This window comes from Haliotis rufescens, unplaced genomic scaffold, assembly GCF_023055435.1.
Source record: "Haliotis rufescens isolate VD_foot unplaced genomic scaffold, xgHalRufe1.0.p SCAF_3, whole genome shotgun sequence".
Lineage (NCBI taxonomy): Eukaryota > Metazoa > Mollusca > Gastropoda > Lepetellida > Haliotidae > Haliotis > Haliotis rufescens.
In genome coordinates this window covers 56,569,805-56,858,162 of record NW_025964001.1, presented here as the reverse complement: position 1 = coordinate 56,858,162, position 288,358 = coordinate 56,569,805, and the positions used below count along the sequence as shown (strand labels likewise).

The 288,358-nt window shown below is 40.2% G+C and overlaps 7 protein-coding genes and 1 long non-coding RNA gene across 13 annotated transcripts in view; 4 read left to right on the top strand and 4 right to left on the bottom strand.

Annotated features, from left to right (window-relative positions):
• Positions 1-63,722: 63,722 nt before the first annotated feature.
• LOC124115396 (DNA repair protein XRCC3-like) lies at positions 63,723-119,710 on the bottom strand. 2 transcript variants are annotated; one of them, XM_046476343.2, is made up of 7 exons: positions 119,520-119,710; positions 116,448-116,585; positions 114,084-114,170; positions 107,205-107,327; positions 76,329-76,480; positions 74,953-75,165; positions 63,723-64,303 (listed from the first exon to the last, which is right to left on the bottom strand). In XM_046476343.2, the coding sequence occupies exons 1-7, from the start codon at positions 119,572-119,574 to the stop codon at positions 64,037-64,039; spliced, it is 1,035 nt and encodes a 344-aa protein (XP_046332299.2). In that variant the 5' UTR covers positions 119,575-119,710; the 3' UTR covers positions 63,723-64,036. The 2 variants fall into 2 exon arrangements, with proteins under 2 accessions (XP_046332299.2, XP_048259073.1); XM_048403116.1 differs by lacking the exon at positions 63,723-64,303 and adding an exon at positions 68,252-68,626.
• Positions 119,711-120,962: 1,252 nt separating this feature from the next.
• On the bottom strand, positions 120,963-142,693 carry LOC124115395 (tyrosyl-DNA phosphodiesterase 1-like). Of its 2 annotated transcripts, XM_048403115.1 has the most exons (17): positions 142,597-142,693; positions 141,381-142,209; positions 140,338-140,514; positions 138,006-138,049; positions 137,037-137,092; positions 135,535-135,631; positions 134,867-134,901; positions 133,934-134,026; positions 132,205-132,387; positions 130,081-130,159; positions 129,059-129,235; positions 126,426-126,541; positions 125,062-125,169; positions 124,698-124,800; positions 124,179-124,290; positions 123,115-123,175; positions 120,963-122,783 (listed from the first exon to the last, which is right to left on the bottom strand). In XM_048403115.1, the coding sequence occupies exons 1-17, from the start codon at positions 142,645-142,647 to the stop codon at positions 122,768-122,770; spliced, it is 2,337 nt and encodes a 778-aa protein (XP_048259072.1). In that variant the 5' UTR covers positions 142,648-142,693; the 3' UTR covers positions 120,963-122,767. The 2 variants fall into 2 exon arrangements, with proteins under 2 accessions (XP_048259072.1, XP_048259071.1); XM_048403114.1 differs by having other exon boundaries at positions 120,963-123,175.
• Positions 142,694-142,835: 142 nt separating this feature from the next.
• Positions 142,836-147,611, top strand: LOC125384300 (B9 domain-containing protein 2-like). Its single transcript, XM_048403113.1, has 4 exons — positions 142,836-142,991; positions 144,202-144,289; positions 145,124-145,249; positions 146,318-147,611. Exons 2-4 carry the CDS (start codon positions 144,202-144,204, stop codon positions 146,629-146,631), a joined length of 528 nt encoding a protein of 175 aa, XP_048259070.1. The 5' UTR covers positions 142,836-142,991; the 3' UTR covers positions 146,632-147,611.
• Positions 147,612-149,113: 1,502 nt separating this feature from the next.
• LOC125384299 (protein arginine methyltransferase NDUFAF7, mitochondrial-like) lies at positions 149,114-164,920 on the bottom strand. 3 transcript variants are annotated; one of them, XM_048403110.1, is made up of 10 exons: positions 164,738-164,920; positions 162,553-162,710; positions 160,374-160,454; positions 157,207-157,317; positions 154,916-155,212; positions 153,886-153,996; positions 151,925-152,074; positions 151,286-151,391; positions 150,641-150,708; positions 149,114-149,308 (listed from the first exon to the last, which is right to left on the bottom strand). In XM_048403110.1, exons 1-10 carry the CDS (start codon positions 164,814-164,816, stop codon positions 149,129-149,131), a joined length of 1,341 nt encoding a protein of 446 aa, XP_048259067.1. In that variant the 5' UTR covers positions 164,817-164,920; the 3' UTR covers positions 149,114-149,128. The 3 variants fall into 3 exon arrangements, with proteins under 3 accessions (XP_048259067.1, XP_048259069.1, XP_048259068.1); XM_048403112.1 differs by having other exon boundaries at positions 164,697-164,876; XM_048403111.1 differs by lacking the exon at positions 164,738-164,920 and adding an exon at positions 164,556-164,690.
• A 219-nt stretch (positions 164,921-165,139) lies between these two features.
• LOC124148729 (ERO1-like protein beta) lies at positions 165,140-214,450 on the top strand. 2 transcript variants are annotated; one of them, XM_048403107.1, is made up of 15 exons: positions 165,140-165,356; positions 168,622-168,741; positions 175,508-175,591; positions 183,583-183,630; positions 192,406-192,479; positions 193,719-193,792; positions 196,982-197,102; positions 197,383-197,426; positions 200,628-200,642; positions 206,744-206,836; positions 208,292-208,458; positions 209,315-209,391; positions 209,844-209,913; positions 210,788-211,014; positions 213,362-214,450. In XM_048403107.1, exons 1-15 carry the CDS (start codon positions 165,237-165,239, stop codon positions 213,411-213,413), a joined length of 1,386 nt encoding a protein of 461 aa, XP_048259064.1. In that variant the 5' UTR covers positions 165,140-165,236; the 3' UTR covers positions 213,414-214,450. The 2 variants fall into 2 exon arrangements, with proteins under 2 accessions (XP_048259064.1, XP_048259066.1); XM_048403109.1 differs by lacking the exon at positions 200,628-200,642.
• Positions 214,451-227,297: 12,847 nt separating this feature from the next.
• LOC125384258 lies at positions 227,298-228,581 on the bottom strand. Its single transcript, XR_007223104.1, has 3 exons — positions 228,534-228,581; positions 228,101-228,156; positions 227,298-227,583 (listed from the first exon to the last, which is right to left on the bottom strand). It is a non-coding gene; the product is annotated as an uncharacterized LOC125384258 (long non-coding RNA).
• Positions 228,582-263,900: 35,319 nt separating this feature from the next.
• Positions 263,901-269,583, top strand: LOC124148730. Its single transcript, XM_048403106.1, has 7 exons — positions 263,901-264,124; positions 265,584-265,653; positions 266,572-266,635; positions 268,157-268,278; positions 268,679-268,703; positions 269,208-269,314; positions 269,467-269,583. The coding sequence occupies exons 1-6, from the start codon at positions 264,016-264,018 to the stop codon at positions 269,277-269,279; spliced, it is 462 nt and encodes a 153-aa protein (XP_048259063.1). The 5' UTR covers positions 263,901-264,015; the 3' UTR covers positions 269,280-269,314; positions 269,467-269,583.
• A 7,237-nt stretch (positions 269,584-276,820) lies between these two features.
• LOC124148718 (fibrinogen-like protein 1) overlaps positions 276,821-288,358 on the top strand; it is a 15,935-nt gene continuing 4,397 nt past the window's right edge. Inside the window, exons 1-2 of the mRNA XM_046519975.2 lie at positions 276,821-277,173; positions 282,923-283,019. Coding sequence (XP_046375931.2) covers positions 276,880-277,173; positions 282,923-283,019 — 391 coding nt within the window. The 5' untranslated portion in view covers positions 276,821-276,879. The remainder of the gene's footprint in view (positions 277,174-282,922; positions 283,020-288,358) is intronic.

The following is a 288,358-nucleotide window of genomic DNA, read 5'->3' as shown; positions in this document are numbered from 1 at the left end:
TTTATTGCATAAATGGCATAAGGACTTTTTCACGATTTTAATTTCTAATAGGACATTACTAAATTTACAGAATATACCGTATTTGACGTAAAAAGCGCCAAGGGCACTCTCAAAATAAGAAAAAAAGAGGGCTCTTATTAGAATATAGTTTTGGTAAGAAAATAAGAAGTATCGGTAATATTGTGGTTTATGCTGATAGCTTAATATGATGCAAAAGAAAAGTCTGTGCATATTTTACACGACATATATATTTTCCAGAATTTAGATGCCCATAATTAATGGTGCATATAACACACGAGTGAGTATTATGCACGAATAAATAAGTCTTGTGTACATTGATCAATCGGAAGGGGTGCTTATTGGGATTGTTTACCAGTCAGTATATTAGCAAATATCGCCGGGCGCTTATTAGAGCAGGGCGCTTATTACGTCGAATACGGTAATCCTAGAGAATGAACTGGTCTGAAACCACAAATCAAATGTTTAGTTTCACAATCCTGTCAATCACAAGAAATACTCTTTGTAACATACATTAAGGAAATTAAATAATCAATATACCAATTGCACATAACTGTTTGAAATTAGACCTTTACAGAAAATTATTCAAGGTTGATTGTGGGGCGGTCAGGTAGCCTTGTGGTTAAAGCATTAGCTCGTCATGCCAAGGACCCAGGTTCGATTCCCGACATGGTTACAATGAATGAAGCCCATTTCTAGTGTCCCCCACTGTGATATTGCTGGAATATTGCTAAAAAAGCAACGTAAAAACAATACTCACTCACTCACTCTAGGTTGATGGTCCACTTATATGTTTGTTAGAAACATTAAAACTCTCAAAAACATATTTATAAGATTTTAATTTATTAATAAAACATCTTCACTGGCCAAAGCTTATATCACATTATTTTAAAAGGTAAATTTCTGCTATCTTTGCCTTAACCACATCAGTAGTGATATTGGAAGACAAGATGGCAGTCACTATGAAGCAGCTATTGGTTTAGATTTTTATTAAATGTAGAAACGTTAAAAATTCATTTTTTACAAAATATTTAGATTTTTCACTTGGAGATGTAGAAGTGAATTGCAAATCTAACTAACAGAGCAGCTGATGATAAATGACATATTAATGAGGGATACTTTGGGTTTTTTTAATTATGGATTTTTGGCACCAAAATTATGGTTGATGTGTTGAAAACAAATATAAAAAGAAATTTCAATGTGTTTTTTGTTTATTTCCTCAAAATTTGTAGTAGCCAGGACAAATGTGGGATGTTTAATTATAGTATTTGGAATAATTTATTTATATTGATAGCAACAGTAAATGAGTGTTTTCTTGACATTTTACTTATTTCTGAGAACCAAACACCCTACCTCACTATCAAACACCCCAAGCCACTACCAAACACCCTACCTCACTACCAAACACCCTGCCTACCAAACACCAATCCTCACTACCAAACACCCAACCTAACTACCAAACTCCCCACCTCACTACCAGACACCCTGCCTCACTACCAACCTTACTACCAAACATCCTGCCTCACTAACGAACACCCAACCTCACTACTAAACACCCTCCCTCACTACCAAACACCCCACCTCACTACCAAATACCCTTCACATCATTTTAAAAACTTCAAGTATATAAACAAAAGCCTCTTGCCTCAAATTTAAGAAATTGATAGAAACTTGAATAACTCTTTAATTGTAGCTGGTATGATTCCCTGATTAAATTTAGGTGCATTAGTCAGTGTAGATTGTAAAAAAATGTGTGCTCACTGTAGTTCTGTATCAATGAATCTGTTGCTATGGTAACACGTATATGCTAATTTCTCTGTCAAGGAAATGCCCAAACACTGTTAGCTAATTGTATAATCAACATTATCGGCATGTTGTTATTAGCATGTCAGGATACCAGTGTTAATGAGACGGAGAGAATAGCTGTTTTACGACCAAGGCATAATTACTTGATAACTAAAGATGTGTGAATTGCTGTGTCGTAAAACTGATTGTCTGCAATATGCAAGTGCCGGAACCATTGATGTCCAAGGTATTTACCAGATATACCAGTTAACATCCTGAATACACCACTTAAGATCCTGAAAACACCACTTAAGCCATCTTAACAGTAAACTGATATAGAGTCACACCATCGTCTTGTGTTCTTAAGGCTTTTTTGTTTCTTATTGGGCAGGCTTTTTTAAATTCATTTACAGATTCAGACTCAAAGAGAATGAAAAGTGGACAAAAATATTTATTTAAAAAATTCACAATTTTTAATGTTCACAACAAAACTTTGTATACAATTTGTTCAATTGTGCAACCATAAAGTAAATTTCTAAATTCCTTTCAAAGATTTCAACAATACAGGAGACTGTTTATTGATAACAACTTCTTTAATATACATGTACTGTTACATCAAAGATGTTATCCATAAATTGTGTCTACTTTGTCACCTGTCTGCTTCTAAAACATGCTTACCAAACAATGCAAGACAATATAGGTTAAAAGACAAGATTAACTAGCGCAACACATATTCAGATAGCTGTTTGAAGAATTAAAAAATATTGTGGCATGTTTTGTTTTTTTATTTCTTTTTCCAATTACCAACCAAGTTGGCCTTGCTGGTTTCACAGATTAGCCAACCCTGTCTTGCGACCTGAATAGGTTCAAAGGCCCCGTCAGAGAGCAATTATAACCATGAAGAATAGGTCTTCAACAACCCATGCTTGCCGTAAAAGGCGACTATGCTTGTCGTAAGAGGCGACTTACGGGATCGGGTGGTCAGGCTCGCTGACTTGTTTAATGTATGTCATCATATCCCAATTGCGTGGATCGATGCTTATGATGTCAATCACTAGATTGTCTGGCCCAGGCTTGATTATTTACGGATTGCCCTCACATAGCTTGAATATTGCTGAGTGCGGCGTTAAACAACAACCATCAAACAAGTCACTGAATCTGATTTTCCTATTCACTTAGTTGCATCTTACGACCCGCATCGGTTGCTGTGGACAATTCTAACCCAGAATGCTCAAGGGGTGTGGTAGGGCAATTAAGAGTGCAAACGCATGAAAGTGGTTTACTTTCTATTACTTTGTTTGCGAAGCCTTCAACATCAGTATCTTTGAGTGTCATTTCAGAAGCTGTAACGAAACCCACTCATTGTTACAAGCTTTGTCCCTGTCATCATTGTCCCGAGTTTGTTGTATCTGTTAATCTCTGTACATGTAACTCTAAGCCTTGTAACCATGTCCTACCCAGTTGTTGATCACTTGCTTGATAAAGGTACTAGCACCTGCACCGAAATGTCGAACTGACATAAAAAAGTTGAAATCTGACAGCTCTGTCTTCATCCTAAATATCAGGAATTTGGAAAGTAATAATTATGAATAAATCTTTTTTATAACCAGAAGTTGAGCCGAAGTTTTGTCTTTTTTAGATAGATATGTTGTAAGCATAATCTAGGAGAAATCATGTCGTAATTTGATAGTGATCTTTATTATGGTATGGGTTTTAACATGCCACAATGAATAAGTATTATAAGGTTATGAATACACAATGCCATTTAGAAAGTGGTCAAATGTAACAAATGTTATATTTGGGATATAATATAACACTTTCTTAGGGAAGTACAGATTCTTGTACTTTTTTGGGTTGAGTTCTGTAAGGGATTCAAACCCACACTGCCAGAGTGAGGCACCTAATCACCAGCATATAACGTCAGCGATCTAACCCACTCAGCCTCCAAGGCTTCCTAAAAAATGAAAGTCCGACAACTGGTGGTCTAGTATGAGAATCTGTACTTTACTCAGAAAGTGTTATCCCAAATATAAGTTTGACCACTTTCTAAATGGCATTGTGAATTCACAGCTTTCGGCCATGAGAGCCGTGCCACTTTACACTTGTCAGAGGGGTACACAAAGTACGTGATCTAGACTACCAGTTGTCAGACTTTCATTTTGTGGAGGCCTCGGTGGCTGAGTGGGTTAGATCGCTGACTTTGTGTGCTGGCGATTAGGTGCCTCACTCTGGCAGTGTGGGTTCGAATCCCGGAGGGGACTCAACCCAAAAATGTACGAGAATCTGTACTTTACAAAGAAAGTGTTAACCCTAAATATAACATTTGTTATATTATAAGGTTCAGTTGGAAAAAATCTGTGACCTTATTTCCAGTTTGTCAAATTTGTCAAATTCCAAAGAGATAAGATTGGAGGGCCTGAGTCAGTGTATCTATAACCCCATGGTGTGTGAAGAGACAGATATCAAGAGACCAAAAGTCACTGTCCTTCAGAGCTTTCAGATAATATATCTCGTTTGTTTCCAAAATGCAAGCTGTCAAAAATATATTTTGATAACGACTGACTCCGTGACAAGTGTCAAGAAATAATTTAAAAATAAAGCATGAGGTATGAAAGGAAATAAGAAAACTCTTCTAAAAGTCAACAGATGGTTACTATGAATGACATATACCGTATTCGACGTAATAAGCACCCAGGGCGCTCTCAAAATTAGAAATAGGGGGCTCTTATTAGAATATTACTTTGGTGGAAAAAACAGATTTGAAAGATAAATTTCGTGGTTTATGCTGACAGTCTGAACTGTTTATATATGACAGATACATTTTTCCAGAATTTAATTGCCCATAATTAAGGGTGCATATAACACACGAGTGTGTATTATACACGAATAAATAAATCTTGTGTACATTGATAAATCGGAAGGGGTGCTAATTGGGATTGTTCACTTGCCAATATATTAGCAAATAACGCCATGGGCGCTTATTACGTCGAATACGGTAAACATGTGCTTTTAAGCACATATACTGATGGAAATTAATAAAGGAACACTAAGTTTTAGACACATGAAATAACATGCTATGAAGCGTTCCCAGCAAACAATGCACACAAGCACATCTCAACATTTGATTCTGACATGTGTTGAATTTGTATGCGTGGTATTTCAAATGTACTGTCAGTAAAGTTTATTTCCCTATGCCTGTCTTATGGTGAGACAGATCAACCATTTCACTCAGCTTACACAAAAACGTAACTTAATCATGTCCTAATTTTAAACCTGCAAGTGAAAAAAGGTGTAGTTATCAGCCATATCAACACGCCTGATAACCATTTCCATAACTTTAAATTTTCCTTAAAAGCATAAATATTAGGATAATTTATTATAAAGTTCAATCAAAGTAATGTTCAGGTATGATTGGTTGGTTGGCTGTTTTACGCCGCACTCAGCAATATTCCAGCTATATGGAGACGGTCTGTTAATTAACGAGTCTGAACCAGAGGAGCCAGTGATTGATATCATGAGCATGAATGTATAAAATAACGTTTATACAAAACGAGTTTTTAACGCAGCTTTGAACAGTATTCCAGTTATATCAAGGCATGTCAGCTTAATGTGGGAGGAAAGCCTGAAGTGATGTGGGTCTCAGATTTTTACCACTTGGGTGAAAACCCTCAAGCACGGGTAACTAACCTAGAAAGGTAATCAGGACGAACTGGGATTCAAACCAATGATTATTGGTTTCTGGCATGCCCAAGGGAGGCAACTCTGCAAATTGCGACTCCTCAGATGACTGGGCCACCCATGCCCACAAGTCAAAAGAGGTTGAATAACGCACGATTCTTTCATGTGAGGGGGCACGGGTTGCCCAGTCGTCTAAGGCGCTGTGATTCGCTGTGCAGAGTTGCGTCCCTTGGGTGCGCCAGAAACCTATGATTATGGGTTCGAATCCCGGTTTGCCCCATGATTATGTTTCTAGGTTTGTCAGCACCACACCCGTGCTCGTGGGTTTCACTGAAGTGGTAAACGTCTGAGATCTGCATCACTTCGGACTTTCCTCCCACATTAAGCTGACACGCCACGATATAACTGGAATACTGTTAAAAGCGGCATTAAACCCAACTCACTCACTCACTGAATGAAATGACAGGTTATCTGTAGTCTTATGAAGGAATTGGGTGATCTTCACTTCCTTTGTGTTTTATATTTAATAAGACCACATGTTGAGTTAATGTTGCAGAAAAAAATGCCCTGATATATTTTAAAACCAGAAAAACTGTTAACCAGCAGAATCTGGTAAAATGGGAAAAACAACAACACATGACTTTATAGAAAATATGCTGATTTAGAACCTTAGCTTTCCAATATTTTTGTGAAAAAAAAACCAACTACCCCTATAACAAACACAATTTTCATAAATCTTTTGATTAATTTCTCCTTTCAATTAAGATCCAGTCCAGCCTCATCACGCTGTTTACATCATGTCTTAGAAGGACCCTATTAATTCAGGAAGCAAGAAAAATATGTATCTGGATTTTCTTTGCTGGAAGCTAATAATCTCAGCTGAACACGAAATATCAATTTTTATCATTATCAATTGAAGAGGTGTCTGTAGCTTGAAGAGTTTCCTTCAGTTACAGTCTGAGTCACGAGCTTCATATGAAAGATGTGAATATTTAAGCTGTTAGGAAGATTCTTCGTTTGTCTTGTATTTTACTGGGTCGAAGTTTTGCTGAATAGGCAAAATATAATTAGACATTACTGCTCTCTTTGTCAGCCTCCCACACAAGAAGTGGAATCATTGAGATGTGTGATACTCTGTATCTGATGATGACAGTCTTAATTGGTATTGAACTCCAATCACATGCAGTTTATGGCTTGATTAAAAATAGAATAATTTTTGTGTAAAAAGATCTGTAGCTGATGATATGTTTTTTTTGACTGATGATTTGTCATTTGTCATTTCTCTTCAGTTTAGGGGGCACGGGTGGCCCAGTCATCTAAGGCGCTGTGATTCGCTGTGCAGAGTTGCGTCCCTTGGGCGCACCAGAAACCTATGATTATGGGTTCGAATCCCGGTTCGCACTGATTATGTTTCTAGGTTTGTCAGCACCATACCCGTGCTCGTGGGTTTCACTGAAGTGGTAAACATCTGAGACCTGCATCACTTCAGGCTTTCTTCCCACATTAAGCTGACACAACGCGATATAACTGGTATACTGTTAATACTGTTAAAGTGTTAAACCCAACTTACTCACTCCCCTTCAGCTATGGATCATTTCTGGGAAAAAGGATATTTTCATACTTGTATATTTATCCCCCGCCGCGCGAAAGCGCGAAGCGGGGGATATAGTATTCACGACCGTCCGTACGTCCAACCTGTTTGTTGCCGCGATATCTCAAGAACTAAACACTGGATTGTCTTCATATTTGGAACTATGGTGTATATACAGACTCCGCAGACACCAGTCGGTTTTGGTGACCTTGACCCCATTTTCAAGGTCACAGCAGGCATATCTGCTTTTGGAGTTGGAAAACGGTGTTGCCGCGATATCTCAAGAACTAAACACTGGATTGTCTTCATATTTGGAACTATGGTGTATATACAGACTCCGCAGACACCAGTCGGTTTTGGTGACCTTGATCCCATTTTCAAGGTCACAGCAGACAAATCTGCTTTTAGAGTTGGAAAACGGTGTTGCCGCGATATCTCAAGAACTAAACACTGGATTGTCTTCATATTTGGAACTATGGTGTATATACAGACTCCGCAGACACCAGTCGGTTTTGGTGACCTTGACCCCATTGTCAAGGTCACAGCAGGCAAATCTGTTTTTGGAGTTGGAAAACGGTGTTGCCACAATATCTCAAGAACTAATCGCTGGATTGTCTTCATATTTGGTACTATGGTGTACAGGCGGGGGATATTTCGTCACTCTGTGACAAATACTTGTTTAACCTGAAATTAATATTTGATGGAACTCATCATGATCTTATACAGAAATAATTAAATTGCAAGTAATTCCATGGCTGCTGGTTAACCAAGCAATTTCTTTTTTGTTTTTTTTGTTTCCATAAATCTAAAATATATAGGCTGCTTCTTCTAGCGGACTGCTGTATCCTGATTGGCTGATAGTAGAGTGGGTGGGGCTTCTGTTGCAGTGTTTGGCTGATTGATGTCAGTAGTTTGGTATCAGTGCTTACCGCTTCTTGTGGTAATCATTCAATAAGCAGTCTTAAAGTTATTATTGTTGACTTATTTACTTATAAAATTGACTTCAACATTATTTTGCATTTATGGAGGTATGAAAGTAGAAACGGGTGTGCACACAATCCATGTTTTTATGGTACCTCCATAAATCAAAAATATATTGAAGTCATATATTTTAAACGAGAAGGTAATGAATACCATATACTGAATAAAGTACTGTTTGAAAACGATGACATGATCATGAAGATGATGATGATGATGATGATGATGATGATGATGATGATGACGACGATGATGAAGATGACGATGATGAAGACGATGAAGGTGATGATGATGAAGACGATTCAACAGTTTTGCTTGTAATTATAAAAATATTTGACATGGTTACCAAGAACAAAAACGCCATCACATACAGCTGGCAACTGTCATAATTGCTTGATAAACTTGTGTCAGCAAACTGACCATATTTTACGCTGGACTTTGTGAGAAGCACTGTCTGAGTCTAGCGCACAAGTACATTGTTATAGAAACCTTTGTTATCGACGTGTGTCGTTGGCACAGATGGCCTAGTTGTCTAAGGTGTCGTGATTCGCTGTGCAGAGTTGCGTCCCTTGGGCGCACCAGAAACCTACGACTAATGGGATCGGGTGGTCAGACTCGTTGACTTGGTTGATGATGCTCATGATATCAATCACTGGATTGTCAGGTCCAGACGTGATTATTTACAGACTGTTGTCATATAGCTGGAATACTGCGAAGTGTGGCTTTAAACAACAAACCAACCAACTACCGGTAGTGCCAACATTATTTCATGCTTGCTTTAATTTCATGATTAACATTGTATCATCTGCAATGACAAACTAACTGGCCAGGGATGATGGCATCACTATGTCGAGTCTGGGGCTGGGCTGGGTAACTCGGGTACTCGGGTCGGGTGGATACTAAGAAGGACCCGGGTACCCACTGGACTACCCGGTCCCGTGGTTAGTCACATGATATATATATAATGACAAAAATTCACTATAACTCCAGGGTTACGCTTAAAGCGTTCGCATTTCTTTGTGACTATGCACACTTTCTTTCTGATTTTTTTTTTTTTTTATAGCAATGAAGCTTCAGTCAACTTCGTTGTACGCATGATCAGATTGTTCTATATATGTATCCAAATAATTTTTGCCAGCCTCCGGTAAAACAATTCCCAATCGGACATTTTGAGGCCAATAGGGGTAGGGTACCCAGGTAGTGAATTTGGATCGTCCCAGCCCTAGTGGAGTCCTGAAATATCACAGAGTCCCTTGTATGGACAACACCTTGAAGATGTCTTGCACTGAAGAGCGCCATTGGTAACAGCTTACAAGAAAATCAATGGTAAAGCTGACAGGGAGGTTTAGCTTGTCATTGTAGATCTATCACGTTCCATGGCCCATGACGAGGATAGGCATGGAAAAGGGGTGTGAGGTTTAGAGGGCAATTGGCTGTCTCATTTAATCATGCGGTGTAACAGGCCTTCGCGCTGCCATCTCTCCTGATGTTCTGTGATCAGGCTTAGGCGAGAGTACGATGACGTCCATGGAACGACTAACTGGCATTATTATGGCCAGGGGCTGATAGCAGATTGTCTCGACCAGGAATCAAGTGTCTCTGTGTGTAATCCATCGTTCAACTCTCTTCCAGGCACTCAGACAACATATACCGTATTCGACGGAATAAGCGCCCCGCTCTAATAAGCGCCCACGGTGATATTTGCTAATATATTGGCTAGTGAACAATCCCAATTAGCACTTAATAATTAGTCTTCATACTTCTAGACAGTTCCTTAAAAATTGACAATCATATGACCTTTCTTGAGTGTAGAATATTGTAAAAATTATACTATTTGCTTTTTCAAAACAGGGCCTACCGTATTCGACGTAATAAGTGCCCCGCTCTAATAAACGCCCATGGCGATATTTGCTAATATGTTGGCTAATGAACAATCCCAATTAGCACCCCTTCCGATTGATCGATGCACACAAGACTTATTTATTCGCGTTTAATTCGCACTCGTGTGTTATATGCACCCTTAATTATGGACAATTAAATTCTGGAAAGATATATCTGTCGTATATAAACATTTCAGGCTGTCAGCATAAACAACGAAATTTACAATCTTTCAACTCTGTTTTTTTCACCAAAATAATATTCTAACAAGAGCCCCCTATTTCTAATTTTGAGAGCGCCCTGGACGCTTATTACGTCGAATACGGTAGCTGGTGAATCTAATAAACTGGTGTTTACCAGCACTGACCACATGTTGTAGGTGTTACATGGAGTTTAGAGGCTGCGATCAGTTGAATTCAAACTGGATGATGAGACTCAGTGTTTGTATATTTCTCATGAATGCAAATTGAATGGGAGTGTGTAATGTAATCTGATTGGTTGAAGGGGGCACAGGTGGCCCAGTCGTCTAAGGCGCCGCGATTCGCTGTGCAAAGTTGCGTCCCTTGGGCATGCCAGAAACCTATGATTGTGGGTTCGAATCCCTGTTTGCCCCGATTATGTTTGTAGGTTTGTCAGCACCATACCCGTGCTCGTGGGTTTCACCAAAGTGGTAAACGTCTGAGACCTGCATCACTTCGGGCTTTCCTCCCACATTAAGCTGACACGCCGTGATATAACTGGATTACTGTTAAAAGCAGTGTTAAACCAAACCCACTCACTCACTCACTGATCGGTTGAAGAGCTTTAGTAAATTGGATTGGAACTGGAAAATCTTCACATACTTTGATGAATTTTTGTTAATCCCAAATTTAAAAAACTTGGCAATCAGCTTAACAAAATGGATACAACATTTATTATTATTAATTTTTATCAATCTTTATCAAAACAATATTGATTTCATGTTATCTTCTCCACATTCTGCTAACCAAGCAGGTCCAGATGTTGGATGAATCTATCTTTAGCCAGCATGCTACTTGGGAGTTTTTTGTTAATAAATGTCCAACCTCTTTACAAAGTGCAGAGAAGAAATAGTCATACTTTATTACTTATTTTCCTATATCAAACAGAACTCGGATAAAAAAAGAACTTGAATAAATTTGCAAGTAATACTGGTACTCATTGATATATACTGCTAAAAAAGTTACCGTAATCGACGTAATAAGCGCCCAGGGCACTCTCAAAATTAGAAATAGGGGGCTCTTATTAGAATAATATTTTGGTGAAAAAACAGAGTTGAAAGATAAATTTCGTGGTTTATGCTGACAGCCTGAAATGTTTATATTAAGAAATATCGCCGTGGGCGCTTATTAGAGCGGGGCGCTTATTACGTCGTATACATACGGTAATACTATATTCTTTCATATTTCCATGATATAGTAATATGTAAGAATCGGGTGTTCTTTAACTTCTTTTGAGTAGTATATATGCTGTTATGATCACCGAGGAAGATGCAAATCATGGAAAACAAAACAGCTGAAGTGTTTGTTGGTTATTTTTTTTCAAGCTGGCACAGTCATGCTTTCTCATGCGATGTAATGAAAGTAGCTCTGCTTGTCCTCCTCTAGGCGAGGACGAAAGCTTACACTGCTGTTTTGAAAAACAAAATCTTTTGCAACTGGTCGTAGGAAACAGAGTTATGGCAGCCACCTCTTTTAAACAGATGCTATATTTTTCTGCAAGATATTTGCTTACATTGTGTCAGTAACATTTACAAATTATAACCGTCCTTGTGATTGTGATGACTGCTGGTAGCTTAATTGGTACATTAACCCTCTGTAAGTTAACTTCTATTCCCCTGGTACATTAACCTCTTATCTCCTGATACATTAACCCTCTATCACCTGGTATGTTGCTGGCCATGAGTGGCACATTGGGGGCAACATTTCGCTGTGCAGAGTTGCATCCCTTAGTAATGCAGATTAACAGATCATCTTCACCCTATCAGGATCTGGATCTGTGGTCTCATTTGTTGGTTGGTTGGTTGGTGTTTAACACCAACTTGGCATTATTCCAGCTATATGACAGCAGTCTGTAAATAAGTAAGCCTGGACTAGACAATCCAGAGATTGATATCATGAGCATTGATCCATGCAATTGGGATACAATGACATGCATCGACCAAGTCAGCGAGCCTGACCACCCGATCCCATAAGTCGCCTCTTACGACAAGCATAGTCACCTTTTGTGTCATGCATGGGTTGCTGAAGACCTATTCTATCCCAGATCTTCACGGGTAGGTTGTGTGGTCTGTCAGACCAATACCCATGCTTGTCAGTTTCCCCATGTGGTAATTGTCAGTATAAACTTGGACATTCCTCACTCCTTAAGCCGGCCTGCCTTCATGTAATTGAAATAATATTCTAAATGGTGTATACCCCAATCACTAACTCACTAATCATATGATTAGTCCAGTGTGGAGAATCAAGTCAGACCTGGCCTACATTGAATCTATTTTGGGGCACCAGGGCACCGCCATCAGGATGTGCTGACCTGGCACATTGTTGTCACTCGTGAAGATCCGGGGTAGAATAGGTCTTCAGCAACCCATGCTTGCCTTAAAAGACCACTATGCTTTCATAAGAGGCGACTAACGTGATCGGGTGTCAGGCTCGCTGACTTGGTTGATGCATGTCATCGTATCCCAATTGCGTCGATCGATGCTCATGATGTCAATCACTGGATTGTCTGTTCCACACTCGATTATTTACAGACCGCCGTCATACAGCTGGAATATTAAATGCAGTGTTAATTAAACAACAAACAAACAACATTGTTGTCCTGTGTCTTATCATATCTGTGTAAGAAAAAAACTATATAATTTTCCGCTGTCATCACTCCAACCTTGAACCATACAGCCCTTATCAAAGCCTATTAATCATGATCGATATGCACATACACGTTATCACAGAACTGCACACCCCAAAGCCCAGCATGGTGAACCTGTTCAGGGTTATTGTGCACATGTGGGGCTAATATCAGCACTAACAAAGTGCTGACGTAAGGGAGCACTCAGCCCTCATGACTAAATCATCATGCATGATAAAAAGGGTGGTAAACTCTGTGACAATAGACGCCAATGCTATGGTTCTACCCCGGGCATATATATTATTCACAGATAGATGTGTCAGTTCTGCATATATACACAGCTAGGAACAACATGGCCATGGATCATTCATGACATGCTACAGTGTGCTGACGGACAGTGTACAGTCAAGGCCCCGGCCCTGAGGATCAGCATATGTGATGAATACCATTGTGAATGGGTTTCGGATATTGTAAAATATTATACACCTGAAAATAAACAACAATGCCTCATCAACTCTCAGACTTGACAAATGGAAAGTGATGCCACTAGGTTGATACGGTTGGATATTGTCAGGCTACAAAATTTAATGTGCATACCGGTAGTTTGTTTCCATATTTTAAGATTGGATGGATTGCTGTTGTTGCTGCTTTTGAAAACCTTGCTTCACTTGCACAGAGTAAAGCTTGACTAGACTACTGGTGTAGGGGTTCAGATTAATATATGGGGCCTGTGCCACTGGGATATATCAGATATATGAAATATTGGTAAATGCGGCTTTGGACCACTGGGATATATCAGATATATGAGATATTGGTGATTGTGGCTTTGGGCCACTGGGATATATCAGATATATCAGATATTGTGACGGTGGCTTTGGGCCACAAGGATATATCATATATATCAGATATTGGTGACTGCACCTTTGGGCCATTGGGATATATCTGATATATGAGTTATTGGGATATATCCGATATATGAGTTATTGGTGACTGTGGCTTTGGGCCACTAGGATATATCAGATATTGGTGACTGCACCTTTGGGCCATTGGGATATATCAGATATATGAAATATTGGTGACTGCACCTTTGGGCCATTGGGATACATCAGATATATGAGATATTGATGACTGTGGCTTTAGGCTACTGGGATATATCTAAAATATTGCTAACTTCACCTTTAGGTCACTGTTATATCTGAAATATTGCACACTACATCTTTAGGCCACCTGTGTTATATCTGAAATATTGCTAACTACACCTTTGGGCTACTGTGTTATATCTAAAATATTGCTGACTTCACCTTTGGGCCACCCATGCTATGTCTAAAATATTCCTGACTTCACCTTTAGGTCACATGTATATCTTAAATATTGCTGACTACACCTTTGGGCCACCTGTGTTATATCTAAAATATTGCTGACTTCACCTTTAGGTCACTGGTATATCTAAAATATTGCTGACTTCACCTTTAGGTCACTGGTATATCTGAAATATTGCTGACTACACCTTTGTGCCACGGTGTTATATATGAAATATTGCTGACTTCACCTTTGTGCACCTGTGTTATATCTGAAATATTGCTGACTACACCTTTGGGCCACCTGTGTTATATATATCTGAAATATTGCTGACGACACCTTTGGGCCACCTATGTTATATCTGAAATATTGCTGATGACACCTTTAGGTCACTTGTATATCTGAAATATTGCTGACTACACCGTTGTGCCACTGTGTTATATCTGAAATATTGCTGACTACACCTATGGGCCACTTGTGTTATGTCTGAAATATTGCTGATGACACCTTTAGGTCACTGGTATATCTGAAATATTGCTGACTGCACCTTTGTGCCACGGTGTTATATATGAAATATTGCTGACTTCACCTTTGTGCACCTGTGTTATATCTGAAATATTGCTGACTACACCTTTGGGCCACCTGTGTTATATATATCTGAAATATTGCTGACGACACCTTTGGGCCACCTATGTTATATCTGAAATATTGCTGATGACACCTTTAGGTCACTTGTATATCTGAAATATTGCTGACTACACCGTTGTGCCACTGTGTTATATCTGAAATATTGCTGACTACACCTATGGGCCACTTGTGTTATGTCTGAAATATTGCTGATGACACCTTTAGGTCACTGGTATATCTGAAATATTGCTGACTGCACCTTTGGGCCACCTGTGTTAAAGAATTACCCACCATGAATGGGCTATTCCTGGCTGTGGTTTGTCTGTCAGCATGTTTTCGTCCAGTCAGTATCGGGGAGCTTGATTGAGGAAGTGAGTGAGTAAACATTTACCCTGCTAGATGCCGGCCTGAGTCTGGTAGCAGCATCTCCCAGCTACACTCCACATCATGTGGCCCAAACAGACTGATGTATACAAGAAAGGTTTATATATTGCACTCTTCACAGTGAGCTGGTAGAGCTGGGTTTGAGGGCCTCATCAACAGATGGACTCATAAAAATTCCTCAGGATCACTTTCAGTTTCCATAATATCTGTATGAAACTGTATAATTTCAAAAATTCAAATTTTGAAAAGGAAGCAAAACAAATTACAAATTAAAGGTGAGTTATGGATAAAAAATATGACAGTTATGAATAAGAAGTTTCGGAATTTGGTTAAAAAACCCTGCAACCTTTTAGGTCAGTTTTATGGTTCAATTCTGTGGAAGCCATTTTTTAGAGTAATTCTGATTTAATTAAAATTTGATTTAGTTTTGATTATTGGGTATTGTGCGTGAATCAGATTCCGTGTGAGTGAGAGGAACTTTGATATGTCGTTTAGATATTAAGCGAGGCTTGGATGCTAAATTACATGCAAGATATTGCGCTCATCATCAGGAGTGTTAGCATGTAAATGTCAAATTAAGGAAACAGTTTTATAGATATGAAACAACCTTTACAATAATCACTTTTACCGTATTCGACAATATAAGCGCCCAGGGCGCTCTCAAAGTTAGAAATAGGGGGCTCTTATTAGAATATTATTTTGTGAAAAACAACAGTTGAAAGACCGTAAATTTCGTGGTTTATGCTGACAGCCTGAAATGTTTATATACGACAGATATATTTTTTTCAGAATCTAATTTCCCATAATTAAGAATGCATATGACACACAAGTGCATATTATACACGAATAAATAAGTCTTGTGTACATTGATCAATCGGAAGGGGTGCTGATTGAGATTGTTCACTAGCTAATATATTAGCAAATTTCACTGTGGGTGCTTATTAGAGCGGGGCACTTATTACCTTGAATACGGTAATTATATCAAGGATGTAATTGGTACTGTTATTGTTTTACTGAGTATGAGTGCTTTCATCGCCTGCATTGAGGACGAGGAGATCACATTGACGGGGTGAATGTACGAATGCATCTACAGTGGAACATCAGCAAAGTTTATTGAGGAAGGATTCAGGATTTGTTCAAGTGCATTTCTACACACCAACATTAAACATGGAGTCTTCTCATTGTCATGTTGCAGTAGGCACGTAGCTGTGTAAATTCTATGGTTGTGATTTTTTATATGATGACTATCTATCAGAACAAATGGTTATAAATGTTAGGCCAGATTTATTCATGCAAGACGCTAAAGTTGAGGTCGGGGGGAAATGTTATAAATTGGACTTAAAACAAACTGCTAATCGACGACATTATGGAATAATTTAGGTAAAAAAATTAAAAATTGTAAAACAGATAGTATGACATGTCCCATTATTAAGGTAGACAGTTTTAGACATCTTGGGTCTCACTCATTCTTCAAAAAGTACATTGTAGGCTTCAAATAGTACTAACAACGCGTTAGCTGCACATGCGTAAAAAATGTAATACATTTGACATTGCTAATGATATTTGCATATTCCTATATGCAAGGGGTGAAAATGTAGGAAGTGACAACATGGAGTCGATGGTTTGCAGTCGATTACAAGTTTACTTGATACAGGTAGATATATATATGCAAGAAGAATTATGTGCCAGGTCAGCACCATATTCCCGAGGCAAGGGAGTTAACTAACTATGAAAGTCTAGTTTCCACCCTTGCCGAACTAGGCTGGTATTATGGAGTTACATTTTGGCTGGACTAACGAGTCTATACATAGTCCAATCAAAATCCCGCACCGAAATTGAAATCTGGTTAGTAAACTGTCACATAGATTTCGGTCGATTGCAGGATTTGTAAAGCATGTACACCGCCAACTAGTTGTCTACAGATATTTACCAAATCTTTTCATGTTTTTAATGAAGGTGCTCACGCAGTTTGATGCACTTCGCGAAGTTGATTATCGATAGGATCGTCTTGATTGGGTGCCGCCATTTTGTTTGATACAAATGCAAGTGATACAAGAGGTGGAATCTGATTGGTCCATAGGAGAGGCTTAGAAGGGACATGACTAGTAATAGCCACTGGTGACGCTACGATCGAGCCCAGGAATTCCAGCCTAGTTCGGCAAGGGTGGAAACTGGACTTTTAAAGTCAGTTAACTCCTTTGCCTCGGGAAGATGGGTCAGCATGTAGTGGTAATGGTCATTGTCCTTATGCCCCAGAGCACCTAGCCTAACATTAGCTAGGCTAAGGGTAAGACCTCTGATTTCCATCTCTGGATGAGGCTTATAACCAAGGTCACCTGACATGGATTAAGTCATAAATATAAACAACAGTAATTAATCAGTGACATAGTGTCACAGCTCGTTCAGGATGGCAGACAGTCAATGTACAATAAAATTGGATTTACAATGGGGATTAGCATCTTAAAGTAATGGCAATTAAGTGATGTAAGACATATTCATGTTGTGGCGAGAGGTAATTATGACAAATGTTATATTTGGGATAACACTTTTTGAGTAAAGTACAGATTCTCGTACTTTTTTGGGTTGAGTCCCGTCTGGGATACGAACCAACACTTGCCAGAATGAGGCACCTAATCGCCAGCACACAAAGTCAGCAATCTAACCCACTCAGCCACCGAGGCTTCCACAAAAATGAAAGTCTGACAACTGGTAGTCCAGATCACGTACTTTGCGTACCCCTCTGACAAGTGTAAATTGGCACGACTCCCATGGCCAAAAGCTATGAACACACAATGCCATTTAGAAAGTGGTCAAATGTAACAAATATTATATTAGGGATAACATTTTCTTGGGTGCCTCACTCTGGTGGTGTGGGTTCGAATCCCGGATGGGACTCAACCCCAAAAAGTATGAGAATCTGTACTTAACTCAGAAAGTGTTTTTCCCAAATATAACATTTGTCATAATTACCCCGTAGCCATGACATGAATATGTCTTACATCTTACATGTCTAACCGAGATGACGATGCTTGTTGATGAAGACAGCCTAGGGGACCACACTCACATCGTTTTAACGCAGTACTTGTTCACATGGGAGACAGAGTGAGTGAGTGAGTTGGGTTTAACGCCGCTTTTAACAGTATTCCAGTTATATCATGGCTCGTCAGCTTAATGTGGGAGGAAAGCTCGAAGTGATACAGGTCTCAGACGTTTACCACTTCAGTGAAACCCACGAGCACGGGTATGGTGCTGACAAACTTAGAAACATAATCGGGGCGAATCGGGATTCGAACCCACAATCATAGGTTTCTGGCATGCCCAAGGGATGCAACTCTGCACAGCGAATCGCAGCGCCTTAGACGTCTGGGCCACCCATGCCCCCCATGGGAGACAGAAGTAGTACTGCTGTACCATTGGTTGTAACTTAGGGCTGGTAGAAAATTGATACCTGGGTACCCAGAAGGAAGAGAATTTATAGATGTCAACTTTTTTATTATGAGGAACACAACGTTTCGGAGTATATGCTTACTCCATTTTCAGGTGATAAGAGGTAGCATATACTCCGAAACATTGTGTTCCTCATAATTAAGAAGTTGACATCGAAAAATTCTCTTCCTTATGTGTATCACTTCTAAATGCCTTTTGAAGACGTGGGTACCCAGAGTACTATTACCGACCTGACAATTTATATGGAAACGACATTTCAGATTTTGCTTTTCTTCAAAAATCTATCAGAATACATTACAATGGATGTCATGGTTATGTCGATCTTACTGTATTATATACTGAATTGGGACAGGACATATATTGGCATTCATCAGAATAAAAACAAAAAAAATTCCAATTTGTTTAAGGTCGCAAATGTATAAATTAATTTTTAAAAGTATCGCTTTAAAGGGACACACCTTAAAGGGACAAGGTTACTAATAAATGTTTATGTGGTCAATAGAACATGAAAAATATTAACAAATATTTTTAATCCCCCTCCTTTTGCACAAACAAGACGAGGTAGATCAGAAATACAAATGACTCAAGTTAATATAACAGTATTGTAGATTTGACTTCCTTGGGATTCTGAATGATTCTCTGAGTCACACCAAACAGTAGTGTGTTTGTATTGGCAGGCTTTGTGTGGTGAGCTTTAGCGGAGTTTGAAGGTGATATTGAAAGGGGTATTATGACATTTTGTCATATCCTATTTCAGGTTTATCTAAAGGATGTCTATGTATTAGATCAGGCCTTTGTAAAAAGGGAGGGATTTCATTTACTGATGTACTCGTTATTGAGGGTCCTTCTCCAGTGATGTTATTGACCTTTACAACATGCGGAATACCGAAGATGATTACAAGAATTGGATACAAGGTAAACATGACAGAAAACATGCTTGACTGATGAATAGCCGGGACCGAATAGCCATGGGATGGAGTCACAACATTGTCTAATCCAGTGAGACAGATTATGGTTGGTGAGTCGTGACTATGGAGGCTTGTGTGAAAATGTATTGTACATGCATCATGGAGTGAGTCAGTCAGTCAGTGAGTACGGTTTTATGCCATAAATATTCCACCAATGTTATGGCCGGGGACACAAGAGGGGCTTCACACCATATAGAGAATCTCTCCCGAGTGTCTTTTGATATCAAATATATCAACACGAGTTGATAAAAGTGGAAAAATTCCGAGGCTTGCCGAGGATTTTTGCCACTTTTATCGACGAGTGTTGATATATTTGATATCAAAAGACCCGAGGGTGAGATTTTATTTATCATCCAACATCATTCTTCCAACTTTTTCAATTTGGAGACAGTAATTAGCAGTGTCTTCAGTGTAAAAAGTACTGCTAACAGCTTCAGTAGCAGAGCCATTAGTGATGTCATTTGATTTTGATGTCATGGTAACCAGTGATGTCACAATGGTCTGCAAAGCATTGTGATGTAATTTCATTGCAGCGATATCTACAGTGTAGATATCGCTTGATCTCATCCAAGCGATATCTCCTGTGGGAGCCAGTTTTTGATGATAAATGCATTATTGAGATAGGATCTTGAAACATAATGACATTTTTATGTTATAGACACATGCGAATGTGAAAGTGAAAATATTTTGGATGTAACCCAATTTTTGACAAATCAGTTGTTGGTTTGGACAGAATATTGGATTACTCATGAGTTGGTTTAGAGAGAATGTTGGATTACTCATGTGTTGGTTTAGACAGAATGTTGGATTACTCATGTGTTGGTTTAGACAGAATGTTGGATTACTCAGGTTTTGGTTTAGACAGAATGTTGGATTACTCAGGTTTTGGTTTAGACAGAATGTTGGATTACTCAGGTTTTCGTTTAGACATATTTGTTGGATTACTCAGATGTTGGATTAGACAGAATGTTGGATTACTCAGGTTTTGGTTTAGACATATTTGTTGGATTACTCAGATGTTAGTTAAGACAGAATGTTGGATTACTCATGTTTTGGTTTAGACAGAATGTTGGATTACCCATGGGTTGGTTTAGACAGAATGTTGGATTACTCATGTTTTGGTTTAGACAGAATTTTAGATTACTCAGATGGTTTAGGCAGATGATGGATTATTCACATGTAGGTTTGGACAGAATGTTGGATTACTCAGGTGTTGGTTTTGACAGAAGGTTGGATTACTGATGTTGGTTCAGACAAAATGTTGGATAACTCAGATGATGGTTTAAACAGAATGTTGGATGGTACTCGGATGTTGGTTTTAGGCAGATTGTTGGTTTAGAAAGAATTATGTATTACTCAGGTGTTGGTTTAGACAGAAGGTTGGATTACTGATGTTGGTTTAGACAGAATGTTGGATAACTCAGATGATGGTTTAGACAGAATGTTGGATGGTTTTCGGATGTTGGTTTGAACAGAATGCTGGATAACTCAGATGATGGTTTAAACAGAATGTTGGATGGTACTCGGATGTTGGTTTTAGGCAGATTGTTGGTTTAGAAAGAATTATGTATTACTCAGGTGTTGGTTTAGACAGAAGGTTGGATTACTGATGTTGGTTTAGACAGAATGTTGGATAACTCAGATGATAGTTTAGACAGAATGTTGGATGGTTTTCGGATGTTGGTTTGAACAGAATGCTGGATAACTCAGATGATGGTTTCGACAGAATGTTGGATGGTTTTCGGATGTTGGTTTGAACAGAATGTTGGATTACTCAGATGATGGTTTAGACAGAATGTTGGATGGTTTTCGGATGTTGGTTTGAACAGAATGCTGGATAACTCAGATGATGGTTTAGACAGAATGTTGGATGGTTTTCGGATGTTGGTTTGAACAGAATGTTGGATTACTCAGATGATGGTTTAGACAGAATGTTGGATGCTTTTCGGATGATGGTTTAAACAGAATGTTGGATTACTCAGATGATGGTTTAGACAGAATGTTGGATGGTTTTCGGATGTTGGTTTGAACAGAATGCTGGATAACTCAGATGATGGTTTAAACAGAATGTTGGATGGTACTCGGATGTTGGTTTTAGACAGATTGTTGGTTTAGAAAGAATTATGTATTACTCAGGTGTTGGTTTGGACAAAAGTTTGGTTTTGAAAGATGAAGAGATCATACTGAACAATATAATTTGATGTCCTAATTAGATAATAGCATCCTGAAATAGATTTAGAACCTGTGTGAAGTATAAGTTTCATTTTGTCATCGGAACTGCCTGTTTTGGAGCTTAACAGGACATGTACCAGTAATTCCAAGTCTGTTATTTGAAGGAGAAATGGCCTAAAATGCAACATAAATACCAGATCAGTTCTCGAAAATATCTTGGTGAACAGTAAATATTTGATAGTGCTTGTCTGATACCTTTCACAGAGCAGGGTAGACTCAATTAGGCTTTGTGTAGCTCCAACCAGACTGGAGGCTCCAGGCTCCCCATGCTCTGTTAAAGGCATACAAAGCATTGTACACTTGAAGCCTACTGGTGGATTATTAAAGGCATACTCCTCAAAACACAGCGTTGTACACTTGAAGCCTACTGGTGGATTATTAAAGGCATACTCCTCAAAACACAGCGTTGTACACTTGAAGCCTACTGGTTGATTATTGAAGGCATACTCCTCAAAACACAGCGTTGTACACTTGAAGCCTACTGGTTGATTATTGAAGGCATACTCCTCAAAACACAGCGTTGTACACTTGAAGCCTGCTGGTGGATTATTAAAGGCATACTCCTAAAAACACAGCTTTGTACACTTGAAGCCTACTGGTGGATTATTAAAGGTATACTCCTCAAAACACAGCGTTGTACACTTGAAGCCTACTGGTGGATTATTGAAGGCATACTCCTCAAAACGCAGCGTTGTACACTTGAAGCCTGCTGGTGGATTATTGAAGGCATACTTCTCAAAACACAGCATTGTACACTTGAAGCCTGCTGGTGGATTATTGAAGGCATACTCCTCAAAACACAGTGTTGTACACTTGAAGCCTGCTGGTGGATTATTGAAGGCATACTCCTCAAAACACAGCGTTGTACACTTGAAGCCTACTGGTGGATTATTGAAGGCATACTCCTCAAAACACAGCGTTGTACACTTGAAGCCTACTGGTGGATTATTAAAGGCATACTCCTCAAAACACAGTGTTGTACACTTGAAGCCTGCTGGTGGATTATTGAAGGCATACTCCTCATAACACAGCGTTGTACACTTGAAGCCTGCTGGTGAGTTATTAAAAGAATACTCCTCAAAACACAGCGTTGTACACTTGAAGCCTGCTGGTGGATTATTGAAGGCATACTCCTCAAAACACAGCGTTGTACACTTGAAGCCTGCTGGTGGGTTATTAAAAGCATACTCCTCAAAACACAGCGTTGTACACTTTAAGCCTGCTGGTGGATTATTGAAGGCATACTCCTAAAAACACAGCGTTGTACACTTTGAGCCTGCTGGTGGATTAAAGGCACGCTCCTCAAAACACTGCGTTATCCACTCTGAAGCCTGCTGGTGGATTAAAGGCACGCTCCTCAAAACACTGCGTTATCCACTCTGAAGCCTGCTGGTGGATTAAAGGCACGCTCCTCAAAACACTGCGTTGTACACTTTAAGCCTGCTGGTGGATTATTAAAGGCACACTCCTCAAAACACAGTGTTGTACACTTGAAGCCTACTGGTAGATTATTAAAGGCATACTCCTCAAAACACAGCGTTGTACACTTGAAGCCTACTGGTGGATTATTATAGGCATACTCCTCAAAACACAGTGTTGTACACTTGAAGCCTACTGGTGGATTATTAAAGGCATACTCCTCAAAACACAGTGTTGTACACTTGAAGCCTACTGGTGGATTATTAAAGGCATACTCCTCAAAACACAGCGTTGTACACTTGAAGCCTACTGGTGGGTTATTAAAAGTATACTCCTCAAAACACAGAGTTGTACACTTTAAGCCTGCTGGTGGATTATTAAAGGCACACTCCTAAAAACACAGCGTTGTACACTTTGAGCCTGCTGGTGGATTAAAGGCACACTCCTCAAAACACTGCGTTATCCACTCTGAAGCCTGCTGGTGGATTAAAGGCACGCTCCTCAAAACACTGCGTTATCCACTCTGAAGCCTGCTGGTGGATTAAAGGCACGCTCCTCAAAACACTGCGTTGTACACTTTAAGCCTGCTGGTGGATTATTAAAGGCACACTCCTCAAAACACAGTGTTGTACACTTGAAGCCTACTGGTGGATTATTAAAGGCACACTCCTCAAAACACTGCATAATGCACTCTGAAGCCTACTGGTGGATTATTAAAGGCATGTGTTGAGTGTTGTGCTCTTAGATTCCTGTAATTGTATGAGGCATACGTTCTGAAACACTTAAATTCCTATTGTTGGAATGTTCAACTTTTACACAGCACAGAAACACTTACTTGGGGCACTATTGATTGCTTTTCCAAAGAAATATATTAAAAAAAATAAAAATTAAAATCTTAAGGCCTTCTCTTTTGCAAAACAAAAAAGTACCCTGGACTTACTTTATAGTGAAATAACGTTTGTAAGAACATGACTTTTCAGCAAAAATTGCCAAATGTTTTTTAAAACCTGGAATGGTGTAAACAAAATAGTCACCTCCCAGTTGCTGACATCATCAGTTTTGAAACAAGTCGAAATAAACGTTAATGGCCTCATTATGGAAGCATCTGTTGTTTCATGACGCCTGGCTCGATACTTATATTAACTGGGAAGTCAAATATTCAGGGATTGTATTCATTGCACACAGAATTTATTCATTGAGGCAGAGGTGATTATGATGTAGTTCTTACAAATTTTGCACTAAACTAAAGGTTTCTCAATTTTCTGACCAGTTGAAAAATCAGGTTCTATTGATTTGACATTATTACGTTGTTTTGTTAGGTGATCGCGTTATAACAAAACATGGCTACATTTTGAAACTTGTGTCACGCCGAAGACCCAGGTTCGATTCCTGGGTACAATGTGTGAAGCCCATTTCTGGTGTCTTCTGCTGTGATATTGCTGGAATATTGCAAAGGTGGCGTAAAACAATACTCACTCACTTGTACAGAGCAACACAAAATATTATGCCCTGATAAAATGATATTGGCCGGTGAAGAAAACAATAGCAAAAAATGTTTGCCATGATTGTCATTTAAGGATGTCCTCTATTGAACAGTATTCTAAGATAGTTATTTCTAAGATCTTCTACCTGTAAATTTAACTGTCCAAGCGACACAAGAACAGGGTTAGTGTGTATTTTATTGCGTTAGGCACATTTGTTAGCCACCACATTAAATTCACACTTTACCAGACACAGAGGGAAATCCCAACCTTGAGATCAGTCTGCCTGAAAGTAAAGTTAAAAGTATCTAACTTTTTAAGATATTTTAACCACATATGGATTATACATCTGTGATACAAAAGTCATAATATTTATATGTTAACGTTATGATAAAAACTTGTATTTAAGTATTTACCATTCAATGATGTCATGCCACAATGTTACCATACAATGACATCATGCCACATTGTTACCATACAGTGACATACCACATTGTTACCATACAATGACATCATGCCACATTGTTACCATACAATGATATCAGGCCACATTGTTACCATACAATGACATCATGCCACATTGTAACCATACAATGACATCATGCTACATTATTACCATACAATGACATCAGGCCATATTGTTACAGAACAATGACATCAGGCCACATTGTTACCATACAATGACATCATGCCACATTGTAACCATACAATGACGTCATGCCACATTGTTACCATACAATGACATCATGCCACAATGTTACCATACACATACAATGACATCATGCCACATTGTTACCATACAATGACATCATGCCACATTGTTACCATACAATGACATCATGCCACATTGTTACCATACAATATCATCATGCCACAATGTTACCATACAATGACATCATGCCACATTGTTACCATACAATGACATCATGCCACAATGTTACCATACAATGACATCATGCCACATTGTTACCATACAATGACATCATGCCACAATGTTACCATACAATGACATCATGCCCATTGTTACCATATAATGACATCATGCCACATTGTTACCATACAATGACATCATGCCACATTGTTACCATACAATGACGTCATGCTGCATTGTTACCATACAATGACATCATGCCACATTGTTACCATACAATGATATCAGGCCACATTGTTACCATACAATGACATCATGCCACATTGTAACCATACAATGACATCATGCTACATTATTACCATACAATGACGTCATGCCACATTGTTACCATACAATGACATCATGCCACATTGTTACCATACACATACAATGACATCATGCCACATTGTTACCATTCAATGACATCATGCCACACTGTAACCATACAATGACATCATGCCACATTATTACCATACAATGACATCATGCCACAATGTTACCATACAATGACATCATGCCACATTATTACCATACAATGACATCATGCCACATTGTTACAATACAATGACGTCATGCCAAATTGTTACCTCACAATGAGGTCATGCCACATTGTTACCATACAATGACATCATGCCACATTGTTACCATACAATGACATCATGCCACAATGTTACCATACAATGACATCATGCCACAATGTTACCATACAATGACGTCATGCCACAATGTTACCATACAATGACATCATGCCACATTGTTACCATACAATGACATCATGCCACAATGTTACCATACAATGACATCATGCCACATTGTTACCATACAATGACATCATGCCACAATGTTACCATACAATGACATCATGCCACATTGTTACCATACAATGACATCATGCCACAATGTTACCATACAATGACATCATGCCACATTGTTACCATATAATGACATCATGCCACATTGTTACCATACAATGACATCATGCCACATTGTTACCATACAATGACGTCATGCTGCATTGTTACCATACAATGACATCATGCCACATTGTTACCATACAATGATATCAGGCCACATTGTTACCATACAATGACATCATGCCACATTGTAACCATACAATGACATCATGCTACATTATTACCATACAATGACGTCATGCCACATTGTTACCATACAATGACATCATGCCACATTGTTACCATACAATGACATCATGCCACAATGTTACCATACAATGACATCATGCCACATTGTTACCATACAATGACATCATGCCACAATGTTACCATACAATGACATCATGCCACATTGTTACCATACAATGACATCATGCCACAATGTTACCATACAATGACATCATGCCACATTGTTACCATACAATGACATCATGCCACAATGTTACCATACAATGACATCATGCCACATTGTTACCATATAATGACATCATGCCACATTGTTACCATACAATGACATCATGCCACATTGTTACCATACAATGACGTCATGCTGCATTGTTACCATACAATGACATCATGCCACATTGTTACCATACAATGATATCAGGCCACATTGTTACCATACAATGACATCATGCCACATTGTAACCATACAATGACATCATGCTACATTATTACCATACAATGACGTCATGCCACATTGTTACCATACAATGACATCATGCCACATTGTTACCATACACATACAATGACATCATGCCACATTGTTACCATTCAATGACATCATGCCACACTGTAACCATACAATGACATCATGCCACATTATTACCATACAATGACATCATGCCACAATGTTACCATACAATGACATCATGCCACATTATTACCATACAATGACATCATGCCACATTATTACCATACAATGACATCATGCCACATTGTTACAATACAATGACATCATGCCACAATGTTACCATACAATGACATCATGCCACATTGTAACCATACAATGACATCATGCTACATTATTACCATACAATGACGTCATGCCACATTGTTACCTTACAATGACATCATGCCACATTGTTACCATACACATACAATGACATCATGCCACATTGTTACCATTCAATGACATCATGCCACACTGTAACCATACAATGACATCATGCCACATTATTACCATACAATGACATCATGCCACAATGTTACCATACAATGACATCATGCCACATTATTACCATACAATGACATCATGCCACATTATTACCATACAATGACATCATGCCACATTATTACCATACAATGACATCATGCCACATTATTACCATACAATGACATCATGCCACAATGTTACCATACAATGACATCATGCCACATTATTACCATACAATGACATCATGCCACATTATTACCATACAATGACATCATGCCACATTGTTACAATACAATGACGTCATGCCAAATTGTTACCTCACAATGAGGTCATGCCACATTGTTACCATACAATGACATCATGCCACATTGTTACCATACAATGACATCATGCCACAATGTTACCATACAATGACATCATGTGCTTTAAGGACATTTGCAGCTCTGTCCCCACTCTTGTTCCTGTAAGTAATAAGCACGTGTTGTAACATGGGGATTAATTTCCTTTTTTGTGTGTTTGATATACAACGCAGCTTCAGTGCTTCATATTGCCACCAGATTGACTTTATTATACCTGCAGACATCCTTAAGAAGGAAAAGACATGTGAAGGTAATAACAATATTATTTTACAGAATGTAGAGTAGGTTCAAAAGAAATAAAAGTGGCCTTGTATAATAATGGCCATATGTGTGGAGATTACATGATGAAATGGTCTGTAGTTTCAATGTGAATCTCTCCCACACTGCCAGACAGATAATATAACCATCATATCATGTGTCTGTTGAAGTGGAATGAAACCAAACAAAAAACAAACTTTTCTTGAGCGCAATAAATTAATCAACATTTACTTAATTTTTTGTCAAAATGGTGAGGTAAACTCAGACTTGCTTGAAACAGCTATAAAAAAAGTTAGATTTAATACCGTCCCACGTAGACGGCCTCAAGCTGTGGAAGACGAAACTTAAACACCAGGATACAGTTATTAAACAAACACTTATGGTGATGCTTGTTAAAGTTAATGTTGTTTCTCATTGCTTGCCTGCCCTAAGTATTTGTTTTCTTTTTGGAGCACTTTTAAGAAACAACTGTTTTAATTCAAATTTGGTTTTTGCACCTTATTCGAACCTTTTGCACCTCAAATTTCGGGGCGTGTCAGTATGAGGTCATGTTGATTAGAATAAGTTTTCTTTAGTAGATTCTTACCTACTGAAGAAATTTTAAAATATATATTTGATAAAACCCTCCATCCTTACCCAATCAGTTTTGAAATAAGGAACAAACAATATTTTTAAAAGTTTACTTCTCTACATTGACTTTCATGTGGGATGTAAAAAATGTCACAGAAAGATAAACCTTTACAAAAAATAAGAAGACACCTGAGGTGAGGTGAAATTGGGTTTAATGTCGCGTCCAAGATTATTGCACTTATATAGCGACGTGCATGTGTGTGTGTGTGTGGCTGCTTGTACTAGTCCGGACTGATGCCGATTTATAGTGCTAGCTCACTGAGATACCATGCCGCAGTTTAACATGAATACCCCACTCAGACACAGTATACTGACTCCGAGCCGACCAGTCCTTGTTTTAGCCCCTTAATGCCGAGCGCCAGACAGGGTAACAACAAGTACCATCTTTTAACGTCTTTTGGTATGACGCGGTCGGGGATCGAACCCCGGACCTTCCGCTCTCCGGGCGGATGCTCTACCACTAGACCACGGAGGCGGTTTAGATGACATCTGATGATATATTCAGTGTGAAAAACATACATACAAGTTAGTTCATGTGAGAGTCTGTATTTAAAACAGACATCACCTCTCATTCAAGTTTCATGTGATCTCATGCTTGAACGATACTGCTCCTGTTGGTTCGGTATGTGACAAAGCTGTAGGAGTTATTAAATTTAACTTTTAGCATGTTAGGTGTCACCAAACTTTTTCACCCTTGATTCTTCTTTGATAGCTCACCTGGATTTGACATGTTATGTCTAGGCAGGTTGTCCATCATCTGTTCGTGGTCATCTCCAGGGACTTCTGCATGTTGTATTTATTATATAGCAAAGCCAGGTGAGCTATATGGCTCTGGGGCTAATTTGTTTTCACTCCTTCCAAAGGCATTTTATACATTAATTGATTTGTCCAGAAATAAAAGGGCCCTGATGGGGTGTCACAAGTTAGTAGTCTTGGTAGTAAAATTTGGGGCCTTTAGTCACTTGTGTTTTTTTCCGGCTTAGTGAAGAGGTAGTGAAATATTTAGTCAGTATAAAACATCGCATGCCAAAATCTAAAATGTGAAATAATCTCTATGCGGATGCAGATCGTCGGTTTGTAAGGGAAACAATGGGACAACTGGATCCGCTTTCGTTTCATCACTGTAATCCATGTTTTGCAAATACCAAACACCCACTGGTGTTGTTTCATTAAATCTAGTTATATTCGACTTTTACGAAATTTTACCTCGATTATGATAAACCGTAAAGTTAAATTTACAACAAAGTAGATTTTTATTAACCTTTTACACTTCAACAAACATTTGATTCACTCATCTGTTTACAACAGTGTTGTAGCTCTTTTACGCTAAACAGTACACCCCATGAGGACCCTCATTAAATACAATGGATTGGAAAACTGCCTCTATATTTTTAAACTGCGAATCCCAGCTGGATAGCAATAGGATCCAACTTAAAAAAGCATTGGCGTAATGGTAATTATTATGAGTGTGAGTGCAACACAGGTAAGGTCACGGAAGGTCATGGAAGGTCAAGGTAACCTTTAAGTGTAACCATGCCTTAAAGTGATGAGTGAGCGTGGATGTCTTGGGGCTGATGAAACCTTGGTCTGGGCTAGGACCTGATAGCTGTTACATTGTTCAGTAGGTAGAGTCTGTCGCCTTGTGAATCAACTACATGGCTATACCGGCTTCACACTGATGGAAACAATAGATTTGTGTTTAATCTAGTCCTCGTGAATGACTCATGTATTGCTGATAGGGAACAGTGTGTTACCGGTACACACACTATCATCATCATCATCATCATCATCATCATCATCATCATCATCATCACCATCATCATAATCAACATCACCATCACCATCACCACCATCACCATCATCAACATCATCATCATCATCATCATCATCATCATCATCATCATCATCACCATACTAATGACGCTGCGATGTACCTGAACTGTTAAAACAGCATTAAGCCCATCTCGTAATGTCAGTATTTACTGTTGCATTTGTTTTTTATATAAAAAGGATACATGTTAATCTCAGAACTCATGGTTAGGGATTAGTTATGTAGGCCAGATAAACCTAACTACTTGTAACACAGATTATCTTTGTCAACATGTCAGGAAACACAGAACAAAATTCACAAAATTTCATAAAGTGGTTTCAGGGTTTAACTATGATTTCTGGAAATATTTTAAAAAATCTTTAAAAGTTTTACAAAAAATAATTTTAATAAAACAATTTTTAATTTAGTTTTAAAACATATTTTAGCTTGTCCATGAAACAAAAATATAATGTTCTGGCCTTTATGTGTTTTATTTTTTTATGTGTAATCTCCCTGACTGAATGACACAAAAATAATCTGAAAATAATTTGTGAATAGTTTCCTTGTTATTTAGTGCACAGTGAGTCAAACCGCAGTAAGGGCCATTGGAACAAAATATTCTTGCCAAAGGGAAATATCGAGATATGTTTCTTTTGTTCATGTTTTTTAGCTGATCAATGTTTGTGTATGTGATATGATTATGCTGTGTAGATAGCGGCCAGGAAGTGAAACTAACACGAGGGCCGAGCAGAGACCTCAGCCTGGGTAATCCACTTTCAGCTGGAGCCTTGGGTAGTCGATGCGTGGTGGGTCAGTTGGTGACTTCTATCAGTAACAGCTCCTCTAAATATGAGCCACAGCTGTCCATCATATGGTGGGAGGACCATTCAGAGTGATACAGAGGCGCACACACTAAGGCTTTATTTCTGTCACTTGGTTTACAGATCCTCCAAACCTAAAATTCGGGAATGTTGAAAAAACCCAAAACCATTCAAGTATAATAATTTTTTTTATCACTTTTATCAATTACCTGTAAATGTTTGTTCAATTACCTGTAAATGTTTGTTCAATTACCTGTAAATGTTCGTTCGATTACCTGTAAATGTTTGTTCAATTACCTGTAAATGTTCGTTCAACTACCTGTAAATGTTCATTCAATTACCTGTAAATATTTATTCAATTACCTGTAAATGTTTGTTCAATTACCTGTAAATGTTCGTTCAATTACCTGTAAATGTTTGTTCAATTACCTGTAAATATTTATTCAATTACCTGTAAATGTTCTTTCAATTACCTGTAAATGTTCGTTCAATTACCTGTAAATGTTCGTTCAATTACCTGTAAATATTTTTCAATTACCTGTAAATATTTATTCAATTACCTGGAAATGTTCGTTTAACTACCTGTAAATGTTCGTTCAACTCCCTGTAAATGTTTGTGCATCGCGCGAGATGTAGTGATGATGAACGTCGTAAATCACTGGTTCCCCAGACAGTTTCTGGCTTTGGTCCCAACTTAATGTTTAGAAAATTGGAAGGTTTTACTTCTTCCTTTTTTAGCAATGACTTAAGTGTTTGAGAAGAAAATCTGTTAACTAACTAAAAAACATAACACTACCACTACTGCTGCTGCTGCTACTACAACTACTACTACTGCTACACCTCCTCCTACTACTACTGCTGCTCCTGCTTCTAGTCCTACAACTACTACTACTACTGCTACTATTACTACTGCTACTACTACTACTACTTCTACTACTACTACTACTACTGCTACTGCTCCTCTTCCTCCTCCTCCTACTACTACTACAACTACTACTACTTCTACTACTACTACTACTACTACTACTACTACTACTACTACTACTACTACTGCTACTATTACTACTGCTACTACTACTACTACTTCTACTACTACTACTGCTACTACTACTTCTGCTCCTCCTCCTTCTTCTCCTACTACTACTACTACTACTACTACTACTACTACTACTTACAACTACTCTGTCACAAGGAGTCATGGTTTAAGTCCAGACAAATAACTTGAGGTAAGCACATCTTTCACAAGTGAAAGCAGATCTTTGAAAACTGAACTGCACTAATCAGCATGTTTACCTGCCAACATTCTCTTTGTTTATTTACTGTGCTCATAACTAGGAGGATGTCCATGCCGCCAGCATGCGTGTTGTTTGTGTATCGGGGTTTACTTCTACTGATAGATCAGTTTCCTGGCTTGTGCCAGCAACAGGAGCTACCTTCCTTCTTACTGATGAACAACACTATTACTACTGCTGCTGACACTACTACTACTACTACTACTACTACTACTACTGGTGACCCGTGAAGATCCGGGGTAGAATTGGTCTTCAGCAACCCATGCTTGCCGTAAAAGCCGACTATGCATGTTGTACGAGGTGACTAACGGGATCGGGTGGTCAGGCTTGCTGACTTGGTTGATGCATGTCATCGTATCCCAATTGCGTGGATTGGTGCTCATGATGTTAACCACTGGATTGTCTGGTCCAGACTTGATTGTTTACTGGCCGCTGTCATATACCTGGAATATTGCTGAGTGCGACGTTAAACAAACAACCAAACAAAACCACTGCTGATACTGCTACTTCCAACACCACTACCACAGCTACCACTACCACTACTACTACTACCATTGCTGGTGCTGCTACTCCCAACACCACTACCACAACCACAGCTACCACTACGTACCACTATGTACCACAACTACTACTACTACCACAACTACTACCACTGCCACTACCATTGCTGATACTGCTACTCCCAACACCACTACCACAACCACAGCTACCACTACCACTATGTACCACAACTACTACCACTGCCACTGCCACTGCCACTACTACCACTACCACTACCACTACCACTACTACTACCATTGCTGATACTGATACTCCCAGCACCACTACCACAACCACAGCTACCACTACCACTATGTACTACCACTACCACTACCACTGCCACTGCCACTGCCACTACTACTACTACTACCACTACCACTACCACTACCACTACCATTGCTGATACTGATACTCCCAGCACTACCTAACTCCCACTGTTCTCCAGCTGTGTGTCCGGCTCCACATCCAAGTGACCGAGTGGTCCGGTCAGCGGGGTCAGTATCTCCAGCCATGGTGCTCCTGTTGCTACAGCCCGGCCCAGGTCAAGATCACCAGAAAATGAAGCAGATAATAGCAATACTATTACTTTAACTGATTTAATGTCAACATGGCTAAGTGTGAAACTGTTTGCACAGCTCACTAGCCTATTGCCAGCTGAGTGATAGACCGTCACGCCAACACATGGACTTGCCAGGCTGCGTGTGCTAGCATCTGCCTGTTGTAACGAACTTCATCAGCTTGCTGTTTCCGATTATTTAGTTCCAGATCATTATGTACATCAGAGGCAGGGGGATTACGTGAGAAAAGTTGTAAAAGAAACTGTTTGAAAGAACTTTGAACGTCATTACCGTTTTATAGACAATCATAGTGTGGAAATATAACAACATTTTCCTAAGACCAGTGAAGAGTGGGGAGGGGGGGTCCTGGGGTGGCTGTATGGCTCCTCTTTTAAAAGAAAAAACATTGTATGTTTTATGAGAAAAATATGTTGTCGCTTAGAATACTCCAGACAACCAACAGACAGACAGACAGACAGACACGGGAACAATGTCGATGTATAGTGATTTTAGAGCAGTGAAACCTTGGCATGGACGTCTTCATGAAAAAAATAGAACTTGGCACCACCCCAGATTCTTACTCAATCTAAACACAAGACGAACATTGCCATGCCTTAGGAAATAACATCTTTGCTTTCATGTGTAAATTGGCATCAAGTATTTAAGATAAAAATTTGATAAAGTTAGAAATAAGTTCCAGCATCATAAATGAGAACGTATTTTAGATATCATAATACTCATATTTTTACCCATATTGAAATCTTTATCACCTATATCAGCTGGTACAGGCTTATGGTATGTCCATTTGGATTGGCAGCTAATTGCAGACACATGGCAGCGGCAGGAATAAAATAATGGCCAAGGCCTCTAAGCCTGTATGTTCCATGCAAGGTCTGCTGCAGGGAGATGTTATTGGTCCTGTACTGTTTGGGTAAGAGCCTGAAAATCTGGAAACCGGTTAATAATCCGCATATCCATATTGAAAACTTCACTTGTTGGAGTGAAAGTTCACAATTAGGGTAACAAGAAGTACACAAAATAAAATGTCATGTTTAATAGTATTTATTGATTGACAGTGCCACAATATAAACGGATCAATGCGGCCTTCACAACAGTATGGAGCTGATCTGTGAACCATGGGCTCATTAGGGTTACGGATTGACTTCTAATAAAAGAAATGTCTGATGGTTCCGTGGCCGCATGGTGGCCCTGTAATAAGGGATGATTGGCGCCGCCATTAGGATTATGGAGCCAAACAAACCGGTTTCAAGATTAACAAGTAATTCCTTCAGTATCATTTCCAGTTCGTTGCCATATTCATTCAGAGGGCCAAGTCTAACAATATCTCATTGCAGTACAATGTTATCAAATAGGGTTGGTTTGGTTTGGTTGGTTTGTTGTTTAACGCCACACTTAGCAATATTCCAGCTATATGACTGAGGGTCTGTAAATAATCAAGTCAGGACCAGACAATCCATGAGCATCAATCCACGCACTTGGGATCGATGACATGCATCAACCAAGTCAGCGAGCCTGACCACCCGATCCTGTTAGTCACCTTTTACGGCAAGCATAGTCGCCTTTTACGACAAGCATGGGTTGCTGAAGACGTATTCTACCCCGGATCTTCACGGGTCTTACAAATAGGGATATGCTCAAGAGTTAACTTGACAAAATGGAGCTTTGGGAATGAAATAATACTTCATAGATATTTATTTTATTGGTAAAGCAAACAATAAATATGCTAGCAAAAGTAACTGTCATCATATTATGATTTTAAGAGTCACATAATGACAAACGGCCCTCTTTTTATGGGAAGATTTAAGGAGTAAGGAGTGTTTCTTGGGGCTAAAAATGGACCACATATCCTTTCTAAAATATTTTTTGCAATAAGTTCAAAATTTCAGCTTGCATCCTTCACATCAGTAACGGTGAAATTTCTGATTATTTTCTCCCTTCATGTTTTAACAGTTCGAAAGAGAATGAAATTCAGACATATGACTTTTAACTTTATAACTTTATTTCAGGGACTATATGTTATCAAGATAATACTGTCTCTGTCAGATGTGTGAAATGTCTTTAACATATTCACTGAATGAATGATCTACATGGAATGTCAGTGCTGATTAATAGAGAGTACTGGGTCATAGGATCCACAGAGGTTAAGCCTGACAGGCTGTGTACCACAGTTAGGCAAATGTGGGACTGCTTGCTGCCTGGGTATCTTTGTCACATCTAGGGTTAAGGAGGGGATGAGATAAATGTGTATGTAAGTGGAAGGGTTATTGCTGGCAGGTGTTGATGTAAATGATTCCCAACCTGTTTTCGGTATTGATCAAGGTTCCTAGCTCCTTATACTGCTTGGTAAACACAAGCAAGCTGGCAGATATATGGCACAATATGATATACAGAGCTACTGACACTATGTAATACACACAGACCCTGACACTGCATGACACAAAGGGCTCCCCACACTGCATGGCACACACAGCTCCTGACACACAGATCCTGACACTGCATGACACGCAGGGCTCCTAACACTGCATGACACACAGGGCTCCTGACACTGCATGGCACACACAGCTCCTGACACACAGGGCTCCTGACACTCCATGACACACAGATCCTGACACTGCATGACACACAGGGCTCTAACACTGCATGACACACAGAGATACACCCTGACATCACATGGTACACAGAGCCTGCTACCACATCGCACACACACACACACACACACACACACACACACACACACACACACACACACACACACACACACACACACACACACACACACACACACATTTGTTGTTTAGAGTGAAAATGAATCAACTGTTTGAACTTTTATAGAAACAGCAGGGATCAATGACAAAAATGACTGATTATACATCTAATTCATAAATGAACATATTACTAAAATGATTACCGTATTCGACGTAATAAGCGCCCCGCTCTAATAAGCGCCCACGGCGATATTTGCTGATATATTGGCTAGTGAACAAGCCCAATTTGCATCCCTTCCGATTGATCAATGTACACAAGACTTATTTGTTCGGTATAATACGCACACGCATGTTATATGCACCCTTATTTATGGGCAATTAAAATCTGGAAAAATATATCTGTCGTACATAAACATTTCAGGCTGTCAGCATAAACAACGAAATTTATCTTTCAACTATGTTTTTTTCCACCAAAATAATATTCTAATAAGAGCCCCCTATTTCTAATTTTGAGAGCGCCCCGGGCGCTTATTACGTCGAATACGGTATATAGACTACATGGTTAAACGGATCAATCTTCCATGTTCACCACAAACAACAAGGTAGACTGGGTAATTTGATGCTGTTATGAACTGATATTACCGTATTCGACGTAATAAGCGCCAAGGGCATTCTCAAAATTGGAAATGGGGGCTTTATTTGAATATTATTTTGGTGAAAAAAACAGAGTTTAAAGATCGTAAATTTCATGGTTTATGCTGACAGCCTGACATGTTTACATATGACAGACATATTTTTCCAGAATTTAAATCCCATAATTAATAACACACGATTGCTTGTTATACACAAATAAATAAGTCTTGTGTACATTGATCAATCGGAAGGGGTGTTAATTGGGATTGTTCACCAGCCAATATATTAGCAACTATCGCTGTGGACGCTTATGAGAGCGGGGCGCTTATTACGTCGAGTACGGTACATTATGATGTATAAGAACATGAAGATAGTTACTTTTGTCATTGAGTATATGTCTCACCCAATCCTAAAGGGGTTAAAGCTGGCAGGTGGGGGGTAATTTCTGGCATGCTATTTGAACACATCCTCCCAGGTGTGTGGTGGTAGACCTCAGTCCCTGCTGTTTGAGGCTGCACAAAGTTCATCACAACTGAAACTGATACAGAGCTTAATGGCGAAATGCCCCTCTGAGACGGAGCCTTTGATGATGGTTTATCACTTGAAGCATGCCCCTCTATTAACCTTGCTTGTTAGGATGCTATTTGAGATAGATACATGTGTGGTTGAATTTTACCACTAAGTATTTTTTTTTATAATTTTTTTTTTTAACTCAAATATATGAATGGATGTTTTTGCATATGGGCAGAATATGTTGTGCATAGATCTTCAAAATTTGAATGAATTTTGTTTAACACTGCTTTGAACAGTTAATTTCAGTTATATCACAGCATGTCAGGTTGATGTGGGAGGAATTCACGAACTGATGCAGACTTTAGACATTTAATATATGGTTTAATGTATGGTTTAATGTATGGTTTAATGTATAAGCACATCTATGATGCTGAAAAACCTAGAAAGATAAACAGGGCAAGTCTAGGATTCAAACCCATGATCATAGGATTCTGTCACCCCTAAGGGACGCAACTCTGTATGGAAAATTGTGGCATTTTGATGACAGGGCTGACTGTGCCTGACTTTGCCTAAAGACATGGGGCACCTTTACTGAGCCCTGTGTGGATTCTGGGTGAGGCTTGGTCCCCAGTGACCTTTTGTGTCATGCATGGGTTGCTGAAGACCTATTCTATCCCAGATCTTCACAGGTAGGTTGTGTGGTCTGTCTGACCAATACCCATGCTTGTCAGTTTCCCCATGTGGTAATTGTCAGTATAAACTTGGACATTCCTCACTCCTTCAGCCGGCCTGCCTTCATGTTACTGAAATAATATTCTAAATGGTGTATACCCCTAATCACTAACTCACTAATCATATGATTAGTCCAGTGTGGAGAATCAAGTCAGGTCTGGCCTACATTGAATCTAGTTTGGTGCACCAGGGCACCAGGATGTGCTGACCTGGCACATTGTTGTCACTCGTGAAGATCCTGGGTAGAATAGGTCTTCAACAACCCATGCTTGCCCTAAAAGGCGTCTATGCTTGTCGTAAGAGGCGACTAACGGGATCAGGTGGTCAGGCTCGCTGACTTGGTTGATGCATGTCATCGATCCCAGTTGCATGGATTGATGCTCATGATGTCAATCACTGGATTGTCTGGTCCAGACTAGATTATTTACAGACTACCGGAATATTGCTGAGTGCAGCGTTAAACAACAAACAAACAAACAAACAAACTACCAGGCAGTGTTCAATAATACACAAACACTCACCATTCCCCCCCCCCCCCCCCCCCCCCACCCCCCCCACCACCAATAAATCTCCATTAACGATAGCGTTAAACCTTAACAAATAATAATGATTTTTTCTATCTTAAAGGATTCCCAACTAATGTCTCATTTCAGAATGTTATAATGAATCAGACTCATTAAGCATATGCACTTATGAGCGTGTGACATTGAGTAGGGGCTTCATCACAGTCTTGTCACATGACCTGCGTAGTCGGTGCTGACACCATATTCTTCCAACTACGGACTCAGGTCCTACACGGTGGGATTCAATTATTGCCTTAGGCTAAAAAATATATAATGTTGGTTCTCAGACACCGACTGCATCATCATAAAGTTCAACGCACATTTCTTTTTTATTTCCATTTTTTATAAAACAAAAAAATCCTTAAATATTCCAAGTGCAACGGTAGTCCAATTTTGTATTCAAGCATTTTACTCATTTTACTGTAGGGAGGCCCTTTCCCAGGTTGATTGTACACATCTGTTTATTTGGTTACACATCTGTTTATTTGGTTACACACTAATTTGAACAACCAAAAAAAAAAAGACAAAAAAAGTCACCGCCCACTCTATATTTTTGAAAGCCATTGCCAGAGAACCAATTCTTATATTTATTTAAGCCTTACATTCATACGTCTCATGTTTTTTTCATGAAATATATATGAACTTCCTGATTGTCAGAAATGTGATGAATCATTTTCTAGATTTGTGTAAAAATTCTATAAGTTTTAAGTTAAGAATGTTGACCCATAGGATAAAATGTCAACTGTAGGTGCTGAATTGAATTTCTTGTTTCATTCATATATTGTCGTATTTCGTTCAGTTTAACTCTTCTACCTCAAGACATTTATTGTCTTAAGACTTTATTTCTCTGAAAGTAATAATTAAAAGCTATTTTAAGTACTTGTACATATAGAAATTTGCTTCTGGAAGAGTGAATATTTGAAGAAAGAAATCAAGCTGTGAGGCTCTGTAGGTCACCTGATTTTTTTTATGAATTCATTGAAAAAATATTTAAAGCTCACAAGGAGGAGGAAGAAGGGAAAGAGAAAAATATAAGTGACCAAAGTTTAAGAAAACAGCATTGATATTTTGTAGTGATAGGCCATAGAAGAATAAACTCTTTCAGTTCGTGCAAGCTGCAGATTTGTTTTACGAAATCAACAACTTCCACAGATTCCACAGAACATTAAAAGGAATGGTTTAATTGAAAATGATGTTTTAGAAGGCATTGTAACTAATGAAGAGGCTGCTGGTTGAAAAGTCGTTCATGGTTTGAGCGAGTATGTATAATTTTCTTAAAACCAGTCTTTGACCTTGAGCTGGTGGCAGGACCTCCTCAAACAGCGGTTGCCACCATACCAGTCTGCCGTCATGTCTTCGTCTGATTATCTCCCAGCCCTGGGATGTGGCAGATGTTCCCCAGTCTGTGCTGCAAACCCCCTCAGTTTGAATATTATTTTAGTTATATCAGGCTTGTCAGATTGGTGCTGGAGAAAAGCCTGAAGTAGTGCAGGTCTTGGATGTTTTGACGTCTACCACTTTGGTGAAACCCTGAAGCATGGTCATGGTGCTGACAAACCGTGAAACAAGCATGGCGAACTTGGGAGTCGAACCCAGGATTATTCTTTTCTCACGTCCAAGGGACAAAACAAATTTCAGTGGGCCTCAATGTTTAGAGATATGTCGGTAACAAAATATGTTTGTTTATATGTAGAGGGGATTAGTTGATGATATGATGATTCAGTATTTGTGTCAAGGCTACCTCAAGTTTAAATTTAATACACTGTAAATCATGCAATTAATGTGTCACCAAATTAATGTCGTCCCCCTTGCCCGAAATGTGCTAATTTCCTATAAAATCCCATATGGTATGCGTAATAGTAGTTTGACTGAATAATATAATTTGCGATGTTCACAAACATATTCAAATTGGTCACAGGTTCAAGTTGTGTTAGCGCAATCCTTTGACAATCTCTGAAAATAATTGAGCAGTGTTATGTATTCACCACAGCTGCTGTTTAATACTGGATATTTTCACAACATGGTTTAGCAGTGTTTTACTTTGAATTATAAGATTATTTGACATGGTTACCAATAACAAAGACGCTGTCAGGTAACAAACCTCACCTCAGTTATAAATGTCATTGTTTCCGCCCATTTGCAGCAAAAGTGACGTGACAATATACATGTATTCCAATATGTAAAGATAAAAGTGTGTCACTTTATTAATGCATGCAAGGGACACTCACATTTTTTGTGTTAATTTGATGATTTACAGTATGCTGATGTCAGCCACAAAATCCTCCCCTCTAGGGCTGGGACGAGTCCAAATTTACTAGCCGGGTACCCACCCCCCTATTACCCGCCCCTACCCGGGTACCCACTCTAGGTCTCAGGAGATGTCTCTAAATGTCCGATTGGGAACATTTTTAGCATAGCCCTGGCAAAACGTATTTAGATACATGTATTAAACAATCTGGCCATTCATGCACTGAAGTTGACTAAAGTTATATCTTTATTCAACCATATGAAAAATCTGAAAGAATGGGTTCATAGTCAGAAAGAAATGCAAACATTAGTGACTTGTAGTGTAACCATAGAGTTCTAGATATTTTTTGTCATTAAACAACATATCACGTGACTAACCACGGGTTCGGGTAGCCCTGTGGGTACCCGGGTCCTACTCAGTACCCACCCGACCTGAGTACCCGAGTTACCCGTCCCAGCCCTACTAACCACGGGTCCGGGTAGTCCTGTGGGTACCCGGGTCCTTCTCAGTACCCACCCGACCTGGGTCCCAGCCCTACTCCCCTCTGAACTGGGTGGCCATGATTTTGAGTTGCCATTTTACCAATTTCCAAGCCAAGCAGCCATGTTGTAAATGTTTCCTGAACCAGATCTCCTGACTACAGATGGCGATTGTGGTGTTTGTGTCAGACAAGACAACCAAGAATGACTAAAAGATTGCCGTAGTGATGTGAAAGCAGCATTAATGGAGCAATGTGGTTCCTTAATTAGACAGTGAAGTGATGGCACTCCCATCTTGATGATTCTGGTTGACTGCCGTACGTACTTGTATACCAGCTGGGAAGCCAAAAACGTCTTTTAGGGGTTTCTGTGAATCAGGTTTTAAATGTATGTCCAGACAAGTACCTCCAGTGTGTGTGATCCCCATAAATATCCGGGCTAGAATTGGTCTTCAGCAACCAATGCCTGTCAGAAGTGGAGACTATACTTGTCATTAGACGCGACTATGCTTGCTGTTAGAGGCGTCTAACGGGATTAGGAGGTCAGGCTTGCTGACTGGGTTGAAGCATGTTATCATATCCCAATTGCGTAGATCGATGCTCAAGATGTCAGTCACTGTCTGGTCCAGACTTGATTATTTACAGACCATGTATGTCTTAAAACGTAAAGAATTAATTTTTAACATCAAACATATAGACTGCTCCCTAATAGCACCATTGATGGCTTATTGGTGTCCTGCGTGTGTTTTCTGTAGTCAAATTCGAAACTTATGAATTGAGGTGGTATTATAATAAATGAAGCCAAATCATTTTAGAAATCGGAAATCTGATTGGCACACACTTTCTTCATTTAGATTGGGTGGTCAAAGGTCGCTCAGGTGTGACCTCCTATGGTGGTGTCCTCAGATCTTAGAGCGTATCAAACATGTGTAAAAGTTCTGATTTTAACGAGATTGCGAAAGGACACTGTGCATGCATCTCGCATATGGTGGAACTTTGTGTCAAGGGAAAGTGCCGAGTCAGCATTTGGATACCTGTTATATGGTGATATGCTGTACAGTCTTATAGGCTCCCCTCACCAGGCTGAATATCAGTTTGCCAGATGCTCTTAATAGATTCTTCTTGCACAGGAAACATCCACTTCATCACTGTTGTTCCTTCCTTCCTTTGCTGCTATTGGACTGCGGAAGGGCACACGTCAATGATCACATCATCAAAACACAAAGGCCGCACGTTTATATATTTTCAAGATTTTCTAAAGAAAATAAATTGTGTTGGATTAAAAAATTTTTAGACAAATTTGAATCTAAACATCTTTATTTTTATTGGCATATCCTTCTGAGGTCAGTTCGTTTAGCTTGAAAAATAACTGTGAAATCTGTTTAAAGGGTACAGTAATGGAAATTCCTAATCCCCTATTCTTATATAGTGCTAAACCCCATATTCGTGTATGCCCATTAAACACATATCATTTTTACACCAACCTCATTGGATCACTGTGCGCTCGATTTTTCATTCTCAACTCCCTGGGGAGTATACAACCCAAGCTGCAAGTGAGGTGCTAGATTAGGAATAAGAGCTATTCCCATACTTTATTTTTCATGTGACATTATTTAAAAATTTGCTTTTAACTCCATTTTCAGCTACCTATATTTAATTAATCCAACATATTTTCATAACAATATTTTTATTTTCAGTTCATGAGATGCAACAAACTACTCACAAGAAGCCAGATGGTTGTCATGGTTACCTGTTCATTAGCTGATCTAAATTGAGAAAGGTAAATATAAGTGAAACTGTATTGAACACACGATGCCTTTTAGAAAGTGGTCAAATGTAACAAATGTTATATTTGGGATAAAACTTTCCTGGTAAAGACCAGATTCTAGTACTGTATTGTTAGTTAATATCTTCTTGATCCAACTTCCTTCTCTAGCAATACAAAATAATGGCTGTGAAAAGAGAACAGACATGTCCAATAGAACCCATGGGCGGATACAACTTTTTTGAAAAGGGGGGGTGCACAATTAAGATCTATTTATTGTCTTTGGTGGTAATTTTTACAGAAATAAAGATTTTTTTTCGAAATAAAAAGGGGGGGTGCGCACCCCCCCTCTGTATCCGCCCATGGAACCTGTGGTAAGAATGGAAACCCTAATTTTCAAAATGTACCGTAAAAACTAGACATATCTTGCATGTCATGGAAGTGTTTGGAAATCAGTCTTCCCAAACCAAGCAATGCATAAGGCTGTTTCAGTCATATTTGGTGAGTGTTGGTTGGTTTGTTGTTTAACGCCGCACTCAGCAATATTCCAGCTCTATGACGGCGTTCTGTAAATAATCGAGTCTGGACCAGACAATTCAGTGATTAATATCATGAACATCAATCCCAGCAATTGGGATCGATGACATGCATCAAACCAAGTCAGCGAGGCTGACCACCCGATCCCGTTAGTTGCCTCTCACGACAAGCATAGTCGCCTTTTACGACAAGCATGGGTTGCTGAAGACCTATTCCACCCCGGATCTTCACGGGTCATTGAGTGAGTTTGGTTTTATGCCACTTTATCAATATTCCGGCAATATTATCCTTTGGGGAATCGAACCTTGGCCTTCAGTGTGATGAGTGAGCGCTTTAACCACTAGGCTACCCTACTGTCTTCATATTTGTCCTGAAGTATTACACCTGTAGAAACCCTCTGTATGTTACACAGAATAAACCATGGTTGATCTAAACATTGTGTTGGTCGTTTGTCCCGATGTGCGTGCCACAGTGGAGGCTGGACACAGTTTCCAAGTAATGTCCTGGGCCCCGTTCCACAAAGTGATCGTAACTACAATCAATCTTAGAGACTTACGTCGATTCTAAAATTGTCTTAGCTAAAGTTTACAACCGTTCCACAAAGCGATCTTAGGGCGATTGTAACTTTACAAGTTCTTAAGTAGCCCACGGACGTACATCTTTGAGTAGCCTATCTTAACAAAGATCAGAATCTTCAGCCATAAAGATACGAAGTTTTCCCTTGGAGTGGCCTCCCTTGGTCATGTTTAGCAGACGACGCATTTCCTTGCACACCATAATCAAAGTCGCCATCTTTGTTGTTATGGTACAATATTTAAGATCGATTTTAGCAATCCTAAGTTGGTCCGGGGCAACTTAGCATTTTGATCTTAACTTACAACTCTCTTAGTTAAGATTGCTTTGTGGAACAGGCGGCTGATCGTAACAAAAATTTAAGATCACATACTTAGTGAGTTACAATCAACTTAGCCCTAAGATCGCTTTGTGGAACGGGGCCCTGGGCCCGTTCCACATGGCGATCTTAGTGCTAAGTTGGTCGTAACTCCCATACTTTATCATAGGCTTACGATCCACGTGGCACTAAGATCGCTCTGTGGAACGCGGCCCTGGGCCCGTTCCACATGGCGATCTTAGCATTAACATGATCATAACTCCAATGTTTTGACAAAGATTAGGTTAGCCTCAACTACTATCACTTTCTGGAACGAGGTCTCGGAGCTGCGTAGATCCAGAGCATCTTCCTCGTCAGCTTCTCAGCAGTAATGGGAAATACAAAACGTCAACGCCAGAGAACAACCCGAGCCACGATTATCTGCCAAAACAGATTCCACGTGACGCTAAAGACAAAATAGGAATATGAGTGACACCAGGTGTTCGTGAAAAGGGTAATGGCGTCCTTGTGTACTTGTAGCACCGGGTAGCAAGGCTGGATGATTGGACAAATCTCATCCAATGCTTGGGTGTTCGGAATCCCACAGGCCACCCAGCAACACAGGGTGGGATTATACACAATGTTCTTTCCAGACATTGCAAATGCTTCATGGCAACAGATGCCACTCCAGTTAAGGTCAACTTGGCTTGGTGCATACTGTGTCCATGTTGTTAAACACTAATTGTTTGACGGCCTCCGTGGTCTTGTGGTAGAGCGTCCGCCCGGAGAGCGGAAGGTCCAGGGTTCGATCCCGGGCCGCGTCATACAAAAAGACGTTAAAAGATTGTACTTGTTGTTACCCTGTCTGGCGCTCGGCATTAAGGGGCTAAAACAAGGACTGGTCTGCTCGGAGTCAGTATACTGTGTCTGAGTGGGGTATTCATGTTAAACTGCGGCATGGTATCTCAGTGAGCTAGCACTATAAATCGACATCAGTCCGGACTAGTACAAGCAGCCACACACACACATACACGTGCATGCACGTCGCTATATAAGTGCAATAATCTTGGACGCAACGTTAAACCCAATTTCACCTCACCTCACCTCACCTCACCTCACTAATTGTTTAATAAATCCCTTGTTACAACTGTACATCCTTGTCTCCTACTTATCTAACAAGCCCAGCTGTGACAGAGGGTGTGTCAGGTGAGGTGGAGTCAGGAACCTATGATGGTGGGTTCGAATCCCAGTTCGCCCCGATGATGTCTCTAGGTTTGTCAGCACCATACCCGTGGTCGTGGGTTTCACCGAAGTGGGAAACGTCTGAGACCTGCATCACTTCGGGCTTTCCTCCCACATTAAGCTGACACGCCGCGATATAACTGGAATACTGTTAAAAGCAGCGTTAAACCCAACTCACTCACTCACTTTAGGACATAACAGATTTAAAACTATCAACAGAAAAATGCTTAGTACATCAGGCCATACATATTTTTAGTTTGGTCTACGAACCTGCTGACCTTAAAAATAAAAAAATCTGAAAAAACATTAAATCAGAAGATAAGGTTTATAGACGTTTAAAACACTTCCTGTAAAATGCATTCCTCTACCCTTTCTGACCAAACTTTCACTATCAAAACCAAGACCACAAAGAAAAGTCTGTTCTGAGCTGGAAACACATTATATCTTTGACCTTGATTTTGTTGTGACCTAAATCAGTAGAACTTGTGGAACTCCCCGAGTCTCAGGGTTGTACAGGGGAATATATCAAGCAACTGACGTGACTTTTCACAATACCGATAATTATGAATGCATGACCTTGATCTTTGACAGACATGACATGGTATTGCTTGTTGAGATGACTTAATAATTAGTCTTCATACTTCTGGACAGCTCCTTAAAAACGGACAATCATATGACCTTTCTTGAGTGTAGAATATTGTAAAAATTATACTATTTGCTTTTTCAAAACAGGGCCTACCGTATTCGACGTAATAAGCGCCCCGCTCTAATAAACGCCCATGGCGATATTTGCTAATATGTTGGCTAATGAACAATCCCAATTAGCACCCCTTCCGATTGATCAATGTACACAAGACTTATTTATTTCCCGTATAATATGCTCTCGAGTGTTATATGCACCCTTAATTATGGGCAATTAAATTCTGGAAAAAAATATCTGTAGTATATATACATTTCATTCTGTCAGAATAAACCACAAAATTTATCTTTGAACCCTGTTTTTTTCACCGAAATAATATTCCAATAACAGCCCCCTATTCCTAACTTTGAAAGCGCTCTGGGCGCTCATTACGTCGAATAAAGTATATCCCCGAGAAGGGATTCACAGAGCTTGGTGAGTGAGTGAATGAATGTTGTTTAGCACCACAGTCAGAAACATTCTAGATGTATATCAATGGAGTTTTGACCAGACAAACCAGTGGTTGACAGCATGAACAACAATCCACGTCATCAGGTCAGAATGACACCCAGTCAACCAAGACACCGAGTCTGGCCACCAAACCCACTAGAGCCCGCTCTTACATCATGGGACATTGATGACCAATTCTTCAGTGGCATTGAATCCCAAGTTTGTAATATTTGCCTTGCAATAATACTGCTTAAAAAAGAGTAACCACAGTTATAGGTGAGCTTTTTCATCTAGACCGCCTCCGCGGTCTAGTGGTAGAGCGTCCGCCCAGAGAGCGGAAGGTCCGGGGTTCAATCCCCGACCGCGTCATACCAAAAGACGTTAAAAGATGGTACTTGTTGTCACCCTGTCTGGCGCTCGGCATTAAGGGGTTAACACAAGGACTGGTTGGAGTCAGTATACTGTGTGTCTGAGTGGGGTATTCATGTTAAACTGCAGCATGGTATCTCAGTGAGCTAGCACTATAAATCGGCATCAGTCCGGACTAGTACAAGCAGCCACTCAAACACACACACGTACATGCACGTTGTTATATAAGTGCAATAATCTTGGATGCGACTTTAAACCCCATTTCACCTCACCTCATCTAGTGTCCTTGACATTTGACCTTCTCATGACGCATGTCAAAACCTTTCCCCCGGCCATGGGGAAGTTATCCAGGGAAGAATATCTTCTAATGTCAACAGTCTTTGTGTGATGCAGACAAGTCACCAGCGGCAACGTCAGCAGACACTTTATAATGCAGTAATTAACAGCATATCATCTCAAGTTATGCTGTCCTGAGACACATAATCTCAGTCCTAATGCTAGAATATCAGAACCATTGGCGCTAATGCTGGAAACTTCAACATCCTCTATATATATATCCATACATATGAAGCATCGTTTGACTTTATAATCCCTCTTTTATTATATCAAAAATTCATATACTCATACAACAAATTTGGCATATGATTAAAACGGATGTATGTATGGATATTAATAAATCTGATCAGTGATATGAAAAAAATGAATTATTGATAAAATAAAATTGTTATAACAAATTTAATTATTTAATATCAATATATTATTTTTGGATAACACAAATTTAAAATGCATATATTGATATTGGAAAAGTTATACTACAGTAAAAGAGCTATAAATTATCAATATTTTCTGTCATGTCTCACCCATTTCATTTTGTGGATATATTCCCTTGTGTTTGTGTGTTAATTATCAATAATAGTTTTTAAGACTATAATGATAATAATAATAATAATAATAAGAAGAAGAAGAAGAAGAAGAAGAAGAAGAAGAAGAAGAAGAAGAAGAAGAAGAAGAAGATGAAATTTTAATTTCACAACATTCCAAATCCAGTCAAGGGAGCAGTTATTAAAGGGAATTGATGATATCACACATTTAACTGATTTGTTAATTTCACCATGATTGTAAGATGTCACCAGAACGAATAATTGATATCACAAATTAAATTGAGATATCATAAACAAATAATTGATATCACAAATTTTATTGAGATATCATAAACAAATAATTGATATCACAAATTTTATTGAGATATCATAAACAAATAATTGATATCACAAATTTTAATGAGATATCCCACACAAATAATTGATATCACAAATTTTATTGAGATATCATAAATGAATAATTGATATCACAAATTTTATTGAGATATCATAAAATTACTTATTGTTCAGGTGTCAGCTTCAGAGCCCTGTGGATTCAGTTGTTATATCAATACATTTTAGATATCACAAAATGCATTTCAAAATATCATAAATTCATTTATTGATATGTAAAAATAATTATAATAAATATTTTATGGTATAATAAATATTTATCATAAATCAACTTTATGATATCAATAAATGCATTATTGGTATAATTAAATAGGGAATAAATAGTAAAATGGAAACATATGCACATTTATAAAGAAATGTGAAAAAACATGTGACTTGTTAATAGCCTTGTCATGTTTATAGACTATCTGGGCCTGATGAAATGTACACATTCATCTAGCTGTTGTACAGCTATTGCAAGATAAAAAACATGTTGTTTTGAAGTAGCTATTACTCATCCATGTATAGTACAGGATACAATCTATTGATCACATGAGCCTCAGGGCAGGGCTTTCACTTGTGTCATCTGCACACATTAATGCATGGCCATGCAGCCTTCTTGCATGCGTTCAGTGCGAGCATCAGTGTCATTATAACAGTGGTCTGGTTGTAGGGGGAGGGAGGCCAGCAACACTTCATGGAAGACTGAGTGAGTGTGAGTTGGGTTTAACGCCGCTTTTAACAGTATTCCAGTTATATCACGGCGTGTCAGCTCGATATGGGGGGAAAGCCCGGAGTGATGCAGGTGTCGGATATTTACCACTTCAGTGAAAATCAAATCAGAGTTTTAAATTTCTGAATTGTTTCTGTTCAAGTATTATAAATACACTCAAGATGATGATACCAAATACTTTGATATATGAAAATGATTATTGCTTTTGTCAGCAAAAAGAAAAACTTGCAATGCTGATTTAATTTCCCCCAGTTTTTAGTTTTTCATGTTGGCCTAAATATAGTACCAAGATGACTTGAAGGCCTCAATTTAGTACTATGAGGTGAAGGCCTGAATGTCATACTAAGATAAGCTGAAGGCCTGAATGTCGTACTAAGATGACTTGAAGGCCTCAATTTAGTAGTAAGATGAGTTGAAGGCCTCAATTTAGTAGTAAGATGAGTTGAAGGCCTCAATTCAGTAGTAAGATGAGTTGAAGGCCTCAATTCAGTAGTAAGATGAGTTGAAGGCCTCAATTCAGTAGTAAGATGAGTTGAAGGCCTCAATTCAGTAGTAAGATGAGTTGAAGGCCTCAATTCAGTAGTAAGATGAGTTGAAGGCCTCAATTTAGTAGTAAGATGAGTTGAAGGCCTCAATTCAGTAGTAAGATGAGTTGAAGGCCTCAATTCAGTAGTAAGATGAGTTGAAGGCCTCAATTTAGTAGTAAGATGAGTTGAAGGCCTCAATTTAGTACTAAGATGAGGTGAAGGCCTGAATGTCGTACCAAGATGAGTTGAAGGCCTGAATGTAGTACCAAGATGAGTTGAAGGCCTGAATGTAGTACCAAGATGAGGTGAAGGCCTGAATGTAGTACCAAGATGAGTTGAAGGCCTGAATGTAGTACCAAGATGAGGTGAAGGCCTGAATGTAGTACCAAGATGAGTTGAAGGCCTGAACGTCATACTAAGATGAGTTGAAGGCCTGAATGTAGTACCAAGATGAGTTGAAGGCCTGAATGTAGTACCAAGATGAGGTGAAGGCCTGAATGTAGTACCAAGATGAGTTGAAGGCCTGAATGTCATACTAAGATGAGTTGAAGGCCTGAATGTAGTACCAAGATGAGGTGAAGGCCTGAATGTCATACTAAGATGAGTTGAAGGCCTCAATTTAGTAGTAAAATGAGTTGAAGGCCTCAATTTAGTAGTAAGATGAGTTGAAGGACTCAATTTAGTAGTAAGATGAGTTGAAGGCCTCAATTTAGTACTAAGATGAGGTGAAGGCCTGAATGTCGTACCAAGATGAGGTGAAGGCCTGAATGTAGTACCAAGATGAGGTGAAGGCCTGAATGTCATACTAAGATGAGTTGAAGGCCTCAATTTAGTAGTAAAATGAGTTGAAGGCCTCAATTTAGTAGTAAGATGAGTTGAAGGACTCAATTCAGTAGTAAGATGAGTTGAAGGCCTGAATGTAGTACCAAGATGAGTGTTAGGCCAACAACGGTTATATTTATTATTAGTAAGTGAATGTTGTTTTACGACGTCAGCAATATTACAGATTTATCACAACTGTAAATAATCCTGTCTGGGCCATCAAACCAGTGGGTGACAGCATGAGCATGTAGTAGTTGCTACTGACACACAACCACATCACAGACAGTAACAAGCCCTTCCTTATATAAGATTTGTTATACTGTGCTAACCTCCACGCAACAACACATGCTCAAAGTGCTGACAACACACATACAGGAGTACACTAAAGCCAAATTGTTGAGTTGTCAAACAGAAATGTTTTAAATCTTGACTTGATGGGGCGGTCGGGTAGCCTAGTGGTTAAAGCATTCGCTCGTCACGCCGAAGACCCGGGTTCGAATCCCGACATGGGTACAATGTGTGAAGCCTATTTCTGGTGTCCCCCGCCGTGATATTGCTGGAATATTGCTAAAAGCGGCGTAAAACCATACTCACTCACTCACTCCTTGACTTGAAAATATCAAGTGATGGGGCTGTTCACAGGGACGCTGGAAGAACATTCAATGTTGTTGCAGCAGTTATTTCCAAAGTTTGGGCAGCGAATGATTTAAATTTCCATGTGTGGAGGACCAGCTGAGGGACACATGGATGAGGTCGTTGAGATAAGATGGAGCATGACACACTTGTACGTAACCATAAGCAACTCATCTTCCTCCTATGACACTATGTGGGTCCTAGGGACCTCTTCTACCCCGGAGTGAAGCACAGCTGAAGTAAATTGTATGTACTGGGTATGATTTCACCTGAGTTCTGTAGTAATTAGATTGGGGTCATACAGGTAAGCCCATGCAGTTTTATCCAGAAGACGCTGTTTAAAAGTAAGATTAAATAACATAAGATTTCACTTAGAGGATTACTAGAAACATGCTGTAGTTCCTGTTTCAATTATGTTGGGAGATGTTGAGACAGAAATAGAAAATTTCATAAAAAATAGCGTGACATTAAATAATGGCCCAAGGGAGACAACTCCATTAACATCTAGGCTTGAATATTCTGGTCACGTTAATTGGTCATATATTCAAGAGATTAAAGGAAAATGAGCCATAAAGGTGAAAGATTAGTTATCTCTGGGAGATTACAAAACACATTTAAAAACTCACACCACATAACACATATAAATACTGCACTCAACTAGGCCATTACCAGGGTGCTATCTTAGTGCAGTGTGACACACAAAACCTCACAAAGCGTGATATACTAATGAGTTGCCAGTTGAAAGACCAAGCACCTGCTGGAAGGGCTGACAGATCAAGGCCAGGGCTCAAGCTGGTTTACTTCGTTAAGGTTGTCTCTGTGGCCGAGACTTACTTAGCTGACTTTAGTGCTGCCTATAGAGGATCCATCCTGCAGGCACTTGGGCTGAGTGGGTGAGTGGGGTGAGTGGGTGGTGGGTGGGTGAGTGAGTGGATGGGTGAGTTGGTGGATGAGTGGGTGAGTGGATGGGTGAGTTGGTGGATGAGTGGGTGAGTGGATGGGTGAGTTGATGAGTGGATGGGTGAGTGGATGGGTGGATGAGTGGGTGAGTGGATGGGTGAGTTGATGAGTGGGAGAGTGGATGGGTGAGTGGGTGGATGAGTGGATGGGTGAGTGGATGGATGAGTGGATGGGTGAGTGGATGAGTAGATTGGTGAGTGGATGAGTGGATGGGTGAGTGGGTGAGTGAGTGGATGGGTGAGTGGATGGGTGGATGAATAGATTGGTGAGCATATGAGTGGGTGAGTGAGTGGATGGGTGGATGAGTAGATGAGTAGATTGGTGAGCAGATGAGTGGGTGGATGAGTGGGTGAGTAGATGGGTTAGTGGATGGGTGAGTGGGTGGATGAGTGGATGGGTGAGTGAGTGGATGGGTGAGTGGATGGGTGGGTGAGTGGGTAGTGGATGGGTGAGGAGGGTGAGTGGGAGAGTGAGTGGGAGAGTGGATGGGTGAGTGGATGGGTGGATGAGTAGATTGGTGAGCGGATGAGTTGGTGAGTGGGTGGATGAGTGGATGGGTGAGTGGATGAGTAGGAGAGTGGATGGGTGAGTGGATGAGTAGATGAGTAGATGGGTGAGTGGATGGATGGATGAGTGGATGGGTGGGTGAGTGGGTAGTGGATGGGTGAGGAGGGTGAGTGGGAGAGTGGATGGGTGGATGAGTAGATTGGTGAGCGGATGAGTTGGTGAATGGGTGGATGAGTGGATGGGTGAGTGGATGGGTGAGTGGATGAGTTGGTGGATGAGTGGATGAGTGGGTGACTAGATGGGTGAGTGGGTGGATGAGTGAGTGGGTGAGTGAGAGGATGGGTGAGCGGATGAGTGGGAGAGTGGATGGGTGAGTGGATGGGTGGATGAGTAGATTGGTGAGCGGATGAGTGGGTGAGCGGATGAGTGAGTGGATGAGTAGATTGGTGAGCGGATGAGTGGGTGAGTGGGTGGACGAGTGGATGGGTGAGTGGATGAGTAGGAGAGTGGATGGGTGAGTGGGTGAGTAGATGAGTAGATGGGTGAGTGGATGGATGGATGAGTGGATGGGTGAGTGGATGGGTGGGTGGGTGGGTTTTGGATGGGTGAGGAGGAAGAGCGATTGAGTGAATGAGGTGAGTGGGTAGTTGGTGAGTTAGGTGAGTGGATGGGTGAGGTTGGTGAGTGAGGAGGGTGAGCGAGTGAGCAATCTGGATGAGTGAGTGAGTGGTGTAGGCAAGTATGTAGTGTGTGAGTCTGAACTTGAAAGTGAGTGGGTGAGTGATTGTAAGAATGTTAAAGTATATGAATGAATGAAAGTGTAAGAGTGAATGAGAGAATCGGATGGTGAATGAAAGTGTGAGAGTGAATGGGTCAGTGAATGAGAAATAGAGAGTGAATGAAAGAGAATGGGTGGGTGAATGAAAGTGTGAGAGAGAATGAGAGAATGGGTGGATGAATGAGAGTGGTGAGTGTGATTGATATAATGAAAATTCCACAACCTCAAGGTAAACTCACCGATTCTGACCACCTATTTGTTTTCATCGCCACTTACAACGAGCTGAAGTGCTTGAGGCAGGAGAGCTGGAGTGCTTGAGGCAGGAGAGCTGGAGTGCTTGAGGCAGGAGAGCTGGAGTGCTTGAGGCAGGAGAGCTGAAGTGCTTGACGCAGGAGAGCTGGAGTGCTTGAGGCAGGAGAGCTGATGTGCTTGAGCCATGAGAGCTGGAGTGCTTGAGGCAGGAGAGCAGGTGTGCTTGAGGCAGGAGAGCTGGAGTGCTTGAGGCAGAAGAGCTGGTGTGCTTGAGGCAGGAGAGCTGGAGTGCTTGAGGCAGGAGAGCTGGTGTGCTTGACGCAGGAGAGCTGGAGTGCTTGAGGCAGGAGAGCTGGTGTGCTTGAGGCAGGAGAGCTGGAGTGCTTGAGGAAGCAGAGTTGCTGTGCTTGAGGCAGGAGAGCTGGCCATCACGAGACCAGATTAACTAATGCATGAGGGTGTACAAAGTTGACAGTTTTAAGTTAAAATGAGTGTTCAATTTCATTTCAGCTGATAGACATCCAAATCATCTAAATCAATTGAAGAGTTTGCCAATAAATAGGGATTATTTTAAGTATTGATAGCAATTACTTGTGGAGTAATATGTTTAGAATTTAAAACAGACCCTTTGTAATGTTGTCATATTTCTGTTTCCAAGGTCAAACAATTTCAGAAACAAGAATAGTACTCTCAACACAGATTCACTTATTCCCAAGTTGATGTTGTCATCAGGCAACAGTTTACACTTGACATGGATTTGGTATTTGTAACATACTTCAACAACAAAACCTCAATATTATCAATAAGCCATGTTTGTTTGTTTGTTGTTTAACGCCGCACTCACCAATATTCCAGCTATATGATAGCGGTCTGTAAGTAATCAAGTCTGGACCAGACAATCCAGTGATTGACAACATGAGCATCGATTCAATTCACACAACTGCGATCGATGACATGAATCAACCAAGTCAGCGAGCCTGACCACCCAAACCCATTAGTCGCCTCTTTCGACAAGCATAATTACAGTGCAGGGAAACAGACTCTTTTTTCTATGCACTCACTCAAATATTCCAGCTACATGACAGCAGTCTGTAAATAATCAAGACTGGACCAGACAATCCAGTGATTTACATCATGAACATCGATCCACGCAATTGGGATCAATGACATGCATCAACCAAGTCAGCGATCCTGACCACCCGATCCCATTAGTCGCCTTTTACGACAAGCAGTCGCCTTTTACGGCAAGCATGGGTTGCTGAAGACCTATTGTACCCCGGATCTTCATGGGCCATTAAGCCATGTAATCTGCACCTATCTGGATAGTTCTATGAATCATCCAGTGACTGTTACACACATGCAATGGCTGATCTATGCATACATTATAGCCACAAAAAATGCCTTCTCATAAACGTACTGAATTAAAAAACGTCACAACAATAATCCACACAAATAATATTCACCGACTGTGAAATGTTGATATGTCACATAACAGTATATCCTCACCAGACATATATCCTCACCAGTATATACTACGGCAGTCAGCATCTGCTGAACAAGCACTTTTTCACTGGGTGAATGCTGTGAAAGACAGACCGATGTGCTCACACCTGTACTACAGCAGTCAGCATCTGCTGGACAAGCACTTTTTCACTGGGTGAATGCTGTGAAAGACAGACCGATGTGCTCACATCTGTACTACAGCAGTCAGCATCTGCTGAAAAAGCACTTTTCTCACTGGGTGAATGCTGTGAAAGACAGACCGATGTGCTCACACCTGTACTACAGCAGTCAGCATCTGCTGAATAAGCACTTTTTCACTGGGTGAATGCTGTGAAAGACAGACCGATGTGCTCACACCTGTACTACAGCAGGCAGCATCTGCTGAACAAGCACTTTTTTCACTAGGTGAATGCTGTGAAAGACAGACAGGTTTGTGAAAGTGGGATGCATCCATATTTATGGAGAAAACATGCAAGTGTTATAAGGCATGGAATACTATACATACTACTCAAAAGAAGTTAAAGAACTCCCAATGTCATGACAGATTTACTCCAGTAGCATGAAAAGAATTGGGTGTTCTTTAACTTCTTTTGAGTAGTATATTACTTATGGAATATAAAGATTATTCATGTACATAATTTGTTTGTTGACTATATGGAGTTCTTTTAGGTTTTTGCTTGCTGTTAAATATTACATAGATAAGAATCATTCAATCTTTTAACTTTATCTCTGGGCACGGGTGGCCCAGTCGTCTAAGGCGTGCAGAATTTGCGACCCTTGGGCACGTCAGAAACCTATCATTGTGGGTTCGAATCCCGGTTTGTCCGGATTATGTTTCTAGGTTTGTCAGCACCATACCCGTGCTCGCGGGTTTCACCGAAGTGGTAAACGTCTGAGACCTGCATCACTTCGGGCTTTCCTCCCATATTAAGCTGACACACCGTGATATAACTGGAATACTGTTAAAAGCGGTGTTAAACCCAACTCACTCACTCACTCTAACTTTATCTTATAATCAGGGACTTACAAGGGTACATAATACATTTTTGGTGCACGTCAAGCACATGGGGTCCTAAACTGTTCCTCTGTGGATGTTAATTAATAGTAATCACAGCACAAGCTCTGAAGCCTTAAGCCTAAGGGTTTCGAGGTAACTAGCAATCTACACTTTTGATAAATTTAATGATTCAAGCTCCAATACATGTTTGCGTCCCACAGGGCTTGCAATGAAAACTGTTTGTATATTTTCTCAATGTGTATGCGTGTAGGTCAAACTATGTTGCGTTGGATAAAACCCTGATATATAGTGTAATGCGATACACTAAATCCTATAAACTTGGTATCACAATCTAATAAATATGCAAATGAGGTCACCTGGCCCAACTACTTTCCATAAATATGCTCAATAAACTATTGCCTGTCATTCATTCTAAATATAGAAAGGGGTTTCCCGATGTGGTTGTGCTTATGTAAACATGCATAATATTTACTGTAGTGAATGAAAATAGACTTAAACTTAAAAGATTATTTTAAGAATGACATTACATGATAAAGAGAGTATTACCCCTGATTTGTTTGTTTGTTTGTTGTTTAACGCCACACACAGCAATATTCAAACTATTTGACAGCGGTCTGTAAATAATCGAGTCTGGACCAGACAATCCAGTGATTGACATTATGAGCATTGATCCACCCAGTTGGGATCGATGACATGCATCAACCAAGTCAGAGAGTCTGACTACCCGATCCTGTTAGTTGCCTCTTACGACAAGCATAGTTGCCTTTTACGGAAAGCATGGGTTGCTGAAGATCTATTTCACCCCGGATCTTCATGGGTCGTATTACCCCTAAGTGTAACTGTGTTATAACTAGAAAAGGAAATATGTAGAATCCTTACAAAATAGGCTTGCATAGTACAATTTGTATTCCTAACATATAATATTGATGAGACAGAAGTCGGTTAGCTAACAGCTCTCCATATTAAATGTCTCTTTAGAGCTGAACAAATGTTTTTAGCTTTTCCTTGGGAATAGGTGGTCAGCAACCTATAGTTGTCGTAGGAGGTGACAAAATGGATTGTACAGTGTTGACTTCATTCGTCACCACTCGCCTCTTTCCGTAACCTGCAAAAAGACTCGTCCCCCTATCGATGAACGTTATGTGCAAAAATACGACAAACCAATCAGAATGCGCGCATGATTTCAAGTTCTTCATCAAAGAATCCCTCCGAAATAATTTTTGATTTTACTTATGTCTTGCATCTAAAAATATACCCAAGACACAGTTAAATGTGTTCAATCATACTGTATAATTCCGCATGTCCAGGTGTGCTTTACATTGCATCTGAAATATGTATAATATATGGGGAGATATATGTGAACCATTGCGCAACGAGTTGACAATTGTTTTAGGTATGCCCGTTTGCGCTAAGACGGAACCCGTTCACAAAAATGGCCATGAGAGGGGCACAAGTCGCTATTCTGCTTGTCCCAGAATAACACGAGTTGGTCACGAATGTGTTGACTTGGATGATCTGGGAATTTGATGATTGTATGGATCACTGCTCATAATATCAATCACTGGATTGTCTAAACCATACTTGAATATTTACTTGCCCTTGTCTTATAGATGGAATATTGGAGTGCGGCGCTAAACATAAAAAAACCCAACTTACCAACCGTCTAATATTTCTTGCAGTAAGACAGACAATAATTTGAGTCAATGGCGAAGAGTCTCCCAGTAATGATAACTCAAACATCAAATAACCAAGATTAAAATGCCCAGATCAGGGAGACAATTAAATCAATTTCCCATCAACAAAAACATTGACAACACAAAAAATTAATTATATTTCTCAACATAAGTGATTGAACCAGTATTTGAACTGAAACACATTTAGATACATACCATATTCAACGTAATAAGTGCCCCGCTCTAATAAGCGCCCATGGCGATATTTTCTAATATATTGGCTAGTGAACAGTCCCAATTAGCACCCCTTCCGATTTATCAATGTTTATCACAGGACTTATTTATTTGTGTATAATATGTATGTTATATGCATTCTTAATTATGGGAAATTAAATTCTGGAAAAAATATATCTGTCGTATATAAACATTTCAGTCTGTCAGCATAAACCATGAAATTTACGATCTTTCAACTCTGTTGTTTTTCACCAAAATAATATTCTAATAAGAGGCCCCTATTTCTAACTTTGAGAGCGCCCTGGGCGCTTATTATGTCGAATAAGGTACCTTAAATAAACCTCATAAACCTCAATCTTGAATATTTCCTATTTTTATTTTTTTCACTTGCCGTATTCAACGTAATAAGCGCCCCGCTCTAATAAGCACCCGCAGCGATATTTGTTAATATATTGGCTAGTGAAAATCCCAATAAGCACACCTTTCAATTGATCAGTGTACACTTATTTATTCATGTATAGTACGCACTCGTGTGTTATAGGCACCCTTAATTATGGGCAATTAAATTCTGGAAAATATATCTGTCGTGTATAATACACACAGACTTTTCTTTTGTATCATTTCAGGCTGTCAGCATAAACCACGAAATTTACAATCTTTTAACTGTTTTTTTCTCTCACCAAAAAATCATATTCTAATAAGAACCCACTAATTTCTAATTTTGAGAGCGCCCTGGGTGCTTATTACGTCGAATATGGTCTATAATTTTGTCGCTTTGTCAATTTCCTAAGCACCATGGCACTTATTATGGGGAATACGGTAGCTGAACACCGTAACTACTGTGTAGCCCCTTCATTTGAAGGCCATCCCCCTTACTTTGGTTCTCATGAATACATACAACATGGGGTTAACGTCCTCTCAGTGTACATACCTATTGAGTTTGGCTTACATGACAGGTTAAACATACTCTTGTGTCTGGCGGCCACTGTTCAATTGTCCAAAGTGCTTGTAATAATTTACATAAAAATACTCCAAGTCAGTGGGTGCCCCAACCACACAGTACTTCCCACTCCTGACTTGCTGTCATTACCATGAGAATACTGTCAGTCTGTGTGTACCCTTCATGTGTATACACACTCAAGTTAAACACATCCACAATAGCACTGTCACAGCAAGGTCACACCATGGACAACAGTGTTCTTAAAAGAATTCAAATCCTTATTTAATCGTTCTGATACAATTATTAATAATTTTGACCTAAAATACGGTCATAGATCATGCCAATTGTCCACTGTCGCCTTAGGCTCGGCTGTAGTGACCTAAACGCTGATAAGTTTAGACGACGTGTATCAGACATATCAGACTGCACTTGTGGGTATCACTTTGAAGACGCAATTCACTTTTTCTATACCTGTCAAAAATACCATAATATCAGAAACACTATGTACTTCTACACACATGGGTATGATTTTAAAACGGTATTACATGGCAATAGTTCAGTTAGAAGTTCTACAAACATGACTATTCTTAAATCAGTTCACGATTTCTTTGTCAAAAGCAAAAGATTTGAGTAGCTTAATTTTATGCATGTAGTAATGGTGCTATATCTTATTTCACAGACACCACTTGTATTGGCTTCGTATATTTCATTTGTGCATTTAGTATGTTTATGTTTATCACTATTTTACAAATAATCTGATATATAACCAGCTGTTGTAAAGTTATTACCTGGAGAGGTATTTACATAAGCAAGTTTTGCTTGTTTACCGATCCAGATTTCTTTTGAAATAAAAATATGTTTAAACCCAAACAGAGTTCTAGGGATTATACTCACATTAACAGATGTTCATATCTTGCACATATACCATATCTATCTGATTATGTATTCATATATATTTGGTGTTTGTACTGAATTAATGGGTTACGGGTATGAGGTGAAGAGACAGCTAGGACATCTGACCACAGATGTGACCAAACAAACAGAGAAATAATGTGCAGTATATTGCTTGTTCATACTCAGTAATATCCCAGCTATGTGATGGGGCTGTTGGTGAGTGAGTAGGGTTCAACACAGCTTTTAGAAATATCCCAGCTATGTGATGAGGCTGTTGGTGAGTGAGTAGGGTTTAACACAGCTTTTAGAAATATCCCAGCTATGTGATGAGGGTTGTGGGTGAGTGAGTAGGGTTCAACACAGCTTTTAGAAATATCCCAGCTCTGTGATGGGGGTTGTAGGTGAGTGAGTAGGGTTCAACACAGCTTTTAGAAATATCCCAGCTATGTGATGGGGCCTGTAGGTGAGTGAGTAGGGTTTAACACAGCTTTTAGAAATATCCCAGCTATGTGATGGGCTTGTGGGTGAGTGAGTAGGGTTTAACACAGCTTTTAGAAATATCCCAGCTATGTGATGGGGTTGTAGGTGAGTGAGTAGGGTTTAACACAGCTTTTAGAAATATCCCAGCTCTGTGATGGGGGTTGTGGGTGAGTGAGTAGGGTTTATCACAGCTTTCAGATATATCCCAGCTCTGTGATGGGGGTTGTGGGTGAGTGAGTAGGGTTTAACACAGCTTTTAGAAATATCCCAGCTCTGTGATGGGGGTTGTGGGTGAGTGAGTAGGGTTTATCACAGCTTTCAGATATATCCCAGCTCTGTGATGGGGGTTGTGGGTGAGTGAGTAGGGTTTAACACAGCTTTTAGAAATATCCCAGCTCTGTGATGGGGGTTGTGGGTGAGTGAGTAGGGTTTAACACAGCTTTTAGAAATATCCCAGCTATGTGATGAGGGTTGTGGATGAGTGAGTAGGGTTTAACACAGCTTTTAGAAATATCCCAGCTATGTGATGGGGGTTGTGGGTGAGTGAGTAGGGTTTAACACAGCTTTCAGATATATCCCAGCTCTGTGATGGGGGTTGTGGGTGAGTGAGTAGGGTTTAACACAGCTTTTAGAAATATCCCAGCTCTGTGATGGGGGTTGTGGGTGAGTGAGTAGGGTTTAACACAGCTTTTAGAAATATCCCAGCTATGTGATGAGGTTTGTGGATGAGTGAGTAGGGTTTAACACAGCTTTTAGAAATATCCCAGCTCTGTGATGGGGCCTGTAGGTGAGTGAGTAGGGTTTAACACAGCTTTTAGAAATATCCCAGCTATGTGATGGGGGTTGTAGGTGAGTGAGTAGGGTTTAACACAGCTTTTAGAAATATCCCAGCTATGTGATGGGGGTTGTAGGTGAGTGAGTAGGGTTTAACACAGCTTTTAGAAATATCCCAGCTATGTGATGGGGCTGTAGGTGAGTGAGTAGGGTTTAACACAGCTTTTAGCAACATTCCAGCAATATTACGTCGGTCGGACACAGGAAATGGGGAATCAAACCTGGGCCTTCGACATAATAAGAACATAAGTGAACCTTCATCACACAAATCAGTGGTTACCCCCACTTCTACTTCTGTCTTATCCCTGTGTTGTGTTTTACGCAGCTCTTGGCAATACTCCAGCTGTATGACAGCGACCTGGAAATAATCAAGTCTGGACAAGACAACCCAGTGATTGTTATTACGAGTATTGAACCATGACGTTGGGTGCGTTGACACTCCATCAACCAAGACTGAAGTCAGGGAGTCTGACCACCGATCCATTTCGTCGCCTCTTACAACAAGCATAGGTTGCCATGGACTTATTCTAACCTGTAATCTGAATGTAAGGGTTAGTGGAGTGGACAGGTCATTGTTTGACACGACACAGCGAGAGCAAAGAGGTCATTCCCTGTCGGTGATGATTAGATCTGAGGAAAAGAAAAGACACGGAAGAAGGATTTCCATTCATTTATGAACCAAAGACTACCTATGTACATTGAACTAGTCACAATATGTACAAATCAGAACAAACTCATATCTCCAAGAATCAACAGAAACAGATTCTTGTTTCATTTCTTGTTTGTCTGTTGTTTAACGCCGCACTCAGCCATATTCCATCCATATATGGTGGTCTGTAAATAATCACGTCTGGACCAGACAATCCAGTGATTGACATCACGATCATCGATCCACGCAATTGGGATACGATGACATGCATCAACCACGTCAGTGAGCCTGACCACCTGATCCTGCAAGTTGCATCTTACGACAAGCATAGTCGCCTCTTACGGCAAGCATGGGTTGCTGAAGACCTATTCTCTACCCGGATCTTCATGGGTCAGGTTTCATTGCATCAGCACAAAATATGTTTTCTCACCACGAGTACTGTGAATGCACATGTACAACATAAAACTTCAAAGACATGGAAATAACCAGTCTCAATTATCTGCTGAAACAGCTTCCATTGGGCATAAAAGGCAAAAGAGAGGTCAAAATTATATGAATGGATCACTGAACATTAGTAATGACCCAAGGTGTTTGTGAAAAGGGCAAGATCATTTTCTATCCCATAGGCTTAAACACAGAAAGATAAACATTGTTAGCTGCTGAGCTGACTTAAAGATGTGGGTGGCTGGTCGATTCCATGCAGCAGAGCAGGCAGTACTTTATTCTTCATGGAGGTGTGATTCAATTTGTTTAAAGCTACCAATCATTTTATTAAACTTTAAAAGTCAAATTCCGTGTCATGAATTATGAATTTGTTTAACATCCTTGCAATTATATTTTAAGCTGAGGGGGCGGTCGGGTAGCCTAGTGGTTAAAGCGTTCGCTCGTCACGCCGAAGACCCGGGTTCGATTCCCGACATGGGTACAATGTGTGAAGCCCCTTTCTGGTGTCCCCCGCCGTGATATTGCTGGAATATTGCTAAAAGCGGCGTAAAACCAAACTCACTCACTCAATTTTAAGCTGAGGGCACAAATATCAATAAAATATCACTCAAAAATAAGGGGTAAAACTCATGATTACCGTATTCGACGTAATAAGCGCCCCACTCTAGTAAGCGCCCACGGCGATATTTATTAATATATTGGCTAGTGAACAATCCCAACCAGCACCCTTTCAGATTGATCAATGTACACAGGACTTATTTATTTGTGTATAATACACATAAAACACACTGTGTTATATGCACCCTTAATTATGGGCAATTAAATTCTATATAATAATATAAAAATATATCTGTCGTATGTAAACATTTCAGGCTGTCAGCATAAACCACGAAATTTACGATCCTCCAGCTCTGTTTTTTTCCCCACCAAAAAATTATTCTAATAAAAGCCCCCTACTTCTAATTTTGAAAGCGCCTGGGCGCTTATTACGTCGAATACGGTCAGCCCAGTATTTTAGCACAAGCATTCTCAGTACACTTCAGAGGCCCATACACCTACACTGACATAGAACAACAGAACTGTCAATACAAGTGGACACAAGTGGCCTTCATACACTCTCTACGGTAAATGATCACGCACACACAAGCGACACGCTGTCCCTACTCCAGCCCAGAGACACCCTGATGGTCAACAACAAAAGCACAGGCTCCAGGTGGAAGATGGGGGGCAAACATGACTTCCAACATCCTCACTGCACACTCTATGTCATCACTCCGCCGGCCCCCACTGGCTGGCTGAACTTGCACGGCCACCTTCTGGTGAGTCCGTCGCAGCATCAAGCGGCACGTGATGTGATTGGCCCAGGACAATCCCAGCGCAGGGAGGACCTGGCTCCGGCTGCTGTTTGGGGACAGGTTAGCAGACACCTGGAAAATACAAACAAAACTTAATGAATGTGGATTGTCACGATAACAAGGTGCTTGCATCGGGAGGAGCATCTGCTTGGAATCGGATTAGGCAGGATGGGGAACATTTTTTAACCCCAAGATTATTGTCCACTGTGTTTTTTTAACATGGGTGACAGTGTTGGGATTTAACTGTTCTGGTGTACAATTTCTTTGACAAAAAAAACCAAACTGAAACCAACATGACATATATATATAAGTATTGAGATAGAAAGGTAATTACAGTGTAGGGAAACCGACTCTTTCTTCTATGCACTCACTCAAACAGTTATATTCAGCAATATTCCAGCTATATGACAGCAGTCTGTAAATAATCAAGTCTGGACCAGACAATCCAGTGATTGATATCATGAGCATCGATCCATACAATTGGGATACGATGACATGCATCAAACAAGTCAGCAAGCCTGACCACCCGATCCGTTAGTCGCCTCTTACGACAAGCATAGTTGCCTTTCACGGCAAGCATGGGTTGCTGAAGATATGGTTATAGGATGCTGTAGCAGGGACTAGGTGGGGGTCAGTTCACAGTCCTGGCATGTTGGATACAAGTCAGTTACCGGTACTAGTAACACCCATTCTATTTGCCTTACAGTGATCACACACAAATAGCCTGACAATTATCAAAAACTTTTCTCGGGCAATGATGCCAGTTTTCCATGACATTATGTCAATGAACAGACTTTGGGAGGTGTTAAAGGTCTGATGGTGGAGTTTTATTTATTTCCCTGTCGCTGATTTGTCACTAGAAAGAAACTACTGGTTTAAAAATAATAAATATTATTTTTCCATGACGTTTTCATGCCTTTATCACAATTTTCTAGTTTACAAAACTATTCCAGGCCTGGGAAACTCAAACTGAAACTCCATGATGTTTCCAGGGTTTCGTGACCTGAATGAACCCTGTGTCTACTAACACGCATGTTACAGATCATCCTCGGACTACTCAGGTTAACCTGATTACACAGGCACCATGTCCCAGTTTCACACAAGACACTAAGTTTACAGATTGACTAACTGGAGCCTTGACCCTTGTGCCCTCAGTATTATCATGTGATGTCATTGTTCACGCATGACAACACATTATCCGTTATGTATGGCCTGAAGAGGCTAGCTGGAGCTGAAAACACGATCCTATGGAAGGATTAATTTACTCCAAGTATATATTTTGTACCTGTGTACAGATTGTGTGTTGAATTTTGTAAACTTTGTATATACACTGCTCAACATTTGCTGAGGACCACACCTTTGACTGAAGATGACATTTGGTCCTTAGCAAAAGTTGAACAGTATATATTGTATTCCCTAGACTGTTCTTTGTTTGATGGAATAGAATGATAGAAAGATGCAACAACAAAACTCATACCAACTTAAAGTAACTATTACTTAGTCAACACTAATGTCAACTGCATGTTTCTGCTTGTGAATAAATATTGAGCTATGCCAGTAAAAACATATCAGTGCATGTAAATAATTAGTGAGTGAGTGAGTTGGGTTTAACAGTATTCCAGTTATATCGCGGCGTGTCAGCTTAATGTGGTTGGAAAGTCCGAAGTGATGCAGGTCTCAGACATTTACCACTTCGGTGAAACCCATGAGCACGAGTGAGTGAGTGAGTGAGTGAGTGAGTGAGTGAGTGAGTGAGTGAGTGAGTGAGTGAGTGAGTGAGTGAGTGAGTGAGTGAGTGAGTGAGTGAGTGAGTGAGTGAGTGAGTGAGTGAGTGAGTGAGTGAGTGAGTGAGTGAGTGAGTGAGTGAGTGAGTGAGTGAGTGAGTGAGTGAGTGAGTGAGTGAGTGAGTGAGTGAGTGAGTGAGTGAGTGAGTGAGTGAGTGAGTGAGTGAGTGAGTGAGTGAGTGAGTGAGTGAGTGAGTGAGTGAGTGAGTGAGTGAGTGAGTGAGTGAGTGAGTGAGTGAGTGAGTGAGTGAGTGAGTGAGTGAGTGAGTGAGTGAGTGAGTGAGTGAGTGAGTGAGTGAGTGAGTGAGTGAGTGAGTGAGTGAGTGAGTGAGTGAGTGAGTGAGTGAGTGAGTGAGTGAGTGAGTGAGTGAGTGAGTGAGTATGGTGTAACGCCTCTTTTACCAATAATCCAGCAATATCAAGGCGGGCGACACAAGAAATGGGCTTCACACATGGAACTAATGTGGGAAATTAAACCCGGGCCTTCGGTGTGACGAATGAACGCTTAAACCACTAGGCTACCCCACCGCCTGGTCTTTATAAACTAAAGGACATTGGCTCTGATCAGTTGGATGAACAAGCAAGATTCAAGTTGTTAACCACCTCTTTCTTTGTAGGCTAATTCAAATATATTAATAATAATGATGATGATGATGATAATAGAATATGATGATGATGATAATAATAATAGATGATGATGATAATAGAATATGATGATGATGATAATAATAATAGATGATGATGATAATAAATGATGATGATGATAATAGATGATGATGATGATAATAGATGATGATGACAATAAATGATGATGATGATAATATATGATGATGATAATAAATGATGATGATGATAATAGATGAAGATGATGATGATGATAATAGATGATGATGATGATGATGATCCAGTTGTAAAGTGCATAACTCCATGCGCAAGGCTTGAAGCACTGCCGTATTATTACTTGAGTCAATGAATCAGTGTGCACGCAATGTTAAATCCGATTATTCATAACAGTTCACCTGAGTCTGATTGTACTGGCTGCAGTTTTACTTCCTCAGAAACAACTTGAGAGAGAACAACTGATAAATAAGGAAATAATTCTATTGTTTGCTACACTTTGATTCTATCCATACTTTACTTAAGAACTGGAGTATTAGTTTGAAATAGAGCTGAGTATAGTGTCCATTGTACACATACCGTATTCGACGTAATAAGTGCCCAGGGTGCTCTCAAAATTAGAAATAGGGGGCTCTTATTAGAATGGTATTTTGTTGGAAAAAAAGAGAGTTGAAAGATAAATTTCGTGGTTTATGCTGACAGCCTGAAATGTTTATATACGACAGATATATTTTTCCAGAATTTAATTGCCCATAATTAAGGGTGCATATAACACACGAGTGCGTATTATACACGAAAAAATAAGTCTTGTGTACATTGATCAATCGGAAGGGGTGGGAATTGGGATTGTTCACAAGCCAATATATTAATAAATATCGCCGTGGGCGCTTATTAGAGCGGGGCGCTTATTACGTCGAATACGGTATTCAGAAACAAAAGTGTGTAATTTTTGTAACAAATACCGTAATTTATGAATTTTTAAGTACGGTTTACTTGTTTTACAGATGAGCCTTACTCGGAGGAGTAAAATTGCTCTGTTTGATTGAAAACATACTTATTTTTTACATATTTTATAATAATTTTAAATTTCATTTTAAGCTTTATGTTATTTTTATTTTTATAATTAACCTGGCAACTCTGACAATGTATTCTTAGTTTTGCATTTTACCTCCTGTCTTTTGGCATCTTGTCTAAGAACATCCGATAAACAAGAACATAAATTCAGTATTTTAAACTAAGAATTAATCTGGATTTGTTGTTATCATGGTTATAACCCTAATGTTAAGGTATAATCTTAGGGCTTTCTACATTCCAATACACCAAACCTCACGTACCCCAAGATCCTCCTTAATGTCTAACACTGAAACTGTTTGTTTGTTTGTTTGTTTAACGCAGCACTCAACAATATTCCAGCTATATAACAGCAGTCTGTCAATAATCGGATCAGGACCAGACAATCCAGTGATTGGCATCATGAGCATCGATCCACACAATTGGGATACGATGCCATGCATCAACCGAGTCAGCGAGCCTGACCACCCGATCCTGTTAGTCACCTCTTGCAACAAGCATAGTCACCTCTTACGGCAAGCATGGGTGGCTGAAGACCTATTCTACCCCGGATCTTCACTTGTCCCCTGAAACTGGTCTAATCTAATAATCAATATTCAAATAACTTCAATCTCTATGACAACATTCACAGTTACTTTAAAAACTTCAATCTTCTGTCCTGTTTATTACACTAGTGATACAAAACATGTATCAACAACTCTGTCTCAAAGACATCCTTTCGACTGGTGACCTTGGAATGACACCACACGACATTTCCTGGACAAGTGCACCTATCTGCCTACTGCTTCTCACTGCACCCCAGTGCAGAACACGGCCATCAAGTCGGTAGTCCTGACACCCACAACAACTGTAAACTGTGATGACACCTGAAGGCTAGCAGCGGCAGAGCTTGACAGACCGGGGCCACAGTGACTCATTCACACTACAAATAGATGGCCAGCAAACCGATGTAAAAGGGCAAGTGTGCACAAACGTAACTTGCATGTCACTAAACTGATGTGACAGATAAACAAGGACCATTACCTACCAGCTGAATATAAACATGAAAAATGTAACAAAAACTGAATTTAACTTTTTAGGATTAAAGTGCGGAAGCCTTTGAGGGCCATTTGTTTTTAAAAAAATAAATTCGACACTATCTTGAAATATAAGATGATTAGCTTGAAATTTCAACTCAGTATGTATCTTAAAATTTCAACTTATTATCTTGAAATTTCAACATAACATCCTGAAATTTCAAGAAAAAAATAAATTAACAAATGGCCCTAAAAGGCTTCAGTATTAATGATTTATGAGATCAAAATTAATTAATTAATAGATTTTCATCCACACCCGCATCTCTGCCAAAAACTGCCTCATATTATGCTTTCCCCTTGGATCCCCTTGCAGAAAATGACTGTGGGTGTTGTTGGGCTGTGCTGGGTACTCGTTTACCAGATAACGGGTCAGGAATATATGGTCTCAGGTCTGTTTTTAAGGACTCAAGAACCTGGTGTTGACAAGGAGATACAACTCTCGTTAGCAGTGCCGGTGACTGCGATATGCTGATAAAATGGAAAGGTTCTCTCATTGTATGGTCTCACTTTAAAACCGATAAGTCCTAAAATGAAAAGAAAATGCTGTTTTCGGACATACTGGTAAGATACACAAGAACTTCAACCAGCTCAATACGTAAACAACTTAGTGTGAAACACAAATCGATCTTTATTTCTGCCGGTCAAAGTAAGACAGAAAGCACACTTTGTGACTTTGGTACATTTAAACTGAAACCACTGGACAGGAAATCCTATGAGCTTTCAAACGTCAATGCAATGCTTTTGCATGTGTGAGATCCACAGACATATCATCCCAGTCTGGTCCGAGAACAGATACATATCATCCCTGTCTGTTCCGAGAACAGATACATATCATCCCTGTCTGGTCGGACAACAGATATATATCATCCCTGTCTGGTCCGAGAACAGATACATATCATCCCTGTCTGGTCCGAGAACAGATACATATCATCCCAGTCTGGTCCGAGAACAGATACATATCATCCCTGTCTGGTCCGAGAACAGATACATATCATCCCTGTCTGGTTCGAGAACAGATACATATCATCCCAGTCTGGTCCAAGAACGGATACATCTCATCCCTGTCTGGTCTGAGGACAGATACATATCATCCCTGTCTGGTCTGAGAACAGACACATATCATCCCAGTCTGGTCTGAGAACAGATACATATCATCCCAGTCTGGTCTGAGAACAGATACATATCATCCCTGTCTGGTCCGAGAACAGATACATATCATCCCTGTCTGGTACAAGAACAGATACATATCATCCCAGTCTGGTCTGAGAACAGGTACATATCATCCCTGTCTGGTACAAGAACAGATACATATCATCCCTGTCTGGTCAGAGAACAGGTACATATCATCCCTGTCTGGTCCAAGAACGGATACATATCATCCCTGTTTGGTACAAGAACAGATACATATCATCCCTGTCTGGTACAAGAACAGATACATATCATCCCTGTCTGGTACAAAAAACAGATACATATCATCCTTGTCTGGTCTGAGAACAGATACATATCATCCCTGTCTGGTCCAAGAACGGATACATATCATCCCTGTCTGGTCTGAGAACAGATACATATCATCCCTGTCTGGTCCAAGAACGGATACATATCATCCCTGTCTGGTACAAGAACAGAAACATATCATCCCTGTCTGGTACAAGAACAGATACATATCATCCCTGTCTGGTCCGAGAACAGATACATATCATCCCTGTCTGGTCGAAGAACGGATACATATCATCCCTGTCTGGTACAAGAACAGATACATATCATCCCTGTCTGTTCCGAGAACAGATACATATCATCCCTGTCTGATCTGAGAACAGATACATATCATCCCAGTCTGGTCTGAGAACAGATACATATCATCCCTGTCTGGTCTGAGAACAGACACATATCATCCCTGTCTGGTACAAGAACAGATACATATCATCCCTGTCCGGTCTGAGAACAGATACATATCATCCCTGTCTGGTCAGAGAACAGGTACATATCATCCCTGTCTGGTCTGAGAACAGATACATATCATCCCTGTCTGGTCAGAGAACAGATACATATCATCCCTGTCTGGTCCGAGAACAGATACATATCATCCCTGTCTGGTCAGAGAACAGGTACATATCATCCCTGTCTGGTACAAGAACAGATACATATTATCCCTGTCTGGTCTGAGAACAGATACATATCATCCCTGTCTGGTCCAAGAACAGATACCTTTCATCCCTGTCTGTTCCGAGAACAGATATCATCCCTGTCTGGTCTGAGAACAGATACATATCATCCCTGTCTGGTCAGAGAACAGACACATAGCATCCCTGTCTTGTCTGAGAACAGATACATATCATCCCTGTCTGGTCTGAGAACAGATACATATCATCCCTGTCTGGTCCAAGAACAGATACATATCATCCCTGTCTGGTCTGAGAACAGATATATATCATCCCTGTCTGGTCTGAGAACAGACACATATCATCCCTGTCTGGTCTGAGAACAGATACATATCATCCCTGTCTGGTCTGAGAACAGATATATATCATCCCTGTCTGGTCTGAGAACAGACACATATCATCCCTGTCTGGTCTGAGAACAGATACATATCATCCCTGTCTGGTCTGAGAACAGATACATATCATCCCTGTCTGGTCCAAGAACAGATACATATCATCCCTGTCTGGTCTGAGAACAGATATATATCATCCCTGTCTGGTCTGAGAACAGACACATATCATCCCTGTCTGGTCTGAGAACAGATACATATCATCCCTGTCTGGTCTGAGAACAGATATATATCATCCCTGTCTGTTCTGAGAACAGACACATATCATCCCTGTCTGGTCTGAGAACAGATACATATCATCCCTGTCTGGTCTGAGAACAGATACATATCATCCCTGTCTGGTCTGAGAACAGACACATATCATCCCTGTCTGGTCTGAGAACAGATACATATCATCCCTGTCTGGTCTGAGAAAAGACACATATCATCCCTGTGTGATCCAAGAACAGACATATCATCCCAGTCTGGTACAAGAACAGATACATATCATCCCTGTCTGTCCCGAGAACAGATACAAATATATCATCCGTCTGGTCCAGATTGTATTATGTAGTAGCTGCCATATGTTATGTACCTTGATGGATCATTGTCAAGTTATCAAAAACAGTATAGTCCAGACTATTTACAGTGGTATGAGTGAGTGAGTTGGTGAGTTAGCGAGTGAGTGAGTGGTTTAACACTGTGTTTAACAATATTCCAATCATCCAATCACTGCTGAGGCTTCTGAATTCTAAGTATGAGTGAGCATTCAGAGCAGCATATCTGATTAATGTATTTCTAAAAACAGAACTTAAATGGACAGATTGGAATGTAAATAATAAAGGCCACATCATCATATTGTTGTGAATATTGTATACACCCTGTTGTCATAAGAAACATGGTTGATGCATGTTATCGTATCCCAATTGCATGGACCAATGCTCATAATATTGATTATTGACAGACTGCTGTCATATCTGGAATATTGCTGAGTGTGTAGTTAACCAACAAACAAACAAACTATATACACTATGTCCTATCTGAGCACACTGGAATCTACACTGAAAAGGCAGTTCCTGCCTGTCTCACTGGCTCCTTGATACATCACAAGTAACCAATAAATACAACCATGTGACACATCCATACCACCATACCATGTGTTACATAACATAAATACCACCATACCATCAGTATTATAACATATATACCACCATACCATGTGTAACATAACATAAATACCACCATACCATCAGTATTATAACATATATACCACCATACCATGTGTTACATAACATAAATACCACCATACCATCAGTATTATAACATAAATACCACCATACCATCAGTATTATAACATATACCACCATACCATACATTGTATAACATAAACCACCATACCATTAGTATTATAACATATACCACCATTCCATAAATTGTATAACATAAACCACCATACCATCAGTATTATAACATATATACCACCATACCATGTGTTACATAACATAAATACATTGTATAACATAAACCACCATACCATCAGTATTATAACATATACCACCATACCATCAGTATTATAACATAAATACCACCATACCATATGTTGTATAACATAAATACCTCCTACCATCAGTATTATAACATATACCACCATACCATGCATTGTATAACATAAATACCACCATACCATCAGTATTATAACATACATACCACCATACCATAAATTGTATAACATAAACCACCATACCATCAGTATTATAACATATATACCATATACCATCTGTTGTGTAACATAAATACCACCATACCACCATTTTAAGCACTGCAACTGTCAGTCATGCAGGGCTCTCTGCTATATTTGAACAACAAGAGCTTACATCATACCAATCTCATACACTTACCCAGAACCTACATATTCTTGAGTGTGTGTTATTTTTATATTCTCAACTACATTTTGTCACCCAAATGGTTTGGCTTAAATATATTTTCCTTCAAAAGGTGTTTATTTCTTCAGAAAAGTACATCATTAAAAGTTTAGACAGATTTCAAGATAGATGCATGACCTTCACATATTTATTATGAGAAAAAAAGAAAAGAAGCCTGAACTTTTGTAACTTTAGGAGTGATTTCATTTTTCTTCTGTTCTTGTGTACCCTGTGACATTGGCCATTGTGTTCAGGCCACCACCCTCCTAGAAGGGGTCGGGTCATCAAGTTACGACTACAAAACACATCTAACGACAACAAATGGCAAGTTACTACAAATGGAAAGCTACGATTACAAATGGCAAGTTACGATTACGAATGGCAAGTTATGACTACGAATGACAAGTTATGATTAGGAATGGCAAGTTACGATTACGAATGGCAAGTTACGATAAGGAATGGCAAGTTACGATTAGGAATGGCAAGTTATGACTATGAATGGCATATACTGACTACGAATGGCACTCGTTAATCCGACAATCGGCTTTATCCGACACTAATGATGAGAACCGATTAAATCAGTGGTATTTAAAACTACGAATGACAAATAACATCTATAAATGACAAGTTACGACTACGAATACCAAGCTACAACTAAGAGTTGCAACTTACGACTACAAATAGCAATTACGACTACGAATGACAAGTTATGACTACGATTGCTATTTACAGCTACAAGTAACAAGAAACACCTACGAATGGCAAGTTATGATTATGAAAGTCAAGTTACGATTACAAACAACAAGTTATGACTACCAACACAGAGTTAAATATTGGTACTAAAGTACTCATGGAAATGAAAAAAACACTGTTTTGCTAGATTTAATAATCGACACAAAGCATTACGTAGATGTAAATACGAAATAACAAAACAACTGGAAAAGTACTAGTCTGGATTTGCTAGTTTTATCTCAGTGCTCAATACAATATGTACTTTACAGGAGGTAATTTGTAGGCACTTTCAACATTTAAAACTAATTGACATGGCAGAAACAGGCTATAGGCATTATGCAAATTAGCCTGGAAAAAAGTTATCAAAACAACAATAAAAATAACAGCTATGTTTATGTACACAATAATAATGACATGTAAGTTGTTTTTTGAGATGGGAATATGTAACTTTTACGTTCTGATATTTTGACGATGATTCACTATCCCACAATGCCACTCACAAATCACTAACCACTGACAAATCACATGCACGTGGGTTTCAAGCACCTGTTTTCACCTGTCGTCAAGGTGTCATAGGTCATGGACATTCACCTTGATCTACTAACACCTGGTTATGCTCAGTTTCACAATAGTCTGTTTTGTTCATATTTTTAACACTTTTACGTGTAAAAAGACATAAAAACCTTTGATACGCTGTATTTGTGCCAAGGCCCAATTAGTACTAATTGAGTTGTTTGAATATTTATATATTTTGTATATTAACTGCATTTATTTAAAATCTGAGATAAAAAAACCAGGTTTTTTTCATTTCCCTGAGTACTTTAGTCCTAAAGTCCTTACCAAACTGCCCAAATTTAAGGTATCATAAGGACAAGTATCAATTTGCCATGTTTAAGGGTTTTGCTATATGTTATCATTATAAGGACTAGTGGACTAAAAGTGTTACGACTAAGAGTGGCAAGTCAGTATTTTCTACTCATATACGTCCTACCTGATTGACACAGACAATGGGAACATTGTGTTGCTGCCCGAGTTTGTGGAGTTGGGCTGCGAAAGAAGCCATGTGCTTGGCCCGCTTCACCGTCTCCCCCTGCCCGTACTCACAGCGGAAGAGAGCGGCGACGGAGTCGATGACCACTAACTTCACCATACCCTTGGCCAGCAGGATGGGGATCTTCTTGTGGACACAGAGCATCAGACCCTCCTGGAAGATTCAGAAACATCCAGGATACACGAACACAATAGCTCACGAATGAAACTGAATATATAGCAATTCAGTCTTATGATAAATAATAGTGAGTGAGTGAGTGAGTATGGTTTTACGCTGCTTTTAGCAATATTCCAGCAATATCACGGCGGGGGACACCAGAAATGGGCTTCACACATTGTACCAGTGTCGGGAATCGAACCCGGGTCTTCGGCGTGATGAGCGAACGCTTTAACCACTAGGCTACCCGACCGCCCCTTTGATAAATAATAAGTTAAGGCTAAAATTGGAAACATTTTTCAGGAATCAGCGTATCACTTTAAATCCTACACGTCAGTCATTTTTATTGCCAATAAAAAATATACTTTTAAAATTTCCTGAGTTATACAATACTTTGTTATCCATTAAACAACATGCTCCTCAACTAACCCTTACATTCAGATTACAGGTTAGAGTAATCCCCAGCAACCTATGCTTGTCGTGTGAGGTGACTAAATGGTTCGGTGTTTAGACTTTGTGACTCAGTCTTGGTTGAAGGCATGTCAATGTACCCGACGTTCATAATAACAATCACTGGACTGTCTGGTCCAGGCCTGATTGTTTACAGAATTGTATCTTATAGCTGGAATATTGCTGAGTGTCGAGTTACACAACAAAGAAATAAACAAACAATGCTCAAGACATGTTAATTCTCTAAGTTACAAAGTCATAATTCCACCCTATACAGTAAACTGCGTTTATAACGAACAAACTTATAACGACCTGATGGATATAACAAACATTTTCCCCCGGCCATTTGCTGTATGTATGTTGTATATATGCTTACAACGAATTACGGTTACAATGAACTAAAATTAGTGGTCCCTTTGAGTTAGTTATTTAGTAGTTTATTGTGCATCAAATATAATCAAGACCAACACACTGGTTAACACATATCATGGTCTTAGACCTCTTAGTCTCTTATCTCACATGCAAGAATATTAATTATATATATAAACAACTAAGTTTATTTGCGGTATGAAAATGATATATGATCATTGGACCAAAAGAAGATTTAACACCATAATCTGGATTTGTTTTTGCTAGAGATTTTGTACGAAGGTTTAAACAGCTAAAAACTCTTGTTTATGTGATAGCGAAGCAGATAATCCTTGACCTACACGCTCGGCCACATGCTCCACGAAGATGTTATCTCCCAGATTAGCGAGATCCTGCTGCAGCCGTGGCGGCGACCACTTCCTCGTGAAGTGTTGGATCACCTGGTGTAGCCTCTTGTTGGGAAACACATCCTCTGTGCACACATACACTGCACCTGAGACAAACAACACAGTCTTTTATAACATACACAACTAACCTCTTACACAACTTTTTAAGGACATGTTGAACTTTTTATATACAACATGCTTTGTTGAGTGTATTACAAAACCCACGTTTTATATGTCATGTTTAATTTCGGATTTCTCCGCGGTCACACTGTCAGCATGATTTTTGTGAACTTTTGAAAAAACAGCGTGTTGTGATTCATATGTGTGTCCTTCAGTAGGAAGACCATAGCCACAATACAGATCAGACTGTTTAGTAAACAAGTTACAAGATCCCCTTTAGAAACTGTTACTCATCAGAACATCATGTGTTTCATTATTTGAAGTCACTTGTCATTTTGCAGACAGTGTTTAGTTTGTTTTGTTTCTTTGTTTGTTTAACGCTGCACTCAGCAATATTCCAGCTATATGATGGCGGTCTGTAAATAATCGAGTCTGAACCAGACAATCCAGTGATTGATGTGATGAGCATCGATCCATGCAATTGGGATACGATGACATGCATCAACAAAATCAGCGAGCCTGACCACATGATCCCCTTAGTTGCCTCTCACGACAAGCATAGTCGCCTTTTATGGCAAGCATGGGTTGCTCAGTGTTTAGTAAACAAGCTACAAGTTTCTCTCTAGAAACTGTTACTCAACTCCATTATTATAAGTCACTTGTCATTTTCACATTTGAAACCCACATTAGGCAACACTTTTTCCAATAACATTATTTCTTTACTAATACTTATGGTAAACTTTAGAGAATAACAGAATTTTTATTTCTTAAAATAGGGGCGGTCGGGTAGCCTAGTGGTTAAAGCGTTTGATTCTCAACATGGGTACAATGTGTGAAGCCCATTTCTGGTGTCCCCCGCCGTGATATTGCTGGAATATTGCTAAAAGCGGTGTAAAATCATACTCACTCACTTTCTTAAAATATTTAATTCATTATCACAAAGTGGCTGGACAGAAAAAGTTTCAGTTTTAATTCTTAAATTTTGATAATCATGATGACCATAATTGTAATTATTTAAAAACATACATGTCACTTTAAAAAAATGATCTGGATTCAGAATCATGTTACTCATTATTTTTTCAAGTTTTGTTTTGAAAGTAATGTAATTAAAACATGAATTTATAGCAGTTATATTACAGGCACTGGCCTACATACAAATAAACACTCTTCAACTTTCAAATCGGACCAACAAAAAAATGAAATAGTTCTTCGTACAACAGCAGGCAGAAAATCAAATGGAAATTTCAATTCATCGCAGCTATAGCCCAGTACTGGCAATGTCTGGCTATATTTATAATCAATGTCTTTGTGTCTAAACATATGAGCGTGTATGCTGTGACCTAACAAGCTTATCTGAACAACCTTTGTGAGATATGCTAGGTTCAGCGATAGCCCCACTGGTAACATAGTCACTGCTCAAAGCCCGAGCATAGCAAATCAGAAAAGAATTTTTTTGGATTTTGAATTATAATTGTGTTCCATTCAGAAGATCTACATTGATAAATATATACATGGTTTGGTAATACTCCTGTATTACATTCCTGAGTATGTAGCATTAACTACCGTATTTTTTACCATGTTTATACGTGCATGTGACATTGATTTTGTAAAATTACGGCTGGTGAATAACGCGAGAATAGAAGCAGATCCTTCACCGCCATATCCTTATTCTACATACTACCATGGATTTCTAGCCTCAAACCATCATATTCAGTTGGGGGAAATACACGTCTACTTCAGCCTTGGAACCAGATTAAAGGATATTGCCCCAAGCTGGTATAATGAGGCACTAGGCATTGGAGAACACATGAGGCACTGGAGACCTTATCTTACGCACAATCCTTACACACGATAAGGAAAGAAACTATAAAAATCATATGGTGCATAGTAAGCACCCTATTTGAGTCAGCTCTGAAAATAAACCTCAGGTACTGGGGACTTGTTCTCCCTGAGAATCTCTACAGTGGCTACACTTTAGGAAGAAATTAGTATCTATCAATATTTTATCTTGACATCATTATCATCATTGACCTGCGTCCAATGCTTCCTTCATCAACCCCTCCACGGTTTGAGCCCAGCTACATGGTAATCCAATCAGTGTTGCCAGCCAGGTCCCTGATGTGATCAAGATACACTCTAATCCTCTTCCCTATTGTATTTATTAGCATCATAGTGCGATCAGCCTGTCTATCTTAGACTCCATCATTGATTTCAAAACCAGACCAATTAGGCCTGTTACTTGTGACTGAGCTTGTTTGATGGTATATGGTTATGATGTACTGCTGTGGTATGACCAGCCTGTCATTGGGCGGGGGGGATGGAGGTGGAAGAGAGGGGTGCGAGGTGGAAGAGTGGGGTGTAGGTGGAAGAGAGGGGTGCGAGGTGGAAGAGTGGGGTGTAGGTGGAAGAAGGGGGTGGAGGTGGAAGAAGGGGGTGGAGGTGGAAGAAGGGGGTGCAAGGTGGAAGAGGGGGGTGCTAGGTGGAAGAAGGGGGTGCGAGGTGGAAGAAAGGGGTGCTAGGTGGAAGAAGGGGGTGTGAGGTGGAAGAGGGGGGTGGAGGTGGAAGAAGGGGGTGGAGGTGGAAGAAGGGGGTGCAAGGTGGAAGAGGGGGGTGCTAGGTGGAAGAAGGGGGTGCGAGGTGGAAGAAAGGGGTGCTAGGTGGAAGAAGGGGGTGTGAGGTGGAAGATGGGGGTGGAGGTGGAAGAAGGGGGTGTGAGGTGGAAGAGGGGGGTGGAGGTGGAAGAAGGGGGTGCTAGGTGGAAGAAGGGGGTGGAGGTGGAAGAAGGGGGTGGAGGTGGAAGAAGGGGGTGGAGGTGGAAGAGGGGGATACGAGGACGAAATGGAAAGGGAGTAGGAAGAGAAGAGATGGAGGGGAGATGGAGGGGAGAGGAAGGGGAGGAGGTGGAGGAAGAGGGGAAGAAGGAGAGAGATAACTGACTACTGGTAATGACTGATGTTTGCAGAGTGGCAGCGCAAAACATCTTGGCAAACTTCCCAAACACAATGTCAACACTACACAATTCACAATCTGATCCAGGGTGGTGGGGAAGCCTGGTGGTTAAAGCCTCAGCCTGTCACCAGGGTTCGATTTCCAACATTGGTAACATGTGTGAAGCCCATTTCTAATGTCCCAATGACGTGATAGTGCTGAAAAATTGCTAAAAGTGATCAAGCAGAACTCTCACCCCACATACGGTCAACACCACCCCATGTTCAGGATCCAGCATTACTCTCACCCCACACACGGTCAACACCGCCCCATGTTCAGGATCCAGCAGTACTCTCACCCCACACGGTCCACACAACCCCATGTTCAGGATCCAGCAGTACTCTCACCCCACACGGTCCACACAACCCCATGTTCAGGATCCAGCAGTACTCTCACCCCACACACGGTCTACACCACCCCATGTTCAGGATCCAGCAGCACTCTCACCCCACATACGGTCAACACCGCCCTATGTTCAGGATCCAGCAGTACTCTCACCCCACACACGGTCTACACCACCCCATGTTCAGGATCCAGCAGCACTCTCACCCCACACACGGTCAACACCGCCCCATGTTCAGGATCCAGCAGTACTCTCACCCCACATACGGTCAACACCGCCCCATGTTCAGGATCCAGCAGTACTCTCACCCCACACGGTCAACACCGCCCCATGTTCAGGATCCAGCAGTACTCTCACCCCACATACGGTCAACACCGCCCCATGTTCAGGATCCAGCAGTACTCTCACCCCACACACGGTCCACACCACCCCATGTTCAGGATCCAGCAGTACTCTCAACCCACACGGTCAACACCGCCCCATGTTCAGGATCCAGCAGTACTCTCACCCCAGACGGTCCACACCACCCAATGTTCAGGATCCAGCAGTACTCTCACCCCACATACGGTCAACACCGCCCCATGTTCAGGATCCAGCAGTACTCTCACCCCAGACGGTCCACACCACCCCATGTTCAGGATCCAGCAGTACTCTCACCCCACATACGGTCAACACCGCCCCATGTTCAGGATCCAGCAGTACTCTCACCCCACATACGGTCAACACCACCCCATGTTCAGGATCCAGCAGTACTCTCACCCCACATACGGTCAACACCGCCCCATGTTCAGGATCCAGCAGTACTCTCACCCCACACGGTCAACACCGCCCCATGTTCAGGATCCAGCAGTACTCTCACCCCACATACGGTCAACACCGCCCCATGTTCAGGATCCAGCAGTACTCTCACCCCACATACGGTCAACACCGCCCCATGTTCAGGATCCAGCAGTACTCTCACCCCACACGGTCAACACCACCCCATGTTCAGGATCCAGCAGTACTCTCACCCCACACGGTCAACACCGCCCCATGTTCAGGATCCAGCAGTACTCTCACCCCACATACGGTCAACACCGCCCCATGTTCAGGATCCAGCAGTACTCTCAACCCACACACGGTCAACACCGCCCCATGTTCAGGATCCAGCAGTACTCTCACCCCACATACGGTCAACACTGCCCCATGTTCAGGATCCAGCAGTACTCTCACCCCACATACGGTCAACACCACCCCATGTTCAGGATCCAGCAGTACTCTCACCCCACACTGTCCACACAACCCCATGTTCAGGATCCAGCAGTACTCTCACCCCACACGGTCCACACAACCCCATGTTCAGGATCCAGCAGTACTCTCACCCCACATACGGTCAACACCGCTCCATGTTCAGGATCCAGCAGTACTCTCACCCCACACACGGTCAACACCGCCCCATGTTCAGGATCCAGCAGTACTCTCACCCCACATACGGTCAACACCACCCCATGTTCAGGATCCAGAATTACTCTCAACTCACACACGGTCAACACCGCCCCATGTTCAGGATCCAGCATTACTCTCAACTCACACACAGTCAACACCGCCCCATGTTCAGGATCCAGCAGTACTCTCACCCCACACTGTCCACACAACCCCATGTTCAGGATCCAGCAGTACTCTCACCCCACATACGGTCAACACAACCCCATGTTCAGGATCCAGCAGTACTCTCACCCCACATACGGTCAACACCGCCCCATGTTCAGGATCCAGCAGTACTCTCACCCCACACGGTCAACACCACCCCATGTTCAGGATCCAGCAGTACTCTCACCCCACATACGGTCAACACCACCCCATGTTCAGGATCCAGCATTACTCTCAACTCACACACGGTCAACACCGCCCCATGTTCAGGATCCAGCAATACTCTCACCCCACATACGGTCAACACCGCCCCATGTTCAGGATCCAGCAGTACTCTCACCCCACACGGTCAACACCACCCCATGTTCAGGATCCAGCAGTACTCTCACCCCACATACGGTCAACACCACCCCATGTTCAGGATCCAGCATTACTCTCAACTCACACACGGTCAACACCGCCCCATGTTCAGGATCCAGCAGTACTCTCACCCCACACGGTCAACACCACCCCATGTTCAGGATCCAGCAGTACTCTCACCCCACATACGGTCAACACCGCCCCATGTTCAGGATCCAGCATTACTCTCAACTCACACACAGTCAACACCGCCCCATGTTCAGGATCCAGCAATACTCTCAACCCACACACAGTCAACACCACCCCATGTTCAGGATCCAGCATTACTCTCAACTCACACACAGTCAACACCGCCCCATGTTCAGGATCCAGCATTACTCTCAACTCACACACGGTCAACACCGCCCCATGTTCAGGATCCAGCAATACTCTCACCCCACATACGGTCAACACCGCCCCATGTTCAGGATCCAGCAGTACTCTCACCCAACACGGTCAACACCACCCCATGTTCAGGATCCAGCAGTACTCTCACCCCACACTGTCAACACCACCCCATGTTCAGGATCCAGCAATACTCTCACCCCACATACGGTCAACACCGCCCCATGTTCAGGATCCAGCAATACTCTCACCCCACATACGGTCAACACCGCCCCATGTTCAGGATCCAGCAGCACTCTCACCCCACATACGGTCAACACCGCCCCATGTTCAGGATCCAGCATTACTCTCAACTCACACACGGTCAACACCGCCCCATGTTCAGGATCCAGCAGTACTCTCACCCCCCACACAGTCAACACCTCCCCATGTTCAGGATCCAGCATTACTCTCAACTCACACACAGTCAACACCGCCCCATGTTCAGGATCCAGCATTACTCTCACCCCACACACGGTCAACACCGCCCCATGTTCAGGATCCAGCAGTACTCTCACCCCACACACGGTCAACACCGCCCCATGTTCAGGATCCAGCAGTACTCTCACCCCACACGGTCAACACCGCCCCATGTTCAGGATCCAGCAGTACTCTCACCCCACACGGTCAACACCGCCCCATGTTCAGGATCCAGCAGTACTCTCCCCACACACGGTCTACACCACCCCATGTTCAGGATCCAGCATTACTCTCACCCCACACACAGTCAACACCACCCCATTTTCAGAACATGTAGAACCTTACTGAAATTTTCTCATTCCGACACATTTTCAATACTTCTGTCTCAGCTGGTAACAGTGGCTGAAGAGCTGGCATGCCTATAAAACTGCGTACAACTATGCTTGTACAGGATATAAACACCGAAAAAACATGCGGTTTGCAGTGATTGACAGCTTGCATGTGGCCAGGACAGACTGTTTATGTACAATGTACACAATCTGAAGGAACGAAACTGACTTGTCTATATACAGACTGTCTGGCCATAGAAATAAAAATGTACAGCTAAACTTACAGCAGGCCTCAAAGTTTAATTTTTTACCAAGTAGCCATATGGCTACAAGTATTTTTTTCCAGGTAGCCTGTAAAATCAAGAAGTCAAGCCAATATTGTAGGTAGCCGAAAGCATTTTAAAATATCTTTTATCAAATAATTATTATAATATGTACAAGTCATAGCACTAGTCTTGGAATTGTACATTAGTGGAAACTGTACTTGAGTTTTGTTATTTGTGACTTGAACAATGATGCAATGTACATTACTAGATTATATAGGTATATCCTTGCTTATCCAATAAACTATCAACTAAAGTAAAATACTAATCACATAAATATTTATGTATTTCGGTTCATTGTTGAATTTAGAAAGAATTATTTGCGAGTACAATTAGTAGCAGACATGTATATTTTTGTGTAGCAAAATGTGTAGCAATAGAATTTTGTCGCCACAAGATATTTTGGAAGGTAGTCATTTGGCTACCTCTGAATTTTAGACAGTAGACAAATTGAAATTTAGGTCGCATTGGCGACCGTTTTAGTCGCACTTTTGAGGCCTGTACAGCAATACAAAAAAAATAATTTCCATCAAACAGCCTTTTAAGTTGTTTAACGTATCTTTGCTTGTTCCGTTCTGCAAAAGTTATGCCAGGCTGGCTTCACATAAATTGGTCTTGCCGACCTAAAAACAAAATCGGCACAAGTGATCTCTGCTTTGTGATTCTGACAATAAACATAGTTGTCACGGGTGAATTTAATAAAACACAAGCAATGAAACGTACTCACTAACATATTTTAAGCTGTATGATGTTTATTTCAGTCATGTTCTTCCTTTGCAGGGTTAAAAAATAAGAATATGGAAGCAGCAAAAACTGAAATTCTGCATGTAGTTCTGCAAGTAATTCTATATAGTTATGTATGTAGTTAAGTAAATAATTCTGCATGTAGATCTGCAAGTACTTCTGTATGTAGTGCCATATATGTAGGTTTGTGTTCAGTTCTGCATGTAGATCTGCAAGTAAATCTATATAGTTATGTATGTAGTTCAGTAAATAATTCTGCATGTAGATCTGCAAGTACTTCTGTATGTAGTGCCATATATGTAGGTTTGTGTTCAGTTCTGCATGTAGATCTGCAAGTAAATCTATATAGTTATGTATGTAGTTCAGTAAATAATTCTGCATGTAGATCTGCAAGTACTTCTGTATGTAGTGCCATATATGTAGGTTTGTGTTCAGTTCTGCATGTAGATCTACAAGTAAATCTATATAGTTATGTATGTAGTTCTGTAAATGATTCTGCATGTAGATCTGCAAGTAATTCTGTATGTTGTGCCATATATTTGTGATCAGTTCTGCATGAAGATCTGCAAGTAAATCTATATAGTTATGTATATAGTTTTGTAAATGATTCTGCATGTAGATCTGCAAGTAATTCTGTATGTAGTGCCATATATGTAGGTTTGTGTTCAGTTCTGCATGTAGATCTGCAAGTAAATCTATATAGTTATGTACGTAGTTCTGTAAATGATTCTGCATGTAGATCTGCAAGTACTTCTGCAAACCCATCTGCATGTAATTCTGCAAAGAACTTGCCACGCAATTCTGCATGTAGAACAACAAGCCATGAGTTAGTGAGTGAGTAAGTGAGGTTCAATGCGACACAGTATTTCCTGGCATGTCAGTTAGATGTGGGAGGAAAGTCCGAAGTGATGCAGGTATTGGACCTACACCACTTCAGTGAAACCCAAGAGCATTGACATGATGGTGACAAACCTGTGGGGGAGTTACCAGGAGCATCAGGATGATTCTTGGATTCAAGCCCATGATCAAAGGTTTCTGGCAGCAAAAGGGATGCAACTCCTCCCAGCCAACTGGGGCACCTTGGACGACAGAGCCACCTGAGCCCCCTGCAGTAGCATGGTCACATGCTCCTGTCTGCGCTAATGGATCAAAGTTGTCACGAGCACAGCAGGAAGGTATTAACTTTGTTTCAAGTCGGCATGACACTGGGACTGTGATGCATCATGAGAGCACTCCATCAACACTTGGTACACCTCCTCAACAAGTTCTGTATCTGGGCTCATCACATCCATCTGAGTCGTTTGTTTTAAAATTACTGGATTTACAGTTCAACGACCCCATAATTTCACAAATGGGAGCAAAAGTTATAATATCAATAACAGTCTTACCTTCTTACCAAGGTTACTGTCAGATCTGTTATCAGTGATATTAAACTTCAATTTTGGCCAATAGGTGAAAGGCATTAAAAAAACCCTGCTTTTTTTCTACATTTCATTTTTTAAAATTTCTTATGGGCTCAGATACTGAGAGATCTAAAACAAAAATATTATTAGAATTGAAAATTTGTGACTCAGAATGGAGAGCAAAGAGGAAAACTGACCACTAATAAACAGTGAATGCTTTAAGAACACATTTTGGCAGATGAATATTCCTGGTTGTTAGGTGAAAAACCTATAATTACAGTATGCCGTAGAGGCAAACTCTTTGATAGTTGCTTAATCTGTCTGCTACACACAGAACTGGAAATCTGACTGTCTCACTATCAGGGTTTGTGCATCTTGGATTGCTACATTGCTTCTAAAGTCTAAAAGTCGGAACCCAATTTACAGATGAAGGACACCTTTGAGGCACATTAGTGAGACTGTCAATAAGGGTGTCTGTGAGTCTGGGTGCTAGTCAGGTGGGTGGTATATGTATAAGTCAGGGAGTGAGTCAGGGTGCAATTCAGGGTGCGAGTCAGGGTGCGAGTCAGGGTGCGAGTCAGGGTGCGAGTCAGGGTGTAAGTCAGGTTGTGAGTCAGGGTGTGAGTCAGGGTGTAAGTCAGGGTGTGAGTCAGAGTGTGAGTCAGGGTGTCTGAGTCAGGGTGTAAGTCAGGGTGTGAGTCAGAGTGTGAGTCAGGGTGTCTGAGTCAGGGTGTGAGTCAGGGTGCGAGTCAGGGTGTAAGTCAGGTTGTGAGTCAGGGTGTGAGTCAGGGTGTAAGTCAGGGTGTGAGTCAGAGTGTGAGTCAGGGTGTCTGTGAGTCAGGGTGTCTGTGAGTCAGGGTGTGAGTCAGGGTGTAAGTCAAGGTGTGAGTCAGAGTGTGAGTCAGGGTGTGAGTCAGGATGTGAGTCAGGGTGTGAGTCAGGGTGTGAGTCAGGGTGTAAGTCAGGGTGTGAGTCAGGGTGTGAGTCAGGGTGTGAGTCAGGGTGTGAGTCAGGGTGTAAGTCAGGGTGTAAGTCAGAGTGTGAGTCAGGGTGCGAGTCAGGGTGTGAGTCAGGGTGTCTGTGAGTCAGGGTGTGAGTCATGGTGTGAGTCAGGGTGTGAGTCAGGGTGTCTGTGAGTCAGGGTGTGAGTCATGGTGTGAGTCAGGGTGTGAGTCAGGGTGTGAGGTGAGGTGAAATTGAGTTTAACGTCACGTCCAAGATTATTGCACTTATATAGCGACGTGCATGCACGTGTATGTGTGTGTGTGGCTGCTTGTACTAGTCCGGACTGATGCCGATTTATAGTGCTAGCTCACTGAGATACCATGCCGCAGTTTAACATGAATACCCCAATCAGACACAGTATACTGACTCCGAGCCGACCAGTCCTTGTTTTAGCCCCTTAATGCTGAGCGCCAGACAGGGTAACAACAAGTACCATCTTTTAACGTCTTTTGGTATGACGCGGCTGGGGATCGAACCCCGGACCTTCCGCTCTCCGGGCGGACGCTGAGTCAGGGTGTGAGTCAGGATGTGAGTCAGGATGTGAGTCAGGGTGTAAGTCAAGGTTTGAGACAGGGTGTGAGTCATGGTGTGAGTCAGGATGTGAGTCATGGTGTGAGTCATGGTGTGAGTCATGGTGTGAGTCAGGGTGTAAGTCAGGGTGTGAGTCAGGCTGTGAGTCAGGGTGTGAGTCAGGGTGTAAGTCAAGGTGTAAGTCAGGGTGTGAGTCAGGGTGTGAGTCAGGGTGTGAGTCAGGATGTAAATCAGGGTGTGAGTCATGGTGTGAGTCAGGGTGTGAGTCAGGGTGTAAGTCAGGATGTGAGTCAGGGTGTGAGTCAGGGTGTGAGTCAGGGTGTAAGTCAGGATGTGAGTCAGGATGTGAGTCAGGAAGGTACAGCTGACCACCCGGAGCATCTCTCCCGGCAAATCGCGTGTCACTCTGCCCGACTAGCATCTGTTCCAGTCACACCACAAAAAGCAAGGGACACATTTTCACAAACCAATCAATCACCATCGTCAATAAAAATTAGGAGTAACGACAAAAATTGTCCCTCAGATCTTGAGTCACACACACATGGGAAATAACATCCACAACTGACAAAATAATTGCTTCTGAAATATTGACATGTTAGCCTTCAGGTCCCTTGCCCCGCTGATCAACAGATATGTTTATTACGTTAGCCTCATCTTGATGTACTCCAGCACACAGTATACACCAGGGGAAACACACATGATCTCGCCTGTCAATCTTGCGGTGACTCATTCACACTGCAATGGTAACAACATACTTATATTCCTCACTGCAACTGTGCAGCACAAAACTCTACCTGTCAACTGTCGCCCCACACATACAGGGAAGTAGGGCTTGTAACAGGCAACAGCTACGAATATTCCAGACATATATTTCACGTTGAGTTCAAAGTATCAACATCAAAGACATGATAATTGGTGGTGTGTTTTAACGGAAGTAATCTGGCATTATCAATATCAGGATTCCCCATTTATAAATTTGAAATACACCACCAATAAGCAATGTTTCAAAGGTTCATCCTACAAAGGGGGGGGGGGGGGGGGGGGCGGTCGGGTAGCCTAGTGGTTAAAGCGTTCGCTCGTCACGCTGAAGACCCGGGTTCGATTCCCGACATGGGTACAATGTGTGAAGTCCATTTCTGGTGTCCCCAGCCGTGATATTGCTGGAATATTGCTAAAAGCGGCGTAAAACCATATTCACTCACTCACTCACCTACAAGGGGTGCTTGAACAATGAGAGTATTGGGTGTCAAAAAACACATATGTAAATCACCAGGTAATGTACAATTTACTCAACTCAAATGATGTACATACTATTAATTCAGTCACCATCTTTATCAAACACATTTACTATAAGATTTCAAAGAGTTGTTAAATGCCATGTCAGTCAGGTGACTACCAATTTTAATCTGTTCACCGAATTGTGAGTGAGTGAGTGAGTGAGTGAGTGAGTGAATATGGTTTTACGCCGCTTTTAGCAATATTCCAGCAATATCATGGCGGGGGACACCAGAAATGGGCTTCACACATTGTACCCATGTCGGGAATCGAACCCGGGTCTTCGGCGTGACGAGCGAACGCTTTAACCACAAGGCTACCCGACCGCCCCTCACCGAATTGTACTCTGGGCCACAAGGCTGAAATTACTGAATAAACACGTCTCTCTGTCAGTATTGAGTATTTATCATTTGTGTTTCAAGCAAGTGTCACAGCAATAATGACAATGACAACAAACGTAATATTATTGAACAGGTACTTTAGGACATACTTCCTTTCTTCATAATCTAAACCATTAGACCTGCCTCACTGAGAGAACATTCCCACAAGTAATACTCTCTCTTTCATGTAGAGGGCTTCAATCGAGGATTTGGCAGAGGAGTTCGGCATTGTAGGTTTTGTTGAATACTGTAAATCTTGATATTAACGCGAGCGTGAATTAAATGCGAAAAATGCGAGTGGTCTTTGCTCGCATTATTAAACATCGCATTTATTTCAACAAAAAGACATTTTGGATAGCAGAAATAGCAACTTAGACATACGCTGAAAACAAACAACTATGTATTTCACATCACTGTTTAGTGAGCAGCACTTGTTACAAGTATATAAACAACGTCATTCAAACACTAATTACATCCTGTGAATTGTCACTGCTGGGGTCAAGACAAGCGTTCTACTCACTCATGTCATCACTGATCACACCTGCAAGTCCAGACAGACGCCACCCAACACGGTGTCTTTGCTCTTTGTGACTTCATCAAAGGCCGACACGAGCCAGCGCGCACGCATTGTTTTAGCTGAAGTACTCTACTCAGGGCTAATAAGCAGTGCTATTTGGTGTGTGATTGGATTAATGTAAGGTTGGATTAAGGTGAGGATTCTCCTGTAAACCTGACAGAGGACATTTTGTTTAGATATAAATCCACTGATGCTTGAGAGGAGTACTCCGACCACTCTTGGCATTCATTCCAAATCTCAAAATTTCAAAATTACTATATAAGCAACCCCTTAAGCCCCCCTCCTTGGTTGCATAAACTCACTTTTCCCCTTTTCGGAAACACATTAAATGGCCTGGCCGGGCCCGTGTGCGACATACGCTTGCAGTCGGAAAGCGCACGTTAAATCTCCAATATAAGTAAGTAGTGAGTGAGTGAGTGAGTTGGGCTTAACGCCGCTATTAACAGTATTCCAGTTATATACGGCGTGTCAGCTTAATGTGGGAGGAAAGCCCGAAGTGATGCAGGTCTCAGCCGTTTACCACTTCGGTGAAACCCACAAGGACGGGTATGGTGCTGACAAACCTAGAAACATAATCGGGGCGAACCGGGATTCGAACCCACAACCATAAGTTTCTGGCCTGCCCAAGGGACGCAACTCTGCACAGCAAATCGCGGCGCCTTAGACGACTGGGCCACCCGTGCCCCCGGACAAGAGACCCATGAAGGACACCCAATGGACCCAGAAAGACACTGATTCAGTAATCTGTGATCTGATGTGCAGGCTCCTGATGAAACAAGAGAATGGAAGGACAATAACACTGTTTGTGTGTAATACATGTGCTCTTGACACTTGTCATTTTATCAACATGACTGATGACATTTCCTGAAAGACTGATGGAAAAGACGGCGACATAAGACCTCAAGTCATAATCTAATGTTACCTTGCTGTTGTTAAATCGTAAACCTTGGTTTAATGTTAGTGTTTGCCAAATCAAAAAGAAACATCCCTTTTTTTTTTACCCAGACCCAGTAACAGGTTTGTTACAGCACAGTTATCAGAAATTCAATTGCTCTATTTCTAAAAAGTTGTTTGGATTTTTCTACCATGGATATGAAAAAGGTTTTGTAGAATATGAGGTCAGACTTTGCTTATTTCTTGGTTTACAGATACTTTGTGAAAAATCATTGGTGGTAGGTGGGGAAAAATAAATAAAAATATACGTTTCAGATTATTATTTTTTTGTCCCTTTAAAACTTTTGAACTGAAAGCTTCATCAAGTGTGAAGTCTCTTATCATTTAAGCTATCTTTACCTATTGTCTTGTAGTCTGATCTGTTGTCTGCAGAATAATTTGTGGAGAATATGCAATCATTCATTTAGTTGAATATCATTTCATGTTTTAAGGGAAAAGGGGAGTTTTTTTGGTTAAATATTCCCTTAAAAAAGCCAATATCTAGTATTTCTGTAATGAATACCTGTGTGTCGCGTGTCTCTATTGCTCAATCCCATTGCACATTTTTACACAGTATTTTAATACCTGTCTATGACATCAGCTTCTACACAATGTGCTATGGATAGGGGAGTCTGCTGGTCTGAGTCTAGTACTAAACAATCAGGATTTGTCGGATGACATAAAGTTTCAGATGTCAGGGTGTGAAATCCAGGTTTACACATTTGCAGTGAGTAGAACAGAGAACCCTGGAAGGTAGATCAAATTTAATGCTGCAATCAGTGTCATGATATCATTCATAACTGCTAGATGTCAGACCCCATGATGAGACATGACAAATGCTATAAAATACTTTCGATAAAGAGTCCCTAACAATGAGAAAATGTATCTTCAGCCAGTCCAATGGGGAAAAAAAGTAGATCTACACACGTTTTGAGGTATCAAAAGATACATTCAAGATTTTTTTAGGCATGTGCATGCTTGCGTGCATGCAACTGGCTGCTTGTATTAGTCCAGACTAATGTCGGTCTTATAGTGCCATCTCACAGAGATACCGTGCCACAATTTTTTACATGAATACCGAGACAACCAGTCCTTGTTTTATCCCCTTAATGCCAAGCAACAGGCAGGGAAACAAACTCTCTCTTTTAGCTTCTTTTGGTATGATGTGACCAGGGATCGTGCCACCTAACTACCTTTGCTCTCTCGTCAGATGCTCCACCCAACACATCATGAGGCATTACCCGGTATATCAAAGGATCAACAACAAATCATAATGCAATGATTGAGTAAATATAAACATTTAGCATCAACTCATCAAACATTTTTTCTGTAATGATTAAGATTGTTTTTAAAAAGCATGTCCTCTATTCCTGGCTACAGGCTACAATAGTAAATATTAATAGTCAATAATTAATAAAGATCTGACAAATTGTCATCAGTTATTGACTCAAAAATATAGCTTAACCCCGAAATTTTATGATTTTTGAAAAAATGTATACAGACATACCAAAATCGTTAGTTTTCCCAATTCTGCAAAAATGTTTCTATTCTTACCGTCTACATATGTTTACTTAGCACCATCACTAATCAGGATTAGGATCACTAACCAGTTACTAATCCCACCACAGTTACTAATCCCACCACAGTTACTAATCTCACCACAGTTACTAATCCCACCACAGTTACTAATCCCACCGACACAGGAAGATCTGGGGTCGAATAGGTCTTCAGCAACCCATGCTTGCTGTAAAGATGACTATGCTTGTCGTAAGAGGCGACTAACAGGATCAAGTGGTCAGGCTCGCTGACTTGGTTGATGCATGTCATCGATCCAAAATGTATAGATCAATGCTCATGATGTCAATCACTGGATTATCTGGTCCAGACTTGATTATTTACAGACAACCGTCATAGAGCTGGAATATTGCTGAGGGCGGCATTAGACAACAAACAAACTAATCCCCTCATTAAAATAACTAAAGTCTTCAAGTCACTGAGGTACTGTAAATACAGGCTTGGTGGTGTAGCTGAGAAGTCAAGGGTCTCAGCACACATAGGCCGAGGGTACAAGTATAAGGGTTGGGGTGATCTTACCGACTGTTGTGGTAAACATGGTTCACCACCATTAACAGAAGAGGGCATTAATTACTGTACCCAACCAGCTGTGGGGAGCCTTGGACAGTAAATACTGTAAACACTTCAATGATGGAACAAATATATCATGCATCCATCAGCTTCAGGAAACATAACATGGAAGTAGAGTGTTGACATGTGACCGGTGCTATGATGGACGTATTCTTAAATACTGAATACTGGATATACCATATTTACTCTAATAAGTGGTGAGGTGAGGTGAAATGGGGTTTAACGTCGCGTCCAAGATTATTGCACTTATATAGCGACGTGCATGCACGTGTATGTGTGTGTGTGTGGCTGCTTGTACTAGTCCGGACTGATGCCGATTTATAGTGCAAGCACACTGAGATACCATGCCGCAGTTTAACATGAATACCCCACTCAGACACAGTATACTGACTCCGAGCCGACCAGTCCTTGTTTTAGCCCCTTAATGCCGAGCGCCAGACAGGGTAACAGCAAGTACCATCTTCTAACATCTTTTGGTATGACGCGGCTGGGGATCGACCCCCGGACCTTCCGCTCTCCGGGCGGACGCTCTACCATTAGACCACGGAGGCGGTCACTCTAATAAGTGCCCAGACATATGACCAACCAGCTACCACGCCTGGTGGCCAATAGAGGACAGCAGGGTTTTAGTCGATACAGAAATGTTCATCCCAGTACGCACAATTGTACAGAATGGACCCAGAAAAAAAATATTGCATCCCGTGGAACCAACATTGTGCCCAATTCTTGACCAGAAATTTAGCTCTTGTAATTTTCAAATCTTACAGTACCAGCGGTAGAAACTAACAATTTTAGTCCACTAGTCCTTATAATGATAACATATAGCAAAACCCTTACAATGGCAAATTTCTACTAGTCCTCTTAACAATTTTAGTCCACTAGTCCTTATAATGATAACATATAGCAAAACCCTTAAAATGGCAAATTTCTACCGGGCCTTATGATACCTTAACTATTGGGCAGTTTGGCAAGGACTGTAGGACTGGTGCCAATTTCTAACGCTGAGTACTGTTCACAACACCACTTTACATTCTCTCCTATTTCCTGTGAGGACCCTTGAAATTAATTATCAGGGGTCGCTGTAACCCTTATTTTGTAGGTGAAGGTAAAACCCAGGAACAGACTCTTTATAAGTAGAGACCATTGAATTTCACCTTATATTCATTCCAGAGACAAGACGCATAAATCTACCACGTGATCGCGAGAATTACGTGTTGACATAGAATCGTCCAACAAACACAAATATGACTTTTAATGAATCAAAGTATGATATTTATGATATATGTATCCATTCTCTGTCAACTAAAGTTCGTTTCAAGGCGTCAATAGCGGTAATCTGACCGTGGTTGCTGTTAATAATGGTGAGTTGTGCGATCTCCCGATCGCTTCACACACGATTTTGCCGAAATTAATTAAAACAATATTAAAAGGAATTTTGAATAAAATTAATGAAATGAGTTACAAACTTAAGTCTAGATATACAAAGAACACTTTTTATAGCCAGACAGTGTAATTACATGAATAATTTACATGAAAACTTCAGTATGGATTTGTTGACATGGTATTTCCGGTGTTACAGGCTCACGGTAATGTCTTTCCATGGGGGAAAAACATCAAAACTCATTAATTCGTGTATAATGCACACCCCCTTCTACACAGCTGTGTTTTTTGGAAAAAAAGTGTGCACTATACTCAAGAAAATACGGTAGTGTATCTGGGGCTTATTGGAGATCCAGCACTAATTATAAACCCAGTGTTTTATTTGTATTAAAGTTGCTTCATTCACAGCACTTATTGGAGGAAATATAGAGACGAAGATGCATCTGCCATGCTGGTCAAGGAACAAGCAAGGCGACTTCCATGCTGAGCTGGGGTTTTCTGTGGTGCATGACTCACAGCTCGCACAACCACATAAAGTGTCACAGCATTCGCAAACCTTAATCAAATACACTTACTTCCTACATTTTGGTGTTAAAATGCCAAACAAGCAAACAGACACTCTCTTGACATTGACATTAACTCAAGTAAGAACCTAAAAAAATGGAACTAAATTGAGTTGATCTGAAAAGCTGAATGTAGGTTATTTTTTAAAGGTGGAAGGGTCATAAATGGATGAGTTTTTGTTGTGTGTGCCGTTGTAGGTCCTACAGTACAGCTATCACAGGGTGCTTTGTTTGTATTTGATGCTGCAGTCAGTGATATTCCAGTTTATGTGGTGGCCTGTAGATAATCAAATCTGGGCCAGACAATCCAGTGATTGATATTGTGAGCAACGATCCATGGTTTCATGGTACAATGACATGTGATCAACCAAGTCACTGTGCCTGTCAACCCTGTCCATTTGGTCGCCATATTCTAGCCCCAAACGGTCGCCTCTTATGATCAGCATAGGTTGATGGGGACATATTCTAACCCCACACGGTCGCCTCTTATGATCAGCATACAGCATAGGTTGTTGGAGACATATTCTAACCCCACACAGTCGCCTCTTATGATCGGCATAGGTTGTTTGAGACATATTCTAACCCCACACGGTCGCCTTTTATGATCAGCATAGGTTGTTGGAGACATATTCTAACCCCACACAGTCGCCTCTTATGATAAGCATAGGTTGTTTGAGACATATTCTAACCCCACACGGTCGCCTTTTATGATCAGCATAGGTTGTTGGAGACATATTCTAACCCCACAGGGTCGCCTCTTATGATCAGCATAGGTTGATGGGGACATATTCTAACCCCACACGGTCGCCTCTTATGATCAGCATAGGTTGTTGGAGACATATTCTAGCCCCACATGGTCGCCTCTTATGATCAGCATAGGTTGTTGGAGACATATTCTAACCCCACATGGTCGCCTCTTATGATCAGCATAGGTTGTTGGAGACATATTCTAACCCCACACGGTCGCCTTTTATGATCAGCATAGGTTGTTGGGGACATATTCTAACCTCACACGGTCGCCTCTTATGATAAGCATAGGTTGTTTGAGACATATTCTAACCCCACACGGTCGCCTTTTATGATCAGCATAGGTTGTTGGAGACATATTCTAACCCCACACAGTCGCCTCTTATGATAAGCATAGGTTGTTTGAGACATATTCTAACCCCACACGGTCGCCTTTTATGATCAGCATAGGTTGTTGGAGACATATTCTAACCCCACAGGGTCGCCTCTTATGATCAGCATAGGTTGATGGGGACATATTCTAACCCCACACGGTCGCCTCTTATGATCAGCATAGGTTGTTGGAGACATATTCTAACCCCACATGGTCGCCTCTTATGATCAGCATAGGTTGTTGGAGACATATTCTAACCCCACACAGTCGCCTCTTATGATCAGCATAGGTTGTTGGGGACATATTCTAACCCCACGCGGTCGCCTCTTATGATCAGCATAGGTTGTTGGAGACATATTCTAACCCCACACAGTCGCCTCTTATGATAAGCATAGGTTGATGGGGACATATTCTAACCCCACACGGTCGCCTCTTATGATCAGCATAGGTTGTTGGAGACATATTCTAACCCCACATGGTCGCCTCTTATGATCAGCATAGGTTGTTGGAGACATATTCTAACCCCACACAGTCGCCTCTTATGATCAGCATAGGTTGTTGGGGACATATTCTAACCCCACGCGGTCGCCTCTTATGATCAGCATAGGTTGTTGGAGACATATTCTAACCCCACACAGTCGCCTCTTATGATCAGCATATGTTGTTGGAGACATATTCTAACCCCACACGGTCGCCTCTTATGATCAGCATAGGTTGTTGGAGACATATTCTAACCTCACACGGTCGCCTCTTATGATAAGCATAGGGTGTTGGAGACATATTTTAACCCCACGGGGTTGCCTCTTATGATAAGCATAGGGTGTTGGAGACATATTCTAACCCCACACGGTCGCCTCTTATGATCAGCATATGTTGTTGGAGACATATTCTAACCCCACACAGTCGCCTCTTATGATCAGCATAGGTTGTTGGAGACATATTCTAACCCCACGCGGTCGCCTCTTATGATCAGCATAGGTTGTTGGAGACATATTCTAGCCCCACACGGTCGCCTCTTATGATCAGCATAGGTTGTTGGAGACATATTCTAACCCCACACGGTCGCCTCTTATGATAAGCATAGGTTGTTGGAGACATATTCTAGCCCCACACGGTCGCCTCTTATGATCAGCATAGGTTGTTGGAGACATATTCTAACCCCACTGGGTCGCCTCTTATGATAAGCATAGGGTGTTGGAGACATATTCTAACCCCACTTGGTCGCCTCTTATGATAAGCATAGGTTGTTGGAGACATATTCTAACCCCACACGGTCGCCTCTTATGATCAGCATAGGTTGTTGGGGACATATTCTAACCCCACACGGTCGCCTCTTATGATCAGCATAGGTTGTTTGAGACATATTCTAACCCCACACGGTCGCCTCTTATGATCAGCATAGGTTGTTGGAGACATATTCTAACCCCACACGGTCGCCTCTTATGATCAGCATAGGTTGTTGGAGACATATTCTAACCCCACACAGTCGCCTCTTATGATCAGCATAGGTTGATGGGGACATATTCTAACCCCACATGGTCGCCTCTTATGATCAGCATAGGTTGTTGGAGACATATTCTAACCCCACACAGTCGCCTCTTATGATCAGCATAGGTTGTTGGAGACATATTCTAACCCCACACGGTCGCCTCTTATGATCAGCATAGGTTGTTGGAGACATATTCTAACCCCACACAGTCGCCTCTTATGATCAGCATAGGTTGTTGGAGACATATTCTAACCCCACGGGGTTGCCTCTTATGATCAGCATAGGTTGTTGGAGACATATTCTAACCCCACACAGTCGCCTCTTATGATCAGCATAGGTTGTTGGAGACATATTCTAACCCCACGGGGTTGCCTCTTATGATCAGCATAGGTTGTTGGAGACATATTCTAACCCCACACGGTCGCCTCTTATGATCAGCATAGGTTGATGGGGACATATTCTAACCCCACACGGTCGCCTCTTATGATCAGCATAGGTTGTTGGAGACATATTCTAACCCCACACGGTCGCCTCTTATGATCAGCATAGGTTGTTGGAGACATATTCTAACCTCACACGGTCGCCTCTTATGATAAGCATAGGGTGTTGGGGACATATTCTAACCCCACACGGTCGCCTCTTATGATCAGCATAGGTTGATGGGGACATATTCTAACCCCACACGGTCGCCTTTTATGATCAGCATAGGTTGTTGGAGACATATTCTAACCCCACACAGTCGCCTCTTATGATCAGCATAGGTTGATGGGGACATATTCTAACCCCACACGGTCGCCTCTTATGATCAGCATAGGTTGTTGGAGACATATTCTAACCCCACACAGTCGCCTCTTATGATCAGCATAGGTTGATGGGGACATATTCTAACCTCACATGGTCGCCTCTTATGATCAGCATAGGTTGATGGGGACATATTCTAACCCCACATGGTCGCCTCTTATGATCAGCATAGGTTGATGGGGACATATTCTAACCCCACACGGTCGCCTCTTATGATCAGCATAGGTTGATGGGGACATATTCTAACCCCACACGGTCGCCTCTTATGATCAGCATAGGTTGTTGGAGACATATTCTAACCCCACACGGTCGCCTCTTATGATCAGCATAGGTTGTTGGAGACATATTCTAACCCCACACGGTCGCCTCTTATGATCGGCATAGGTTGATGGGGACATATTCTAACCCCACACGGTCGCCTCTTATGATCAGCATAGGTTGTTGGGGACATATTCTAACCCCACACAGTCGCCTCTTATGATCAGCATAGGTTGTTGGAGACGTATTTGAACCCCACACGGTCGCCTCTTATGATCAGCATAGGTTGTTGGGGACATATTCTAACCTCACACGGTCGCCTCTTATGATAAGCATAGGGTGTTGGAGACATATTCTAACCCCACACAGTCGCCTCTTATGATCAGCATAGGGTGTTGGAGACATATTCTAACCCCACACGGTCGCCTCTTATGATCAGCATATGTTGTTGGAGACATATTCTAACCCCACACAGTCGCCTCTTATGATCAGCATAGGTTGTTGGAGACATATTCTAACCCCACGCGGTCGCCTCTTATGATCAGCATAGGTTGTTGGAGACATATTCTAGCCCCACACGGTCGCCTCTTATGATCAGCATAGGTTGTTGGAGACATATTCTAACCCCACACGGTCGCCTCTTATGATAAGCATAGGTTGTTGGAGACATATTCTAGCCCCACACGGTCGCCTCTTATGATCAGCATAGGTTGTTGGAGACATATTCTAACCCCACTGGGTCGCCTCTTATGATAAGCATAGGGTGTTGGAGACATATTCTAACCCCACTGGGTCGCCTCTTATGATAAGCATAGGTTGTTGGAGACATATTCTAACCCCACACGGTCGCCTCTTATGATCAGCATAGGTTGTTGGGGACATATTCTAACCCCACACGGTCGCCTCTTATGATCAGCATAGGTTGTTGGAGACATATTCTAACCCCACACGGTCGCCTCTTATGATCAGCATAGGTTGTTGGAGACATATTCTAACCCCACACGGTCGCCTCTTATGATCAGCATAGGTTGTTGGAGACATATTCTAACCCCACACAGTCGCCTCTTATGATCAGCATAGGTTGATGGGGACATATTCTAACCCCACATGGTCGCCTCTTATGATCAGCATAGGTTGTTGGAGACATATTCTAACCCCACACAGTCGCCTCTTATGATCAGCATAGGTTGTTGGAGACATATTCTAACCCCACACGGTCGCCTCTTATGATCAGCATAGGTTGTTGGAGACATATTCTAACCCCACACAGTCGCCTCTTATGATCAGCATAGGTTGTTGGAGACATATTCTAACCCGACGGGGTTGCCTCTTATGATCAGCATAGGTTGTTGGAGACATATTCTAACCCCACACAGTCGCCTCTTATGATCAGCATAGGTTGTTGGAGACATATTCTAACCCCACGGGGTTGCCTCTTATGATCAGCATAGGTTGTTGGAGACATATTCTAACCCCACACGGTCGCCTCTTATGATCAGCATAGGTTGATGGGGACATATTCTAACCCCACACGGTCGCCTCTTATGATCAGCATAGGTTGTTGGAGACATATTCTAACCCCACACGGTCGCCTCTTATGATCAGCATAGGTTGTTGGAGACATATTCTAACCTCACACGGTCGCCTCTTATGATAATCATAGGGTGTTGGGGACATATTCTAACCCCACACGGTCGCCTCTTATGATCAGCATAGGTTGATGGGGACATATTCTAACCCCACACGGTCGCCTTTTATGATCAGCATAGGTTGTTGGAGACATATTCTAACCCCACACAGTCGCCTCTTATGATCAGCATAGTTTGATGGGGACATATTCTAACCCCACACGGTCGCCTCTTATGATCAGCATAGGTTGTTGGAGACATATTCTAACCCCACACAGTCGCCTCTTATGATCAGCATAGGTTGATGGGGACATATTCTAACCTCACATGGTCGCCTCTTATGATCAGCATAGGTTGATGGGGACATATTCTAACCCCACATGGTCGCCTCTTATGATCAGCATAGGTTGATGGGGACATATTCTAACCCCACACGGTCGCCTCTTATGATCAGCATAGGTTGATGGGGACATATTCTAACCCCACACGGTCGCCTCTTATGATCAGCATAGGTTGTTGGAGACATATTCTAACCCCACACGGTCGCCTCTTATGATCAGCATAGGTTGTTGGAGACATATTCTAACCCCACACGGTCGCCTCTTATGATCGGCATAGGTTGATGGGGACATATTCTAACCCCACACGGTCGCCTCTTATGATCAGCATAGGTTGTTGGGGACATATTCTAACCCCACACAGTCGCCTCTTATGATCAGCATAGGTTGTTGGAGACGTATTTGAACCCCACCCGGTCGCCTCTTATGATCAGCATAGGTTGTTGGGGACATATTCTAACCTCACACGGTCGCCTCTTATGATAAGCATAGGGTGTTGGAGACATATTCTAACCCCACACAGTCGCCTCTTATGATCAGCATAGGGTGTTGGAGACATATTCTAACCCCACACGGTCGCCTCTTATGATCAGCATATGTTGTTGGAGACATATTCTAACCCCACACGGTCGCCTCTTATGATCAGCATAGGGTGTTGGAGACATATTTTAACCCCACTGGGTTGCCTCTTATGATAAGCATAGGGTGTTGGAGACATATTCTAACCCCACACGGTCGCCTCTTATGATCAGCATATGTTGTTGGAGACATATTCTAACCCCACACAGTCGCCTCTTATGATCAGCATAGGTTGTTGGAGACATATTCTAACCCCACGCGGTCGCCTCTTATGATCAGCATAGGTTGTTGGAGACATATTCTAACCCCACACGGTCGCCTCTTATGATCGGCATAGGTTGATGGGGACATATTCTAGCCCCACACGGTCGCCTCTTATGATCAGCATAGGTTGTTGGAGACATATTCTAACCCCACACGGTCGCCTCTTATGATAAGCATAGGTTGTTGGAGACATATTCTAACCCCACACGGTCGCCTCTTATGATCAGCATAGGTTGTTGGGGACATATTCTAACCCCACACGGTCGCCTCTTATGATCAGCATAGGTTGTTGGAGACATATTCTAACCTCACACGGTCGCCTCTTATGATAAGCATAGGGTGTTGGAGACATATTTTAACCCCACACGGTCGCCTCTTATGATCGGCATAGGTTGATGGGGACATATTCTAGCCCCACACGGTCGCCTCTTATGATCAGCATAGGTTGTTGGAGACATATTCTAGCCCCACACGGTCGCCTCTTATGATCAGCATAGGTTGTTGGAGACATATTCTAACCCCACACGGTCGCCTCTTATGATAAGCATAGGTTGTTGGAGACATATTCTAACCCCACATGGTCGCCTCTTATGATCAGCATAGGTTGTTGGGGACATATTCTAACCCCACACGGTCGCCTCTTATGATCAGCATAGGTTGTTGGAGACATATTCTAACCTCACACGGTCGCCTCTTATGATAAGCATAGGGTGTTGGAGACATATTTTAACCCCACGGGGTTGCCTCTTATGATAAGCATAGGGTGTTGGAGACATATTCTAACCCCACACGGTCGCCTCTTATGATCAGCATATGTTGTTGGAGACATATTCTAACCCCACACAGTCGCCTCTTATGATCAGCATAGGTTGTTGGAGACATATTCTAACCCCACGCGGTCGCCTCTTATGATCAGCATAGGTTGTTGGAGACATATTCTAGCCCCACACGGTCGCCTCTTATGATCAGCATAGGTTGTTGGAGACATATTCTAACCCCACACGGTCGCCTCTTATGATAAGCATAGGTTGTTGGAGACATATTCTAGCCCCACACGGTCGCCTCTTATGATCAGCATAGGTTGTTGGAGACATATTCTAACCCCACTGGGTCGCCTCTTATGATAAGCATAGGGTGTTGGAGACATATTCTAACCCCACTGGGTCGCCTCTTATGATCAGCATAGGTTGTTGGAGACATATTCTAACCCCACGGGGTTGCCTCTTATGATCAGCATAGGGTGTTGGAGACATATTCTAACCCCACACGGTCGCCTCTTATGATCAGCATAGGGTGTTGGAGACATATTCTAACCCATCACGGTCGCCTCTTATGATCAGCATAGGTTGTTGGAGACATATTCTAACCCCACGGGGTTGCCTCTTATGATCAGCATAGGTTGTTGGAGACATATTCTAACCCCACGGGGTCGCCTCTTATGATCAGCATATGTTGTTGGAGACATATTCTAACCCCACGGGGTTGCCTCTTATGATCAGCATAGGTTGTTGGAGACATATTCTAACCCCACACGGTCGCCTCTTATGATCAGCATATGTTGTTGGAGACATATTCTAGCCCCACACGGTCGCCTCTTATGATCAGCATATGTTGTTGGAGACATATTCTAACCCCACGGGGTCGCCTCTTATGATCAGCATAGGTTGTTGGAGACATATTCTAACCCCACGGGTTCGCCTCTTATGATCAGCATAGGTTGTTGGAGACATATTCTAACCCCACTGGGTTGCCTCTTATGATAAGCATAGGGTGTTGGAGACATATTCTAACCCCACACAGTCGCCTCTTATGATCAGCATAGGTTGTTGGAGACATATTTTAACCTCACACGGTCGCCTCTTATGATAAGCATAGGGTGTTGGAGACATATTCTAACCCCACATGGTTGCCTCTTATGATCGGCATAGGTTGATGGGGACATATTCTAACCCCACACGGTCGCCTCTTATGATCAGCATAGGTTGATGGGGACATATTCTAACCCCACATGGTCGCCTCTTATGATCAGCATAGGTTGATGGGGACATATTCTAACCCCACACGGTCGCCTCTTATGATCAGCATAGGTTGTTGGAGACATATTCTAACCCCACACGGTCGCCTCTTATGATCAGCATAGGTTGTTGGAGACATATTCTAACCCCACACGGTCGCCTCTTATGATCAGCATAGGTTGTTGGAGACATATTCTAACCCCACACAGTCGCCTCTTATGATCAGCATAGGTTGTTGGAGACATATTCTAACCCCACACGGTCGCCTCTTATGATCAGCATAGGTTGTTGGGGACATATTCTAACCCCACACAGTCGCCTCTTATGATCAGCATAGGTTGTTGGAGACATATTCTAACCTCACACGGTCGCCTCTTATGATAAGCATAGGGTGTTGGAGACATATTTTAACCCCACGGGGTTGCCTCTTATGATAAGCATAGGGTGTTGGAGACATATTCTAACCCCACACGGTCGCCTCTTATGATCAGCATATGTTGTTGGAGACATATTTTAACCCCACTGGGTCGCCTCTTATGATAAGCATAGGGTGTTGGAGACATATTCTAACCCCACGGGGTCGCCTCTTATGATCAGCATAGGTTGTTGGAGACATATTCTAACCCCACTGGGTTGCCTCTTATGATAAGCATAGGGTGTTGGAGACATATTCTAACCCCACACAGTCGCCTCTTATGATCAGCATAGGTTGTTGGAGACATATTTTAACCTCACACGGTCGCCTCTTATGATAAGCATAGGGTGTTGGAGACATATTCTAACCCCACATGGTTGCCTCTTATGATCGGCATAGGTTGATGGGGACATATTCTAACCCCACACGGTCGCCTCTTATGATCAGCATAGGTTGATGGGGACATATTCTAACCCCACATGGTCGCCTCTTATGATCAGCATAGGTTGATGGGGACATATTCTAACCCCACACGGTCGCCTCTTATGATCAGCATAGGTTGATGGGGACATATTCTAACCCCACACGGTCGCCTCTTATGATCAGCATAGGTTGTTGGAGACATATTCTAACCCCACACGGTCGCCTCTTATGATCAGCATAGGTTGTTGGAGACATATTCTAACCCCACACAGTCGCCTCTTATGATAAGCATAGGTTGATGGGGACATATTCTAACCCCACACGGTCGCCTCTTATGATCAGCATAGGTTGTTGGGGACATATTCTAACCCCACACAGTCGCCTCTTATGATCAGCATAGGTTGTTGGAGACATATTCTAACCTCACACGGTCGCCTCTTATGATAAGCATAGGGTGTTGGAGACATATTTTAACCCCACGGGGTTGCCTCTTATGATAAGCATAGGGTGTTGGAGACATATTCTAACCCCACACGGTCGCCTCTTATGATCAGCATATGTTGTTGGAGACATATTTTAACCCCACTGGGTCGCCTCTTATGATAAGCATAGGGTGTTGGAGACATATTCTAACCACATAGGGTCGCCTCCTATGATCAGCATAGGTGTTGGAGACAAGAAACAAGAAACTGACCAAAAGTTTCAAGTAATTATAACCCGAGTCATGTAGTACTTGACAGTTAAACCAACACAAGTAACCACAAACATGACTTACTGCGTCACAATGTAACGAGTATACTAGGGCTGGGACAGGTAACTCGGGTACTCGGGTCGGGTGGGTCCTGAGTAGGACCCGGGTACCCACAGGACTACCCGGACCCGTGCTTAGTCACGTGATATATTGTTTCATGACAAAAACTTACTATAGCTCAGTGGTTACACTACAAGTCGCTTATATTCGCATTTCTTTCTGACAATGCACACATTCCCTTTGAGTAAAGATAAAGCTTCAGTCAACTTCAGTGAACGCATGATCTGATTGTTTGGCACATGTATCTAAATAGTTTTAGCCAGGGCTGCGGTAAAACAATTACCAATCAGACATTTTGTTCCCAACTCTTGAGACTTGCAGTGGGTACCCGGGTAGGGTCAGGTAATAGGGGGTCGGGTACCCGGGTAGTAAATTTGGACTCGTCCCAGCCCTAGAGTATACTGTGTATTGCCTGATGATGTTAGTGACAGGCAATAAACAATAAAAAATCCACATGGGTATAGAATGTTGTGGTACTCCTCACACAAGGAGTGAGTGAGTTGGGTTTAACGCCGCTTTTAACAGTATTCCAGTTATATCGCGGCGTGTCAGCTTAATGTGGGAGGAAAGCCCGAAGTGATGCAGGTCTCAGACGTTAACCACTTCGGTGAAACCCACGAGCACGGGTATGGTGCTGACAAACCTAGAAACATAATCGGGCGAACCGGGATTCCAACCCACAATCATAGGTTTCTGGCGTGCCCAAGGGATGCAACTCTGCACAGCGAATCGCGTCGCCTTAGACGACTGGGCCACCCGTGGCCCCCCCCTCACACAAGGAACATAAGCAATGATAGACTGTTGTAAAATTGGAATTATTTCATTGTTGCTAGCTACACTACCATGATAGTGCTGAATGGTTGACACTTTGAACTTTAGTCGATATTCTCCACTGTACTGATTCAAACAGGCGTAAAATATATCCTAAGAGCTCTCCGTTCAGTTTGAGTTGCGCACTGAACACACAAAGCCTACATGCAGATAACCTTCAGAACCGACACACAAAAACCATTGTGTAAGTTTGACACAGTTTGACAATGGTTTAAGAAACTTCACAGACAACGTGTGTTTGTAACATATTCTGTAACTTATCTCAACTATCTATGATCGATATCATTCAAGCAAAGTGTCTACTGTCTGTTCTTTTTTGGAAGGAGATCTTTAAATATATTTCTAGAATCTTGTAAAGGAGTAACGAGACAACTTTGCTGTCAGTTTGTACTTTTACCTGCAAATTGTTTTGATTTCCGACCAAAGTGCCAGTAAAACACAATTTCTTATTTTGGGGTGATAATACTCAAACCAACTACAAAAAAAAGGGGAAAGCCTTAGATGCCTTCAACAAATTGAGCCCTCCATATAAGTTCAATAATCATGAACGCAACGTTTAACCCCATTTCACCTTATCTCACCTTACAATACCTCTAAAAAAAAGAAGAAGAGAAATCAACCAAGAAGTTTTTGATCATCTCTCAGCTTGATCAGCATTATCCAGTGTTTAATATCTTCATTTTATCATGATGAATGCCTTTGACAAATTAGCCACCATAGATTTGTATGAAAAGTGACGTGACCACCTTCACCATTAGTTTAACTTACTTAGCTCCGAACACTAGTCATGATACGATATGTAGCACTAGGACTATTGCAAGCCGATGCTAAGGTATGGCTGTATGGGTGCTGTGTCCAACTTGGCTCCACACCGGGATATCCCCATGGGAAATCTGGGTTACAATATGTCCCCAGCACGCCTTGCTGGTCGTAAGAGGTGACTCAAGGGATCAGGAGGTCAGACTTGCTGACAATTGTGCAGACTGTAATGTCAATCCCTAGATTGTGAGGTCCAGACTCAATCATTTGGAAACAGGCCACCGCTATCTTTAAAACAACATAGATGCTCACACACACACACACTGGTATAAGTCACTATTGCACAGGTGGTTGCCACCAACGCTAGAGGTGAAGTTCGGAGATTTTACGAGTGTTACCAGTGGATCTGATTTCACAGATGCAAAGTTTTCATTTGAGGCTAAAAATGACAGATAAAGACACACACTTACTGGGTGTCAAATAACATGCTTTACATATGTTGAAAATATGAAATATTTATGGTTGGACTTTGGAGAAAATGAAAAGAAACCTTTTGTCCTTTTTGGTAATTAAAGGCGGACTCACATGGGTCGATATGCCGAATTCGACCGAGTCGTATTGTCTAAGTGATTAATTGAATTCGACAAAAGGGACACATCGCCCGCTCGAACTCGCATCGATTGTTTGCCAGTGCGTAGAGTCTGTTCTAGCTAATCGGCAAGTTGGATGTGGCACTGCCAATCAAATTGCATTTTGATGTCACATGATATTTGTTTACACACAAGCGGGAAACATGGCTTCGTCTACTGCGAAGAAGCCACGCCTCGACTTTTCAAGAGAGGAAACCGAACATTTTATGGCTCACTATCTGAGTCACGAAAGCCTGTGGAATGTCTCAAGCAAGGATTATTCTAAACGAGAAAAGAGGAACGCTGCATATGCCGTCTTCTTCACACGATATTACGCAGCAGATGACTGCTGCCACATCTGCTTAAGACATTTTGATGCCATGGAAACAAATTATCGTGAGATATCATGAGATCGACACTCAATTGGCAGATCGAATCGTGTGAGTGGTAGCAAATCGATTAGTCGATATTAGTTACAATCACCGAACATGTTGTACAATGTATGGAAATCGTCAAGTCGTTACGACGTGTTGACCCGTGTAAGTCGGGCTTAAGGTTCAATATTGATTACAGTTACAACATTACAAAATTCTGACTCACCACCACCCAGGCCGCCATGTTCCGGTGGAAGCTGCGATGTCAGACAGAGCTGTAGACAGAGTTGAGTCTTGCCGCTCGCACTCTCCCCCGATATCTCCGTAATACCACGTGATAATATCCCCCCTGCAAATAATATGATAACAGTCAACTACGGACATGTTCCACCCAAATGTCAGCCACTAGAGATATTTAAACAGTCAATCAAAATCCACCAGCTAATGTTGTAAAATTTTTCTTTTGGATCGTTCTTTAGTTTGGGGTAGGAGGAGACGAGGAGGTTTAGTTGGTCAGACTCATTGACTTTGTTGATACATGTCATCGAATCCCAACTGCAGAATCCCAGATCGATGCTCATGATGTCAATCACTGGGTTGTCTGGTCCAGACTCGATTATTTACAGACAGCCGTAATATAGATGGAATATTGTTGAGTGCGCCATCAAGCAACAAACAATCAAATCAAATTGGGGTATGTCAACTCTCCTTGACAAACCGATTATTCTAATCTGATGTCTAATTTGACCTGACTCAATAGATATTCTACCCTGAATTTTGAAATTACTCAAATCACAATAACCACCACTGATTAAAACAGCTGATTTGAAGACTGCATCATAACAAAGCTAAGATATTTAGAAAAGTACTTCTATCTCAGTCCAATCTCATTAAAATCAGATCTTAGTTCTCGCTATCGCTAAACAAAGATCTGAGGACATCCCATTAAGGGTCCATCAGAACGACCTTTCATCCAACCAATCAGAGCGTCGCTTACCAGATCATGAAAGTGAATGTGTTTTCTAATCATGCAACCACGAAATATTTAACACGGGGTATTCCGAACGACAGTTACGGGTTTAATGATTATATTTATACAATCTAGGCTATTTATAAGCCATTCCAGAATATTCTTATCAGTTTTAATTTTTTTAATCGAGAATACGTCAAAATATGTTTCGAAGCGTAGTCGCCAGTTTGAAACTAGTGTCGTAAAGCTCAAGAAAGCTGCCTTCTGATTGGCTAATGTTGATTTCTTGTCGGTCATTTCATTGGTCAGTCAAAATTCGCGAAAGGTCGTTCTGACGTGAGCTGTAATGGGATGTCCTCAGATCTTTGTTTAGCGGTAGCGAAAACTAAGATCTGATTTTAATGAGATTGATCTGAGTCATTGTCGCTTGGTATTTTTTATACAATATTATAAGTTGTAGCAGGACCACTCGGGGTACATGGGGTTTTACGTGTCCCGTGTTAGGTTTTATTCCATGAGCAGGAGGTGAGTCATATAAAACCTAACGCAGGACGCATAAATCCCCATGTACCCTGTGTGATCCTGCTACAACAAATTTATCTCACGGACATGTTTTTATGTGACATTGTAAAAGAAATAACACAAATTCAAAATTGATAGAAAACAGCTGTTCCATTGAGCTGAGGTTAGCTTGTGCTATGTCACGTGACTTTCATTGACTCGGAAAAAGCGTGCGGCTTTTTGCTTTGAAGCTGGGTATGAGGGTTTTATTCTCCCTCTGCGAAATCCACGTGCAGCCTGTATTGCTCGTGGCAGGGTATAACAGATTATTCCCCTGCTAAAAAATTTATTCTCCTCCAAGGCGGATTACACAGTATTTTATCAAGATCATGTGGACCAATCAGATCTCATCATTCTGACATGTAGGTATGATAAGTGCAGTTATAATTTACAAAATGCAGAATCGCTGTTACTACAATATTCAAAGTAGACGTGGCAATACATTTTGGGCAGATAACATGATAGGAATCGACTACGAGAGTGTATTTCAAGTTCTAGCAAGTTTAGGGAGTTTTTCTGCCATGTCTATAGCCAACTCTGGAGTAATATGTTCTGTGCCACAATGGACGGCAGTGATACTGTGTAGTAGGTACATGGTGTTAACTAAATCTTGTGATGTTTGCTTAATTTTCTTTAGGTGAGGTGAGGTGAAATTGGGTTTAATGTCGCGTCCAAGATTATTGCACTTATATAGCGACGTGCATGCACGTGTATGTGTGTGTGTGGCTGCTTGTACTAGTCCGGACTGATGCCAATTTATAGTGCTAGCTCACTGAGATACCATGCCGCAGTTTAACATGAATACCCCACTCAGACACAGTATACTGACTCCGAGCCGACCAGTCCTTGCTTTAGCCTCTTAATGCCGAGCGCCAGACAGGGTAACAACAAGTACCATCTTTTAACTTCTTTTGGAATGACGAGGCCCTGGATCGAACCCTGGACCTTCCGCTCTCCGGGCGGACGCTCTACCACTAGACCACGGAGGCGGTCAATTTTCTTTAGGGGTGCCTCTTATTGTTGGCTTACAGAATCGCTGTGCTGCACACTTTCAATGCCTGCCTTGTATACGTATATACAACTCTGAAACGTGCAGCATAGATCACGTAAGGTAGGCAGAGCATGTACTGTTTTGTTGGTCATCTATCCCCTACGACTCTAACGCTTATAAATATTTTGTACCCCAAAGGTAGCGTTGAAGAGAGGGATCGCTATAAAAGTAAAGTATAATGATTGGATTCAACAATCAACATCGTGGCTAACACCAAATTTAATTTTGTTTAATTTTGCCATGGTAGATGCTTGTCGTAAAAGGCGACTAACGGGATTGGGAGGTCAGGCTCGCTGACTTGGTTGATGCATGTCATCGATCCCAATTGCGTGGATCGATGCTCGTGATAATAATCACTGGATTGTCTGGTCCAGACTCGATTTTTTTACAGACCGCCAACATATAGCTTGAATATTGCTGAGTGCGGAGTTAAACAACAAACCAAACCAACCAGCCATGGTAGAATTAAACCGTGCTGAATTGAACGTTTTAGACCTCACGCTGTACGTTTGGGTTCCAAATTCAATTCAATGGTTAAATCTACAGGTAGCCTAGCTCTACATTGAAAACACAATAGGTTTATCTCCTAAATAATAGATAGACAATGACAGAGGACAACATGAAGGTGCACTGAACTTGGGCCGTGCCTTACTGTTCAGACAACTGTCCCACTTTACCATCTTCCCTAGGCAGGGGGCACGGGTGGCCCAGTCGTCTACGGCGACGCGATTCCCTGTGCAGAGTTGCGTCCCTTGGGCACACCAGAAACCTATGATTGTGGGTTCGAATCCCGGTTCGCCCCGATTATGTTTCTAGGTTTGTCAGCACCATACCCGTGCTCATGGGTTTCACCGAAGTGGTAAACGTCTGAGACCTGCATCACTTCGGGCTTTCCTCTCACATTAAGCTGACACGCCGTGATATAACTGGAATACTGTTAAAAGCAGCATAAAACCCAACTCACTCACTCACTCACTCTTCCCTAGGCAAGGGCTATAAAAGTCCAGTTTAGTTTCCACCCTTGCCGAACAAGGCTGGAATTCCTGGGCTCGATCGTAGCGCCACTAGTTGCTATTACGAGTTATGTCCCTCCTATGTCACCTTGTTTTGGCCCATTAATACCGAGCGCCAGGCAGGGTTACGTCTTTTGGTATAACACGGCCAGGGATCGAACCCCGGACCTTCCACTCTCCGGGCGGACGCTCTACCACTAGACCACAGAGGTGGTTGGTGAAGCCTGGAGTTTGGACCCCATCTTTGATTGTACAGGTGGAACAAGGATGACCATTATTTGTCTTCATCGTTGTCAAGTAACGTGTTTCCAGCGATATAATTCTCCTCTTCAGGGTTTTACACAGCCTTGTAAAAATTGGAGTCATGACATATTTTGTATTGGGAATGGGGCATTTTCTAAATTTGGAAGTCACGATCTAAAATGAAACAAGACATGTTTATATAGGCCCGAACATGCTTGTTGGTCAAATACACTGTGACTGCAGTAAGTGCTAGACAGAATTACTTGCAGCTGATGGACTAGTGTGTACAGGGATAGAAATTAACCTAGAAAGTCCACTAGCCCGAATGGTGACTAGCTTGAACGCAAAGGAACCCAAAATGTTCGACATTCTACAGCGTTAAAAATTGGCACTAGTCCTGAAGTCCTTGCCAAACTGACCATTAGTTAAGGTCTCATAAGGACTGGTAGTAATTTGCCATTATTAAAGGTTTTGCTATATGCAAGTTACGCATTGTGACAGCAACCAATAGATAGAAGGTGGAAATACCAAGTTTTTATTTTAGGAAAGTTATTTCAGTCTTGTGTAATTCTGAAAGTTTGTAGATTTGTTTTATTTTAACAACTTGTGGAGTAGCAATCAGTATTTTTAAAAATATATTGTAAATATTCAGTCTGAATCTAGATATCCTCAGTGAAATTATTGCATCAGTTATGACTCTTATCAAAAACTATTGTGAGTATTTCAGGGAATTACTGCATCAGTTATGACACTTATCAAAAACTAATGTGAGTATTTCAGGGAATTATTGCATCAGTTATGACTCTTATCAAAAACTATTGTGAGTATTTCAGGGAAATTATTGCATCAGTTATGACTATTATCAAAAACTACTGTGAGTATTTCAGTGAAATTATTGCATCAGTTATGACTCTTATCAAAAACTATTGTGAGTATTTCAGTGAAATTATTGCATCAGTTATGACTCTTATCAAAAACTATTGTGAGTATTTCAGGGAAATTATTGCATCAGTTATGACTATTATCAAAAACTATTGTGAGTATTTCAGTGAAATTATTGCATCAGTTATGACTCTTATCAAAAACTATTGTGAGTATTTCAGGGAATTATTGCATCAGTTATGACTCTTATCAAAAACTACTGTGAGTATTTCAGTGAAATTATTGCATCAGTTATGACTATTATCAAAAACTATTGTGAGTATTTCAGTGAAATTATTGCATCAGTTATGACTCTTATCAAAAACTATTGTGAGTATTTCAGGGAAATTATTGCATCAGTTATGACTATTATCAAAAACTATTGTGAGTATTTCAGTGAAATTATTGCATCAGTTATGACTCTTATCAAAAACTATTGTGAGTATTTCAGGGAATTATTGCATCAGTTATGACTCTTATCAAAAACTACTGTGAGTATTTCAGTGAAATTATTGCATCAGTTATGACTATTATCAAAAACTATTGTGAGTATTTCAGTGAATTATTGCATCAGTTATGACTCTTATCAAAAACTATTGTGAGTATTTCAGTGAAATTATTGCATCAGTTATGACTATTATCAAAAACTATTGTGAGTATTTCAGGGAATTATTGCATCAGTTATGACTCTTATCAAACACTATTGTGAGTATTTCAGTGAAATTATTGCATCAGTTATGACTCTTATCAAAAACTATTGTGAGTATTTCAGGGAAATTATTGGTGGGGGATTAGTAAGTGGTGGTGGGATTAGTAACTGTTTCAGGATAAGTAATGGTGGTGGGATTAGTAACTGTAGTGGGATTAGTAAATGTGTCGGGAATTAGTAACTGGTGGTGTGAGTTGTAACTGTGGTGGGATTAGTAACTAGTGGGATTAGTTATGGTGGTGGGATTAGTAACTGGTAGTGGGATTAGTAACTAGTGGGATTAGTATCTGGTAGTGGGATTAGTAACTGGTGTTTGGATTAGTAACTTGGGTGGAATTAGTAACTGGTGTTGGGATTAGAAACTGGTGGGATTAGTAACTGGTGTTGGGATTAGTAATTGGTGGGATTAGTAACTGGTAGTGGGATTAGTAACTGGTGTTGGGATTAGTAACTGGTGGGATTAGTAACTTGGGTGGAATTAGTAACTGGTGTTTGGATTAGTAACTGGTGGGATTAGTAGTTGTGTTGGGATTAGTAACTGGTGGTACGATTAATAACTGGTGGTGGGATTAGTAACTGTGTCTGGATTAGTAACTGGTGGTGGAATTAGTAACTGTGGTGGGATTAGTAACTGTGTCAGGATTAATCACTGGTGGTGGGATTAGTAACAGTGCTGTGATTAGTAACTGGTTGCTTATATGACAATGATAGTTGAAAGGTCAATTAAATTACAGGCAATGTGGGGACCAAATTTTACTATTTTTCACTTAATCGTACAGGTGAAATGACATTTAGTCAAAATCACATATGGGCAGATTCATATAGGCTAAATCATTAACAGAAGGAATCACATATAGATGGTTCACATATGGGCAAAATCACATACAGACGGAAATCATATATAGATGAAATCACAAACAGTAAACTACGGTTATAATGAACTCAAAGGGACCACTAATTTTAGTTTGTTATGACCACAGTTCATTATAAACATTTAGACTGTCAGACATCTTGGATCAAGTCACGTGACCACATCATGTAACTCGATAAATAACTAAAGCGTGCACTGTATAAGTACTGTGTTCATTCAAAGGGATATCAAATTCATCTGCAATTTATGTCTTCGATTTCTTTCCAGCATCGACAGCAGAGATGATTTGAAACTTAACTTCAATGTCTAAAGCTTTCCGCTTTAGTGTGTCTGCCGTTTTAATTTTATCAATACTGAATTTCCTCACTCTAGTTGTCACATTTTATACACAGAATACATTCACTTCAGAGGCTATAGATTAATCACTGTTGTACTATAATGTATTATTAATTGAGGGTGTAAATTAAGGACAAGGTGTGTCAGTACTCAATCCAGTAAATCACTTGCCGTCAACATTTATTGCAGTCCTTGTTTTAGCCCCTTAATGCCGAACGTCAGGCAGGATAACAAGAAGTACCATCTTTAACGTCTTTTGGTATGACGGGCTGGGGATCGAACCCCGGACCTTCCACTCCTCATTGCAGTCCCTCTACCACTAGACCACAGAGGCAGTCACCTTACTACCAACCAATCTACAACTAATATAGGTCATAAGCAGCAACTCTAATGTTCAAGTTATTCTGTATCACATTTCCATTGTGTTTACCTTTCAGATGCTTGTCTATAATAGGACAGCCTGTGCTCAGTTTCCTGATGGGAACAGCACTGCCAGAGCCTCTCAATAAGTCTAAAGCTGAAAACACAAAGATAAATAATACATTAACATGAGTGAGTTTGGTTTAACACCACTTTTAACAGTATTCCAGTTATGTCGCGGCGTGTCAGCTTAATGTGGGAGGAAAGCCCGAAGTGATGCAGGTCTCAGACGTTTACCACTTTGGCGAAACCCACGAGCACGGGTATGGTGCTGACAAACCTGGAAACATAATCGGGGCGAACCGGGATTGGAACCCACAATCATAGGTTTCTGGCGTGCCCAAGGGACGCAACTCTGCACAGCGAATCGCGGCGCCTTAGACGACTGGGCCACCCATGCCCCCAATACATTAACAAGAATCGTGAAGACACGCAGTATATGCCTAAATATTACTTTGTCTACTCGCCCCAGATTGTCTCTTGACATAATTTTCTGTAGATATTAGAGATAATGTATGGAATATGATAAGCTCAGTGTACTAGACCAAGCAAACTTTTACTTGACTCGTGCCGTGGACCAGAGTGTACAGGACATTAATGACAAAGCATCAAGGACCACTGTAACCATGGTAACCAGGTGCTTGTTTTATATGCAATGATGAAAACGGCAACAACATGCTAACACTTCCTAACGCAGCTTGTACCATTATCCACAAGCCCGAAGTCTCAGTCAACTCTCTGTAAAGGCAACAGAGTTAGTGAATTAAAATCCATATGTTTTAGAGTAAAATATGGGGAAATATTGACGGAGGTCACTCTGACTGACAATGACAAGGTCATGGGTACAGAGTGTCTAAAACTTCCACTGGTGCTATCTTGTTTGCTAAAGTATGGTGGGACCAAGGTGAGGTGGTGAGGTGAAATGGGGATTAATGTTGCGTCCAAGATTATTGCATTTATAAAGAGATGTGCATGTGTGCGTGCGTGCGAGTCCGGACAGATGTCGATTTATAGTGCTAGCCCATTGAGATACCATGCCGCAGTTTAACATGAATATCCCACACAGACACAATATACTGACTCCGAGCCGACCAGTCCTTGTTTTAGCCCCTAATGCCAAGCACCAGACAGGGTAACAAGTACCATATTTAAACATCTTTTGGTACGACGTGGCACGGGATCAAACCCTGGACCCACCGATCTCCGACGCTCTACCACTAGACCACGAAGGCGGTCCGACCTAGGTGAGAATAGGTGCCCAGTACTCCAATGGTTGTGACCATTGGTGTCACTACTACGTAGCAAAAAACGCAAGTGATTACACTTTGAAATCGTTACAATAATATCATAATTTAAAAAAAATGTGTTATAGTATGTTAATCTTCCAGTTGTGTTGTTGTAGTTGGTGATTTGCAGGTTGCTGCGGTTACTGGTGTGAGATTGTCATTGAGGAGTTGGTTCTTTCATATTTTAGGTCAGAGGATCTGTAAACTAAATATTAATAAGCATGATAAGCATGATAAGCATAATAAGCATGATAAGCATGATAAGCATAATAAGCATGATAAGCATAAAAATCTGAAGAAACTTAGAGATAATAACTAATTGATGACCACTGCCATGATTACTGTTTATTTGTTTGAACTAATGGGTTCTAATGAGTGAGTGAGTGAGTTGGGTTTAACTCTGCTTTTAACAGTATTGCAGTTACCGTATTCGACGTAATAAGTGCCCCGCTCTAATAAGCGCCCACGGCGATATTTGCTAATATTTTGGCTAGTGAACAATCCCAATTAGCACCCCTTCTGACTGATCAATGTACACTTATTTATTCGTGTATAATAAGCACTCGTGTGTTATATGCGCCCTTAATTATGGCAATTTAATTCTGGAAAATACATCTGTCATGCATAATATGCACAGACTTTTCTTTTGAATCATTTCAGGTTGTCAGCTTAAACCACGAAATTTACGATCTTTCAAATGGTTTTTTTCTCACCAAAAATATATTCTCAAAAGAGGACCCCATTCCTTATCTTGAGAGCGCCCTGGGCGCTTATTATGTCGAATACTGTACAGTGTATCGCGGCGTGTCAGCTGTGGGAGGAAAGCCCCAAGTGATGCAGGTCATAGACATTTACCACTTCGGTGAAACCCACAAGCACGGGTATGGTGCTGACAAACCTAGAAACATAATCAGGGCGAACCAGGATTCGAACCCACAATCATAGGTTTCAGGCGTGCCCAAGGGACGCAACTCTGCACAGCGAATTGTGGGGTCTTAGACGACTGGGCCACCCGTGCCCACCTGATGGGTTCGAAGACATTTCATCATCACCATGTGTTGTCAGATGAGGGTTAACAAGTACTCTACCTGTGACAACTGGTGGCTTTGGAACAGCTTCAGCAACAGCTTGCTTGAGAATACTGACATCACCAGCAGACAGACCTGTAGCTCGCTCAATGTCAGCTGAGGACAGGCTTAATATTGTTTCAAAACTTTGAAAATGACCTATATGAAAAAAAGAAAATAGAAAATTACAACCTATTTCTTCTATAGTGTAATTAATGAACTTGAGTCTATTTTGGCGTACAATCTGCTTTGTCTTCGCAATAAACAAAGGCAGTTTTTTTACATGATGCTTACTAATAAAATTACTAATGATCATATCACAAACATACCAGGAACAAAAACAAAATATGGTCTCAGCGATAGAAATTAACAGGTTTCGCACACTAGTCCTTATAATGATAAAATATAGCAAAACCCTTAAAAGAGACACATTTCAACTAGTCCTTAGGATACCATTACCATTGGGCAGTTTGACTCGTGCCAATTTCTAACTTTGCCGTATTCGCCATATTAAGCACTCCACTCCAAAAAGCGCCCCATGACAGACTTCTAGAGCAGACTGCAAGTAATCTTTATAAGTCACATTTATGTGACAGTCCACATTTCTCACAGAAAATACAACTGTGTAGAAGGTGGTGTTGTGTTTCGACACTTTTTTTTCTAAAAATGCTTCCTATAATCATGATACTGGGAAACACAAAATGGTATTGATTAACTTGGCATCTTTTGTCGGAAACAAAGTAATTTCATTGATGTGTTAACTAAGTTTGTTCATTCCCTCTCCATCCCTGACATCAATTGTCATTGTGTTTCTAATATGTAATTGTTGTTACAAGCCACTCAGCAGTGTTCCAGCTATAGGATGGTGGCCTGTAAAGTATCAATTCTGGACAAGATACCCCAGTGATTGTACCAATGTCGGGAATCAAACCCAGGTTTTCGGTGTGCCGAGCGAATTTTAACCACAAGGCTACCCGACCGCCCCCTCCCAGCGCAGGACTAAATATAAGCTCATTAATGTGTTATTTAAATTGGAAAATAATATCCCCTGTCTATACACATACAGTAGAGAAGGTCAAAGGAAAAACATGATAAGGAGGCCAGAACGTAGACAAACATGATTTTAATCATGTTCAAGGGTTTTACGCTACACAGAAATGTATGTCCAGTAAACACATTGAGATTGGATGCCCAAAAAGAATACACTTGTGTCCAGAAGGGATGCACAGTAGTATCCATTGTACCTACACCACATCAAGAGCAGTTATGGGTGTCTGTCATTTCATCCATCAATCATGACTGCTGTCCACTTGATCATCGATTCATTCCAGGCTCTAAGTCATTATCAAAATGTAAAGTACACTACACCGTTTCATTACTTTACAGGACCCTCATAGTGCCACCTAGGGCCCTCAAAATTAATTATTGCGGGGCCCCTTGATCCACACTTTTGTAAATCAAGGTTTTGTTTGTTTGTTTAACGCCGCACTCAGCAATATTCCAGCTATATGACGGCGGTCTGTAAATAGTCACGTCTGGACCAGATAATCCAGTGATTGACATCATGAGGATCTACGCAATTAAGATAAGATGACAAGCATCAACCAAGTCAGCGAGCCTGACCACCCGACCCTGTTAGTCGCCTCATACGACAAGCATAGTCACCTCTTACGGCAAGCATGGGTTGCTGAAGACCTATTCTACCCTGGATCTTCACAGGTCGTAAATCAAGGTAAAACCCTGAAAATGAACTTCACTATATCAACATACTTTAACATACGGTTATTTCAAAACTCAAAGAAATTCATACCCCTAGAAATTTCGTACTCCAAGTCAATTCTTAACCCTAAAAAAAATAAGAAACTTCGTAACCCTATTAGTTATTTCTAAATGTTCCTTTATATATCGATTATAGTTGGATCATATGTATCCAAACATTCATTTCAGACGGCCATGTTCAGTTGCATCGATTGAAGCTCAATCACTGCATAGTCTGGTCCAGACAGCCATAAGGTATTGTGTTTTGTATTGCGACTTAGATATTGAGACACGAAGCGTATTGTAAACAAATTAATGTTACCGTCACACCAATAGCCTTGATCTATGTTGAAATTGGGTGCAGGCTAAAACGGCACCTCAGCAAAATGTCACCAATTTCTCTGGCAAAAACGGCACCGCATTTGGCGAAACTAGCTATATGTGTGTTGGGCAAAAACGGCACCTCTATTTTTAATAACGATAAGAACGATTTGTGTAGTATTATATCTTCATCGCGTGTTTACAATAGCGGCCCATGTACCACAGAACATTGTGATAGTAGCTTACTCAGCTAATTTCTCGATAACGGGCCACAGAAAGTCTGGTACCACATACACGATGGGTCCACTGGTAACAGTTGTTACATGATACAGCATGTTGATTTTTTTTTACATTCTTTTTCGTGCAACACATCAAAAGGCCATTGTGAATAATTGTGATCTGAACCATGTTTGGCCTCCTAAATACAATTTCAGCTTGACATTGAGTTGAATTGAGTAAAGGTACATAAACTTTAAAGCGTATAGTGTTTTCACAATAAGTAAGCTGCGCCTCCCAATCAGAGTCAGCGAGTAAATTGGAGTAGAGGTCTAATCATGCTAATTTCTAAGGTAAACTTGTTTTAACATTTCACAATTATTTTTGTTAGCAAGTTACCATGTAATTTTAATTTCATTTATATGTCCAAGGTAAAACAAAAATAAGGTGCCGTTTTCGCCAGGCAATAGTAGCCGATTTCGGTTGAGGCGAGGTGGCGTTTTTGCCAATCGGTGCCGTTTTCGCCTGGTGACGTTTTGCTGAGGTGCCGTTATAGCTGTAACCCGTTGAAATTTACGGCGGGTCTATCTGGCTTTCCATATTATCAGCTATAAGGGGTTAGAAATTACTTAATATTTTCACAAGTCCGCAAAAATGATAAGAGTTAGTAGTCCACAAGGAAATATCACTCATCCTTCCTGAATTTGACAATTTGACATGTCCCGGACGCGGACGATTCCGACGAACGAGTGGACTTAGTCACTGGTATATAAAACAATATTGTCATCATTATTTTACCTTTTTTTAATATTCCAATAATCCTAGGATGTATATCCAAATCATTAATCGACATCGAGATCAATGTGTGATCAATGTTTGTAATGTCAAATGAGTCAGTCTGACGGCAAATACGAATTCACATTTACCGCCATTGATTATTGTTGACGTGATGCATAATGTCCACACTTAATCAATATTTCCACTAATATCCTAACCGTATTTCGGGTATTTCCATAGCTGTGAGAACTTCCCACCAACATAATATAAACCTAGTTAAAACTAATTTTAAACGACTTCCCCTACATAACAGTTATTGCTACAGGGGAGCATCACGTCTGCGTTTGCGGACCGGTCAAGCTCCTAACAGCGATTATCCGTTCACTGAGTTCTCTATACTACTATACCGAGAGTGTAACGAAGATATTACGCGCTGGGAAGGAGCTTGCGGACAGGTGCTCTAAGGGAGGCTACTCCGTTTTTAATCTGATGTGACATTTTCTTCAAATCGCCAAACGAGACAAGGTTAGATCTAATCCAGAGAATCATTCAATAACAATATGCATTTTTACTCTTAAAATATCAAAGTATTATCAATAAATCACTGACTGAAACCTTCCATGTCATTGTAAACGTCAATTCTTCTGTTTGCAAATAAGCCTTCATTACCAATCATGTAACAGACACAGATTCCATATTCTGAACCATAGTTGACTGCATCATAAAACTATAGAGTGACCATGCAGTGTAGGGCTGGGACGCGTCCAAATTTACTACCCGGGGACCCATCACCCCATTAACCGACCCTACCCGGATACCCACTGTAGATGGATAGAGAAAGGTACAAACTGTCCAATATGGAAAAGTTTGACGGTAGCCCTGTCAAAAATGTATTTAGATACACATGTAAAGCGATCTGGTCATGCATACACTAAAGTTTACTGCATGAAGTTTTATCTTAATTCAAACATATAAAAGTCAGAAGGAATGGGTGCATAGTCAGAAAGAAATGGGAACATAAGTGACTTATAGTGTAACCATAGAGTTTTAGATAATTTTTGTCATTAAACAATATATTACATGACTAACCACTGGTCCGGGTTGGTTGGTTAGTTTGTTTGACGCCGCACTGAGCAATATTCCAGCTATATGACGGCGGTCTGTAAATAATTGAGTCTTGACCAGACAATCCAGTGATTGATATCATGAGCATTGATCCACGCAATTGGGATCAATCACATGCATCAACCAAGTCAGCGATTCTGACCACCTGATCCCGTTAGTCGCCTCTTACGACAAGCATAGTCCCCTTTTACGGCAAGCATGGGTTGCTGAAGACCTATTCTACCCCGGATCTTCACTTCCGGGCAGTCCCAGCCCAAATGAAGTGTCTGTGGTGTGATGTCACTCTTTTGTCCTTGCATTGACCATCAAATAAATAACTAATGCATTTCAAATGTCAAATATTTTATTGCCTTTATTTTACATAAACCTTGATCCTACTACCCAGTCTTCAAACTATTTTGCAGACAATTTTTATAATGTACATGTTTTCTTTTCTTATTTCATAACCATGATAGTAATCTGTAGAAATTCAGTAAGATTGATTGACTTTTTTCTGCAGAAGACACTTTAAAACAATACATGTTCATATACTGAATAATGTTTCAAGATAAATAAATTAACTAGACCCTGCTCAAAAACAATATCAATGTTAAATCCATTAAGTCATGCTAAAGCAAATAAATACTAATGGTAAAATACGGAAGACAATATGTTTAGTTTCAGCTTGATTTGGATTATATATACATGTGTATATCTTGTGTTATTTGACATAAATTTCAAGTCAATAAAACATAAATAAGTACAATTTTCATAAAATAAATCCTTACCATCTGGCAAACATAAAATGCTTGGAAATGTACAGCATTCCTTCACAATAAAATTGTATTGCACAGTGTTGCTGAATTTAACCTCAAAGCTTATCAATCATTTCTCGTACACAAATGTTTTTGTATCCTACACTCGGTAACATACAAAACTTCAAAAGAGGGATCAGATCTACAGTAGTGTACATACACTAACCATGGTGACATATGTTCATGTAAACATTAAAGAGTCTTCAAATAGTAACTGTACAATAAATTAAGCTTTGTCATTTTGTGTTTGATTTTCCTCCCGTTTCTTATAAAACCTCAATTGGTTACACAATTGCTGATACAAACAAATCCATAGCTTGTGACCCTACATCTTTCCATCAGTGTAGACTTAATTTTCATACTTCAGTGGCCATGTTCACAAAACCAAATTAGGCTATTTTCTATGGCAGGGTGTTCTCACTCAAGGCAGTGGTGAACACAAGTTGTCAATAGTGTCTGCAGCTGGTAATTTTCACTCAGTTTTCACTTGGCTGACATTAGTGTCTGGAGATGGGCGTCATTTGTTCCTGGAGCATGATGACTACAGAAGGGTTAACACAAGTTGTAGCTGGTTCCCGGAGCATGAGGACTACAGAAGGATTAACCCAAGTTGTCACTGGTTCCTGGAGCATGATGACTACAGAAGGGTTAACCAAAGTTGTCACTGGTTCCTGGAGCATGATGACTACAGAAGGGTTACCCCAAGTTGTCACTGGTTCCTTGAGCATAATGACTACAGAAGGGTTAACCCAAGTTGTCACTGGTTCCTGGAGCATGATGACTACAGAAGGGTTAACCCAAGTTGTCACTGGTTCCTGGCGATGCCTACAGTGGAGGACACCACATGTTGCCGTTAGTGTCTGGAGCATGATGACTACAGAAGGGTTACCCAAGTTGTCACTGGTTCCTGGGGCATGATGACTACAGAAGGGTTACCCAAGTTGTCACTGGTTCCTGGAGCATGTTGACTACAGAAGGGTTAACCCAAGTTGTCACTGGCTCCTGGGGCATGATGACTACAGAAGGGTTAACCCAAGTTGTCACTGGTTCCTGGAGCATGATGACTACAGAAGGGTTCATCCAAGTTGTCACTGGTTCCTGGAGCATGATGACTACAGAAGGGTTAACCCAAGTTGTCACTGGTTCCTGGGGCATGATGACTACAGAAGGGTTACCCAAGTTGTCACTGGTTCCTGGAGCATGAGGACTACAGAAGGGTTAACCCAAGTTGTCACTGGAGCATGTTGGAGCATGATGACTAAAGAAGGGTTAACCGAAGGTGTCACTGGTTCCCGGAGCATGAGGACTACAGAAGGGTTAACCCAAGTTGTCACTGGTTCCTGGCGATGCCTACAGTGGAGGACACCACATGTTGCCGTTAGTGTCTGGAGCATGATGACTACAGAAGGGTTACCCAAGTTGTCACTGGTTCCTGGGGCATGATGACTACAGAAGGGTTACCCAAGTTGTCACTGGTTCCTGGAGCATGTTGACTACAGAAGGGTTAACCCAAGTTGTCACTGGCTCCTGGGGCATGATGACTACAGAAGGGTTAACCCAAGTTGTCACTGGTTCCTGGAGCATGATGACTACAGAAGGGTTCATCCAAGTTGTCACTGGTTCCTGGAGCATGATGACTACAGAAGGGTTAACCCAAGTTGTCACTGGTTCCTGGCGATGCCTACAGTGGAGGACACCACATGTTGCCGTTAGTGTCTGGAGCACGAACACATGGCACATCCATCATCCACGGACGATCTACAAGTGGAAAGTAGAGATTATTTATGCAGGTAATATATTAACAGTTACTTGATAAAACAGAAGCTGTTGACTAACAAATGAGTAGCTTGTGGAAGACAGATGCTGTAATCTAGAAAAGACATAAGCTGAGCACCAACGTGTGTAACAAGAGGAAAGATTAATGCTGATTTCCTGTGAAGAGAACCGAGGAGTCGAGGACACACATAAACTGAGCACCAGGCTAGACAGGAATACATTGACAGTTTGTGCTACAGAATTGTGGGTTGACTCACACACCATCCATCCAGCTCTGCCAGTGGGGGGCACGGGTGGCCCAGTCGTCTAAGGCGCCGTTATTCGCTGTGCAGAGTTGCGTCCCTTGGGCACGCCAGAAACCTATGATTGTGGGTTCGAATCCCGGTTTGCCCCGATTATGTTTTTAGTTTTGTCAGCAACATACCCGTGCTCGTGGGTTTCACCGAAGTGGTAAACGTCTGAAACCTGCATCACTTCGGGCTTTCCTCCCACATTAAGCTGACATGCCGCGATATGACTGGAATACTGTTAAAAGCGGCGTTAAACCCAACTCACTCACTCTGCCAGGGCCATGTCTTAAATCGATACTGAGGTAAGCTTTCTGTTGCTGCTGAGAATTGGTGAGAACCCACAAGCTAATTGCTATACATACCTCCTTTGACATAGGGAGTGACGGGCACCACAAGTATGCAATACATACCTCCTTTGACATAGGGAGTGACAGGCAGCACAAGTACGCTATACATACCTCCTTTGACATAGGGAGTGAAGGCAGCACAAGTACGGTATACATACCTCCTTTGACATAGGGAGTGAAGGCAGCACAAGTATGCTATACATACCTCCTTTGACATAAGGAGTCACGGGCAGCACAAGTACGCTATACATACCTCCTTTGACATAGGGAGTGAAGGCAGCACAAGTACGCTATACATACCTCCTTTGACATAGGGAGTGACGGGAAGCACAAGTACGCCATACATACCTCCTTTGACATACGGCGTGAGCGGCAGGTCGTACGGCAGGGGGAAGACGACCTCATCACTACGTGCAACTGCCTCCTCTGCATCATTTGTTGCTGGCAATGTTTCACAACCCTAGGTGACAAAATTGTAATTGAGTCAGTGATATAATATTTCCACTTCTTATTGTACACAGTCAAATACAGAATTTATCAAAGATTGATATAGTAAAATATTGGCCTGAACAAACTATATTGAAGCTCCCATGCAAATAGCTAATTTCAAGTAAACAGTCATGGATGCCTATATGTAGTGTAGAACTGAATAAAACATGGAAATGGTTAATAGTATTAGAGAGCAATATCAAAATATTTTTCTACCTGATAAAACAAACTGATTCTTAAACATGTTAAAGTTGAGTGTATCTTGATACAAAAAGCAATCCTGTTTGTTCTCAATTTCATGGCAAATAGGAATTATTGATGCTTCTGCAAAGAGATGTACCCTGGTATCTTTTTTATAAAACCTGGAGATATTCTTACAAAATATGAAGGAAGGAACAGGACACCAATCTCATAGGACCTGATCATCAGTTGGCTGCCATTCTTTTCAAACGCTCCCCAAGCTGCCTTGGACAAATTGGCACTGGAAACATAAAATATATTCATTGTGGATAACATGAAAGAAATATCCTTAACATCTGAACATGCTGAACAAATTAGGGAATAATCAATGAGCTATGTTGAAAAATGCTTTATCTGTATGAAATGTCAACCCTACAGAGAAACGTCCCTGATGTCAGCCTAAACGAGGGCATTTTCACTATGGCAGTAGAACTACTATGGACAATTGCAATGCATCAATGGTATAATCAGTCGTTACATCTGTTACCATGCACATGCTCACCTTGTTACAAGAAACCAGGCTAACTCGGTACTGTCTGGTGATGGGCGAACATAAGTCTTGATGTGGGGACACGCTCGACTTCTTCCACGCCCCTCAGATTTCCACTGTCTGCAATGTGAGCAAGAATACTTTCATGAGTAACACTCCCCGAATAAATGGGACCGCCTCCGTGGCCTAGTGGTAGAGCATCCACCTGGAGAGCGGAAGGTCCAGGGTTCCATCCCCGGCCGCGTCATACCAAAAGACGTTAAAAGATGGTACTTGTTGTTACCCTGTCTGGCACTCGGCATTAAGGGGCTTAAAACAAGGACTGGTCGGCTCGGAGTCCGTATACTGTGTCTTAGGGGGGTATTCATGTTAAACTGCGGCATGGTATCTCAGTGAGCTAGCACTATAAATCGGCATCAGTCCAGACTAGTACAAGCACACACACACACACACACACACACACACACACACACACACACACACACACACACACACACACACACACACACACACGTACATGCACGTTGCTATATAAGTGCAATAATCTTGGATGCGACGTTAAACCCCATTTCACCTCACCACCGAATAAATGGATAATAGATATGACTGTTGTTTTATGGTACACATTTTTTTAATCAATCAAAGTTGATTACCATCACAACCGGTAAGTAATTGTGTCTTGACCAGACAAACCAGTGATTGATATAATGAGCAATACCCAACACCGTCATGGACATTGGTACAATGACCTGCCACCAACCATCCTCCGAGTCTGACCATCCTCTCCTCTAAGTTGCCTTTTATGACCAGCATCAATCTCATTAAAATCACACCTCAGTTTTCGCTACCGCTAAACAAAGATCTGAGGACATCCCATTAGGGGTCACGTCAGAACGACCTATCATCCGACCAATTGGAGCATCGCTTACCAGATTATGAAAGTGACAGTCGGAATGTGATTTCTAATCATGCAACCTCGTAAACTTTAACACGGGGTATTCCGAACGATAGTTACGGGTTTAACGACTGAATCCATACAATCTAGACCATCTATTAGCCATTCCCGAATGTTCTTTTGTTCAGGTTTCAAATCTGTAATCGAGAATTTGTCAAAATATGTTTCGAAGCGTAGTCGCCAATTTGAAATTAGTGCCGTAAGGCACGAGAAAGCTGCCTTCTGATTGGTCATTCCATTGGTCGGTCAAAGTTTGCGCAAGGTCAGTCTGACGTGACCCATAATGGGATGTCCTCAGATCTTTGTTTAGCGGTAGCGAGAACTAAGATCTGATTTTAATGAGATTGGACCAGCATAGGTCGCTGGGGACTAATTCTAACTCGGAATCCCACAGGGTAGATTTGTATAAAGCCTTGGCTACCTGAAGTGCTGGTGTATATACTTCTGCTTCTGGGCTGTCTTCATGGTGTATGGGACCGATGTGCCAGCGGGATACCCCTCCAGGCTGACACGCACATTGTCCACAGACGGGAACACCTGAAGACACAGGACTGAGGATTTGAGAAGAACATTCTTCTGGCAAACAAAGCTGGCTTATTCTCAATCTCATTAAAATCACATCTTAGTTCTCGCTACCGCTGAACAAAGGTCTGAGGACATCCGATTAGGGGTCACGTCAGAACGACCTTTCATCCAACCAATCAGACCGTCACTTACCAGATCATGAAAGTGACAGTTGGAATGTGATTTCTAATCATGCAGCCTTGAAAACTTTAAAATGGGGTATTCCGAACGATAGTTACGGGCTTAACGTTCAGAGTTTGCGAAAGGTCGGTCTGACGTGACCCGGGATGTCCTCAGATCTTTGTTTAGCGGCAGCGAGAAATAAGATCTGATTTCAATGAGATTGGCTTATTCTTAAATGATCTAACCCTCCTAAAGAATCAGTACCTATTATAGTCTTTTCATAAACTTTAAAAACAGAGTCTAATATATCTCCCAAGGTCAAGGTTGACACAATTTTAATGGATAACAACTTCTTTAATACTGTAAAAAGCGATGTTTCGGTATAGTAACAACAATTGCATACATGAGTGGGATAACAGAGTAAGTGTTGACAAGAGAAGGATAATACTGTCCACCTATGTGTTCTCTGTCCATCGTGTTGTGACAGTATTATCCTTCTGTTGTCAACACTTACTCTGTTAAACCACTCATGTATGCAATTGTTGTTACTGTTAATCCTCTACCGTTAATCCTCCACCTACCATATATATTCTGTACAATGTCCCTCATTCGGTCTGCTTGACAAGGGTATAAGGATCTATACCGAAACGTCGCTTTTTACAGTATTAAAGAAGTTGTTATCCATAAAATTGTGTCTACCTTGTCATTCTTCAACTTCTAAGTAATGCCTATCAAACAATTCAAACAATTTAATATATCTCCTGTGTTCTCCTAGACTTGATTACAAATAAAATTGTCTTCATAGGGTAGGACACGATTCACAAGGTGTTCATAGACAGCTGTAAGCATATGATCAACCATACAGTTACGTAAGGAAGTAGCACTACGAAAGCATTGTGGAACAGGGCCCTGTTTGTGTATGTATTACATGCCAGTTGTGATAACTGCTTAGGTTATCAAGGAATCCACAGGTTCTGAGGTTATTTCATCATTATAATAACATACATACATACATAATTACATTTGTAATTTGACATAATCTTTGAACAAAAGTATCCGGTAGGAATATAAAATATGTTAGTATAAGCAAGTTCAGTCTGTTCAAGTTTATTAGTTTCACAGATAATAAAAAATAAGGTCCAGTTGGTGATGCCAAAGGACAAACAGTTATATCAACATGTCATGGTTAAAAATATAACAAGCCCCTGTTGCAGAATTTATGACATAATTAAATCTAAACTAACCCTAACCTTTTTTAACTGAGGTGGAACTTGTCATGGAAATTGTAAAAAAAGAAGAGTTTGGAACCTAAGTCTGTCTTGTTGCCATGGAAACGTAAAAAATAAAGATTTCTAAAATTTCTAAATAGCAAAAGGCACCAGTTCAGCATGTACCTGACAAACCTGCAAAGTTTCATGAAAAAATATTGAACGGTTTATGAGTTATGCTCCGGAAACGAACCCTACCCTCACAGAACCTAAGTCCATCTTGTTGCCATGGAAAAGGAAAAAATAAAAATTTCTATAATTTCTTAATAGCAAAAGGCACCAGTTCAGCATGTACCTGACAAACCTGCAAAGTTTCATGAAAAAATATTGAACGGTTTATGAGTTATGCTCCGGAAACGAACCCTACCCTCACAGAACCTAAGTCCATCTTGTTGCCATGGAAATGTAAAAAATAAAAATTTCTAAAATTTCTTAATAGCAAAAGGCACCAGTTCAGCATGTACTTGACAGACCTGCAAAGTTTCATGAAAAAATATTGAATGGTTTCTGAGTTATGCTTTGTTGGGCGTGGGATAAAAAAAGACGTCTGTTGTCAGTTGGACTGCTGTTTCAGAACATACCAGCTTCATGTACCTTTGAGGTATAATAGCTAAGGACATTTGAATGTTGGTATGAACCATGTTAACATTTACCACACTGGTGAAACTGACATGTATGGGTGTGGAGTGACTGCCATCTCTTATAAGCCTCACGACAGTTATCAACAGGGAAGGCTATTTCTGATTCACAGCTAATCCTAAAGTGTGTATAAAGAAAGTATTAGATCAGTGTCAATTTGACACACAAGCGACTGTCCTGATTGATGTCCTACGGACCCGTGAAGATTCCGGGGTAAAATAGGTCTTCAGCAACCCATACTTGCCGTAAAAGGCGACTAACAGGATCGGGTGGTCAGGCTCGCTGACTTGGTTGATACATGTCATCCATCCCAATTGCGTGGATCGATGCTCATGATATTAATCACTGGATTGTCTGGTCCAGACTCGATTATTTACAGACCGCCGTCATATAGCTGGAATATTGCTGAGTGCGGCGTTAAACAACAAACCAACCAACCAACCAACCAATGATGTCCTACCAGTGTCATATTGGCCTTTGGTGTGACAGACATCCCTCGTGTGGAGGACAGGGACTGCAGCCACTCGTTACACACCCACGACTCCGCCGTTGGACCCAGTGAACCGATACTGGAGAACTGACCAATCACTGGCCACGATTTCACACGACTAGCATCAGGACCTTGTCTCTGAAGAACCTGCATCCAAAGAAGAAATAATTGCTACATCACCTACCCTGTCCCAATGAGCCATCACTATGCCATCAAGTTCTTATAGTACCTGGGTTAGACGATATACGTTTCATAGGCCACAATAAATTAATTTTTAGTTTTTTATCCAACTTTTATCATAAATGGGACAACAGGGGCATTTTAATTTTCATATATATTTTTTAAACAAATAATTCAAGGCAACATGTTAAGTAAATTTTGTTTCTTTGTAAGTGCTTGGAGCAATAAAATGATATGAATCAGGATGTTAGGTAGTGAGGTGGTCAGGGATGAATTCACGCTCTTGTAAATTACAGTACTTACAGAGCTCCAGATAAGCTTTTGGTGTTATGGGCATTTTACCCATGCATTTTAAAATCATTGGGTATCAGTAATTCTATCTGGGTATTTAAATTTCTGTTACCCACTAGTTTTTACACATGTGGGTATTTAAGTTAACTATTTAAAAACACTATTCATCTAGTCCCTCCAAACTGGTGTTGTGTGGGTTTGAGAGCTTTATAGGACTCAAAAATACCACGATACTTCCACAAGAAAGTGTGATGGCAAATATCATGATGTCATCGTGGAGTTTGGCAAGGTTGACGGAATGCCCGTTTATAATTTCAAAATAAGTTGCTGAATTGCTAATCGAATACGCAGGGTTACTTCACAATATTTTGATGACATGCACAAGTTTTATTTTTGTAGCTTATCTGTAATGTTCGTTGCGTATTTGATACGCTTGGATTTTATTTTACTGCGTATTTCTGCATTTCTGATGCGTATTTTACGCTGATACGCAGCTTATCTGGAGCTCTGTACTTAATTACCTTTCTGAGTTTCATGTGACCCCAGCAACTCTTCTGATCTCCGATGTGGCGGCCTGGCACTGACCCAATTATATGAACCCTGTTGAAAATGTTCACGCAAGTTATTAATAACATAAAGACCCTCCAAAACACCTTATCAGTGATTTATAAACCTCCACTGACGTCATCCTATTGTTCTCAAGTCTGGCTAAATCTCACAAACTGGGACGTTATAATATCCCAGGATTTTATATACCTGTATTATCCAACAGATTTTATATAGAATCCCCCGGATTTTATATAATATCCCGGGGATTTTATTAATACAACTTCCGTTTTAAGATTGTAACATATGAATGTTTCTCGCTAAAAATTTATTCTGCATTTGAAGTCAAAGTAATGAAATGAAAAATCAAATGACACAATGTTTTCTTTATATTCCCGTGTGTTGAATATGCAACCTTTGTATCTGTAGACCAGTGAGTGTACCACAGATACAGATGCACTGATACATCACATTGCTTTTAAAAATGTCTTTTTCAAGTACCTGTATGCCAGCAACAGATATTTTACACCTGTGTCCTAAGGTTCATGGAAAGTATGTTTGAAACATAAAAATGTTGAAAAATGTTGTTCAATCTCATTTAAATCAGATCTTAGTTCTCGCTATTGCTAAATAAAGATTTGAGGACATCCCATTATTGGATCATGTCAGAACGACCTTTCATCCGACTAATCACTTACCAGATCATGAAAGTGAGAGTCGGAATGTCGAAAAACAGCTACGGCCCGTATGACTGATTCCATCAAATTTATCGTCTGTCTCTCGCCTTTGTGAGATAAACATTTGAACGGAGGAGGCGTAGCACAGTTCGTGGTTAGTACTGTCATACAATCGCAACCATACATTAGACATTCCGGAATGTTCGTTTGTTCAGTTTTCAAAATATTAATCGAGAACTGTGTCAACATATTGTTCAAGCGTAGTCAGAAATAGAAGTCGCCAGGTTGAAACGAGTGCTGTAACGAGTGCTGTAACGAGTGCTCGAGTGCTCGAGAAAGCTGCTTTCTAATTGGCTGATGTCGACTTCCTGTTTGTCGTTTCAGTGGTCGGTCAAAGTTCGCGAAAGGTCGTTCTGACGTGACCTGTAATGGGATGTCCTCAGATCTTTGTTTAGCAGCAGCGAGATTTTAGATCTGATTTTAATGAGATTGAATGTTGTTCTAAGTTTCTTTTTTCAGTATATAACTAAGATAAACCACCAACCCTCGGGTTTTTATGAGATTTGAAACTCATTCGGATTCGGGTTTTAAATCTCATAAAAACCTTCTGACGTGTTTTATCCTGCACATCTGTTATACCACTGACATGCAAATATCGTTAAGATATTTGATTTGCCAATACCGTATTTGAGGTAATAAGCACCCCGCTCTAATAAGCACCCACGGTGATATTTGCTAATATATTGGCAAGTGAACAATCCCAATTAGCACCCCTTCCGATTGATCAATGTACACAAGACTTATTTATTCATGTATAATACGCACTCGTGTGTTATATGCATCCTTAATTATGGGCAATTAAATTCTGGAAAAATATATCTGTCGTATATAAACATTTCAGGCTGTCAGCACAAACCACGAAATTTATCCTTTAACTCTTTTTTTTTCTTCACCAAAATAATATTCTAATAGGAGCCCCCTATTTCTAATTTTGAGAGCGCCCTAGGCGCTTATTATGTTGAATATGGTATTGAGAATTCTAAAAGTAAAGTGAGTGAGTGAGTGAATATTGTTTTCACCCCAGTCAGAAATATTCCAGTCTGGACCAGGCAAACCAGTGGCTGATCGACGAGCACGATCCACCCTGAAGGGGCACGATGATACACCAGTATGGGTGAGTGAGTATGGTTTTACGACGCTTTTAGCAATATTCCAGCAATATCATGGCAGGGACACCAGAAATGGGCTTCACACATTGTACCCATGTCGGGAATGGAACCCGCATTTTCGGCATGACGAGCAAACGCTTTAACCACTGTGCTACCCGACTGCCCCACGCCAGCATGAGGAACTGGGAGTCTCGATTGGTTGGTAAGACAGAGACTGCTGTTACATGTGGATGTATGTAGGAAGTATACTAACTTTGCTGTTGACATGTCGTGAGCTTTGATGTGTTTCTCCCACACTGTCAGCTTGTGTGCTCTGTACGCGGCAATATACTGCAGCAAATCTTGCTTGAAGTGACTGGGCGAGTCACCTTGAGCCTTGTCATCACTTGTAATCTGGTCAGCTGGGAGTTTAGGAAACACAGGGCTCACCCAGACACTGAAATAACCAAGGAAACACATGACTCACCCAGACACTGAATGTAACAAGGAAACGCATGACTCACCCAGACACTGAACGTAGCAAGGAAACACATGACTCACCCAGACACTGAACGTAGCAAGGAAACACATGACTCACCCAGACACTGAATGTAACAAGGAAACACATGACTCACCCAGACACTGAAATAACCAAGGAAACACATGACTCACCCAGACACTGAATGTAACAAGGAAACGCATGACTCACCCAGACACTGAACGTAGCAAGGAAACACATGACTCACCCAGACACTGAACGTAGCAAGGAAATACATGACTCACCCAGACACTGAAATAACCAAGGAAACACATGACTCACCCAGACACTGAAATAACCAAGGAAACACATGACTCACCCAGACACTGAATGTAACAAGGAAACGCATGACTCACCCAGACACTGAATGTAACAAGGAAACACATGACTCACCCAGACACTGAAATAACCAAGGAAACACATAACTCACCCAGACACTGAACGTAGCAAGGAAACACATGACTCACCCAGACACTGAACGCAACAAGGAAACACATGACTCACCCAGACACCGAACGTAGCAAGGAAATACATGACTCGCCCAGACACTGAATGTAACAAGGAAACACATGACTCACCCAGACACTGAATGTAGCAAGGAAATACATGACTCGCCCAGACACTGAATATAACAAGGAAACACATGACTCACCCAGACACTGAAATAACCAAGGAAACACATGACTCACCCAGACACTGAATGTAACAAGGAAACACATGACTCACCCAGACACTGAAATAACCAAGGAAACACATGACTCACCCAGACACTGAAATAACCAAGGAAACACACAACTCACCCAGACACTGAACGCAACAAGGAAACACACAACTCACCCAGACACTGAACATAACAAGGAAACACACAACTCACCCAGACACTGAACATAACAAGGAAACACATGACTCACCCAGACACTGAACGTAACAAGGAAACACATGACTCACCTAGACACTGAACATAGCAAGGAAACACATGACTCACCAGACACTGAAATAACCAAGGAAACACACAACTCACCCAGACAATGTACATAGCAAGGAAACACCAAAGAGAAAGAAACGCAGAAAAAGCACCTGTGAAATCATTGATGATGAAGCCCGACATTTAAGTTTAGTTTTCAGCCATAATAAATAATCGAAATAATAAAACGTGAGAAGTCAGTGATTGATATTATGAGCAACAATCCACACGGTTTGGAAAAACACACAACTACCATAATCAAACTCTCTTGATCACATCTCATGCAAAACCATTCAGAAATTGAATGTATGGATAAGAGACCTGTTTGCACATATTTTCTCGGCAGTATATTGGAAAGGAGTTTTGCTCAAAAAGTGTCTTTATAAAACAGACAAAAAGTATGAAGCATCATGGAGTTGCAGTTATGATGGTAACTTGCTCTATGTGTTCTTGGGATTGTACGACCCTCAGTTACCTGCTGGGGGAACTGCCACCACTCACCCCTGACTCTTCTGGTACCAGTCCCGCTCTATAAGGTTGGCCGTGTGGATGACGACACGCAACCCCTGATCATACAACAGCAACATCATCTTCCTGCAAATAGAAACCCTTCCAGATCCAGGACAGAGGAACATATATATAACAGGTTCTCAGGCTATTTTTCCTGAAATATTGGCAACATTATATAATATTTTTTTTTTAATGTGAAGTTTACATGATATACAGTTTGTGACTGGTGTCACTACCTGACTGACAAATCACTGACGTTCTGACCTAATATATATTAGTGCATGCATTCCAGGAAACTTACAACACTTAGCTAATGTCTGGGGGGCACGTGTGGCCCAGTCGTCTTAAGGCGCCACAATTCGCAGTGCGGAGTTGCGTCCCTTGGGCACACCAGAAACCTATGATTGTGGGTTTGAATCCCGGTTTGCCCTGATCATGCTGAATATGTTTCTAGGTTTGTCAGCACCATACCCGTGCTTGTGGGTTTCACCGAAGTGGTAAACGTCTGAGACCTGCATCACTTCAGGCTTTCCTCACACATTAAGCTGACACGCCGCGATATAACTGGAATACTGTTAAAAGTGGTGTTAAACCCAACTCACTCACTCACTCACTAATGTCTGTTTTTTTTTGCTAAGGCTTGCTAAATACAATGTTTATTTCTACTACAGAATATCTACCATCTCAAAACACTCGTCTGCTAACCTCTACAGGTCCTTTCATGAACAATGAGTAAGTGAATGTATATGGTTAACAATGCTCTAAGGAATATTCCAGCCATACGACTGGAGACTCCAGAATTGGGCTTTACACATAGTACCCATGTTGGGAATCACCAGTTCTTCAGCATGCCGAGGCAATGCTTTAACCACTAGACTTAGTAAACTACACACCAAATGTAACATGAAAGAAATTATGGCTTACGTGTGATGTGTGCCATACATTATATCCAGTTTGGCCTGAAAAAGTATAAGACAAAAATCAACAGTACAATCAAACATCAAACAATTTACATAGCCTACAAAACCAAAAGAAGTACAAAGGCCAAGCATTTTGTTTTCTGGCTTTGTGGACAAGCCTCCTTAAATTCTTTATTTCTTTTCTTTTCTGTATTTTTAGCAACTTAATCTCAAATGGACCAGACAATATTCTTTATAATTCCTTTATCTCCTGTGCATGCTGTGCCCTGACTAGAAACTCGGTAAAACAAGCAATTGTAATGGTTTGGCCCAATAAGCATTAGATGCCTTTTGGTTTTGGTTTTGGTTTTGGTTTTGGTTTTGGTTGGGTGGGGTTGGGTGGGGTTGGGGTTGGGGTTGGGGTTGGGTGGGTTGGGTTTGGGTTTGGGTTTGGGTTTGGGTTTGGGTTTGGGTTTGGGGTTGGGTGGGTTGGGTGGGTTGGGTGGGTTGGGTTTGGGTTTGGGTTTGGGTTTGGGTTTGGGTTTGGGTTTGGGTTGGGGTTGGTTGGGGTTTGGGTTTGGGCTGGGCTGGGCTGGGCTGGGCTGGGTGGGGATGGGTGTGAGAATAAAAATAAACTGACAGCTATTATTGGTGTATGGAGTGGTGTGATAAGTGCTGTGACACCTGGCTCACCTGGCAGCAGGTGATGTTGGGGTACGGAGCTGTGTTTGCCAGGAGTGTGGCCAACCCTCCTCTCTGTTCTCCATGTACCAGGGTCAATGGCTTCTTCCTGGACACAACATAACATGCAAGTCAACCTCTCGCATTAGACAAACGTTTCATAGTATTAACTCACAAGGAAATTACAAGTGTCATAGGGTGTGGGTCTTTCTCTTTGCTACTTCTCCTTTCAGACAAATGTTTGTTTGTTTGTTGTTTAACGCCGCACTCAGCAATATTCCAGCTATATGACGGCGGTCTGTAAATAATCGAGTCTGGACCAGACAATCCAGTGATTGATGTCATGAGCATCGATCCACGCAATTGGGATACGATGACATGCATCAACCAAGTCAGCCTGACCACCTGATCCCGTTAGTCGCCTTTACGACAAGCATAGTCACCTTTTTACTGCAAGCATGGGTTGCTGAAGACCTATTCTACCCAGGAATATTCACAGGTCTTCAGTGCACCTACATTTCACAAAACAAGTCCATTTTTTCACTTGTTTCTTAATTCTCTGCCTAGTTATGAAACACAAAGGTTTCAAAGAAAAATGCAAAGCAATTGTTGACTTTTACTGAGTGTTAATGGTTATTAAAACTGTATTCAGCTTTTTCTACAGTCCAGACTAGAGTCACTCACATAGTACAATTCAATACATGTGTTGCCCCATGAAGATCTGGGTAGAAAATTGGTCTTCAGCAACCCATGCTTGTCGTAACAGGTGACTAACGGAATCAGGTGGTCAGGCTTGTTGACTTGGTTGATGCATGTCATTGTATCCCAATTGCGAGGATCGATGCTCCAATCTCATTAAAATCAGAACTCAGTTCTCGCTACCGCAAAACAAAGATCTGAGGACATCCCATTACGGGTCATGTCAGAACGACCTTTCATCCGCCCAATCAGAGTATCGCTTACCAGATTATGAAAGTGACAGTCGGAATGTGATTTCTGATCATGCAGCCTCAAAAACTTTAACTCTGAACGATAGTTACGGGTTTAACGACTGTATCCATACAATCTAGATCATCTATTAGCCATTCCAGAATGTTTTTTTGTTCAGGTTTCAAATTTGTAATCAAGAATTTGTCAAAATATGTTTCGAAGCATAGTCGCCAATTTGAAATTAGTGCCATAAGCATGAGAAAGCTGCCTTCTGATTGGTCATTCCATTGGTCGGTCAAAGTTCGTGCAAGGTCGGTCTGACATGACCCTTAATGGGATGTCCTCAGATCTTTGTTTAGCGGTAGCAGGAAATAAGATTTGATTTTAATGAGATTGATCGATGCTCATGATATCAATCACTGGATAGTCCGGTCCAGACTCAAATATTTACAGACTGCCATCTTATAGATGAAATATTGCTGGGTGCGGTGTTAAACAACAAACAAACAAGCAATACATGTGTCATCCTGTTGTCTGATGTAAGTTAATATGTTCAAAGCTGACATTTTCCTTAAAACACTCACCTAAATTCAGCAGGGTACTGGCTCATAATCCAATCCACTTCAAACATAAAGTTGAACTGAAAAGAGAATAACTCATTCAGCAGAAAGATACAAATGATTTTCACTTGGAATACCAATAAAACCACCAAAAAGTTATTGACCAATGCCATTTGAAAAATTGGTGTGGTGGGTTATTCTTTTTTAATGAGAGGGGCGGGGACACAAGGAATGGGTTTCACACATTGAAACCTGGGTCTTCAGCATGACCAGCCATCATTTGAACCACAAGATTACCTCAATTCTCTTTTCCATATTTCTTTCTCTAGTGTTCAAAAATGCAACCACAGGGTCATCTTCCCGAGGCAAGTGAGTTAACTGACTATAAAAGTCCAGTTTCCACCCTTGCCAAACTAGGCTGGTATTATGGAGTTACAATTTGGCTGGACTAATGAGTCTATGCATAGTCCAATCAAAATCGCGCAACGGAATCGAAATCCGGTTCGTCAACGGTCATGCAGATTTCGGTCGATTGCAGGATTTGCAAAGCATGTGCACCGCCAACTCGTTGTCAAAAGATATGTTCAAAATCTTTTCATGTTTTTAATCAAGGTCCTAGCGTGATTTGATGCATTTCACAATGTAAGATCCGTTTTATCACAATATAGATCTTGATTATCGAGCAGATCGTCCTGACGTGGCGCCGCCATTTTGTTTGAAGAAAATGCAAGTGATACAAAAGGTGGAATCTGATTGGTCCATAGGAAAGGCTTAGAAGGGACATTACTGGTAATAGCCACTGGTGGCGCTACGATAGAGCCCAGGAATTCCAGCCTAGTTCTGCAAGGGTGGAAACTGGACTTTTAAAGTCAGTTAACTCTCTTGCCTCGGGTCGATGCCAGAGGGTCGAAATATTTTGCCTCATTGCAAAAGACATGTTTTGTTGTTGGATTATTTGGGGCATGTGTAGTGCTTGACATAGCGGATCCTCACCTGACAAGAGGCCTCTAAATTCCCCATGCTTGCCGACAAGATATCTGTGAAAATAATGTACATTCCTCACACTTTATTCAAAACAAGATCAAGTTTCATCTCTCTACAAGTCAAACACATTGGACCTGATGACACGCATCTTCCTGAAGCAAGGGAGTTAACTGACTTTAAAAGTCCAGTAATACCAGCCTAGTTTGGCAAGGGTGGAAACTGGATTTTTATAGTCAGTTAACTCTCTTGCCTCGGGAAGATGGATGACTCGCAGTGGGATAGTTGACTCAGACTACAGTATTTGGTATTGATACATTCAGTGAGCGAATGAGTATGTTTTTACACCGCTTTTAGAAATATTCCAGCAATATCAAGGCGGGGACACCAGAAATGGGCTTCACATATTGTACCCATGTAAGGAATCGAACCCGGGCCTTCAGCGTGATGGGTGAACTCTTTAACCACTAGGCTACTCCACTGCCTCACTCACATTCAAGGTACTAAACATGCAAAATACATCCAAAAAAAGTCAAGTGGTGAGCTACAAGTTGGCAAGCCCTAAGATTAATAAAGCATTCAAATTCAGGGAGATTAATAATGAATGATTCAATGATATATTCAGTATATTAACATGAGAATTTGGCTCAGTTTGACCAAAAATGAAAACTTCAGGACACTTATGAACATGATGAAGCCAACAGTATTAACTTGATTAACATGATGAATCATGTATTAATCATGTATTAATTATTTTTTAATTATTAATAATGTATCAGTGTTCCCACTGGCTTTTGAAACTGTCAGTCCTTGTGGACTGGCAACTCAAAAAATTACCAGTCCCCCCTAATTTTTGCCAGTCCCAACTTTCAACAAATAAAAAACGTATGAAAATTATTTGGTTATAATTCTTTCAACTTCATGTTCAGTGCACTTACTTAGATCTATACATCATTCACACAGTCACAATTTTCACTTTGTTTTTTAATATTTCGAGACAAAGTTGAGAATTTGGCTCAGCTTGACCAAAACTGAAAACTTCAGGACACTTATGAAGGCAACAGTATTAACATGATGAATCATGTATTAATCATGTATTAATTATTTTTTAATTATTAATAATGTATCAGTGTTCCCACTGGCTTTTGAAACTGTCAGTCCTTGTGGACTGGCAACTCAAAAAATTACCAGTCCCCCCTAATTTTTGCCAGTCCCAACTTTCAACAAATAAAAAACGTATGAAAATTATTTGGTTATAATTCTTTCAACTTCAAGTTCAGTGCAAAGATGTCATCTCTGAAGTAACTTACTAAGATCTATACATCATTCACACAGTCACAATTTTCGCTTTGTTTTTTAATATTTCGAGACAAAGTCACCACAAATGGATATTTGACCTAGAAATAGACAAGTGGAAACCCCAATGGTAAAAGACAAGCTGACTTTGTTTGAAAAATATACTTACCTGGTATATGAATACATGTATCACAACAAAGATTTATAAGTCACATGAATTACCAGTCCAAGGCTAATTTTACCGGTAAAAAACTGGTAATTACCGGTAAACAGGAACACGGATGTATAAAAGCATTGAACAATGTAAACAAGTTATGCATTCAATCAATCTCATTAAAATCAGACCTTAGTTCTCGCTGCAGCTAAACAAAGATCTGAAGACATCCCATCCCAACGACCTTTCATCCAACCAATTAGTGCGTCACTTACCAGATTATGAAAGTGACAGTCGGAATGTGATTTCTAATCATGCAATCTCGAAAATTTTAACATGGAGTATTCCAAACAATAGTTACGGGTTTAACAACTGAATCCTTACAATCTAGATCATCTATTAGCCATTCCAGAATGTTTTTTTGTTCAGGTTTCAAATTTGTAATCAAGAATTTGTCAAAATATGTTTCGAAGCATAGTCGCCAATTTGAAATTAGTGCCGTAAAGCACGAGAAAGATGCCTTCTGATTGGTCATTCCATTGGTCGGTCAAAGTTCGCGCAAGGTTGGGTTTGACGTGACCCGTAATGGGATGTCCTTAGCGGTAGCAAGAACTAAGATCTGATTTTAATGAGACTGGCATTCAATTAACATTTGGGAAGAGTCAGAAATGAATTCAACATATATCATGCTGTGGGAAAATAAAACTTTAACCAAAGAATTCTCACCTCCTATCATGTCCATTATCAGAGTCATAGAATATGTTGAGGCCTTAGTTTAAACAGTGAAACTAATTTTTCTTTTTCAAACTTCAGTTTAGAACAGAAGATTACAGCTGCCATATGCTGCGGGGCAATACTCTTCACTTTCAGAAGTATCCAATAACGTTGAATTACCTCGAATATTGATGGATCCATATGCATTATAGATGTCATCAATGCCTGTAACCTTGGTCATGTAGAAACTCAGGGGCTGGTTTTCTCTGAAGATGTCTTGGCCAGTCTTTTTTACATTCACAGCAGAACGTTTCTTTGAGAAATGACTCTTCATTTTACCATTGCTGTTATCAGCATCTAGAAATATGAAATCATTCAGGAGCTTGAGAAGACAACGGTGAAAGCACCTTACAAATGATCATTCTGAAGTATTGATGAGACAAAGAAAAGTGTGCGAGTGAGTGAGTGAGTGAGTGAGTGAGTGAGTGAGTGAGTGAGTATGGTTAACGCTGCTTTCAACAATATTCCATCCATATCATGGTGGGGGACACCTGAAATGGCCTTGACACATTGTAGTCATGTGAGGGAATTGAACCAGGGTCTTCGGCATTACGAGCAAATGCCTTAACCACCGGGCTACCCCTCTGCCCTGAGATATTGAATAAGCAAAACAAAAAATGCATATATAATACCGTATTCGACATAATAAGCGCCCCGCTCTAATAAGCGCCCACGGCGATATTTGCGAATATATTGGCTAGTGAACAATCTCAATTAGCACCCCTTCCAAATGATCAATGTACACAAGACTTATTTATTCCTGTATAATACGCACTCGTGTGCTATATGTACCCTTAATTATGGGCATTGAAGTCCTGGAAAAATATATCTGTCGTATATAAAACTTTCAGGCTGTCAGCATAAACCACGAAATCTTAGATCTTTTAACTCTGATTTTTTTCACCAAAATCATATTCTAATAAGAGCCCCCTATTTGTATTTTTGAGAGCGCCCTGGGCGCTTATTACGTCGAATACGGTATAAGCTTTTGGTATAAAAATGAAGAGAGGGGTTGGGTTGGATTACATTTTTCAATTTTCACTTGGATCTGCCATTTAGCAATATTCCAGTAATACCACAGCTACCAGTGAATAATCTAATCAGTACCAGGCAAACCAGTGACTGAAGACATGAGCAACCATCAAGGACAAACATTTTCTTACCCGAGTGTCGGAACTCTGCTTGATGAGATGCGTTCCTTCTGAAACACTCCTTTCCATATTGACACAAGGGCTTCTCATCTTGTGACAATATATCTTTGGCTAATTTAAGTGAATTAGATTTTTTAAATGATGGGCTGGAACAACTCAGGATTGGTTTTGTTTCCGAAGCATGTATCACACCTTTCACTTCAGTGTCTGAATCACTCTCTGACAAAGCATGAGTCACACTTGGTATTTTCTTCACACTAGGAGATGGGCGTGATGTTTTTGGACTGTCCAGTTTAGAACTAAGAGACAGAGTTTGTGATTTTTCTGTCTTCAGGTTGTTTGAAGTTGAACTCTTATATTTGGAAAATATACTGTAACCTTTTTCACTGTCAATACTTTCCGAATCACAGAGGCTTTTTCTCTTTTTGTTAGATGAAGGCTGGTCAATTTCAAGTTTTCTTTTTTTCATGGTAGGGGATGGTGCTGATGTTCTTGAAGCTATATCTTTTCTTGAATGTATTATCTTTCTCGTATCTTCATCAGATTCACTGTCTGATATATCATGAGTCTTGCTCACTCTTTTATGAAGTAATTTGGGAGACCTACTGCTTGACATGTCTGTATGTCTGCTCTTCTGTGCATCTCCTGAATGATGGCTGGTCTTTTTGGAACATTCTCCTTCCTCGTCAAACAAGTCTGGGGAGTTGTCTCTCACCAAATCATCTGGATCTATTGTGGCGTCCGAATCAGAATCTGATATACTGTGTATCTTTGCATATGCCATTGCGAGAGTCCTATCTTTTTCTTCTGAATCTATTCTAACAGATTCCTCTTCATCAAACTGAAACAGGGATTAACATGATTTAACGCATGAAAGTAAATTAGAAAGTCAGAATTTCCTGTACCTGTTCCCTCGTTCTGTCCCAAAATTGTGTCACTTTCCCCAACGGATGTCTTTTTCTACATAACATTTATGTTGTTTTCAATTACATACACTTTAACTGCTCAATAAATGTCCCTTTCCTGTTTATTTTGGTTTTAATTTGACTGGAAAATGATAGGAAAGTAAAAACTAAAAGACAGAATACAAAGGTCCAGAGCGTATATATGAATGAAAAAGATTATTTACAGCATGTCATTCAATACTGTGCACATCTAGAGGTAAATATGCGTTCTCATACACGATCAACTACACCCAATCTCGTGAAAAACGGTGAAAAATAACTACTTTTGCTTGCAGCTTCTTTGCAATTTCTTCGTCACTGAGAAAAGCCGCCATCTTCCCACATCAACACAGTCGAATTTTCGTATTAATCGCGACAAACACCTCAACCTTAAACGAAAATGCATGAAGAGAAAAGAATTGTATTACTATATCTTTATTATTAAAACTGTCATCGCTATAACTTAACCCATATAAAATTCATATTTAACTCCGAAACATTTGAAAGAAATTGCTAACTTCCGGTAACATTCCCAAGGAAAATGGCGGCATAAACAATAATATCTCCAAGCACCTGTTAACAAGACAATTGTTAGAATCGTGTTGACATTAGTTTAGTTCTAATTGTGTGTGCAGTTACGTTGAGAAACTGGGTTCAAAGACAGAGATTCTCACCAAAGGTTCGTGGGTTTAAAAAAAATTAAATATGCTTCCAAACGTGACTTCGGTTCAGTGACCATGTCCAGGCATGTATTCTCGTTTTCATTCTTGCTACATATGCACATTTTATTCCTATCTAGGCCTATATCGAATAAACATTTCTCAAAATGGGGGCCTTACATTTTGATAGAACTGATCTTACTGGTGTTCTGGTAGTTTACATAAACAGTCATGATCTTCATTTTGTACTTTTAGCAAAGAAACCAGAAATGCTAATTTTTTAGCTTAGTAATTTCAGACATCCGCTGGTCACTGTCGTTTGTTATGTCATCGCTACATTAAGGCCTGGTCATATTAAATGTGTTCTAATCACCCGTCAGCTTCCTAAAACAGGAGGTCTGTCTTTTCTCCAATTGAATGATATGCAAGTATCTTATAAATTAAGTTGGATATACATGTTGAGAGTTATAGTTAAAACGGCACCGAGTGAAAACGTCGCCTTTTTAATATTTTCACCTTGGTACTGAAATACATGAAATTAAACTCACATGGTCACTTGCAAACAAATAATTGTGAATTGTTAAAAAAAAGTTTACGTTAGAAACTAGCCTCTACTCGCCAAATCTGATTTGGAGGCGCAACTAAACTTATTGTGAAAACATTACATGCTTTGAAGTAAAATAAAATGAAATTAAACTCACATTGTCAATTGCTAACTTAAATAATAGTGAAATGTTAATCGCCTTAAAACAAGTTTACGTTAGAAATAAGCCTCTACTCCAATTTATTCATTGACTGGGGGCGCAACTAAACTTATCGTTGAAACATCACATGTTTTGAACAATGTTGAAGTTTTAAGTACCTTTACCCAAATTAACTCAATGTCAAGTTGAAACTGAGTCAAGAAATTGGACTACATGTATACTATATATATTAAACATGTAAATAAAGCATATATACTACTACATAAATCATTCTTATTGTTATTAAAAGTAGAGGCTCCGTTTTCGCCTGAGAAATCGGTGACGTTTTGCTGAGGTGCATTTTTATCTGGCATACAGTTTACTATTGTATCCAAATCTGTGTTCAGTGCTGGTGTACAGGTCATCTAAAGTTAAATATCAGCGTCTGTACCCACAGACCCGTACGCCTCTTCACAGAATTATTTATTAAGATGCATATTGAACTTATGTTGAAGTAATCTTCACCAATGATATTTGTGACTTTCAGATGGCGGAAGTTCATGTGGTTGGACAGATTGTTGGTGCAAGTGGATTTCCTGACAATAGTCTGTTTTGTAAATGGGGTATTCATACAGGTAAATTGAACCTCTTTTGTTAGTGACAGTTATCATTGCCTTTGAAGTCATCTTGTGAAATTTTTCGAAGTGAAAAAGTTGCTTCCCTTGGGCATGCCAGGATCCTCTCACATTGAGCTGACACGAGATACTGTTCAAAGCAGTATGAAATGCACACACACAACAACACCCTCTCATTACACCCAGTACTCACTGACCCATGAAGATCCGGGGTAGAATAGGTCTTCATCAACCCATGCTTGCCTTAAAAGGTGACTATGCTTGTCATAAGAGGCGACTAACGAGATCGGGTGGCCAGACTCGCTGATTTGGTTGATGCATGTCATCATATCCCAATTGCGTGGATCGATGCTCATGGTATTAATCACTGGATTGTCTGGTCCAGACTCGATTATTTACTGACCGCCGTCATATAGCTGGAATATTGCTGCGTGCGGCATGAAACAACAAACCAACAACAACAGTACTTACTATTCGGTATTTCTTCAGATCGCCTCTGTGGCCTACATGGTCTTTTGGTAAAGCGTCTGCTCAGAGAGCGGAGGGTTGGGGGTTCAATCCCCGGCTGTGTCATACCAAAAGATGTTATAATATGGTACTTGATGTTATGGTACCGCTCTGGCGCTAATCATTAAGGGGCTAAAACTGGTCTGCTTGGAGTCAGTAGATTGTCTGAGTGGGGTATTCATTAGGGCTGGCTATTGACCTTCCGCTCTCTGGGCGGACGCTCTACCACAAGACCACGGAGGCGGTCTCACCACCTCAGTACGTCTGAGCACTAGTTCACCAGTGCACTTATTCTAACTTTGACAGTGTTTGCTATTCTTTGAACAGGTGGTGCATGGAAAGTTTTGGCTGGTCTCCGTGAAGGACAGACCCAAGTGGACAACCCCCAAAATCACGACACAGCTTATTGGAGTCACCCAATCGATATTCATTTTGCAACCAAAGGCATTCAAGGTCCATTTTATTCACTTTTTACATTTTTAAAAATCAGTTTTACATTTGGTTCTTCTGTTACAAAAACAATGAGGAAATACATGGTATAAGCAATTTAGCTCCACCGATAATCATGATAATGTATAGTGGAATAGAGCAAATAATCTTTAAGTCAAGTGTTTTTCCTTTGTTAGGTATCTTAATAAAATTATGTATATGAGTAGTTCAAATAGTACAGCACGTAACCTCAACATGCTCGAAGACCCGAAGACAACCCTTAATTTATTGCACTTAAATTTATTCAATCTCATTAACATCAAATCTTAGTTCTCGCTATCGCTAAACAAAGATCTGAGGACATCCCATTACGGGTCACGTCAGAATGACCTTTCATCCGACCAATCAGAGCGTCACTTACCAGATCAAGAAAGTGACAGTCGGAATGTGATTTCTATCCATGCATCCTTGAAAACTTTAACATTACGGGTTTAACGACTGAATCCATACAATTTGGACCATCTAATGTTCTTTTGTTCAGGTTTCAAATTTTTAATCTAGAATTTGTCAAAATATGTTTCGAAGCACCGTCTCCAATTTGAAATTAGTGCCGTAAAGCACGAGAAAGCTGCCTTCTGATTGGTCATTCCATTGGTTGGTCAAAGTTCGCGCAAGGTCGGTCTGACGTGACCCATAATGGGATGTCCTCAGATCTTTGTTTAGCGGCAGCCAGAACTTAGATCTGATTTTAATGAGATTGAAATTTATCAAATCATTCATTAACAGTCATTTTTTGCACTTGATTTCACATGTTTCATTCACTGTGAAGATCTGGGTTACAACTGGTCTTCAGCAACCCATGCTTGGTGTAAGAGGCAACCAATGGGATCGGGTGATCAGACTTGCTGACTTGGTTGATGCATGTCATGGTATCCAAATTTTGTTATTGATGCTCTTCTCTGAGTCTCTGGATGTCACTCCAGACTTTATTATTTATAGACTCTGTACATAGCTGGAATAGTGCAGCGTTAAACAACAAACAAAATATTATTAATAGCACAGGTAATAACCATAACTGTTTATTTTTCACAGGTTGGCCAAAAGTTCACTTCCAGGTGTGGCATCAGGATAGTTTTGGTAGAAACGAGCTGTATGGCTATGGTTTCTGTCACATACCTACCTCCCCTGGCAACCATGAATTAGACTGTCCCACATGGCGACCCTCAGGGTCATTCCTGGAGGGCGTGTCTCAATGCTTCCTCGGGGGAGGGCCACAGTTGAAGAACCCAGATCTTGTCTACAGTGGGGCTCAGAGATACAAGTTGCACACTGTGGCCATGGGAAAGGTTCACTTACGACTTGGGATCATTCTGAGAAACTTTGATAAATTTGGAATCGAATGTTGAGATAATTTCAAGTTTTAAATTGTCCGTCCATGTAAATTCTACTTGTATAGTTCCAAATGATGTAAATATGTGTATGCAAATAGTTCATAAATAAATGTGATGTACTGTTCAACTTTTGCAAGGAATGTCAGTCAAAGCAAATAATCTGGGGGAATTGTTGAAGCATCATACGAAAGTAACTGATACAGGAGATGGGCTTAGTGAGGTCTCGGCCTAAATGAAGCAATCGTAGCAAATTGGGCAAGGGTATTGATCATAATGCAGATATTATAAACACTGGATAAGGCTAAAAAAAAGACAGTCTTGGTTCTCAGGCACCACCCACATCATCAAAAAGTCTGCGGCCTGTTTTGTTAATATTTCCATTTTCAAAAACATATAAAAATCCTAAAACTTTAACACAATGCACAAAAAAATTGAAAATGGAAACAAAAACGAAACGTACAGTGAACTTTATGATGATGTGGGCAGTGCCTGAGAACCAAGACTATTACTTTTTTAGCCTAATTGGAATAACTTTGATTTTTTTTCTTTCATGACTGACAGATTATGAAAAGTGATCAAGAATGTTTCATGGCTATTTGATCAAGTTTTGACTTTGATCATGAACTAAAGTTTGTCTCATTCCTTCATCAAGTGTTTATCCTTTGCAAGAGTTGTGTAGCATATATCACATATATACAGTACCGTATGTTTGTTTCATAATATATATTTTTTAACCATCAAATATGTCAGCACTGGAGCATTTTGATTCTTGAAGAAACAAATCCACTCACATATAGAATATTTAAATTTGTCAAGACAATTCATGGACAGACAGTGTCAGTGAGATTTGAAAGGAGCAAGTTCAAGCTTTCCTTACTAGAAAAATTGCATCGATATGTTCTAAAACATTGTCGCATAATTGTTCATTTTCATATATTTCGCATTTGTAACAGTTTGTCATTGTTCATGTTCATATCATTTACAATATTTATAATAAATTATTTAAAAAAACAAGTGAACTTTGTTTCCATTATTGTAATAGCTTGGAGTCAGACCTCCATCAACTTTTTCTTTTCATGATCAACAAGTGGTTTCTCTGAAGAGGGTGGTGGGGTAGCTATGTGGTTAAAGCGTTCACTCTTCATGCCGATGATCCGTGTTTGATTCCCCTATTTCTGGTGTCCTCAACCATGATATTGTTCGGTTATTGCTAATCGTACCATGGTAGCATGAGAAGGCCAGGAGTTTGAAAAATCTAGATTGTAGAAACATGTTTCCATTGACAATGCTTTTCCTATGTGATTTGTACTATATACAGGTTAACTACCTTTACAGTCCATCTTTCTGATGCTGATGACCTATAGTTCTTTTAAGTTACACAAATTAGACCACACTCCGGCGCACAGGCTAATTTGCATATGTGACCGGACTTTTTTCTTGTTTGTGAACAAACACGCTTTTTCTGAAATCAGAACAGAGCAGACTAATGCAAGTATTTGGGGGAACTTTACATATTGTTTAGCATTATTATATAGATATGATATTGGGATATTTTCTAATTAAAGTTAAGAATTCAATGACATTTGTTTATCTAGATATGTAGACTTTGTTTGTTGTTTAATGCCGCTATCAACCACTTGTTTGTCAGGTGGTAACAGTGTTCTAATTGGTCCTCATTCAATGACAACACAGATCGGTGCTCTTGCTATCAACCACTTGGTTGTCAGGTGGTAACAGTGTTCTAATTGGTCCTCATTCAATGACAACACAGATCGGTGCTCTTGCTATCAACCACTTGTTTTTCAGGTAGTTTCAGTTTCTGATAGGTCCTAGATCCATGACAACACAGATCAGTGCTCTTGCTATCAACCACTTGTTTTTCAGGTAGTTTCAGTTTCTGATAGGTCCTAGATCCATGACAACACAGATCAGTGCTCTTGCTATCAACCACTTGTTTTTCAGGTAGTTTCAGTTTCTGATAGGTCCTAGATCCACGACAACACGGATCAGTGCTCTTGCTATCAACCACTTGTTTTTCAGGTAGTTTCAGTTTCTGATAGGTCCTTGTTCAATGACAACACAGATCAGTGCTCTTGCTATCAACCACTTGTTTTTCAGGTAGTTTCAGTTTCTGATAGGTCCTTGTTCCATGACAACACAGATCAGTGCTCTTGCTATCAACCACTTGGTTTTCAGGTAGTTTCAGTTTCTGATAGGTCCTTGTTCCATGACAACACAGATCAGTGCTCTTGCTATCAACCACTTGTTTTTCAGGTAGTTTCAGTTTCTGATAGGTCCTAGATCCATGACAAAACAGATCAGTGCTCTTGCTATCAACCACTTGTTTGTCTGACCCAGACTCAGTCACTATAGTTGTAACAGTGTTGACTGCAGCTTTAAAACAAAATACACTCACTCAGTTCAAGATTATTTTTCCTTTGACACATCACCCTCGGTATCGCCATCAGCGTGTAGTTCAAATCAATTAACAATAAACAATGGTGAATTTTTTTTATTGGGATTGTTTCAAGGCCTCAGGTGTTACAAAGCCTGCAGGTATATAGTCTTTTAGTCTAGGATTCATTAAAGCTAAGAACTTAAACCTTTCTCCCATCTTCTTTGGGTTTGTCAGCATATCATAACCAGATATCAGGTCTTTCCAAGTTTCTTGGTCGGCTTTCTCAAGAAGAACCTGCAGTTAGAAAACGTTTCCCATTCAACCGGGTCATGAGGGTTTTAACCTTTATGGGGGGCGGTCGGGTAGCCTAGTGGTTAAAGCGTTCGCTCGTCACACCAAAGACCCGGGTTCGATTCACGACATGGGTACAATGTGTGAAGCCCATTTCTGGTGTCCCCTGCCGTGATATTGCTGGAATATTGCTAAAAGCGGCGTAAAACCATACTCACTTACTCATTTAACCTTTATGCAAAACCTTTTTATTTCTTGGTATTCTGGACTTGTAAAAACTCCTTGTAGTGGGAAATAAAATGTAAAAAATAGTTGTTTTTCAGAAAGTTACAAAATATGTTGCCATGTATGAAGTGATGGTTATGCTTGCATCGTCTTCAGTCTTGCACTTTATCCTAGTGTAAGCAAACGTACGTTTGTTTTCTGCAGATTTAAAGAAGTTTTCTTTTTTACTTTAAATATTTTTTAGGGTAAACAATTCGTAAAATCGTCGTTCATTAATAAGAAACTGTTACAAGAGTAATTATAATGCCTGAAGACACAGCAATTTGATTATTTTTTTCTTCAGATATTTTTTATCAAAGTGAGAATAGAAAAAACAAATTAACTTGTAACTTTTGCCATCTTCCTATGGCAAGGGCATTAACTGACTATTAAAGTCCAGTTTCCACCCTTGTCGAATTAGGCTGGAATTCTGGAGTTACATTTTGGCTGGACTAATGAGCCTATGCAAAGCCTAATCAAAATCATGTAACGAACAAAACATCCGGGTCGTAAACAACATGGATTTCAACGTACAGATTTTGGATGACTGCAGAGTTTGCAAAGCATGTGTACCGCCAAATGGGCGTTGACACATATTTTGCAAATTGTTTCATGTTTTTAATCAAGGTGCTCAAGTGATTTGATGCACTTCGTGGGGTAAGACCCATTTTATTACACAATAGATCTTGATTATCGCCACGATTTTGTTTGAAGCAAATCCAAGTGATATGAGAGATGGAATCTGATTGATCAATAGGAGGAACACAGAAGGTACATAACACAAAATAGCCACTAGTAGCGCTGCGATCGACCCTGGGAATTCCAGCCTAGTTCGGCAAGGGTGGAAACTGGACTTTTGTAGTCAGTTAACGCCCTTGCCTCGGGAAATAATTTTTTGCAGACAAAAAGATTTTTTAAATTGCCCCTGAGAAGTTACCAGTAAATGTGCCAATTGAATATCCATGATCAGATTGATGAAGTATATGACCTTGTAGCCTCACTCCATCGATGTAGCTCATGATTAATGAATTGTCCGGAAGACTTATTTCACATTTGCTATTTGGAACAAACCTGGAGGCGAACGCCAATTCCCATATTGTGCAGAAATTCTTGCTGTGTCAAAGGCCCATATGATGAAACTGAAATAATTACAGGTAAACATGTGATACTTCCAAGGAAGTTGAGAATAATAACTGGAATGCAAACGGATCTACTGGTCGGAACAATAAAACCGCATTTGAGCAGATACCAGTACCTGGATACCTGTGGTATATAAATGTATAATATAATAATAATAACACATGACACGTCGGAACCACTGACCAGACTATGATTTATGGCATGTTAAGACATACGTATATAAATAAAGAAACAATCTGATATGTCATGTGTGACAGGATAAAAACAATATAATCTTAACTCCTAGTGCCAGCTGAAACAAATATAGATTTTGGACTAATCGGGGGTGTGCTTTATATCGCAAGACATTCATATATTGAAACTTCACATTAAGGACAAGTACTTTGGAGGTCACGTATTAACCTTTACGGCTAGACAAACACATATACCATGACAACTGTTCAACTGTCTCTAAGCTATACCAAATATATTGCATAACATTAACAATCAACAATGATGTCAATTCCATTATGAAATTACTTTCAGACTATTAGTACAATTATCCAAATTGATTATATTCAGATGTATTCAACCCACCTGTGGGCTCAGTCTTGTTTCTTAAATAGGTGAAATCTACATCAGCGGTCAGATCAGCTGTTCCGGGGTCAACAAGTACATCATGAAGTTGGTGGCTCTTGAAGGCCTGTTGATGGAAAAAATTCATTCTGCTCAATAATGATAATGAATAATTACTATATAGACAGGATGGTGTGTGGTAGCACTTAGGGGTGACTTCCCATTGAACAGGAGACCAAGCGTCATGCAGAATGTTCCATGGCTGCAAGGTAAATCCGTTAAGATTCGGGGAAGAATAGGTCTTCAGCAACCCATGTTTGATGCAAAAGGTGACTAGGCTTGTCGTAAGAGGTCACTAATGGGATCGGGTGGTCAGGCTCGCTGACTTGGTTTGAGGCATGTCATCAATCCCAATTGCGTGGATCGATGCTCATGATATTAATCACTGGATTTTCTGGTCCAGACTCGATTATTTACAGACCATCGTCATATAGATGGAATATTGCTGAGCGCACCGTTAAACGACAAACCAACCAAACAAACAAGGTAAATGAATGCACTGATAGCAAGTTATCTCCCCTTGTTCACATGGTGATTGACTGAAATCATTTCTAACAAGTTGAAAGACAGAACACAAAGCCATGATGCAGGAAAACTCACTCTAAATGTGTCGGTCTTCTCTGCACTGTGGCCGTAGTCCGCAAGGAGGGCAAATCCTTGATGAGACAGAATTCTTTTACACAGCTCCTGAACAATCTGGCCAGCATCTGGACATACTTCTATGTGGTCTCGAGTCTCGCCAGGAGCCACCTGTCACAGAACAGATACACCAGACAATAAGGTGCAATGTTATACTTCATACCTTCCTCAGTGAACTCATTGTCAACACTTCACAAGTCTTGTATATTTAAGAAATAAATACTGAGTGGAAGTTGTTTATCGTACAATAACTCCTCCATGGTATATTCTTCCTGTGTTTTATTGTACTGAAAACAATGACCACAAGTCGTTTATTTCCTACATGAGATATCAACATTTTGTACAGCATCTTTAAGGATGATGATGAAATGTACAAGCTTTAAAAATATTTACCCGTATTTTAATAATGATGACTCCCTGAATAGAATCCGACCAGGGCAATGTTGGATATGTCCATTTTATGAACAGGGGTATTAAGTTCGGTATTTCCCGGATATTCTCACAACTTTTACGTCGATTATCTGTACCTTTTCTCCCAATAAGCGATTGTCACATCTCTTCCCCCTGTAGGATGTGACCTTTGACCATTGCATTTATCTACGCCTCCAGCTACGTCCATGGGGAACAACTCACTAGACACTTCCCTCTAAATAACGTCGTCCCATTTTCGAGGTCAACAAGCCGCGAACGCATGTTCAAATCTCCAGAAATGACATCATGATAGAACAATATTTTATCATTAAATAATACACAATTTGTTCTTCATTGTTCTTTGCTTTTTATCGCATAGCTATCTTATATACCCCTTTATGCCATGGACTTGCCAAGTTGTGATGATGCTAAAACTAAGAAAACGCTTTTTTAAAAAATCTACTTCATGTCACAACATTGTCATCTTGGAGCAAATTATCAACAGCCTCAGATGTCTAACTAGCTCATTTCACTTTTAGCTATCTCGTAGTGTTATGATGGTCTAATGTTTTGCAAAATGTGGATCTGGTGATGGGGAAGCCTAGGTGTGCAAGTGTTGTCTTGTCACGCCAGGGGCCCAGGTGGCCCAGTCGTCTAAAGCGCCGCGATTTTGTGTGAAGTGTTGCGTCCCTTGGGTCCCAGAAACCTATGATTGTGGGTTCGAATCCCAGTTCGCCCCGATTATGTTTCTAGGTTTGTCAGCACCATACCCATGCTCGTGGGTTTCACCGAAGTGGTAAATGTCTGACACCTGCATCACTTCGGGCTTTCCTCCCACATTAAGCTGACACTCCGTGATATAACTGGAATACTGTTCAAAGCGGCGTTAAACCCAACTCACTCACTCACTCACTCACTCTTGTCATGCCATAGATCAGGGATAGTGCTGAGATGGCAGAAATTCCAACTCATGCACTCCTTCCAAGGTGGATATCCATATATGTACACTAGTATGTATGCTGCTCTCACGACATACAGGGACGAAAAGTGTCAAATATCTTTATGTGGCATTCAGAAGTTGCAGTATAAATCAACACAGGACTTCCCTCAATGATATTCCCTCAATGTGATGTTACCGTAGAGGTACTTGTACCTTCATCAAGCACTCGCTTAACAAAGGTACTAGCATCTGTACTGAAACGAGGCATTGATCGAAAGAAGTTGAAAACCATAAGTCAGCCCTGTCTTCATCAACAGATGAAAAGTATCCACCTGTTTGATATTCATGAAACTCTAGTCTTTCCAACCTCCTCATCCCAAACAAACATGTTCACATACACTGGATTACAAATTCTCGTCACCAGTAGTCACATGTCATTATTACAAGACTGTCAGAACCCAACAAATATCTTCTCATTCTGTTATCATAACTGGTCATTAGTCACAAGGTTGTACGTGGTGAGAGTTGACTGTACCCTTGTACAGTCCTCTGTCCAATACAGTTGACCTACCTGTAGGAAGGCAGTGGATGCTACTGTTGCCCCCGGAGACAGCACGAACTTGAAACAGTTGTTGTCATCATCAAAGCTAACCATCACCTCACACCACCCCCGATCTGTCTTCTGAAGTAGACATCACATTGCATAGGATCAGCAGAGGCGGTAACACAGACACAAGACAGGTCACCGTTCAAATGACGGCCTGAAATAAGCTCACTTATAGGCCTGTAAATGGATTGCCATGAAAACGTCTCTCGTATATCATGTATCGAAAATATGGAAAAATATTGATAACACTCAATGAAAATTGTACTTATTACCAAATGACATAAAATAATTGGTAATCAAATTAACTAAACGTCAGCAAAGAAAATATGTGTAATTTGTGTAAACTAAACTGCTTTTTACAGTAAATTTCTCCCATGCACATATTTTTCAAGAACATAGTAGATTCATAAAGTGTGCGTGATAATTCAGGCACACACCTGCATACATTTGCTATCATGTTGAACATTTGTGACTGGGAAACTTCCCGATGTTTCACAACTGACAATAAGTCTTACGTTGGGGGGTTTCTCTTACAGGATGCTTTTATCTGGACCAAAACAGCTGTACCCCTCAGATCAGTAATAGAAAAGGAAGAAAAGTTAAACCTGGGGTGTCACCGATGCATCACCATTGTTCATGACCCAATGTTAGTACATCAATGACAACTCTTAATATCAGTTCATACACAATTAGAGACACATCGCTATTATACCACAAATAGGTTCTCACAATAGGTATTCACAGAAACCTGGTGTACACATAGAGAATCTCACCCGAGTATCTTTTGATATCAAATATATCAACACGAGTTAATAAAAGTGGAAAAATTCCGGTCGGGTAGCCTAGTGGTTAAAGCGTTCGCTCGTCACGCCGAAGACCCGGGTTCGGTTCCCGACATGGGTAAAATGTGTGAAGCCCATTTCTGGTGTCCCCCGCCCTGATATTGCTTGAATATTGCTAAAAGCGGCGTAAAACGATACTCACTCACTCCTACCTGAAACTTGTATATGGGAAGAGCATCCAGGAACTCGTGAGCGATGAAGCACGAGAGGCCATGAGGAACATCTTGCAGGCTCTGGTACCAGAACACAGGCTGACCATATTTGGAGATGCACTGTTTATAATGGCCACCTTCTGAGACTGCTTCTGTGGATTTGGTGGCTGACTCTGCTTTGATCTGATCTAGTTGCTTCCCTGACAACTTGGATTCTTGTATGTCACTCAGCGCTGGACTTACTTCTACCAAATGTAATGATACGCTGTCTCTTACATCGGAAAATCGGGAAATTGCCTACAAGAATAAAATGTGTAAGTTCAAACCCATGGCAGTAATTGCATTTTGAAGATGGTGTTGATAAAAGATTTCAACATGATCTAACATGACTAAGACGTTTTAAATTATTGAACCAAATGTTACAAGAATGCCAATCTCATAAAAACAAAGATCTGAGGACATCTCATCAGGGGTCATGTCAGACCGACCTTGCGCGAACTCTGATCGACCAATGGAATGACTGACAAGAAGTTGACATTAGCCAATCAGAAGGCAGCTTACTCGTGCTTTACGGCACTAATTTCAAATTGGCGACTACGCTTCGAAACATATTTTGTGAAATTCTCGATAAAAAAATTTGAAACCTGAAGGAAAGAACATTCTTTCCTGCAATTGGATGTGAAAGCCCTCATAGACATTCTCATTGATAAGTACTCAAATAAATACTTCATTGCTAAAGCTACAAGTTTCAGGTCTCCAAGCAATATTACATTCTCCAATCCTCATTCCTATTTACATTGGTCTTGACAATTTAAATGGGTCAAGTGATCATCCAATTTTGATCGAGGTTGGCATTGGAGAGTAAGTCAAATCTTGAGAAGTGGTATTAAGGCCCCATTCATATTGATCAAGAATGTAGCTGTGTATTATGATACATGTTACCATGGTGATGATTGTAGCATGATATGTGATGCTGACTGACACAAAATATGGTTGTGGTGGTTTCATTATGATGTGTTACCATGGTGATGATTGTAGCATGATATGTGATGCTGACTGACACAAAATATGGTTGTGGTGGTTTCATTATGATGTGTTACCATGGTGATGATTGTAGCATGATATGTGATGCTGACTGACACAAAATATGGTTGTGGTGGTTTCATTATGATGTGTTACCATGGTGATGATTGTAGCATGATATGTGATGCTGACTGACACAAAATATGGTTGTGGTAGTTTCATTATGATGTGTTACCATGGTGATGATTGTAGCATGATATGTGATGCTGACTGACACAAAATATGGTTGTGGTGGTTTCATTATGATACATGTTACCATGGTGATAATTGCAGCATGATATGTGATGCTGACTGACACAAAATATGGTTGTGGTGGTTTCATTATGATATGTTACCATGGTGATAATTGCAGCATGACCACATCTCAAAATGGTTGTATAATGATGCAAATATGATGATGATGATGGTTTAATTTTGATATATGCTTCATGATATATGATACTGAGGTGAACGTCTTGAAGTACCGGTTTTTATATGCCGTTTTGTTTCTTCCAGCTATATGATGGTGGTCTGTAAATAATCAAGTCTGGACCAGACAATACAGTGATTGACATTTGTGAAATCGATTGACACAAATGGGACATGATGACATGCATCAACCAAATCGGTGACCCTGACCACCTGATCCTGTTAATCACTAGGGCTGCAACGAATACACTATGAGGTGAATACGATTCGTATCACGAATATAGGGTAACGAATACGATTATTAATTCACGAATACAATGACAAGTCAGCAGTTGATGTATTATTTGTTGTATTCAGTGAAACATAAACATAATTTTTTTTACATGTTTTGTTAATTATAAATATATTATACATTTATATACTGCACTTATCCAGTTAGTAGTATCTGCTCAATACAACAATGACCAGTGACCCCAATACTGTTAAATTAAATATTATAAGAGCGTTGTCTTTGAAGAAATCTATGCATATAATATGTTCTTATGGCTATTTTTAGGTACAGGGTATGTAAATGCACATACTTGCATATTCATAAATATTCGATATTTGAGGCAACAAATAACAAAGTCAATTCATGAATGGATACGGTTCGATTCGCCGAATACGCGAGTGAATAGTAACAGCCCTATTAATCACCTCTTACAACAAGCATGGGTTGCTAAGAACAGTTCCAACCCGAATCTTCGCGGGTCAATGAACTAATTCCCCCTAACTGCAGCCAGCCCAGCACCAACACTGACCCTCAGCATGTCGTCTGCTAGAGTTCCACGACCCGGTCCCAGCTCCACAACCTGTAGTTTCTTCGTCAAGTCGACATGCATCCACTCATTCAGGCACCAAATACCAACCAGCTGAAAGGATACAAGTATCAACTAAAGTCCTGTCTGCAAAAATAACATCACAAAACAGACGACAATCATAGTCTATAAAAATTAGCACCTGATCATTAAAGTCAGAAGCCACAGTGTCTATGTTATACCATCTCAGATAGGGAATATCATATCATCTCATATGTTTTATTATTAACATCAACATATCATTCCTAAAGTTCCAATTTCATTAAAATCAGATCTTTGTTCTCACTTCCGCTAAACAAAGATCTGAGGACATCCCATTACGGGTCACGTCAGGCCGACCTTGCGCGAACTTTGACCGACCAATGGAATCACCAATCAGAAGGCAGCTTTCTCATGCTTTACGGCACAAATTTCAAATTGGCGACTGCGCTTCGAAACATATTTTGACAAATTCTCGATTACAAATTTGAAACCTGAACAAAAGAACATTCTGGAATGGCTAATAGATGGTCTAGATTGTAAGGATTCAGTCGTTAAACCCGTAACAATCGTTCGGAAGATTCCATGTTAAAGTTTTCGAGATTGCATGACTAGAAATCACATTCCAAGTGTCACTTTCATAATCTGGTAAGCGACGTACTGATTGGTCGGATGAAAGGCCTTTCTGACGTGACCCGTAATGGGATGTCTTCAGAACCTGAACAAAAGAACATTAGATGGTCCAAATTGTATGGATTCAGTCGTTAAACCCGTAATACCCAATGTTAAAGTTTTCAAGGATGCATGGATAGAAATGACATTCCGACTGTCACTTTCTTGATCTGGTAAGTGACGCTCTGATTGGTCTGATGAAAGGTCGTTCTGACCTGACCCGTAATGGGATGTCTTCAGATCTTTGTTTAGCGGTAGCGAGAACTAAGGTCTGATTTTAATTAGATTGCTAAAGTTCAGATTGGTAGGCAAATGTTTTTACTCTTATCCTCTCATTATAGGTTATAGCCTTGGTCTCAATTGAGTTCATCTCCCCGAGGCAAGAGTGAGTGAGTGAGTGAGTTGGGTTTTACGCCTCTTTTAACAGTATTCCAGTTATATCACGGCGTGTCAGCTTAATGTGGGAGGAAAGCCCGAAGTGATGCAGGTCTCAGACGTTTACCACTTCGGTGAAACCCACGAGCATGTGTATGGTGCTGACAAACCTAGAAACATAATCGGGCCGAACCGGGATTCGAACCCACAATCATAGGTTTCTGGCTTGTCCAAGGGACGCAACTCTGCACAGCGAATCGCGGCGCCTTAGACGACTGGGCCACCCGTGCCCCCCCCCCCCCCCCCCCCCCCGAGGCAAGAGAGTTAACTGACTTTATTAGTCCAGTTTCCACCCTTGCCGAACTAGGCTGGAATCCCTGGGCTCGATCGTAGTGCCTCCAGTGGATGTTACCAGTTATGTCCCTTCTATGCCTCTCCTATCAACCAATCAGATTCCAACCCGCATATCACTTGCATTTGCTTCAAACAAAATGGTGGCGCCAAGTGAAGACGATCTGATTGATAATTAAGACCTATATTGTGATAAAATGTGTATTACATCGCACAGTGCATCAAATCACGTGAGCACCTTGATTAAAAACATGAAAAGATTTGGAAAATATCTGTTGACAAGGAGTAGGTGGTGCACATGCTTTGCAAATCCTGCAACCGAAATTTGCATGACAGTTTAGAATTTCGATTTCATTGCGCGATTTTGATTGGACTATGCTTAGACTCGTTAGTCTAGCCAAAATCTAACTCCATAATACAAGCCTAGTTCGGCAAGGGTGGAAACTAGACTTTTATAGTCAGTTAACTCCCTTGCCTCAGGAAGATGCTACAGGTATTACACACAGAAAATATTTTATCCGAAGGCTAAAAAAAATAAGTCTGAGTCTTGGTTCTCAGGCATCGTTCACATCATCATAAAGTCTGCCACATGTTTCATTTTTATTACCATTTCCAAAAAATATTAAAAAATCCTAATATTAAAAATAAATGTGATACAATATAGCACGCGGTTACTTCCCTTTACATGCACACTGCTTTACTGCGCATCTCGTGTTATGGTCATGGCGGCAATAGGAGTTTGTTTGCTTGTTTATGTAGGGAGGCCCTTTCCCAGGTTGATGGTTTATATGTTTATATGGTTACATACTTGTTTGAACAAGCAAAAAACAACATCGCACTAGATTTTCGAAAGTCATTGCCTGAGTACCAATTCTTTTTTTTAGCCTAAAATGTTCAATCAAGTGACATTTCATCACTCAAATATTAATACATGACACTTTTTTATGGATAACAACTTCTTTATTCTTAGTAACAAGGTTTCAGGGCTACTTGCCCCTTCATCAGGTGAATACTGAGTAAGCATATTGAGTTAATACCATATTCGACGTAATAAGCACCCCGCTCTAACAAGCGCCCACGGTGACATTTGCTAATATATTGGCTGGTGAACAATCCCAATTGGCACCCCTTCCGATTGATCCGTGTACACAACTTATTTATTCTCGTATAATACGCACTCGTGTGTTATATGCACCCTTAATCATGGGCAATAAAATTCTGGAAAAAGATACCATAAACATTTCAGGCTGTCAGCATAAACCATGAAATTTATCTTTCATCTCTGTTTTTTTTCACCAAATTAATATTCTAATAAGAGCCCCCTATTTCTAATTTTGAGAGCGTCCTGGGCGCTTATTACGTCGAATACAGAATATATACATGCTGATATCATTGTACAGCCAAACAGTGGAGGCTACTTTCAGAAATCTGTACACGTTTAGCAAACTAGCATGACTCTAAACATGTCAAACAGTTTTTGTGAGGAAATTAATTCATTGCCTAAAATTGGTAAAATGTGTGAAGCCCATTTCTGGTGTCCCCCGCAGTGATATTGCTGGAACAGTGCTAAAAGCGGGGTAAAACCATACTCACTCACTCACTCACTCAATCAGTGGAGGATATTTTCAGAAATCTGTACACTTTTAGCAAACGTGCATGACTCTAAACATGTTAAACAGTTTTTGGGAGGAAATTAATTCATTGCCTCAATAAAGATGCTGTAGATGGTTTACCTCTCCAAACATCTGACTAATTTCTGGAGATGTCGTGAAGTCCCCTTGAGATCCGAATACATCTTTCTTCATGTAGTAGCCCTGCAATATGCACATTTCAGTCATCAACCCAAGGTCAGTGTTCCCATTTACCAGTGCTTACCAGTTTTTTACTGGTAAAATTCGGCTTGGACTGGTATATCTTGTGACTGCTAATCCCTGTGGACCGGCAAATAAGGTATCTTGTAAATCTTTGTTGTTGAACAAAACATCGTCAAAAGTCAAAAAAGTCTTTTTTTCAAACAAAGTCTGTTATCATCAGGGTTTCCCATTGTCTATTTTTAGTGCAACGAAATAATTTTTCGCTTTGCTTCGAGGTTTAATATCTATTTGTAGTGACTTTGTTTTGAATCTGAGTGAAATATTAACAAAAAAAGAGAGAGAAAATTGTGGTTGAACTTATTGTGAATGACATGTAGATCCAAATACGTTACTTCAGAAAACATGTCATTGAAGTTGTCAGCCATGAAAGTACACTGCATTGAAATTGATGTTGAAAGAATTAAACCCAGGTAATTTTCATACGTTATTGTTTGTTCAAGTTGGGACTGACGAAAACTGGGTTGGACTGGTAATTTTAAGAGTTGCCAGTGCACTGGGACTGGCAGATTTAGAAGCCAGCGAGAACAAAACAAGGTGTGTACCAGTATGGCTAAATGTGGTGTGTAACTTAGTTCATCATTTTGGTCATGGTTCCACAAAAAGGAAGAATAATTATTGTTTGTTTGTTTGTTGTTTAATGCCTCACTCAGCAATATTCCAGCTATATGATGGCGGTCTGTAAATAATCAAATCTGGACCAGACAATCCAGTGATTGACATCATGAGCATCGATCCATGCAATTGGGATACTATGACATGCATCAACAAAGTCAGCGAGCCTGACCACCCGATCCCATTTGTCGCCACTTATGACAAGCATGGTTGCCTTTTACGGCAAGCAGGGTTGCTGAAGACCTATTCTAACCCGGATCTTCATGTGTCGGAATAATTATACTTGATTAAGGGGTAACTCATAAGGTAGGACGATAACAATACATTCCACACATGATGAACATTCAACACAATTGTCAACAAAACATCCACACACAGTGCATTTTGTTTCTTAGTGTTTGTTTGTTTGTTGTTTAATGCCGCACTCAACAATATTCAAGCTATATGACGGCGGTCTGTAAATAATCAAACCTGGACCAGACAATCCAGTGATTGACATCACGAGCATCGATCCATGCAATTGGGATACGATGACATACATCGATGAAGTCAGCGAGCCTGACCACTGGATCCTGTTAGTCGCCACTTATGACAAGCATAGTCGCCTTGTACGGCAAGCAGGGGTTGCTGAAGACCTGTTCAACCCCGATATTCACGGGTCCAGTGCTTGATGTATTGGTTAAGGATGGGGTCAAGGGATCCTTGTCATAACCCTTATGTTAAACTTCCAGATTGAAGAGTCCCTTGATTCACATACAACAGACTTGAGTTTCTAACATTCCAGTATGTTCCTCATATGGATATGCTTTCTATGATGACACAGACATGACGACATACAAAACAACACCATGCCAACTCAGTGTTAAGATATATTAATAATCATATCGAGTTAGTGACAACATACAAAACAACACAACACCATGACAACATACAAAACAACACCATGCCAACTCAGTGTTAAGATATATTAATAATCATATTGTGTTAGTGACAACATACAAAACACAACAACAATGCCATGACAACATACAAAACAACACAACAACACCATGACAACATACAAAACAACACAACAACACCATGACAATATACAAAACAACACAACAATGCCATGACAACATACAAAACAACACAACAACACCATGACAACATACAAAACAACACAACACCATGACAACATACAAAACAACACAACAATGCCATGACAACATACAAAACACAACACCATGACAACATACAAAACACAACAACATACAAAACAACACAGTGCCAACTCAGTATTAATCATATCGTGTATGGGTATGGTGCTGGCAAACCTAGAGACTTAAACAAGGCAAACATGGATTTGAATGTAACAGTAGAATGATATGCTATAATTGCAGATTTAGCTTACAGAAGGCTATGACAACTACATGTCATTACTTACTGACAAAGGGTTTGTAAGGACTTCCTTCATATATTCTGCGACGGTGAGGGGACCATTTGACTTTATCCTTGCTCTGAGGTGTCGAATCAAGTCGACATTTGAAGGAGTTGATGAAGAATAGTTGGTTTGTGTTACCATGGTTACAGAGAGGCATCTTACTGAATAACCACAAAGAAATATTTCATCAACAAGAGCAAAATATGTCTTAAACATGTGTATAAATACCATGTTTTGAGAATATGAATTCTGTACAATTATCAGTGGATAAAAATATAATAAGAAACAGTGATAAGTTCTCCATAGTGTGATCCAGAATCTGTAGTGTGAGTAGAGATTTTGAAAAGTATTTCACTCATACCACAGTGTCATATTAATGGGCGGCAGGTCGGAGACGCATGAATACCACTTTGATGGAACATACGGGCATGTATCTGGTGCAGACAAACCAAGGATTCTATTCTGGGATTTAAACTTGTGATCAGCGGACTTGTTACCCCATAACTGGTTTGTCTGGTTCAGATCATCTTCACAAGTCAAGGGAGTTAACTGACTATAAAAGTCCAGTTTCCATCCTTGCTGAACTAGGCTGGAATTCCTGGGCTCGATCATAGTGCCACCAGTGGCTATTACAAGTTATGTCCCTTCTGAGGCTCTCCTGTGGACCAATCAGATTCCTCCACTAGTATCACTTGTATTTTCTTCAAACAAAATTGCGGTGCCCAGTCAAGATGATCTGATCGATAATCAAGATCTACATTGTGATAAAACAGGTCTTACATCGCGAAGTGCATCCAGTTATGTGAGCACCTTGATTAAAAACATGAAATTTGGAAAATATCTGTTGACAACGAGTTGGCAGTGCACATGCTTTGCAAATCCTGTAATCGACCGAAATCTGTATTACAGTTTACGAACCGGATTTTGATTTTGTTGCGCGATTTTGATTGGACTATGCATTGACTCATCAGTCCAGCCAAAATATAACTCCATAATACCAGCCAAGTTCGGCAAGGGTGGAAACTGGACTTTTATAGTCAGTTAACTCCCTTGCCTTGGGAAGATGGGTTCAGATTTGATTTTACAGGCTGCTGTGTTACATACATTTTACAAAGCTGTTGTGTTGTTGACTAAGACTAACATTTAGTCCCAGAAATAAAGTTATCTTATTTAAAACAAAGATAATTATCTACAAAAGAGTTTGTTTTAATCCAAATGGACCTCTGAACAATGCTTAATTTCAGAGCTGAGGCAATCTAGACTTGCCAAATCATTCTTGAGTGAGTGAGTGAGTTGGATTTAATGCAGCTTTTAACAGTATTCCAGTTATATCGCGGCGTGTCAGCTTCATGTGGGAGGAAAACCCGATGTGATGCAGGTCTCAGACGTTTACCACTTTGGTGAAACCCACTCTGCACAGCGAATTGCGGCGCCTTAGACGACTGGGCCACCCGTGCCCCCCAAATCATTCTTGAGTTGGATTCCTTTTTTATTTTATTCTATAGGGAGACAGACCATTGTAGACTGTGCAAGAACCAATTCTCACAACCAGAAGTACATGTTTAGTCCTATGGAATACCCATGAACAGAATATGACTTACTCTATATTATTCACAAATGAAAACGGGGCGGTCGGGTAGCCTAGTGGTTAAAGCGTTCGCTCATCACGCCGAAGACCCGGGTTCGATTCCCGACATGGGGGCAATGTGTGAAGCCCATTTCTGGTGTCCCCCGCTGTGATATTTCAGGAATATTGCTAAAAGCGGCGTAAAACCATACTCACTCACTCACTCACAAATGAAAACCTGGTGCAGTCCAGGAACATTTTTAGAAAATAGCAAAATATTACAGTTGTGTCCAATGTATTTTTTAAATAATTATTACTACCTCAAATTTGAAACGAAAGGGAAAACAGATATCTGTATGTGATTTTGGTAGTCATCTCAAGGAGATCTCAATGACCATTGAATAAGTTATATATATCACCTGAAAGAAATAATCGCTACCTGGCTAAAATGGGGATATGTCACCGGTCACGTAACGACTGAGTGAATCACCGTACGTGTCCGTGTCATTCCACGCCAATGCAACCGTACGTGCAGTTTCGTGCGTGCAGGTAAAAATTAAATGTCAAACCCGGTACCCACTTCTCTCTAGCTAATTTTGGTGTCAAATATTAAAAACGCACATGGTGTCGCATTCTTTGATTTGAATCCGCTTTGTATCATTGGGTAGAAACAACACGTCTTTCTTGCTGATTGCATCATCGTGGAACGTTCTAACCCAACAGCAAGGTGACTGTTTGTTTTGATTAAGAGGGATTTCCTCGTGCCAGGCCGAGGGAATCCCAAGACTCGTTTTGGCTCCGTGCGCCACGTATTATTTTGAACTTCCGCTACAGTGAATTAATCCGCGATAAACACATTCACTTATATTGCAAACATAATCAGTGATATTGTTACACAAACGTATCATAAAACATTTTCTTTTAACCAACACAAATATAATGGTTATTTATAATTAAAATGCATATTGTTCTGAATAACTATTTTTCCCTCGGAAGTTCTTCCGGTAGGTGTTGTTAGGCTATTTTACGTGTAAAGCGAGAGATGCTTCAGTGTTGTTGACAGATGTCATAGAAAGCCGGAACTGAACTGCAGGAGATCACAGTCGCCGAAGCAGAAATTATGAGGATAGTTTATGCGTGCACGTTTTTGCTAGCTGTCAATCATTTGACATCAGCAGTAAAAGTGAAGAATGGGAGTCAGAAATTCTCTGGAAACAAAGATGACAAATGCTTCTGCAAGGTGCGTTGATTTTATCATGTTTATTCCTTCACAAAAAAGTATGTGTGTCTTCGGTAGAATTAGCACTTATAACTAAGAATAAGGAAGAGAATTTATGGATGTCAACTTCTTTATTATGGGAATATATATCATAAGAAAGAAGTTGACATCCATAAATTCTCTTCCTTATGTGTATCACTTCTAAACGCTATTCAAAGACCTAACTAGGAATAACCTTTATGACAATCTAAATAGACAATTGTCACAACAGTAACTACTGGAGCAATTATCATGTATTGAGCAATATAGTGAGCATGCTGGGAAGCCAACATTTGGTTAGTTTATTCACGGACCTACAATTCTGTGGTTTATTATGGTGTGATGTCTTACCATGTTAGTAGTGGCTGTATTTTATGTGAGACTCCGAGTTTATGTGTTTACATAACACCAATAAAAATGTCTTAGAACTGAAACTCTATTGCCACACCCAATGACGAAATTTGATTTCTGTACCCCCCTCACCTTCATTAGACCTTTCATGAAAGGCAAGGAAGACACTGTTGTATCTAAAATCATGGGTTGGACTATGGAATGGATAAAACTCTGTGTCCACGATTTAAATCATTAAAATCAGATCTTTCACTTTGATACTATACTTCTCTGCCTGAAGATCCAAGGACACCTCAGCAGGTGGTCGCATTAGGTTAAAATTTAAATCTCCCGATCAGCATCAATACTTCTACATTTCTTGTATGAGGGATCAAAACAGTCAGACCAAAGACGTATATTGACATACAATCTTATGTGATTTCTGCGGATGCAAATTTGTGAGCCATGCCCGTGTCCTGTTGTGGACATTCAATACATTCCCCCGTTACTGAGCACCATGGCATCTAAACCAAAAAGATTTATTTTCCTTTGGGTCATTCTACCCATATCAATATGGTGTGTGTAAGGATATGTTCCCAATGTTTACGAGAAGTTAGGATAAACAAGGAAGAAAGGCTGCAAGTTTATATTAGTTATGAATCATTGCAGAATCTATGGCTCAGGGTGTGGTCCTGAATTGAAGCGTCGTAAATCGAGCATTACCACGTCAGAATCTAGTGTTATAGTAGTTCCTATAGATTAATTTTCAATTATTATTATATGAAAATAAAAGGGATGATCTCATCATGATCACTGCTATCTACTTTTCTGCTGAGTTTCAAATAGTGGTTCAGAGTGTCAGGTCCTGCAAGGTGATGAACATGATGAATGACCTATCATGGGCATTAAATGTGAACATGAATTTTATAATGATGCTTTATGTTTAAAACTGAAGTAACTGTTAGAAACTGGTAGTTATTCATTAAATATACATTAACATGATTAATGCATAAAGTATTAAAATAAAATAGGAACCGTGAAGATAGGTCTTCAGCAACCCATGCTTGCCGTAAAAGGCGACTATGCTTGTCGTAAAAGGCGACTAACAGGATCGGGTGGTCAAGCTCGCTGACTTGGTTGATACTTGTCCTTGGTACCAATTGCATGGATCGATGCTCATGATGTCAATCACTGGATTGTCTGGTCCAGACTTGATTATTTACAGACCGCGGTCATATAGCTGGAATATTGCTGAGTGCGGCATTAAACAACAAACCAACAGCAACAATAAAATAAAATAGCATTTTAATGTTCTAAATATTAAACCTTTAATATTTGGTCACATAAACCAAAACATGTGATAGTTTAACAATCTAAATGCCATGTAAGCTAGGACTTAGTTTGTGGTTGTCTAAGTGTCAATGTAAACAAACCTTAATCCTGATAATCCAACTATAAAAACAATATCCTGACATAACATTGTCAACACCACTTAATGAGTCCAGACAGCGCCCTAATTACCTAGAACTAATCAACTAAAACAATAGATGTCACCCACCATGTTGTCAGTGTCTTCAGGTTCCAAATAACAACATTGATATAAAAAATTAATCCCTAAAAAATGGTCAGTCAACACAACCTTACCCTGTTGTGATTGGTCAGCTTTCCCAAACCAATAATATTCCACGTAAACATGTAAGTTAGGATATATATCGGTCAGGAAGACACTTGCTCTCGCCTTCCTGGAAACATGCTTGGTCCCTTAAGTAAGCAACCCTAAAAAGCCCCACCTAGGTTGCCTCACCTTTTCGGACATACCTTTTCCACCAAACGCCGTGATACAACTGGAATACTGTTAAAAGCGGCGTTAAACCCAACTCACTTTTCCACCAAACACCAAATGGCCTGGCGGACCCGTGCGTGAAATATGCATATGTTGGAAAGCGCACGTTAAATTCCTAATTTAAGTAAGTAAGTGTCTAGACACTTGCTCTCGCCTTCCTGGGAACATGCTTGGTCCCTTGGATGTCTGTTGTTGTTCACCATTGTTGTATGTATTTGTTAGCTACCGATATATATGATGTTCATGTAAATAAATCTGTGTATATTGTACAAGTTGTCCCTTGGCTCTACCTGGCCAAACTACTCCCCTTGGACAGAACATGATAGATCTACCAACAGTAAACACTTGATTAACAATCAAATCTGAATGTACTGAAAAAATAGACTGAAGCCAGTGAAAGGTTAAAATTATTTTATCATGTTCATCAGAAAATAGAAAATAGGTGGTAACATTCAATATCCTTTTGTGGAGCAACTTAAGAATACAGCTCCACAAGTTCTCATGAGGATCGCCGCGAATAGCTGCAAGATTGCTGATGCGGCGTTAAGCAAAAGTTACTCACTCACTCACTCTCATGAGGACGTCTCTGCCGTAGGCCACTTGTCACTAAGATAAGCAACCAGTTCTTGTGAGAATCGGATGCGAACTCACGACTATTGGATTGTTAGCCTGATACATATGAGTGATCCTGATTTCCTTTTGACACACTTGTCCCATTCCTTAAACTACAAGATACTGAGTGGTGAGGATTGAGCCGATATGACGCAAACTGAAAATGACTCAGATGTCAAATTGTATGCAGTCCAGTATGCACAAATGTTAATAATTTGTTCAGTGATTTTGTGACAGTAGGGCGGTCGGGTAGCCTGGTGGTTAAAGCATTCGTTCGTCATGCCGAAGACCCGGGTTCGATTCCCGACATGGGTAAAATGTGTGAAGCCCATTTCTGGTGTCCCCTGCCGTGATATTGCTGGAATATTGCTAAAAGTGGCGTAAAACCATACTCACTCACTCACTATGATGGAATATCATTAGTTGTTGCTATTCATTATTTTTAATGATTTTTCTTTTCAGCTAAAAGGAGAAGTTGATGATTGCTCCTGTAAAGTTGAAACAATTGATTCTCTGAACAACCAGAAGATATTCCCTCGACTGAAAAGTTTGATTTCAAGAGATTATTTCCGTTTCTTTAAGGTAAGATCTTGCTACCTTAATACTTTCTTCAAAAGTTTCTCAAGGTTAGACAGACACTGGTCTGTTTGTAAGGGTCTTGTTAAAATCTAGAGACACTAGTAGTTTGCTCCAAACAGTTTGTACTATCGTCACTAGTCCGAAATTAGCTGTGGGAAATGGTGACCAATGCACGTGTGAACTTGTGTCAGTGTTCAGCACCATAACATTACAACTTGTACATTTTAAGTATCTCCTCTAATCATGTTAAACTTTTTTTGAAACGCATGCAGACGCATGCACGCACGCACGCACGCGCATGCACATCGCTACATAAGCAATGATAAGTGCAATGTTCTTGGATGCGTCATTTAACTAACCACATCACTACATAAGTGCAATGTTCTTGGATGCGACATTTAACCACATTTCACCTCCATGTATTTTTTAATGTGGTAGTGGGATATGTGGGCCATCTTTATAGTTTCATTCTGGCAATTGCCAGTGGTTACGTCATCATTTGTTGTCATGGTTATGGTTGCATCAATTTAATCATGTCAAGGATTGTTTGATTGATTGTTGTTTACCGCCGCTCACAGCAATATTCCAGCTATATGATGGCGGTCTGTAAATAATTGAGTCTGGATCAGCTTATCCAGTGATTGACATCATGAGCATCTATCTACACAATTGGTATACGATGCTTTGCATCAACCAAGTCAGCAAGCTTTACCGTCTGAACCAGTTAGTCGCCTCTTACGACAAGCATGGGTTGCTGAAGACCTATTCCAACATGGAACCTTTACGGGTCTCTCAAGGATTGTGCAAAACCATGGGTGGACATGGTGCATTGCAAGTGTCTGTTGTTTTTGTTGATGTCATCATCATCATCAGCAGCAGCAGCAGCAGCATTGTTAGCACCATGACTCCATGCATCCTTTTTAGCGCTTTTCCAGGTAGCCTAGTGGCATTACATGTCTCACCGAGGTTTATTGTTTGGTTGCCCTCATGTGAACTATGTGTAAGGCCAGTTTTTATGATTATTGATACTGGGTTTTACACAATGTTCTCATGTTGGGGATCGAACCAGATTATTGCATCCGCGGGGGTCCGAGTGAGAAGTGTTCCCTGGACACTTGTGGATGTTGTAAGAGGCAACTTAATGGATTGGGTGATAGAGGCAACTTAATGTATTGGGCAATCAGGCCTGGGGACTATATCATGATGTTGTGTCATCGTACCCTGAGGGCATGAATCATTGCTCATTATCACAGGATTGTTGGTCCAGACTTGATTATTTACGGGCTGTCGTCATATGGGCGAGTAGAATATTGCCAAGTGGGGCATTAAGCACCAAACAAGACAGATCTATTATCGATGTCTTCCTCAATGACTGCTAGATTACAACTTATCTGTATAACCTGTACTGGTCACCGACCAGTTATCACAATTTTTTTCGTGTTATTTCTGAAATATTCTGTGTACAAAGTTAACTTTGATTACTGTGCAACTATGGAAAACAAATCAGTAGATTTCTGTTGACAGGGAATCAAAGCAGGGAAATAGAGATTTCCCTTCGATCAACTGTACCAGTTTTCACCATCACCTAAAAAGCACATGCTTGTAGTTATTCAAATTACTTTTTCTATTTTCACTGGTGTTGCACTCAATTTTTATGAAACGCTTTCATCAATTTGTCGTCTGCAAACTGTCGTACATTAATATTCCACAAATTACATTTACACAATGTACTATGTACAATATCGTCAACACGATGTACTATGTACAATATCGTCAACACGATGTACTATGTACAATATCGTCAACACGATGTACTATGTACAATATCGTCAACACGATGTACTATGGATTTCTATGGATATATATACACACTGATACAGGGTTATGCATTTTTGGAAAAATAGCTCAATTAGGTTTTTGAAATGTAATTTGGGGAAGAAATGCCGGACAAATAGCAAGCTATGACAGAACTGAATGTGCATCATTGTGTTGTTGGATTTTTGTTTACATGTAACACTGTCCGCGGGTCTCTTCTAAAGTTATATTTAAGCAAGGTGATTTTATAATTTGCTTTTTCATATTTCTTCACAAGATTCACTTTTGTTCATCATTTTTGGATAAATATTTTACTCTTCCACTGACACCGAGTAAAAGTAAAAGTAAATGAAATGCATCACGTGTACGCTACAACGGAGAGTTGGCCTTGTTTGATCCTTGGGGATAACTGGTCGCTAGCGAGTATACATGTTGTTGTTATTGTATATTGTCATCTTTTTTGTCCATTTGTTTGTGTTGTTCATGATCATAAATATTATGTTACTAGCTGGGTTCTGTGATGGATGCTTAATCATGTAACCCGTGAAGATCCGGGGTAGAATAGGTCCTCGGCAACCCATGCTTGCCGTGAAAGGCGACTGCTTGTCATAAGCGGTGACTAACGGGATGGGGTTAGTCAGGCTCACTGACTTGGTTGATGCATGTCATCGATCCCATTTGCGTGGATTGATGCTCATGATATTTAATCACAGGATTGTCTGGTCCAGACTTGGTTATTTACAGACCGTTGTCATATAGCTGTAATACTGCTGAGAGCTGCGTTAAACAACAAATCAACAAACTGAACGTCATGGGTGATACCTACAATGAGATGTTGAAAATCCCCATGAAAGATCAATTTCAATGTTGAAGTAATACCTATTAACATGATTAAGTAATGTCATTTTGATCCGGTATTCAGCTATTCATTTATGTCTGGGTGTGTCATTTGTAATTCACCATCATGATCAATGTTTTGCATACTTGCACTGTAAACTTCTTGTAATAATATCCAATTGTAGTCGAAAATTTACCCAATGATTTTGTTATGTAGACATTTAGACAATGTAAATGTTAAATGTTAAAATGTTAAAATGTTAAGGCTACATACACATTGCAGTTTTTAGGTTAGTAATTTATGATTGGGGTTTTAAAATAAGTCACTTGCATGTATCTGTTTTTTCGTGGTCATGGTGGTAGATAAACAATTAGAAATATGAGTATGTTATTTAATAATTTTACCATGCTCACCACGTAAGCCATCTTTGATTATATTTACTAAAACTAAAACTATATCAAGGGCTAAAACCAGTTCTTGTCGGCTCGGAAACAGTAAACTGTGTCTTAGTTGGGTTTCCATGTTAAACTGTGCCATGGTATTTCAGTGGGCTAGCACTATATTATCAGCTTTAGTTATGACTTGTACAAGCAGCTTGCTAGCAAGTGAATGCACATTACGTATGTGTGCAATAATCATGAATGCAGCGTTAACATTAAGACAAGTGAATGCATGTCACTGTATGTGCAATTTTCGTGAATGCAGCTTTAACATTAAGACAAGTGAATGCACATCACGTATATGTGCAATTGTCATGAATGCAGCTTTAACATTAAGACAAGTGCATGCACATCACGTATATGTGCAATTGTCATGAATGCAGCTTTAACATTAAGACAAGTGCATGCACATCACGTATATGTGCAATTATCATGAATGCAGCGTTAACATTAAGACAAGTGCAAGCACATCACTGTATGTGCCGTAATAGTGAATGCAGCGTTAACATTAAAATAAGTGAATGCACGTCACTGTATGTGCAATTTTCGTGAATGCAACTTTAACATTAAGACAAGTGAATGCACATCACTGTATGTGCAATAAACCTACGATGCAGCGTTAACATTAAGACAAGTGCATGCACATCACATATATATGTGCAATAATTATAAATGCAGTGTTAACATTAAGACAAGTGCATGCACATCACTATATTTGAATTGTCGTGAATGCAACGTTAAACCACATTTCGCATCACATTTTGTGTGTAGTTTCTTATGTTGCCTGTTTTACTACCAAACTGCCAAAAATGTGACCACGTTGTCTCCATTCGCAAGATAATATCCTGCTCTGCTGCAGGTGATCTGCAAGCTGTCGCCATCATGATGAGACACACGTTTAATGCAGACAGTGGTTATAGCGATCATATGAGCTGTAATGAGATACTGAAGAGTTGTTGATAATGCCAGGTCGTAAAGTGGTGATGTGTACATAGCTTCGATGGTGTGTATAAGTGGAAGTTAATGAACGGTTGAAATACGGGATTTGCTTTGTGTTGTCAGTTTAGGTTCCAGATATGTTTGTTAAGTTTATTGCACTGTCGGAAATGAGTATGGCTGTGTATATATGAGATGGATATGATAATACATTATTAGTTTTAAACTATTACCATGGCAACAAGGTTGATTCAAGGGCTGGACATTCATGGACCCTGTCCACGCTGTCAGGGTGAACATAAGAATACACAATTACAACAGGTTAATCTGCTAATCAATGATGTTAACATATTTAGCTATTGTTTTGAAAAACAAAAATTGATCGGAAATACTTAACAGAATAGTGGCGACACGTTGCACTGTGCACTGTGCGCAGGTCACAAATCAGGTGTTGTTGTGAGTCCTTGGATGGATGGATGAATGTGTTCCGTAGCTTGGCTCCTGAGTTTCTAGGGCTTCGGTCCTGCCCCACACTGAAGCACATGTACCACATGTGGTGTCTCCTTAGGCAAGTGACTTTGTTCGAAATGTGCCTCTGTTCTCCCAGCAGTGCATGGGTACCCGGTAGGATGAGATGGCAATGTGGTTGTTAACCTTCTAGTTCTAGTGCCTCACAGGCAGCTTCAGTTGCAAGAAGTTGAGATAAGACCCTTGAAGTTTCACTGCTGTGAACATGACACTTTGACAGAACTATTGGCATACACGGGTTCTCTCCCCCCCCCCCCCAAATTGTCTCCCTTTATCGTAAGTGTCTAGGCCGTACACAAACTGTTGACGTCCTTTTTTTGTCAGTTCCACATTGACAAGGCAAATATAATGACAGATGGTCATTTATGGAGCTAATATCATTTCTTGCCATTTGTTATTCTCTCGAAAATGTTTTGTTTCTCTGTAAATTTCTCATTTAACTCGTCAATCGAGACTTTTCATTTTTGCATGTTTGCAGAGCGCCATTTTTGTTACTTGACCAGCATGTTTTCTTTCACTTCCAACAGCGGTTTCCTAGTTTTAAGAATATTTTTTGTTAAAGTTTGCCATGCCTTGCTATGCCACCCGTGAAAATATCTCCTTTCCCCCCATCACTTAATGAGAGAAACATGATATTTCACGCGCCACATGAAGTACCCTCTATTTATTTGTTTCAAGGTCTGTATGTCAGACTAGGTCTTGAGTTGTGCACATGATACAATCTCTGGAATATTCTGAGATCAATGAGTGCCGACTAATTGATCTTGTTTTATCAATATGTAACAAGGATGTGATTATGTTGACAGATGTCAATAGAAAAATCTATAATAGAATACAAAAATTGCACTTTGTGTGCAGATTGCAGAATAAATGCACAAGGACATTCATTAACATGTTCAGTAGGTAACCTCCCAAAACCCCTACATCCCATTTCCCCTACAGCTTAAGACAACAAAGTTCTAGGTCCATGGCACTGCTAATCCCTAGTCTGTTACCTATTTCATACAATGGAACAACCCAAGAAACTCGAATAGATTGAGATAATTATTTTATTACGATAACAATATTATTCAAAATTCATAATACATTATAATAAAATGTTCATTTTTCAAAATTCATAATACATTATAACAAAATGTTCATTTTTCATCTCAACTGTAAATCGTCTCATCTCAGTTTCTCAGTGTAATAATTCTTTCTTCCTATTGTTATTTTTGTAATTTCTAAAAATTGTCTTCTCATCATACAGGCATCTTTCATTACACTTACATTAATTTTTTTTTTTTTAACTTTCCTTTAAGTCCCCTAATCCCCTAAAGCTCTACCCCTTTCATTTCTACTACCTCTACTCCAGACCTTAATCTCTCCTTTAGGTGAGTTCATAATGCCAGACAGGTAAATGCCGCGTGTTGTTTTAACTAATTGTAGGGGAACTGGGATGTAGGGGTTTTGGGAGATAACCTTTCAGTAGTATCCAGCTGAGCTGGATGGGTTTCAAGTTGTTTGGCTCATTTCTGAATTTGTCTTGTTTGAAATCACTGAAACCATAGAGATACATTCTTATTCATGTTATTTGATATGAAAGTTTCTAATAGAGTATCTAGCAGAGAAATCACTGACTTTGAGATGTCACTGACTTGAACTATCTCAGAAATTGAAGAATTTGATCCTTTTCGGTTGATTGGTTTTCTGCGAGACATGGGTACAAGTGCTACCATCGGGAACATTCCTTCTGCATCAGGGGCGGTGGGGTAGCCTAGTGGCTTGTCACGCCGAAGACTCGGGTTTGATTCCCCACATGGGTACAATGTGTGAAGCCCATTTTCCGGTGTGGCCCGCCGTGATATTGCTGGAATATTGCTAAAAGCATTGTAAAACCTCACTCACTCACTCACAAATGTTTGCGAATGCATTGTGTATTTAAGTGTGAGTGAGTGAGTGAGTGAGTTTCGCTCCACTTCTAGCAATATTCAGCAACATCACTGATGGAACACCAAAAATGGGCTTTTCACATCGTATTGTATTCATGTTGGGAATTAAACCTGGGCATTCAGCTTGACCTTTTATTGTGCATATTATTCATGCTGACAATGTGAAAAATGTTGCATGTCCTGGATCAGTTTACTGTTAGTGTTACAAAAATGCAAATACCACTTCCACAATTGTTTCCTTCTAACTAATTAATTATGATAAATGTGTTTATTTTCTATAGGTGAATCTTGCCAAGGAGTGTCCATTTTGGTCAGATGACAGCCGATGTGCCCTGAAGGACTGCCACGTTGACACATGTGCGGAGGTGAGAAACCGAATTACATACATCCTGATATCGCCAAAATTAATTAATTTGATTCAACATGTTCAATGGAAGTGTTATTCTAACAATTTGTTGATTCCAAAATTGCAGAGGTTTTGGCATACCGTATTCGACGTAATAAGCGCCCCGATCTAATAAGCGCCCACGGCGATATTTGCTAATATATTGGCTGGTAAATAATCCCAATTAGCACCCCTTCTGATTGATCAATGTACACAAGACTTATTTATTTGCAGGGATGTGAAATCTCCGCGGAAACGCGGAAAGTCGCGTTTTTTAAACAGCAGTCCTCGGAAAAAATCATCTTCCGCGGAATTTTTTTTAAAAATTTAAAAAAAAACACTCCGAAAAATATGATCGAAAACTGGACAATTGGCGCGGATTGTCCTGTTTTCGATCGGAGCTTTCCCAGCATAGGTTTTCGGACATCATACGTTTTCTGTCACGAATACTTGCACTATAACGTGGGGCATGGCGTCACACAGAAATTGTAAATACTCAGTCAGCTGATGGCTTGTTTTTAAGATAAAGTTGTCTTTTAGCCTGTAAGTGAATGAGATGTTTTACAGTTGTTCATGTGATAAGCGAGAAATTTATGAATGTTTCTTCAGCGTCCAAAACCCCATGTCATGGGGATATATATTGTATTAATATCTTATGTTTGCAATGGAGTTTTGTTTTTTTCATCAAAAGGTAAGTACAAGGTAAGTTTTTTTCAATATGCTTCAACATGGGGAAAGGGTCAGACATTGCACACTTGTGACAGTTGTCCTTGTGTCTGGGGGATGGGGGTTGAAGTTTATGGCAGTATTGCTCCCAGACCTGGCGGGTAGCCAGGTGCGCGAAAGCTATGCCCGATTTTTTTAAAGTACTGATTTAACTTCGAAATTTTACTGCATCTGCCATCTTGTTTATTTTACTTATTGACTTTTGACATTGACTTATTACATTTCTTGGTGTGAATGTTGTCCAAACTGCATGAAATTGCTTAAAATGCAATCAAATGTTTTAAAAATTTCTGGGGGGGCATACCCCCAGACCACCCTAGACTTTTCCTCTTTTTTCGGGAAAACCTGCTCACATCCCTGTCTTTGGTTTAAGTTTCATTATAAGGTATTGATTTGTTGGCAATAGCCCCGCTCTAATAAGTGCCCATGGCAATATTTGCTAATATATTGGCTGGTGAACAATCCCAATTAGTACCCTTCCGATTGATCGTTGTACACAAGACTTATTTATGTGTGTATAATACACACTCATGTGTTATATGCACCCTTAATTATGGGCAATTAAATTCGGGAAAATATATCTGTATCATGTATGATACGCACATACTTTTCTTTTGTATCATTTCAGGCTGTCAGCATAAACTTCGAAATTTACATTTTTTCAACTCTGATTTTGAGAAATTATTACGTCGAATACGGTATATGTTATGCAGAGTCTATTTTCATTTTGAAAAGGAAATATTTTGAAATCAAAGTTCAAGGTTGAAAGATGTCTATTTCCTGAAACTTTGTTTCAGTATTGTTTGATAATTATCTGTATGCATTACAGAAAAAAATACCCAGAAACTTAGAAAATATGAATGATTAGGAAACAAGATTTTGTTTAAATTTTGATTTCTTACAATTTTTTAAAGATTGTATTTCATGTTTAATGTTTTGAGTGCATAAAAGAGGTAATAATTCCACAAATTAAGATTGCATATATCTTTTCATAAATGATTATTTTCTGGTAAAACGTTTGTCCTATTTTGTAGTTTGTATCGATTTCCTCTTTCAAGTATTGAGCATCTTTACTGTTGTGTTTCTTTGGTTTAAGTTTCATTGTAAGGTATTGACTGATTGATTTGTTGACAAATAGCTTGTCCTATTTTGTTGTGTGTACCGGGTATTTATTTCCACTTTCATGTATTGAGCATCTTTAGTGTTGGTTTTCTTTGATATAAGATTTCATTGTAAAGTATTGATTTGTTGAAAGTCATTTCCAAGATGATATGTCATTTAACTGTGGAATGTGGAATGTCTTGCTTCAGCAACATCAGCAAAATTGATTTCTACATTTGCCCTTTCAAGTCTGTGTGAATAATTGATCATTGCGTTCATTGCCAAACATAAGAGACTTTTATCAGCTTTCTGATATTATATATCATTACCATGACAACTTAAATAGTTTTATCGTCAACTGATTAAATTTGCACTTCTGAAACCTTTTTGGCATGCTTGTTTTTGTCAGATATCGTGAACGTGAGGATGTCAAAGTTTTTTTAAAGGGAGCTAAAAATGTGTTTTGTCTGACATCAGTAGACATGGTAAACATGATGGATGTAGTTGTTTTGTTGTTTATTTTCAAAATTACGTGAACAGATGAAGATAAAACATGTTGTCGTTTCTATTTAAGGGGAATAGTGAGTGAGTGAGTTTGGTTTTAAGCCGCTTTTAGCAATATTCCAGCAATATCACGACGGGGGACACCAGAAATGGGCTTCACACATTGTACCCACGTCGGGATTGGAACCCGGGTTTTTTCGGCGTAACGAGCGAACGCTCTAACCACTAGGCTACCCAACCGCCCCATTTAAGGGGAATAAGATCATTTGATAAAAAATGTAAATGTTTAAAGACATTTCTTACTAGATGTGCAAATATATTCTCGACTTTTGGAAGGGACGACCATATATGTCATTCTATTTTAATATACACTTTCCATTTGATGAAAACCAGATTTGCATACAGGGATTGTTTTAAGGTACTTCATTAATCTTGCACCTGATGCATGTTGACATGAAATTATATTTGCATTAGACAAAACCAGTTTGCACCCTGGTCCCATAAATTTATCAAAGCTGAAATTTTGCACATAAACTTGACAAATTTTAACGTAACCCAGGGATTATTGATATACAGTAAACTACGTTTGTTACCGACACGCTTATGACGAACTGGCGGATATAACAAACTGTTATTTTTTTATCCTGACGTTTTGCTTTGTATAAACTGTATATATGCTTAAAACGAACAACGGGTATAACAAACCATTACTGTTCCCTTTGAGTTTGGGCGGTCGGGTAGCCTAGTGGTTAAAAGGTTCACTCGTCACACTGAAGACCCGGGTTCGATTCCCGACATGGGTACAATGTGTGAAGCCCATTTCTGGTGTCCCCCCGCCGTGATATTGCTGGAATATTGCTAAAAGAGGGGTAAATTCAAACTCACTCACTCACCCTTTGAGTTCGTTATAACCATAATTTACTGTAGTGTGGTAAAAAGACTTAGAGGTATTGAATGTGTTCAATTATGTTGTGTGGACAAACAAGGGTTAAACTCAAATTTGAAACATTTTGAGATGCACTTGGTGCATGTAGACATAATTATTAAGTTTCATTTTTCAATAATAATTGCACTGGTGCATTTTTTAAGGCCAAGTCCAGACCTGGTGTATCATGGGACGATAAAAAATATCCCTAAAAGTGGAGTCGTGTATCTGCAACTGAATAGTAAATGTGAAAATATCATTTATTTGGTGGTAACTGCCATGTCAAGCCGTATTGTTGATGTCAGTGAAACCACTGAATATATAAACCCCTTGTCTACCTGCAGGAGCTGTATGTATCCTGGCTTCTAGTGCGGTCTTGATTTCACACAATATAGATAGATGTAGTGCCAGCTGCTTGAAGCTTGTAAAATTCATTTAGCTTGCAGCAAATTGGTAAACTGTGAATTGACTTCTTTTATTAGTCCATGATATCGATCTTGCTGTATTGTTCTAATATAATCACTCCGAAAAGTTTGGCTCAGTTGCCTAATTAGCTGATTCAGCTAATTCCTATCGGTTTTACAGTTGTTTAATGGACAGACTCTGATTTTAGCCACTAGTCTGAAGCCTTAATCTGTTGACAACCGCCTCCGTCGTCTAGTAGTAGAGCGTCCGCCCAGAGAGAGGAAGGTCCGGGGTTTGATCCCCGGCCGCGTCATACCAAAAGACGTTAAAAGATGGTACTTGGTAATGTCTGGCGCTCGGCATAAGGGGCTAAAACAAGGACTGGTCGGCTCGAAGTCAGTATACTGTGTCTGAGTGGGGTATGTTAAACTGCGGCATGGTATCTCAGTGAGCTAGCACTATAAATCGGCATCAGTCCGGACTAGTACAAGCAGCCACACAAACACATACACATACATGCACGTCGCTATATAAGTGCAATAATCTTGGACGCGACGTTAAACCGCATTTCACCTCACCTCACCCTATTCTGTTGACAATCTATTGGTCTAGTAAAATCAGGTTATTCTAGTTCACATACTAAAACTTACAGCTGCTGAAATTAACTCCAAAATACAAGTTCTGTCTATTAGACACAGACTGTAGCCATTAGCGGTTTTTTCCCCATTATTTTCATGTTATTTCTGTCATATTCCATGTACAAAGTTGACTGTACCAATAACTTTTATTTTTGTGAAACTATGAGCAAATGCGCTTAATTCTGTCCATGGAATAAGATTCAGTTGATTTCTGTTATAACGCTACGATAGGGAATCAAAACAGTGGAAATGGAACTTTCCTGTCGACTTACTGTACCAGTTATCGCCATCATCTTTTTGCAAACTGACAAAAAACAATATTCCCCAAATTTGATCTACAGCTGCTTATCCTTAACACTATGTACTGTGGATTTCGCGATATATACAGGTCATGCATTTTTGGAAATATAGCTCAAATAGGTTTCAAAATTATATTTTGAGGGAGGAAATGACAGACAGGTAGATATCATTGACAGAACTGAAAGTGCATCATCGTGTGGTTTGGTTTATATTTTTACGTGAATTAGTCACGTGACACCGCCCGTGTGTCTTTTCTAAAGCTGTATTTGAGCAAGGTGATTATGGTGTTTTTAAAAAAATATTCCCTCTCAAGAGTTCATTTTGTTCATAAATAAAATATTTCTCTCTTCTAATGAAAACGAGCAAAAGCCAAATGATATGCGATCAGGACCACGCTATAATGGGAGTTACAATAATTGGCCCTTGGGGATAACTGGTCGCTAGCCAGTATTTTCAATGTATTCTATATATAGCATGTACAGTGTGACTTGTCCTGTGTTAACAATGGAGCTGCGTCCTGGTGTCCTTGAGGTTTTGTAAGTCCTGAAACTGAAACTAGGATAGTCATACAGAAATAAACCTACAAAATATTGTAGACTTGCTTGGGTGTTTTTGGACATATCTCTGATATGATACGAGAGTGTATTATTCTCATTATTTTAGACTTGATGTCATTGCTTTTTGCAATCTCATTAAAAGCAGATCTTAGTTCTCACTACGGCTAAATTAAGATCTGAGGACATCCCATCAGGGTCACGTCAGACCGACCTTGCGCGAACTTTGACCGACCAATGGAATGACCAATCAGAAGGCAGCTTTCTCATGCTTTACGGCACTAATTTCAAATTGGCGACTACGCTACGAAACATATTTTGACAAATTCTCGATTACAAATTTGAAACCTGAACAAAAAAACATTCTGGAATGGCTAATAGATGGTCTAGATTGTAAGGATTCAGTTGTTAAACCTGTAACTATCGTTCGGAATACCCCATGTTAAAGTTTTCGAGATTGCATGATTAGAAATCACATTCCGACTGTCACTTTCATAATCTGGTAAGCGACGCTCTGATGAGTCGGATGAAAGGTCGTTCTGATGTGACCCCTATTGGAATGTCTTCAGACCTTTGTTTAGCGGTAGCGAGGACTAAGAGCTGATTTCAATGAGATTGTGCTTTTTGGAGCTTTAACCTTAATAACCCTTGACCATAGTAGCTGTTACTGTTGTCCTTTGGACATTCCCATTTAAACACTTTTTCAACCACTGAGTCACACTTGTACACATGGTAACCATGGTAACAGTGTTGGTATTTGCAATATTAGTTTTGAGATGACCCCCCAACATGCCCAAAGCATGTTCTGAGAAGTTTATTAGACATGTACAGCCATGGCTAGACCTTCAATTAGCTTAATTGGGTGTGGAATTTATAGACCCTATAACATGGGGATGTGAGATAGCCTAGATCATTCATTACATCATTTGATGAGCACAGTGTATTTCAGATTGGCTAACTAACTTGACTTCCTGTTACAGTGAATTCTGGCTTTGTCAGCATTTTGTCTGAGACATTAAAAAAATGCAAAATATCATGAAGACTCGGGTTGTAAGCTTATAGATCAAAGCATGTATTAATAATATATCAGTCTAGTTTGTGGATTGGTAGATAAAAGCAGAAGTTGTGTTTAAGATCTTGGATCCCTCCTTCATGCGTGGGAGTAAAAAGAGTGTCACATTCAGGTTTTGTAGAGGACTGTGTACAGTTTGTGTTTGATCAGTCATCACAATCATCATGTTCTTTGTAGCAGTTGTTAAACATGTAACAACAAGAAACACAGGTGGCCCAGTCACCAGAGTTGTGCCCCTTTGGTGTGCCAGGAACCTATTTACTTGAGTTTGAATCCCAGTTCACCCTGTTCATGTTTCTAGGTTTGTCAGTACCTACCCATGATCATTCAGTGTTTCTGTTCACCGATAATTGCCAGTAATTTACCAGTTGAACCCTATCAGTCCAAAATATTGAATGTACTGTTACTTTTAAGTGCTGCCGGTATGGCTGACCGGTAAATCTTTAACTGAACAGAAACACTGTCATTGGTTTCTTCAAAGACCTGCATCACTGCAGGCTTTCCTCCCACATCATGCTGACGTACCGATATTAAATTGGAATACGGTTCAAAATGGTGTTAAAACCAACTCACTCACACTCATTATCAGCATGATCAGACATGGGGGGTCGGGTAGCCGAGTGGTTAAAGCGTTCCCTCGTCACGCCGAAGACCCTGGTCCGATTCCCGACATGGGTACAATGTGTGAAGCCCATTTCTGGTGTCCCCTGCTGTGATATTGCTGGAATATTGCTAAAAGCAGCGTAAAACCTCACTCACTCACTCACTCACTCACTCACTCACTCACTCACTCACTCACTCACTCACTCAGACATTAACAGACATTAACAGACATTAACAGACATTAACAGATGTGAGGGTGTGTCACAGCCTGATTGATTAAACAGTGTTAGAGAGATTTTAATCCCAGAAACTCTGTTTTTAGTTATGATGTTTTTCCATCACAAAAATCAATATTCATTGTAATTGTTGAAATGTCATTGAATCTTGTATTCATTGAATCAACATTCAGATCTTCAAGACCTTATTTACTTTCATTGATTTGCATTAGGTTCCCTAGACTAATGGATGTTCCTGTCCCAGTCGTCTAAGACACTGCACTTCACTGTTCAGGGTTGCCTCCCTTTGTCATACCAGGATCTGTTCATTATGGGTTCGGGGCTGTCGGGTAGCCTAATGGTTAAAGCATTCTCTTGTCACGCCGAAGACTCAGGTTGGATTCCTGACATGGGTACAATGTGTGAAGCCCATTTCCAGTGTCGTTCATGTGATATTGCTGGAATATTGCTCACTCACTCACTCACTCACTCGCTCGCTCACTCACCCAACCACCCACTCACTCACTCACTCACTCACTCACTCACTCATGGTTTCAAATTTGGTCGTTGTGCTCACCAGAGTGGTAGAACCTGCATTATGTTGGACATTCCAACATGACAAATTAAACCCCATTTACTCATTTAGGTTTTTTGCTAGTTTTAGAAGCAGACAGATTGCATCCATTGATTAATGACACAGCCTTCCAAAATGATGCAAACATTGCAGAAACGTGGGTTTATAAAAAAATTGTTTTGTAATCAATTGTACATCCAATGTCGGTAAACATGCTAGCAGGTGATTTTCAGGTGTTATAAAACAGTGAATGACTCATCTCGGCATTAATGTATTTATTGGATACAAGTCCTTCCCATTTATTATGACCAAAAAGAATTATAAATTTAATTAAACTGAATTGTTTGGTTTCAGGATGAGGTGCCTCCAGCACTGAAAAATGGGAACGGGAAAGAAAACAAGGTAAGTCCCCAACTGGTTGTATTGGAAGTAGTGGTAGCAAGTTGTCAGAGTGATGTTGTAGGCCATGTTCATGTAGAACCAAAATGGCTGAACTGAGGATTGGGTGGATTAATCTTATTGCTTGTCTTCAGACCTTGGTGTGAATTGTGCACATCCTGTCAGCAACATCATTTTTCTTGAAAATATTTTTGCTGTAGTGCAGGAATGTTAGATGTTGGAAGATCAGGACTGACAGACAAGAGTCTGTTTCCTTGGCGAAACCGCATTATCGGTGGTTCGAGAAGGGAGCTAACTCCGTTTGCCTAATCGAATGTTCGAGGTGGGCCCACATTCGAAACTAAACGCACTTGTTGTTGAGAATATATACTACGTAAACAAACCCGCATAACGAACTCATAATTTGTCTATTTAAAATATAATTGGATTAAAATGTACAAATAAGATGGCAATACAGCAGAACTCACTTCTACGAACATCGCCAAACTAGGTCGTGGGGTTATTAATATTCATGAGTTATTCCTTTTATGGAACAAGTTCTCGGAAACGTCTGAGGCTTGTATCATGTCCGAGATCAATTCAAGTGTAGACATATGTTCAGGCTTATATCGCCACCAATACTTATGATTAGATTGATGTGTTATACTGGAAAAGGTAGAATGAGTGGTATTGCCTCTGTAATTTTAATTTGAAGTAGATTTATGTTTCTTGCTTGGTAGCTATTTTTGTAAAACTAGTGTGGTCAGCTATGACGCAGTTATTCAAACTTCAAAGACTTTTGTGCCTTTTATGGAATTAATGTCACACGAAATGATTTATAAAGATATTTCCCATCAATATTACAAAATATGAATAATATAAAATGTCACATAATGACAAACGTGAGCCCAATAGCCTAAATGACTTCGTCAACCTTAAGAAACCCAGCGATTTAAAAATGTGGGCCCACCTGTTTCGATCACTATAAGACGGGAACAATGTGGGCCCACATTTTAGAAAATGGTTATAAGTAAGCAAAGCTAATGAAGCTAGCGATTTTTTTAATGTGGTCCCTCCTTTTGCAATCACTATGACGGAAGAACGTCTACCCACTAGGCGATATACAAATGTGGGCCCACTTGTTTCGATCACCATATATGACGGGAACAATGTGGGCCCACATTTGAGAAAATGATTATCAATATTTAAGTAGAATTTCGCGATTAATAAATGTGGTCCCTCCTGTTGCAATCAATATGACGGAAGAACGTCTGCCAACATTTAGGGATTGATTATCAGAACTAACGAAACAACCTCACGAATCTAGGCGAAATACAAATGTGGGCCCACTTGTTTCGATCACCATAGATGACGGGAAAAATGTGGGCCCACATTTTGGAAAATGGTTATCACCACTAAACCAATCTTAGAAGATGTACTGATGGAAACATAAATATATAATGCATTCAAACATTTAATTACCTTACGTTTTAATAAGCTGGGCATTTAATAGCTGGACCAACAACGTGTAGCGTGGGTGACGCCATTTCTCGCAAATACGAAAACAACGGAGATAGCTCCCGTTTGAAATTAGAGTGACCTCCCTTTCCCAATATGAACCACTGATAATGCGGTTTCGCCGTTTCCTTTTAAAAGTGAATTAATCAATATGATCAAATTCAGCACAGATATTTTATGATTCCAAAAGTCCCCAAGGTTCCAGAATAGACCTTAGTACCCCATGCTTGTGTTTAGAGGATTGGGTGGTTGCAATGTGTGACCTGGCTGACTGACTCACATCACTGTTCATGCTGCCAATGGGGCGATGGGGTAGCCTAGTGGTTAAAGTGTTCGCTCATCATGCCGAAGGCCTGAGTTTGATTCCCCACATGGGTACAATTTGTGAAGGCCATTTCCCGTGTCCCTCACTGTGATAGTGCTGGAATATTGCTAAATATATTCTTAAATATTGCTAAAAGTGGTGTAAAACCATACTCTCGCTAGCTCACTCACTCACTCACGCTGCCAATCACTGGTTTGTTTACCCCAGACTCATATTTACAGGACACGTGGTGTTATAGAGATGTAAACAGCTTTCACTCACTCACTTCAAAGAGATGTAAACAGCTTTCACTCACTCACTTCATAGAGATGTAAACAGCTTACACTCACTCACTTCATAGAGATGTAAACAGCTTTCACTCACTCACTTCATAGAGATGTAAACAGCTTTTACTCACTCACTTCATAGAGATGTAAACAGCTTTCACTCACTCATTTCATAGAGATGTAAACAGCTTACACTCACTCACTTCATAGAGATGTAAACAGCTTTCACCCACTCATTTCATAGAGATGTAAACAGCTTACACTCACTCACTTCATAGAGATGTAAACAGCTTACACTCACTCACTTCATAGAGATGTAAACAGCTTTCACTCACTCACTTCATAGAGATGTAAACAGCTTTCTCTCACTCACTTCATAGAGATGTAAATAGCTTTCACTCACTCACTTCATAGAGATGTAAACACCTTTCACTCACTCACTTCATAGAGATGTAAACACCTTTCACTCACTCACTTCATAGAGATGTAAACAGCTTTCACTCACTCACTTCATAGAGATGTAAACAGCTTTCACTCACTCACTTCATAACAGTCCCGTAAAGATCCAGGGTAGAATAGGTCTTCAGCAACGCTGACTGGGTTGATACATGTCATCGTATCCCAATTGCGTGGATCAGTGCTCATGTTATCAATCACTGGATTGTCTGGTCCAGACTCGATTACTTACAAACTGCTGACATATAGCTGGAATATTGCAGAGTGCGGCATTAAACAACAAACAAACAAACAAATCACTTCATAACAATTGAAGAAGATATCAAATAATTCATTAGCACCAAAGACAAATCAAGTCTTTCACAATAATGTTAATATCCATCTTGTGTATACATCTCACAACAAGTTAAAGAAGATAGCATGACAGAATACTGTATTCGACCTAATAAGTGCCCCGCTCTAATAAGCGCCCACAGCGATATTAGCTAATATACTGGCTAGGGAACAATCCCAATTAGTATCCCTTCCGATTGATCAATGTACACAAGACATATTTATTCGTGTATAATAGGCACTTGTGCGTTATATGCACCCTTATTTATGGGCAATTATATTCTGGAAAAATATATCTGTCGTATATAAACATTTCAGGCTGTCAGCATAAACCACAAAATTTACAGTCTTTCAACTCTGTTTTTTTTTCACCAAAATATTATTCTAATAATTTCTAATTTTGAGAGTGCCCTGGGTGCTTATTACATCAAATACGATAACTAGTTATATGAAAAAATCAGGTGTTTTTTTCAAACTTTTTTTGGAGTTGTATTCGCAAGATATGCAACATGCATTATGCATTGAGTACACTGTCTCTAGACATGCCAGATGATGTGACACTCAGCCAATTATGAATATTGATTTACTGGCAAGTGAGATCTATGTATCTGGATAACAACCAACGTGGCACCTATCTCTGCCACATGGCCATACTCAGATAGAAACTGTGTAAAAGTGACAGGTGCTTTTGTTAGACAGGGTGTTGTATATCAACTCTACATGACTTACCTGCCAGGACGGCCCTTACAGATGGGTGTTGGAAGACAGCTGTGTTGGTCCAGTGATTGTCTTGAAGGACACTAGGTGTGGATTGGACAGAAATATACTGAATAAATTTGCAACTGTTGCCACGGGTCAAACTCTGAGTCTTGTGAAAAGTGTTGTTCTTCTCAGCTAAGAAAGTCCATGTATTTACTGAACATGCTCAAATTAACTAAAAAGCAAGGAGAAAATTTTGGTTAGTAGAACTGGACGTTTAAAATACTGTTAATGATTTGGGCAAACTTGCTTGGATGTACTCTATATTTTTTTTTTAAAATGATGTTAAGACATAACCTAATGTCATTTTCGTATGGTAGTACTAGACATTGTAGAATGGAAATAAGAGGCTTTGAATGTGTATCAGGTATATTTGATACATTAAATATCATTTAAACCTAAATTACTAGCATGGGATTTCTAATTTGAACAATTAACAGGTGTGATAATATAACCATTAATTTTGTAACAGTGATAAAAAATTTCAAGAACTTGTGAAAGAAAGAGGTGCTGACAAATTGTGTCATCTACAGGTAGTATAATTTTAAATTATGCTACGTTTCAAAATAGAATCTTTGTAATCCGGTTTTTTTTAAATATTGTTGGTGCATGGTGTGTACAAAGATTGTAAGAATGATAGGTGGCAAATTACCATGATTTGATCCCTGCTGTGATCAGTAATATATAGATATTAATATGGCAAATGTGTATTGGGAATCTTTGAAAAGAATATTTTTTCAGACAATTAAATTAAATTTGTTTTTGACAGTGGTCAGATGATTACAACAGATAAAGCTTATTTTTAATTTGAGTCTTTTATGTTTCCATATTGTATAACTCGTCACGATATGGCTGAAATATCACTTATGTGACATAAAGCATTAACTCACTCACTCACACCAAATTGTATATAAAAAGAATTAAAAATTCCACACAAACAAATCAATATGGTTCTTTTTTTTCTCTCTACTTCAATATATAACTGCATTGCATAAGGAGAGTTATCTCACTTTGAGACAAAAAGATTGCCCATTGGTCTCTAGCAACCTATGCGTGCAAGGGGCGACTTAATGGATTGTTGGGGGGTCAGGCTTGGTGACTTGGTTGATTGTGTGTCATCGTACCCTGATGGCGTGGATCTGTGCTCACAATATCAATCACTGGATTGTCTTGTCCAGACATGACTGGGATATTGCTGAGTGTGGCTTTAAACAACAAACGAAAGTGTGTTCTGTAGAGGTATAACGACACATAAGGGTATCAATACAATACCTATCCCGATACTATGGGTGCAATACAATTTGTATCCTGATGCATTACTTGTATTTTATAAATCATATGTTTCGAAAACTTCAGAGATCCAAGATGGGATATTGTTTGATTGTAGGGCAGAGCAATATGGGCTAGAAGACATTGTGAATATTATGCTGTTATGCTATTTATAGCTAACCAGGAAATATTAGAAAATCTGAATAAGCTGTTTGTTGAGCAGTTTCTTTTTTTGTTCACCGCAAAATAACATGTAATGTAATGTATCATATGTATCGCGATACATGGTTTGTAAATCGACGTTTTGTAATGTTGGCCTCGTATTGCTATACAATACTGTATTGCCGTATCGTTATGCAAGAAGTGTTTCCATGATAGAATTTGACATATTACTGAATTTAAACAATACAATCTCCTGGTTGTTGTTTGTCAGGTTTTCTGTCTAAAATATTTTGCCACACTTAACAAGGGCAAAAGTGAGCGTGGCTCACTAATACCCCTGACCCGCCCAGTGTGTCAGTAGTTTCAAATTAAATAGCTAGGATAGGGTTAGGGTTTGAAAAATTCATAAAAAAATTGAAAATTAATAAAAACAATTTTTCTCTTTTGACTGCACCCCTCCATATGACACAGATTATATGTACTATGTTTGAGATGAATCCACTGAATAGTTTAAGAGAAATCGTGCGGACAAAGTTTTTTCGACGGACGTTAGGGTTTGAAAAATTCATAAAAAATGGCAAATTAATAAAAACAATTTTTCTGTTTTGACTGCACCCCTCCATATGACACAGATGATATGTACTATGTTTGAGATGAATTCACTGAATAGTTTAAGAGAAATCGCGCGGACAAAGTTTTTGGACGGACGTTAGGGTTTGAAAAATTCATAAAAAAATGGCAAATTAATAAAAACAATTTTTCTCTTTTGACTGCACCCCTCCGTATGACACTGATTATATGTACTATGTTTGAGATGAATCCACTGAATAGTTTAAGAGTAATCGCGCGGACAAAGTTTTCGGACGGACTGACGGAACCTTCGTATAACTATATAATAATAATTCAGGCCATGCATGGTTGTTCATAGTGTTTATTCAGCATTGTTACATAAAATCAGTATTTGAAATTCCTACCAGTCTGGTTTGACAAGAAGTGCTTTCAAAGAAATTCTTTCCTCCTGGGTCATCAGGAAAATTGTCCTCATGAGATTCGATACCACTCTGATCCATCAAAAGGCAGGATTCTAAAATGTCATGGTTAGATCTTTGATAATCTAGTCATTGTGCACTGGGGGATAATTAAGTGATTGTTGATAGTCTTAAGCTAGGAAACAGTGCTCTGGTGAGAAGAGAAACGTTCACTAATACATATGACCCATTTGTTCATGTGAGAGTGAAGACAAGATTCTCATTATTGGGTGAACCTTTCAAGGAAGACTTTTAACATCCATGGAAAATATTCTTCGAACAAAAAGTGTACTCCAAAGACCAAATTCACAGTGTTGAAATAGAACCATCAGGAAGCACAATGTATGTTGTTTTGTAATATTCATGAGAGTATTATGTAAAATTCACGATCTGTCAGTCCTACAGGTTCCAATGATTTATCTGGTGTAAGCTGAGCATGTCAGAAGCTCACACATGATATTTTGTCATTTATTCCACTTGTATTAATAGTAGGTTTGTTTGAATATACTTCTTGTGGATCATGACATCCTCGTCCCTAAAAATGCCCCAAACTTTAATATGTTTCATGCATTTCTATCCACTGTTAAATTTTCAACTCACATTTTGATCCATTCTGACATTTTGCTCATGCTATTCTGTTCTTAGTGGGGGCGGTCGGGTAGCCTAGTGGTTAAAGCGTTTGCTCGTCACGCCGAAGACCCGGGTTCGATTCCCGACATGGGTACAATGTGTGAAGCCCATTTCTGGTGTCCCCCGCCGTGATATTGCTGGAATATTGCTAAAAGCGGCGTAAAACCATACTCACTCACTCACTCACTGTTCTTAGTGTCAAATTTGCAGGGAATTTAGCTGTGGTCATAATGTCCTTATGTCTGAATATTCATACTTCAAACTACAGGTACTAGTTAAAATCAAGTTTCTTTTTATAGAATTGTTACCTTCTAAAGAAATAAAATGAGAAATTCCCTCCTCCCTACAGCAATTCTGTTCTGAATCATGTGTCATAATACAAGAATAGTTTATAACTGGTTTTATCATCCAAAATAGGCTCCCAACGGAGATGTGTCTTGGGTGAGATAAAGCGATATCTACTTTGTAGATATTGCTGCAATTAAATTGCTTCACAATGTTTTGCAGACCATTGTGACGTCACTGGTTACCATGACGGCACAATCAAATGACACCACAAATGGCTCTGCTACTGAAGCTGTTAGTACATTTTACACTTAAAACACTACTTATTACTGTCTACAAACTGAAAAAGTTGGAAGAATGATGTTGTATGATAAATAAAATCTCACCCTCATGTCTTTTGATATCAAATATATCAACACTCTTTGATAAAAGTGGAAAAACCCTTGACAAGCCACAGAGTTTTCAACTTTTATCATCTCGTGTTGATATATTTGATATCAAAAGACACTCGGATGAGATTCTCTATGCATTTGTATCTGTCAGTTTTTTAAAATCAGAATCTGCATTGTTTTAAGTCCTGTAAGGGGTGGTCGGGTAGCCTAGTGGTTAAAGCCTTCGCTCGTCCAGCCAGAGACCCGGGGTCGATTCCCAACATGGGTACAATGTGTGAAGTCCATTTCTGGTGTCCCCCGCTGTGATATTGCTGGAGTATTGCTAAAAGCAGGGTAAAACCATACTCACTCACTCACTTATGTCTTGTAATATGCATACATCATGTACATGAGCATAGTTGAGGTAAACAAAATAATGATGCTAAGTAACATGAATAGGATTAAGATATTCTTGAAAATAAAAATATAAAACATTTTTCAACAGCTGCAATGCAGGGCATTTATGGTTAGAGTAATACCCCCTACAATTCCTTTTGGGTAAAATGTGTGTTTAGGTAGACACTGCTTTGGATGGTAGTGAGTGAGTTTATGATAGTTACCCACTGCTTTGAACAGTATTTGAAGTGTATCACAGCATGTCAAGTTTTTGTTGGAGGAAAGCCTGACGTAATGGTGGTCTTTGACATTTGCTAATTAGACAGTTTGATGGATGAGACCCATGAGCCTGGGTTCAGTTCTGACAACCATTTTATCCCAAGATATAGGATCCTGGCACCCCATGGGACACATCTCTGCAGAGTGAGTTGCTACTTGGGTAATACAACCAGATTGTTTCTTGGCAGCTTTTACATTCTGTTATTTCACAGAAGTGGAACATGACGTTTTCTTATATATCCCCATATATGTAGTTATTGTTTCAATGGTGTACACATATAGCAGAGTGGGCACCGGTGGCCCAGTAGTCTAAGGCTCCGCAATTCGCTGTACAGAGTTGCGTCCCTTGGGCACACCAGAAACCTATTATAGTGGGTTCGAATCCCGGTTCGCCCCGATTATGTTTTTAGGTTTGTCAGCCGTCACCCGTGCTCGTGGGTTTCACCGAAGTGGTAAACATCTGAGACCTGCATCACTTCGGGCTTTCCTCCCATATTAAGCTGACATGCCGTGATATAACTGGAATACAGTTTAAAGCGGTGTTAAACCAAACTCACTCACTCACTCACATAATAAGTTTCCATGATCAGATGAGACATGGAAAATGTACAAGTTATAATGTTGTGCTGCTGAACACTAACGCCATTTCCCACACCTAATTTTGGACTGGTGAAAACCCAACTGACTCACTCACATATAGCAGCACTATGTTTCTGTTACAGTATGCGGAGAAGGCTCAAGAGGTACATTCATGTGCAGAGGAGAGAGAACTCAGTGCCTTGGACACCACCATCAGGTTCAGTGTGGCCTTCTGATTCATAGCTTTTTTAAACAAAACACACTTCGATCAAGGGTTGTTTTCACTGGTGTTTAATTACTATGACTGTCATGGACCAGTGAAGATTCCGGGGTAGAATAGGTCTTCAGCAACCCATGCTTGCCGTAAAAGGTGACTAACTAGGTGGTCAGGCTCACTGACTTGGTTGATGCATGTCATCGATCCCAATTCCGTGGATCGATGCTCATGATATTAATCTCTGGATTGTCTGGTCCAGACTTGATTATTTACAGACCGCCAGCATATAGCTGGAATATTGCTGAGTGCGGCGTTAAACAACAAACCAACCAACCAACCAATCCTAGTGGGGTCTCCCACCAGCCTGTGATTGTCGTTAGAGGCATTCAAATTGGTAGGCTGGTCGGACTTGCGTGCCATCATACCCTTGGGGTGTGGATCGTTGTTCACAATATCAATCACTGGATTTTTGGGTCCAGACTCCATTATCTACAGGCAGCCATCATACATGATCATATAGGTTTAATATTTCTGACTGAGGCGTTAAACAACAAACAAAAAAACAAGCAAACATGAAGCATAAATGTTTGGTTGGAATGGGGACAGTTATGTAGGGCACTGTGTTTGGCAGTGTGGGAGGCAGGGAAGAAGATGGCCTTAATATTAGAGGCATCTGGGTAGTCCCTGTTGTGAATAGTATCTTTTTTTCAATCTCATTAAAATCAGAGCTTAGTTCTCGCTACCGCTAAACAAAGATCTGAAGACATCCCATTAAGGGTCACGTCAGAACGACCTTTCATCCAACCAATCAGTGCGTCGCTTACCAGATTATGAAAGTGACAGTCGGAATGTGATTTCTAATCATGCAATCTCGAAAACTTTAACATGGGGTATTCCAAACGATAGTTACAGGTTTAACGACTGAATCCTTACAATCTATACCATCGATTAGCTATTCCAGAATGTTTTTTTTGTTCAGGTTTCAAATTTGTAATCAAGAATTTGTCAAAATATGTTTCGAAGCGTAGTCGCCAATTTGAAATTTGTGCCGTAAAGCACGAGAAAGCTGCCTTCTGATTGGTCGTTCCATTGGTCGGTCAAAGTCCGCGCGAGGTCAGTCTGACGTGACCCATAAAGGGATGTCCTCAGATCTTTGTTTAGCGGTAGCGAGAACTAAGATCTGATTTTAATGAGATTGATCTTTTTTCCATTGTATAATGGCAACTATATTCTCTGCAGTGCTGAGAGCAAGGAGGCGTTCAAGAACTGGACAGAACACGACGAGTCCCAAGACCTGTTCTGTGACATTGATGGTGAGTGGTGCTGAGGTTCCTGGAATGATGTAGAATAAGGCCCAGTGGGTATTAATGTGTTATAGCGCTGAATAGGTCACAAACACACCATGGTGGTCGTAAAAGCTGACTGGTAATCAGTGTGTTACAATGCACTGATAATGTGTGACCTTGTGTATTGGGTGTTATTGTACTCTGATCATGCTGAACCTGTGGATTTTGGCTCATGTTGTCATGGTTACACGCCATAGGTTCGCCTCATCTGGTATAATTATTTACAGTCTGCTTTGAAAGATTGTGTTGGTGTTGTTTCCCTTGTATGGCCATGCCACCATCTTACAGGTTGTGTTATTCCCCTCTCTTACCATGCTACCATGTTACAGGTTGTGTTATTTCCCTCTCTTACCATGCTACCATGTTACAGGTTGTGTTTTTTCCCTCTCTTACCATGCTACCATGTTGCAGGTTGTGTTATTCCCCCCTCTGACCATGCCACAATGTTACAGGTTGTGTTATTTCCCTCTCTGACCATGCTACCATGTTACAGGTTGTGTAATTTCCCTCTCTGACCATGCCACCATGTTACAGGTTGTGTTATTCCTCCCTCTGACCATGACATCATGTTACAGGTTGTGTTATTCCTCCCTCTGACCATGCCACCATGTTACAGGTTGTGTTATTTCCCTCTCTGACCATGCTACCATGTTACAGGTTGTGTAATTTCCCTCTCTGACCATGCTGCCATGTTACAGGTTGTGTTATTCCCTTCTCTGACCATGCCACCATGTTACAGGTTGTGTAATTTCCCTCTCTGACCATGCTACCATGTTACAGGTTGTGTTATTCCCTTCTCTGACCATGCCACCATGTTACAGGTTGTGTTATTCCTCCCTCTGATCATGCCAAAATGTTGTGTTATCCCCCCCCCCCTCTGACCCTGCAACAATGTTACAGGTTGTGTTATTCCCCTATCTGACCATGCTGCCATGTTACAGGTTGTGTTATTCCTCTCTCTGACCATGCCACAATGTTACAGGTTGTGTTATTCCCTTCTCTGACCATGCCACAATGTTACAGGTTGTGTTATTCCCCCTCTGACAATGTTACAGGTTGTGTAATTCCCCTCTCTGACCATGCAACAATGTTACAGGTTGTGTTATTCCCCTCCCTGACCATGACATCATGTTACAGGTTGTGTTATTCCCCCTCTGTTGCCATGCCACAATGTTACAGGTTGTGTTATTCCCCCTCTATTGCCATGCCACCATGTTACAGGCTGTGTTATTCTCCTCTCTGACCATGACACCATGTTACAGGTTGTGTTATTCCCCCTGTATTGCCATGCCACAATGTTACAGGTTGTGTTATTCCCCCTCTATTGCCATGCCACAATGTTACACTATAAGTTGTAGCAGGTTGCGTGTGGTATAAAACCTAACGCAGGACGCATAAAACCCCATTGTATTCCTTGTGATCTTGCTACAACAAATCTATTTTATTGACATGATTTAATGTGACATTGTAAAAGAATTAACACAAATTCAAAATTGATAGAAAACAGCTGTTCGATTGAGCTGAGGTTAACTTGCACTATGTCATGTGACTTCCATTGACTCAGAAAAAGTGTGCAGCTTTTTTATTTGAAGCGGGGTATAAGGGATTTATCCTGCCTCTCAGAAATCCATGTGCAGCCTGTATTGCTTGTGGCGGGGTGTAAGAGATTTATTCCCCTGCTGGGAAATTTATTCCCCTCCAAGGCGGGTTACACAGTATTTTATCAAGATCATGTGGACCAATCAGATCTCATCATTCGGACATTGACGTATGATAAGGTGTGTTATTCCCCTCTCTGACCATGCCACAATGTTACAGGTTGTGTTATTCCCCTCTCTGACCATGCCGTAATGTTACAGGTTGTGTTATTCCCCTCTCTGACCATGCCACAATGTTACAGGTTGTGTTATTCCCCTCTCTGACCATGCCACAATGTTACAGGTTGTGTTATTCCCCTCTCTGACCATGCCACAATGTTACATGTTACATTCCCCTCTCTGACCCTGCCACCATGTTACAGGTTGTGTTATTCCCCACTATGACCATGCCAATATGTTACAGGTTGTGTTATTCCCCTCTCTGACCATGCCACAATGTTACAGGTTGTGTTATTCCGCTCTCTGACCATGCCACAATGTTATATGTTCTGTTATTCCCCTCCCTGACCATGCCACAATGTTATATGTTGTGTTATTCCCCTCTCTGACCATGCCACCATGTTACATGTTGTGTTATTCCCCTCTCTGACCATGCCACCATTGTACAGGTTGTGTTATTCCCGTCTCTGACCATGCCACCATGTTACAGGTTGTGTTATTCCCCTCTCTGACATGCCACAATGCTACAGGTTGTGTTATTCCCCACTATGACCATGCCACAATGTTACAGGTTGTGTTATTCCCCTCTCTGACCATGCCACAATGTTACAGGTTGTGTTATTCCGCTCTCTGACCATGCCACCATGTTACAGGTTATGTTATTCCCCTCCCTGACCATGCCACAATGTTATATGTTGTGTTATTCCCCTCTCTGACCATGCCACCATGTTACATGTTGTGTTATTCCCCTCTCTGACCATGCCACCATTGTACAGGTTGTGTTATTCCCGTCTCTGACCATGCCACCATGTTACAGGTTGTGTTATTCCCCTCTCTGACATGCCACAATGCTACAGGTTGTGTTATTCCCCTCTCTGACCATGCCACAATGTTACAGGTTGTGTTATTCCCCTCTCTGACATGCCACCATGTTACAGGTTGTGTTATTCCACTCTCTGACATGCCACCATGTTACAGGTTATGTTATTCCCGTCTATGACCATGACTATGTTACAGGTTGTGTTATTACCCTTTCTGACCAAGCCACCATTTTACAGGTTGTGTTATTCCCCTCTATGACCATGCCACCATGTTACAGGTTGTGTTATTCCCCACTATGACCATGCCACCATGTTACAGGTTGTGTTATTCCCGTCTATGACCATGACTATGTTACAGGTTGTGTTATTACCCTTTCTGACCATGCCACCATGTTACATGTTGTGTGATCCCCTTCTCTGACCATGCCACCATGTTACAGGTTGTGTTATTCCCCACTATGACCAAGATGCCATGTTACAGCATCTATGGCCACAATGTGACATATCTGTATTTGCAGATGAGAACTCTGCAGGCCTGGAGTACGTGGATCTGAGATTAAACCCCGAGAGGTACACAGGCTACAAGGGAGCATCCCCTCATAGGATCTGGAGAAGCATCTATGAAGAAAACTGTTTCAAGTGAGTGTAGAATATTGGGAAACCTTTAATAGATCATGAGCCCGCCCCTTTCATGCAAACTAGGGTTATGTATTAATAATGATTAAAGTATGTAATTATAGCTTTGATAATACAATATGAAGAGATTTATGCTGCCAAATTGCAATGAAAGAATAAGGCTTGAAATCCATGTCTACTGTCTCCACTGTTAGTACAGTTCTATAATGCCACTTGAAGATATTATTTGCTTCCCATGTGGTTTAATTCTGATGTTTAATGTGAATTTTATTGTTTTTGTCAGGCCTCAGTCTAAATATGGATATGGCCCAAACAACAAACTTGCAAGTGAGTATCTCTTAAACATGTTAATACTAAACGTGTCATTTGTTGAAGTTTTTGAGTACTTGGTCTTATTGATTTAGATGGTTTTAGGGGCAACATTTGATCGTTTCTGTCAGAGGAGGTTTGTATTATGCCAATGAAGATTATAACTGTAGTATTGATTGTGTATTGACATATTGATTGTGTCTCATGTTGTCTTTGAAGTTTAACTTTAGTAACATTGAAAAACACTGTCTTGACAAACCCTTGCATTTTAATTGTTTATTTTTAAAAGTGTAATCAGGGGTTAATTAGTTTGTTTTAAAATTATACGAAATTTGTTCCTTTACTTTCAAATATGTATATCTAACCCTCTGAGTGATGGGAGGATGCAGCTTTTTAGTAATCTAGATCACCCTAATTATTTTGTTAGTTCCCTAGTATCATGCATGGCAATCCTATAATGCTTATTTAATGAAAATAATAGATGTAACAATCAAACAGTAACACCATCCTTTCATTTGTGTAATTGTAAACGAAGATTCTGAAGAATTTTAATGATGATGTTGTTTATTTTTATAGTTAAAAAGAGTTGATTTTGTTTCACTGTCACCACATTCTTTGTCTGCTAGGTTTTCATCAGTTAGTTAGACCTAGTAAGTTCCATGGGAGGCATATTTCTTTGTATTTTCTCACGTAAAAAATCAGACCAGGGAGATGATAGTTATCTTAGTAAGGCCAGTTAAAAATGATTCTTGTTTCTCATGACTTCAAAATGGGTAGGAAGGGAAGAATATTTTTATCTTTTATCTATCTTTATTTCTATCTTTAGCCTAAACAAGTAAACTTGATTTAAATGTACCATTTGTTTGAAGAGCTCGGTCATGGTGACAGGGGTGAAGGTCACTGCCTCACTATGAATGGCATGATGTGCAAAAAGTTGGAATTTGGTGCAAGAATGAAATCTGAAAAAGTTTATAGGGTGGGGCAAACTTTTGGGGGTGGCGGGTCCTGAGAAACAAGACATTTATTTTAACAAGCCTTTATGTTCCAACTTTACATTTCTATCAAAATTTAGGGTTATGTTGCTTTAGTTTGACAGTTTGAATCACACATTTGTGGTTTGGGAATTGCTTTCGATCAGGATGATGAGAGTTCAGCCAGCTTCCTTGTAGCATCTGACATCTTTGTTACATTCTCGATATCATCACTGCCACCAGAGTAGCAAAACTTTCAAAAATGTATCTCAAACCAGAAGCCATGTTAAATGTGCAGGGAATTTTAGTGTAATTATGAATATGCAGTCTTTGAATGGCATTTTGAAGTGATACATAAAAGAAAGAGAATTTATGGATATCAACTTCTTTATTATGAGGTGCACAACATTTTGGAGTACCGTATTTGACGTAATAAGCGCCCAGGGCGCTCTCAAAATTAGAAATAGGGGGCTCTTATTAGAATATCATTTTGGTGAAAAAAACAGAGATGAAAGATAAATTTCATGGTTTATGCAGACAGCCTGAGATGTTTATGTACAACAAATATATTTTTCCAGAATTTGATTGCCCATAATTAAGGGTGCATATAACACACGAGTGCGTATTATACGCAAATAAATAAATCTTGTGTACATTGATCAAACGGAAGGGGTGCTAATTGGGATTGTTCACTAGCCAATATATTAGCAAATATCGCCGTGGGCGTTTATTAGATGAGGTGGGGGTGGTGGTTGTGTGTGTGGGTGGGGTGGGGATGCTTATTACGTCGAATACGGTATATACTTACTCCTTCATCAGGTGAACCATCAGATGTTCTCCTTAAAGAAGTTGACATCCATAAATTCTCTTCCGTATTATGAATATAGGTCATGATTCATGAAATATGTTTGTTTACTTACAAACATTGTGAATAAAAATATTTCTCCCATACTGTGCTTCAATTCACTTTCATGGTCGCCATTATATTAGTAAACAACAGTTAGTTGCAAATTGAAACCTATGGGTTGTGGAAAATATGCAAAGCACAGTGAAGAGTTTTGAGTGGTGGTAGCGATAGTATAGAGAGTGGTGGGAGGAGGTTTTCGCTGTGAGGAGCTTGTGTAGGACATATAATGTTGGATAGATTAATACTATAGCAACAGTAATACCAGCCATGTGTTAAAGGTGGATTCTAGTTCAGAGTTCGCAAGGCTGATGCTGCCCACTGCACATGTTGGGTAACAAAGGTGGAATTTTACCTAACAAACAAATAGAAAATCTCCTTGGTCTGAGGGAGGGTATGACATTATAAAAAATTCAATTTCGTCATTTGACTTGAGAATATTCTTCATTTTATCGTGGAACTTTATTTATGTAAAAAATAGATTCCTTAAAATTCATTTGACTATGCTTATGTCTTGATCACACATACATATTGATTGTCTGGAACTGAATGTAGAAAATACATTGTACCGGTTATAACATTGTGAACTCATTTGGACAATGGATCCCAAAGAATATATGAACTTTTCTGATGCATTTTTAGTAATTTGAGCAAGAGCATAAGCAATAGTCACTGATGGGTTAAGTTTCCAAGTTTCTATGTCTTTCTATTGCAGCTTTCCTGATTGGTTTATAAATATAGATTTCAAGACTGGATCAGGCTTTTATTATTATTATTATTATTATTATTATTATTATTATTATTATTATATGTAATAACATCACTTAAAAACTCAACTGGTAAAAAAAGAATTTTCTTAACAATGTTTTAAAACAGTAAAAAATCTCCATATCAAGATCGTTGCTTTTTTACAATCTGTTAACAACAATAATGTTTTGTATAACAATTCTTTGCATCTTTTAAGGGACCGGTCATTTATTAAAGGTGGGCGTGCGTGTATATGTGTGTACGTCCCTATTCAGGGAGGGTCATGAAAAAACTGTATAAGGATATGGGGGGGGGGGGGGGGGGGGGAATCCAAGGATATGACAACCTTAAGGGGAGGGTAACTATTTTCAGTACATCAGCACATAAAAAAACCTCTGACTTCTACCCTAGCCCTGTTATGAATGACCGGTCCCTTAGAATTATCTTTACGCTTCAGAGGCCAGATCCAGTCTTAATATTGACGCTTTTAGTTTGACTGGTTATTAAAGTGACTAGTTTCCTAGTTGCTTCTCCAGCTTATTGCATGCCCCTTGTGTTCTAACAGTCTAACCAGCCTCTTGTGTTGTTTAATTACAGAACAGCCTTATGAAGGTAACTTGTGGTTTAGTGTTCGTTGTATGTGTTGCTACATTGTATCGTCAGTCACTTGTTCTGAGACGTTGTCATGGTAATCAGTCAAACACTGGTTGATGGTGCTTGTGTTAGGATTGGTAGAAAGTGGGAATAGGACAATATCAATATTCTATAAAAATATTAAAATATATTTTTGCAATAGAAGTGCTTTAACACATTCTATGTTATTTGATGGTTGTGGCTTAATACACAATGTGCATGAATTCATCTCATTTTATATTTAGACCCGTGAAGATCCGGGGTAGAATAGGTCTTCAGCAACCAATGCTTGCCGTTAAAGGCGACTATGCTTGTCGTAACAGGCGACTAACGGGATCGGGTGGTCAGGCTCGCTGACGTGGTTGATGCATGTCATTGTATCCCGTTTGTGGATCGATGCTCATGTTGTCAATCACTGGATTTTCTTGTCCAGACTTGATTATTTACAGACCACCATCATATTGATCTAATATTGCTGAGTGCGGCGTTAAACAACAAACAAACAAACATTGTATGTTTAAAAGCATTGCCATGGTTACTATTCATCCATTTTGAATCAAGAGCATCAAATTTATCAGGACAAGTACCTGTTGCTGTATTTTACAGTACTGCTTGAATGAATGTAAACAGGATGTTTAGTTTTGCCTGTCAAACAATTGACCAGAAAAAATGTCCGAGTGGCGGAGCCATGACTAAATATGTTAATTTTTCAGGCCACGCGATTAGATAGAAGTGAAAAGTGACAAGGAAACACAAATGTTCTGTTTATCATGTTTATTATATGTTTATCTCCTGATCCAACTCGGAAAACCCTTGTATCTTTGAGGCAGACTAAAAGTAGTTCCGGCAGAACAGATTATTTCACTCCAGTGAAATATCAGGTTTATATTTTCAGACAACTGTAGTATTTAAAAATATATTAGGTGGCCCAGTCGTCTAAGGCGCCGCAATTCTCTGTGCAGAGTTGAGTCGCTTGGACATGCCAGAAACCTATGATTGTGGGTTTCGAATCCCGGTTCGCCTCGATTATGTTTCTAGGTTTGTCAGCACCATACCCGTGCTCGTGGGTTTCACAAAAGTTGTAAGCGTCTGAGACCTGCAACACTTAGGGCTTTCCTCCCACATTAGGCTGACATGCTGCGATATAACTGGAATACTGTTAAAAGCGGCATTAAACCCAACTCACTCACTCACTCACTCACTCACTCACTCACTCACTCACTCACTCATATTGATCAATCACATTCCATTCTAATATCCCTTGTCATAAGCTTCAAACAAAATGGCGGCGCCCATTCAAAACTATCTGATTGATAATCAAGATCATTATTGTAATAAAATGGGTGTTACCTCGCGAAGGGCATCAACTCACTTGAGCACCTTGATTAAAAACCTGAAAAGATTTGCAAAATATGTGTCGAAGCCCACTTGATGAGAGACATGTTTTACAAATCCTGCAGTCGACCGAAATCTGCATGTTGAAATCCATGTTGTTTACGAACCGGATGTCTAATTTGTTACACAATTTTGATTGAGCTATGCATAGACTCATTAGTCCAGCCAAATGTAACTCAGGAATTCCAGCCTAGTTTGGCAAGGGTGGAAACTGGACTTTTATAGTCAGTTAACGCCCTTGCCTCGGGAAGATGGGACAGCCTTTTCCCAGCTCAAGGTTGACAAGTAATATGATCCATACTTGCAACATGTTGTTTAGTTCATTACTGAAGCTGACTGGGACTTGATGATTTCAAATATTGGTGATTCACTTCACAATCCATATCACAGCACCATAGCACCTGGGGCCACTTGCACAAAGCGATCTTAGCCCTCAGACTATCGTAAGTCTATGTTAGAGTATGGGAGTTACAATCATCGCTAAGATAGCTTTGTGCAAGTGGGCCCTGGACTGGTATTCTTGTAAACTAAAGATTTTCTCCTGTCCTCATCCCTGATACAATCTTTAAGTGAATGCATGAACAATGCTCTGTATTTTTAACTATCTGTTAAAATGTTTTTGTGTGACTTTACATTGAAATTGTGTGCACTTTCTCTTCATATCTTTCAAAAATTTGTTGGATGAACACAAAATCAGTGATACTCAAAATGTTTAAGATAATTTTGATTTTACCCAAGATGTCAAAAGACTGTAGTTAAATGTAACTTTGTCTGTTGGTTTGTAACACGAACTCATGTGTCGAAACATATCAACATACTTGAGTTACGCTGTGATGAGAATCAAGATACTTAGTTTTCACCTCCATGAACATCTCCATGTTTTGTGTGTTTTGGCAAACAAGACCTTGTCAACCAGTAACTCACATGACTGGTTAATTGAGGCTCGTTCTTGTAGTATTTTGCAATCAGATTTTGCATTTGTCTGTGAAAGGTGGCATGGTTAACTTAGCTGGAGTTGTTATTAGACCAGTTTATTGCAAAACTTTGTAAACTTTATGTTTCGGATGCTTGTATACTTTGTGAATTTTGACAACCCTATTGTCTTCAGTGAGACCTCACTTATACCACTGGACCATGTAACTAATAATAATAATAACAAACTTGCAGTTATTTGCGTGTTTGTTTGTTATTATTATTAGTTACATGGTCCTGTGCTTATACAGACTTCAAATGGCCAGATACCCTACCCAACATAATTTTCATCAATAGGGAACATTAAGACACACTTGCTCCTGTCAACACACTTGCATCCCTGCATATCTTTGAATGTAGCACTGAATGCATACTTGAGTGTTTCCGATAAATGTTTAAAGTGATTAATGAAATTTGCTTTTGAGAAATTTGAATATGCGTTAAGTTTAGCTAGGAAAAACATGAAATTAATTTTTATTTTTAAAAAATCGTCAAATCCTGTTATCAAATGGTTATTGTGATGTTGCTGATGATATTCTAGGAAATAATTTGAATGATCATGTTTCCATTTATCTGGTTTTGAATATTGCCTCTGCATGATGCACGGTTGTCAACAAAGTATTGTGATATGTAATGTAATCTGTAACCTACAGTGTTGTAAGGCTTGTCGACCCGTGAAGATATGACTGAGTGTGGCATTCAAGACCAAACAAACAAACATCCAGTATGGGGTCCTTTCTCACACAGCATCAACATACCACAAGTGACCCATGAAGATCCGGGGTAGAATAGGTCTTCAGCAACCCATGTTTGCCGTAAAAGACGACTATGCTTGCTGTAAGAGGCGACTAACGGGATCGGATGGACAGGCTCGCTGACTTAGTTGATGCATGTCATCGATCCCAATTGCGTGGATCGATGCTCATGATGTCAGTCACTGGATTGTCTGGTCACGACTCGATTATTTACAACCCGCCGTCATATAGCTGGAATATTGCTGAGTGCGGCGTTAAACAACAAACCAACCAACCAACCAACCAACCATCATAAGTCTATTATGATGTTAAAGGGTTATGATAGCTATGGGGGCACCGGTGGCCCAGTCGTCTAAGGCGCCGTGATTCGCTTTGCAGAGTTGTGTCCCTTTGGCACACCAGAAACCTATGACTGTGGGTTCGAATCCCGGTTCGCCCCGATTATGTTTCTAGGTTGTCAGCACCATACCCGTGCTCGTGGGTTTCACCGAAGTGGTAAACGTCTGAGACCTGCATCACTTCGGGCTTTCCTCCCACATTAAGCTGACACGCCGCGATATAACTGGAATACTGTTAAAAGTGGCGTTAAACCCAACTCACTCACTCACTATGATAGCTGTGAAATGTGCCCTGTGCACAATTTCAGACACACTTTCCTAACACTCTTAACAAGGAATATTCCCTGCTTGACTGTCTTAACATGGTGTTTCCAGGGTACAGTATGACTTACTAACAATAATAATCCTTTGTGAATGTGCCTACTTCAGATGCTTGCTTCCTTTTCCTATGCTAATGTGAGGGATTTCTGAGGGATTATTTGACAAAGAACTTGAAATCATATGCGCATTCTGATTGGTTTGTCGTATTTTCGCACATAACATTCATCGATAGGGGGACAAGTCTTCTTGCAAGTTACGGAAAGGGGCGAGTGGTGACGAATGATTGTAATGTAGCAGAATCTGCCTGAATCACACTCTTTTGAAATTGATTTGTTATGCTAGTTTAGACATGAGTCTGTATTATGTATTAATGTCTGTCAGTTGATAAGATCAAGAAATGTTTTATATGCTACATGTACTATGAAACAGGGGGGAGGGGAGGTCGGGTAGCCTAGTGGTTAAAGCGTTCGCTCGTCACGCCGAAGACCCGGGTTTGATTCACGACATGGGTACAATGTGTGAAGCCCATTTCTGGTGTCCCCCGCCGTGATATTGCTGGAATATTGCTAAAAGCAGCGTAAAACCATACTCACTCACTCACTATGAAACGGGGCGGTGGGGTAGCCTAGTGGTTAAAGCGGTCACTTGTCACACCAAAGACCTGGGTTCAGTCTCCAATACAGGTACTATGTGTGAAGCCTATTTCTGGTGTCCCCTACCTTGATATTGATGGAATATTGCTAAAATGTAAAACCCAAGTCACCCACAAAAAACATGTTTGTTGTACACTGAAAAAAGAAAGAATTAGGGATCATGAATATTTTTGGGGTATTGTTTTGTAGTGTACACAATATTATAAAAATATCCCCAAAATATTGATGATCCCTGACTTTTTTTGTCCAGTTTTTAACCCGGTCCGGTTTAAAATCTATTCTTTCTTTTTTTAATTGATTATTTCGCTCAGAAGTGCTTTAACCATAAAATGGATCTTGTTTTGACAAAACTCGCTATTGAGCACAATCTAGTATTGACAGATTCCGCACTATTTGACACATTTCAGATATTACCAAATGTAATTGTCTATGACTCACAACTATTGGTGCGAGGTATAGCACCTGCTGGTATTAATGGACAAGATTACATGTAGAAAATATCTCATTCTGCTTAAATGGAGTTTATGTATTGAAATGTTTGTAACAATTTATTGTTGTTGATCATTCAACTGGCAAGTGTTCTGTGCACATTAACCAATAACACATGGATACTATTGTCTGTCTTGACAACCATTGATTTAGCAACGCTTGAGTTTATTCTATAGCTTCTTTATTAATGATTTACCAACGCCAAAGAAAACCTCTCTTCTTTTTCTTTTGAATAAATATATCTTAAAGTTTCCATTTTGTAACTAATTTGCATTTTTAGAAAAAATACAAAAAAATTCTAAATCTTCAAATGCTGAAATTTGTTAATATTAATTGTGAATTGCTAAACCTAGTTGTAGTTATGGAAAAACTGTAGAATAACTTCACACTAGTTTTGCCACAGAACATAATTGAGCCAGGTGAACTACAGGTTCTCTTAACTGGGGCAATGTGTCACTTGATACATGCAAGGCAGTCTTTGTAATGAGGACTGGTTCCGTGGTCTAGTGGTAGAGCGTCCGCCCGGAGAGCGGAAGGTCCGGAGTTCCATCCCTGACCGCCTCATACCAAAAGACGATAAAAGATGGTACTTGTTGTTTCCCTGTCTGGCGTTCGGCATTAAGGGGCAAAAACAAGGACTGGTCTGCTTGGAGTCAGTATACTGTGTCTGAGTGGGGTATTCATGTTAAACTGCGGCATGGTATCTCAGTGAGCAAGCACTATAAATCGGCATCAGTCCAGACTAGTACAAGCAGCCACACAAACACACACACGTGCATGCACGTCGCTATATAAGTGCAATAATCTTGGACGCGACGTTTAAAACCCATTTCACCTCACCTCACCTTTGTAATGCGAGTTACTTTATTTGGAACAAGCCCACCCATCAGACGAATGCTTGTGGATTGTGAAAAATGTATCTGGCATGTGATGTTATCATGGTTTAATGTGTTCATGTTTTGATTGTTGGATATGAGAATGTTTTGTTTGCTTCATTGTTTCCTCCTGTTAATGATGTTGTATATGGTGAATCTTGGTAGGACTAAGACCTGTGATCCTGCATGTTGATGCTGCTGCTCTGTGATGGTGCAGCTTATAGCAGTGTGTGGACATGGCAGATGACGGAGTAATGAGTTGAGCTTTGTGTGTACTTGCAGACATGTGCCTGGAGAAGCGAGCCTTCTACCGTATGGTGTCCGGGCTTCATACTAGCATCAACATCCACCTGTGTGCGGAGTACCTGTTCCCATGTGAGTCACATTATCTTGTATGTGAGTTATGCATTATTCTGTATGTGAGTCACATTATCCTGTATGAGTCATGCATTATCTTGTATGTGAGTCATGCATTATTCTGTATGTGAGTCATGCATTATTCTGTATGAGTCATGCATTATTCTGTATGTGAGTCATGCATTATCCTGTGTGTGACATGCTTTATCCTGTATGTGAGTCATGCATTATTCTGTATGTGAGTCATGCATTATCCTGTATGTGAGTCATGCATTATCCTGTATGTGAGTCATGCTTTATCCTGTATGTGAGTCATACATTATCCTGTATGTGAGTCATGCATTATCCTGTGTGTGAGTCATGCATTATCCTGTGTGTGACATGCTGTCCTGTACGTGAGTCATGCATTATCCTGAGTATGAGTCATTCATTATCCTGTATTTGAGTCATACATTATTCTGTATGCGAGTCTTGCATTATTCTGTGTGTGAGGCATGCTTTATCCTGTGTGTGAGTCATGCATTATCCTCTTTGTGAGTCTTGTATTATCTTGACAGTGAGTCAGATGTCATGCATTATGTATGTGTGGTAAAGCTGTGTTGACCGAGACATTTTGTACCTGTAGCGATCGGTTACCAAGTCAAGTAAAGCTGTGTTGACCGAGACATTTTGTACCTGTAGCGATTGGTTACCAAGTCAAGTAAAGCTATGTTGACATGAGACATTTTGTACCTGTAGCAATCAGTTACCAAGTCAAGTAAAGCTGTGTTGACCGAGACATTTTGTACCTGTAGCGATCGGTTACCAAGTCAAGTAAAGCTGTGTTGACCGAGACATTTTGTACCTGTAGCGATCGGTTACCAAGTCAAGTAAAGCTGTGTTGAACGAGACATTTTGTACTTGTAGCGATCGGTTACCAAGTCAAGTAAAGCTGTGTTGACATGAGACATTTTGTACCTGTAGCGATCGGTTACCAAGTCAAGTAAAGCTGTGTTGACCAAGACATTTTGTACCTGTAGCGATCGGTTACCAAGTCAAGTAAAGCTGTGTTGACATGAGACATTTTGTACCTGTAGCGATCGGTTACCAAGTCAAGTAAAGCTGTATTGAACGAGACATTTTGTACCTGTAGCGATCGGTTACCAAGTCAAGTAAAGCTGTGTTGAACGAGACATTTTGTACCTGTAGCGATTGGTTACCAAGTCAAGTAAAGCTGTTTTGACATGAGACATTTTGTACCTGTAGCGATCAGTTACCAAGTCAAGTAAAGCTGTGTTGACATGAGACATTTTGTACCTGTAGTGATCGGTTACCAAGTCTAGTAAAGCTGTGTTGACATGAGACATTTTGTACCTGTAGCGATCGGTTACCAAGTCAAGTAAAGCTGTGTTGACATGAGACATTTTGTACCTGTAGCGATCGGTTACCAAGTCAAGTAAAGCTGTGTTGACATGAGACATTTTGTACCTGTAGCGATCGGTTATGGAGATGCTGATTGGGGTCCCAACATGGAGGAGTTCAGGCAGAGGTTTGACCCCAAGACATCCGACGGGGAGGGACCACAGAGACTGAAAAACCTCTACTTCACATACCTGGTGGAACTGCGGGCGCTGGCTAAAGCTGCTCCCTACCTGTTGGAGGTAAGATGAAGTAGCAGACTCGTTAGTGTTCACGTACCTGGTGGAACTGAGGGCGCTGGCTAAAGCTGCTCCCTACCTGTTGGAGGTAAGATGAAGTAGCAACAGACTCTTTAGCATTCGTGTATCTGGTAAGATGTTTTATTAGCCATAGGGGAAAGGATGTTAAAAAATATGTTTGCATTTAGCCTCACTGAAAAATAGAAATGTACAGAATATTTGTTGTTGTTTTTGTCAAATAACATGTTTACCTCACTGAGCGACCTTAAAAGTTCTATGTTAAAGAGTGTCACTCATCATATCATTCATTGCGGTGATGGATTTTAGATAAAGCATTTATTTACAGACTCACTAACATCAGAGGTATTTGCACTAATGTACTGAAAATAATTTCCTCCAATAATCTTTGTCGAATTTTTGGATGACCCTCTTCATGTCCAGCTACATTTTTTTCATGATCCTCCTGAAATATGTGTAATATATTCTATGACCCTCCCCAAAACAGGCCCGTGAAGATTCGGGGTAGAATATTTCTTCAGCAACCCGTGCTTTTCGTCGTCAAAGGCGACTAACGGGAACAGGTGGTCAGGATCGCTGACTTGGTTGATGCATGTCATCGATCCCAATTGCGTGGATTGATGTTAATTATGTAAATAACTGGATTGTCTGGTCCAGAATTGATTATTTACAGACCGCCTTCATATAGCTGGAATATTGCTGAGTGCGGCGTAAAACAACAAACAAAACCAAATCCCAAAAACTTTTGGGTGACCCTCCTGATTCTCTGTAACCCCCCCACCCACCCCCAATCCAGATAGAATATTACTTCTCTCTCACAGTAGGATATATCGTTTTGCAGGAAGAATTCTTCACTGGAAGTGACGAGGAGGATGAAGGGACAAAACGAGGAGTGGAAGATCTGCTCACGGTCATCAAGTAAGATGTTTCGCAGTCATTCCTCTTTCAGAAAAATTTCCCCTTTCATAAAAACTTGTTCCCTGTATGATTAGTTGCAAGTTCCTGTGATTTGATCTTTTGTGACTTTTCTATGAAAGTGTATGGCGGATAGAAGGCCTAGTTGTGATTGTAAAGTGTTGTCTCCCTTGGGTGTGCCAGAAGCCCGTGATTGCAGGTTTGAATCCCAAATTTGCCCTGATTATGTTTATTGGTATGTCTCCCTAGCCTTGCTTTGGGGTTTAACTGGTAAACGTCTTAGACCTGCATCACTTTGAAACCTTCCTCCCGCGTTAAGCTGACCCGCCATGATATAACTGAAACACTGTTCAAAGCGGAGTTAAACCCAACTTATTCACTGTAAAGGTGATATGTTGGTGTGATATGCTTGTCACAGTAATTGTAATATTAATGATATGTGATATTACCAACAGATCCTTCAACGACCACTTTGATGAGAGTAAACTGTTTGCTGGAGAGCCAAATGAAGCAAGGAAACTTAAGGTAGATAAAGAATTAATCTGGCATATACATGAACGTCAGAACGACCTTTCGCGAATTTTGACCGACCAATGAAATGACTGACAAGAAATCGACATCAGCCAATCGGAAGGCTGCTTTCTCCAGCTTTACGACACTAGTTTCAAACTGGCGACTACGCTTCGAAACATATTTAAACGTATTCTCAATTAAAAAAATTAAAACTGATAAGAAGAACATTCTGGAATGGCTTATAGATGGCCTAGATTGTATGGATATAATCATAAAACCCGTAACTGTCGTTCGGAATACCCCATGTTAAATATTTCGTGGTTGCATGATTAGAAACACATTCCGATTGTCACTTTTATGATCTGGTGCGACCGCCTCCATGGTCTAGTGGTAGAGCGTCCGCCCGGAGAGCGGAAGGTCCAGGGTTCGATCCCGGGCCGCGTCATACAAAAAGACGTTAAAAGATTGTACTTGTTGTTACCCTGTCTGGCGCTCGGCATTAAGGGGCTAAAACAAGGACTGGTCGGCTCGGAGTCAGTATACTGTGTCTGAGTGGGGTAGTCATGTTAAACTGCGGCATGGTATCTCAGTGAGCTAGCACTATAAATCGGCATCAGTCCGGACTAGTACAAGCAGCCACACACACACATACACATGCATGCACGTCGCTATATAAGTGCAATAATCTTGGACGCGACGTTAAACCCAATTTCACCTCACCTCACCTTTATGATCTGGTAAGCGACGCTCTGATTGGTTGGATGAAAGGTCGTTCTGACATGACCCGTAATGGGATGTCCTCAGATCTTTGTTTAGCGATAGCGAGAACTAAGATCTGATTTTAATGAGTTTGCCTGGGGATATGAGTATTTCCTGCTTGTTGTAGGAGGAGTTCCGCATGCACTTCAGGAACATCTCCCACATCATGGACTGTGTGGGGTGTGACAAGTGCAGGCTGTGGGGCAAGCTTCAGATCCAGGGGATGGGCACCGCCCTCAAGATCCTCTTCTCCGGGGACACCATTGGCCCCATGTCCACAGTCAATGCCAGCAGCAAACGCAACTTCCAGCTCACCAGGTCCGAGATTGTGTCACTCTTCAATGCATTTGGAAGGTAAGTCACTGTTTGACTGGGCAGTAGTTGGATTCATGTACTGACAGTGTTAGGAAGTATTGGCAGTGTCATGACAGTGTTAGGAAGTATTGGCAGTGTTTGGAGCTCATGTCATGGCAGTGTTAGGAAGTATTGGCAGTGTTTGGAGCTCATGTAATGACAGTGTTAGGAAGTATTGACAGTGTTTGGAGCTCATGTCATGACAGTGTTAGGAAGTATTGGCAGTGTCATGACAGTGTTAGGACGTATTGACAGTGTCATGACAGTATTAGTAAGTATTGGCAGTGTTTGGAGCTCATGTCATGACAGTGTTAGGAAGTATTGGCAGTGTTTGGAGCTCATGTAATGACAGTGTTAGGAAGTATTGACAGTGTTTGGAGCTCAAGTCATGACAGTGTTAGGAAGTATTGGCAGTATTTGGAGCTCATGTCATGACAGTGTTACGAAGTATTGGCAGTGTTTGGAACTCATGTAATGACAGTGTTAGGAAGTATTGACAGTGTTTGGAGCTCATGTCATGACAGTGTTAGGAAGTATTGGCAGTATTTGGAGCTCATGTAATGACAGTGTTAGGACGTATTGGCAGTTTTTGGAGCTCATGTCATGACAGTGTTAGGAAGTATTGGCAGTATTTGGAGCTCATGTAATGACAGTGTTAGGACGTATTGGCAGTTTTTGGAGCTCATGTCATGACAGTGTTAGGAAGTATTGGCAGTGTTTGGAGCTCATGTCATGGCAGTGTTAGGAAGTATTGGCAGTATTTGGAGCTCATGTAATGACAGTGTTAGGACGTATTGGCAGTTTTTGGAGCTCATGTAATGACAGTGTTAGGAAGTATTGGCAGTATTTGGAGCTCATGTAATGACAGTGTTAGGACGTATTGGCAGTTTTTGGAGCTCATGTCATGACAGTGTTAGGAAGTATTGGCAGTATTTGGAGCTCATGTAATGACAGTGTTAGGACGTATTGGCAGTTTTTGGAGCTCATGTCATGACAGTGTTAGGAAGTATTGGCAGTATTTGGAGCTCATGTAATGACAGTGTTAGGACGTATTGGCAGTTTTTGGAGCTCATGTCATGACAGTGTTAGGAAGTATTGGCAGTGTCATGACAGTGTTAGGAAGTATTGGCAGTGTTTGGAGCTCATGTCATGGCAGTGTTAGGAAGTATTGGCAGTGTTTGGAGCTCATGTCATGACAGTGTTAGGAAGTATTGACAGTGTTTGGAGCTCATGTCATGACAGTGTTAGGAAGTATTGCAGTGTCATGACAGTGTTAGGAAGTATTGGCAGTGTCATGACAGTATTAGTAAGTATTGGCAGTGTTTGGAGCTCATGTAATGACAGTGTTAGGAAGTATTGGCAGTGTTTGGAGCTCATGTAATGACAGTGTTAGGAAGTATTGACAGTGTTTGGAGCTCAAGTCATGACAGTGTTAGGAAGTATTGGCAGTATTTGGAGCTCATGTCATGACAGTGTTACGAAGTATTGGCAGTGTTTGGAGCTCATGTAATGACAGTGTTAGGAAGTATTGACAGTGTTTGGAGCTCATGTCATGACAGTGTTAGGAAGTATTGGCAGTATTTGGAGCTCATGTAATGACAGTGTTAGGACGTATTGGCAGTTTTTGGAGCTCATGTCATGACAGTGTTAGGAAGTATTGGCAGTATTTGGAGCTCATGTAATGACAGTGTTAGGACGTATTGGCAGTTTTTGGAGCTCATGTCATGACAGTGTTAGGAAGTATTGGCAGTGTTTGGAGCTCATGTCATGGCAGTGTTAGGAAGTATTGGCAGTATTTGGAGCTCATGTAATGACAGTGTTAGGACGTATTGGCAGTTTTTGGAGCTCATGTCATGACAGTGTTAGGAAGTATTGGCAGTATTTGGAGCTCATGTAATGACAGTGTTAGGACGTATTGGCAGTTTTTGGAGCTCATGTCATGACAGTGTTAGGAAGTATTGGCAGTGTTTCGAGCTCATGTAATGACAGTGTTAGGACGTATTGGCAGTTTTTGGAGCTCATGTAATGACAGTGTTAGGAAATATTGGCAGTATTTGGAGCTCATGTAATGACAGTGTTAGGAAGTATTGGCAGTGTTTGGAGCACATGTAATGACAGTGTTAGGAAGTATTGACAGTGTTTGGAGCTCATGTCATGACAGTGTTAGGAAGTATTGGCAGTATTTGGAGCTCATGTCATGACAGTGTTAGGAAGTATTTTGTATTTTGTGTTAGGAAGTATTAAGGAAGTAAATTGTTCTTTTCTACCAGCCATGATGATTCTGTGTAAATTGTTGTTGTGATTTATTGGAGTGAAGTTGTTTTAATCTTCACAATGTGTCTTCTAGATTGTCCACCAGCATTCACACGCTGGAGATGTTCCGGAAGAAGCTGCGGTGATGTTGTTGAAGCTAGGCATCATGTACTCCCACTGATCAACTGGACCAACTGATTCAAGCTCAACTCTGCTATAGGACAATCCGTTTTAGTTCTCACATTCTCTGTGAAACAGTAAAACATCATTCTCTAGAAATGCAGAAACAAAGAAAACATGAAGAGAATATTTTGAAAAAGAACATTTGGGTACAGTACTTGTAAAATGTCTGACATTTTACAAATTCTGCCAACAGTTTTCAAGTCATACAGACAGATTCCTGTGTGTGAGATGACTACAAACAATTTCAGCTGACATTTTTGTATTTCTACCACTTTTGAATTTTATTTTTTTCAATGTTTCAGTTGTTTTTTCAGATGTTTTTTTCTGACATTGTATTCACTGATTTTGTTATGTCGACCCTAGAATCCTCAACAATTCCCTCACACATTTGCAAAACATTCCACATAGATAGTCCTCGTTTATGTTTTGCTTTTTGTGTTTGTTGTTAGTTTTTGTCACTGGACCGAGTTACTGGCAGCTCGTAACACATCTTCGCCAGGCAAGTGTGTCCACTAGCCTATATCAAGCCTAGTTTCTACCCTTGCCAGGTCAAGGCCGCTTTTGTTGGCTCGACCTTGGCGCCACCTCGCATAGATCACGAATTGTGCGTCTTGTAATGAAAACACGATATCCAATCAGATCACTGTTCTTATCTCGTATAGCTTCACAAAGATGGCTGGCATGGGGGACGACCTAGTTGATCAGATATCAAAAACATTCTCGATTTCATCCCTGACACAAAAACAATCGTTGGGGGTTTTAAAAGATGGAAAAGACATGTTCGTGTCAACAACGACAGGCAGCGGTGTAGTCACGGATGTTGATTTTGTGAAACGTTCTCTGATTGGGCTATCAATATGTGTGATAGTCAAATCCTATTCAGCACAGGAAAGTGGGCTTGATCAAGCTCCTCACAGCGATAGCCCCCTCGCGGATCTCTCGATACTATCGCTGCCACCAGTCAAAACTCCCCACAGTGAATAGGTGGCCACAACCATGCTTGGAGTTGAACTCGCAACCGAATGACCGTTATGTTTACAAACAAGTGACGACTGTCGTGACGCCGAATACACTTATCGCTGCTAAATTACTTTCTTCGTTTGTCAATTAGAATTTCTGTTTCATTAAAACTATCGTGTTGTTGATATAGTTAGAATGTAAGGGAGAAGTTTGTTGATTTTCCGTTAGTCTGCAATCTCGAACCAATCTGATTATTAAAACAACAAAGTAAATTCATCTGGAAAACATGGTCAGTCATAAACCTTTTCAAAATGAAATATCATGGCATTCCCAAAGACATAAACAATAGTTTAAACGGTACTACATTTGGGGTTAGAGGGCAAATTTCAAGATTCTTGTAATGGCCGCGCCCACACTGGTGGCAGCGATGTTACCGAGAGTGTAACGAAGGTGTCACGCGCTGGGAAGGAGCTTGTGGGCTTGATGTGGCAAGGGAGGAAACAAGACTTTGATAAAAAGGCTAGTGGACGATCTTGCCTCGGGAAGAAGCTCCTGACATTGCCTGATGCACTTTCTTCATGTCCTTGTTGTGAAGTTCTTTGGGTATTGTCTTCACCATGTTGCACAGAAGAAAAAACCTTGTGGCATCACATTAATGCCGTGATGAAGTACCCAGATTAAATATCCAGCTTTGTTATGACTCTTGGTTAGTTGGGAAAGAACTAGACTACTTAATCCATTAAGGGTCAGTGACTGTCAGTCCAGACTGACACTTGGAAGGATGATGGTAGGAGTCCATAGGCGGATCCATAGGCGGATCCAGGGGGTCCGGACCCCGCCCTTTGAAAACCAAATGATGTATGTCGTAAGCAGTAAAGTTATCTGAGAGAGAATTTTGATATTTCGGAACCCTCCCCTTTGAAAATGGTGGATCCGCCCTTGGAGTCTGATGAGTCTTGTGTTTTAATCAGAACATATTGATGATAGTAAAATACCTTTGATGAAAGTGTTCTTTGATTAAATTTGCCTCATTTCTTGTGACACAAAAATCGCATTGTCAGTTTGATGATACGGTAACATTTATAAAATATTTGACCCAATACATGCCCCAGTGCCATTTGATAATTTCCTCTAAAACTTGAGTAAAGTTACTACTATGTCAACATGTGGTTGGTGTAACACATTGACTTACTGTATTCGACGTAATAAGTGCCCACGGCGATATTTGCTAATATATTGGCTAGTGAACAATCCCAATTAGCACCCCTTCCGATTGATCAATGTACACAAGACTTATTTATTCGCGTATGAGTCGCACTCGTGTGCTACATGCACCCTTAATTATTGGCAATTAAATTCTGGAAAAATATATCTGTCTTATATAAACATTTCAGGCTGTCAGCAAAAACCACGAAATTTATCTTTCAACTCTGCTTTTTTTCACCAGAGTAATATTCTAATAAGAGCCCCCTATTTCTAATTTTGAGAGCAACCTGGGCGCTTATAATGTCGAATACGGTATTTTTGTTGTTGTCCCAAATACAGGTTATTGACAATTATAATTATGTATTTAACATTTATTTCTGTTCTTACAAATTGATTTCAAGTCCTCCATTTTTGTTTGTGACTTTTTGATGATATCTCATATGGGGTTTCTATTAACCATAATGTTGCCAAATATCAGAGTGATTCACAGTTCAACTGACAGTGAAATTAGTACCATGCGTTCATGTGATTATCTGTAGTGGGGAAGTATATTGTTACGAAATCAGATGACAAAGATTTAATATGGCTTGTATATATGTGAAACATTTGTTGCTATTTTCAAATGACCCAGAGAAGATTATGACATGCTGACCTCATTTCGAACAATACGATGTTCGTGATAAATGTCTACTTAAACAAAGCACCGATGACGGCAACTAGTTGCTACTTTATTTGTGTTTGTTTTTTTATAGGAGTTTGTACTTCTCACAACCAAATAGATTGCTACCCACAATGCATCCTGTTTTACTTTATGTTTCCATGTATCCTGGGAAAACATAATTTAAAACTGTTCGATGAAGTCAGACATCATTTCTTTATTTTCAAGATTATATTACAAAGCACGGATAGGATAGAAGTTGATATTTTGCAATGATCAGTGATGCCCTTTCTTTTGACTTAAACGCTCTACGGGGGCAAATAATTAGGGAAGCATCTGTGAAATTTGTAAGATTTTTATTACTGACTATACGTTTCAAAGAAGATTTTTAACATTCTGAATCATGATTTTATCATTATCACTGTCTATATCCTGTAAAAGAATTCTGTACAGTTTTGTACGGATTTGTACAGTCTTGTACAGTTTTGTACGGTCTTGTACAGTTTTGTACGGTCTTGTACAGTTTTGTACGGTCTTGTACGGTCTTGTACGGTCTTGTACAGTCTTGTACGGTCTTGTACAGTCTTGTGCAGTCTTGTACAGTAACAGGACAAAGATGAATCCCTCGGGGATTACTCTCCAGGTTATATCAGTGTAGCAAACTACATTCTTGTGTTCATTTGAATGCAAAATTAAATCTAATTTGGCAGTTGTATTGTAGAAACATGGATAAAAGATTTGTAATACAATACAAATCTATGTCTGCACGCTTAGATAAATGTTATTTTAGTGTATTTTATGGATTCATGGCTGCCGTATAGTCTTTGCAGATAAATACCACCTGTTTAAAAACAATGGCTCTGATATATATCACAATGTATGAGTAGTTGAAGGAAGGTTATATCTTATGCTGGGGGGTGGGGGGGCACGGGTGGCCCAGTCAGATAAGGCGCCGCAATTCGCTGTGCAGAGTTGCGTCCCTTGGGCATGCCAGAAACCTATGATTGTGGGTTCGAATCCGGGTTCGCCCCAATTATGTTTCTAGGTTTGTCAGCACCATACCTGTGCTCGTGGGTTTCACCGAAGTGATAAACGTCTGAGACCTGCATCACTTCGGGCTTTCCTCCCACATTAAGCTGACACGCCGTGATATAACTGGAATACTGTTTAAAGCTACGTTAAACCCAACTCTTATGCTGGGCATCAATAGCCCAGTTGTCTATGTTTTGCTGTACAGAGTTGTGGCCCTTAGGTGTGCCAGGAAGCTATTATAGAGAGTTTGATTTGTTGATTATGTTTCTAGGTTTGTCAGCATCAACCCATACCTGTGGGTTTCACCAAAGTGGTAAGTGTCATGACCTGCATCACTTTGGGCTTTCCTCACACATCAAGCTGACAAACTGCGCTATAACTGAAACGCTGTTCGAAGCAGCGTTAAACCTAAACTCACTCACTATATCCTATGTTCGAAGCAGCAGTAAGGAAAAATATTTTTACTTCACTAAAGTAACAAAGAACACAAAGTGAAATCCGTTACATGACAAACAGTATTGGGTTTGAGGAAGCCCTTTGATTGTGTTGTATGTACTCCGGTGTACAAATTCTAAATTTTGACATATATCTACGGAATCCTAAACTGTTCTGAGTGGTTCATTTTGAACTGACTCATAAAACCTATACATCTCAACACTTTCATTTGGTTGATGGTTCAGATTATGATGTATCTCCATGTGTGGAAAAGCAAATCCCAGATCATTGTTTTTGACTTCTGTTTACCAAAGAGGATGAATAGCATAGGCATTGTCTCTTTGTTTCGAATCACTGTTTGTTATACATGACAATGTTGTTGTATATATATTCCTTTATTATCTATTCATGATAAGACTGTGATATTCACTGTTCTCGATATTGTAGGTTAATGGAGCATCTGTTATGTACAGCTTGTTGTATGGTTCTCGTTTTGTCATGTATACGGTATCTCCTGTTTGTTAGTGCGCTGGCTTATAAGGCGATAATGTTGCTGTCTTTTGTGTACGACCGCCTCTGTGGTCTTGTGGTAGAGCGTCTGCCTGGAGAGAGGAAAGTTCGGGGTTCGATCCCCGGCGGCGTCATATCAAAAGACGTTAAAAAATGGTACTTGTTGTTACCCTGCCTGGCACTCGACATTAAGGGGCTCAAACAAGGACTGGTCGGCTCAGAGTCTGTATACTGTGTCTGAGTGGGGTATTCATGTTAAAATGCAGTGGTATCTCAGTGGGCTAGCACTATAAAACTGGCATTAATCCAGACAAATACGGTACAAATAGCCACAGACACACACATGTGCATGCATGTCGCTATGTAAGTGCAATAATCTTGTTTGCGACGTTAAACCAAATTTCGCCTCTGTTGTGGACTATTCAAATTTTGGTAAGGACATATAGTATATATTGTTACATGATAACTTACGGAAATGTGAATGTGTTACTTTTGTTTCAAATGAGAGGGGCATGTCTGGCCCTGTCACATATAGTGCTGCAGTTTGCTGTGTAGAGTTATGTCCCTTAGACTTGCCAGGAATCTAGGATGGTCGGTTTGAAACTCAGCTAGCCCTGATTGTGTTTTTGTGTGTCAGCAACATACATTGCTTGTGGGTTTCAAAGTGATACACATCCAAGACTTTCTCACTTTGGGCTCCCCCACATCAAGCTGTCACGGAATGTAACTGAAATACTGTTCAAAATAGCGTCAAACCAAACACACTCATTTGAAACAAACTATTAATGTGTCGGTGCCGTGGCAATATTGACTACTGTATGATAAGCCCCACGATAATTCACGTTCTGTCCCTTCATTTGACACTCACAATATCCCTTTCAAAATTTGAGTTGTATACCGTATTCGGCGTAATAAGCACCCCGATCTATTAAGCGCCCACGGCGATATTTGCTAATATATTGGCCAGTGAACAATCCCAGTTAGCATCCCTCCTGATTGATCAATGTAGACAAGACTTTTTTATTCGTGTATAATACACACTTGTGTGTTATATGCACCCTTAATTATGGGCAATTAAATTCTGGAAAGATATATCTGTTGTATATAAACATTTCAGGCTGTCAGCATAAACCATGAAATTTATCTTTCAACTGTTTTTTTTTCACCAAAATAGTATTCTAATAAGAGCCCCCTATTTCTAATTTTGAGAGCGCTCTGGGCGCTTATTATGTCAAATACGGTAGTTTAAATTCATCTGGGGAATGAGACAGAGGAGTGTCTAGAGTAACAAAATGCTTGCAATAACTGTACAAAGATTGTGTCTGTGTGTGCGCGTGTTTGCATGTATTATAGATAAGGATATAATACAGCAGTGATCTATATAATGGAATGAAATTGAAAAAAACACAATTTAGAATACAAGACTGCACTAGCATAATGTTCTCATGATAAATATTGACATTTGACTTAGTGTGTTCGATTCTGAGAATTTTGTTTTCTGTAAAGTTTTAAAGTACCTGTAGTTGATTGTTGTGGGAAAATGTGTAGATTTATACTTTAGTCATGGTTGTGACTTGTCTCGTGTGTGTCCCTGTTGAACATGCTTCACTGAACAAACCACAATGTAAGAAGTCTCCTGGAAATTGAGAACAGACATTAGCAACAACCATTATGCCAGCTGGGAATTTTTCCCTGTTTAAAGTCAGTTTAACTTCTGGCAGCACCGATGTCAGATTTACTTAAAAGTCAAATATTCCTAAAATCCTTTGCTTGTGAGGCATCACTTTTTAACCAGAGATACAGATTTCTGTAGGGTCGGGGTCAAAATGAAATTAGAAATAAAACTTCAATGTTTTTTTTAAGTTATTTCTGAAAACAATGATAATATTGTCAGTCATGTTACATGTATACATTTAAGTATATATATTGAACAATCCGACTTTTCTTCACCCCTATGAATAAAACTACAGAATATTTATACATTGAATAATATTTTGTTTCTCACCCTATGGATAAACCTATGAAACACTTATCAATATATGCACTGAGTCACTACATTCAAATGTTCATTATAAGATAGATATCTTTACAAAGTTGCTAGTGAGTATGGAAATCGGCCATATTATCCCTTTTGGGAATCAATGAAATGTTGCTATTTTTGTATGACGTATTGAGAACTGTATTTTAACTCTATGTTGAGGTAGCTGATTAAACCAGGTATGTGTACAATGAAGCCTTGTCAATCCAGACCCTGGTGATTGAGAACTCATAATCTTTTGGGATATCAGATGGGGTTACATGTATACAAAGGGACATTACTCCGTAACCATGACGCTTTATTCCATCAACTGTAATCCAAATGATTTATTTGGGAACGCTACCGTCCAGATATTCAGGGTTTCACTTAGACTACCATCTAGTCTCTGAAATTAACATATCGTATAGAAAAAAAAATAGTTGTTAAATTATGTTAATACAAAATTAATAAAAAGGAGCCCAGAGACTCTCTTTATTTTCAGATACTGCAGTAATCTAGACTTGCCAAACATTATAGACTTGCATGGGCTGTATTTGATATATTTGTATCAGGGTCTGTAAGACAGACTAGGTTTCACTGTATACGAACCAGTGTTAGATCATCCGCCCTATTAAATATGAACAACAACTGTTTGTATCAAGGGAAACTTAAAGCATATGTACATAACCATACTGTTAAGCTTATTGTACAATATTCATGACATTGGTGTACCCATATTACTGACTGCAATATGTAACTTTATACTTGGACAACACAGTGGGTGTCGTGACATGACCGAAATCACACAGTGAAGACAATCTTTCGGATGGCATGGGATGTCTCTGAGAAAAGGGACTAACGGGATCGGGTGGTCAGGCCCACTGACTTGGTTGATGCATGTCATGGTATCCCAATTGCGTGGAAGGATGCTCATGATGTTAATCACTGGATCTTTTGATTGTCTGGTTAGACTTGATTATTTACAGACCGCCGTCATATAGCTGGAATATTGCTGAGTGTGGCATTAAACAACAAATAAACACAAACACACACTCCAAGGTCATATTCAACACTGTCAATGTCAGTTAGTGAGGTGAAGCAAAGATTTTCATGACCTCCCTCCTGTGAAATACTATAAAGAGTGGCGTAAAACTATACTCACTCACTCTCATGACCACCAACTCAACTCAGACCAGACACTGTGATGGGTTTTGTGACACAATATCAAAACACATTCTGTGACATCAAAACCTTGTAGTCATGCACCCACTGTGTCAAAGGTCATTTATCCTTGCTGCACAAATCCTACGCACCTACCATATTGGACCTAATAAGTGCCCCGCTCTAATAAGCACCCATGGCTATATTTGCTAATATATTGGCTAGTGAACAATCCCAATTAGCATCCCTTCCGGTTCATCAATGTGCACAAGACTTATTTATGCACCCTTAATTATGGGCAATTAAATTCTGGAAACATACATCGGTCGTATATACATTTCAGGCTGTCCAAAACCACAAAATTTATCTTTCAACTCTGCTTTTTTCACTAAAATTATATTCTAATAAGAGACCCCTATTTCTAATTTAGAGACTGCCCAGGGCACTTATTATGTCGAATACGGTATATGTATTTTGAAATTTGAATTCCATCAACAAACCTTGCATTGTCTTTGTGATAAGAACAAATTGGTTGGAGATGTTTGCTATGTCATGTGCGTTCTCAGTGCAGAAATAAGATTTTCTAGGTTTGCTTGATAACATATACCCATGTTACTATTATTTTAAGGCTCCATGCATGTTGAGTTTTAACAAAGGTCATCTGTTCAAATGTTTTCATACTTATTTTCTGTTTCACTTTCATTTAGTTTCAGGTAATATCGGTAAAAATTCAAGGTTGTCAAAACCAATGAAGATCCGGGTTAGAATTGGTTTTCAACAACCCATGTTTGTCGTAAGAGGCAACCAACAGGATCGGGTAGTCAGGCTTCTGACTTGGTTGATGCATGTGATGGTATCACACTTGCATAGATACATGCTCATGATGTCAATCACTGGTTTGTCTTTTCCAGATTGAATTATTCCAAGGCCGCCGTCTGGCTGAAATATTGATGAGTGTGACATGCTTGCCGTAAAATGCGACTATGCTTGTCGTAAGAGGCGACTAACGGGATCGGGTGGTCAGGCTTGCTGACTTGGTTGATGCATGTCATCGTATCCCAATCGCGTGGATCGATGCTCATGATGTCAATCACTGGATTGTCTGGTCCAGACTCGATTATTTACAGACCACCGTCATATAGCTGGAATATTGCTGAGTGCGGCGTTGAACAACAAACAAACAAGCAAATGGTGTACAATTGGAAGCACACGCAGCATTGTATCACCTTATCTTATTTCTGAATTTACTATCTCCATTAATTTAGAGACAAGAGCCTTCTCAGAAGCATCTTCCCGAGGCAAGGGAGTTAACTGACTATAAAAGTCCAGTTTCCACCCTTGCCGAACTAGGCTGGCGTTATGGAGTTATGTTTTGACTGGACTAACGAGTCAAATGTAAGTGATATGAGAGATGGAATCTGATTGGACAGTAGGAGGGACATAGAAGGGACGTAACTCGTAACAGCCACTGGTGGCTCTATGATTGAGCCCATCAATTCCAGCCAAGTTCTGCAAGGGTGGAAACTGGACTTTTATAGTCAGTTAACTCCCTGGCCCCGGAAAGATGTCTTAGAAGTTGAGAGGAGAAAGTAGTTGAAATACCTGGTTGTTTATTGTTTTGACTTGTAAATATGTGAATTCTGCACATGGATTTCTATTTTCATATTTTGTAAACTATCAGATGACCTTCAACTTCATGGACCTTTATGCAGGATTTAGTTCGGGGACATTTGGATTCTTCAGTTGGCATAATCTCGATGTCCGTCTTATTTCAGTGTAGCAATGATAATTTCAGTTATAGATAGAACATAGTACCGAAGTTGGATAGTACATAGGGAATCCCCGGATCTCTAAACTCATACTTTCAGATTATTTATAGAATTATCATTGGAAAACGTCAGTAGTTTTTGCACCAAGGGTAAATATCAGGCCGATATCATTACATGACACTGAAGAGGAAAGTTTGTGCTTGCTATCATAATTCACTTTGCAGGGCAAATTGAAATATTGTTGTTTGAGAAGAAGAGTTTTGATTCCTATGTACAAAATATTAGGTATTTTATCCTGAAATAAATCTCTGAAAATTATGTCTGCTACACTGGAATATGACTTGTATGCCAACTTAAGTCTGGTTAACTGTTAAATATGTATGTGACATGTCCAATGACTCTACACCTCAAAGTTTCTCACTTAAGAATGTTACAGAATCTCTACAAATTTTCATAAGTTTCTAAGGTTCATTTTCATCAGGAACATAATGTTATAAATATCATCCTAATTAATAATTCCTACAGGGAATGTTATCAACAATGTTAGGTATATTTTCATATACAAATTTAAATATGTTTGCTTATAAAAAAATTACATAAATGCCTACTAACATTTTGGAGGGTATTGGAAATATGGTTTTATCATGTACCTGGTCAGTACGGTATTCCTGTCTCAATTATATGATGTCTTTGATATTTATGAGCGGGTCTGGTCACCGTGTTTCTAAACACACCTCACATTCATGCTTGGCTGTGTATAAGGTTTGCTTGTCTACATATTGACTGCTTAATGCACAATCAAGATGTTTCAGCAACTGTGTATATAGGCCAATGGTGGGTGTTTACTGACTTGTTTAGCCCAAACTGATTTGAGGCAGCATGAAAAAGGCCATTATAGATTTGAGATCACTTTTAGAAGGAAAAATGAAAACATAGAATTCATCAAATATTAAATTAAGTATATTTTATTATTAGGTTGTAATACCTGTAGGTTATCTCCTCATCACTTCCAAACTCTCTGCCTCTCATCATTGTCTTATCCCTGAAAATATAATGCTTACAAACTCCATTTTGAAGTCTAATCATTAAGTTATTGTGGCTGAGGGAACTTATTTATTTTCATGAAACATAAAAGTTTGAATAGTCAAGTTTTACTTTTACAAAGAGCATACTGTTAACACAGCGCTTAAACTGTTTTCTTCGTTTGGCCTTAACATAAGTCAGGACTTGTTCCTCTGGAAAACAAAACTTGCCTGGCCTTATCACTTGGAGGTGGGGGGGCACGGGTGGCCCAGTCGTCTAAGGCGCCACGATTCGCTGTGCAGAGTTGCGTCCCTTGGGCACGCCAGAAACCTATGATTGTGGGTTGGAATCCCGGTTCGCTCAAATTATGTTTCTAGGTTTGTCAGCACCATACCCTTGCTCGTGGGTTTCACCGAAGTGGTAAACGTCTGAGACCTGCATCACTTCGTTCTTTCCTCCCACATTAAGCTGACACGCCGCGATATGACTGGAATACTGTTAAAAGTGGCGTTAAACCCAACTCACTCACTCACTCACTCACTCACTTGAAGGTGGAGGCACAGCCTTGTAACATGCTACATTCTGCAATTTGTAACCATGGCTTGGTTTCTTTGGGTACATACATTGGGAAATATGACTCATGATTCAGCTTTTTAGTGGTCTTACCCTTCTGTTTTTCTTGCCATGATACTACAATTACCGCCTCATCAGCATTAGGTTTTACAAGTTTATTGGGACCAAAACCTATTACTTGGGCAAAGGTTCCTGAATAAATATGGCAATTGCTGGTCCATTTGTTAGCCGTAACAGACAAAAATCATTTTAAGACAGAAAGTTTCTTAACTCTGAATGTTTACTTTAAGTGTGATTCCCTGTTAGGAATAAACTTTTAAGTTTAGAGATTGTTACCATAGCAACTAGACAAGTTAGTGCCTTAAGGAGAATGAATGATCTGTCTCTGAAATCTATCATTACTAGACACTGACACGGACATTGTTCAGCATATTTCGACATCCTGTCCGAGGTCCTGTATTTGCCTGTTTTAGTATTTATGATCCATCTGTAGACTTTCATACAGATAATTGTTGAATATTTCTGAAGAAAAACGAAATAAAATCATTCATCAATATGTGATGTTTTTTTTTTATCTTCTGCTGAATGTGGTTGCAACGGTTGAATGATGTTGAATTCTACTTCAATACTCATCTACTAGCCACAAAATAGGATATTACCCTGTGGAGAACATTGACATGACTGAATGAGAAATATCAAACTGCAGATATTCCATGCAGACATATACCAGATCGAGACATCATGAGAACGTGACCCATGCCACATTTGGACCAATTGTTGCATTGTTGCACTTTGAATAATATCCTTTTTACCAAAGGGTGATCCCCGTGAAGATCCAGGGTAGAATAGGTCTTCAGCAACCCATGCTTGCCGTAAAAGGCGACCATGCTTGTCGTGAGAGGCGACTTATGGGATCGGGTAGTCAGGCTCGCTGACTTGGATCATATATATCATGGCATCCCAGTTGTGTGGATCGATGCTCATGATGTCAATCACTGGATTCTCTGGTCCAGACTGGATTATCTTACTGACGGCCGTCATACAGCTGGAATATTACTGAGTGCGGAGTTAAACAGCAAACAAACAAAGGGTGACAAATGTCCCTTTTAGCATTCCATATAGTGACACTTCCATTGTTTCAGGGGTTAAACAGTATGGGTTTTCTGTCTATCAAATCACCATAACTTTGAAGATATTAAACTAGCTGCAAGTGAATAGTGGTGTTAGTCAACACTATCACATGACACAATCAGGACACCACAAATACGATTTAAGATATTTTATTAACTAATAATAACATTGCAATATATTTTTTTAACATCCACTAAATAATTCAATGAAAATATAATAAAAATCTGGTAACAAAATAAATATTTTTTGTAAATAAAAACCGTTTTTTTTAGCACCTGTGGCTTATAATGCACTAAGCAGGTGTAATATATTTGTATATGAGTTTTAAGAAAATGTTCCACAAGATGAAAACACCATAGCAATAACAACAACAAGTTTTTTTTCTCAAAAAGTATTTTTTCATGGAGACAACCCAGTTCCATGGGGTTAGTTCTACATCTTCTACACCTCTCCTGCATCTCCTTCTTCACCTTCTGAACCTCCTGCTCCAACACTCACTTCTACTTTCTTCCTTCTCCGCCTCCTTCTAAGTCCTCCTTCATCTTCTCGCTCTCCTCCTACACCCCCTCCTTCTACAGCTCCCCCTCCTTGGCTATTCCTCCTTCAGTTGGTAAGATGCCTCTAGCACCAAATCCTCCACTGGACTGATGTCCGCCCAGAGGACACCTGCTGGTAGGTTGAAGTCCTCCTCCTGCACCTCCTTCATCTGCACCCCCTCCTTCTACACCTCCCCCTCCTTGGCTATTCCTCCTTCAGTTGGTAAGATGCCTCTAGCACCAAATCCTCCACTGGACTGATGTCCGCCCAGAGGACACCTGCTTGTAGGTTGAAGTCCTCCTCCCAGCTGAGGCTCTCGTCCTCAGTCTCCTCTCCCCCCGTGTCTCCCTCCATCCAGGGGGGAAGCCCGTAGTGTGGGTCACAGGGAACCCCCTCCCCTCTGGACCAGGCATCCCCCGCCACCTCGCACCACAGGCTCCCAGGGGGGAGACACCACTCAGGGTCGTACAGTAGCTCCTCGGCGTCTTCCACTTTTCCAGCTTCATATTGGAGCGAGCATGTGTCCTTGACTTTTGATTCGCCATTGAAATGTTTACGTCTCAGAGAAGAGCCTCCATACGTGTTCCAGAGGTGGGTTATTCCTGCAACACCTGAAATGGGATATATATTGTGTATGTTATTTGGGACACGAATGTGGAGTGGTGTCCCTTAGCCGTTCCAGGATCCACTGGTCATTTTTTTTTAACTCCCCGATTATGATCATGTTCATACAGCGCCACACTTGTAGTCGTGTGTTTCACGTGGTTAGCGTCTGTTGTTGGTTTTCTATCCACATCAAACAACCGGTATATAAATACAGGCTTTGATTCCGATTCTTTGTTTGCCAGCACCATACCCCTGCTCGTGGCTTTCATCAAAGTGGTAAACGTCACAGAACTGGATCAGTTCGGGCTTTTCCCGACACGCCGTGAAATAACTGAAAATGTGTTCAAAGCGGCGTTAAGCCAAACTCACACTCTGTTGCATTGTGAAGCCTAAGGTACAAAGTTATAGACTAGACAGTTGGTATGATGATGATAACTATCATGACAGGACACATTACTTACACAACAGCGTAGCCCCACCAGTGAAGACTGCTTTCGCAAATCCAGACTTCAGATCTGTGGATAACAGACGATTTAAAGACTGCACTCTTGTAAAGAAATGTCAATAACATTGATTGTATTTATTAAGCTAACGTATCCGGTACTTAATTATCATTTATATAGTTAAACGGACATTCAAAAAAATGTTTTTGGCAAGACTGTATTGTTATGGCTTATTATAAGTAAATATATTTATTGTGGCATAACTTGGCAGAATGGTTTCCCATTATACCGCCTTTCTTGTATGAAGCCCGGACGCTCATTAACGAAGTACATGTTGTACAGAGTAGGTCCATGCGGAAGACCGTCTCGTGTCATGTTAATTGATGAATGAATGAGTGAGGCTGTACAAGAGGCCAATAACAGATGTCAGCTTTTAATATAGGAAATACGGTTCGTCATGTGTGTCGCGAACGTCATTTGTGGACTGTGATTGGCTTACACCCTTGCTTATGCTTTCAGCCACTTACATAGCTGACCGAGGTTTAAAACAACATTCACCAAAATGTTTTAATTTGACGAAGGTATTTACCAAGATCAACTTCAGCGTTCTTGACCACAGAGCCGGGCAAGCTAGAGAGTATGGACCTGGAAATATACATCTTGAACTGAAAACTTATAAATACAATATAAACGTGATATATACATCATTATTTTGAAGCCTAAGGCACAAAGTTCTATTTTCGGCTATATTAACTGATTTCGTCGATTAATAAAACTTTACAACTTTACATCTTCCGTTTAAAGCAACTTTACATCTTTCCGCATCGTTTTCAATGCATCTTTACAATATCCTTCTGCGTCGATTAATACAACTTTACAATGTCTTTCGGCACCGTTTGATACAACTTTACGACATCTATCCGCACCATTTTCATTACAACTTTACAATATCCTTCTGCGTCGATTAATACAACTTTACAATGTCTTTCGGCAACGTTTGATACAACTTTACCATATCTTACCCTGCTTCTTGTATTGTTCTTTCAACAGCGACATCTCCACCACGTACACACTGCAGCGGCAACGCACACGCCTCCTGCAAAGCGCTAAGCCATCCCATTTTCACGGCACTCCAGCAGGCAATGATTGTCGAAGTGTCACGTGACGCCGTTTGTGACGTCATAGTAGCAACGACGCATTTGATGACGAATGGGGGCAAGCTCCTCACAGCGATATCCAGTTCGCGGAGCTCTCCATACAGGGAGTGAGTGAGTGAGTGAGTTGGGTTTAAAGCCGCTTTTAACAGTATTCCAGTTACATCACGCCGTGTCAGCTTAATGTGGGAAAGCCCGAAAAGATGCAGGTCTAGGACGTTTACCACTTCGGTGAAAACCACGAGCACGGGTATGGTGCTGACAAACCTAGAAACATAATCGGGGCGAGCCAGGATTCGAACCCACAATCATAGGTTTCTGGCATGCCCAAGGGACGCAACTCTGCACAGCGAATCGCGGCGCCTAAGACTACTGGGCCACCCTTTCAGGGATGAACTCAAACCCTATTCATCAGTCATCCATAAAACTTGGCATATATACCAATCACGTTTGTGAAATGGTGCAGTTTGCTGGTTAGGGCTATTTAATTATTCTCTGGCCATCTTAGGCATCTGAGTCTCTCAGACTAGGAATTAGTGGTAATCGTATGCGAAACGAATGCATTGTCAATTTATTAAAAGTGCGTTTGCAACTTTCAGTTTAACGTGAAATGTGTTGCATACATGGAGTCTATTTATGATATCAAATATATTTTGTAAGGGGCCTTAAATTCCAGCACGTTTATGACATTTCACAACACAAGTTTGTGTTTAGGACAGTTTTATGTAAGAAGATCGACGAGACTGGTTCCGTAACGAAAATAGAAGTCCATCTTTTCCGGACTATGAACTATCACTGCTCGGTTACGTTTTCCGTATCCCCTCATCCCTCCATCTCTTAATATCAGCTGTTCAAAAGGCCTTCTGGGAGACACGGAACAACCCGTTACTACGGCGTTAGAAATGTATATTAATGTGAAATGTAGGATTTACAACGCACTCTTTCAACCGTCCTGTTTTAAAACCGATATAACGATTTCCACCTTAATAACCTTTCTCCAAATATGTACATCTGAGTTTATCGAAATTTAAATTTAAATAGTGATTCCTTTTGATAATGATACGGGTTTTGAAAACACAAGATGGCGGCCCACATGAAACAGCTTCCGGTTTTCCTTTTCAATCAAAACGATGAACGAATAAGGTAATACGGGAACAGCGGCTACCCTACCCCGTTTTGGACCCGTGGCATTACGTAGGTAGCAGAACAAGCAGAGCAGGAACGCTCGGATGCTGTTGGATCCTTCATCTAAAAAAATCCACATGACAAAATGTCGACGTTTATTTCTAAATCCAAGTATTACCGTATTCGACGTAATAAGCGCCCCGCTCTAATAAACGCCCACGGTGACATTTGCTAAGATATTGGCTAGTGAACAATCCCAATTAGCACCCCTTCCGATTGATCAATGTACACAAGACTTATTTATTCGCGTATAATAAGCACTCATGTGTTATATGCACCCTTAATTATGGGTAATTGAATTATGGAAAAATATAGCTGTCGTACATAAATATTTCAGCATAAATAACGACATTTATCTTTCAACTCAGTTTTTTTCACTAAAATAATATTCTAGTAAGAGCTCCCTATGTCTAATTTTGAGAGCGCCCTGGGCGCTTATTACGTCGAATACGGTATCTCTTTTGACCTGTGCCATTTTATAATTTCCTCTAAAACTTGAGTAAATATACTACTATGAAAAACATGTGGTTGATGTAACACATTGACTTACCGTATTCGACGTAATAAGCACCCCCTCTAATAAGCGCCCACGGTGATATTTGCTAAATAACGACATTTATCTTTCAACTCAGTTTTTTTCACTAAAATAATATTCTAGTAAGAGCTCCCTATGTCTAATTTTGAGAGCGCCCTGGGCGCTTATTACGTCGAATACGGTATCTCTTTTGACCTGTGCCATTTTATAATTTCCTCTAAAACTTGAGTAAAGATACTACTATGTCAACATGTGGTTGATGTAACACATTGACTTACCGTATTCGACGTAATAAGCGCCCCCTCTAGTAAGCGCCCACGGTGATATTTGCTAATATATTGGCTAGTGAACAATCCCAATTAGCACCCCTTCCGATTGATCAATGTACACAAGACTTATTTATTCGTGTATAATAAGCACTCATGTGTTCTATGCTCCCTTAATTATGGGTAATTGAATTATGGAAAAATATAGCTGTCGTACATAAATATTTCAGCATAAATAACGACATTTATCTTTCAACTCAGTTTTTTTTTCACTAAAATAATATTCTAGTAAGAGCTCCCTATGTCTAATTTTGAGAGCGCCCTGGGCGCTTATTACGTCGAATACGGTATCTCTTTTGACCTGAAAACACGAAATATTTTGTCTTCCTCTTCTTTGCGCGAGTGAGCACATATTACGCCGCTTTCTTGTACTGTTTTGTTTAACTTATATACCTGCGAGCTGGCTGAATGTGGGAGGAAAGCCCAAAGCGACGCATGCCACATACATATACCAGTTTGGTGTTACCACAGAAAGGATCACCATCAGTACGAATCTTCGATTCAAACCCACGATGAGCGGATCCTGGTACTATTGAGCCGCAGTTTAATTGGGCTGTCTTATACAGCCCGAGGGACCCGTGAAGATCCGGGGTAGAATAGGTCTTCAGCAACCCATGCTTGCCGTAAAAGGCAACTATGCTTGTCGTGAGAGGCGACTTATGGGATCGGGTGGTCAGGCTCGCTGACTTGGTTCACGCATGTCATCGATCCCACATTGCGAGGCTCGATACTCATGTTGTCAATCACTGGATTTTCCGGTCCAGAATCGATTATTTATAATATGTACATTCTCTCATTTACTTTCTGCGGATCCTGGTACTATTGAGCTGCACTTTAATTGGGCTGCCTGGGCAGTCTGAGGAGGCACACGATAGACCGGTGCCATTATCAAGATGCTATGGAGGCGGTCAGAAGTTTTGTTTTCAGACTTTAATAATTTCTTTTTAGTGAAAAGTGACAGTTATGAACCCATATGTGGTTGATTGCTTTGACCGGCCCGCACTTAATTCTGCCAAGATCTGACCTTGTCAGTAAACAACACCGCCAGCTTTCCAAGGACACAATGTAACACATGGACTTGGTACGGTAGTGAGAACTGTAAACAATGACAGACATTTTAAAAGTTGTATCAGTGTCAAGGTCAAGTCAAATGTGAGGTCCAGGTACGCCATCTTCTGTTACAGTGCAAGCTTATAGGACAATATGTGGGTCAAATCCGATATCGAGTATTCGTATTTTGAGAAATCTAAAATCACAATGTAAACACGGACCTGCCTGATCCAACCCTCTGATCCTAAACACATTATTCGCTTTGGGTGGTGCAAAAATTGTGTTTTTCCCGAAATAGGATTTTTTAAAAATCTTTAACCATGCCAGAAGTTTCTTGATTTTTGTGAGCGTTGTGGACAGCTCATCTTTAACTGATTGTTAATATGTCGCTGATGCAGGCCAAGCTAACCGGTATGGAGCCGTTCATTGATTCTCGTGCATGGTCGCGCGGTGGTACAAGACAATCTGATCTCTATATAGTACTCTGGGTATATTGCGAAATAAATATGAACTGGTGTGTTTAACATATCGTTTGTAGTTTTAACTAAACCGGTAAATGCGAATCGGGTGACTGGAATTCTCAATCTCATTAAAATCAGATTTTAGTTCTCGCTATCGCTAAACAAAGATCTGAACGACCTTTCATCCGACTAATCAAAGCGTCGCTTTCCAGATCATGAAAGTGACAGTCGGAATGTGTTTCTAATCATGCAACTTCCAAAACGTTAACCTGGGGTATTCCGAACGACAGTTACGGCCCGTACGACTGATTCTGTCAAAATTACCGTCTATCTCTCACTTCCGTGGGATAAACGTTTGAACGGAGGAGGCGTTGCACAGTACATGGGAAGTACTGTCATACAGTATCAACCATAAAGTAGACATTCCGGAATGTTGGTTTGTTCAGTTTTCAAACTTTTAATCGAGAAATGTGTCAACATATTTTTCAAACGTAGTCTAAAAATTAATGGAAGTCACCAGGTTGAAACGAGTGCCGTAAAGCTCGAGAAAGCTGCTTTCTAATTGGCTGATGTCGACTTCTTGTTAGTCATTTCAGTGGTCGGTCAAAGTTCGCGAAAGGTCGTTCTGACATGACCCATAATGGGATGTCCTCAGATCTTTGTTTTGAGGCAGCGAGAACTTAGATCTGATTTTAATGAGATTGCTGGAATTCTGGTCCATCACTTGATTGTCTGGTTTGTTCACATGCCGCTGTCGCATTGCAAGAGAACTGCTGTGCAGCGTCAAGCAACAAACATACTTTTTTATGCAGATTGTGGAGAAGTGGGTTCTACCGGTAGGGCAGGACATGCTTACCCTTTTACACCTGGTTTCACCGATTTTCAAAGAATGAATTTCACTGAATTTCATATAACTTTCAGGTCCTTTTTGCCTTTTACGCCAAATGGAATCTGTTTCATCGGATAATCGAGGTTATTCTTTGGCGTTGAAGTTTTATTTTTACACTTACGTGAGAATAAATTCCTTCTATGGAGATCACTTTCAGTATACCTCGATAACTGTTAAGAGGTCAATCAATCAAACTTTATTCAGTAGATACTTGTAGGCTACGGGCCTTTTTCACAAACCGAATACAAAATAGATGCAAACAATACAGAATGCAATATGTTTTTTGCTGTATTCATATTGATAATAGGGTCTAGCGATGACAGTAGCGCATTAAACTTCAAATATTTGGAAAGATGTAAAATTTAGATTTTATGTACATTTGCCTGAGATCGCTGTCATCTGTACAAATTAACGATATGGTTTAAGTGACAAACTTTACATTTTCTAAATTCACATGAAATGCATGTTTAAATATGTGCATAATAAGCCATTTTGGAACTTCCGGATAACTCACTATGACAAACCTGTTTAAAAGAGCCATATATAAAGAAATAGAACAGAAAATATCGCAAAATAGAAATTGTAAGTTTCGTTACCCAGTTTACGGGGCCTTGTTCATCGCATAAACGCAACATTTATCATCCAAAACTGGCTCCCACAGAGTGATATCAAGCGAAAAAAAAAAAAAGGTTTATTTTCGTTTGATCTTGTCCTTTAAGCAACGTCGGACGCAGAGAGTCCTTGGATGGGTGACCGCGTTCCTGAGAGTTTCTAAGGCTTCGGTCCTGGAGCACATGCAGCATATGTGGCGTCTCCTTTGTTCGAATTGTGCCTCTGTTCACCCAGCAGTGAACGTGCCCGGCAGGAAGAGATGGCAATGCAAAAATCAGTAATATTCAAAATAAGTTTAATGGCTGTACTCGTATATATACAGTATATACCCTCCCACATACACATTGTACAAATCATCCCCTATCTTACAATGTCATTATTGTATACTCCTATGTGTTTTACTCCTGAATACCAGAATTTTTCTCTCTAATGTATAAACATGCATACGACATATATCTTACTTTTATTAACTTTCGCAAAAAGCATAACACAAACATCCTAAGATTGTATATACACTATACGAATTTTTACGAATTAATACAATATATCCCCATCCAGATTGGCAGAACATTTTTGAGAAATATTAATTTGAGAATAATTTGATTTCCTTTATTTCTTGCTTTTTTAAAGAAGATTTACTTTATTATTACATATACCACTGTGTACAGAAGTGGCCAAGATTGCTTTTTTTAAGAGAAAAGTTTCAATATTATTTACACATATCACATCCTCTATATCTCAAGGGACCGCATGTCAGTGAGCATAGGTACATGTATACCGAAATGTGAGCGCTGGAGATATGAGGAGACATATATCACCACCTCGTGCATTTTTGACACGTTTTCCAGATTATCTTGTAACACCTTTATTGATAAACAAAAACTGTTCCCATAAGCTGCTATATGTTGTATCATTCACATCATATATATTTTCTTCTTCTATTTCATGAGAGGGCACGGGTAGCCCAGTCGTCTAAGACGCCGCATTTCGCTAAGCAAAGTAGCGTCTCTTTGGCACGCCAGCGTTGCAGGACTCAGACGTTTACCACTTAGTTGAAACCCACGAGTATGGAGCTGACAAACCAAGAAACATAATCGGGGCGAACCGAGATTTGAACCTACGATCATAGGTTTTTGGCGTGCCCAATGGACGCAACTCTGCACAGCGAATTGCGGCGCCTCAGATTTGTTTGTTTGTTTTTTGTTTAACGCCGCACTCATCAATATTCCAGCTATATATGACCGCGGTCTGTAAATAATCGAGTCTGAACCAGACAATCCAGTGATTGACATCATGAGCATCGATTCACGCAATTGGGATCGATGACATGCATCAGCATATTCGGCGAGTCTGACCACCCGATCCCGTTAGTCGCTTCGTACGACAAGCATAGTCACCTTTACGACAATTCACGGAACCCTAGCATTCGGCGTGACGACCACACGCTTTAAACACCCCCCTCCCCCCACCCACCAATAATTCTCTGAACCATTGGATATTTGAAACTGAACTGGAATGTATCGATGAACCCAGCAATTTGGTCTCTTTAAAATTGGTTCACAATAAATACATTCTCAGGGTCCGACAGTTTGAATTTCGTTCATGGGTATCTTTGATATCTTATTTTGAAAATCAATAAATTTGCTCTTTTCGGCATAAATTAATAACATTTCAAACATGTTGGGGTCATGTGGTTGCAAGTTCATATCCTACCCGAGTCTTCATCGAACCAATATATTTTTACACAAAATTATTCAGCCACAGATTACTCTACACAAACTGTTGGAGGAATGAGTGATGGTTAAATAGACAAAATCAAATTTAACAACAGTTCTTTCATAATTTTCCATAACATAAAAAAACAAACTCGGTATACTTTCCTTTGACCCCCAGTTAATACGTTTGTGCTCGTTTGGTAATTAATACATATTGTTCATAATTCTTTGATAATTTCTTTTTCATAATAATTATTATGATTAAAATGCATTAAAATGTTAAGGCGCTTGGCAACTCATGGTCGACCATCCACTGTATTACATCTCCATTCTATTATGAAGAATACCGCTAAAAATTACCATTTATTATTACAAAATCATTTGCGAAATTTGGAACAAAATCCAAGCCATAGTACTATAAGGGGCGTCAAAATCGGCTCTACATGGTGTACCTATGTGGTGAATTGGTGTGAGGCTTTAACCTCGCTAGACAAACCCCACCGCCAATGGCTTTGTCAGTTAAGATTATTTATATAAACAAATGTCAAATCAGGTTGGAAGTGTTGTATATTTCATGCAGGTGTTCACCAGAATAGTCACATGGTGTCATGGTTACGAGTTTAGCCAATCGGGAAACACTTCCGGTGCACGAGTTTTTCCTGCGCGTAATCCAGACTCTATTGATCGAAGCAGACGACGCTTTCTTTATCAAATGCACCGGTGCATGTTAAATTAATTTCAACAAGCTGTTTAGAATTCATTTAATATCGAGATAACAATGGGTTTAGACCCCTATTTCTCATGTTTATATTATTCACGCGCTACTTTGAACGCTGCTTTTAAAACTTTGGTATGTCATTGTCGTGTGCATTATGAAGACTTTTCCCGAAGAAACATTTTTCAGCTTGATTTCCTGCCCTGCCGTATGTTTTCACTTTGGAGAGGACGTTGAACAAAACGACATGGTAAGTGCAGCAAGATGTAATTAAACAATGTGTTGGTGAACATGTAATTATGTAAGCGAATAATCGCTGTGGCTGTAACGATTCGCAGATGATGTGATGTTATATTCGATACAAAACAGCACCAGGGCACCAGGCCGGTTAGAGCGTTTCTCTGTCACTGTGTGTGTGTGTGTGTGCTCGTGTTTCGGGTGTAGGGGTGTGGGGGTGGGGTGTTAGTGAATGAAGCCTGCCTATTAATTAATGAAAGAATACAGGATGTACATAAGACATATTGATTCTAAATTCTGTTTATGTTCTTACACGTATGTCGTTGGTGTTTTCAACTTGACCAATTATAATTATATTTCAACCGCATTACGACGGGAAGACCAAGGATGGGTTTCACACATTTTACCCAGTTTTCGTCACAGGAGCGTACGTTTTAACATGGTTTCTCCATACAACACCAGTGATGTAAACAAGTGAAAACAGTTTCGTTGCCGTCATAACGGCTTCCTCAAAACAATTCGAACCCGCGCATGCACACTATATACACACACCGAATTATTTATTTCAATAAATTTTCACATGGAGAATTTTGTCCAACGCCTCCACACATTGGCCAACAACATATGCATACATACAGAGTATTTGCTGCGAAATGACCGTTTTAACCATTCATTGCAGCTCTATCTTGTCCAGCTCCGCTATGAAAGGTGTAGTAACATCAATACAAGCTGTTTTCTTTGTGAAACCTGCAAACTGTTGGATTAAATATCAATAAAACTTGGTATCAATTTCAATAAAAACGAGTTTAGCTCCGTCGATTCAGAAGTCTTACTCCAAAGAGGGCAGTTGTTTGGTTTGCTGTAAGCAACCGCAAACTTAGTATCAGTGTCTGCATAGGGAGGGGTGAGGTTAGGTGTCACTTTTTCCTTCGGAATTTTTATCTGCTAAAATTTGCTAAGCCCCTGCACCCATTGACCAACATCTACTTGCATACAAAGATTTAAAAAAACAAACGAATTTAGATTCAATATATATGGCAATTGGTTTGTTTGGAATTTTGTTTTGTCAAAGATTAATCTAAAATAGTTGCTGTATATTATGATGAAATTTGAAATTGCCGAGAATACTGTCGATGCATTAAATGGCCTGAAGAGTAAAGCTAGATTGTTTTTATATTTTGATGTATAGAGCTGGAAAAGAAGTTTGTTACTGATCGTGATATAAAGATCAGATATCAATATCATCGGTTGTTTTGCAGTTTGTACGTAGATCACTGTGGTGTTTAGTTGCAGAGATTAGATCTGCAATGGCTCTGTGAATTCTTAAACTTATTTTGTCTAAATGGGTCGAGTAAGAAAAAAATGTGCCATTTAGTAATACTTTTAGTGTGAAGGGATTAATGTCCATATAGATTTACAATTTGGAATATAAATTTTGAAATTAGATGCTATTTTATATTAATGTTTTGATCCTCTTGCTAAGTTCAACAGTTTTAGAGTTGGCGGCGGAAGATAATAGGTCAGATAATATAAGTAATGTGTTGAGGGAGGTTCCAGTTCTTGCCCTCAGGGCTACCTTTAGGGATTACTTAAGAATGGACTTTCACTTTGTGTGAGTTCATTGATGTATGAACCTTCATAGAGTGTGGTCCAAACTGAATGAACGTCAGGGCTCGACTGGCGCCAGCAATGGTGGCTGCATGGGGTATGTTCCCGTGTTGTTTCAGGTGAACAATTGACTTGCCTTTACATGTGTTTGTGACGGGTGCCACCGGTGGTGCAGGATACGCTCACCTTTTCGCGAACACCTGGTATCATCACTATTCACGAGTGATTCATAAGCACATGCTCATGACATAGTACAATTGACACTGCTTTTAGCAGAGATTTCTATTGAATGTGGTAAGGGTATTGTCGCTTTTATTTATTTGAAGAATGGGGGCAGGGTTGGATTTTGGTACGGTCGGAGGCTTTAGATGGAAGCTTTAGTGGTGGAGGTTGAAAGCTGTTGGCGAGTTTGACGTTGTGCTGATGTTGATGCCGGGATGTTGCTGTCGCTGTCGCTGTCGCTGATAATACTTGCTACGGCCGATTATGCCATGACATAATGTGAATGAATGAATCATAATAAGTGCGTCTTTTAATATTTTGGCTCCAGTTCAGATGCGTGAAACCCTATTATGATCAGTTCGTCTCGTATGTTTTAGCTCCAGTTGTGACATCCCACTTCCTACAATAACGAGTTCGTCTTTTAATGTATTAGTTCCATTTAAGACGCGCCACTTCCTATTAAAATGAGTTGTACTTTAAGTGTTTTAGCTCAAGTTGAGATCCATCTAGATCCCTTAGACAGTGCAGATACAGACATTATCGTTTTCAATTTTATGGTTATTGAAATGAATTGGTTTTTAATGTGTCAGTATCAGTTGAGGCCCCCCATTTTTTATTAAGATGAGTGTATCTATTTAGCTTCAGCTAAGACGCATTAATCCTATATTAATGAGCTAGATTTTTTGCAAAACGATCGTAGCCCTAAAATTATCGTAAAGTTACAGGGGTTGAAAAATCAAGAAAATTTTACTTGACCAAGGGCAAGTATGTCTAACAGTCTTACTTGCCCTATTTTAAAATTTACTTGCCCCAAATCAAACCAATAAATTCAGTAAAATGTTACATATACTGAACTGAGAATCAGAGATAGTGTTCCCTCACTATTGCGCCCATCAATATAGCGTTAACTCGGGTATAGCGCGGTAACGCATGGCTCCCAAAATTTACTTAAATATTTAATAAACTCGAGTTTTATACCAACACAATGTTTTCCCCCCATCCCAGAAAACATTATCAGCTGATCACCGCGATCAAGTAACACCGGAAATACCAGTCAACAAATCCGAACTGAAGTACGCAATTTAATCCTATTATTATAATATCCGGTTATAAAAAATGTGTTCATTGTTTATATGGACTAATGTTTGCAATATATTTTATTAATTATATTCAAAATTTCATTCAATAATTATAATAATGTTTACAATAATTTCGGCGAAATCGTATGCGAAGTGATCGGTAGATCGCACAACTCACCGTTATTTACAGCAACCACGGTCAGATTTCCGCTATTGACGCTATTGACGCCTTGAAACGAACTTTATTTGCAAGGGAATGGATACACATGTAATAAATGCCGTACCATGACTCGCTGAAAGTCATATTTAAGGCAGTTTGACGTAACGTTTTTGCAATCGAAATACATGTAGCGCGGGAAGTCCCTACAGTGACTGGTAAAATTGTTCCATACGTAGACAAATATCCTGCATACCACCTTTACCAAAGTGCTACGCTTATGGTTCTTATAATTAAAAGTATATTTAGTGGAAGCTGCAACTAAAATAACTCGATATTGGAATATATTATTCCTGATTAAAAAACAATTTCAGATACAATTTCTTCCGACCTTTGCATCAAAATTCTTTGAAGTTGTATCATTGGGTACCTTGTAACTGAATCACAGCTAGATTGGGAGGAAACGTATGTACAGCTGATTGCATTTTCCGGCTTAGTTTACGAGAAACTACACACGGTAATCTTAATCTCTGCATATGCATGGAGAGCAGGAAATACATTTAACTGGTAACTCATCATGTTTAGTGATGTTTTATATCAAATTTCATACTTTTATTGAGCAAGTTTGTTATACCTGTTTATTCACCCGAATTCGCTGAATGGATACGATGTTGTTGTTTTTTAAAGCGCATATTAATACTCGATAAAAAATGTTTATACTATGAATCATATACAACTTCTATCTTATTTTAAACTCTGAAACGTGCAACGTAGATCGTGTTATGTAGGCTGAGCATGTATAATGTTTTGTATACCCTCTACGACTTGACCTCGGTTAAATCGCTGATCATCCAAAACGCTCAATTATTTGGACCCCGAAGATAGCTTTGTAGCGAGGGTTCACTGTATCTTAAATGCCACACTTTTAACTCGTTAAAAGTCATATTTGTTATAGTCTGACTTATGTGTCAACAAAGTTTTCGCGATCGAGAGCACGTGAGCCTCGACCGTGACTTGCGTGTTCAACCTAAAATATTTCATCAAAGCTGGGCCAAGCGAAGCTTCTAAAGTCAGCACTAGACCTACCTCGCATTACAAATTCCAAGAAATGTAGTCAACTGTCCATCATTAAATTTCCAAGAAACATGTGCCATATATGGAAGTATTACTACGATCTATTAATGAAACATGCCTGGTTCTCATTGTTCACACATTGACAATGTAGATATTTCGCTCCTCAGCCAGATTACCGTGATATAACTGGAATACTGTTAAAAGCGGCGTTAAACCCAAGTCACTCACTCCTTCAGTCAAATTTAAATCAAATCTGTCAAATCAGTTTATTAGCTCTACTTAATTTAAAAGTATAGAAAAACACTACATTATATGTATGTTTACGTTAACTTGTGGCGTGTTCCAAGAGACAACATAACTTGACAATTCCTAAATTATCTCCCTTTGACGAAAGTGTCACTTTCAAATTTTGATAAGAATTATGGATCTAGATAGGTTTAAATTTTTTTTACATCATCTAAATACAAATAGCTTGATACTGTATTTGAGCCCTTTGTTCATTCTTGAAATATATTGGATATGTAAATAACAAAAGAAACTTACATTGTCATTGTAACTCGCTCGTGGGTACGCTGCTTCCAGAACAATTTTTGTTTTGAGTGTTTCCAGGTATCATGTTAATGATTTCTCTGTAAACTTGACTTTTGACATAAACACAAAAACAAGCAGTATTGTGAAACAGACCCAGCATACATCACGTAACATCAGACCTGAACACGCATCTTAAATGCTGAACGCCTGCTATTCGATCATAGGTGTCCTCATTGTCATTTAGAATAACGTCCCTTAATTACTTTCGTCCTTGACTTTGTACGCGATGAGTTTACATAAAGCTCTGCTCTCTCGCGAGAGAATCATTAGAAGGGAAAATAGTAAAGTATCTTCTTTGCACATTATTTCAATTCGAATAACTATTATGTGGTAACACTACACTTATTGATTATATCATTTATTGGGTTGGAAAAATGCCTTTGCATAGCACAATATTCGCTCGTCACGCCGAAGACCTGGGTCGATTCCCGACAGGTGTACAAAGTGTGAAGCCCATTTCTGGTGTCCCCCTCCGTGATATTGCTGGAATATTGCTAAAAGCGGCGTAAAACCATACTCACTCACTCAGTCACTCGGGTAGTCATGGTATCATTTATCATTTGAACAAAACGTCTACATATTGGACATATGTAGCATTGAACGGACTGTCACTCAAGTTGCGTGTTAAACAGTGTGACCTGAAAATGTGATTATGAATTCCCTGTCACTTCTCCATGTTGGTATTGTCAGCAGCTGGGACATACCCGTGACATCACCGAAAAACGCCCCGCTTTGTCAATCTCTAACACAAATGAGTTATCTGATAGGGATCGTAACTTTATACGATTTGCGACATATTTAAGATAGTTTCGAAAATGTATCTGATCTGAAACTTGAGATATCTTATCTTTGAACGTAAGTTGTAAAGATTAATCGTATCTAAGATCGCGTCAAAAATGTAGACCGTGGTCTCTCATGTTTCAGCCCAAGTTGTGACGCGCCAATTCATATAATGAGTTAGTCTCTTATGTTTCAGCTACAGGTGTGACGCGCCACTTCCTATAATGAGTTGGTCTCTAATGTTTCAGCTCCGGTTGAGACATCTGTTATTATGTGATGTTCTCTCATGTTTTAGCTCTAGTTGAGATATCTCCTTTCATAATGCGCTGATCTCTAATACTTTAGCTCCAGGTATGTGGCACTAGTTCATATAATGCGCTGGTCTCTAATACTTTAGCTCCAGGTGTGTTTCACTAGTTCATATAATGGGCTGGTCTTTAATACTTTAGCTCCAGTTGAGATGCGCCACTTCCTAGTTTTATGTGATGTTCGCTAATGTTTTAGCTCCAGATAAGATGCGCCACCCCCTAGTTTAATGTTATGCCCTCTAATGTTTCAAATCCAGTTGAGATGTGCCCAATCCTATTATTATTATGTGTTGGTCATTTAATGTGAGCTTCAGTTAAGACGCGCTACCTCCAACTATTATGAGCTGTTTTTTAATTATTCTTAACCTGTTGACACGCATCACTAAGACGAAGCAGATTATTTTTCCAGACAGAATCATTTTCTTCAATATAATGAGTTGGTCTCTATAGTGTTGTATAGCTCCTGTTGTGACACGCCACTTCATATAATGACTTGGTCTCTAACGTTTCAGCTCCGATTGTGATGCGCCACTTCATAAGTTAGTTTCGAATATTTCAATATTATGGTTAATCTCGGCGCTACTTTAACTCCATATATAGTTTCGATATAGTCGCTGTGACTTTGTACTTTTAATGTTTTAACTCCAGTTATGACGCGCCACTTCATAGATTGTAATTCAGCAATATTCAGCTAAATGGTGTTATTGGCAACCACAACGATAACACGTGGCCTTGTTGTCAAACAAATTCTTCCGCTTGTTATCGTCTTTGTATTGTTTCTCAAGTGACGTCATATGTACTACGTCATTTCAAAAACACTCACTTCGCCATCTTGTAACTGCTACGGTACGCGATTATACTTTCATAACAATTAGGCCTATTGGTAAGTTGTAGATCAGTACTAGATCTAGCAATGCCACCAAAAAGGAAAGCATAGTTGGCTCACAAGTTAGTTAGACAGCAGCCTGCGGCCAAGAAAACCACAACGGCAGCGACAACGGCAGCGACAACGGCAGCAGGGGGAATGCAGCAGTAGCTTCAACAAGTAACAACTCGGAGCTACTCAGTACGGATATGTTGTCGCTAGGAGCAGGTGTAGATGCAACAGTAAATATTAATCCAGACTTACTTGTATCAAGCTTACCACCGGTTCAATCAAACGGTACGCACCCTACTTCAAATAATGAGGTACAGCGCGTTAGCTGTTTTATCACAGTTCGCGGCTCGCACTGGGTAGCAATCAACACCAAATTCCCTTAGCGCCTTGTTCCTTGCTTACTCACAGCACTTCTGCTCAATTTGACAATAGCCCACTGCATTCAGCGCATAATGCAATTTTAGCGCAGCTATCGCGCGACCCGCTCGGTCTCACAGACAGACAGACAATAGTTTATTAACGTCTCACTCCTGTACATGCATAAAACAGCTTTATACAACTTGACATAGATAAAATGTACAGAACCATTCAGTAGAATTATGAGAGACGAATTATCACAGAATTTATACATAAATGATATAAAGATATATAGTAAAAAGTTATCCATATAAAAGATGTTTTCTACGATTAAGAATTAAAAAGCAGACTTTGGCAAGTATAAAACACACACTGGAGTCACTGAAAATAAAACAAAGTTTGTCGACATCAGGCATATCTAAAACATTATAAGATTTAGCAATACATTCATTAAAAAGAGTTGCCCTGATATCATCATATAATGCGCAGTGAAACAAAACAGACCTCGTCTTCTACGCTGTCATTACAGTGAAAACATCTTCTATTATTGACAGGTACACCTTCGTATCGACCGGTTTCCACTCGAATAGGAGCCACACCACATCTAAACTTGGCTAGTGCCGATCTATAGTTTCTGGGCATCTTATTTGAAACAAAGTATTCTGTCCCATATACTTGTTTGTAACATCGGTACATTCTCAATTTATTAAGCCCATTTCGCCCCTCTTCCTTTCTTAACATATCGCTCCAACGGGTAACATATTCATTTTTACACCATTGTTCCACCTGTGTACACACAGAAAATTTATCAATAAAACCTGTAGCGTTTAATATATGTCCTAAATCCATATTATTAAACTTCTTTCTTACCCTACCATTCCAATTTTTACAACCATTTACAGCGTATCTATCAGCCCAGTTAAACACATGTTTGTTTAACCTACTAGACATATTCTTAAGGCGACACCATTGTCTTGCTACACGTTTCCACTGTCTGACAACAGGCGGTATCCATCCCATGTCCCCATTTATAGCGACGTTAGGGGCGTATTTGCCGAGTCCCAAATAAAATCTAATGGCTGTACAATCTCACAACGCTGTAGAGCCTCATGGTGCCTAGCAAGATTTCAGTTTTTTTCCGTAATAAATATAAAAACGGCTTGCCATACGGCCAGGCACCATCCTCGTCGTCTCAGCATGTATTTCGAACTTGGCTGCCTCACTTAGACATTTGCTCAAAATATACTTGTATGGTCAGTCCTTGAAATACAACCTTTTCTTTCATATTGTTTTATAAATACGACTTTAGAAGTGTATTTTACACCTAGGTATGTACATGCACATTCAAAGTAATTCGTGATAGTTTATTTCCAGTAGTTATCCATTTCATCCCATTCTACAAAAGAAAGGTTTGAAATAGATAATGATCGTTCGTGAAAGAAAGTAATGGAATTATTTGTCATATATTCTTGGTATTGAACTTCAAAAATATAATTAACACTGTTTTTAATATTAATGGTTTTCAGTTATTATGTCTTTCCTTTTTTCTTTTGGCCCAGCTAAACTACAGCTTGGAGGGAACATACACAATTCAAAATTGTGAACAAAAGAACCACAAGAACGCATTCATTTTGCTCCTAGACATTTTTCTTTTACAAATCCTATTTCTTACTAAGGATGCAAAACAAAGCAATTATTACTAAATACGTATGCCACTGATCGAAGTATTTGATAATTTATATAATACAGTGAAAAAACCCAAAATGAAAACTATTTAAAACATCAAAACGAAATCATAGTTCGTCTACACTGAAATCATTTTGTCATTCTGAAATCGGTTATGAATTTACCTATATATTGCGTTTAGATCTAATTATATTTACTGTTTATGTTATAAATTGAACCATGCTAGATTCTAATGTATGAGGCTAAAAAAATTAAAAGGTTGTTTAATATTGGGTCCATATTGACAGCTTTCTCACTGTAAAACATTCCATTCCCTTACTCAACTAAATGCACTATTTTGGAATATCAAACCTTTAAACAGATATAAAAAGCACATTCGTCAACATACCAATAATAGAAAACGGCCTCAAATATTCTAACAGTGTTAGTCTAGTGATAAACGGTTTAATTCACTCGTCGGTCGCCGTGGTAATCTTCCTATTCGTGATGTACTAGTCTACTTTCTAGTTCTGTCAAAGAGAATATATTATTATAATTTTAAACTGAAACCACGTGTATCCATTACACGACCACAACATTATATCAGCTGTTTGACGTGACGTCATCCACGTCACAACACGCGAGGTCAAATCACACGCACCTGTCCAGACGACAAAATCACAGCGGCGGTAAATCACCGGCCGTCTATTTAGCCTACACAAATAATATTCAAGATTGTAACGTCATTGAACGTTGGTGGTTAAAGCGTTTGGTCGTCACGAATGCCCGGGTCCGTGAATTGTCGTAAAAGGCGACTATGCTTGTCGTGAGAGACGACTAACGGGATCAGGGTGGTCAGGCTCATCGATCCAAATTGGGAGGACCCGTGAAGATTCGTGGTAGAATAGACCTTCAGCAACCCATGCTTGCCGTAAAAGGCGACTATCCTTGTGGTAAGAGGCGACTAACGGGATCGGGTGGCCAGGCTCGCTGACTTGGTTGATGCATGTCATCGTATCCCAATTGTGTGGATCGATGCTCATGATGTCAATCACTGGATTGTCTGGTCCAGATTCGATTATTTACAGACCGCCGTCATATAGCGGGAATATAATGAGTTGTTCTCTAATGTTTCAGCTCCAGTTGGGATAATGAGTTGGTCTCATATGTGTCAGCTTCAGTTGTGAGCACCACTTCATATAATGAGTTGGTCTCATGATGTCAATCACTTGATTGACTGGTCCAGACTCGATTATTCACAGACCACCGTCATTTAGACTAAATATTGCTGAGTGCGTCGTTAAACAACAAACAAACAAACAAATACTTCATGTATAAATGTGTTGGTCTTTAATGTTTCAGCTCCAGTTGTATTAAATGTGTTGGTCTCTAATGTTCCAGCTCCAGTTGCGACGCACCACTTCATAAAATGAATTTGTCCCTTATGTTTCAGGTCCAGTTGTGACGCACACTTCCTACTAATATGAGCTGGTTTTTTTTATGATTTATGTCTAGTTGAGATGCATCACTAAGACGTAGTCGATTATTTTCCCAGACAGAATAATTTGTTTCAATAATATCGTGTAAACTCGGTGCTACGTAACCCCCTCGTAGTTTCTATAGTCACAGTGACTTTGACTGAATGTAAGCATATCCTTCTAAAATTGTACGTTATACCTAGACGACCAAGGTGCCTGGACATTGGTTTATACATTGCAACTGTCCGTGGTCATGTGGGCTCCATTCTGAGAAAGCCATGCTATGCTTGACTTTCTCTGTGAAGAATGTGGTCAGTAGATATAGGGGTGTATTTTGCTGGTCCGAATGTTCCGAGTAGTAGGGAAAGTATAACCTTCCGCATTCACGGTGAAGTGTAAGAATGAGTTGCGGGTGCTGTCCACACCCAATGATACCCCAGTTACCGTAGAAAGGCAGTTGCAGTGTCAGCTGAGGTCGTCTGGAAGTCTGATCTCAAGAGCACATATACTGGTAGATAGTTAAAACCTCTAAGCTTCAGGTTAAAATGAAGACCAACCGTTTGACCATTAAGTTAGCACAATAGTCAGTGCAAACATTTGGAGTTATGGACCCCTGTGGTGCATACCCGTTCCGGCAAGTAACTTTTGTAGAGTTTTATAACGATTTGTGTATCCCTACCAAAGGATCATTTCGAAAACAAAATCAAGACTATAGTCTATACTGAAATGTACCACCTCCAGTGGAATATTGCTGAGTGTGGCGTTAAACAACAAACAAACAAATACTTCATATATTAAATGTGTTGGTCTCTAATGTTTCATCTCCATTTGTGATGCGCCAGTTCATATAATGAGAAGGTCTCTAATGTTTCAGGTCCAGTTGTGATGCACCACTTCATAACATGAGTTGGTCTCTAATGTTTCAGGTCCAGTTGTGAGCACCACTTCATATTAGTTGGTCTCTAGTGTTTCAGGTCCAGTTGTGAGCACCACTTCATATTAGTTGGTCTCTAATGTTTCAGGTCCAGTTGTGAGCACCACTTCATATTAGATGGTCTCTAGTGTTTCAGGTCCAGTTGTGAGCACCACTTCATATTAGTTGGTCTCTAATGTTTCAGGTCCAGTTGTGAGCACCACTTCATATTAGTTGGTCTCTAATGTTTCAGGTCGAGTTGTGAGCACCACTTCATATTAGTTGGTCTCTAATGTTTCAGGTCGAGTTGTGAGCACCACTTCATATTAGATGGTCTCTAGTGTTTCAGCTCAATTTGCGACGCACCACTTCCTATAATGGGTTGGTCTCTAATGTTTCAGGTCCAGTTGTGAGCACCACTTCATATTAGATGGTCTCTAGTGTTTCAGCTCAAGTTGCGACGCACCACTTCCTATAATGGGTTGGTCTCTAATGTTTCAGCTGCAGTTGTGATGCACCATATCACATAATGAGGTGATCTCATATGTTTCAGCTGCAGTTGTGACTCGCCACTTCATATAATGAGTTGGTCTCTAATGTTTCAGGTCCAGTTGTGAGCACCACTTCATGTTAGATGGTCTCTAGTGTTTCAGCTCCAGTTGTGACGCACCACTTCATATAATGGGTTGGTCTCTAATGTTTCAGCTCCAGTTGTGATGCACCACTTCACATAATGGGTTGGTCTCTAATGTTCCAGCTCCAGTTGTGACGCACCACTTCATAAAATGAGTTGGTCTCTAATGTTTCAGGTCCAGTTGTGAGCACCACTTCATATTAGATGGTCTCTAGTGTTTCAGCTCCAGTTGTGACGCACCACTTCATATAATGGGTTGGTCTCTAATGTTTCAGGTCCAGTTGTGATGCACCACTTCACATAATGGGTTGGTCTCATATGTTTCAGCTGCAGTTGTGACTCGCCACTTCATATAATGAGTTGGTATCTAATGTTTCAGGTCCAGTTGTGATGCACCACTTCATATTAGTTGGTCTCTAATGTTTCAGCTCCAGTTGTGAGCACCACTTCATATATGATGGTCTCTAATGTTTCAGCTCCAGTCGGACGCACCAGTTCATATAATGAGAAGGCCTCTAATGTTTCAGGTCCAGTTGTGACGCACCACTTCCTACTAATATGAGCTGTTTTTTTATGGTTTATGTCTAGTTGAGATGCATCACTAAGACGTAGTCGATTATTTTCCCAGACAGAATCATTTTTTTCAAAAATATCGTGTAAACTCGGTGCTACGTAACCCCCTCGTAGTTTCTATAGTCACAGTGACTTTGACTGAATGTAAGCATGTCCTTCTAAAATTGTACGTTATACCTAGACGACCAAGGTGCCTGGACATGGGTTTATACATTGCAACTGTCCGTGGTCATGTGGGCTCCATTCTGAGAAAGCCATGCTGTGCTGGACTTTCTCTGTGAAGAATGTGGTCAGTAGATATAGGGGTGTATTTTGCTGGTCCGAATGTTCCGAGTAGTAGGGAAAGTATAACCTTCCGCATTCATGGTGAAGTGTAAGAATGAGTTGCGGGTGCTGTCCACACCCAATGATACCCCAGTTACCGTAGAAAGGCAGTTGCAGTGTCAGCTGAGGTCGTCTGGAAGTCTGATCTCTAGAGCACATATACTGGTAGATAGTTAAAACCTCTAAGCTTCAGGTTAAAATGAAGACCAACCGTTTGACCATTAAGTTAGCACAATAGTCAGTGCAAACATTTGGAGTTATGGACCCCTGTGGTGCATACCCGTTCCGGCAAGTAACTTTTGTAGAGTTTTATAACGATTTGTGTATCCCTACCAAAGGATCATTTCGAAAACAAAATCAAGACTATAGTCTATACTGAAATGTACCACCTCCAGTGGAATATTGCTGAGTGTGGCGTTAAACAACAAACAAACAAATACTTCATATATTAAATGTGTTGGTCTCTAATGTTTCATCTCCAGTTGTGATGCGCCAGTTCATATAATGAGAAGGTCTCTAATGTTTCAGGTCCAGTTGTGATGCACCACTTCATAACATGAGTTGGTCTCTAATGTTTCAGGTCCAGTTGTGAGCACCACTTCATATTAGTTGGTCTCTAGTGTTTCAGGTCCAGTTGTGAGCACCACTTCATATTAGTTGGTCTCTAATGTTTCAGGTCCAGTTGTGAGCACCACTTCATATTAGATGGTCTCTAGTGTTTCAGGTCCAGTTGTGAGCACCACTTCATATTAGTTGGTCTCTAATGTTTCAGGTCCAGTTGTGAGCACCACTTCATATTAGTTGGTCTCTAATGTTTCAGGTCGAGTTGTGAGCACCACTTCATATTAGATGGTCTCTAGTGTTTCAGCTCAAGTTGCGACGCACCACTTCCTATAATGGGTTGGTCTCTAATGTTTCAGCTGCAGTTGTGATGCACCATATCACATAATGAGGTGATCTCATATGTTTCAGCTGCAGTTGTGACTCGCCACTTCATATAATGAGTTGGTCTCTAATGTTTCAGGTCCAGTTGTGAGCACCACTTCATGTTAGATGGTCTCTAGTGTTTCAGCTCCAGTTGTGACGCACCACTTCATATAATGGGTTGGTCTCTAATGTTTCAGCTCCAGTTGTGATGCACCACTTCACATAATGGGTTGGTCTCTAATGTTCCAGCTCCAGTTGTGACGCACCACTTCATAAAATGAGTTGGTCTCTAATGTTTCAGGTCCAGTTGTGAGCACCACTTCATATTAGATGGTCTCTAGTGTTTCAGCTCCAGTTGTGACGCACCACTTCATATAATGGGTTGGTCTCTAATGTTTCAGGTCCAGTTGTGATGCACCACTTCACATAATGGGTTGGTCTCATATGTTTCAGCTGCAGTTGTGACTCGCCACTTCATATAATGAGTTGGTATCTAATGTTTCAGGTCCAGTTGTGATGCACCACTTCATATTAGTTGGTCTCTAATGTTTCAGCTCCAGTTGTGAGCACCACTTCATATATGATGGTCTCTAATGTTTCAGCTCCAGTCGGACGCACCAGTTCATATAATGAGAAGGCCTCTAATGTTTCAGGTCCAGTTGTGACGCACCACTTCCTACTAATATGAGCTGTTTTTTTATGGTTTATGTCTAGTTGAGATGCATCACTAAGACGTAGTCGATTATTTTCCCAGACAGAATCATTTTTTTCAATAATATCGTGTAAACTCGGTGCTACGTAACCCCCTCGTAGTTTCTATAGTCTTAGTGACTTTGACTGAATGTAAGCATGTCCTTCTAAAATTGTACGTTATACCTAGACGACCAAGGTGCCTGGACATGGGTTTATACATTGCAACTGTCCGTGGTCATGTGGGCTCCATTCTGAGAAAGCCATGCTGTGCTTGACTTTCTCTGTGAAGAATGTGGTCAGTAGATATAGGGGTGTATTTTGCTGGTCCGAATGTTCCGAGTAGTAGGGAAAGTATAACCTTCCGCATTCATGGTGAAGTGTAAGAATGAGTTGCGGGTGCTGTCCACACCCAATGATACCCCAGTTACCGTAGAAAGGCAGTTGCAGTGTCAGCTGAGGTCGTCTGGAAGTCTGATCTCTAGAGCACATATACTGGTAGATATTAAAAAGCTTTAAGCTTCAGGTTAAAATGAAGACCAACCGTTTGACCATTAAGTTAGCACAATAGTCAGTGCAAACATTTGGAGTTATGGACTCCTGTGGTGCATACCCGTTCCGGCAAGTAACTTTTGTAGAGTTTTATAACGATTTGTGTATCCCTGCCAAAGGATCATTTCGAAAACAAAATCAAGACTATAGTCTATACTGAAATGTACCACCTCCAGTGGAATATTGCTGAGTGTGGCGTTAAACAACAAACAAACAAATACTTCATATATTAAATCTGTTGGTCTCTAATGTTTCATCTCCAGTTGTGATGCGCCACTTCACATAATGAGTTGGTCTCTAATGTTTCAGGTCCAGTTGTGATGCACCACTTCATAACATGAGTTGGTCTCTAATTTTTCAGGTCCAGTTGTGATACACCACTTCATATTAGTTCGTCTCTAATGTTTCAGGTCCAGTTGTGAGCACCGATTCATATTAGTTGGTCTCTAATGTTTCAGGTCCAGTTGTGAGCACCACTTCATATTAGTTGGTCTCTAATGTTTCAGGTCCAGTTGTGAGAACCACTTCATATTAGTTGGTCTCTAATGTTTCAGGTCCAGTTGTGAGCACCACTTCATATTAGATGGTCTCTAGTGTTTCAGCTCAAGTTGCGACGCACCACTTCCTATAATGGGTTGGTCTCTAATGTTTCAGGTCCAGTTGTGATGCACCACTTCATATTAGTTGGTCTCTAATGTTTCAGGTCCAGTTGTGAGCACCACTTCATATTAGATGGTCTCTAGTGTTTCAGCTCAAGTTGCGACGCACCACTTCCTATAATGGGTTGGTCTCTAATGTTTCAGGTCCAGTTGTGATGTACCACATCACATAATGAGGTGATCTCATATGTTTCAGCTGCAGTTGTGACTCGCCACTTCATATAATGTGTTGGTCTCTAATGTTTCAGCTCCAGTTGTGACGCACCACTTCACATAATGAGTTGGTCTCTAATGTTCCAGCTCCAGTTGTGACGCACCACTTCATAAAATGAGTTGGTCTCTAATGTTTCAGGTCCAGTTGTGAGCACCACTTCATATTAGATGGTCTCTAGTGTTTCAGCTCCAGTTGTGATGCACCACTTCATATAATGGGTTGGTCTCTAATGTTTCAGCTCCAGTTGTGATACACCACTTCACATAATGGGTTGGTCTCATATGTTTCAGCTGCAGTTGTGACTCGCCACTTCATATAATGAGTTGGTATCTAATGTTTCAGGTCCAGTTGTGATGCACCACTTCATATTAGTTGGTCTCTAATGTTTCAGCTCCAGTTGTGAGCACCACTTCATATATGATGGTCTCTAATGTTTCAGCTCCAGTCAGACGCACCAGTTCATATAATTAGAAGGCCTCTAATGTTTCAGGTCCAGTTGTGACGCACCACTTCCTACTAATATGAGCTGTTTTTTATGGTTTATGTCTAGTTGAGATGCATCACTAAGACGTAGTCGATTATTTTCCCAGACAGAATCATTTTTTCAAAAATATCGTGTAAACTCGGTGCTACGTAACCCCCTCGTAGTTTCTATAGTCACAGTGACTTTGACTGAATGTAAGCATGTCCTTCTAAAATTGTACGTTATACCTAGACGACCAAGGTGCCTGGACATGGGTTTATACATTGCAACTGTCCGTGGTCATGTGGGCTCCATTCTGAGAAAGCCATGCTATGCTGGACTTTCTCTGTGAAGAATGTGGTCAGTAGATATAGGGGTGTATTTTGCTGGTCCGAATGTTCCGAGTAGTAGGGAAAGTATAACCTTCCGCATTCATGGTGAAGTGTAAGAATGAGTTGCGGGTGCTGTCCACACCCAATGACACCCCAGTTACCGTAGAAAGGCAGTTGCAGTGTCAGCTGAGGTCGTCTGGAAGTCTATCTCTAGAGCACATATACTGGTAGATATTAAAAAGCTCTAAGCTTCAGGTTAAAATGAAGACCAACCGTTTGACCATTAAGTTAGCACAATAGTCAGTGCAAACATTTGGAGTTATGGACCCCTGTGGTGCATACCCGTTCCGGCAAGTAACTTTTGTAGAGTTTTATAACGATTTGTGTATCCCTACCAAAGGATCATTTCGAAAACCAAATCAAGACTATAGTCTATACTGAAATGTACCACCTCCAGTGGAATATTGCTGAGTGTGGCGTTAAACAACAAACAAACAAATACTTCATATATTAAATCTGTTGGTCTCTAATGTTTCATCTCCAGTTGTGATGCGCCACTTCACATAATGAGTTGGTCTCTAATGTTTCAGGTCCAGTTGTGATGCACCACTTCATAACATGAGTTGGTCTCTAATTTTTCAGGTCCAGTTGTGATACACCACTTCATATTAGTTCGTCTCTAATGTTTCAGGTCCAGTTGTGAGCACCGATTCATATTAGTTGGTCTCTAATGTTTCAGGTCCAGTTGTGAGCACCACTTCATATTAGTTGGTCTCTAATGTTTCAGGTCCAGTTGTGAGAACCACTTCATATTAGTTGGTCTCTAATGTTTCAGGTCCAGTTGTGAGCACCACTTCATATTAGATGGTCTCTAGTGTTTCAGCTCAAGTTGCGACGCACCACTTCCTATAATGGGTTGGTCTCTAATGTTTCAGGTCCAGTTGTGATGCACCACTTCATATTAGTTGGTCTCTAATGTTTCAGGTCCAGTTGTGAGCACCACTTCATATTAGATGGTCTCTAGTGTTTCAGCTCAAGTTGCGACGCACCACTTCCTATAATGGGTTGGTCTCTAATGTTTCAGGTCCAGTTGTGATGTACCACATCACATAATGAGGTGATCTCATATGTTTCAGCTGCAGTTGTGACTCGCCACTTCATATAATGTGTTGGTCTCTAATGTTTCAGCTCCAGTTGTGACGCACCACTTCACATAATGAGTTGGTCTCTAATGTTCCAGCTCCAGTTGTGACGCACCACTTCATAAAATGAGTTGGTCTCTAATGTTTCAGGTCCAGTTGTGAGCACCACTTCATATTAGATGGTCTCTAGTGTTTCAGCTCCAGTTGTGACGCACCACTTCATATAATGGGTTGGTCTCTAATGTTTCAGCTCCAGTTGTGATACACCACTTCACATAATGGGTTGGTCTCATATGTTTCAGCTGCAGTTGTGACTCGCCACTTCATATAATGAGTTGGTATCTAATGTTTCAGGTCCAGTTGTGATGCACCACTTCATATTAGTTGGTCTCTAATGTTTCAGGTCCAGTTGTGAGCACCACTTCATATATGATGGTCTCTAATGTTTCAGCTCCAGTCGGACGCACCAGTTCATATAATGAGAAGGCCTCTAATGTTTCAGGTCCAGTTGTGACGTACCACTTCCTACTAATATGAGCTGTTTTTTATGGTTTATGTCTAGTTGAGATGCATCACTAAGACGTAGTCGATTATTTTCCCAGACAGAATCATTTTTTTCAAAAATATCGTGTAAACTCGGTGCTACGTAACCCCCTCGTAGTTTCTATAGTCACAGTGACTTTGACTGAATGTAAGCATGTCCTTCTAAAATTGTACGTTATACCTAGACGACCAAGGTGCCTGGACATGGGTTTATACATTGCAACTGTCCGTGGTCATGTGGGCTCCATTCTGAGAAAGCCATGCTATGCTGGACTTTCTCTGTGAAGAATGTGGTCAGTAGATATAGGGGTGTATTTTGCTGGTCCGAATGTTCCGAGTAGTAGGGAAAGTATAACCTTCCGCATTCATGGTGAAATGTAAGAATGAGTTGCGGGTGCTGTCCACACCCAATGACACCCCAGTTACCGTAGAAAGGCAGTTGCAGTGTCAGCTGAGGTCGTCTGGAAGTCTATCTCTAGAGCACATATACTGGTAGATATTAAAAAGCTCTAAGCTTCAGGTTAAAATGAAGACCAACCGTTTGACCATTAAGTTAGCACAATAGTCAGTGCAAACATTTGGAGTTATGGACCCCTGTGGTGCATACCCGTTCCGGCAAGTAACTTTTGTAGAGTTTTATAACGATTTGTGTATCCCTACCAAAGGATCATTTCGAAAACAAAATCAAGACTATAGTCTATACTGAAATGTACCACCTCCAGTGGAATATTGCTGAGTGTGGCGTTAAACAACAAACAAACAAATACTTCATACATTAAATGTGTTGGTCTCTAATGTTTCATCTCCAGTTGTGATGCGCCACTTCACATAATGAGTTGGTCTCTAATGTTTCAGGTCCAGTTGTGATGCACCACTTCATAACATGAGTTGGTCTCTAATTTTTCAGGTCCAGTTGTGATACACCACTTCATATTAGTTGGTCTCTAATGTTTCAGGTCCAGTTGTGAGCACCGATTCATATTAGATGGTCTCTAATGTTTCAGGTCCAGTTGTGATGCACCACTTCATATAATGAGTAGGTCTCTAATGTTTCAGCTCCAGTTGTGATGCACCACTTCATATTAGTTGGTCTCTAATGTTTCAGGTCCAGTTGTGAGCACCACTTCATATTAGATGGTCTCTAGTGTTTCAGCTCCAGTTGTGACGCGCCACATCAGATAATGAGTTGGTCTCTAATGTTTCAGCTGCAGTTGTGAGCATCACTTCATATAATCGGTTGGTCTCTAATGTTTCAGTTCCAATTGTAATGTACCACTTCATATGATGAGTTGGTCTCTAATTTATCAGCTGCATTTGTGACGCATCACTTCACATAATGAGCTGGTCCATAGTAGCTGAGAAAGGCAGTTGTAGTGCCTGATCTCTGTAACACATAGAGTAATAGATACCAAAAAGCTCTCCGCTTCAGGTTTTGCGATACATTGTTGTCATCGATCACGCAAATTGGATACGATGACAGGCATCCCGTTAGTCGCCTGACTACAAGCATGGGTTGCTGAAGACCAGTACTAACATTATATGAATGGATCACTGGAAAACAACAGAGATAAACATGCCATTGTAAAAGTTCAAATATACTACTACTCTGTTTGACATGGTCAGGCTCGCTGACTTGGATTATGCATGTCATCGTATCTCAATTGCGTGGATCGATGCTCATAATATCAGTCATTGGATTGTCTGGTCCAGACTCGATTACTTACAGACCGACGTCATATAGCTGGAATATTGCTGAGCGCGGCGTTAAACAACAAACATCATCATTATGACACTATGACAGAAGTCGTACTTTTCAAAGTTTAACTTTCCTCTAGGACCGGCTCCGTGGTCAAGTGCTAGAGCGTCTGCCCAGAGAGGGTAAGGTTCGGGGTTCGATCCCCGGCCGCGTCATACCGAAAGTCTTTGAAAGATGGTACTTGCTGTTACCCTGGCGCTGGGCGTATTCATGTTAAACTGCGGCATAGTATCTCAGTGGACTAGCACTATAAATCGGCATGAGTCCGGACTAGTACAAGCAGCCACACACACACGCGCATGCACGTCACTATATAAGTGCAATAATCCTTGACGCGATGTTAAACCCCATTTCACCTCATCTTAACTTTCCTCTAACAAACATGACTTCTGTACATTCCGTCCCTGTTGTTCTTATAGGTTTGGGCATTTTTGTCGAACGATACATGCAAAAATTGACATGTTTTCCGTGTTTGATCTTCTCAATGTGAAATGCATGCCTATGCTGATGCACGGCGGCGGCTTGTCTGTCAGTGACGAGGTCTTGTCAAAACAAGCCTTGAAAACCCGATGAACCTTTTTTTTCAATCTTGTCTTCTATTATCAATGCAAGATAATTTACGCTGTGTAAATCAGACAGAAATATACCTGCAATAATGTGTATGTTTTTTAACAGAACTATATTTTCCACTCATAACAACACGTTCGAATTGATTGAGTGGACAGTGTTGACACAAAACAGCTGATTTTCGATTGAAACACGTCTTTAATATGATTATGGGTAATAGATAGAATAACCCACTCGGTACGAGTGATTACGGAAAATATGTCACTCGTGATATTAATGTTTTAAGTTCTTCGCTAAAGCAACATTAATTTCACCGCTTGGGTAATTCTATAAGTATTTCATTTCTGCATCGGGTCGGTGGGGTAGCCCAGTGGTTAAAACGTTTGCTCGTCACGTTGAAGACCCGGGTTTGATTCCCCACATGGACATAATGTGTGAAGCCCATTTCTGGTGTCCCCCGACGATAGTGCTGGAATATTGCTAAAAGCGGCGTAGAACCATACTCACTCCCCCATAAACGTCAAATATGATCATGTCACAGAATGTCATCTATAAGGTCTTACCTGAAAGGTGCAGGCGGCCAAACTTGTCATGGCGTATTTAACCATACGAAATGTTTGTGTTCAGTTTTCCTTTAATTGCGTCTGTCATTTTCTTGTTGTTTCTTGATTGTTCAAATGTAGTAGCAATCGCAGGACGAACATATAGTTTCCGGGCGACATCGCATCTAGGAAGTAGCTGTTGCGGTTCATCTCCCTGTGTAATTGTTCATCTAATTGCAAATTTATTGTGCCTTTCATTTCGGGAACAAACATTATACGCCTTAGCAGTTCCTCTTCCGATTTTGTATTTCCTTCATGAAATCTATCAAGCAAACAGAACGTTTCCTTTGATGGTAGCAAGTCAGTGTCGGAGTCCAGAGCATTGACTGGAGCTACTGTTAGCCACTCTTTCATGTGAGGAATACTCTCAGAAAATATCCCTTCATGAGCTTTCTGTATGTTTTCGGCAGTTGCTTCTGGGAGAGAACATGTTCTTCCGCCGCTTGTCTCCATGGCGTAACATCATAGGGGCTAGTCACTTATGATGACTGGCGGTTGTCTTGACAAAGATCGATGTGGTCTCTCACGCTTTCAGTTTGTTTGTTTGTTTGTTTCTTTGCTTGTTTAACGCCGCACTCAGCAATATACCAGCTATATGACCATGGTTTGTAAATAATCGAATATGGACCAGACAAACCAATGACGTCATGAGCATCGATCCACGCAATTGAGGTCGATGACATGCATCAACCAGACAGACAGATTGTTTATTTGAGTCTCACCTCACAAAAATATTTACATAGATACATATAAAAGGACATAAAAGTAAGCCACCCGTTAAGGGTTACGAGAGACTTAAAATATATCACAGTATATACAGCATAAATATATTAGTGTAAAAGGGGTATGTAAAATATACTACCCGTAACGAGTGATGGAACACATTTGGTTTAACTTTGCTTTCTACAGTAGTTATTTTGCATCACTTGGCCTGGCGCCTGAACACACAGAGCGCACACTTACATTAAACAATACTCTAAATTGATAGTGAGTCAAATTCATCATTTTGAATGCCATAGTATGGCGTAATTACCAGAATGGCCCCATATGCTTGAAAATGACTTGTTGAAGGTTGATTTGCTTTTCATCTTTTCCTCCAAGCTGTTGACCATCTCCAATTTGTTCCTTTTGGCGTCTACTTCCATCTTTGTGCACCAGTACCGTACATCCAGAACCTACATGATATGATATAGAAAATGTTGAAACCATGAGTGAGTATGCTTTCCACTTCTATCGTGCCGTGTCACCTCAATATGTGACATCTCAAAGAGACACCAATCCATGTTTAACATTTTGCTACCAAGTATATGTATCGAGTTTCGTTTGTTGTCTGCTTCGTGAACATAAAGTGAACTAAACATATTTCATTTACATAATCATACAAGTTGCAAACAAATAAGACATAGATTTCAACTTCAATATCAACATTATTTTTTGCTTCAAAATTCTCGTCAGATATGGTATGCGTAAATCTAAGTCTTACAGGCTATGTGTAAGCCCAAAATTACTGCATATGAATCTAGCTATCAATGATTTCAAATACGTTTGGATAAAGATAGATAACTCTCTATATTTGAAAGTATCTTATCACATATGTGGCTGTAAGTATTTAAGAGGCTGTCAATTGATGCATACCTTGTTCGCATTTGATTCTATAAAAGGCTAAATGTTATGATATTGCATACATAGTTGAGAATCCTCTACATCTGGGGCCAAACACACATATTCAAATCTGCTTGCCAATTATGGATCGTACACCATCCGCTTCCGATCAGTTTTAAAACCAGCAGGTATAAACTCACACGGAACACGACAGCAACTCAGCAAGAATCAATATGCGCAACACAAATGAACGAATAAGCACAATTCAGACAACGGCCCTTCCAACCATCACAGCGAATCTTACAGCTCGTTATCAATTCATTGTTATCTTCTCAGTCGCGATTTTGGAAAACGAAATAATTTTAGAGTAATTGTGCTCAGCGTTGTATTTTGAACAGCACGGCACCGAACAGAACAAAAGGTTGCGCATCTGAGAAGCTAGAATAACACACATGTACCTACACCACGTGAAATTGGTCTTATAAAGTCTTATGATGTTATTCCTTTTTCAATTGGCCCCAATGACGTCATATCGCAAGGGGCATAAGCCATGGTGTGTTTATTATGGAAATAGAACTCTCGGTAAATGTGAAAAATATGAACCGATTTAATGAATAAAATAAATTAGATACTTTTGATATTTTTATTGTTTTGCCTCTGAAACGACTAAGTAAATACTTTTCATGATGAAAAAGTACAAGAAAAATAGGTTTATTTTCGTGTGGACTTGCCCTTTAACACTAGTGTTTATATACTGTCAGCAGTATTTGTAAAATATATGACGTCACTAGATGACGTAATTATACTGAGTGGTTGTCGCCATTTTTTACTAAGTGTTCTGCACAAGATTACTCAAATTTGCGTAAGTGGTTTTGCAAAACTGAAGTGAAATTTCATTGTATTAACTCGTGGAAAATACAATATCAGAGTTTACGCAAGTCTTGTTTGAACCTAGATCGTTATATAGGCCGACCTAGATTGTTGTTGCATATATTCTTAATTTTAAAGACAAATCATGATACCATGGCGTGACATTCGCTATGTAAAGATACCAATGGTTATTATTCAACATGTGCGTTTAACTGGCTTTTATATCACTTACTGGGATACTGCAGACTAGATATAAATCATGTAACAGCGTAGGCCATTCAACTTAAAATATTCTTTGATCAGCATTTCCACTATTTCACTACGGGCACATCCACTAAGTTCAATATAAGAATGGGATTGAATGAAACTTAGACATGTATATCTCAAGTATACTTCTGTCTGTTTACATGTGGTTGGCCCTGTCTCTAATCATGGAAGGAGTTCATATGTCATGCAACATGTGTTCATTTCAAACGAACACATTCCATAAGTTCACAACCCATACTGTCCGCCTACGCCGAAATGATCCGAGATTTCGAGTCATACGTGAATTTGACAGCTGCGGATTCAGTACTAGAAGTTGGTCTGGTTTTAAGTCGCATGTCAGTCGCAAGCACAGGCATGATATAGGTGTAGATGATACTATTGAACTCATAAATGTACAAAATGACAACATCCTTGTCAGTGAATCCAATTCGGAAAATAAAAAATGAAGAATATGACCCTGATATGGTAATGGCATCATACTTGTCCCTCGAAACACAGAATCAAACTGCAATCGATAAAGTGGTATCAAATACGGAATTGATACTGCACCAGCAGCTCAAAGATTTCAAGCGTCAAGCAAAGCAATTGCTTGACAATCAAAACCCTGAGGAAATGCTGGACACAATTGAGATATCTCCCTCACTACACAACCTGAACACTGAACACAAAAGATATGTATTTTACAAACGTAAATGTGAGTTAGTAACGCCCGAAACAGTTCATTTAGGGAAACGATTAGTCAACAAAAGAGGGTGTGTCAAAGAAATTTAGGATTTTGGTGTCATAATACCTTTCCTCAAATCAATAGAACGCCTTTTGCAGATTTCACGAGTTCGCCATTTCCTTAAAACTAGTCATGTTTCACATGCTACAGTTATGAGGGATATCTGCGATGGTAGCCATTAGAGAAACCATCCTATATTTTGCAGAAACAAAGAAGCATTGCAAATCATTCTGAATTCTTACGATTTAGAAATTGCAAATCCCCTTGGCACTCATGTCAAGAAACACAAAGTTACCATGTTTTATTTCACACTTGGTAACATACCTTCAGAACATCGTTCAAGACTTACTTCAATATATTTTGTTGGCATAGCTAAAACAATCCATGCAAAGCGGCGTGAAACCACGAAACTGCTACGCGATTTTCTAGATTGTGATAACAGGTTGGCTTCAGATGGCATTTAGCTGAAAATTCAGGGCCAGAATTGTACAATTGAAGGAGCACTGTAATGGTACCCGCTGATACGCTTGGTGCAAACTGGCTGGGCGGCTTCAAGGAAGGCGTTGCTTACGCTTAAAAACCTTCAGAACATGTTTTGTCACACAAGGGGCCATGCAGAAAATATTTAAAAGTTTAGATTTACGTTTGCGCAGTCATGACGATCATCTTCGTAAATGTAACGTTCACTCTGACGCAACGCTAGCGAAAGGTACTCGCCAGTACTGGAGTAAAATTTGGGGTATCAATTTTAAGAGCCCTTTATGCGGTTTGGCGCATTGTGACATTATTCGTTATATCGTACATGATCCAATGCATGTGTTACATGAAGGGGTTGTACCATATGAGATGGCCCTTTTCCTCCATTACTGCATGGAAACAAAGCATTGGTTCAGTTAACATTGGTTGAATAACAAATTAGCATCTTTTCCATACAGTTTTCTGGAAATAAACAAAACTGAACCAATCCAAAAACAACACGTCATTGTAGATTTTATGATCAAACAAACTTCATCAGCCATGTTGATCCTTTCTAGCATTTTGCCTCTAGATCCTCGACCAAAGATTCCCCAAGCGGATCTAAACTGGAAATTGCTTCTAAAGCTGTTTCAAATTGTTATGCTAGTCATAACGGTTGAAAACAGTTGCAGATTCGCGTATCCTTATCGTTGAACACCATTCACTGTTCAAACAAGAGTACCCTAAGTCCAGGTTCAGACCTAAGGTGCACTACATATGTCATATTCCAGATCAGATCTTAATATTTGGACCAGGAAGGTATCAATGGTGTATGAGGTTTGAAGTTAAACACTCCTTCTTTACTTCGGCCCGTGAAGATCCGGGGTAGAATAGGTCAGGTCGGTTGCTGACTCGGTTGATACATGTCATCGATCCCTATAGCCAGAAATAGACTTACTGGTGGGCATGGAAAAGTCTGTGGCAGTTGGAAAAGGACGATCTAAGAAGACCAAGTCAATCATTAGTGTCCATAAGGTTCGTCTCTCAATCCCTCAAACAGTATGCTGAATAATAACGTGATCTGGGGTCATAAGGATTTTTTCCACCTGTGGTTTAAGTATCCTGTGACCCCTAACAGTCTAATTATTTTACATTATGCTATATGAAAATGACCAACTGACTTGCATCCTTATTTGAAGATATCATTTCTTTTTTAAATGCAGGCGTGTTTACAATTTTATCAAAACTCTGCCTTTTATATTTAATGTTTAACTTTCAGGTGGATGGTGTGGCTTCTGTCAAAGAAGCATTTTTTAAATCCAAGGAATTCACCTCGCCACGCCTCATCATAGTCGTCAATAAGGACGACAAAAGTTTCACGACAGCCTTCATTGTGGGCGACAGGACGAAGATAGCTTGCCAAGCTGCATCTATCTTGGATGCGGCAGTATTTGATCAGAGCTACCCAGACATATATACGCATGCGCAGCAGTTTGTGGTGGGAGACGCCTACAGTGGACCTAAAGGAACAAAACGGTCTCACCCTGGACTCACCCTAGTCTTACTGACTCAGTCATTAGTGTTTATCATTGAACATGTATTCTTACATAAACATGTACAAGGTGAGGTGAGGTGAAATGGGGTTTAACGTCGCGATTATTGCACTTATATAGCGACGTGCATGCGCGTGTATGTGTGTGTGTGGCTGCTTGTACTAGTCCGGACTGATGCCGATTTTTAGTGCTAGCCTACTGAGATGCCATGCCGCAGTTTAACATGAATACCCCACTCAGACACAGTTTAACATAAATACACCACTAAGACACAGTATACTGACTCCGAGCCGACCAGTCCTTGTTTTAGCCCCTAAAACCGCCTGACAGGGTAACAACAAGTACCATCTTTTAACGTCTTTTGGTATGACGCGGTCAGGGATCGAACATGTACAAGTGTCTATATAGTGTTGCAAGGGTATAAACATGTTTTTGTGGTTATTTATAAACGTCTTAATGTGCATTTAATTTTAAGCGGCCCCGTATCTACATAAACACGTATGTTTATAAACATACACGTGGACGTGTCTATAAAGTGTTGGGGGCGGTTGGGTAGCCTAGTGGTTAAAGCGTTCGCTCGTCACGCAGAAGACCCGGGTTCGATTCCCGCCATGGGTACAATGTGTGAAGCCTATTTCTGGTGTCCCCCGCCGTCATATTGCTGGAATATTGCTGAAAGCGGCGTAAAACCATACTCACTCACTCACTATAAAGTGTTGCAGCTTCAGTGTTTATTTCTGTGTTTAAACACACACGTTTTTAGAGTGAAATATTTAGAGGCATATAGTTTATTTTCCGAATTTGGCCGAACGTGAGCTTGTTGGACCTGAACTACATTTAGCCCACTCGGATTAGCATTATGCATCATATGACTGACCTGATTGATGTAAGCCAGGTGAGCTTAGCCTATAAAGTTGTGATACGAGTTATCTGCTCTTGACCACAAGGTGGCAGTTTTGGTTTACAAACAAAGCCGAGCCATGTGACGGCGAGTCGTGTTACACCGCTCGCTATAAAGGCTGTCTTGTCACCTGCTTGTACACCTCTCTACCTACACTGTCCCGGCATGACGAAGTGTGTGTTGTATCTGTTCGTCTGTGTGGCGGTGGCAACTGCCCACATATGTATGATAAGTCCCCCGCAGAGAGGCTCTATGCTGGGCATCAACAAGGCGGGTGAGTTACACACGTGGATAGTAGGGCTGGCACGAGTCCAAATTTGCTACCCGGGTACCCGACCCTACCCGGGTACCCACTGCAGGTTTCAAGAGTTAGGAACAAAATGTCTGATTGGTAATTGTTTTACCGCAGCCCTGGCTAAAACTATTTAGATACATGTATCAAACAATCAGATCATGCTTTCACTGAAGTTGACTGAAGCTTTATCTTTACTCAAACATATACAAGGAACAGAGGAATGTGTGCATCGTCAGAAAGAAATGCGAACATTAGCGACTTGTAGTGTAACCACTGAGCTATAGTGAGTTTTTGTCATTAAACAATATAATACGTGGCTAACCACGGGTCCGGGTAGTCCTGTGGGTACCCGGGTCCTACTCAGGACCAACCCGACCCGAGTCCCCGAGTTACCCGTCCCAGCCCTAGTGTAAAGGTACTTCCTCAATGCCCGAACACTCCAGAATAATTTAGTCTCTGAAATGAACATATCTTACAGAAAAAAAGTTGTTAAATTATCTTAATAAAAATATAATAAAAGGGAGCCCAGATACTTCAGTAATCTAGACTTGCTAAACATTATAGACTCGCATGGGCTGTATTGGATATATTTGTATCAGGGACTGTAAGACAGACTATAGGCCTACCAGACTTGTCGATTCAAGTGGGAACTGAATGTAACGGACTGCTTGGAGACGATGTCATATGAACAATATTATATATCGTCATGGGTTTGTCACATTCCTTCTTTATTTGACGTAAAAAAATGACATAAGTAGATATCGTCTATAGTTTAATAAAATCATGTTGTTGATTATCTCGTTCAAATGTTGAGTGGTATATGCATATATCGTCATGGGTTTGTCACATTTCCTTCTTTATTTGACGTTAAAAATTGACATAAGTAGATATCGTCTGTAGTTTAATAAAATTATGTCGTTTCATTATCCCTGTCAAATGTTGAATGGTATATGCATATATTACTTACGCCATGCAAAGTATTATTTCTCAATATACAGGAGTAGTCTCATATCCAGTCGTTGGAGAGTTGCGTCCCTTGGGCACGCCAGAAACCTATGATTGTAGGCTCGAATCCTGGTTCGCCCTAATTGTGTTTCTAGGTTTGTCAGCACCATACCCGTGCTTGTGGGTTTCACCGAAGTGGTAAACGTCTGAGACCTGCATCACTTCGGGCTTCCCTCCTACATTAAGCTAACACGCCGTGATATAACTGGAATACTGTTAAAAGCGGCGTTAAACCCAACTCACTCACTCATTCTAAATTCTGTTTGTTTAATCCTGTTGACATTTTGTTAATTACCGTACCTGTGTTTCCTTACACTACAAAACGGTATTCATTCAGTATGCGCACTGGACATGTGTGGTATCTGCCAGCCTTGCCATGACGCTGTGCTGCCACTGGACACTGTAATATAGATGTATTGTTTCTTTGTTAAAGGGGCTGATGACTGCATGTTGTTGAAAGGACCGTGCGGCGGACGTGCCCCGGGGCCTGCGGTTGCTCTCACGTAAGGGATATCGTCAATAAATGGAGAAAAAAAGATCAACAAAGTCGAAGAGTTTGTCTCATTTAATCGACTCTTCATTAAGAACATTTTTCTGAAGTCATATTATATCCTCTAAATATATGTACTGCGTATCAGTGTTATCATCTTGCTGGGAACAAATCTGTATACTCTTTGTTGTTTAACGCCGCACTCAGCAATAATACAGCTATATGACGGTGGTCTGTAAATAATCGAGTCTGGACCAGACAATGCAATGACTGACATGAGCATCATCTCATTCTATGCAGTTGGGATATGGTGACATGCCGGTGACGCCTTGTCAGCGAGCCTGACCACCCGATCCCGTTAGTCGCCACTTGCGACAAGCACGGGATGCAGAAGACCAATACTCTACCCATGGCAAATCTGTATATATTAGTATATTGCTTATGTTTACAAGAAAAAAGCTTAATGCGATATTTATGGTACTTGTGCGATATCTTATCATACCATTGTTTAGACCGCCTCCGTGGTCTAGTGGTAGAGCGTCCGCCCGGAGAACGGAAGGTCCGGAGTTCGATCCCCGACCGCGTCATACCAAAAGACGTTAAAAGATGGTACTTGTTGTTACCCTGTCTGGCGTTCGTCGTTAAGGGGCTAAAACAAGGATTGGTCGGCTCGGTGTCAGTATACTGTGTCTGAGTGGGGTATTAATGTTAAACTGCGGCATGGTATCTCTAGTGAGCTAGCACTATAAATCGGCATCAGTCCGGACTAGTACAAGCAGCCACACAAACACACACACGTACATGCACGTCGCTATATAAGTGCAATAATCTTGGACGCAACGTTAAACCCCATTTCACCTCACCTCATACCATTTTTCAAGCCCATGTCTGTTCATACTTTGTTTTCTGATAAGGAACGATTTACTTTTAGTGGAGGCCAAAACTTCACAGTGACCTTTCAAAAAAACCTCGACCACTGGGTTAAGGCGACACCGGTAAGTATAATTGTTATCAGATGCCCTTCTATCGTCATATAGGGCGGTCGGGTAGCCTAGTGGTTAAAGCGTTCGCTCGTCATGTGGAAGGCCCGGGTTCGATTCCCAACATGGGTACGATGTATGAAGCAAATTTCTGGTGTCCCCTGCCATGATATTGCGGGAATATTGCGAAAAGCGGCGCAAAACCATTCTCACTCATTGTATCTTTATATGTGCAACAACAAACAAACAAAACCATTACAATATCAAACCTTCCTCATGTTTGACACGGGGGATACTTCACGGGAGTTCGGTAACACAACAGCACAATGATTTTTCGTTTTTCCAACTTGTGGAGCATACGTGACGTTTATGCGGTGCCTTTGTTAGGTTGTTCCGTGACTCCACTTTCTGATGTCGTATTGACCACTGCATGACCACCGTCGTAATGACCACTCCATGACCACTGTCGTAATGGCCACTCCATGACCACTGTCGTAATGACCACTGTCGTAATGACCACTGTCATAATAACCACGACATGACCACTGTCGTAATGGCCACTCCATGACCACTGTCGTAATGACCATATTAAACCACTGTTGTATTGACCACTGCATGACCACCGTCGTAATGACCACTCCATGACCACTGTCGTAATGGCCACTCCATGACCACTGTCGTAATGACCACTGTCGTAATGACCACTGTCATAATAACCACGACATGACCACTGTCGTAATGGCCACTCCATGACCACTGTCGTAATGACCACGACATGACCACTGTTGTAATGACCATATTAAACCACTGTTGTAATGACGACGACATGACCACTGTTGTAATGACCACTACGTGACCACTGTCGTAATGACCACTACATGACCTCTGTCGTAATGACCACTGTCGTAATGACCACTGTCGTAATGATCACGACATGACCACTGTCGTAATGACCACGACATGACCACTGTCGTAATGACCACTGTCGTAATGACCAAGACATGACCACTGTCGTAATGATCACGACATGACCACTGTCGTAATGACCACGACATGACCACTGTCGTAATGACCACTGTCGTAATGATCACGACATGACCACTGTCGTAATAACCACGACATGACCACTGTCGTAATGACCACTGTCGTAATGACCACTGTCGTAATGACCACTACATAACTGCTGTTGTAATGACCACTACATGACCACTGTCGTAATAAACACGACATGACCACTGTCGAAATGACCACTACATGACCACTGTCGTAATGACCACTACATGACCGCTGTCGTAATGACCACTGTAGTAATGACCACTACATGGCCACTGTCGTAATGACCACTACATGACCACTGTCGTAATGACCACTACATGACCACTACATGATCACTACATGGCCACTGTCGTTAAAGCCACGACATGACCACAACATGACCACTGTCGTAATGACCACTACATGACCACTGTCGTTATAGCCACTAAATGACCACTGCATGACCACTATAGACTATACATGGCCACTGTGGTGTTCCAGGGCTACTTCTCCGTCATGCTGGGCATGGGGCAGGCGACCATGAAGGAGCTGGTGAGGATACCAGACATGGGGCAGCCATCCCTTTCCCTCTACTCCATGAATGTCACCATACCGATGGGCATGTACGTATACCTTGATAAACAGTTGAGAGAGAGATATATATATATTACTCCTAATATTTTTAAAATAATCCGATTTTATGACGTATTGCTATTCACCACGGTAACTTTAGAATACACGTATGAATACAAAGCCTGAGTGAACCGCCCCATTCAGAATATAGTGCCAAATTATTTGCAGCCATGGCTGTTTACAAACGCGTTCACAAATCGGCAAACGACAATATAACATTGCCTTGGTAAGTTGTACTCTATTGATGACAAAGATGCAATGAAGAAAACTGTGTTATCGCATATTAACAATAAGTACACGCTACAAGCCATTGGATTGAGTATAACAATATTGTATGCATCATGCCATATATCCACCACTGATTACATAACTTTCGTTTAAACGTTTCAGGACCGGTAAAGGTTATTTTATTCAGGTAAGTGTCCTCCTTGGTTCACGTTTTATTTTACATCTGTACCTTTGTATCTAAGATAGTTACGCGATAAATCGCATAAAAACAACCAATGTTTTATTTCACGATAAAACATTTTACTATCATGACGTAATTTCTGGAGATTCGAACATGCGTTCGCAACTTGACGACCTCGTAAATTGATGACCTCGTATATTGGACGACGTTATTTTTGAAAGGGAAGTGTCTTGTGAATTGTTCGCCATAGACGTAGCTGGACAGCGCAGATGAACGCTATGGCTGTGCTCCTCGTGGTTTGATCTCCCTGCAGTGTTTTATTGTACGATAAACAACTCCAACTCGTCGTTTATTTCTTAAATAAACGTTATGACGTACTGTCGACAACATGACTTGGTAAAACAGCACCCAAACCTGGTAGTCGTTTAACTCTACCTCCAGTCACTCACTTAGTGTATGTGTACTTATTGATCCTGTAGAAACAGTGATTACTGTATTCGTGTTTTTCAGACGCAGTATATGACCAAAAACCCTAAAGCCCCACCTACATTCTACCAGTGTGGCGATGTCATTCTGATGTAGGTATCCCAGCACAATGATGGACCAACCATATCTACCCATGGAATGAAACAACACTACTTCACGCATATCTATCTATCCATGGAATGAAACAACACTACTTCACGCATAACTATCCATGGCATGAAACAACACTACTTCACGCATATCTGTCCATGGAATGAAACAACACCACTTCACGCATATCTATCCATGGAATGAAACAACACTACTTCACGCATATCTACCCATGGAATGAAACAACACTACTTCACTCATATCTATCCATGGAATGAAACAACACTACTTCACGCATATCTGTCCATGGCATGAAACAACACTACTTCACGCATATCTACCCATGGAATGAAACAACACTACTACACGCATATCTATCCATGGAATAAAACAACACTACTACACGCTTATGGCTGGGGACCGTTAGCACCCCCTGACATAGGTCACTGTGGCACTGAACTAGACTAACGCTTAGACTCTGAAACATATAATTTTGAAAGAAACAAAAAAACTCCATTTAAATTAAAAAGGAGACCAGGAAGATGGGAGAAACCTTTTGAAAATGTAGACTTACTTTGTTGAGGGCTAATGCAATACAGTAAGGACTGGGAATATGTTTCAGGGAGAGTGAGCCAGACTAGCACTGTACCTAAAGCGAACCTTATCTGTTGAAGTGAGTCTTTGTTTGATTTAAGAGGAATCTGAGATACATTCTCCACATTTGTATTATACATTGTTACGCACTGAGAAACCCACGTACTCACACCAGGGGCACAGAAGGTAGAAACTGTTCCTACCCATACTGTACATATAATATGGTTTGTTAATATGGTCAGCAATATTCCAGCTGTATGGCGGCGGTCTGTAAATAATCGAGTCTAGACCGGCTAACCCAGTGATTGATATCATGAACATCTATCCACGCAATTGGGATCGATGACACGCTTCACCCAAGTCAGCGTGCCTGACCACCCGATCCCGTTAGTCGCCTCTTACGACAAGCATAGTCACCTTTTACGGCAAACGGGTTGCTGAAGACCTATTCTACCCCGGATCGTATTCGACGTAATAAGCGCGCGGGGCGCTCTCAAAATTAGAAATAGGGGGCTGTTATTGGAATATAATTTTGTTGAGAAAAAAAAAGGTTGAAAGATCGTTAATTCCGTGGTTTATGCTGACAGCCTGAAATGATACAAAAGAAAAGTCTGTGCGTATTATACACGACAGATATATTTTCCAGAATTTAATTGCCCATAATTAAGGGTGCATATAACACATGAGTGCGTATTATACACGAATAAATGACTTGTGTACATTGATCAATCGGAAGGGGTGCTAATTGGGATTGTTTACTAGCCAATACATTAGCAAATATCGCCGTGGGCGCTTTTGACAGCGGGGCGCTTATTACGTCGAATACGGTATATGGATATTAATCGCACTCAATAAAGACACTTCTTACCGAACATGGATTATACCTCTTTACCCACGCACAATGGATTTTTTTCATTTGTTATGTATGTAGATTGTATATCCACATGTTATATACCATCACTTATGTAAATCTTGACTTGAATAATAATATATATTTTCTATAATTGTTTTAGTTGTTATTATTAGTCGGTAAGTTTGTTGTTTAACTGGCATGAACCAAGTCTGCTAGCCTGATCATCCGATCCCGTTAGTCGCCTCTTACGATAAGCATGCATGGTTGCTGAAGACCAATTCTGAACCGGTTGTTCACGGATTGGTTTGTTTGTTTTACGTCACACTAAAGCAATAGTCCAGCTATATGACGGCGGTCTGTAAATAATCGAGTCTGGACCAGACAATCCAGTGATTGATTTCAGGAGCATCGATACACGCAATTGGGACCGATGACATGCTTCAACCAAGTCAGCGAGCCTGACCACCCGATCCCGTAAGTCGCCTCTTACTTGTTCACGGAAGTCAGTAGGTACATTGCTGTTTTACATTCTCAACATTCGTGTCGTGTTAAAAGCAAACGACAGAACTATTATCAACACTCGGATTTATTATTTTAACTCGGTGAATCTGTTAAATTGCTACGTTGCCGTGACACATCGGTTACATAATTTGCTCCTAGAGAATTCAACATGGACAGACGTTTGAGCCGGGCTACCTGCCGATCTTTCTGGGAAATATCCGTAAAATCCTTGTCAGTCGCCATGTGGCTGAAACAATGTCGATGCGACGTTTACGCTCAATCAGCTTACTCCCATCATTATTACAAGAGGTGACTGAAACGTCCCGAGTCTGTCTTTCATTCTATGAGGTTTAACACCGCAGTGAGCAATATTCCAGCTGTATGACGGCGGTCTGTAAAAAATCGAGTCTGGACCAGACAATCCAGTGATTGACATCATGAGCGTCTATCTACGGAGTCGGTCGGTGGGTTGGTTGGTTGGTTGGTTTGTTGGTTTGTTGGTTTGTAAATTGTTATACGCCGCACTCAGCAATATTCCAGCTGTAAGACGGCGGTCTGTAAATAATCGAGTCTGGACCAGACAATCCAGTGATTGACATCATGAGCGTCGATCTACGGAGTCGGTCGGTCGGTCGGCGGGTGGGTTGGTTTGTTGTTTTACGCCGCACTCAGCAATATTCCAGCTGTAAGACGGCGGTCTGTAAATATTCGAGTCTGGACCAGACAATCCAGTGATTGACATCATGAGCGTCGATCTACGGAGTCGGTCGGTCGGTCGGCGGGTGGGTTGGTTTGTTGTTTTACGCCGCACTCAGCAATATTCCAGCTGTATGACGGCGGTCTGTAAATAATCGAGTCTGGACCAGACAATCCAGTGATTGACATCATGAGCGTCGATCTACGGAGTCGGTCGGTCGGTGGGTGAGTTGGTTTGTTGTTTTACGCCGCACTCAGCAATATTCCAGCTGTATGACGGCGGTCTGTAAATAATCGAGTCTGGACCAGACAATCCAGTGATTGACTTCATGAGCGTCTATTTACGGAGTCGGTCGGTGGGTTGGTTGGTTTGTTGGTTGGTTTGTAAATTGTTATACGCCGCACTCAGCAATATTCCAGTAATACAAAGTAACCTACCCTGATATTACAGTGTAACTTACATAAAAAAACCTGGTTAAATATTACAGATTCTATCGCAATTCCTAAAGATCCTCTGATGGACAATGCAGCATATATTATATACTAAAAGGAAATTAGCTATTTCCCGCACTATGACTTTTGTCTACTTTATACTTATAGTTTTTCTCCTTTATTTGCATATGCAAGAAATTAAACCAGAGGACAACATAAGCCTCATTACGGATCCCGTGACGGCAAGTCTTCATACATCAAAATATTGTGATAAATGTCACTGGGAAGTCATATAACTTAGCAATATGAAAATATACTTGGTTCCACATTTAGACAGTCGTTCAAACAGTAGCACAGTACATATGACCGTGACGTAAATTTCAAATCTAAACAATTTAGCAACATTGTCTGCAATTAACAGTCTAATTTAAAGTAGCAGCATATATAAAACACCTTCAAACGATTACTGTTGCATTGGTTCAGTTTACTTGAACTTATTGACACTCATCTATTCCATACTGAATGTGTAATTTACGTCACTCTGAAACTGTTAGTTTAAAAAATTAATTAATTAATTCCCAAAACAATTGTATTGTATTTGAGTGTATACTGACCCAGTGATTAATTTGACAAATGCAATTCACAATTTATATTAAATATATTTAAAAATAAGTTGTTTTTTTTTTATAGATTCCCAACAATAAATGATATGTCTTTGAATTAGACTTAAATGATAAAAACTCGATATTTTAATTTAACCTGGCGGGTTATTTAAATTGATGACACTTCTAAGCATAAAATAAAAAAAAGGATTTGTCAGATTTTATAAAGCTAAATAACAGTAAACGAAGATCCCATCACGAGAAATCTACGTCACAGAGTTCGTAATTTACGTTTTACTGAACAACATGGACGAGCCAAACCTCCAGATGTTTCCAATGACATCATAAGGCGTCATGCAATGGCCAGTGGTACAAACACGTGTGTTTAAATAGTTTTGGGGGTTTACATTTACTACTAAACGGTTTTTTTTCAAATGCTTATCAAACGTAAATTACTAAACGTAAATTACATCTGAACTTCAATGGTTCATATCCAGATATAAAAGCTGCGTTTGGGCGCTGTTCTGTTACGAAACATTTGTGGATAAAGAAGCCCTGTTCATGACCATGGGCGGAAACTAATTCAAATTACCTATTACTATCTGTCACGTTTAATTACATTCTTGAAAAATAGCTTATTTCGATACTATCTTGAAATTTCAAGATACTAAGTTGAAATTTCAAGATATAGAAGTTGAAATTTCAAGATCCTAAGTTGAAATTTCAAGATAGTATCTACAAGTTTCAACTTAGTAACTTGAAATTTCAAAATACGATCTTGAAATTTCACCTTAGTTTCTTGAAATTTCAACTTAGTGTCTTGACATTTCAAGATAGTATCGAATGGCCCTAAAAAGTTTCCTAAGATCTTGATATTTCAAGATTATTCACTTATTCATGTATTTTTACATCTTAGGATGTTAACTTATTATCTTGAAATTTCAACTTATTATCTTGAAATTTCAACTTCTGTATCTTGAAATTTCAACTTAGTTTCTTGAAATTTCAACTTAGTATCGAAAAAAATATAAAAAACGAATGGCCCTAAAAGGCTTCCGTAGTTTTCCGAATGATAGTTAGTATTTCTGACATTGTCACACATATATATCTTAGTTCTTGGTGGAAATGTTATTCACCGACTATTGAAAAATTGTACCCCCAAGCTGAGAAATTACACCTGTGAATTATTTGCACATGTATTATGTGTTATTTTGTTTCGAATTACGTTTCTGGTATACTTAAATAAATAATGCGCAGCACTTTATCTTAAAATACACTACAATTTAGGAATAAATCGGTGTCATGTCTGAGCGACTGCATTTGTACCATTTAACTGAGACCGTGTTTACTATTCGGGACACGGATGTGGAGTCGTGTCCCTTAGCCGTTTCAGGATCCACTGGTCATGGCATTGAAACCCATTCTCTCCCCGATTAATATCATGTTCAAACAGCGCCACACATGTAGGCGTGTGTTTCATGTGGTTAGCGGCTGTTGTTGGTTTTCCATCCACAACAACCGGTATATAACTGGAACACGTGATATGCTTACGATGGATTCATACAGTTTGCACATCAGTTGTTCGATTCATACCTCAATGAACCAAAAAAAAATCCCAGTCAATCCTTAAATGAATTAACTGCAGGGCTACAAATAAGCTGCCTATGTGCGTAAAATACCCCCGAATATTCCAAACCCAATAACTGTCAATTAAGTATTAGAGAAAACAGCTTACGAGGTTTTGGTAGACAGAGCATGCCCTGGGGGTCCGGAAAAACCAAGGGGGCGAGGCGAAGCCCCCTTGGTTTTTCCCGACCCCCAGGGCATGCCCTGTCTATCAAAACCGAGGGAAAGTGTTTTTCCACACTTATAAACCGTCTAAATTGATTAAATGTTATAACGAGCATCTGTAAATGAGGCGCTTCATTATAGCGCTTCCTTGAAGACGTGATATCATAACTTGCACGTGAAATTCGCTGACTTGCCAGGCGTTCAAGAGCGCTTGGATGTGTCAACAACAAAACACAACTAAAATAATTACTTTTAAATGAAAGTGAAATCATCGGTTTCTAAATGTTTGTGTTGCAATATTCCACTTCTTTTAAACTTTTCAAAACGAAAATTCGCAAATTTTAAAGGTGTTTTTTGCTTTACAAGATTTTCGACTTTAAACAATCCAACTGTTACATAGAGGTAGTTGTGACGTAACGGCTAGCAGTTACTGCACGTGCAAATTGTGCAGCATTGCTAAGCACTTGTTTAAAAGCACGTGTTTTGCAACCTCGCTGTCTTTTCACCAGAGACTCTGAAGTAATGTCGTTTTCAAATGTCCACGCGGAACTGTACACATGACATTCAATTTTAATTGAATCAAAATTTTGATTTGCTACTTGTTGTCATTTTTTCAGTTACTTGGTTAAACCTGGGATTTTAGGTTTTACATTCAAAGTAAAACCTCCCGAACGAAAATAAAACCTCATAATAGGTTTTACTTTGAAAGTAAAACCTCTTAATAGGTTTTACTTTGAAAGTAAAACCTCACAATAGGTTTTAATGCCTATAGAAAGAACTCTCTTACTTAATAGAGATCCAAATGAATAGGTTTATAACTTGCGTACAGAAACGCATGCATTAAATGAAAAACTCAAATGTATAAAAACAGCATGCGCTAAAACCCAATGAAGCCTTTTCAGCATGCGTAAGAACTGAGCTAATTTCCAAAACACAATTACGAGCTAATTTACTTTCCGAGTCCGAGAGGGTTAACGCCGCACTCAGCAATAGTCCAGCGGTCTGCAAATAATCGTTTCAGGTTCAGAAAATACAGAGATTGACATCATGAACATCGATCCACACAATTGCGATACCATGACATGCATCAACCAAGTCAGTGAGCCTGACCACCCGATCCCGTTAATCACCTCTTTTCGAAATGAATATTATTGAATACCAAAAAACACACGGCGTGAAGATCAGACGTATTGTCTCTGTCTGAATTCGCAATTTAATATCCTAAGAAAAACAAGTTAATATATTTGCCTTTAAAAGTTTTGTCACATTTTTAACGCTCAATAATATTATCGTTGAAACGAGTAGGTTGGTTTAACTGTCACGGGGTTTAATTGCGAGAACATATTTATCTGTCTTAATCTAATTTGGAGACTCCTGAGACAGCGACGTTCGTTTATATTGAATATTCACTGTTTAATCAGGAATTGCTGGCTAGTTACAGTGCTGGAACTGTTTGTTACAGTTTCACACAGCCAGCCTCAATAACAAGGACGTACCGTTACAGCAGATGTCGAATCTTGTCACATGTTTTCCTTGCATGTACAACATTTTCGTTTCATTAAAACAACACAATTAAAAAAGATGTTTTACAGCACGTAAAGTGTGATATTTTCGGAAGTCCGTTCTCGACATTTTTGTTGTTGTTTTTGTTGCGTTTAAGTATATATTTTTTTAAATCATATTCCAGTCATATCATGTCAGGCGAACAAAGTCGCCGGTTCGTTCTTGCGATGGAAAATGAACCATACCATAAGCTGACTCGGGCCTTCGGGCCATGTGAGCTTACAAATCGGATCGATACCTTGCTTCCTGTTGATTACCGATCAATGAGTTTTTCGATTTCCTGAGTAGCAAAATCTATTAATATTGATATATATATATATAGCGGTTGGGTCTGACAAATGAAATCTCCTGTTCTTCCAAGGCGACAAATACTTTTACCCGACATCAAACAACTTAACAATGTAGTTATGTCTCCACAACAGTTAATGTGTTTGGTGAAAAAGAACCCAAATATTGATTTAACCCAAATATTGATTAAACTGAATCGCCCGTGCACCAAACTACGTGAACTGCGGACCTCGCCGGTTGATAGGCGTTTCAGTGCAAGGTGTGAAACATAGATACTCTTCAAGCGATGTATATAACGTGCTATACCTTGGCTCTTCTTCTGACACCAGTGTGCATGATACACACCGACAATTACCGAGTTCTGTCCTCATGTCCTGGACAGATCATGAAGAGCGTGTACATATCCTTGATAATTCGTGATGTGACGAAGCTGGACTGCGGACGAAAATGTTCTGAGAGTGATTCCTGCAAGTCCTTTCATTACGGTTCCCTCTCCAGGAGGTGCCATCTCAACACGGACTTTGATCAAGGGGATTGCTCGAAGATGGACATTTATCCTGACATGATTTACTACGTAAAGGTATGAATGTAATTTTGACTTCAAACAGCGTTCAAACATTGCGCGTTAAAAGATGGTTCTTCTTGTTACCCTGTCTGGCGCTCGACATTAAGGGGCTAAAACAAGAGCTGGTCGGCTCGGAGTCGGTATACTGTGTCTGAGTGGGGTATTCATGTTAAACTGCAGCATGGTATCTCAGTGGGCACCATACCGGACACACACACACACACACACACACACACACACATACACCGTTAGTGCAATAATCTCTGACGCGACGTTAAACCCCATTTCACCTCACCTCACCACAAACATTGCGTAGCTTACTGAGAAAACAGTATGAAGAATGCTGGACTTCGTCATAGCTAACATCTATGTAAAATTTGGGGGTAAGACAATTAGGCAGTAGGCATCCCCATGGGCACCAATTGTGTCCACCTCCATGCTGGCAACTCCCTTCCACCGATTTACTCACCTGAGGTAAAATTAAAGAAACCAGTGGAACCGCCTCATCAGAAAGACTCAGAATGACAAAAAAAACTATCAGCAAGACGGTATAAGAGAAATCATGGCTTTTCAATAGTCAACTTGCCCTTTTATTATTTACGTGGAGCAGTATTCCCTTCAGCTCCAGGCTCTGGTGCCTAAACTTCACAACGTTTAATATAAGGTACACTTGAGGATACGACTCTTTATGATCAGGGTACAATAGCCGAGGCCTTAGAAGGCTTTCAGAAAGTGTTATGGTAGACATGTGGAGGACATTTCCAATATCATTGACGAAAATTATGTCTGATGCAATTCCCTATTTGATTTGCGCCATGCTTTCCCGGTTTTTTTTTCAGGTGAGCAATGACTCACGGGTGTCACTGGTGGGCCATGTACAGCTCACCCTATCGAGAACACTTGGTGGCATCACTTTGCTAATGAAAGAGTCAATATACAATGGACTCTGCTTTATGGTTATGGGGTGTGAGGGGCCTGGGATTTTATCGAATTGTTAGAAACAAAATATTTTGTCTCATAGTTTTAATGAAAGAAATATCTGGTTTTGCAGCAGCTGACAAAATACCTTGTCATGTAGACTTAATACAAAATTCCTGATCCCCCTCATCTCGAATCTGGGGGCACGGGTGGCCCAGTCGTCTAAGGCGCCGCAATTCGATGTGCAGAGTTGCCTCCCTTGGGCAAGCCAGAAACCTATGATTGAGGGTTCGAATCCCGGTTCTCCCAAATTATCGGGCTTCCCTCCCACATTAAGCTGACACGCCGTGATATAACTGGAATACTGTTAAAAGCGGCGTTAAACCCAACTCACTCACTCATCCCGAATCTGAATATCAAATTGCCAGTCCCTCAATCACATAATCAACTCTTGATAATTTACAAGGTGCCACGATAAGCTGTGATATTAGTAACTGTGGCACAAAGTACCTTGTGTATTGAGATTAAGTAATTATTGTATATTTATAAATACTTAGTAGTTTCTAGGGAGAAAAAAATTTAAAGCACGAAAACCTGTTCATGGTTTATCGTCGAACCTTTTAAAAAATAATTTATCCACTAACCTCTTATTTTGATAACTGTAGGGGATCCATTGTGTGAATCCCGCCATGCTATCATAAAAAAATTGGTTTTTGATTTTACAAGCGTATAGATCAATAGAATAGATCCTCATGAACCACCATTAGTGTCAGCCTTGAACCACGGGAAGGCTTCTTTAGGACTTCCGCTATCCCACTTTAGAACCTTTTAAGATCGTTATAGTTTTAATCTCAATGATGTAACCACTCACTGTGTCAACATATTGCATAATAGTAAAGGTTATATTAACTCTTTTAAACTTTAACCTTCATAAGTATTTATGTATAAACACATCATAATTAATATTGTGCAGTTGCCTGTAGCCCGTGACTACTTTGAATGCCTCGTATTTAAAATATATAACGTCAACACCAGAGAATAACCAGTCTCGATTATCCGTGGATACCTAGCGCCAGGCAGGGTAACAAGAACCATCTTTAAAAGACGTTTAGTATGACAAGCTGTGGATAGAACCACCGACTTTCTGCTCTAAAGACAGACATTCTACCCACTAGACTAGGGAGGCGGTTGCTGCAATAGTACAAGTGACTGTCATTGTTGACAGTCAGTGCCTACAATGGCAGGATAGCTGAACCTATTAACATACACAATGTCTTAGTGACACTCGTTCAAATCGCTGAGGTATTTTACATCTCATTTTCAGAAGTATAACAAAAGCAAGAAATAAACAGTTGTATTGACATCTGATAACGCTGAAATATTCTGGCATGATATATCAGAATACGTTGATAACATCCCATTAATAGCTCCTAAACTATTTGCCTGAATCTCGTCTTGAATACTCGTGATGTTATATATACTGAACCGCAAAAGAAACGTCACCATGGATAGATATATGAGAAACCTTATTTGTCCAAATAATGTAAACATACTTTGAGACATATTAAAAAGATGAAACTTGGCAAAACTGATCATCAAGGTTGAAATTAAAGTGTCAAATGTTCTTAAAGTAAAACACAACACTAGTCTCTGAGAAAAATATCACAAGTCATTATCTCGTTTGTCCGCCATATGCATTGATGACTGCCGTGCAACGTCGATACATGGAATGGTTGAGGCGGTTGATGAAGGCCATAGGCACTTGAGCACACACTCTGAGGAACGCCTGACGCAGTTCAGCTGCAGTTTTCGGCCTTGGTTGGACGTCATTCAGCCGTCTTTGAATCTCGTCCCACAGGTGCTCAATGGGATTTAAATCGGGACTGTGGGCAGGCCACGGCATGGTTCTGATGACATTCTGCTGGAGGAAGTCTCTCTCTCTCTCTCTCTCTCTCTCTCTCTCTCTCTCTCTCTCTCTCTCTAATGTGTCGCTGATGTATCCCCATGGTCTGTCGAGCAGTTCCCGCAGCAGTAACAAAGCGATATTGAAGATGCTGTCGCACAACGTGACGATCCTCTCGTCGGGTCGTGTTTTTGGTCTTCCACTATGAGGTCGGTCATCTGTAGTGTTGGTGGTCTGGTGCTGTTGCTGGAACCTGTATATGGTCCTTACGTGGACTTGAAATGCATTGGCTACTTGCCGGGCGGTTTGTCCAGCTTGCAATCGTCCAAGGGCTTGGTGTCGCTGATTTCTTGTCATTCTTGGCATGTGGTAGCAATTCAATAACGAATGAATATTATCCGATCTTGGTGGATTTTTATAGGGCAAGAAATGTGCATTTTAATTTGCACGGAACTCACGTGCATTGGGTTACCATGGCCGTTGCCGTGATGCGCTTGGGCGATCGGTTTTATTGTCATCTGCTTTGTTTTTTCTATTATCAAATTTCGTTTTTTCCGGACAAGGTAATGTTAAATTTTAGAAAAATTACCCAGATATTTAAATGACAACTTTTGATGCAGTGTTACTTGGGGTAACGTTTCTTTTGCGGTTCAATATATATATGATTTCTCCATTACGGAAAAAGCGTATAACACCAGCATGGTATATAAAAATATATCAAGAGAGTCTTTTTCTTCATTTTATATCCCAGTTTTATAAATCAAAGCGACAAAAAACTATGTTCACAATAATAAGTGTCCCTTGTGCAATTCTGAGTATATCATTATCAGGTTGTTGTGAATCACTAGCAGATAGTTATAGTAACAGATTGCACCCATCACAAACACATGCAAAGGCAAGTACATTGTTCGGAGCATCTTTTAATTAAAGTACTACAATTTCTTGTGAGGGAGATCTCTGCTGTAGGTAACGTGTCTCAAAGACAAGCAGCCTGAAAAGACAAGCAGTCAGTATTTAATAATACGTCGGGTGATTTTTGTGACAAAAGTGTGGTTGGAAACACTGTTAGGATAATGTGGATCATAGTAAGGAACGACGAACGAGAGAGGCATTAGCATGCTGGTGACGCCACAAGGGTGAGTCCGCTTTTGAATCAATACTGAATAAATGTAGCGGGTGAAAGTGGCTTGTGTGAATGTTTCGGACAGTTTTCAGTAGCCAAAATATTCGACACTAATCTTTTCATCCTGCTTTCTCGGCGTTTTTGTGTGAAGAATATTAGGAACCGCTTTTGAATCTATGAAAGCCACTAAACGAGAACGTAACCCTCATGATCGTTAAGTTAGGGTTGATTGATCGTAAAGGGGATCCAAGGGCTAAGGCTAAAGTTCGGGGTAACCTACTCTAACACAGGCGACATTTGGATGTGTTCAGCGTCAATACAATATACCTAATAAACTGCATTCCTGTGCATAATCATTAAAATTAATGAATCTAAAAAATAATGTATGTGTATTAGTTCCCATTTATCATTGTAGCCGCTTGAACTACGAAGAACGCGAAATAAAAAAATATGCTGAAAATAAAAGTGCTTTCATAAACTAGCGCTTGCTTCCTAATAAACTGCATTCCTGTGCATAATAATGAAAAATACCGAATCAAAAAAATAATATGTGTGTATTAGTTCCAATTTATCATCATTTTAGACACTTGAATTATGAAAAACACGAAATAAAAAATACATTAAAAATAAAAGTGCTTTCATAAACGAGCGCTTGCTATTAAATGCACCACCGCAGGCTATATTAAAAAAACAAATATTCAAAACTCTCAACATCGCTGGGCTTAATCAATGACATTGCGTGCAGAGATGATAGAACAGTGAGGGGAGCTTATGCAAACTCGATGACCACTGATGTCAAAGGGCATTGTTTCGCCGGTGTGACTGGCAACATAGCATGACACAACTGCCACAGGCTAATTTGCATATCACGTGACCGGACTTTTCTTTTGTTTGAAAAGAAACGCGCTTTTTCAGAAATCAGAATAGAACGGACTAATGCAAGTATTTGGGGGCGCTTTACATATCGTTTGGCATAATTATATATATATGGTACTACAACTGCGACAGTGAGTTGCATGACAATACATATTTACACATCAAAGTGACCGTATCGCTAGCACCCCGAAGGGCTTCGATGACAGCACGTGGAGCCGTACAACCAATGTAAACATAGGATAACTACGCATGTCCGGTCACATGATATGCAAATTAGCCCGTGGCAGTGGTGTTATGCTGAGTCATAAGCTGGGCCCCGTCTCTAATATCACAATATACGAGCCGGTACAGGCCAATGAGACGATGGCTGTGAACGCCTTCGAAATATTAGACATACACTATGTTAGGTAATTTTTCACTGGTCGCTATTTTTAGCTGAAGCGCTACCCTTCTACAAAAGCCTCCACTAAAAAAAAAAGCGTCACAAACTTCTTTAAGTCTTTTGGCCGGACACACAGCGGACTGAACATATTGTTTTATCCTTCCTTGCATGCTTGTACATTACTTGAATTCCATTGGTCAGTGACTGTTGGATAAATATCCACGTACCCCGCTACAGCAGTGTAACAACTAGAAAATATATCCCAGTGGGCATGTGGACATTGTTCTCTGCAATTCAGGCTCACTGCAGCGAAGCGTCATGTATGGTTACGTCAAATTTAGATGACCGTGATGAACAGAGCCTTGGCTACCCGTGAAGATCCGGGGTAGAATAGGTCTTCAGCAACCCATGCTTGTCGTAAAAGGCGACTTGGCTTGTCGTAAGAGGCAACTAACGGGATCGGTTGGTCAGGCTCGCTGACTTGGTATCGTATCGTATTGATTAGAATCGTGTCCTTTTATTGATAGGTTCTATCATTTGCTGTGCATGTTTTATATGTCAGGCTCAAGAATGTGCAAATGGCGGTATTCTACAACCCGACTCGACCTGCAAGTGTGTCAATGGCTACGTGGGTACACGGTGTGAACGTTTAATGACAGGTAGGTGTAACAGTCACTGAAACAGGCAAGGACGCTTCTCTCTTCGTGTTCCTATTCTTAATGCCTTCAGTTCAGCAGTGTCACATGATTTACCATCTTCCCGAGGCAAGGGCGTTTACTGACGGTAAAAGTCCAGATTCCACCCTTGCCGAACTACGCTGGAATTTCAGGGCTCGATCGTAGCGCCACCAGTGGCTTTTACGAGTTATGTCCCTTCCATATCGCTCCTACTGACAAATCAGATTCGACCTCTCATATCACTTGCATTTGCTTCAAATAAAATGGCGTCGCCAAGTGAAGACGATCTGGTCGATAATCAAGATCAATTTAGTAATAAAACGGGTCTTACTCCGAGAAGTGTATCAAATCAAGTGAGCACCTTGATTAAAAACATGAAAAGATTTGGAAAATGTCTGTTGACGCTAAGTTGACGGTAGACATGATCTGCAAATCATGCAATCGACCGAAATCTGCTAGGCAGTTTACGAACCGGATGCCGATTTCGTTACCGGATTTTGATTGGATTATGCATAGATTCGTTAGTCGAGCCAAAATATAACTCCATAATTGCAGCCTAGTCCAATTACTTTTATAGTCAGTTAACTCCCTTGCCTCGGGAAGATGATGATTTTCATGGTAAGATTTATTTAAAGAAATTTTCTTTCATCATAATCATTGAAAAAGAAAGATTAAGCCACAACAGAATGATATTTTTGTCTTAAAATATTCATCCAAATTATCATCGGAAACAGTTTGCATTTGTAGAAGTATTTTTATTGTATATAAGGAGCACGTCTGTCCCCAACTCATCACCCCGTTTAAAGTGCTGGTTAAAATACCATGAAAGACATTCTCACATGGACACAATATGTTTTGTTAGACTAGTGTTATAAGGTTAAAAATCCATCTCAGAAACTAATGATAACAAATAGAACCATTATAGCTACAATGAGGAGTTGCATTAGATATAGTTTGTGACAGAACTTTTAGTTTGAAAGGAATCAATAGAGAAAAGACATTTCACATTTATCACAAGTGTATCCGCGACATTTCACATTTATCATTGTATTGGTTTCTGGCTATCGTCCATGAGTTAATGAAACAAATGGGGAGTTTCAAGGCATAATTCATTTGGAGCTTCCGGACGCGTGTCACAAAATCAATAGAGAGATGAGCAATATGGCACATAGGCTCTGGTATTTTTCCGATTACGACACACATGAGTTCATGGTCAGATCAAACTTGTAACGAATCAAATGGAGGTATTGAGACATGTGACAAGGACAGGCCAGGCTCGAACACTATAAAATGATACCCTCAACATTAGGAGAGGAGAGCGCGGTTTGCAATCGATCGAGTCGAATCCCGATCGTTCTAAGTTTCCCCCAGCTAGTGACGAGCCTGGCCAGTCTGATCCTGTCCTGTATTGATAGATGGGCTGAGAGTAAGTAAAACTATGTGAGTATAAACTAGTGTTGCGTTTCTTTATTATGCGTGTGTGAATGCTGATAGAGATAACTTGGAGTAAGTGTCATTAGACCAATCACTCCTGGGCCCACTTGCACAGAACAGTCTTAGTTACAATCGATCTTAGGCGGCTACAATCAACTTTACAATCACCCTACAATTGTCCTATTCCACTTGCACAAACCGATCTTAGCGCGATTGTAAGACGGCTTGGATTTAAGATCGCGATCTTAACTAAGATTGAAATCTTCAATGGTGGAGGTACAAATATCTTAAACTAGACTCCTGTCTATGGTTGTCTGCAAACGCGCAAATCTTGCTGCGCATACAACGTGTAGAACCGGTTACGACATACAACACGTACCTCCCTCCACGCACCTTGCACAGTTGAAAGGTCTCAACTATTTGAAGGAAACTATAATTAGAATGTTGGCATATAGATTTAGTGACATTCTTATTATGAAAGTAAAAAAAGAAAATAATAATAGATCTCTATGTCCAAATAACATAACAGGTAAATGTATGATCGTCATCTATTTGGAGGAGCTTTCCGTAAAATCCTAAATACATGTATATCCTTCATGTTTTAGTTTTGCCGCTATTACAAAGGATGTTATGACAACCTTTTCAAAACACAGTAAGACGGGAGATTTCAAGAATGCATGTACGGGAAATAAGAATAATGTTTCAAGAAAGAAGTTGTTTAATATATATTCATTTGGTATTAATTATATTTTTTAAAAAGTGTGAATTTAATTTTGCTATTTATGGGATATTTTACACAAATTTCAAATGTCTCATCATGTGTATTTGCTTGTTTGACGAATATTTGTATTAGTTTCTTATAAATTCAGATATTACAACCGCTCGTGACTGGATATTGGATATAAACGTATGATTTTGCACTTCAACTTGTGTTTACTTGTAGATTATTTAATGATAAACTAAAGACAAAATAACTGACACGAATGTGACCCAAAAGATATACAAGGGGAGCTCGGCGGTTCTACAACATTAATACACTAACTAGGCAAGGAAGATTCTACGATACTTATACAAAGGGAAACCACTCCCATCTAGAATATAAACTATGATTAGCTGCCCTTGATTTATCTTAAAGGTCACGGACGTTACAAATCGCTTGCAGACGACTTAGGTTTCATCCTTCCCTTGATAAGGTATGTTGTTTTAGACTTCTTTCAGCATTGACACGGGTGGGAATAGTACTTTTAACTATCGACTCGATAGTTATGTGGTTCACTATCGCAATTAACGATATTTTTGACGTTAAATCTGTGGTGCGGTCTTCGTGTTGTTGAAGTGTCGATTCGAATCTTAAAATCTAACAAAATAAAGAGGCAGTGTTTGATCGTAAAGCAGATTATTAATGTGGAACTGGCCCTGTCTTGCACGCCATTTTGTCAGGGACTTCAACGATCTTAGCTACTTAAGATTGGTCTGGACCAATCTTGGGAAGTAGCTAAGATCGTTGTAGTCCCTGAATAAACTTGACAAAATGGCGTGCAAGGCTTAGTCTGTTTCACATAAATAATCTGCTTTACGTTCAAACATTGCCTCTCTTTTTTTCTAAACTTTATCATTCGAATCGACACTTTAACAACATGAAGAACGCACCACAGATTTAACGTCAGAAATATAGTTAATTACCATAGTTAAATACGTAACTATCGAGTCGATAGCTAAAAGGAATATTCCCATCCGACTCAATACTGAAAGAAATATAAAACAACATACCTTTTCGCTAAACAAGGGAAGGATAAAAACCTTAAGTCGTCCCGCAAGCGATTTGCAACGTCCGTGACCTTTTCGATAACTCAAGGGCAGCTAATCTTAGTTTATACTCTAGATGGGAGTGGTTTCCCTTTGTATAAGCCCGTAGAGTACAATCTACCTTACCCAGTGTATCAATGTTGTTGAATCGCTGAGCTTCCCCTATATATTTTTGGGGTCATATTCGTGTCAGTTATTTTGTCGTTAGTTTATCATGAAATTAATCTACAAATAAATACAAGCTGAAGAGCAAATCATACATGTTTAAATCTAAAATCAAATGGGACGGGGACGAGCGGTTAATCAGAGTTTAAAAGAAAAAAATACAAGTATTCATCAAACAAGCAAATATACATGATGAAACATTTGATTTTTTTTGCAAAATATCCCATAAATAGCAAAAATAAAATTCACATTTAAATTTTTTTTTTTTTTAATTAATACCTAGGGAATATATATTAACAATTGCTTTCTCGAAACATTACTCATTATTCTTATTTCCCGTCTATGCGTTTTTGAAAGTTCCCGTCTTTCTGTGTTTTGAAATGGTAGTCATAACATCCTTTGTTGTAGCAACGAAACGAAAACATGAAGGATATATTTAGGATTTTACGAAAAACTCCCCCAAATAGATGACGATCATGCATTTACACGTTGGGTTTTAGGAAATATTATTATTATTTATTTTAATTTTCATAATAATTGTGTTACTAAATAATGTATTTATTCGCATTTCAATACTTTGAATAAAAACATGAGTAGGTATTTCTCTTGTTGAAATAGAAAACAATTCCTAAATCACGACAGTATTAATGCCGACAAGAATATATGCCTTCATTCTAGTAATCGTTTCCTTCAAATAATTGGGAAAAGTGCGATGGAGGGAGGTACGTGTTGCGTGTCGTTACCGGTTCCACTTATTGTATGCGCAGCAAACTATGCCCGTTTGCAGACAACTATAGACAGGAGTCGAGTTTAAAATATTCGTACCTCCACAGTTGAAGATTTCAATCTTAGCTAAGATCGCGATCTTAACTCCAAGCCGTCTTACAATCGCGCTAAGATCGGTTTGTGCAAGTGGAATAGGACAATTGTATGGTGATTGTAAAGTTGATTGTAGCCGCCTAAGATCGATTGTAACTAAGATCTTAGCGCTACAATTATTGTAAATCCTTAAGATCGCGATCTTAGGCTTCGGCTACAATCGTCATCCACTTGCTCAAAAGCGATTGTAGGCTAAGATCATTGTAAGCTACAATCGAAACTTACAATTGGTCCGGACCAATCTTAAGTCCTTACAATCGTCCAAGATGGCGTCTACGGTGCTATTTTACGAAGAATATGACAGTTTTATTAGGAGAGAACGGGTTTTTAGAGATAGAACCATGCAACTCGAAATTCTAAGTGACGACGAGCTGTATGCGCGATACAGAATGCCTCGTTCGTCCTTGTTCCAGTTATTGGACAAAGTCCGACCATTAATAGAGCACCCCACAAAACGTTCGTATGCCCTAACGCCAGAGACACAGTTTCTTGTTACACTGCGTTTTTTAAGTAAGGGTGGTTTCTTGCTCGAGATGGGTGATCTGCATGGTGTGCACCAGTCCACTGTGTCGAGGGCATTTCACAGAACTGTGTCTGCCCTGAGCAGTGTGTTGGAGAACGTCCAATTCCCAGAACCTGCGTCCTTTCCTACCGTTATGTGTGGCTTCCACAAGATCGCGGAGATGCCGCGGGTAATAGGTGCCATTGATGGTACCCTTATACCCATAAAAAGACCTAGCGGGGATGACGAATCGGCATTCGTGTGCAAGAAGGGGTTTCATGCCATCAACGTACAAGCCGTACATTTAGTAACTGTAGCAGGGTCGCACTGGACGCCCAAAGGCATTTACGACACTAGCGATAATTTATAATGGAATTCCATCTGCTACCTAATCAGCTGAAACCTCAATGGAGCATGCCTAAATACATATTTTAGGGCTGAACAGAAGATAAAATTTTCACAGACCTTAAAATGAAATAGCACAGCATATTCACATAATTTTAGAACTTAAAAAGTTGACTTTATCCACAAACAT

What these genes read in the sequence shown, in the direction of transcription:
- LOC125384300 (XM_048403113.1), top strand. Translation starts at nt 144,202, where the DNA reads ATGGCGGAAGTTCATGTGGTTGGACAGATTGTTGGTGCAAGTGGATTT. An exon ending in TAAATGGGGTATTCATACAG is followed by an intron (nt 144,290 to 145,123) that starts GTAAATTGAACC and finishes TTCTTTGAACAG; the next exon opens with GTGGTGCATGGAAAGTTTTG. An exon ending in TGCAACCAAAGGCATTCAAG is followed by an intron (nt 145,250 to 146,317) that starts GTCCATTTTATT and finishes TATTTTTCACAG; the next exon opens with GTTGGCCAAAAGTTCACTTC.
- LOC124115396 (XM_046476343.2), bottom strand. Translation starts at nt 119,574, where the DNA reads ATGTCGATTAATGATTTGGATATACATCCTAGGATTATTGGAATATTA. An exon ending in TGGAGCATGTGGCCGAGCGT is followed by an intron (nt 75,166 to 76,328) that starts GTAGGTCAAGGA and finishes TGAATCTTCCAG; the next exon opens with GAGGGTCTGATGCTCTGTGT. An exon ending in CCATTGTCTGTGTCAATCAG is followed by an intron (nt 64,304 to 74,952) that starts GTAGGACGTATA and finishes TGTATTTTCCAG; the next exon opens with GTGTCTGCTAACCTGTCCCC.
- LOC124115395 (XM_048403114.1), bottom strand. Translation starts at nt 142,647, where the DNA reads ATGGCGGCTTTTCTCAGTGACGAAGAAATTGCAAAGAAGCTGCAAGCA. An exon ending in ATTTAGAGGCCTCTTGTCAG is followed by an intron (nt 137,093 to 138,005) that starts GTGAGGATCCGC and finishes TTCTCTTTTCAG; the next exon opens with TTCAACTTTATGTTTGAAGT. An exon ending in GCCTGGTTTCTTGTAACAAG is followed by an intron (nt 124,801 to 125,061) that starts GTGAGCATGTGC and finishes TTATGTTTCCAG; the next exon opens with TGCCAATTTGTCCAAGGCAG.
- LOC124148729 (XM_048403107.1), top strand. Translation starts at nt 165,237, where the DNA reads ATGAGGATAGTTTATGCGTGCACGTTTTTGCTAGCTGTCAATCATTTG. An exon ending in ATTATTTCCGTTTCTTTAAG is followed by an intron (nt 168,742 to 175,507) that starts GTAAGATCTTGC and finishes TATTTTCTATAG; the next exon opens with GTGAATCTTGCCAAGGAGTG. An exon ending in GGAACGGGAAAGAAAACAAG is followed by an intron (nt 183,631 to 192,405) that starts GTAAGTCCCCAA and finishes TTTCTGTTACAG; the next exon opens with TATGCGGAGAAGGCTCAAGA.
- LOC124148730 (XM_048403106.1), top strand. Translation starts at nt 264,016, where the DNA reads ATGACGAAGTGTGTGTTGTATCTGTTCGTCTGTGTGGCGGTGGCAACT. An exon ending in ACTGGGTTAAGGCGACACCG is followed by an intron (nt 266,636 to 268,156) that starts GTAAGTATAATT and finishes GTGGTGTTCCAG; the next exon opens with GGCTACTTCTCCGTCATGCT. An exon ending in GTCACCATACCGATGGGCAT is followed by an intron (nt 268,279 to 268,678) that starts GTACGTATACCT and finishes TAAACGTTTCAG; the next exon opens with GACCGGTAAAGGTTATTTTA.
- LOC125384299 (XM_048403110.1), bottom strand. Translation starts at nt 164,816, where the DNA reads ATGATGCAATCAGCAAGAAAGACGTGTTGTTTCTACCCAATGATACAA. An exon ending in AGAAGACCGACACATTTAGA is followed by an intron (nt 151,392 to 151,924) that starts GTGAGTTTTCCT and finishes TTCCATCAACAG; the next exon opens with GCCTTCAAGAGCCACCAACT. An exon ending in GAATTGGCGTTCGCCTCCAG is followed by an intron (nt 149,309 to 150,640) that starts GTTTGTTCCAAA and finishes TTCTAACTGCAG; the next exon opens with GTTCTTCTTGAGAAAGCCGA.